Consider the following 288,358-nt stretch of genomic DNA (forward strand, 5'->3'; position numbering starts at 1 on the left):
AACACCGAGCAGCGACTCGCCGAATCGCTAGTAGTCTGAATTGATGTTTTTCTATTCAGCAAGCAGAGAAAATATGTGCTCGTTGTTTCAGCCGGCTCCAGACATGCGGCATTCGGCGAACACCTAGCATACTCGCCGAATCACGAGTAGTGTGGATGGATGTTTGGTATTCGGCAAGCAGTGAACATTCGTGCTCGTTGTTTTCCCGGTCGGTGTGGGACTTTTGAACACATCAAAGTGGACGAATGTTCATGTGAAATGTACATACCATATGTTAATATTTGATTATTGATTGATTATTGAATCATTTGTTTAAAGTTAATATAGAACTATAATCTAGAGATACTACCACTCCGAAACAGATGGTTAAAATTGGTAACCAAATTAATACCCAGTCCAATTTTGTAAGGTTGGCATTAAGTTGAGGAAGGTTTCTAAACAAGATTTGAGTTCTGTCACTTTATTATCATGGGTTTACAAGGAAAATGCACTAAGTGCAATTTTTCCAAACTTTGATATTTCATTATTTTTGATTAATTCTATAAACTATGAATATTAAATCATATCATATCAAATCAAATAAATAATCAATTATCAAACAAATGAAGAATATTTCATTTCTTGCAGTATGATAATTATTTTGTGAAAAATCACTATAAGGAAATTATGATTGATGTTAGAAATTGATTTCCTGAGAAATTTACTTTTATGGATTGAGTGGATTTTCCTTGTATGCCCACGTATGTTAGTACCAAGTTGAAGAACTTATCTATATTATAATGAAGAAAAAAACTGACTTATACACGTACGGGATAGGAAAATTATGTTTCATGCATCATCACGCCTAATCTACTGGACTGAAATTAACTTGAAATTTTGCATGTAATTAACCGAAGATGGTTTTAGGCCTTCTTCAAGATTCTACTTGCTCAAGTTTTTAATTAGTCAACTTTTTAAAATAGACCCTTGCTGAGCACGGGTTACCTGCTAGTTAATGAATAATTCAAATCTTGATGAAAACTTCCTAGATCACCAGTCCCGTCCAGGTTACTGAATTATTCAAATATTTATAAAAAAAAATCTTATCAATTTGAGTTAAATTTCTAGGGCTAATCTAGGTTAATCTAAATTTCTAGGTTGATCAATTTAACTTCAATTGAAGTTAAAATTCTAGGGCTTTTCATGTCCTATACAGTTATTGACCCGGGTACATAGGGTTAGTTTGGTTTATTTGTAAAAACAGAATAAGCATGAAGAGCATCTTCAATATAGAGATCCATGTTTATTTATTCATTTGGTTAGCAAAAACAATACAATGATCGAGAAAGAAAAAACAGGCTATTTCCTAAAACTTTTCCAATTTCCTAATTTAGTTTCAAATTGTCCAAATATTTATTATACATAGGTTATGTCTATTTCAATTTCTACACCAAATCACAATCTGAGAATGTAGATTTGAATAAAACAAGCAATTTTGAATTTGGATAGATTGATAGTAAAACTTTCTTAAAAACATGAAACATACTTTAAATTCACAAAAAAAGAATGAAACTACTCGAATGTAATATCACGTTCACCTTAGCTACATAACAGCTCTTTCATGTTGACGGTAGGTGACATTCAGTATTTGCTATTCCCAAAAGGAGCAACTGCTCGACAAACCACGCATGTGTGTAGATGTGTGCTCGTTAATCGTCAAATATCTAGACGAATAGTTTGCCGAACGCCGAACATTCGCTGCTTGCCAGACATGACACATGTCTGGAGCCGGCTTTAAGCTGCGTTTACACCGGAGTTAACACGAGCTATTAACAAAAAGTTATCAAATTGACTGAATGGACAAAAATGTCTCTTAACAAAAGTTAATAACTCGTGTTTCTAACAGAATATTCCTTGTTATTAACAAGATTTATGTTATCCATCGAGAGTCGGTAAATATCAAAAGAAATGTGTTATGTTATCAACAAATATGTTAATAACAAAAGTTAATAGCCTCTTTTAGCGCATTAACTTCTGTTAATAACAGGTTCCTATCTTCCCCGCAACCCCCTCGCCCAGCATCCTGCTACACAGAGCGCGCCAGTATTCCCTACCATACCAACTACAGCAGCTGACGAAACACGAACTTTTGTTAATAACAAAATTAGCAGCCAAAAGAAAATGTTATTAACATCAGGTAATAACAAACATGTTGAAAACTTTTGTTATCGACTCTGGTGTAAACGCTACACTACTAGTAGTTCTGTGAACAGTAGACCTCGCGCAGTTATAAACCACAGCCTCCTCTTATACTGTCCATCAGAGTAAGGCTGGTTGCAGACGAACATGACACAGACCGGTTGCAGACACAGACAATCGCATGTGGTATGTGGGAGCGATTATTTTCCTTCTGTGGTACCACAAACGCAGCGCATACGAAATGCATTGGCAGGCATGGCAGTGGCACTGATACTTCCACATGACGTTGCGCGCTGTGGCAGCGATTATTTTTTTTGAAATTGTCGTACCACTGGTTTTAGCACTACACTTCCCCTAGCTACTGTACCACAATCGCAGTCGCTGTGACTTTGAAAACAGCTGTATGATAAAAACATCTGATAGAAACACCAGAGTATGATACAAACATCTGAAAACTGTTGCACTTAATGCGCGTTTCCTCGAATGTAGTGTGAAAGTCTCTCTGCGTTAGTCGTATGTCGGTCCCACATCCCACATGTGATAGTGGTTCGTCTGCAACCTGCCTTAATCCTGTCTTCATGTCGTGTCGGCGAGATATCGGTGAGAAAACGGCTATAATGGCTGTTGGGGTTGGTGTATAAAAATCCCTTCAAGACATACTGGCAAGGTCAGCCCGAGTTCAAAGCAGAGAAAGGTCGAGAGACAATACTATGTTATTTTATTTAGTAATTGCATGCAATCAATAGTTGATTATTTCATAGTGCATATAAATTGCATTCATTGAGGCATGCATATTAATAGTCCACACAGCAGCTGATTTTTTACCAAGTTACATTGCGATATTAATTCCATGCGCTATTGTATGCAATTAATAATCCACTTGACAGCTGATTTATGATGAATAATTCTATAGCCTGATTTTTACGGTAATATCGGCGTTCGAAGGAGACTCCTTTTTCTTTTGTATCATCCTTAAAATGCGAAATTTCTAAAAACCCTATGTAGGCTATACGTCGACGCGAAATTTAAAAAGGAACATTCCTGTCAAATTTCATAAAAATCTATTGCTGCGTTTCCCCGTAAATGCGGAACTTAAATATAAACATAATTCAATTCAATTCAAAAAGTGATTTATTTAATAAGTCGTACAAGCAATCACAGTAGTAGCCTACATCATAAAATAAGAATACACTTTACAATAAAAATGAGACAATGTCAGCACCACAGAAATGACAGCAGATATACAGATATATATTAAGAAATATTTACTCTCGCAGAGGCATTACTGCCTGTGTGCGAGAATGAGACTAAGGTAGGAATAGGCATATATTTTGCAGTACTTGCATAGATCGGTTAAGCTTGTTGACATTTCAATAATAGTGACACTAAACCACCCCCCCTGAGAATGAAACTACATTTCTCCCCCCTATCCCTATGCCACCCCCTAGAAACCCCTTCCCGCCCCCGCCATAAGTGACGTTCCCCCCATCCAAACCCAACAAACAGACGAAGAAACAGATCTCCCACAAAGGCGTGAAAACGCCAACATCCGCACATACACACACACACAACACACACACACACACACACACACACACACACACACACACACACACACACACACACACACACACACACACACACACACACACACACCTCAAAAAGAGAGAATCAGGAGATTCAGAAAAATAGCCAGTATAATGATTAAAATTTGTAATAGTGACCGGTGATAGAATGTGTAAAGACTTATGATTTTATTAGTTTTTTAGCTCATTTGAATCCAGCCCTAGAATCTAAACTCTGAAGTAATCAATCTTTCACAACTCTCGCCTCTACCGATACCCCGAATCCACTTTTTAATTGCTATTTTGAATGCAGATATTTTATAGTTAATGAAGTCTGTTACAGCTATAGGTGAGTTTTTTAACAGAACATGGGCTATGTAGTATGATTTAGTAGTGAAGATGGTTTTATTTACCCTTGGCATTTGGATATTGTAATGAATTACTCTCCTTGTTGTATAATTATGAGTGATAGTATTAAATATGTCAGAATATTTTTTGAATATGTATGTTGCCAAAGCTCTAATGTATAATTGCCTGACATCAAGCACCTCCATCTCCGCAAAAACCGCCTCAGTTGAGTAGTCCCAACGCCTCCCAAGTGCAGCCTTTAGAATCAGTTTTTGTGTAATGAATAGAGGATTCAACATAGATCTGAATCCTCCTCCATAAGCTAGGATCCCTCCTTCAATAATTGTTTGAACAAATGCATAATAATTTGTTAGGATTTCGTTCTTGTTCAAATATTCTCTAAGTTTCCTGAAAACATAAATCATTTTTCTTAGGCTGCTGTTCTGATAAGCAACATGTGCAGACCAGTTGAATCTATTATCAATAATCACACCTAGATATTTATAAGAGTCTACCCTTGCAATTGACTCACAGTTACAAGAGGTATTGTTAATGTTACCACATGTATGCAGTTTGACCCCTTCAACTGAGGTGTCGCTAGCATCTCTCAGGGAGACCGGCATGAACTTTGTCTTACTGACATTGAGTGTCTGTTTTTAATGACGCCAAGTCTCTCTTTGCCCTATTCAGTACGGATTCCCAGTCAGGCCCCCTAACCAGAACAGCAGCGTCATCTGCAAAGAGATAGATCCTGCTATTTAAGTTCAATCTTGCAAGGTTATCTACATAAATCAAGAATAATAATGGACCTAGGGTGCTTCCTTGAATTACCCCATATTCTACTTGTTGCAACAGTAAACTGTTTATGGTTACTGAAATACGATTTAAACCAATTAAATGAATCTCCCTCTATCCCAATCTGTTCCATTTTAGTGAGCAACTTTTTCCTATCCACAGAATCGAATGCCTTGGCCAGATCCAAGAATATCAATGCACATTTTTCATTACTTCCCAAGGCAAAATTCACATCTCTGGTTATAGCGAAGAGGGCATCTGGAATATTTTTTGATTTTCTAAAACCATATTGAGAATTAGTCAGTAATCTATTACTTTCAAGGTATGTTGTTAATTGGTCTTTTATTACTTTTTCAAGAATTTTGGAAAATACACTAAGTAGGCTGATTGGACGAAAGTTTGAACTCTCAGTTATGTCCTTATGTCTCCTGATTTGAACAATGGAATCACCTTTGCAATTTTGAGGGCGTCAGGAAACTCGCCCAAAGCGATGCTCAAAATAAAGAAAGATATACGGTATGCAAAACCGTCTACTTGGATCTTAGACCTCACTTTGCTCGGTCAATAATTCTATAGTATAATAGGTCAATAATTCTCGGAGTACCTGTGAAGGAAATCCTTTTCTATCCATATTATCCTTAAAATTCAAAATTTCAAAAAACCTTGTGTATACATCGACACACAGTTGAACAAGGAATATTCCTGCCAAATCTTATAGAATTCTATCAACGCGTTTGGCTGTAAATGTGTTACATCATACAATTCAGACAAAAGAAGATCTAAGTTGAGGAGCATTTTCGTTTGTGCATAAATTCCCGTAGTCGACGACGACAAGCATTGTTGAGATTCATATTGTCCAAATTTCAAGTGTGCTGAAACAGCTAATCAAATAACTTTTCATTATTTGTGCTCATTCAAGGATCAAAACATTTCCAATAATATCAACATATTGCCATTTAGAAGTAAAAAAGTATAAACTCAACCACCCCCATTAAAACATAACTGATCATAATCTTTTAGGTTATTTAGACAAATTGAAATCCACCCAATCTGAGATCCTTACCCTGTCGGGGTCGACGACGGCATTTACTCATAAACGAACCCAGCTTTATAACATAGACCTTACTAAGTTCGCTCAATAATATTACATTTCATTCAATCTTGTTTAACTTGTTGTTCTGTGAACAGTGGACCTCGCGCAGTTATAAACCGCAGCCTCCTCTTATACTGTCCATCAGAGTAAATACTGTCGGTGTGAAAACGGCTAATGGCTGATGGGGTTGGTGTATCAAAAATGCTAACATCAAAAGCTAATCCCCTTCAAGACATAGTGGCAACAGGACAGCCCGAGTTAAAAGCAGAGAGAAAGTTCGAGAAACAATACTATGTTATTTAGTTATTAATTGCATGCGTTATTGCACGCAATCAATAGTTCATTTAATAGTGCATAATAAATGCATTTAGTTATTAATTGCATGCGTTATTGCACGCAATCAATAGTTCATTATTTAATAGTGCATAAGAATTGCATTCAATGAGGCATGCGATCAATAGTCTACACAATAGTCTTATTTTTTCGGGCCACTCCCGTGTTTCGGATGGACACGTTAAGGCGTCGGTCCCGGCTGCTTAAAAAACAGTCGTTAGGTCATGTCAGAGGCCCTGAAATTAATCAGTAGCAACCTGAAAACTCTGACACCAGACCTGAGCCAGCCAGGTCACTCGATATTATTATTAGTCTACACAGCAGCTGATTTTTTACCAAGTTACATTGAGATATTGCATTGCATGCGTCATGGCATGCGATTTATAGCTGATTCATGATGAATAATTCTATAGTCTGATTTTTACTCTAATATTGGCGTATGAAGGAGGCTCCTTTTTTCCTTTTATATTATCCTTGAAATGAAAAATTTCCAAAAACCTTGTATATAGGTGAACCTGAAATCCCTGTTATTTGAACCAGAACCTGAGTTTGAATGTTATTTTGGACGAACTGTCAAAAATTAGTGAAAATTATGTTCATCTGTATAAGCGTGTTGAAAAATTTGAGAAACGAAATCTTTCTTTGAAGGATAATAATTTAACCTCAACAGAAAATACTACGAGCAATAGTGTAGATTTACGTGTTTAAACGTCGATGGATGGTCAATCTGTAAACAATGATCAATTAATTAATGAAAACTGTGCCAGTGTTCAGAATAAAGTTACTAAGGTTAATTCAAAAATGAGTAAGAGCCCTGCTGATCCTATTGTTGAAACTGATCCTGTGCTGGAATGGAGCGTTGTTGCTAGTAGGAGTGAAAAGTCGAAATAAACAAAACAGAAACCAACCAGTGTAGATAACTTGAAGGATATCAAGAAGTCAAGTGGCCGTGTTGTTGGCACTAATAAAGTAAATTGCCCATTTGTTAGCTCAAAGGATAATAAGTTGAATTACTTGTTCGTTTCTAGGATTGATCCTAAGGTCGGTATTAATGATATTAAGGATTTTGCCATGGCCCATTGTAAAAGTAATGTAATGTGTGAGGGGGTACCTTCGAAGTTTACACATTACAAATCATTCAAATTGTCAATATCTGAAGAAGACAAGTCTGTTCTCTGGAATCCTGAACTATGGCCGGAGGGTGTGCTAATTTGCGACTACCGTTTTCCAAAGACAAGCAATAAACGTGCGTTTTTTCGGAGAAGTCCAGATCAACGGCTAAACTCTTAGAAGTGAAAACAAATGTCAAGTTAAGTATAGGCTATATTAATGTCCAGTGCCTGCGCACGAAGTTTGATCTTGTTGACCTGTTTGTTTGTTCGTATGCTATTATTATTATGTGCATGAGTGAGCATTGGCTGAAGTCTGAGGAGATACCATTCTACAGCTCCGCCATAGGTGATTTGGTATTGGCTAACTCTTTCTGCTGCATAGTGCATGGTCATGGTGGTGTTCCTATCTTTGACAATAAGGAACTGAATTTCAAAGAGTTAAATCTATAAGCTTTCTGTAGGGAGTTCGTAATTGAAATTACTGACATAGTTCTGACTCACCATAGTACTATTGTTTTGGTTGTGTACCATACTGGAAATGAACTTGAAGAGTTCCTGAGTCGATTGGATGACTGTCTTGCTTATATAGCAAATTTTAACATGCAGATTATTGTGGGTGGTGATTTTAATATTCATTTCAACCACAGTCTACCAGCGCAGTACAGACTTGAAAATTTGCTCTTTTTTCAACCTATATTTTTGCAATAGACTCCCAACTAGAGGTCCAAATTGCATTGACAATGTTGCTACAAATTTAAGCAGTGGTGCTTTTGAAGTCAGTGTGGTAAATCCCCAGGTTGCGGATCATCTTGCCATTGTTGTGAAACTGCTTGTTGGTACTCAGGTCAAGAAAGTAACTGATTGGCACGCTGATTATGAGTTCTGCTACAGAGAAATCAATCTAGGTGTTGTTCATCATATCATTCAGATTTTTAAAAATGAGATTGTGCCCATTTTACATGATGACCAGGTGTCCTAATAATTGATAAATTTTTCTGTTAAATTATCAGTGTTTTTGATTCTATTTTTCCAGTCAATTCAAGAAGTGGCCAGATGAGCTCTCATGCCCAAACCAGGAGAACTAGAAGGAAAAATGTTGGAGACTGGTTCTCACATGAATTGAACGTGTTCAAGTTTGCTGTATCTCTCCTGTACCAGAACTCTGTGTTAACTCAGGACAGGATGGCTAAAGAAGTAGCATTTAGCAGGTATTTAAGGGCATGGAAGCTTCTCAATCAGGAGGTGGACAAAGCAGTTAAGAGGAAAAATGCTGATGCTATACTTGACTCTCAGAACCCATGTAAATCGGCCTAGAAGCTTATTAGCAAGTGCAGAGCTTCTACACAGCCTCAATGTGATTTCAGTCCAGATGTTATGAACAGTCACTATCTGAACTTCGTGGAGGCCATTCTTCAACAGATTCCAGTGACTCAGCCAAATGGTGTTGGAGATGTAGAAGCACAACCCGCTGTTTTATCTGTATGATGGAGGAGAGTCTCGAGGAATGATGTATTGAAAATAGTGACTGCTTTTAAAAATTCACCTTCTCAGGACATCTATGGATTTACTGTGGCATTCTTGAAATCAGTGGTTGATGAGATGGCACCTCATCTTGCCAATGTCTTAAACCGGGCTACTTTCCGAATTGTTTGAAGTTGGGTAAAACAGTACCTATATACAAAAAGGGAGATGAGAAGGACAAGATTAACTTCCAACCAATTACTGTTACCCCCTTACTCGGAAAAATCTCAGAGGTTGCCATGAAGGATCAGCTAATGTACCATCTTGAGAGGAACAGTTTGCTGTCTGATAGACAACATGGCTTTAGAAAGTCCAAGTCCACACAAACCGCCCTGCTGGCCCTGATCAATGAAGTCATTGATGCATTCGAGAGTGGAGATTCTGTGGCAGTGAGACTGTGTGACCTGTCACGTGCTTTTGACTGTGTGTCTCATGAGCTTCTCCTTGGAAAGTTGAGTCAGTATGGTATAACAGACATTGTTGCTGACACTTTCAAGCCCTATCTTTCTGACAGAAGGCAGATAGTGAATGTTCGGGGTGCATCATCTGGCGAGCTGCATGTACGACATGGGGTACCGCAGGGCTCTGTTCTGGGGCCGGTCCTGTTCATCCTGTATATGAACGATTTGAGAGTCGGCGGAAGTGAGCTGTGGACGACACAACCCTTGTTGGGAGAGGATCCTCGCCTGCAGCTGCCACCCTTGAGTTGGAGGAGTCCTTTGCTGCTGCAGAACGTTGTTTTCAGGAGAACAAGCTGTTGCTCAACGTCGGCAAGACACAGGATACCTATCATGTGCACTCTGTGAAACCACTTCAATCATTCATTGAATGAACCGGTGAAGCTTCTGGGATTCAACATCGATCCGAAGTTAACATGGAGTGCTCATGTGTATGCTGTATGCAGAAGATTGTCTCGTGTGATCTACCTGTTGAGAAGACTGAGGTGCTTGCTGATGGAGGAGCATTTGATTATGGCCTATTATTCACTGTTCCATAGCCACATTATCTATGGAATACTGCTGTGGGGACACTCTTCACACTGTGAGAGTATTCTTCTGCTGCAGAAGAAGGCAGTTTGGATATTGTCATCCAGTGGTTATCTGGAACACTGTAGACCACTCTTCACCAGACTCTGGATTCTCACAGTTTTTAGTCAGTTTATCTTTGCTTTCCTGGTTGGTATTAGGAATACCAATCGGACAGTGAATTTGAGGGGGTTGCAGAGTGCCTACTCACTTCGAAATGCTCTCGACGTCAATGTTCCTCGATGTAGGCTAAGTAAGGCTCAAAACTGTTATCCAAATAACGCTATTAAAATGTTTAATATGCTACCTCCATATGTGCGTCATCTGAGTGACAGTGAGTTTAAGAGGAGACTCAAGTCCTGGCTGTGTGCCAGACCATACTACTCCTTGAGTGAACTTTTTCAGGAGTCTATAGTTGACATTTAGCGGCCATCACCGTGTTAAGCCATCTATGCAATTATGTTTTATTTTTTGAAGTGACAGTGTTGTAAAAAACTTTTGTGTGAAATTGTATATTGATAACATGATAACCTACCCAGCTCATCTGGCTGGTTAATGGTCCTACAAATGAAGATTGAAGATATAGGCTACAGTACGTCGACGCGCAATTTAAAAAGGAACATAGACTACCTACCTGTCAAATTTCATGAAAATCTATTACCGCATTTCGCCGTAAATGTGCAACATTATAAACATATTCAAACAAAGAGAAATGCCAAACAGTCGACTTGAATCTTGGACCTCACTTCGCTCAGTCAACTATGCTTCGAGCAACTGGTCAGATGTCAACATTTCTGATGGATAAACTTTTCGGTCAACATCACGGTTGCTGAAATTTCAACAACTCTGCAGTCTTTGTCTGAAGTTCAGTTCAGAGTCTGGAATTGATTACGCATTAGAAGTTTATTTCAATTTCATTAATCTGATATATCAAAAGATCGTTACAGAAATTCACGGATGTTAACAAATTAAATAGAATATAAATACTTGATAAATGAGCACTCTGGTGGCAATAGAAGGAAGCTGGAACGTAAACAGACTTGCAGCTGTTATTTGCTGACGATTGTTCTTTGTTGTGATATGTGATTTAGGAATCTTATCTCTATACAGTCAAAATAACTATTTAGATTTTGATTTGTTAAATTTATTTGTTTCATCTATTAATAGCATTCTTATAAGTTCAACAAGATCTTTTCGAATTGTTTGAAGTTGGGTAAAACAGTACCTATATACAAAAAGGGAGATGAGAAGGACAAGATTAACTTCCAACCAATTACTGTTACCCCCTTACTCGGAAAAATCTTGGAGGTTGCCATGAAGGATCAGCTAATGTACCATCTTGAGAGGAACAGTTTGCTGTCTGATAGACAACATGGCTTTAGAAAGTCCAAGTCCACACAAACCGCCCTGCTGGCCCTGATCAATGAAGTCATTGATGCATTCGAGAGTGGAGATTCTGTGGCAGTGAGACTGTGTGACCTGTCACGTGCTTTTGACTGTGTGTCTCATGAGCTTCTCCTTGGAAAGTTGAGTCAGTATGGTATAACAGACATTGTTGCTGGCACTTTCAAGTCCTATCTTTCTGACAGAAGGCAGATAGTGAATGTTCGGGGTGCATCATCTGGCGAGCTGCATGTACGGCATGGGGTACCGCAGGGCTCTGTCCTGGGGCCGGTCCTGTTCATCCTGCATATGAACGATTTGAGAGTCGGTGGAAGTGAGCTGCGGACGACACAACCCTTGTTGGGAGAGGATCCTCGCCTGCAGCTGCCACCCTTGAGTTGGAGGAGTCCTTTGCTGCTGCAGAACGCTGTTTTCAGGAGAACAAGCTGTTGCTCAACGTCGGCAAGACACAGGATATCATGTGCACTCTGAGAAACCACTTCAATCATTCATTGAATGAACCGGTGAAGCTTCTGAGATTTAACATCAATCCAAAGTTAACATGGAGTGCTCATGTGGATGCTGTATGCAGAAGATTGTCTCGTGTGATCTACCTGTTGAGAAGACTGAGGTGCTTGCTGATGGAGGAGCATTTGATTATGGCCTATTATTCACTGTTCCATAGCCACATTATCTATGGAATACTGCTGTGGGGACACTCTTCACACTGTAAGAGTATTCTTCTGCTGCAGAAGAAGGCAGTTTGGATATTGTCATCCAGTGGTCATCTGGAACACTGTAGACCACTCTTCGCCAGACTCTGGATTCTCACAGTTTTTAGCCAGTTTATCTTTGCTTCCCTGGTTGGTATTAGGAATACCAATCTGACAGTGAATTTGAGGGGGTTGCAGAGTGCCTACTCACTTCGAAATGCTCTCGACGTCAATGTTCCTTGATGTAGGCTAAGTAAGGCTCAAAACTGTTATCCAAATATCGCTATTAAAATGTTTAATATGCTACCTCCATCTGTACGTCATCTGAGTGACAGTGAGTTTAAGAGGAGACTCAAGTCCTGGCTGTGTGCCAGACCATATTACTCCTTGAGTGAATTTTTTCAGGAGTATATAGTTGACATTTAGCGGCCATCACCGTGTTTAGCCATCTATGCCATTATGTTTTATTTTTTGAAGTGACAGTGTTGTCAAAAACTTTTGTGTGAAATTGTATATTGACATGATAACCTACCCAGCTCATCTGGCTGGTTAATGGTCCCTCAAATAAAGATTGAAGATTGAGTGCCGGTTGCACAACAGTCGGTTAAATTTTAACCGTGATTAATTCCACGAGAGCCAATCAGAGAAGCCGTCTTTTCAATAACGCCTTCTTTGATTGGTTCTCGCGAAATTAATCACGGTTAAAATTTAACCGGCTGTTGTGCAACTGGGTCATAGGCTACAGTACGTCGACGCGGAATTTAAAAAGGAACATAGACTACCTACCTGTCAAATTTTATGAAAATTTATCACCGCATTTCGCCGTAAATGCACAACATTATAAACATATTCAAACATAAAGAGAAATGCCAAACAGTCGACTTGAATCTTAGACCTCACTTCGCTCGGTCAACTATGTTTCGAGCAACTGGTCAGCTGTCAACATTTCTGATGGATAAACTTTTCGGTCAACATCACGGTTGCTGAAATTTCGACAACTCTACAGTCTTTGTCTGAAGTTCAGTTCAGAGTCTGGAATTGATTACGCATGAGTAATTTATTTAAATTTTATTAATCTGATAAATCAAAAGATTGTTACAGAAATTCACGGATGTTAACAAATTAAATAGAATAAATAAATACTTGATAAATGAGCACTCTGGTGGCAATAGAAGGAAGCTGGAACGTAAACAGACTTGCAGCTGTTATTTGCTGACGATTATTCATTGTTGTGATATGTGATTTAGGAATCTTATTTCTATACAGTCATAATAACTATTTAGACTTTGATTTGTTAAATTTATTTGTTTTATTTATTAATAGCATTCTTATAAGTTCAACAAGATCTTTTCAACTTTGTAAGGACATCGTAAATAACAACAATGGATAGACACGATTCCGGTTATGAGAGGTACGGTACTGTTCAACTTGAATGTGAGAGATAAAATTAATTTTTTAGGCAGCATTATTACAATAATCTTTGATTTTATTACTGTTGTAATTGTCATTTTTTTAAAATATGATAATAATAATTTACCTCTATACTAAATAAAGATTTACCGTAATAATGCAATGTACCCCAGTAGCATAAATACTAAATAATCCATTCAATATTCAAAAGATTTACAGGCTAGGGCTAGCAGGGCTATAATGCATGTTAAAATTATGGCGTAACTCTAGGTACATTGTCATTATACATATCATTGAATTCTTGGTTGGGGTTGATTTAAGCATATTACCATATGTTATTTTGATTACTAAATCACAAAAATGAAACGGTGGTCACTATTGTTTTCAAATAAACAGAGTTCAAAGCAGCACAATTTTGCATGCATTTAACCTATACCGTGTCACACTAATACTAAGTGGTGGACTACTGACCTTGACCGCAAAAGGGCGGCTGTCAGAAAGCTTCATTACCATTGCAAACGGAGCCGTATTTGGGAGCCATACTACAGGGCACTTACAGAATATAGCCTTGCAATCGAGAAATCAAAAGAAAACTCTTGGAGACAATTTACACAGGAGGTAAACAGTCTCGGTGGAGCAGCAAGACTGCAGCGTGTTTTAGCTTCAAGCCCAATTGGTCTCTTGGGAACTCTGAGGTCACCAGGGGGACAATAAAGGTACCACTGGAATTGATGGAAGTCTCAAACTTCTTCTTGAGACTCACTTTCCAGATTGTATTTTTGAGAGTGACTGATCAGGCATGTCTATCAACAGCGAATTGTGCTCCTGGCCGAGAGCTGATTGTGGAAGCTGGACTTTAGCCAGGCGAATCGTCACACTCTCTAAAGTCAAATGGGCCATATCCAAGTTTGGCCCCTTCAAATCTCCTGGGGTGGATGGCATAATACCAGCTATGCTGCAGCAAGGACCAGAAGCTCTATCAGTCCTCTTGTGTGAACTATTTAGAGCAATTCTGGTTTATGGGTACATCCCTCAAGCCTGGTGCCTCAGTAGAGTGGTCTTCATTCCAAAGAGAGGAAGAGCATACTACTCAACTGCAAAATTATTTCGTCCCATCAATCTCACATCGTTTCTCTTGAAGACGCTGGAGAGACTAGTGGAAAGACTTCTAAGGAAGGGAGTGCTTTCAGGTACTCCCCTCCAAAGGAATCAGCATGCTTATCAGCCTGGCAAGTCCTGTGAAACAGCCATGCATTAGCTTGTGATCAGGGTGGAGGAGAGCCTTGCTGCCAAGGAGATTGCTCTATATGCTTTATGGGCATTGAAGGCGCATTTGACAATGTTACTTACAAGGCCATGGCCCGAGCGGTGCGGGGGCGTGGTCTTGAGCCTGCTATATGTAGGTGGAGTGAGGCCATGCTCTGCGCCAGGCGGATCAGGGCTGATCTTCAAGGTAAATCGATGGTGATCGCACCTGCAAAAGGTTCTCTGCAGGGAGCTTCCACCTCTTCGGTGGAACCTTGTGGTTGATGGTCTTCTTCATGAAATTACCAGTCAAGGTGTCTTTGTCCAGGGCTATGCTGACGACATAGTCCTCATGGTACAGGGAAAATTCACTAACATTGTCGCTGATGTCATGAACGTCACCTGAAAATTGTCAATGACTGGTGTCTTGGAGAGGGACTAAGCATAAATCCCTCCAAAACTGTAGTCATTCCATTAGAAGGAAAAACACCTGGAGTCTCTCTCCAGGTTGAAACTAGGATTAACACAGCTTAAAGTATCAAGTACAGTCGAATACTTAGGACTGACCATTGACTCTAAGCTGACTTGGAACAATCATTTAAACAGGGACAACCATTCCCTGATTGGAACAATCATTTCAACTGCATGAAGCATTATGATGGGCGCTTATGACGTCCAGGATATTTGCAGGCTCCATGTGGGGGATGTGGCCTCACATAGCTGTGTGGCTGGACTGTGGCAGTAATAAGGCGTCAGGTAACTTATGGATCACTAGACTGGTGGACAAAGGTGAAGCAGGTTACAGCCACAGCCAACTCACAAGTCCACAAGGGATGCAAACACAGAATAGTCACTGCAGCTTTCAGCAGCAGCCCATCAGCAACTCTTGATGTTGCTCTTGGCTAACTGCCATTGAACATTTTTACATTCCTTGCCCTATTACCATAGGTAAGGAAAGTATTGCTTTCCAAAAAATTAAGGTAGCTCACCCTAATTTCAAGTTTTCTATACGTTTCAAGGTCCCCCGAGTCCAAAAACATGATTTTTGGGTATTGGTCTGTGTGTGAGTGTGTGTATGTTTGTTAACACGATAACTCCATTTCTAATTAACCGATTGACTTGAATTTTAAACTTAAGGTCCTTATACCATGAGGATCAAATCAAATCAAGTTTTATTCAATGATATCACTTACATGTCAAATTCAATTATACAAATGATATTACAGATCATTGAATACAATACTGTTCGCTTAAGAAAAATCTTGTCAGAATTGAAAAAAAAATTGAAAGAATTGAAACAAGTGACTGTCAAGAGTATTCATCTAAGAATGACAAAAAGCTCATTAATCTCAACCGGAGAATGATCCATCAACCATAGGTGTAATTTAGATTTGAAAGATTTAAGATTATTTGAATTTTCAATCTCGACGGGCAGACTATTACAAAATTTAGGATCCAAGAAAATTAAGCTCTTTCGAAAGAGAGTGCAATATGATCTGGGTGGAATTATTAACCCTTTAGTATTACCTCTTGTATTATAAGCAACATCCGCCCCTCGATTGCCACTTGACCTAAAGAACATGGAAAGAACTTTGAATACATATTAATGACGCAGAGGCAATATAGATGTTTCTCTGAAAAAGGGGGTAAGAGTGAGTACGTCTACTTTCACCACAGATAACTCGAATAAAAGCCTCCTGCAATATAATAATTGGCATAAAATGTGATACATCTAAGAAATTCAATAAAATTCCATTCAAAATGGTGGATAATTACTAAAAAACCATGTTTTTCACGATTTTCTCGAAAACGGCTCTAACGATTTTCTTCAAATTTATACCATGTATACAGGGTGATCCATAGTTATGGTAAAATAATTTAATACGTGATAGTAGAAGTAGAAATAAGAAAAAAGTTCCTATAAACATATATCCATAAACGCTTCATTAGCGAGCTATACAGGGTGAAAGATTTCGCCCGGAATTCAGTACCTCTGGTGGAATACACCGATGCTGAATTGTTTGGGGACTGGTTTTTGAAAAACTTATGAACGATTCATATGGAAAAGTATCTGAAAAATTGGATAAAACTAGTCTGGAAGCTTTAGTGTGAGTAGTTTTTGAGAAAAAAGTTGAAATATGCAAAAAATTCAAGTAGAAAAACACAGACTTCTACGTTTGATGCCCAATAACTTTCTTCCATGACCATTAAAGAAATAATTTTTCGCAATAAAAATTTTAGAGAATTTAATTCTGAAAAGAATGATGTAAGCTGTGTAAACTTAATTTGAATGAAAGTTGGATAAAATGTATTCTTATGTAGTACATTACGCCACAAAAATTTGCTGTTTTATGAGGAGAGAACTAATAACTCATAAGTTGTAGCTGATTGCAAATAAAATATTCGGTTTTTTATGAAAAGTTTTTTTTATATGAAAGTAGCATATCTTAATGACATTAAACTTATACCAAAAGACTAGTAGATTATGCCATTAAGCCTGGGAGGAAGCTCGAACAGAAGTAGATGATCTCCTATGATTCCTGTCCAGATGTTTACTGAAAACTGATATTGTGGAAGAATAGGATTGATGGCATGAGGATTCTCAGCTGCCCAAATATGTTAGTTGTGGACGTTAACGATAGCTGTTCTTGTGAAGTGTGCCCCGTCGGTAAATAAAACGGTTGTTAAAAAGTTTGGGTGAACAAGTTTTACTAAAAACCATCGGTGAATACCAGCACGGGGAATACAGTCTCGTGGGAATAGAGTATGAACTTTCTGAAGGTGGTATGGATGTAATTGTTGCTCTTCTAGTATCCTCCAAATAATAGATTGATTGATATTAAACTGCACTGACAATTCTCTCGTGTTCTTCTCGGGATGTTCATAAATTTCATTAAGAACTTGTTCTTCTAACTCAACAGTCTTAGTAGAACGGGGTCTGCCTGCATAAATGTGCTCTTTGGATATCACAGAATCTGTTTCAGACAGACGTTGATGAATAGTGGCAAAAAACCTTGATCTTGGACATACTCGGTTAGGAAAGTTCTCTTGATACAAATGTCTTGCTTCAGTACTATTACAGTAGTGTCCCATTCCATACATTAAATGCATGTCAGCTAATTCGGAGTATGAATAATGTCTAAAATTCCTGCCATTTTTTAGAAAGTTAACACTTAACACAAAAGCAAAGTGAAATGGTTACAAATAACTGGTTAATAGGTTAAACAAAAAACACAGCGCGGCTACAGTAGGCCTAACTTACAGTTTGTTTTTTTGTTCATCAGTGATCTAAAATATTTCTGAAAATAATTTTCAGCTGATAAATTCTTTTAAATATTTTTTTATTTAAAACAAAATAAAATATGTTTTGGAACAGCTGTTCTTAAAATCAATGTTCTATTTGCAATCAGCTACAACCTATGAGTTATTAGTTCTCTCCTCATAAAACAGCAAATTTTGTGGTGTAATGTACTATATAAGAATATATTTTATCCAACTTTTATTCAAATTTAGTTTACACAGCTTACATCATTTTTTTCAGAATTGAATTCTCTACAATTTTTATCGCAAAAAATTGTTCGTTTACTGGTCATTAAAGAAAGTTATTGGGCATCAAACGTGGAAGTATGTGTTTTTCTACTTGAATTTTTTGCATATTTCAACTTTTTTCTCAAAAACTACTCACACTACAGCTTCCAGACTAGTTTTATTAAATTTTTCAGATATTTTTCCACATGAATCCAGCATAAGTTTTTCAAAAACTAGTCCCCAAACAATTCAGCATCGGTGTATTTCACCAGAGGAACTGAATTCCGGGCGAAATCTTTCACCCTGTATAGCTCGCTAATGAAGCGTTTATGGATATATGTTTATAGGTACTTTTTTCTTATTTTTACCTCTACTATCACGTATTAAATTATTTTACCATAATTATGAATCACTCTGTATATATGTATATGTAATATGTTTATACCATGTATATATAATTTATATCATGGATAGCCATTCATAAGCCCTATCAACTGACATGAGTCTTATTACTGGGAAAATTGCAGGAGTTCCGTAATATTCTTAAGAAAAATGGCGGATAATTACTAAAACCATGCTTTTTACAATTTTCTCAAAAATAACTTGACTGATTTTTTTCAAATTCATATCTTCTATTGTTACTTATCAGCTCTATCAACTGGCATGAGTCTCCTTCCTGAGAAACTAATGGGGGGTCCATCCTAGAGAAATGGACTTTGTAACCTCCTTCTCGTGCATGAGGTAGGTAGGTAGAGCAGTATATAAAAAGAACACATGGTCGAGATATTTCATCTGTAGAACAGCTGTTTTGACGACTTTAGAAAAAAATCATCGAATTTCACAATTTACACAAAGGAAAAAAAACTCTGAAAACAATTATATATATATACACATATACAGTAGTCTGATCGTAGTTTCAAATATGTTACCGCCAATCGTCATTATGTTATTCCCCTAAATTATTCTCGTTTGAGGATGAGGCTTACAGTTCAATCAGCAAGGAAAGTTGTGTGAGTGTACCACACCAGATTTTTATTATGGCAGAAGCACGGAAATCAGCCTATCGACTGAAAGTTGCAGGCAAATGGAGAGAAGGCCTGTCCGGAACAGGCCACTGCACAATCACCAAAGCTGTTGCTCACAGCCCTGTGCTTGAAATGATGTCAGATGTCATGAGTTGGTTTTCACTAAACCTTTCTCTGTTAAATTCTGCTCTAGAGAGGTGTGGAAGTCTGAGGAAGGGCCCTATCTCAAAAGAGGCAGCCTTGTCTGGTACACGGACGGTTCTCTTATTGAAGGGAAATCTGGCTACGGGGTGTACAGTGATTCACCCAGAACACAAGTTTATGCAAGTCTGGGACAACACTGTACCATCTTTCTAGCAGAGACTTGGGGCATCATGGCTTGTGCCGACATAGGCATTGCCAGACGCTATTGCAACAAGCATATAGTAATCCTGTCAGATTGTCAGGAAGCCCTCAAGGCTCTTGACTCCAATAAAATCAAATCTAAATTGGTGTGGGAGTGCCACAAAACACTCAGCAGGCTTGTAACACGCAACTCTGTGCATCTTGGTTGGGTACCCGGCCATGTAGGCATAGGAGGTAACGAGCGTGCAGATGAGCTTGCTAAGCGGGGTTCCAGTATGCCATTCTTTGGTCCAGAGCCAAGCTGTGGCATAAGCAAAACAACTGCCTTCCATATACAATAAGTAAATGGTCCAGGGACTTACATCACCAGCAATGGCAGGGTCACCCTGGTCAAGCACTTGGCAAAGGCTGCTGGCAGACGCAAGCCCTCGCTTCACCAGCTGGCTGGTAAGTCTGGGTAGAGGTCAGGTCAAGCAGTTGATTGCCCTGATAACTGGACATGGCCACTTCAGGAAACATCTCCACACAATTGGACTCATAAATTAAAGTCAGATGTGTAGGCTTTGTAATCAGTCTGAAGAGACTGCTAAGTATATCATACTGGATTGTGAGAGACTTGGGGCTAGAAGAAGGGCTCTGTTTGGCTGCAAGCAACCAGGTGTGGAATGGGATGTTGGTATAGGGAAAAAACTGGACCTTGTTAAGGACACAGGAATTGATTTGCCTAACTAACATACTTGGAACACACAATAAGCTTCATTTGACGTGTGAGGTTCTTTGAACCTTTGGATCTTTGAATCCGTCCCTTCAAAAACATAAACATATTAGATCTGGACTTTAGCCAAAATTATCCTAATATTGCCTTATTGTTTTCTCAAGAGTGCCTTCTAAAATCTTAACAATAATAAAATTATGGATGCAATCAATTCCGCTAATATTATTCACTAGCAGATAACCCGTGCTTTGCACTGGATAAAATTTGATATTGTAAAATGTAATCTTATGTCCAGGAAACATAAGAAAATGAATGACTATTTATTTTTTTGTTCAAAATCACGTGAATAATATTTATAAGAACTTTTTGAGTTTAATATGTTTGGACCTTTGAATCTTGAACCGCACCCCCTACTAACTAAACTACGGAGTCAATTGGAGTAAGGCCTGTTTGGTTGGGATTTTATAGTTACGTTTCCTACGTAAATTAAGGGCAGGTTTTCGAGCTAGGGATTTATCCAAGTTATAGACATTAAACAGCTGGAGTCAGAAAATTTGCTTTCCGGAACGGGGCGTAGTCGCAGTCCACGTTTAAATTAAATTTCGAAAAACTAGAAAATTGTACACAACATAAAATAAGGAGAAAATAGTGTAAAGTTTCAGCTATTTTGAATTATTTAGGAATGTTTAATTTTGTCGAGGAAAAACGTTTCTAATAATTAGCTAGAATAATTATTATAGAAATGAGAAAATAAATCTTATCATAAAAACTGCGACTACGCCCCGTTTCGGAAAGGCAATTTTCTGACTCCAGCAGTTTGAAGTTTAGAGCTAGCTAAATCCCGAGCTCGGAAACCGGCCATACGAATCTATATGCAAAATGTCAAATTACTCAGTTGCATAGTTCAGACGTGATGATGCTTCACTCGTGTTTTCTCCATTCCGTACATGTGTAAGATGATTCTTTCCTTTACTATTATTATAGATTATAATTGCGAGACACAACTTGACCAGTTATTAATAAACCTATAATTAATTTATTTTGGTAGAAATATGCCGATGAATGGGAGACGAGGTCCACCTATGCAGATACAGAGGCAGAGGGGAGAACCACAAGCTGCTCACTCACCTCAGCATGAAGAGCTCATCAAATATATATGTGATTGTAAGTTCGATTATTCTCTTATTATTATAGGTACCGGTGTTTAATAATATGGAAGTAAATTACATCTTGTTCGGTTTAAACGGACAACGATCAGCTTTTTTAACCCCGAATAATAGTAGTTTATACAACAGTTTATAAGGGTCTTTAACGCATGAGTTTATTTTATTTTATCTATTTATTTACAATGCAAATGACACTAATGTAATAACATTGAAAGATGAAATAATAAGGTAGTCCTTGTGCTATTTTTCTTCCAAATTTATAGGTGACAAAGTCCAAGATAAGGTTAGAATTTCACGTCGATGTAAAGTTGAGATACAAGTGTCACGACTGCTTTAAATACCATTTAAAACTGTTCTATACACTATTTTATCTACGACCATTCAAGTAAGGTTAGAAATCAACTAACTAGCCTATATGGTAAAAAGATTGAAATAACAATGGCTAAAAAGCTATTCAGAGAGAGTGAACAGTAAACTTGAAGTACTGAAAACAAAACAAACTGAAAACTTGACTAATTGGAAACTTGACAATCTGAAAACATGACGTAAGCTACTCAAATCTTGATAAACTGAGAATTTGATGAACTGGAAACTCGAAGAACTTAAATCTTGACTAAATGAAAACTTCACAAACTTTATGAACTGAAATCTCGACAAACTGAAAACTTGCTTGACTAAAAACCTGACAAATGTAAAACTTGATGGAATGAAAACTTGACATACTGAAAACGAATTGAAAGTGAAAAATTGCCAAACTGAAACCTGCTGCCAGTATCAGAAAACGTGTTTTAATGTTAACCATCGAAAAAGTCTTCATTATAGTACAGTTTTGAAAATGCATTGCGAAAAGACCCCTCTTTTGAGATTGATTGTGTTGTAATGTTTACATTGTAACATGGTCGTGAAGATGAAACACATTATAATAAATGCTACCATACCTTTAGGTAATCGTAGACTAGATAAACGGTAAATGTAGATGGTACATATAGTTCTGAAGGTGCAATTTATTGGCATCGACTCTGATGACGGATGAAACCACGCAGGTAAGAGTCGTCGCGGCTGGAGCACATGACCTACCGTTTAAATTCATTACAATTAATTATTCATATGTCCAGGAAACAAAAAAAATATATATACCAATTAGGCTATTCATTATTTTGTCAAAATTAAGTGGATAATCTTCACCAGAGTTGCAAATTCTCAGCAAAGGAAAAAAGTTTGACTGATCTCGAACTCGCAACCTTTGAGTCATGAGGAGTCGCTCGCGCTACCAATTACAAGCTACGGAATTACAAACACTTGGAGAAAACTCTGTTTAGTTGGGCTTTTTAGTTAAGTAAACTTTGAATGACAATTTGAATAAATGATTTTTGATTATCAAATTAAAATTTATTGATTAATAGCTATGAAAATAAGCCTAACTTATATCCATCCTCAAGTATTCAGAATCTTCATGTAAAATTGCAAGTTAATCAGTTTATAGGTGATAATGCGTCATTCGTGTATCTTCAATCCATTACATTTCTAAGCTACTTTCCTGTAGCTTCAAAACTTTGGTCCGCCATCTTGGATCCCCCATATAGAATTAAACTTCAGTTTTTTAAATGGGAAGTTTGTAATGATTCAAAAACAGATTAATTTCAAAGAGAAAATGAATGGTGGGAACCGCACATCAATATCTCAAACCATTTTGAAGTTATTCACCAGATAAAAGATACCATACCAAATAAATCATACAGGAAGGAAATAAATAGTGCAGTAGCATATACTTATTTATTTTTTGTAAAGCTTTTTTGTATTTTGTTTTGTGGCAAATAAAATTATTCATTCATTTATTAAAAAAATGAGTAACTTACATTAAAAATACAAGAGATCAAATTTTGTTGTTAAAGTGAATAGAAGTTACTATTATTGTTTACTAAAAAAGTGAAATTAGATAGTTTCGATTTTTTAAATTTTCAATGTACTCATTTATTTCATTTATGTAAGACTAGCAGATAACCTGTGCTCCGCAAGGGTCCAATTATAAATTGACAAACTGAAAACTTGACCTACTAAAATCTTAGAGAATTTAAAATAGACCTATAACCATCCTCAGTGAATTCCGAATCTTTATGCAAAATTTCAATTTAATCAGTCCAGTAGTTCAGACGTGATGATGCGTCATTCGTGAATTCCCTATCCCGTATGTGTATAAGCCAGATTTGTCCTTTATTATAGTAAAGATTTATTGCTATTTTTACATATGAATATCTATAAAACTGTTTGAGATATCGATGTGCGGCTTCTGCCATTCATGTTCTCTTGAATTTCTGTTTCGAAATGAATTTGGATTCATATGACATATCCAGGATGGCTTGCGAAAATTGTGAAGCGACAGAAAAGTATCAATTTTTAAATTCGAATAGGATTTCCTATGAAACAGTTTATAATTACAAGTTGCGGATTTCAAAAGATCAACACAACAGTTCATGAGCGAGTTCTCCAACATAGGGGTCACTAGTTATCATCTTCTCAATGATTGCAGAAGAAAATTGAGAGGCTTCTCGAATTAGTAGTAGCCTGCAAGACCTCCCATAACCTAGCTCACGTATGCATTGTAATGTTACAGTTTGCTATCAGGCAATCTGATCATGCATCTGTACAGCATCATGACAAACTGTTGAAGTTATTCACAATGGACGTAAAGAATGGCATTAAAACGCTCTAGTCAGGCTTGAATGGGCGCATATAGCTGGATAGGCTGGCTATTAGCTGCGATAGTGGAATTAAAACATCTTCCAACTCGGAATTATATGCGGAGCAGAGGGATAGAGAACCAGTTCAGCCAATTAGAGAGATTAATAGAGTCATAGAAACAAGCAGCGTTGCCAAGTTGACAAAACAGGTTCAGTCGATGGAAAGCTTTCCGTGAAGAAACTAGGTATGCGTATCATGAGATGTTGAACTTTCACTATAGACTGCAGTAAAGGGTGTCATTCATATTGCCTGGTATTTCAAATGTGAAGGAATTTCAACTTTTCGTTATTTGTGCTTATTATCTAAAACTATCAAACAATTTTTAAAAATATAATATTGCTATTAAAATGCCTAAACCTAACCTCCCTTACCTTCACCTTTACATTAAAAGCATGATTAAACAGAACCCATTAGGTTATGTTCATCTAAATGTATATGCAAGACAATTTTAAATCTGGCTGAGGAATTCCCTACAGTACGATGTCCGCTCTAGCATGGCAACATCAAGACCGCTGTTTCCCCACTTTTCTCTGCACCGCATATGCCTCCGAGTTGTTTCAGATGTTTTAATCCCACTCACTATATATCCACTTTAAACTGTTAACGATAAAGTTAGACTTCAACTTTCAACATTAATTTGAATATTTAAACTTTAAGCATTGGTAGAATGAGAACTATTGATGAGGTTTGATTTTAATGATAAGGAAACCTGAGAGTTAGAAGTGAATGTCACGATAGTTGATAATATCCTGCGTTTCTTCTCTATCTACAATTTATTGAGTCTCTTTTTTGTATCATAACTCATGTATAAAATTTAACCCATTTTTATTTTCATTATTATTTGCAAGATGATATAGTGTAATGTATAACTCATGTATGAAATTTAACCCATTTTTATTTTCATTATTATTTGCAAGATGATATAGTGTAATGTATAACTCATGTATGAAATTTAACCCATTTTTATTCTCATTATTATTTGCAAGATGATAGTGTAATGTACAACTCATGTATAAAATTTAAACCATTTTAATTTTCATTATTTGTAAGAGGATTGTCTAATTTATCTTTCTGATTGCATGTGAATACGGAATTCAGTAGCATATTGTATTTGAACAGATAAGAATCTTACCTTCAACATGAATTATTATTCTGTGTTTGTTGAATTAACTGATTTCTTTTTTATAGCTTGGAACAAAGTGTGTAGAGAAATGCAGCAGACCGGTCCTGGTAAGTACACATCTTTTTCCAGTTCCACTCAACTAATGTGACTGTTCATCAATATTGATAGTATTCAACGATTGTAGTTTACATTAGATTGTACTTGACTCATCAGTAATTTATCCTGACATTATATTATACAGTCACATTTAAGACAGCTAATAAACATTTGCATTTTTAGTTGTCTTTGTCTGTAAAAATACAGACAACTAGATGATAAGATTCAAAATGATAAGATTGATAAGATTCAAATAAACATTTACATTCACAATTCAAACAATTCAGGGTCCTGCCAAACCCGTACGTTTTTCGGTGGGTGTTCAGTTACAGAAATGCTAGCTACAGATTTTACAAAATAATATGGCACTACAAAGATTCCAAGGTACCTAGAATAAAAGGTACTGGCCACGCGCATCTCGATCTTTTCATGATCAGAGTCAGATGATCGGTGTGACGTCATTGGTGCTCTAAATATCTATTCTTCCTATATTTTCAATGTTAAAATGAGCAACTTTGTAAGTCTTTTTCTCAAAAAGTAAATAACTTTCAAGTCCCATCGACATCTCCTACGATTCATACAATATTTATCTTCAATTTTTATAGATATATAATAATTTTGTACGGCTGGATCTTTCAGAATAATCGATTTTGTAAGAGCCTGCACATCGAATACCTTTGCTCTCTTATTGAAAATTTACATGCTTTCCCTGGCTCTTTTGTAATTCAATTACTCAATGCTAATGAATTTAATAAATCGATCATTAGCATACCATGCTAAGGAATTATAATGAATTCCTTATGAATAAGGAATAAAAAACGTGAAAACATTGATTGTCCTACAATATTATTTCTCTCACAATCCTTTATCTTGTCTGTGTACTTTTGTTTACTGTGATTTTGTTTGCTATAAACAATCAATTGGATTGATCAGCAATTGAATTTTCGATAAAGAACTTTGGATTCGAAATTTATTTCTACTCAGTGACCAAGGCACAATCTAGAAGCATAATTTTCATCACATATACATCACTCACACTCTATGTGGTAGAAAGCCCCAATATGGAACAAAAGAGAGTATGAGGTGATAATATAACACTCACATCATAAATGCATTATAAACTGAATAAATTGCAATTTGAAAAAATATCTTAAAATATGCCTTACTATTATCTCTCCGGTTATAGGAAAACAATGTGGAGATTGAAAAGAATTGGAATTCACCACACATTATCCTGTTTTAAGTGTATGAGAGTTTAATTTCTAGAACAGAAATGCCCTCCGAGTTGGTTGAAGAGATTGTCATTCCTTCGTAGTCTTTCAAACAGGCATTCAACTGATCACTTGTCTTATAGAATTTTTAAGTTTATTAGAAGGAATATACTGTTGGATACTTATAGTATAAATTCATATTCATACGATTACTTTTCAATGTATGATTCATTTTCATTAAATACATTATTATTGGATCATGAAGAGTCGATTTTCCCTTTTACAATGAGAGAACAAGTATCAATTGAGAATTTTCCTGAAAAAAGAGATCCTCCTAAGGGATTAGGCAAGATGTTCTATTGATTCTACATATTATAGAGTGAGTCATATATGTATGGGAACCCTTCAATAAATTTGAGACTGTTGTAGATATAATACTGTAACTTTCAGGATAAGTAATGGTCAAATACTCTAGGAGGTGACTTAGGGGTTGTAACTCGAACATTTTAAATGTAAACACCCATTGTGTGGTACATCATTTTGAAGGCCTTTTTAAAACAAGAAAGATATCTTTTGTTCCATATTGGGGCTTTCTACCACATAGAGTGTGAGTGATGTATATGTGATGAAAATTATGCTTCTAGATTGTGCCTTGATAACTGAGTAAAAATAAATTTTGAATCCAAAGTTCTTTATCAAAAATCCAATTGAAATTTAATTGCTGATCAATCCAATTGATTTTTTATAGCAAACAAAATCATCAAATATCATAAGGAAGGAAAGTGGTGCGCTTACCATCTTCATCCATTGATCATCCACATTCTCCTTCCAAATCACTGATGGAATGCCCTGCACTAACAACCTTTATTCTCTGCAACCGCTTCTGATTTTACTTTTATCAAATTAATAATAGCTTTTCTTTATATGTCTTCTGCATTGAGATTGGTATTAGAATCGATTTTGAAAGGATAGATATATTGGTTGAGTTTGCAGAAGAATATCACAATGAACAAAGGAAACAACTCGAATGTGTAACGAGAAAGTTCAAGATAACTATTAAAGTATTCAAGTCAAGCCTAATATTATCATGATGATAAAACAGTGATTGAAAAAATATAGACATATATTATCAGATTATCATTCAAAGTATTACTAGGAGAAATAGGCTACATTCAGTACCTTTTTTCAACTTTATAATTGTTGGGATATTAAAAACTTTGAATAAAAAACCTCCAGTAGAAAACCTTTGAAGTCATTCATCTTTTCAAATGTTGCCAAATTAAATCTATTCATTCATTCTACGAGTATCCCTTCTCGTAGTATCAAATGACAGCTCTCCATCTCCAAACCGGTACGCCCTTACATTATCGAGCATTCTGGAAGATCTAGGAGTTGAAAAGTGATGAATTTCTAAAAAAAAATTGAAGATGAATATTGTTTAAATCGTAGGAGGCTTGAAAGTTATGTACTTTTTTAGAAAAATACTTACAAAGTTGCTCGAAAAAAATAAAGATAAATATTGTATATGAGCGTAACACACAACTATCACCTGGTTAAAGTAAGTGGATATGTGTATATCATTTTCCCACTTTGTTCATCATTGAGCACTCTTGAAGGATTAAAGATGTTCTTTCGGCATGATGTTCTACTGATTCTATAGAATATACAGTAGGCTACACAGACAAGATATCAAGGATTTTGAGAGAAATAATATTATACTTTTGTTAATGTTTCCACGTTTTTAATTCCTCATTCAATGATCCATTTATCAAACTCATTAGCATTGAGAAATTAAATTACAAAAGAGCCAGGGAAAGCATGTTAATTTTCAATAAGAGAGCAACAGGTATAAGATGTGCAGGCTCCTACAAAATCGATCATTCTGAAAGATCCAGCCGTCCAAAAGTATTGAATTTCTAAATAAATTGAAGATAAATATTGTATAAATCGTTGAGAATGTCGATGGGACTTGAAAGTTATGTACTTTTTGAGAAAAAGACTTACAAAGTTGCTGAATTTAACATTGGAAAGATAGGAAGAATAGACTTTTAGAGCACCAATGACGTCACACCGACCAGCTGGTTTGGATTTGTTACTGCGCATCTTCTCGTGGCCACTACCTTGTATTCTAGGTAAATTGAAAGATTCAAGTATAAGATAAAAGTAAACAACTATAAAGTATAAAAAGAAAATACGAAATTACAAATCAAACTTTGCAAAATAATTAATAAAAAAGGGAAAAACAAAATCAATTAGAAAAGAAATTAAATAAAGGGTATGCCAAGAAATTGAAATATAAAGATTTGTTAAATTTATATACAATCCAATTCATATAAATTTATTCATTGCTTTTTCAAGCGCTTGGAATAAATGTTCTTTTATAGCCTATTCTAATCATGAATGAAAATCAGCTTTTTGTCGTTGTTCGTTTCGTCAACTAGATATATTTTTTGTTAATGAGAATATTGACAGTCAATTGGATATTATTCCTTTGAAAAATCTTTCAACATTTTTAATTGACTTTCATGTATTTTATTGTTTGCTTGGTTACTCAATTGATTTTTTCAATTCATTTTTTAATCGTATATTTCATGTTTGATGGTTCTAAGTAACTTATGTTCTCAACTCATTATTTTTTCACTAGGTGCTCCGCAAGTAGGGTACTACCACGGACCAACTTGCCAACCCAAAGGTAATTTTTGTGAACCTATTACTGTATCTCGAAAACTGAATTATTCTAATAATTTTTTTAAATTAAAATTCTTCCAATACTCGGTACACTATCTTTTTTTTATATTTCCTACAATCTAAAGCCGCGTTAACACCTGAGTTGTCAACTGAATTTTTTATAAATTACGACAATTGGTTGTCAATATAGTAAAAAATCACAGCAATACTACAAGCAGTTACAGAAATCCTTGTTTTCAATTATTTCAGTGGGAAACACTGAGAGATTTTTCAATAAAATGTTCCTTCTCTACACGCAGACTACGATCTCTGGGCAAGAATTGACAACTTTTGTTGCTCTACTAAATTATTGAGAGATATACATTTTGTGGCAGTGGAATGAAGCAGCAGGCAATTTTTTAATGCGGTGAGATGACTGAGATGTAGCCACCGTCCAAGTGTCAAGAAATGTTGACACATCTTTACTACTAACGTGTGCACAACTGTAATTACAAAAAAGCCAGAACGAAAAACGCCTTGTGTGCTTCTAGCATTATTACTGTATATAACATTTTTCAGGTTCACCAGTTGATTTATCCGTTTTTCGATTATAACGATTCTAAAAATGAATTTTTAATATACTCATCTATGGCTCTTGAAGAATTCGGAATCTCTTATACTTGATAGTGTTTTAATTAGCACTTTCCTATATTTAATACTAGGTAGGCTTTCTTTTTATTTCATTATTTTTGTTCCAGAATTAGTGTCGAACATTTTAGGGTATTGTTCCTGGATGATAGGAGACTACAAATGTCGTATTTGAAGTGTCCAGAACTCAGCGGTTATCCTTATAGCTGCCATTTTGTTTTTTTCACTTAAGAATTTTTATCTCAAGAACGAAATGTTTTATTGATCTGAAATTTGGCATGAATATTTATGCTATAAAGACTCGACTTTAAAAATTAAAATAAAAAATTTCTATGTATATTTTCAAAATGGCGGCCATTTAAAATTGTTGATGGCAAATTCCACGAAAAACGTTTACAGGAAATTTACAAGAGACAAAAAGTTATCAAATTTTATCAAGATTTATTATTCTTTGGCCAATCTTAATAAATGAGGTATCCTTGGAAACTTGCTAAATTTTTGTCTCCTGTGAACGGTTTTTGTGAAGTTCACCATAAAAAATTTAAATGGCCACCATTTTGAAAATTTACATCGAAAATTTTGTATCTTATTTTTTAAAGTTGAGTCTTCATATCATTAATATTCATTCCAAATTTCAGATCAATAAAACATTTCATTCTTGAGATAAAAATTCGTTAGTGAAAAAAACAAAATGGCAGCTATAAGGATAACCTATCACCCAGGAACAATACCCTAAAATGTTCAACATTACTTCTGAAACACTGTATACTAAGCTTATTTTTCACGTTAGAAGAGTTGTGAATTGCTTGTTTCTTTTTCCATCAGCATTCCAGCATTCCTTTTCCTCGCATTCTGCAATAATCTCCTACATTCTGCAAAACTCTCTTCGATTCTCCAGCTGTTTAATTTTTTTTTAGTAATTTTTTTATTCAGTTGCTTGTAAGATCACAGCATTCGAAATATCGTTTTTACTTTCCTTGCCCTATTACCGTAGGTAAGGAAAGTATTGCTTTCCGAAAAAAATTATGGTACCCCAATTTCTAAATTTCTATATGTTTCAAGGTCCCCTGAGTCCAAAAAGTGGTTTTTGGGTATTGGTCTGTATGAATGTGTGTGTGTATAGGTGCGTACAGACTTTCGCTCTGCTCCGCAACCGAACGTCACTCCAGCAGAGCGATTGATGATCGACCGGGGAGCAAGAGTGGTTCGACCGGGGAACGCGAGAAGATCTTAAGCTGCGTACACATATACGCGCCTCCAACCCGCACCGAGCACGCTCCGCCCTCGTACCGCCCTCGTTCCTCCATCGCACGGCAGTCGCTCCGCCTCCGCTCTGCAGTCGCACCCATCTTGAACGTTATGGAAGATGTTAGCTTTTCTCGCGTTCCCCGGTCGAACCACTGTTGCTCCCCGGTCGATCATCAATCGCTCTGCTGGAGTGACGTTCGGTTGCGAAGCAGAGCGAAAGTCTGTACGCACCTTAACATCTTCCGTAACGTTCATGATGGGTGCGTGGGCGGAGCGACTGTGGTTCGATGGTGGTACGAGGGCGGTACGAGGGAGGAGCGTGCTCGGTGCGGGTTGGAAGCGCGAATATGTGTACGCAGCTTATGAGTGTATGTGCGTCTGTGTACACGATATCTCATCTCCGAATTAACGGAATTACTTGAAATTTGAAACTTAAGGTCCTTACACTATAAGGATCCGACACGAACAATTTCGATCAAATGCAATTCAAGATGGCGGCTAAAATGGCGAAAATGTTGTGAAAAACAGGGTTTTTCGCGATTTTCTCGAAAACGGCTCCAACGATTTTGATCAAATTCATACCTAAAAAAGTCATTGATAAGCTCTATCAACTGCCACAAGTACCTTTAAAAATTTCAGGAGTACCGCCCCATCTATGCAAAGTTTGATTTTAGATTCCCAATTATCAATCAGGCTTCAGATACAATTTAAACAAAAAAAAATCAAGTGGAGAAGATTGAGCATAATAATCTCTACAATTAATGTTTTGTAACATTTTCACCTAAAATTGAAAATAACCGAAATTCGAGAAAATAAGATTATTCAATTGCAAACTGTTGGCAACTGTTGATTCTATTAAATCATTCACTATGAAGAGATAGCAGACTTCGTGTGTCTGCAGCGCTATTGTCACCAGCTGGCTCAGATCTTAGAATAGTAGACTTGAGATGCGTGTGAACACTAACGTCAGTTGATCAATTTTCATAACGGCAAGGAAAGTTGTGTGAGTGAGCCACACCAGATCTTTGATATTCTTTCTACTTTTGTACTTGTAAAGTCATAATAGGCCTATATCTTGAATTATCGTTTTCCTCTTTCTCGGTTCTGTGTTCCATTCGACTCATTAAATAAGTAAAGGTTTCCCCATAATACAAGCACAGGATATATAGTATAGTATATACTAGTGTATATAGTTTTAGTTTCTTTGTTCAATAAATGATGTTTATGTTCCAGGTTTCAAGCCCTTTGACTTGGAAGCATGGTGGGGAAAACGAGTGGTTCAAAACATAACCCAAAACTCATGAACTTGCAATCGAAACCTATCAAACTTTGATATGACACCAAATTCTGCTATACTTAGCAGTAAATTAGATTAAGTTTTTCTATTTTTCCGTATTATTTTAAAGTATTAAGACTTTTGTATACCTACTAGTACGCAAATGTGAATTGAATTTTAGGTTTTTCTACTCGCCAACCAAGTGTTTCATAAATTACTGTCAAAAGGAAATACAGTCCATACCAGGTCTACAAAACTAGATAGGTATCTCTTGCAAACTAATCTGTCTGCAGCAAACTAATTTACATTAATCTTGGGAATTAGAAAAGATTGTTTTAGATTATTTTGGAGCTAGTAAGCATATCATAAAAAGAGAATAGTGAGTTGGTACTTCATGTTTGATCAGAATTTTTTTCAATTTTCCTTGCAGGGACCAACATAGAGATTGTTCAAGTACAAATCATATTTCATTTTATTGTTGTAGACTTTCACTCCTTTTATTTGGTTCAAACACTTATTCCTTTTCAAGTTTAAAATACACCATTAAATGTTTCAAATTTTGAAAATTTAATGTGTAGAATACTCTGTATTTCGAGTAGATTTATTAAAAGAATACATATTTCTAACTTTTGAAATAAATCAAAACTATTATGTATTATCTTATTCCAATACATGAAATCGAATGAGGTATAGATCATAAGCACTATACCTCACCTATACGTTCAGTATTTAAAAAAAATTATATCTCTTCCTTAGTTGCTGATCGATTTTTTCTTTTAATTTTTTGACAATATATAAGAATTTTTGCGATTTCAATATTATTGCAACACTATCTGCCTCATTAAACATAATGCTACTCCTGATATATTATTATCTCCCAGTAATAACTATAGGCTAGTCCGTTCTGGGAGCCGAGATGTAAACAAACATAGCGTGTGAGAGGGGATCTTGGAGGAACAAGACCAATTCACAGTAGCCACCTAACATCTTTCTGTCAGAGACTGTACTGAATAATCACAATACCTGACTAAGTTTTCATGAACGCAATGTCAATGTTACATTCTATACTCACTGTGTCAACTGGAATTTTAGGAGTCAATCAACAATAATAATTATTGAGTCATCTGTATTTTATACGCACACAAGTGCAAGCGCTATGTTATTGTCGTCTCCTTTTGATGAATCGACTATAATAGGTTTTTGTACCAGTACCGTAATAATATTCATCTACGTATAATAGGATAGTATTTTGTACTGACAGTATTCTTAAAACTGTATTATTAGAATATCAAGAAAATATTCAATCCAATAATATTCAACATTCCATTGCTATTGTTCAAGCAATACTATGTAGTTTTTTTATATCTTGTTTAGTATATATTATTCTCATGTTGAAAATTTAATCCACTGTGATTCTGTAAACTTCATCTTTTCATGTGCCCATCTTTTGTGTTATTTGAATAAATTCAATAGATGCGAGTTATGTTCATCTTTTATTGCTAACCTCTGGTCAGTAATATTCGAACAACTTGGGTATTTAAATCATTATTGGAATTGAAAGAAGTAATATACACGTTGATTTAATAAAGTTTTAGATATATACAGAAGACAGTACTATATTTTAGAAATCGCTTTCCGATGGCACGGAACCACATATGGTCCTTTCATCACCTAAGCACAAGCCTGGAGTTTATGAGATCATCATCCTTACCAAATAGGTAGCCTAAATGAATAGAACTGTATTGTTAAAAAACAGAATACGATTCTTCTGTACTCTGTAACACAGTGCGCAGTGAGCACTAAACAATATTTTAGCATTTTTTCCAATTTGAGAAACAACCCAAGAAGCACAAAACAGATGGGCCGACGTTGGGAAACAGTTTCTTGCCAATGGTGGGTCGGCGGTTGGATGTCACACTCCCCATCATTGGGTCGACCGACAAAATCCCCCATTGGCCCGACAATCATTTGCCAACTCTGGCCCAACAATCATTTGTCGACTCTGGCCCAGCAATCATTTGCCAACACTGGCCTAGCAGTCACTTGCTGACAGTGGATCCTTCCAAATCCACCTCTTTTTCACCATGTTATTATAATTAAGTTATTTTACTCGTTTCGCTTGCTTACAAGGGGGATGCGCCCCCTGGACATTAACAAGTGGATCACAAGTGGCTCACAGGTTACCTTCAACCACCCATTGCCGTGCTACCAATTTTTCCTTAAACGGTTGGAATAGCATTTAACACCTATCAACCTAAGAATAGTTGTCGGCTCCAATAAAATAGATTCTTGATAAACTGTGAATGGATCTATTGCCTATGAATGAGAAATCCAGTTTTCAGAGCAAATTAACTTATAATCTTCAGATGAAAATACACAAAATACAGAAAGAGAAAATATCTTAAGACTAATTATTTCAAGAGTTATTACGAACTATAATACTTATCTAGTTTACAGTTGAAACACAGTGGCTATTGGCTTTACTACATTAACAACTAAATCTGACCAAAACAGCACAAAATTTTATATAAAACTCAATCTACAACATTAATAAACGAAAATGATTTAGAGCAAAACTCCACGACAACATTTGTAGCCAGCCATTGTTTTTAGAAGAGAAGGAAGGGCTGAACAGGAAAAGCAAAGTTGAAAGTCACCAAACCAACGCCCTGTTCAATATCGATCTCCACAGACACGTCATCAAAAAATTATAACTTATAAGTTTAGAATTCACATTCTACATCTGTTCTCAATAAAACTTTAATTTGAAAATGTTATTTTAAATTTTTATATATATATCATCTCTATTTAACTAAACCATTTATCTTTTTAATTCTGTCAACCCAGCCTCGGTGACACCATGGAACAATGCAACAAACATTTACGATAATAAATTCTCCGTCAAAAAGTTTATCTGTCTATTGATAACTCTGACATTTACTATAAAGTTCCATAGATCTCGAATTGAAGATTCGATTCAAATGTGAGAAAAAATGTAATATTACAAATACCCCCCTCTTGACATAAAAAAAATTTTACTGTTTGAAAATTTTAAAGAAAAAATTTACATTGACCCTAATGAAAATTGTTGAAATTTAAATTTGAGAACAGTAACAATTTTTTCTAGAAAAAAAAAAAACAATACATGTCATCCAAAAATATTGAAAATTATTATAAAAATTCATCAATAGCGTTTGTTATATGTTTCCAAACAATATCTCAAAATATAGAATATCAATATTACTTTTGATTTAGCTTTATAATTTAAAGAAAAATATCTCAACAGAAAGTTTAATATGTAAAGAATATTTTTTTGAAATTGCAAATAAATTTAATAGATAGAAAAATTTAATTTTTATTGCATAAAAAAAATTTTAGTATGTTGAATAAAAAAAATTATTATTATTATTATTATTTTTTTTTTTTAAATGAATTGATGAATTGTTACATTTAATTTTCACATAAAATTTCAATAAATCAAAAAATGTTCATTTCTTTCACTATTTACGCAGTTGATTTTATTGATGCACATTTTGGAAAACAGTCCGTTAAGGCACTCAGTATGATTTTCAGTTAAGTGTGACTCCAATGTGATGACGTTAAGTGTTGGCCTGATCTGGATGCACATAGTGTTGGGCTGATACTTGTAGTCGACTGATGCATATCAAACTCGATACAGGTGACATCTCAGTTAGCATTGCCTCATGCTTGTAGTAGACGGCTGCATTCCAAACTCGATACAGGTGACATCTCAGTTAGCATTGCTTCATGTTTGTAGTAGACGGCTGCATTCCAAATTCAATACAGAGTCACATAAATTTTGTATCATATTTGTAATTATACAATGTACATTTCAGGCTTGAAATGACAATGTAATTCGTTTTTTGGAAAAGAGATAGACGCTGCATACAGGATTAATTTAGGTGAGGATTAATTTAGGTAAGGTTTGGTTTTTTGATATTTTCAGCTTTCAAGGTTTAGAGTTCTGCATACAGGAATAATTTAGGAGAGGATTTTTTGAATCAATTCTTTCATGATACTGTGACTGTTCTTCTGAATTCAAAGTTGCGAATGTGAACATGGATGACAATTACCTCCAGGTAATGCAGTAGTGTTGAAGTTTGAGATACTTGGTCAGCAATAGGCGTTGGCATTGCTATTGGCATATTCTTTGGTGTCGGCTTTGGCATCGGCGTTGATATTGGCGTTGGCGTAGCTATTGACATCAGCACAGGCATCAGCGTTGATTTTGGTGTTGGCATCAGCATTGGCGCAGGCATTGGCGTAGCTATTGGCATTGATTTTTTGTTGTTGGCATTGGCGCAGGCATTGGCGTAGCTATTGGCATTGGCGCAGATTTTGGCATTGGCGTAGCTATTGGCATTGGCGCAGGCATTGGCATAGCTATTGGCATTGATTTTTGTTGTTGGCATTGGCGCAGATTTTGGCATTTTGGCGTAGTTATTAGTGTTGGTGCAGGCATTGGCATTGATTTTTGTTGTTGGCATCAGCGTTGGCGCAGGCATTGGTGTAGCTATTGGCGTTGACATTGGCGTTGACATTAGCGTAGTTATTGGTTTAGGCCGCAGCGTAGATTTAGGCGTAGATATGTCACACTAGTTTGAAAATCACCCAAATGTTCTTAACACTCTTCATGGCGTTCACTTGTTACTGATTTCGAGATTCACATGATAACTATTTCAATGTTAATGTCTGTGCTGTACCTGTTGTCTTAAAATGCTTATAAACTAAGAAGAAAAACTTGATTAGGCTATCCATACAATCTAATACACATAAAATTAATTTTAAATATATATAAAATTGAAATTTGTTAACATCTTATTATACAGTCAGCAATACATAAATTGTGAAATATGGACATATCAATGATAAATTTAAAAAAAAATCATTCATTTATTCACTGTTCAAATATCAACATTTTAATCCATTCTTCAAAATAGAAATATAATTTCATAACACCCTGTATCATTATCAAAATTGTAAAAAACAAACATCATAACAACACAACAAAAATTTAATTTCAATACATATTTCAATAATTTCAGACATTTGGTCTTCTATTCAATCATTTCATAATATATTGCATTTCATTATTATTAATATAACATTTCATTTATAGCATGTTCATTTCACATTTATGATTTATCATTCAGGGTTTCAAAATTATTTAGTTTTAATTTTGTTCAAAAATTGTATAAAAAGCAAATTATTTAATATTGTTAATCATCGTTTGTTGGATACTATAGTTCATTTCGACTCTTCAATGTTCTAAACACAAACTACATTTCATGACAAAACTTTACTATCAAACATTAAACAAGAAATCATTCAAAACATCAATAATATTTTGCTTCAAAGGCAAACAATATTCATAAGTAATCATCATTTTGCATCTATGGCAATCAACATTATTAATCATTATTTTTGCATCTATGGCAATCAACATTATTAATCAACACAAAAAATATTATCTCATTACTGCCTCTCTAAGTCATAACCTCTGTTATTCCTTCTTTAGGCAATAATGGGTTTCCATCTCAAAAAACAATCACATACCAGCAAAATTCTAATCAACAAACCCCACTAAAAATTCTACATACACTCCAGCATCCGTTTCAAACGATAATCAATCATATCAAAATTTATAGAACAAACAGTTTTAAAATTTAAAAAAAAATATCAATTACAAAACACTTTAGAAAAATTTTAGCCTTTAACTCATTTCAATTGATAATATAACACAACGTTTTAAATTAAACCAATTATTTTTTAAAATAATTTAAAATTTAAAGACTGTATAATAAGTATAAACATTTCAAGATTATGATACAAAGATGATCAAGATGAAATACTGGGTAAATAAGTTCCCTAAAAAATACAAACAAGAGAAAAAGAAAACTGGGTAAATAAATTCCCTAAAACAATACACACAAAATTGATACACTTCACATAAGTGATACATGATGAAAAAATATATCACAAGCACACAATTCTTTACACAACAATGGATAGATTTTAGAAAAGTTAAGTTTTATCAACAAATTAAAGATTAGGAAAATAAGCTACTATTTCAACTTCTAAAATTATTTCAGAAAAAATACAAATTTAAATGACTATGGACAAGATTGGTTAAGATATGCATCATAGAAGAATTTTACTGAATATTACACAAAGACAGGAAAGAATTGAAATTTGAAAAGATCAAGGGCCAAGAAAATAGGCTACAGGAAAGAAAAAAGATACAATTATGGACTCTTACCATACGTAGTATTTACGGTCATTGCTATTCTGAATCCCGGCATGACACAGGATTCCTAATCATTGTGTGCTGGGGAATACCCTTTCATCATGTGATTCACTGTCATCATCTTGTAAATAAGCAACTTGAAACAACCTTTGAATACTAATACATCAATGGAAACTTTGCGTTTTGTTTTCTTCAATAGCATGATTTTATTCATGGGTTCATTTGTTTCAACCAAGCAGTTTTGCCTGCAAAAGTTAGTCATGTTCACTTGAGAATGCATAGCATACACTTTTTCAATTCTCAGTTGAAAGTTGAACTCATCAACTTGACTCAAAGCAACATTCATTTTGTTTACATTATTCCTAACCTCCACAGAAACCTTTCTCATGTAATCATTCACTTTACTTATAGTTTTCCTAACCTTCAATGTAGCAATATTACTTTCATGATAGTTGACTTTCAGTGAAGACAACTCCCTACCTACTTCTTTACTCAATTCTACTGTCTCACTATGGTTGACTTTTTCAACAACAGTAACTAGGCCTACATTGTCAGAAACTTGAATGAGTTGATCTTGTAACTTAACACTACTATCATCCTGCTTCAATTTGTTTTCATCTTTCAATGTTTCATGTGCATCTTTCAATAGAAGGTTTATACTAACCTGCTCTAGTCTTATGCTAGTACATTATTGCTTCATATCATCAAACCTAGCACTTTGATCTTGTTTAAAATTATCAAACAGTTGTGTTAAGGCAGCTATTAACTCATCATCATTTTTAATATTTTTCATATTGTATGCCATTTTGCTAGTCTGCACAGATAATATATTCATTAGGACTTGATCTCTCTTGAACCGATTTCCCACTCAGCAACAAACCATTCATAACCTATCAAGATATCTATCCACTAATATTTTCTATAACCAGGGATTTCATGGTGTACCATTTGGGACATATTTATTTTGTAATTCTGTCCCACCACAGGGCGTACCATTTGCCGTGCTACCAATTTTTCCTTAAACGGTTGGAATAGCATTTAACACCTATCAACCTAAGAATAGTTGTCGGCTCCAATAAAATAGATTCTTGATAAACTGTGAATGGATCTATTGCCTATGAATGAGAAATCCAGTTTTCAGAGCAAATTAACTTATAATCTTCAGATGAAAATACACAAAATACAGAAAGAGAAAATATCTTAAGACTAATTATTTCAAGAGTTATTACGAACTATAATACTTATCTAGTTTACAGTTGAAACACAGTGGCTATTGGCTTTACTACATTAACAACTAAATCTGACCAAAACAGCACAAAATTTTATATAAAACTCAATCTACAACATTAATAAACGAAAATGATTTAGAGCAAAACTCCACGACAACATTTGTAGCCAGCCATTGTTTTTAGAAGAGAAGGAAGGGCTGAACAGGAAAAGCAAAGTTGAAAGTCACCAAACCAACGCCCTGTTCAATATCAATCTCCACAGACACGTCATCAAAAAATTATAACTTATAAGTTTAGAATTCACATTCTACATCTGTTCTCAATAAAACTTTAATTTGAAAATGTTATTTTAAATTTTTATATATATATATATCATCTCTATTTAACTAAACCATTTATCTTTTTAATTCTGTCAACCCAGCCTTGGTGACACCATGGAACAATGCAACAAACATTTACGATAATAAATTCTCCGTCAAAAAGTTTATCCGTCTATTGATAACTCTGACATTTACTATAAAGTTCCATAGATCTCGAATTGAAGATTCGATTCAAATGTGAGAAAAAATGTAATATTACACCATTTATCGTTTGACCCATGCTTCAAAAATCATTTTATTTTCCTGTTGAAGTGCTTTCACCCTATCTTTCGATGCAACTTTCTCAGGGGTGAGTTTTAGAATTCCTGTCCAATGACGTTATTTGCTCAAAATCTCAAGCTCTATCAGATCATACCATCATTTTTTCCAAAACTTCAAAATTACTTTCGGAAATCCTAATTTTCGATTTTTTCCTATAATGCGAATAACTTCTGGGGTGATTTTTGAGAAACTGTTCAATCCACAAAAAAATGATGTGCAGTTTTGAAAGCTCTACATGATTGTAATCTTCATTTCCCAGAGAACTCAAAAATTCAAATGTCATGGAAATTTCAACCTCTGGATAAATCAAACCCCTGTAAACATTATAATTTTAGATTTTTCAATGAAATTTTCGCACATATTCTTTGATGCCCACGATATACCCAGCAATCAAACCCGTAAATTTCTTTTTAAGCAGGAAGTCAATTTTTGGGGTTATTTCATACAGTCAAAGAATTAATAATAACTCATTAATAATGAGGGATGATTTCAGAGAGAAACTTTAAATACGGCTTCTGCTCACTATACAGCACTTTTGGATCACTGATAAGTCGAGAAATATTTAAGAATTCCGTTTTTTCTACACACTCTATGTAATACACTTTATGATATTGGATTTTCTCCATTATCATAGTCGGCTTGACAAATATACAGAGTGAGCATAAATTATTGAACACATTTCATAGGTGAATAAAAAAATAACGAATGAGTGTACTTTACATGAATATTGATTTATTGAATACCAATTTCAAATACCTAGTTTTATTGAACGAGCGCTAGAGAGTTCTCACTTTGATTTACTGAAGGCCAAAGTCGTTTTCCGTCTGTTTGTATGTTCTACAATAACTTTAGTAAGAATTGATCAATCATCTTCAAATTTTGTACACGTAATATTCAAACCTTTTTACAGGTCAAGTTCGTTGGACAACAAAATTGACTCACTCCTTCGTCCTTTTTCAGGATATAAAAATAACATTGAAAGTGCATGGGGAAAAAAATTATTGAGATTTATCATTCAGTCAGCTGAAGAATTCATTGCATGCAATTGCAACAGTTTTCCAATTCATTCATTCAATATCGGGGCACTGAGCTTCGCTCGTTATTTTTATTTATTGATAAACATAACACAATTCTCTAAAATGATCGTGTTTATATTTTACAGCTGGCTATACGTCAGCTTATGACGTTAAACCGTTGGAATATTTAATTAATAAATGTTTTCTATCAGGCTACTTCCCAAAAAAGTTCAAAGTTGCAAAAGTGATAGCTCTTCACAAAGCTGGTGATCATACACAACCCGGAAATTATAGACCTATAAGTCTTTCAAAAATATTTGAAAAAATTGATCAAAATTAGATTAGTTTGTTTCCTAGATGAAATAAAATTAATATGGGTTCCAATCTGGTAAGTCAACCACTGATGCTGTTCTCCACTCAACTAACATCATAAATAACAATTTCAAATCCAAGCATAAAACACTATCAATTTTTTTAGACCTTGCAGAGGCGTTTGATTCCATACCACACAAAATACTATTGCAAAAATTATATAATTGTGGAGTTGTTAGGGGCATAGCAAACGATCTGCTTGCGAGTTATCTAACGGATCGCTCTCAATATTTGACAATTAATGGTGAAACAAATTTGAAAAATATTTCTGTATTTGGTCTTCCTCAAGACACAGTCCTTTCACCATTGCTCTTTTTGATTTACGTTAATGACCTCTTGAATCTGAAAATACCTAACTGCAGAGTAATTTCATTTGCTGATGACACGGCTCTTGTTTTTTCTAGTGTGTCATAGGGGCATGTTTATAACAATGCAAATGAGGGCTTGAAAATATTGTAAAATCATGGTTTGATAGACATGTAGGCTACTCACCATGAACCTGAAGAAGACTAAATTTATGACTTTTTCCCCTACTGAAATCCTTAAAATATTTGGGTATAATGATGGATGATCATATACTCATATTGAAGAGTATAGTATTGAAGATATATGAAGAGTCTCATATTGAAGATATTTAAGCCGTGCAGACGGCTTAAATATCTAATTTATAAGTTTTATAAACTAAATTAAATTGCTGATATGGTAATACAGTAATGTAAAAGATTTATTATGCTTATGCGCAATCACTTTTCCAATATGGAATTGAGATATGGGGGGCTGCTTTATGATATCCATATGAACAAATTATTCACATTACAGAAACACCTTATCAGAGCTGCATTATGCAAGCCAAGATTGTACCCTAGTAGACTTCTTTTTCAAGAATTCAAGGTGCTTACAGTGAGGCAAACATAATTATGTTAAAAGAATCGTATTATTCATTAATAAGAATAGTGATACATTCAACTTAAGGAATAATCCATATAATTTGCGTCCCTCCAATCCGTTACAATTTGATATTGACTTTACCAGCTTAAGTGTATGTAGACGTCAGTTTGAATATCCTAATTTATAATATTGTCCAAGTATTTTCTTTTTTTATTCTGATTTGTCTAAATAACCTAAAAGATTATGTTCAATTATGTGGGAGGTTGAGTTTATACTTTTTTACTCTTTCAAATGACATAAGATATTATTATAAATGTTTTAATTGTTGAGTAATAAACTCAAATAATGAAAAGTTTTTTGATCAGCTGTTTTAGCACACTTGAAATTTAGCGGCCGGAAAGAGTAAATTTAGCGACCGGCCTTAGCCGGAAAGAAACCTGTTCTAACGTCAGACGAGAGTCGTCTGCAAACAATGTCTTTCAGATCTACGTAGGGACTGGAAAACAGCTGCATTCTTTGCAGTGTGGCGAAAAATGTTTATCTTAAATTATCTATATTATTCATTATGTAGTGTTTCATTCTTGTGTTATAAATTAAAAAAAAAATATATTTGTCATGGCTTCCTTGAATTGGTCTTTTTGAGTTTGTCATTTTGTTACTTTGTTTTATCGTTTGTAAGTATTGAGATGTGACATGGTTTCCATAATTTTATTTATTCTAGTGGTTTGAATAAGCTCTTTTTCTTTCTATTGACATGTTTGCTGACTAGTTGTTCGAACTCACTGCCGGCGCACAAGTTTTCTTTGCCGGTAGTGCCATTTTGTAAGTTGGAATATTTATTTTATCAATCTGTATTATTTTACGGCAAATAAATGAAGATTACTATTATTATTATGAACTTCGGAGATGCGATATTTTGATTTTCCACAGAATCACTCGCTCAGTTTTTACTATCCACAGACGACTTAAGTCTCAGCTGTTTCAGACAAGGATGAATATATTATCCTTTTAATGTCGTTCAGCGAGTTTTCCCAAGGATGAAACTAGTGCAATCGAATTTTTATATCATAAACCTACTATGTTCCAAATTTCGTGAAAATCGTTAGAGCCGTTTTCGAGATCCGTTGAACATAAATAAATAACCATAAAAATATAAAAATAAATATAAATAACCAAATATAAAAATATAAACAGATATTGCTCGCTTAATATAATAGGATAACATCAGCTGAGGCTATTTGGAAGCTATCACACAGACAGACCTTCAAGCGTTGACACAGTCATGTTCAGCTGGTTATAATATACAGCATAATTTACAACTTTTACATCAACAAACTGATATGGGTTGAGATATCAATGTGCGGTTTTTGCCATTCATTTTCTCTTGGAACTCTACATCGAAATCATGTATCACATTACCACACTCTCATTTAAAAAAATGAATATGGATACCAAATTACCAACATATGAGGGTCAAAGATGTTGATGCGACAAAGTAATTATTCATTTCATTAGGATCCTCAATAAAACCTACAGTCAAATTATTCTTGTAAAAGAAATATTTAGCTGTTTCCCTGATTTTCACCAAATCTGTATAATCAAAAGTTGCGGGTTTCAAAGATTACAATACAACGACAGTTCTTGAGCGAGTTCTCCAACCCAGGGGGCCACTAGTTTATAACCCAAGACAAGTTCAACAAATTTCTACGAGAACATCTTCTGTTGCACATAAAATATCTAAACGATAATATCGTCTATTATCACGTACACCCTGAGTAGCTTCAGAGGTGGGTGATTGATACCCAGGTGTTGCTCCTGGATGACTTCGCTCAGTCGTAATGTGGGCGGGGAAAGGAGGCAAGTCGAAGTTCCTCTTCCTTCTTCTTTGTCCCTCAGCTGGCGTGAACAGCACCTCCTGGTGCTTCTGACGGCGTGAAGGTCGCTCTCTTCTCTGATGACACCACTTTGATGTAATTTTGTATCGGCCTTACGGCCTCGGTTAACAAGCCATGTAAAACAAATAAATGTGATGGAATTGTGTCTTTTTCAAATGTAATTTTATAGTAGATGAGTTGGATTACGAAATAAAAGAATCTAACTCAATTCTTTTGGATGTACAAGTGCCAGGTGCGAAGGATAAGATAACACTTATCGCTGTTTATAGGTCTCCTTCAACCAATGTAGATAATTTTCTCAATTGTTTGAATGATTGTTTGTATTTTATCAAAAATAAGCCCAATATAATTTTTGCCGGTGACTTGAATATACATCTGAATAAGTCTACGCTTGCGACTAATGAATATTTCGGAATTTTATCTTTGAATGGTTTTAAATCATACATAAACAAGCCTACTAGAGTTCAAAACGGCACTGAATCGATTATCGATCACATATTTTTAAAGAATTCCTCTTTCAATCCTGACAATGTATTAAGTTCAGTAATAAAAACAAGCATCACTGATCACTTTTGTGTCAGCATCCACATTGATCTTTCAACTGACAAAATTGTAAGTAAAAATAATTCTTTCAATAAAATAGATTTCAATAAATTAATATTATCCATTGAAACTGAAAACTGGGATAACTTATTAGATGACAATTTACATGTGAATGAAGCAATGCAATTTTAACTGACAAAATATCAAATCACATTAAACTTGCAACAGTTACAGTAAAGATTCCGCATAAATTACAACCCCTTAAACCTTGGATTACGCGTGGACTTGTACATTCCATTAAAAAACGGGACAAATTGTTTAAAACACTTTCAAAGCAGCCTTTCAATGACCGTTTAAGAAATGAGTATAAAAATTACAGAAATCTTCTTAATAAATTAATAAAACAGAATAAATGTGAGTATTATAAGAATAAAATTAATCAGAATATAAACAACTCTAAGAAAATCTGGGAAACTTTAAATGAATTGTTAGGTAGAAGACATACTAAAAAATTCCCAAAATAGAAGCTGATACACTAAATCAACATTTTGCTCGCGTAGGAAAACTTTATGCTGAGAAATTGAAGTTAAATAATCCCATTGCAACAACATGTAATCATTTCAAGGACTCATGTGTGGAGCATTACAACTCTTTCTTCTTGACACCTACCAATGAAAATGAAATTACTGCTACAATAAACTCTCTAAACAATAACTCAGCTCCAGGAATTGATAATATTAGCAATAGGATTTTAAAAACTATTTCACCACATATTATAAAACCATTGAAGGTGATAATAAATCAATGTTTTGCGGAGGGGTTTTCCCTGATAGTTTAAAATTAGCCAATATCATACCCCTACATAAATCAGGTGATGCTTCTAATCCATCAAATTATCGTCCAATCAGCTTGTTGAGTACTTTTTCCAAAATTATTGAGAAGTTAATAAAATACCGTTTAGTTAGCTATCTCCTAAAGCATAATATAATTCACAAAAATCAATTTGGCTTTCAGTCTAAAAAAAGTACAGTAGATGCAATATCTCTTCTAACACAGAAAATTACAGAAAATTTCAATAACAAAAATAAAACAATAGCCATATTTTTAGACCTTGCTAAAGCTTTTGACACTATTCCTCACTCAAAACTTCTGATAAAAATGGAAAAGTTGGGTATTCGAGGAATAGCCCTTGAATTATTTAAGAGCTATTTAAAAATAGATTCCAATTGCTCAAAATTGATAATAAAACCAGCCTTGAACAACTCACTGATTACGGTCTTCCACAAGGAACAGTCTTGTCGCCGATTCTCTTCCTAATCTACATTAATGATCTTCTCAAGTTAGAATTAAAAATGGTGTCTCAATTGCTTTTGCTGATGACACTTCATTGTTATTCAGTGAAACGAATTGGGAGAATACTAAAAAAGCAGCAGAATCCGGACTTAAAATAGTAAAATCCTGGTTTGATGAGCATATATTAACATTGAACATAAAAAAAAGTAATTTCATGTCTTTCTCTCCAAATTCTATAGGCCAGCCGCAAGGTTTGGATTCCATTAAAATCCATAATGTAAATTGCAAAGAGTCTGATTGGATAAATTGTACATGCTCAAAGCTTAATAGAGAACATCGTGTTAAATATTTGGGTGTAATGATTGATCAACATTTGCGTTGGGATGTTCACATCAATAGTACATGTAACAAACTCAGACATTGGATAAGTAAATTCCGTAATATCAGCCAAGTTAGTAATAAAAAAATCTCAAGACTCATATATTTTGCCTACATTCAATCATTTCTGCAATATGGAATAAAATTTGGGGTGGAACATACTCAAACCACTTGGAGAAACTTTTTGTAATTCAAAAACACATTATAAGAGCTATATTGGGAAAACCCAGACTCTATCCAAGTGAGTACCTGTTTAGTGAGCTAGATGTTTTAACTGTCAGGCAGCTTTACATAAAAAATTTAATCATCTACATAAATAAACATATGAATCTTTTCAACCTGCGTGTTTCACCATATAACCTCCGTCCCTCATCTATTACCTTTCAAATTACAGATACTATTTTATCAATTTGTAGAAAACAATTTTTATATCAGGTATCAAAGCTCATCAATGTTATTCCTAACCATTTTATCACTAGTAAATTGAATAGAAAACTGCTAATTGAAATTCATACATGGATAATCTCGAACAATGTAATTTTGGCAATGTAATTTCCTCATAGCTTAGTATAAAGACTTCTCATGTTTTTTATGTAATCTTCAACTATTCTTTACTCTCCCCTATACCTTCACTCTGCTCTTTCTCTTCCCTTCCTTACTCACTTTTTCTTTTCCCTATTTCTTAATAATATCCCATTATTATTTTCATATACTGTTAAGCATTGAACACTCGGCCTCTGCGCTCAGGTTCCTCGAACCTTGCAGGGACTTCCCGTTTTTAATATAGTTATGTATAATCCTATTAATGGTATTTTTCTTTTTCATTTTATAGCTGGCTATACGTCAGCTTATGACGTTAAACCGTTGGAATATTTAATTAATAAATGTTTTCTATCAGGCTACTTCCCAAAAAGTTCAAAGTTGCAAAAGTGATAGCTCTTCACAAAGCTGGTGATCATACACAACCCGGAAATTATAGACCTATAAGTCTTTCAAAAATATTTGAAAAAAATGATAAAAATTAGATTAGTTTGTTTCCTAGATGAAATAAAATTAATATGGGTTCCAATCTGGTAAGTCAACCACTGATGCTGTTCTCCACTCAACTAACATCATAAATAACAATTTCAAATCCAAGCATAAAACACTATCAGTTTTTTTGGACCTTGCAGAGGCGTTTGATTCCATACCACACAAAATAATATTGCAAAAATTATATAATTGTGGAGTTAGGGGCATAGCAAACGATCTGCTTGCGAGTTATCTAACGGATCGCTCTCAATATTTGACAATTAATGGTAAAACAAATTTGAAAAATATTTCTGTATTTGGTCTTCCTCAAGACACAGTCCTTTCACCATTGCTCTTTTTGATTTACGTTAATGACCTCTTGAATCTGAAAATACCTAACTGCAGAGTAATTTCATTTGCTGATGACACGGCTCTTGTTTTTTCTGGTGTGTCATGGGGGGATGTTTATAACAATGCAAATGAGGGCTTGAAAATATTGTAAAAACATGGTTTGATAGACATGTACTCACCATGAACCTGAAGAAGACTAAATTTATGACTTTTTCCCCTACTGAAATCCTTAAAATATTTGGGTATAATGATGGATGATCATATAAAATGGGATACTCATATTGAAGAGTATAGTATTGAAGATATATGAAGAGTCTCATATTGAAGATATTTAAGCCGTGCAGACGGCTTAAATATCTAATTTATAAGTTTTATAAACTAAATTAAATTGCTGATATGGTAATACAGTAATGAAAAAGATTTATTATGCTTATGCGCAATCACTTTTCCAATATGGAATTGAGATATGGGGGGCTGCTTTATGATATCCATATGAACAAATTATTCACATTACAGAAACACCTTATCAGAGCTGCATTATGCAAGCCAAGATTGTACCCTAGTAGACTTCTTTTTCAAGAATTCAAGGTGCTTACAGTGAGGCAAACATAATTATGTTAAAAGAATCGTATTATTCATTAATAAGAATAGTGATACATTCAACTTAAGGAATAATCCATATAATTTGCGTCCCTCCAATCCGTTACAATTTGATATTGACTTTACCAGCTTAAGTGTATGTAGACGTCAGTTTGAATATCCTAATTTATAATATTGTCCAAGTATTTTCTTTTTTTATTCTGATTTGTCTAAATAACCTAAAAGATTATGTTCAATTATGTGGGAGGTTGAGTTTATACTTTTTTATTCTTTCAAATGACATAAGATATTATTACAAATGTTTTAATTGTTGAGTAATAAACTCAAATAATTAAAAGTTTTTTGATCAGCTGTTTTAGCACACTTGAAATTTAGCGGCCGGAAAGAGTAAATTTAGCGACCGTCCTTAGCCGGAAAGAAACCTGTTCTAACGTCAGACGAGAGTCGTCTGCAAACAATGTCTTTCAGATCTACGTAGGGACTGGAAAACAGCTGCATTCTTTGCAGTGTGGCGAAAAATGTTTATCTTAAATTATCTATATTCATCATGTAGTGTTTCATTCTTGTGTTATAAATTTAAAAAAAATATTTGTCATGGCTTCCTTGAATTGGTCTTTTTGAGTTTGTCATTTTGTTACTTTGTCTTATCGTTTGTAAGTATTGAGATGTGACCTGGTTTCCATAATTTTATTTATTCTAGTGGTTTGAATAAGCTCTTTTTCTTTCTATTGACATGTTTGCTGACTAGTTGTTCGAACTCACTGCCGGCGCACAAGTTTTCTTTGCCGGTAGTGCCATTTTGTAAGTTGGAATATTTATTTTATCAATCTGTATTATTTTACGGCAAATAAATGAAGATTACTATTATTATTATGAACTTCGGAGATGCGATATTTTGATTTTCCACAGAATCACTCACTCACTTTTTACTATCCACAGACGACTAAAGTCTCAGCTGTTTCAGACAAGGATGAATATATTATCCTTTTAATGTCGTTCAGCGAGTTTTCCCAAGGATGAACCTAGTGCAATCGAATTTTTATATCATAAACCTACTATGTTCCAAATTTCGTGAAAATCGTTAGAGCCGTTTTTGAGATCCGTTGAACATAAATAAATAACCATAAAAATATAAATAACCAAATATAAAAATATAAACAGATATTGCTCGCTTAATATAATAGGATAACATCAGCTGAGGCTATTTGGAAGCTATCACACAGACAGACCTTCAAGCGTTGACACAGTCATGATTTCAGCTGGTTAATATACAACATAATTTACAACTTTTACATCAACAAACTGATATGGGTTGAGATATCAATGTGCAGTTTTTTCCATTCATTTTCTCTTGGAACTCTACATCGAAATCATGTATCACATTACCACACTCTCATTTAAAAAAATGAATATGGATACCAAATTACCAACATATGAGGGTCAAAGATGTTGATGCGACAAAGTAATTATTCATTTCATTAGGATCCTCAATAAAACCTACAGTCAAATTATTCTTGTAAAAGAAATATTTAGCTGTTTCCCTGATTTTCACCAAATCTGTATAATCAAAAGTTGCTGGTTTCAAAGATTACAATACAACGACAGTTCTTGAGCGAGTTCTCCAACCCAGGGGGCCACTAGTTTATAACCCAAGACAAGTTCAACAAATTTCTACGAGAACATCTTCTGTTGCACATAAAATATCTAAACGATAATATCGTCTATATATTATTATTAGACGATAATATCGTCTAATTGAATATTATTCAATTTCACGTCACGTCATACATTGTCGATTATTTCTAGAGTGATGTCCTGAAGTACGGATTCAATTCTTCGTTTTAGTTCATCACTATTACATAACTTTGTTGCATAAAACTTATTTTTCACAGCCATACACTTGAACGAAAACGTCCTTGAACAGTAATAACCGATTTGCTTTCGTGAAACCACAGAAAGCACAGCTTCCTCCGACTGTGTCACCCACACCATTGAGCCGACTGTTTCAACTATGGAAAATTATTTTACAAAAAACAGTGTGCATGAAAGATCACATATTAATATTTCATGTAACAAACGATCCCTAGAAAAAGCATACAAAATTCAATTATTATTTTTGAGAATCAAATTCAGTATAAAAGAATAAAATTTTTTATTAATTTAAAAAGGTTCAAATGTCTGACTGATTTATAAAATTGAGGATAGGTGTGAGTGACTAGTTCCTGTCTGACCATTTACGTACGTATTGGGCACCAGAGAATCCACACCAAGTCTCGTCACAGTAACAGTGTGATGTGCAATCTCATCAGGGGAACAGTAATTGCAATGGCAGGTAGTACGATCTCGTATGAAAAACATTGTTTTCGTAATCAGAATTACGAGCAAATTGAGACTGAAAAACGTTTACTAACATGTTAGCATAGAGCAGAGTATTCACTGAGACTAAACATACATTTTTGTCCTCAAAAAAGATTGGCCCTAAATTATCCCTTGATGAGACTGTGACTTCAACACAGAGAATTTTTTCGTGTATCCTCTGTGGATTTTCTGGTGTCCAATTCATAAATTGCAAGACAGGAGCTACAAGATGACGATAGTCGCGCTCCCCTACCACGACAACATTAGACAATCACCCGATTCACTGCCGCACCCTATATATCCAAAGCTGGATCAAGATCCACAGGTAATGACACCAAATCAAAATCTTTATACATGAAAACATTGCACAACGTCAGAATACATCGCCACCCACGAATTTGTAATCAAGGAAATAAATAAGTCTTTAATCAAGAATGGAAGAACAACGAGAATCAATTTATTGGGTATATGACTCAAAAGTAAAAATTTTCATGACAAAAATTCCAGTACAAATCATGATGATGAATCAAGTAAAACACTTTTGATAATTGCACATAATAATGAATAAATTAAACAGTACAAATATGATGATCTTCAGATTTTTTCACAAGTGCTTTATGAAAGTACTAAGTACGTATGGAGATAATTGAATTGATCCAAGATTAAACATTTTTGAACGTTTAGTTAAATTCCAATTCCTAAGCGACGCTAGTAATGTGAGTTGAACAGAGCAAGTTATAAGATTTTGTTTGTGGATAACATAGACAAAATATTGAGAAATTCAAGTAGCTATCATGCTTTTAAAAATTGCAACCAACTCTTTGAATCAAATTGAACAGAGAACAATGACACAACCCTGCATAAAACATTTTTAATAATTTCAAGTCTCTGTTTATGAAGTAGTATTTTTTAATATAATATCTTCATGAATTATAATGTTTGGTTATAAATAAATTGATGTACAATTCAATTGTATATAGAACTAGCCTATTTCAATTAAATGAAAATTATTATATATTATCTCAATAATAATTCTTATACAATATGAAGGATAATTTTCCTACATTGGATTAGAGTCAAGATTCTTCACAAAATAATTTTTTTCACTCTTTGATCAGATACAATCAAATAGCAATCATGAATTAATAATGGAATTATATACGCTGAAATAATTATAATTACTGAGAAAATAAGAAAATGCTTGAACAACTAGTACAAGAAAAACATAAATGAGATTCGATGAGGATAACAGTACCAGTTGAAAAAAATGTGTCAATAACTTTCAAATTGTTCCTAATATTTAAAAACTGATTGATATCAGGCGATACAAAAATGAAAAATAAAGGTAAACTACTTGTCAATATGTAGGCTAATAAAAGTACAAAAGAATTGAATCACAATATTCAGATATATAACATTTTTTGAAGAATTATTTCATTCATAAACTAATGATATTAACTTATTGTTATGAATATTACCTAAAAAACGAAAAAGCGCAATTATTTACAAGTACAACAATTCTAAGCTAAACAAACAACAATATTACAAATCGCTCAATATTTTTGTACATATCACTTAGTTTTACACGAACTTTTATCAACCCATCAGGGGGTTCACAAGTCGAAAAAGGCTTCACATAAAACAATTCAACGTAAATAGTATCATATAATAAAAAATTAAGTCAGTTCTTGATAGTAGTATTAGGTACGTATTATATTAATGGCAGGGTATAAATCATTTTGGTTTGTACTGCTCTTCACTCCAATCTTCAGATTCAACTCAACTGGAAGAGAAAAACGTTTCATATAATGCTTGTAAATTGGTAAATACACAGACTTATCTTTTGAAATACATACAATCAAATTGTTTAATACTGTAGGCTTATATAATATGTATTAATTTCAAACATTCATGAGAGCTGAACGATCATAGAACACATTTAAAAAAAAAAGAAAACCATGTTTTTCCATCTACATTGCTGAATGTTCTCAACCTTCAGAGGTAATAGATTTCAAAAGAAAAAGAAAATGTATTTACTTATTTAAAGTGATATCTGTGTCAATACTTTAGTGGTTTAAGTTTCTAACAATCAATGAGGAGCCAAATTTAATATCTCCCCCTACTCCCATAGAGATTACTCAAAATTTAGTACTGCAAAGTGCATTGAAATGGTCATTTATTCATAAAATTGATTCATAAACATGGTAATTAAATTACCCTAGAACAAAATGCAATGTGAATGAGAAAAAAAACTCTTAGAAACAATTCAACCGCTGATTTAATTATTTAAATCTCAATCAGCGGCAAGAAGTAAAATGTATCTTATGAAACTAGAAGTCCTCTGCTCTAGAAGCTGTCACTACTCACGAAGTTCTGCTGAAAACAAATACCAAAACTTGTAATAAACTCCAGCTTGTTGAATCTCTACTATAAAACACATACATTTTTGTGCATGTTTCATGAATGATACTAATTCCATAACTCACCCATATTTAAATCACAAGTGAAGCTTGCAATTTCAGCGGCCTCATAGGGGACCAGATGAACAACTATAGTGAGAAGGATGGCATTCATCAAGATTTCAGTTGATCAAGAACCAATTTCAGTATGTCGAGTTCCTGTTTCTTTCAGAAAAAAGTGGATACTGTATCATATAAATATAATTCTAGAATAAGTAGTAAAATAAAAAAACAGTATATATAATAACCAGTATATAATCAGTATTGTCATTTAAAAATAAAAACCTAATACTGTATCCAAGGTTTCCCTACCCTAGCTACCCTTCAACTAGCTTCTCCCTAACCCATTCTCACTCATCGCAAACTAATGTGCAAAGGTGTAGTTGATATCGAAAACTTTCCGTGAAAACTCAAAGTACTGAATGGCTCGACTTCCCATTTCTTTCAGTACCTTAAGGACTGGTGAAAATAGGTACTTGACTAACTGAAAACTTGAACTGATGTATCCCTAGTGGGAACGGTCAGCATTGTTCATAAGTAACATTAATGATTGGCATTCAACCTATTCTGGCAGTTTGAGTAAGACAGTCATCAGCAAGTGGCTTGTGATAGTCAAACCTTGATTCAAGCTACGTTGACTTATTGCAATGAATTGCACTTACTTGAGCGTAATTGTGCTGGGTCCGCTAAAATGCCCCACCCTCGCGTGGATGTCTACTGCCCTCACCGCGAAGTGGTACTTGTGACCCTCCACAAACTGAAACACATTTTTATTTATTGATAAATTAATTCATTATTCTACAACATAATTACAAGAATAAAAACATGATAAATTGTATAAAGTTACACTCAGAAAAATTGCTTATTGGGAAATCGAGATTCAATTTGAGCGCACTGTTATCTAATCTATACTTATTGCTTTATTCGTGTATTCTATTGAAGGAAAATATTCACAAATGAATTATGTGGTCCTATTTGCTATTCAGCCGCCTGGGAGGTGTCAATCTGTTAGGACCAAATCAAAACTGAAAATCATCATGGAATTAGAAAATGAAAGTTTAAAATATTCCCGAATAGTAGCGTATTTTACATCGCCAAAGGAAATTCAGAACCGTAAGAGTATTTCAATCCTGCATAAAATTGGAAACTGACCGTCTTTCCAGACGTAAGTTAGCAAAACTTAATGTGAGGAAATTATTTTTCAACCAGTATTATTTTTCATGATAAATCTGAAAATTCAACTCAATGATCACTCGAATCTCATTAATAAAATCTAAATTCTAGGCTGTTTTGAATAAACCCAATCAGTAAATGAATCAAGAAGGAAACACAAACCAATGATATATTTCCTTTTAAAATTATCACCATAAAAAAATGGTGTTGAAAACATATATAAATACTACTTTAGACGTTATTTAGTATGTGTGGTATTGACTCAATACAATCTAGTACAATATATCAGTATATTTATAATACAAAAATCAAGTGAATGCAATTAATTGTTTATCCATCATTACACACAAACGCGTGAGTGTTTTTCTTTTCGATTTGAAAATTTCAATTTCCGTAAAATAAATATCAATATTGAATTTAGATTTAATGGATTTACAGTGTTCTTAAAATCTTCACCACTTTCAATATAATTAGAATTTCTCGACAAAGGTATCTATTTCTAAGAGGTAAGGTATCTCGATCAGTTTTCTTTACGTCAAAAACCATAACAAAATCGTACAATGATTTGTTGTATTTTGACATGTTAGCAAATATATTGGGGATAAAATTAGAATCGGCATGAATGCATTACTACCTGTGTGAGGGTGCAGGCCATGGGCAGGGGCAGAGCTTTGACATCGCCAACCTTCTTCCAGAGTGTGGAGGTGGGTGGTGCTGAGCCTTCTTGGTAGGCATACAGCTGGTAGCTGGCTATTTCTTCGTAGCCCTTGCCTAGAGCCAACGTCCACGACAGCATAATACCTGCAACAGCATGCTCTTCAATTCCTCAATTCAATATTAATTGAAAACTGTGTTGTAACCAAAATCATGGACTTCAAACTGGGTTTGTAACAAAATTATAAGACTTTGTGTTGCTTTTTGTAACCAAATTACGTACTTTCTGTTGCGGTTGAAGCTAAATTCTTAAGACTGAGTTGCATTTCAACCAGTCATGGGCTTTTTGTTAAATTTGTAACTTTATCGACGTTGGGTTAAGTTTGTGATTGGATTCTTAGACTTCTATATTCTTTAAACTTTCAAGCAATGGCAATAATTAGGAACTGTTCGTAAGTTAGTAAGGAATAAGTCGAATGCAAGGACTTGCGATTACGATATTAAACAAATTCTTGACTTGAGAGGCTAAATCTGTAACCATATTTGACTTGGAATTTCGTTTGTAATTAAATTCACAAACTATTCGTTAATATTATTCATACACATTCCAGTTCAAAAAAGTTATTTATTTGTTTAATCAATAATACACAATTCATTAAAATAATTAAAATTAGATTATAAGTCGAAACTTATAAAACTTCAAACTTGAGCAAAAGTTTTTCACTTTCGTATTTTGAACTGTAATAAAAGATTTGAAAGCAATATGGAATGAAATGATTGACCTCAATATTAACAATGAACCAGAGACGTAATTCACCAACATTTGATACCTTTTGGATGGTTGCAAATTGAAGACTACTACATCCATAGGACATCAAGTTACATTGTTTCTCTGAGATTGAGAAACAAATCAGTTGAATTTGAAATATTGGAACATTTTACTTACCGGCACCGTTAGGTGTCTTCCTGACCACCAATTGAGGCCTGGGCGGCGCCAGACGCCATCCTTCTTGGTGAATGGCCGGCGGGCAAGGTGGCAGAGGAGCGGGGTGAGTCGCGCTCTGAACAAACATAACAATCACATCAAAATAGAATAAATTGCTACAATATTCTTATATTAAACTGGTTAATCTAGGGTAATCATTCACGTATTGAGAAATAGAACCGATTGCCAGAATAGTATTGCATCAAACGCGTGAATTCTACGGCATCGATTAACAAATCAAACAGAACACGAATTGAGTTATTCATTATTCATTCAAACTATTTTTCATTCTTCAACAATAAAAATACAATGCGGGAAGATTGAACAGGATTTTACTCAAAACTATTGTTTATTTAATAATAAACATGCATCTACACAGAACAAGACAATCGTATTAATTGTATTTGTGTTTATAGATTTACGGTTGTTTAAGTGTAAAATTAAAAAAAAAACATCAAAGAGACCATTTTCAACAATCAAGGTAAATAGCTCACATTTATTCATTTATAAAGTTTTAATGATAGATTCTTCACCATTCGATCTCAAGTTTTTTATAGAAATAAAGAATATTTATTTATTACGGCAATAGTTATTCAATTGAATAAATGCAATTCAATAGTTATTCAAGTTACGTACGATGCGTGATGATTTCTAGAGAAAAAATGTGTGCTCTGGCTGAATATTACAAATTTACAAAGTCAAGTAAATTCGAACAAATTTGAGAGTAATACAAAGTAGCTTACCGTAACTCTGACCGTGTGCACAGGTTTCAATACATCTGGAAAATAAGAAATTGTTGAAATGGCAAACTGCTTGTATTATTAAAATGTTTCGATAATTATTGTAAAGCAGAAACTGGAAGCTTGCATGTGAGAACATGTTTGTGTTATATAATTTGACTATACGTCAAACCGTAAGATTTTTAAGAATGCGATATTTTGCTTACCCTGTACTACAGCCTACTTCACGGCTGCAGTTTATTCCCCCACTTCAATTATTGCATGTCAACTTAAATACTATAGATGAGTGACCAACCTTCTGTATACTAACTTTGGTCATCATTGACTTCTGAATGGAGATAATCTGAATTAATAATCAATCGGCAGCTGATTGATTATGAATAATTCTAGTCTGTTTTTTCCTGAGTTCAGGAAGTGGATAATGTATTATGGTAAATATCGGGGCACCGAGCTTTGCTCGTTCTTTATTTATAGATAAACAGAACACAATTCTTATAATGATTGGGAAAGGACTAACAGGCACAGCCCAAAACTGTTTCTTTCCCAAATTTTGATGTATACACTATAAATATTCCAAAAATTAGGTTATGTTCCATACACTTGAATTCAGGTCCAATTTTCAATCCAAACATTTGAAAACAGGAAAGTTCTAATTTAGATAGTTTACAAACAAAATAGAACTCACTATTCACTTGAAACTGTAAAATCCTATTATATTAAGCAAGCAATTTCTGTATTTATATATCTGGTTATTTTAATATCTGGTTATTTATGTTTTACGAATCTCAAAAACGGCTCTAACGATTTTTACGAAATTTGGAACATAGTAGGTTTATGATATAAAGATTCGATTGCACTAGGTCTCATTCTTTGGAAAACTCGCTGAACCACATTAAAAGGATAATTGATCCTTGGAAAACAGATGATAATTTCGTAGTCTCTCGATAACAGTAGATGCGTGTGCCTATGTAGGAGAGAGACAGAATTATTTCCAGCTGTGTAATCATAATCAATCAGCGAAAAATTTTATCTAGCTAGACAATTTAATCGATTTGATCAACATAATCTGATTTGTTGATATGACATGATAATCCTCCTAAACTAGAGTATATCATTTTCAAAGTTGATCATTATTTGACAATTTCAAGTGATTAGTGAGTGTTATTTTGTTATTCAATTTGGTTTGTATATAATCTCAATTATAAATTTTCTGTTTTCAAATGTTTGAACAGAAAATTGAACCTGAATTCAAGTGTATGGAACATAACCTACTTTCTGGACTATTTAGTGTATAAATCAAAATTCGGGAAAGAAACCGTTTTGGGCTGTGCCTGTTAGTACTTCCCCAATCATTTTAAAGAATTTTGTTCGGTTTATCAAAAGTCAATAAACGAATAACGAGCAAAGCTCGGTGCCCCGATATTAATGATTAACTTTGAAAATTATGATATACTCTTTTTTAGAATGATAGAACATGTCATGTCAACAGATCATATTATTTTGATCAAATCAATTGAAATTTCTAGATTAATATTTCTCGTGAATAAGCTGATTGATTGCAAATAGTTGAACAGCTGAACGTAATTCTCTTTCTCTTCCACACAGGCACTCACATCTTCTGTTATCGACAGACGACGAAATTCATATATTTTTCCAAGGATGAATAATTATTATCCTTTTCATGTCCTTCAGCAAGTTTTCCCAGGGATGAAACCTAGTGCAATCGATTTTTTATATCATAAACCAACTATGTTCCAAATTTCGTGAGAATCGTTAGAGCCGTCTTCGAGATCCGTTGGACATACATAACCAGATGACAAGATAATCATATACAGAAATTGCTAGCTTAATATAATATGATATTGGAGTATGGAAGAAATTCAGTTTTCTTTCATATTATCCTTAAAATGAAAAATTTCAAAAAACCTTACAAATACATTGACGCGCAATTCTTATAGGAAAATTCCTGTCAATTCTCAATCTAAGAATCAGGTTTGGCCGAAAATGCGTCACATACAAACAGACAATAGCAAATCCCGTCAAGTTAAAACTTGGATCTCACTATGTTCGGTTAATAAAAATTGATAATCAGTGCGAAAATTACTTGAAAGTTCAAAACATGTTGTGTTAAAATAAAAAATATATGTTGGAAGGGTACTTTGGGTTCATTATATTTTTTATGAAAATACAAGTAGCCCTTAACAAGAAAGTGAACATAGCGATTTTACAAAAACATGAAGTACCTTATAAGTAAGCTGGATTATTTTATTCAAAGAATCAACTTATTAATTATTATTATAAACTTATTATTTATTAATTCCTTAAAAATAAAATAATAAAGATGATTAAGCTATTATAAAGTGATACACATTTAGAAAAGCTTGAGAAACAATACGTCACTAACACAAATTTTAATAACTATAGAATCTTGTGATTTGAACTTACTACTCATTGCTCCGTTCTTCACGATCATAGTACCATTTGCTGCCAATGTCCCAATCGGTAACTAGAAGTAAAAAATTGAGAAATATTATTTTAATTAACTGAACAGAAATCATTGACGAATAAAATATACAGCAAACCATATTATTTTTAAATCAATCCACCTAAATGATTTTATAACAATAACATCATTTATCAAATAATTGAGTAAACGATTACTAAATAATTCAAAATAAGATAGCTTTCATGAGTGGGAGAATTTGCAATAGGTAAGTCGAAATCTACTCGTAAATACATAAATCATGTTAGATAAATATTTTAATGTACACATAACACAACGAATGTGATTATTCATCTTGTTTACATAACTTAATCAATGTATTGTTCATGAAATACCTATGTGTATTGAATTCAAAAGAATAAAGCATGTTAATTCAGAGTTGGTAGAGAAAACGATACACAAATAATGAACTAATGTTCATAAAAAAGTAGAGGAATGATGATATTTTATGATATATTCCCTTTATTGTAAATGTAGCTAGTTCTAATTTACTTTCCAAACACCATAAACATTGGTATTTTGTGTATTTGTGGATTAGATACAAAAGTTTACTTCACAGAATAATAAACTTTGCAGAATTTGAGGTTAAGGTTTTGTATATCCGTTATTTTTTTTGCTGCCCTATTTGATATTAAATTATTCTCTATCATTATAATTTGTAAATTTCTAGTGGTTTATTTATTGTTATTGTTTGTTTATTTTATACTAGAAGCCTCTCACTGACAAACTTGTGTACGGTATATGCATGATAAACATGCATGACATACATGTTCTACCGTTAGTATTTATTAATTAATCAATAAAGAATCATATTGATTAAACGGTATTAGAAATAGTGACCAGCGTAAAGCTGCATTTACACCAAAGTTAATAACAAAATGTTAATAACTTAATCCTTTTATATTCTATTAGATTGAACGGAACTTGACAAACACATATGTGTTCAACATGTGTATGATAAGTTATATTCAATCTAATAGAATCTATAAAGATTAAGTTATTAACATTTTGTTAATAACTTTGGTGTGAACGCAGCTTAACAAGAGCATGCACACCAACATGACAAATCCATCAGAAATACAGTGTTCATAGGAACAGTATATAAAATCAAATGAATTTCAAGCAGTTTAGTCGAGCAGGTACTTTTCATTGCTTTGAAAAAATTGGATAAGAAGGAATTGGAGAAAAGCTACGCAGAACTCTTGCAAAAAATGCAGGATTTAGAAGCACGATTTTTGAATATTGAGAGAAAGATTCATAGCCCACAGCCTACCAGCTCAACAGCCAATTAACTACTCGACAAATGAAGAAGAATTGGCTAAAGAAACTGAATGGATCAGGACTCGGACTAAGCGGGCTAAAAGAAGAAGAAAAGAAGAGGAAAAACGAGACTGCAAAAAGGAAACAACAAAATTTGATTCATAAAATCATTTCCGTAGGGGCGTTTAGCTGCTAGAAAATGGAGGGTTGGTGTGCAGGCTCAAAAGGAGGAAACCGTTTGAACTAGTGTAGTGCTTGGCTTGAGTAGTGTCAGGTGAAAGAGCAGAGCGGTGATTGAGTGGAATCTAGCTTTAAGTGCGGCCAATAAATATTCATAACAATTTAATAATAGCAGTAAGAGGTTCTAATAAGGAATTCGCTGTTTTATATTGAAAGTAGTTTGTTACGATAAAAAAATCATCTCATTAGTCCTGAGAGTTTGTATTAGAAATATATCTACGCCCACACAAATTGATATGTAGGCCTATACTTCTATAAAATACAAAAATGTACACTGAACATGCAATTATGATGTTACTGGTTAACATGAGAGAATGTACATGCAAACAATACACAAGCAATATTACATGCATGCATTCTATGCATGCTTCAATTTACTGCAAAAACTATTATTTAAAAAAACTAATTATTAAATTAAACTACTACTACTACTACTACTAATTATTTGATTAAACGACTATTAAACAGTATATTTCCTCAACAAAATAATAAAAAACTACACAAGGAATATTTTTGGTCTAGAAAGTGAGCATTCAACTATAACCTGGATAATCAATACAAATGTTCAATGAAGTTGATATGAGATTAGAAAAAATGAATACCATTACAAATAGAACGCCAACATAAGTTTAAACAGACATAACATAGAATATCTCCAGTTGTTGGTTTTAGCTCAATGAATATTGTTAGTACACAACTTGAGCAATGTTTCAATTGCCAGTTGATCAATTTCACAATTACAGGTTCTCAAGTGAAGTCAGTAGATGTCCAAAGATTACAACCAGTCTGAATACAAATAGTAAGATTCTGCTAATGGATATTCAGAAACTAGGATTCTGCTAACCGAGATCCAGCTGCTAACATCTTAAATAATAATTGAGACAAAGAGAGAAAAAAATTAGTTCTATAAATATAAGAAGAAATAAGCACTAGACTAGGAAGACTATTAGTTAAAATATGTTGAATGTAACTGATGTGTTGAGATAGAGTACCTTAGTGAGGCCAGCTGTAGTGGCAAGCAGAAGCTGTCCTGTATTTGTCGACACAGCAGAAGAGGGTACTAGATAAGTACGCTGTCCATTGCCATTCTACAAAAACACCTTCAATTAGGACAAATAAGGTATGGCTAGATATGGCTGTGATACGTCTTGCAGAATCATTATCACTACTCTTGTTAATATTCTAAATTCAAAATATAAAGGTCTTGAGGAATTATTAATGGGAATAAACATACTAAAGTGGATAAATTAAAAATTACAGAATCTATAATATTATTTTTATCACTTTAGTTCCATGACATAGATCATTTGAATAATTACTTCCGTCAATGTGCCTGACAACCCCCTCAAATGTGTCATTCATTTCAGGCTTCTTTTTGCTTTTCTTCTCCCTTTTATTGTTTCTTTGTCTCTTCTATTCGTTCCATCTACAGTTTTTTCAGAGTTGGTTGATTTACTTATCTTTTCCTCCAACAATGTAAATTTGGAAAAATAAGTTGCTAATCTTCAATAATAGAGAACTTGACATTTTGTCTCTAATTATCTCCTTTAATTTGATCTTGTATTATTTTAGTTGATTTATTCATTATTTCAAGTTTTATAGATCTTATTCACTATCATGAGTATAAACTTATTCCCGCTCACAGGCCTTCATGCCCATGCGGGTTTTTAAAAATGTAGGTATTTCAATGTATTGAATATTGAATTAAACATTTTTGATATATGAGATTAGACAAAATAAATGCTATATATAAATATGTAGGTTATATATGATTGTGAATTTAAATGAATAAAAATTTGAATTTGACATTATAATATGGCGATTTCTATATTACGGTAGGCCTACATATTAAGCTTCAAATTATCTTCACTTGTAGCCACTCTTTCTCTATTGGAAACACTACGTGCCTGATGTAATATTTGCATAAATAATGAAATAAAATTCAACTATAAGGTGGCAAAGGACAAGACGTTCATTTATCGTACCAAAAATGCATTATGCTCCATTTTTCTTCAGTCGTTCATTCTCAAAATTTCAAAAGCCAACATAAGAGGCTTGTTTTGCGGGACACGGTTAGTAAAATATTCGAGTCATACGATAGCTATAGCTACATGATAGCTTAGACTTCTTGTGGGAAACAGGTTTAATGGATTTATTCTGCAGCTTTTAAAATTCAATAAATTTGACCGTTCACGATTTTTTTCTGGATGCATAGATACTTTTAATAGTGAGTAGTGAGTACCTATACCCGTGAATGACAATTCCATTCGATACTTTGAATATTGCTCAAAAACATTAGCTTCTTTTTAATGTAATTTTTTCGGAAATGGAAAATAGCATATCACAAAGGAGGAAATACCAAGTCGTTTCAGTGTATATTTATATTGAATCTGAACGTTATACTAGTTGTATAACTTCAAACATGATGACATGCGATTACTTTAATTTACAATTCGATAGATAATCTATGAATTTGAGTAAACAAGTAACAGAAATTTCGATGAAGTAGATTGTCAACAATTTTGCGTGTTGGATCTGTAAGGTTTATTGAAAATTGGATCCAAAGATTGTTTGTAGTTGAAATTTCACTTACTTTTTTCGAAAAAACAAAATCAGTAATGAAACTTATTCAACTCATGAAAATAGCAAAAGCAAAAAAGAAGCAAACCTAAATAAATACAAGAACAATCAAAGATATAAGAAGACCACAGGATACCACCAAACGATAGTAAAACATTGAACATGAGAGAAACAGATAGCCTGAACATGAAACTCTACATTCTTTAATATACAACAAATAAGTCATGCATTGAAGTAGATTTAAAATAAAAACCGAAATTGGAAACTCACATTGGCTGGTGGCATTTGTCTAACCACAGTGTAGCTGGTAGGAGTTTTTGAGTCTGAAATGAAAAATAGTTAAGCTATTAGAATAGATAACAGTATAAGATAATAGAAATATAGACACGTTGACAAAAATAAAAGCTATAGATTGAAATATTTCAATTGCGAAAGAGTGTTGATTGATTGATAGACTGCCTATATTTTTGACTTGACATGTATGTGAACTTTTTGGCTTGATAATTCAATTCAAAATTGATTTTAAATTCATCCTTGGAGGGCAAAGGTAGAGCGCATGTCTCTGTCTCTGTCTGTCTCACTCTCTCTCCCTCTTCCTCACTCTCTCTATCTCTGTCCAAAGCTCCGCCAATTTATGTAGATGCATAACAATATTATCTATTTTATCTATAGTTATTACAAATTGCCTTTTTTCATATCATATACAGCTCAATAATTATTTTCTTAATTTATATCTTGTAAATTCATCTATAATTTTGCTGTATTGTAAGCTATTGTATATAAGCCAGTATTTATATTGTAATGTACATAAACTACTCAATCAATCAATCTCTCTCTTTCATGCTGTTGTCATGAATTTAATAGAAAATGTAATGTAATATTGTAAATAATTTGTTTAATTTCAATTTTGTAACCTAACAATGTTACCATAGGCAACAAGCATAGTATCGATTGATCAAGTCTATCCATCTATCAATCTTAAGCCAGATAAACACACATCGATTTTTGGATCTTTGATTTTTGACGACCTTAGGAAATCCAACAGATTAAACCATGAGCACATCATCCTTTTGCCAAGTTAATCTAATAGAATTTATCAAGGTCGGGAAAAAATCGTACGTCCAAAAATCGATCTGTGATTAACTAGTACTCCCTCCGACATTCTTGAGCAATCAAACTAAAAACAAAAATTAACTTCAACCACTACCATCAAATCTATAAACAAACTTGGGAGAAACCAAATAGTCTAACCGATATACAATATATTTTACTCCACCAATCCTATGAAGTATATTTACCCTCTGGAATATAGAATAAAAACAACGTTTTGTCCCATGAGATTAAAAATAACAAACTACATTTGATCAAGTTACCATAGAAAGAATACGGCAGCAGGCAGCACCGCAATAACAACACATTATTTGTTTTGCTAAGCTAAGCTTTATTTTTAAACAGACTGCATAGATATTGAACTAATACTTCTGGGCCGAGCCTGTTGCTCTCTCTCACTCTCTCTCTCTCTCTCTCTCTTCTCTCTCTCTCTCTCTCTCTCTCTCTCTCTCCCAGCCATAGCTATATATCCTATATGATTTGTTGTTGGAAAATGTTTCATGTCAGCCTGTCACTTGCCATGCAAATTTAGATGTACAATGATATTAATTTGTAATTGTATTAATGAATGAATACCAATAATACACTGGCTGTGATCAGTTTCGCGTTCAATATGTATGAAATGCATGTTTGAATGAGTAGTCTTTTAATAAGTTACCTTGGTTAGCAGCAGCACCTTTTTCTTCTTTGTCGGTGAGATCAATGAGATCAATGACTTCGTGAGACTTGGCCGGAGATTGTCTGGCCATTTTGGAGGCAGTGATAGCCACAGGGATGGGCGCCGACGTTGACGTCCCAGCAGACGCCGACGCAGTCGTAGACGGCGAACTTGCAGCTGATGAACACGGAGGAGACTGAAACAGTCACATTCAATTATAAAATGGCTTCCATTATCATTCAAATTAATTTATTAATAAATCAAAGGACGAATAACCCTTTGTTACTGAATTATTTTATCTAATGAGTAAGAGAATGTATGTGTTACTGAATTAAAGGTAAATGGATAGAATAGTGATGAAGAATGAATAGTGAAATCTTTTTCAATGAGTAAGTGAATAAAAGTGTTACTGAATTAATTAATAGATATAATAGTAATGAAGAACGAATAGTCCATTGTTAGTAAATTATTTTGTTATTTATAATGAGTAAGTGAATGAATATTTTAATGGATTAGATAAATTAATGGACTGTTCAATATAAATAAATAAGTTGGAGGATTTCAATCCAACTTAACCAAATTTGTGAATGTGAGTTAAAATTTTACTAGCCATCAAAAGTTACTAGTACTGTACTGTAAATAATTTTTTATAATATTTATTCTAGGAAAATAAATTTATAAAAAAGAAATTACCAAATACAAATCTTTTGATTTGGAAGTTACCCGGTACTACACTAGACTACCTGATCTTCAATATACAATCAATCAGTATTAAAATAAATATTAAATTTAAACTGGTATTAACATCAACTTTAATTCAAATAATAATCAATTGTCTGACAAATACAAAACATTATTCTTTCTTATTCACTATTTTACGAGTAAAACTCAACTAAAATGTATTTTAATATAAATTGATGTTGTTTTCCCCTAAAACTGTAGTATCAATACTACCTAGCCTATATTGTTAAAATCTGAAATGACAAAGGTATGGCAAATATTGTACTTTTCAATATAGACACTGCAAATATAAAATTTCTAAATAATGGAAGAGTTCATAGTTTTGATTTCCATAATCAATAACTCAAGACCAACTTTCAATCGGAAAATATAGAAACGAGATTTTGAACTAAGTTGGATAATTTATTCATTATGATGACTGCTATAAGAGTGCAGCATGGCATAGTCGTTTCCATAACCAATAACTCAACACCAATAATTTTCAGTCGGAAAATATAGAAACTAGAGATTTTTAACCAAGTTGGATAATTTATTTATTAATAGTAAAAGAGTGCAGCATAGCATAGAATAGCATACCTGTATGTTAGTAGCAGGTTGAGCAGGCTTCGAGGAGACGATGCGTCGAGGAGTGGATGAGCGCACATTTGTTGTCGCAGCCGGTTTCAACGAAGTCTTCAACAAACATTTGCAATAATTTATTACCAGCTTACGAAAACAGTATTCGAAAACATCACAATATATTTCACATGTAAATGTCGATAAGAGTTTGGGAATAATATACATGAGAATATGAACATCGCCTACAGATCCTTGAAGGGATTATTTCCTTTCCAAATTTAATAATCGTTATTGATGTTTGTAATAATGAAGAAGATAAATCACTGACTCAGAAAGACGATTTAGATCCGAGGGCTTATCTAGTCCAAGAATCATATTTGATATTCATCATTATTATAAAATCAATTATCACTCGATATCCAAAAATAAAACTATATTTTTTCAATGATGGAAAATTTCCACAGTATCAATTCTCATTCAACAAAAGTCGAGGCTGAGTGGTAGAGAGGACTTGAAAGTCCTAACTCCGCTTAATAGAGATCATTTCCATTTTCAAAAGTCTGATGCTGTTTTACTATTACTGCATTAAACATTTCTATATGCTCAATATTTGCATTTGTATAAGCAATTTTTAAATATGATTTGCGAACGAATGAAGGAGCTATATATCTATATCTCTATTGAAACATGCGCCTACTTTTTGAACTGAGTCATCACCTAAATTTGCAAGAAAAATAATACAGGCAGGATTGCCTTAGTATTTTATGTTGTATTCACATCAGTGTTGTTTGTTACATGAATAAATGAATAGTACAGTCGCATTGACCCTACCTGGAACCGTTCTTGTGTTTTTAGTAAACGTTTTTCAATACGCTCCTGATCCTCTTTAATGCGCTGTTGAGTCTCTTTGCGTTTCTTCTCGTTTTCTTCCTTCTCCTTCAGCTCTTCCTCCTTTTGCCGCTTCTCTCTCAATTGTTGCTCCTTGAGCTGCTGAGCATGCATCTTCTGCTGGTTGTGCTGCTGCAGCTGATGCAGCTCTTGCTGCTCCTTGTACTGCAGCTGCATGCGTTCCTCGTGCTGCAGCTGCTGCCGAGATTTCACCTGCTGTTTCCTAGGATTCGTCGGCTGCAAATTCCCTCATGATTTAGTACGCCAATTCAATAGAGGTACATAGAATAATCAAATTTAATCAATTACAGTATCTATACAAATCGACCACTGCAGAATCAATCAGACAGGAATAGGCTATTGCTAACTAGCATATTGCTAACCCATGCTGGAATCATCAAATCGTCATCAAATCTCAAATTTATATTTACACAAATAAAGAATGTCATTTTTTCATTGCGGATAATGTCCACATAGCCTTTTTGATTGAGCGTGGGTAATGGAATGAGTCCGAGAGTGAGATGATCCAACGTCCTTGTCTACCCACGACCAAATGTCTAATGTGTCTAACGCATTAGTCCACTCAACTAACCAGCCCAGCTTAAAAATACCTTGAACAATGTATCGTTGAAATTTTATGAATTCATTTGCCAGCAATTATTGTGAAATTACTATTACAAAAATTTCAATTTTATCTCAAAAACTGATATAAAAACGATATCCATAGGAATTAATTTCAAGTTGGTAACTTGATAGTATCTAGATCGAAAGCTTAGAAATGTTCCCAAAATCTGTTTCACAGCCTGAACGAAAGACAATATCCACTTTCGTGTCTAAATCATTACTTACTTTTTAGGATAACATCCTGAATAGACTTGATGAACTAAGTCCTTAAATTCGATATTATTTTGTCAAGACATTCTTACAATACAATATTAATAGACCAGTTTGTTGAATAGACTCCAGTTATGTAGTATAAGATATTAAGTCTGTTGAGAAAATAATTATCCAGAGAATATTATTCAGCAGAATTTGTGTTAACTAAATAGAGATTAAACGTAAGATTGAAAGATTTTTAATTTGTCGAATGTGCACATTACAACTACAAATAGAATATTTAAAATTATTTATATTCTAATGTATCAATTATTTGGATAATGTATATCATCAATAAAATGAAGAGTTTGAATTAACATACACGGAATAGGGAATTTGGACGGAATAAGGTTTGACGCATCATCACTTTTGAACTCTTATCGAACTGATTAACTTGAAATTTTGCATAAAGATTCTTTATTTATCGAGGATGGTTATAGACCTATTTTAATTTTTATTCATAAATTTAATCTGATTGAATGAAAGATTGTTGGTTCGAGTTCAACTATAGTATTTTTGTTGAGAATTTTCAACTTCAATGAAGATAATCCACGTAATTTTGTCAAAATAATAAATAATTAATGTATTTTTTTTCAATTGTGTTGTCAAGTGAAGAGAGGATAATACTTTTTTGCCCCACTTGGATGTAATGAGCTGGTTTACGTGCGTCATATGGAGGCCGAAAATGATTGTTTTCTGACCAGGCCGGTAAAATTTTTACGGCCCTAGGGCTGTAAAATAACCTTGAAGTCAGCTGATTCTGATTTGATGTGAACGTGTTTACAATAAATAGTTTATGAAACGGAATCAGTTTATGCTTCTAGAATTGAATAAAGTATTTTGCAATAAGATACTATCATTTTATTTGGATGAATGAAATACAAATAAGATATTATAAACTATTCAAATTTAATTTTCAGAGTATAATAGAATCTAACCTCAAACCTCATAGTACTACGTTTATCACGAAACCTGGTGGATAATTTTGGAACTACTTGGGAAATAATCATGGTGTTGAACGTTTTTAGAAATAGTTTATGAAACGGAATCAGTTCATGCTTCTAGAATTGAGCAATAATTAGTATAATAATAAAGTATTCTGCAATAATATACTGTCATTTTATTTGGATGAATGAAATACAGATAAGATATATATTATAAACTATTCAAATTCGATTTTCAGAGTAGGATAGAACTTCTAAACTTCCGAAGTCGACGACAACAAGCATTGTTGACGTTGACATTCAGATTGGCCAAAATTCAAGTGTGCTAAAACAGCTGATCAAAAAACTTTTCATCATTTGTGTTTATTATTCAATAATTAAAACATTTATAATAATATCATCTTATTGTCATTTGAAAGAATAAAAAAGTATAAACTCAACCTCCCACATAATTGAACATAATATTTTAGGTTATTTAAACAAATCAGAATAAAAACTAAAAATACTTGGACAATTTCCTGATATTCAGATTACCTCAGATTTGCTAGAGCTATGACCTTCCACTTTTGCTTTCGGAAGTGCTTAATAAACAATAATTCTCATATATATATTGTTTATTTTTCTGTGTGGCGAAAAATAGCGTTCACACCATGGGCAAAAATGGTTTTCCTGCTCTCAATCTTTTCTAGTCCTCGGCCTACGGCCTCGGACTTGAAAACCGATTTCAAGCAGGAAAAGTCTCATTTTCGGCCCTAGGTGCGAAATATACTATTGGACCCAAACTGTTAAAAATTGGATTGCAGGCTGTCCTATTGCAAAAATTAACAGTATTAGTTTTTTCTTCATCACTTCTGGGGGACTTTTGTCACTCCCGGACTTCACTCAATTTTAAAAGTTTTTTCTTTCAAGACTTTTTATAATCGATGATTTATATATTAGCTGGATAGAAAGTGATTACAAGAAAAATAACTGTGGAATAATTATAAGTATCAATTATTAATCTTGAAAATTTGTCTATCACGGGAATGAACGGAATCAAGAAAAATGCCAATAAAACTATCATTTTGAAAACCATTTCACTAAGATAAAGAAGTTGAAAAGAAAAATACTTACTTGGATGACTTGGAGACCAACAGATCGGCTGAATCTTGATGGTAGACTAAGTGGACCTTTCTCAGCCCTCAGCAACTCAAGATCGCGCGTATATTTCTTCAGCTTGACAGTAAACTCGCTATCCTGAAACCACAAAATTGGAAAATGTATCTAAATCATCGACTGCTTAATGAATAAAAAAAATAGTCTACTCATTCAAATCTCTGAACTAAATAAATAAAAAAAAACGAATTACTGGCTCGTCAGAGATTGATAATGGTGCAGCAAATTTTACTAGATTATCGAGAATGTTCTAATAATTAGAGTGGTTTTCAAATATCAAGTCGTTTCATTCAATACGGATATCAACCACATAACCTATACTAGAACAAAGAAAGTCACTGAGTCCTAAAAATGACTTTGCTTCAGTAGGCTAAAATGTTGAATATAATCACGAATTGCGATTGAAAGCTTACATTTCTACGGTAGTTGCTACAAATACAAGAAATATTGATTTTTGTTGTGTTTAGCTGTGAGAAGGATCTCGAATGAAATTGGCAAGGGATTTGGTAGAAACAACATTGGTTCTTATAGAGTCGGCTTAGGTACAGAAGGTTCTAATTTACAATTTTTGGCTTTTTGAGTTATGCACTTACATCGTACCCCAAAAACAAAGAGAATGTACCAGTCTTAATGTTCTACGTTTTTCAACTGTATTTTAGTAATGAAATTTGATAGATGTGCAATTGGTTTAGCCATAAGGTTCTAGGATTATTTGTATGGGCGCAAATGTACTAAGAAAGGCACTCTGTAGTAATTTTCAAATAACAACCGTGGAAGATGTCTTTATTTATTAGAACTAGTGTAAAGAGAAACGCGATTATTATAAGTCTAAATCATCAAACATCAAAAAGTAGATTTTTCATCGTAAATTTGTATGTTGCACAAAACATCGAGGCATTCAATAAAAGATTGATTATAAGATTGGATGCAAGTGTATTTTGAACCTGTATTCAAAACTTCAAATGCTGATATCTCCATTGTAACCAAAATACACATAAAACCTTCTGGAACTAAGAAGACTTTTCTTATTTAGTGTTTACCCATTGACAAACTGCAATGATAATCTTCCAATGGAATTTTTTCTGCTCAGCAGATCAGGGATTCAGTGATGTGCTACTAGCTGTTGGATAAATTGATTATTATGAATCGGGTAATTCATTCAACACGCATCACTATTAGTATATAAATCTGGTGTGGCGCACTCACACAACTTTCCTTGCCGTTATGAGAATTGATCACCTGACGCTAGTGTTCACGCGCATCTCAAGTCTATTTATAAACAAAGATCTGAGTCAGCTGGTGACAGGACAATAACGCTGGAGACATACGAGGTCTGCTATCTCTTCATAGTGAATCATTTAATAGAATCAACAGTTGCCAACAGTTTGCAATTGGATAATCTCATTTTTTTCAAATTTCGAGCTTATTTTCAATTTTAGGTGAAAATGTTACTGGACATTAAATTTTTATTTTTATTACTTCCATTAGAACTAGTCACTAGGACTAACCATTAATTTTGTTCTCTTATTTCTTATCCTAAAATATTAATTTTTATTGCTAAAGTCTTCCAGTGAAGCCTACAGTTCTAATCTATAATTCTTCTACTTTAAATTCTTTCGCTACACATTTATTTAATTTATACTTTTTTCACTTCACTAGCACTACACCAACTCGAAGGGCTTTGTTCTCTTCAACCTCCTTGTGAGTTCAGTTCTGTCTAGGAGTTGGATGACTTCGGTGTTGTCGTGTTGATGAAGACGTGACTCATGATGGGCTGCCAATCGTCTTATTTCACTGGTCACATAGGGGATGTGTAGATCTCGGTGCAAATCGCTGTTCCTTATGTACCAGGGCGCATTCACCATGTTCCGCAGTACTTTGTTTTGGAATGTTTAAATCTGGTTGATGTTAGATGTTCTAGACGAGCCCCAAGCTGAATTCCATACGTCCAGACAGGTTTCAGAATTTGTTTATAAATCAATATTTTGTTTTCCAATGAGAGTTGTGATTGTCTGCCCAACAGCCAATAGATTTTACTGTATTTGAGTCCCAGCTCACTCCTTTTCATCTTGATATGCTCTTTCCATTTCAACTTGGCGTCAAGAGTCATTCCAAGGTATTTTGCTGTGTTGCTGTGTGGTACTACATTCCCATTTAGATTTATACGAATCGGATCATTGATATTTTTGTTTGTGAAGTTGATATGAATGGACTTCATCTCATTCAATCGGATTCTCCATTTCTTTGTCCAGTCACTGAATTTGTTGCTAGCATTCTGTAGTTTTGTGGCTGCTTCTTGTACTGTTTCCCCTTCTGCCAGTATTGCAGTATCATCAGCAAAAGTAGCAATTGTCACTGCATCCAATTCAGGAAGATCGCTTGTGTACAGCACATAAAGAACTGGTCCAAGAAAACTACCTTGTGGAACTCCAGCCCTTATTTCCTTTAATTCAGAGACGTCATCACCTTGTTTTACTCTGAACAATCTGTTAGTGATGTATGATTTTAAAAGTTTTACAAGTGGAGTGGGAAGAATTTTATGAAGTTTATTGATCAGTCCTTCATGCCACACTTTGTCAAATGCCTGTGCCACATCAAGTAAGATTGCTGAGCATATACATTTTTTCTCTAATGAATTCTCTATTACATTAGTGATTCTATGTACTTGGTCCAGGGTTGAGTGCTTCTGCCTGAAGCCAAATTGATGGGCTGGTATCAGATTCCTGCTACTTATGATGGGAGCCAATCTCTTCATTAGCAATTTCTCAAAAAGCTTTGAAATTACAGGTAGAAGAGATATTGGGCGGTACGATTTTGCTTCTTGAGGACATTTCCCAGGCTTTTGCAGCATAATGACTTCTGCCACCTTCCAAATTGAAGGAAAATGCTGTAAATATGTTAGCATGATAATACCTTTCCTTGGAAGTTTCTTCAAGATTTCACCTGTAATCAGATCAAACCCAGGTGCTTTTTTGGTAATCAGATTATTTTTTATTTCTTCTTGAACCTCATTTATAGAAACTAGATCAATCTTTGTATCTAAATCATCTATTATATCTTCTTCAGGATCAATTTCAGATTGAATGTTGTTTGGCTGAAAGATTTCTTCTAGATGATTAGCAAATATATCTGCCTTTTCACTGTTATTTCTTGCCCAAGTACCATCTGGTTTTCTGATTGGAGGGGATTGTGATATTGGTCGCTTAATTCTTTTTGTTGCTTTCCATAATGAATAATCTGTACTGGCATCAGCTGTCAAATTTTGAAGGTAGTTATTAATGGACTCCTCAGTTAGTTTCCTTATCTCTCTTCTCAATTGTTGTGTTTTGTTATTCAATATATTTTTGTCAGCAGGATCACGTGTTTGTTGCCATCTTCTTCTTGCCCTTCGTTTCTCTAAAACAAGTTGTCGAATCTCCAGTGGGTAATTGCATCCTTTTGTTTTCCTGGTGTATTGTCTAGTGTTTTTCCAGGCTGATTTCTGGATTTCCCACATGAAATTTTCTGCGGCTTCATCTAACTGCTCAGCTGTTCTAAGAGGAATATTCAAGTTGATTTCATTCTCCAAATCCACTTTGAAAGCTTCCCAGTCTGTTGTTCTGTTGACTAACATTGGTCTGTCTTCTTTCTTTATTATTCGTTCACTTAGTGTGAGAATTACAGCTGAATGATCAGAATCCAGGTCAAAGCTCTCTTCAATGTCAATAAAATTACTGGATATTCTCTTTGTTATGAAGAAATCTAGAAGATCTGGAGTTTTATTCAAATCTGTTGGCCAATAAGTAGGTGTCCCTGTTAAATGGAATTCGCAGCCCAGCTCCTGGATAGCCTCTCTGAGTTCTTTTCCTTTGGTAGTTATGAGTCTTGAACCCCAATCCTTATGCTTGGCATTAAAATCTCCACCCACAATTTTCTCTTCTTCCTCCCAATTCGGTGGTGAATAACTTTTATTGGTACTTATAGACGATGCTGGTTGCATTGTATTTGAAGCTGATGATTGAATCTTCTGTGTTGTTGAAGATGCTGAAGAAAACATCTCTCTCAGCTGATTGATCTCCAACCGTGCACTCTCCAACTCCTTTTCCAGCTTATTCATTCTTTCTCTCTCTTCACTCTGTTGACAAGTGACTTCTTTCCATTTTTTCAAATTTTCAAATTTTCAAATTTTTATTTTATTTATTCAAGTAAGTTACAATACATTCTGGTTCATACACGAATCTACAATAAATTACAGTACAACAGCCAATTATGCAGCAAATTTTACATATTATGAAAACTTATTAATTACAATGAAGATTGAATGCAACATTAGAATATTGATAATATAGTATTGTAATATAACTACATAAATCAGCGGTGTTTCAACAATGAATAAATGATAATTTCAATGAATAAATATACACCCCACTATATATTATATGTGTTGGGGTATAAGTAATTAGTTGCTTATTGCGTGTAATAATTACTATTTACAAACTTCATTCACTGATATGGGATTAAAGTTTTTTATAATAAAATTAGTAAAAATGTATAATACAAACAAACAAATTATGGAATTAGTAAATAAATATTAATGTTCTATTAAGGATAATAATAAGAAAGGTTATTTTTAGAAAAATGAAAAACAGTAAAGAGTGGAATGAAGAATAAATAGTTTCAATATTTACAGTCTAACTAAATTTTCACAATTTTCCACTCCAATATCAACCAACCAGGAAAATAAACTTTTCTTGAACCTGTGTCTATTGAATTCTTCCCTAATGTAACTTGGTATTGAATTATAAATTTTTGGTCCCAAATATGTGTAGTTTCTTTGCCCAAATGTAGTGTTCATCCTTGGTACTATTGAATACGTGTTTCTCTGCCTTGTTTGATGGTTATGATCTGCCAGTCTTATGTGTTCGTTGTTTCTCCTCATTCGCGTGATGATAGCCTGGATGTAGAGTTGTCTTACACTCAGTACTTTACTGTCCTTGAAAAGAATGTTCGTGGGGAATTGATTCTCCTTGAAGCCTATTATTTTTAGTATTCGTTTTTGAAGTTTATAGAGAGGTTCAACATGTGTAAAATTCGTAGCTCCCCAGATAATTATGACGTATCTTAAAATTGATTGCACTAAAGAAAAATAAACAGTTTTTAATGTCTCATAGTTGAGGATTTTACGGAGTTGATAGAATTTGTAGAGAAGCTTCCTGATCCGGGTAATTGATAGATTAATGTGCTTGTCCCATTTGAATTTGTTGTCCACTATTGTTCCTAAATATTTTATTTCATTGACTTGTTGAATTGAAGGGCAATCACACGGGTTGTTGGTGCTTCCACAGTGATGCAGGATTATTGAAGAATCCGGTGGTCTCGTCCGTTCTGTCAGAGAAAAGGCTAAAAATTTCGTTTTTGTTGCATTTACTGTAAGCAAATTTTCTCTTAACCATTTATCGACTTTGATCAATTCTTCCTGTGCCAGATTAAAAACTTCCTCCCAGGTGTTTCCTTCAAATAGTATACACGTATCATCAGCAAAAGCTATTACTCTTCCTCTTATCTTAATTGAACATAGCTCATTTGCATATGCCAAATACAGAATTGGCCCAAGAACTGTTCCTTGGGGAATCCCAAACTTCATCGTTCCCTCTGAACTGAGATGTTCTTCAACTTTGACTTTTTGACGCCGGTCACAGAGGTATGATCTAAACCATGCTAGAGGAACTCCTCTAATTCCCATGGCTTCTAATTTCTTCAGCAGCAAACTGTGATTAACAGTGTCAAAAGCTTTTGCTAGGTCCAGGAACACTGCTGCACATTTTTTGTTATTTTCTAGCTTATCTGTGACAAAATTTGACAATTCTAATACCGCATCTTCTGTACTCCTCCCCTCACGAAAACCAAATTGATTCCTAGATAGTAAGTTGTTTTTTTCCATGTAATTCACAAGACGTTTCTTTACCAGTTTTTCCAAAATCTTAGAAATATTGCTTATAAGTGAAATAGGCCTGTAATTGGTGGCATTTGTTTTGTCGCCTCCTTTATGTAATGGTCTAACACATGTCTCTTTCATAGCTTTTGGAAAAATTCCTTTTGACAGACTTAAATTAAATATGTGAATTAATGGTTTTACAATTACATTTTTTATCGACTTCAATGTTCTATTATTGATTCCATCAAGTCCTGGAGCACTGTCATTTCGCAAACTACTAATAGCTTCAAGAAGCTCATCTTCAGTTACTGGGTGAAAGTAGATGGAGTGTAGAGTTCTTGTAACAGGTTTATATTGGGATATGATTTGGTCTAGTGGTTTTCTTAAGGAATCTATTATTGTCTCCGCCATTTCTTCACCTACATTTGTGAAAAAGTTATTCATGTGGTTGAGCACAGTTTCTGGATTTTCCTTTAGATTGAAAATCCTATCATCTATTTTAATAGCATTCAATTTCATTTTTGTTTTTGATTTAGAGTCAGTAGCATCTTTGATTACTTTCCACATTTTTTTATTATCCTTTCCAGCTTCATACAATTTCTCTCTATAGTATTGGTCCTTTGTTTCATGAATTAAAGCTGTGAGTGTATTCCTATACCGACGATAGAAGTTGGTTAAGTTAATGTTGTTTGGGTCTTCCTTCTTCTTTTGTTGAGTAGATTTCTGGTTCTTATTGCTGCTACTATACCTCTGGTGATCCATGGTTTGATGGGTTTGTACTTCTTCTGCCGCCGATGCTGCTTGATATTATTTTGTATATGTTGTCTCAGAGTTGATAAGAAGGTGTCATAAGATGTATCTGGATTATTATCTTCTAAAACATGAATCCACTCCTCATTCAGTAGTTCATTCTTCAAGCTATTAATGTCTATTTTCTCGTTTATTTCATGTGTTCCAGTTTCATTTGCACTATTTCTCGAAATATGTTGCACTCCTAGAATTGTGGTGAAGTGGTCAGTTATTGTTGATTCATAAATGATTGGAAAAAGATTATCTCTGGAGTTGGTAGCAATGTGATCTATGCAAGAAGCAGTTTCTGTTGTAGTTCTGGTTGCTTGTTTAATGCAGAGTCTGAGCCCATGCTCGCTTAGAAGATCGCAGTAGTCATTCAATTGATGATGTGGACGAATTTGAAGGGTGTTAATATTCATGTCTCCGGCACATATGACTTGTTGCCCTCTTAATTCATTCAGGATCGATTCCAAGTCACTCAGGAAATCTGTAATATCATTGAAGGACGGTGATCTGTATATTGCAAGGATGTTCCACTTTTTGTCTGCTGCATCCAACCGAATATGTAGGACATTTGCCTGGTTAATATGTAGCTCAACACATTGTACATTTATACTATCTTTAACATAAACAACTACACCATCATTTTGTAATGGGTTGTTTATGGTGGAAAATACATCATATCCTCGAATGGACTGGAGTACAAATTCAGTCCTAATCCAGCATTCGGTTAGAATAATAACATCAAAAGAAAAATTAATGTCGCACAATTGAATCATCAGCTCATCAAAATTTCTTCTGATACTCCTTATATTGAGACAGAAGATGCTCAAATCACAAGAACTCAATGCTGCACAAAGTTGTTGACTGTTGTTGATCACTTCATCGTTTATTTCTTCAAAATAATCAAGATCCTCGAAGCTGAGCAAATTTGATAAGTTGTTGTTACTCATTATTTAAACTCTCATTAATCCCTTCCATGTTTCTTTCATTCCAGCTTAAGAGAAACTCTTCACTAACATCCTTTAGTTTTCGAATTAGGGTCAGCACTAAATCTTCTTGCCCTGTTGTGATATATCTGAAGGTTTGTGTGTGTCTGCTCATTGCTACTATTACATGTTGTGTGCTGTTATATATTCCAAGTTGTTTTTTATTGTTCCTTATCAGAACTACATTCTTGTGAGTTAAGCCCTGTGCTTCATGAATTGTATGGACTTTAACTGAAGGGTGAAGTTTTGATTGCAGCTCTTCTAGCACTGTTTTCTTCTCGAGCTGAGTGAATGTAAGAATCAGAGTGTTAGGTTCAAGTGGTCCAAGTTCTCCATTTGTTATTGGAGGTCTGACGGATAACAGGACCTCATTTTTCGTACTAATGTCCTGGTAGTAGCTGGAAAGGATGTAGCAGACGTCTATTGGACACCTTCTAGTTACTGTTTGATGGATTCTCTTCTCACAGAGAGATGAAATGTGTGACCATTCAGCTGTTAATTTACTTCTCTCTATGTAAGGTATTTGGTTTGAATCTCCTAGCAGAATAATCTCAGAAGCACCAGCGAGAGATGAGACAAATCCCACGAAACCTGCATGCATTAATACTGCTTCATCTATGAAAACACGTTTGTACTGCTTTTTTGATCCGTTTATTATAAAAGATGAAACTGTTCTATAATCCTGTTTAATTATTCTTTCATATTTATTTTTGTGAATTCTATTCACCTCTTGCCTAATTTCATTTATTCCAGCTCTTGTCTGACACAAAATGAGATCTTTACCTGGTGTATGTTGCTGAAGGATAAAGTGAGTTTTACCACACCCTGGAACTCCATCCATCCAAGTTATTTTTGGCATCTTACAATTTGTGATGTCAACTTTTAGAATATTCTTCAGCAGCTCAGCATTCAGCATGATTTGGGTGTCTCTACTGACTAGAATATACTTTTCCTTAGTTAAGAATGACTTTGTTGTTTCATTGTAGGGTACGTATTTTCCTTCATTTTCTAAACAGAAGCCCATTCGATATGTAGTGGATGTCGGCCACAGGAAAGTCTTAAGTCGATTGTCGTAGATGTTCATCTCGTTTCGCCTTATCTCTTGAATACATGCTGCTGAAGAAGAGATATTACTATTCAGTGATGATAGTACTCCCCTATATAAATCCGCATTCAGAACATCATACTGTTGAATAAAGTTCCTGAGTTCTATCATACTGTTCAAATAAGCATAAAGAATAGAATCATACGGTAGGTATCCTTTTGGACAATCTTCAGAGCCATCGTTTTCATGTGGTATATCCAAGAACTTTAGATTGTTTATTCCTCTGTAATAGAATACATAATTCAGGTTTTTAGTTTTAATTACTAAACTTAAAATGTCCAAGCATGTAAACTCGGAGTCAATATCAAAAGAATCTATTCCAATCGTAATGTTGTATTTATTTATCGATGCATATTCGTCTATTACCAGTAAGAGGTCACGGATACCTAATTGAGCCTCATTGTTATTATTTTGCGCTAATATCAATGTCAATGAATTTTTAACAAGATGAAAACGAATTGAGCTATTATTTACGTTCCGTAAATAAACAGTAGGTAAGCTATTGTATTCATCTTGACTCAGCGTTTTCTTCTTGATTGAATGTGCAACGCCTTCTGAAATACGTAAACAATTTTTATTCCAGCGAGCTAATGATAAATTAAAATCTGTATATTGACCAAAGCTGAAAATCAAAGACGTCCTACTTTTCGCTGACTGTTTTATTAATTCTGTTTTTTTAATAGATGATAGGAAATCTTGAATATCTATTTTTATATTTGATGCTGTGAATTTATTTGATGATTTTGAGCTGGAAATTCTATTTTTAATCTTTTTAAGCACTTCCATAATTTGTTCGATCAATTGATTGTTGCAATGCTTTCACATAGCTGGGACACTTTAGATAGTTTACTTTGTGGTCTGAGGGTTTATCAGCTCTTTTGCAGTTAAAACATACTGGAGGTTTATCGATTGAAGGGCAGGTTTTGATGTTGTGCCCTGTGATGGAGCAATGACCACAGATATCTTCTTCCTTTTTACAATGTTTTGTGATGTGCCCATAGACTTGACATTTATAGCACCTTTGCACTGCATGATAATCATTAACTCTACATGATGTCATATCTATAAATATTTTTTTCTTATTAATTATTGCTTTCCTAATTTCGGGTTCACATTCTACTACCCAATGCACGGAATCCTTGTTTTTCGGCCCTAATTTGAATGATGGCTTGCAACCTTCTTCAAATTTTTGTTTTTCTATTCCTGAATTGACAAAATTTTTGTTATATATTTCTTCAGTTACCTCTTTGTTAGTGAGATCAGATGGAACATCATAAACAATTATCCTGGGTTTTTTATTTTGGGGCTCAGTTATCTTGATTTGATCATTATTCACAGCTTTATTCTTCAATAATTTCTTTTTGTCCTCTAGAGAATCCAGAACAATGAGTAAACCTCCTCCTCTAACGGGTACTGTCTTTTTTATTCTAATGTTATCCTTTCTCGCGATGTTGGTTTTCAGTGTTCCTTTTATTTTTTCACTGTCTTGTTTCTCATTACCGGTGGAATTTGAGGGTTTAATTAAGACTACCTGTTCTTTTGGAAGGATTTTCCTGACTTGATTATTGGACTGGGGATCGCTTGAAGTAGCTTTTTTCGGTAGTTGTATCATGTCTGCGTAAGTAATAGGCCTGTCTTTATTTTTAATTTCCTGAACAGATTTGCTTATGTCCTGTAATGAGTCATGAATTTTCGGATGCCCTAAAGTATCACTTATTTGGCTAATAGTAACTGCTCTCGTTTCTACTTTCACGATTACCAATGCTAATTTTTGAACTAATTCTAAGAAATTATCATATTCGGCTCTGGAAACCTTGTTTTTTTTAAATTCTGACGAAGCCCATTCCTTGAATTCCGAAGAGATACTCTTCATGTTCATTATGTCTGTGTTGAATTCACTCAGCAATAATTGTTCAACAGTTTCCATTTTACCTGGTTGTTCTCGTACTTTGAGTCCTTGGTTCCCTGGAAAGTTATCCTCTTCTTCCTCCTCCTCGAATTGCGGGATCAGTCCATCCGGTGGTTTGGTTGGTGACCTCATCTATCCGACGACGATGACGTATGAAGATAGCTGCTGTATGGTTATGTTCCAGTGACCCACTTATTGATGAACGATGATTGTTTTGAAAACTATCACTACGGTGAAACTAAACTACTAAGATGTTTACTCTACGAGCGCTACTGTAAGACGATGCATTTCTAGGGGTTTTTTGTTTAAATTGTATCTGAAGCCTGATAATTGGGAATCTAAAATCAAATTTTGCATAGATGGGGTGGAGCTCCTGAAATTTTTACACATATGGGAAGTTGATAGAGCTTATCAATGACTATTTTAAGTATAAATTTAATAAAAATCGTTGGAACCATTTTCGAGAAAATCGCGAAAAACCCGGTTTTTGACAACATTTTCGCCATTTTAGCCGCCATCTTAATTTGCATTTGATCGAAATTGTTCGTGTCGGATCCTTATATTGTAAGGACCTTAAGTTCCAAATTTCAAGTCATTCCATTAATTGGGAGATGAGATATCGTGTACACAGACGCACATACACACACACACACACACACACACACACACACACACACACACCACACACACACACACAGACCAATACCCAAAAACCACTTTTTTGGACTCAGGGGACCTTGAAACGTATAGAAATTTAGAAATTGGGGTACCTTAATTTTTTCGGAAAGCAATACTTTCCTTACCTATGGTAATAGGGCAAGGAAAGTAAAAATTATTGTATGACATTATGCACTTCTACGATACGTATAATATACAGAGTGAGTCAAGGTATGGGAACCCTTCAATATATTGGAGACTGTTTTAGTTATAATACTATTATACAACTGAATTTCAACCTCTCATAAGGGGGTGACTTGGGGGTTGTAACTCGAATATTTTACATGTAAACATACATTGTGTGGTACATCATTTTAAAGGCCTTTTTAAAACAAAAAAGATGGCATCGATAAAAATGTTCTATGATACTTGTATCCAAAATAGCGGCTGATTGAAGTTTCAGTTTTTAAGGGAATGAAGGGTTGTAAGTTGTAACTCAAATATTTTGAATGTAAAGACCCATTGTGTGATACATCATTTTGAAGGCCTTTTCAAAACCATAAAGATGACATCAATAAAAATGTTCTACGTTATTTTTATCCAAAATGGCGGCTGATTGAAGTTTCAGTTTTTCAAGGAATAATTGATAAAGCTCAATCATCCACCATTTTGGATAAAAGTATCGTAGACATTTTTTATTGATGTCATCTTTCTCGTTTTGGAAAGATGTATCACACAATGGGTGTTTACATTCAAAATATTTGAGTTACAACCCCTTAATCACCCCCTTATGAGGGGTTGAAATTTAGTTGTATGTAAAAAGGTAGAGTATTTGAACAATAGCTTATCCTGGAAGTTACAGGATCGTGGACACAACAGTATACAATTTATTGAAGGGTTCCCATACATATGACTCTCTGTATATATCCGTTACAATCATATCTGAGCATAAAGTCATGACTTCCTATATACAGGTAGTATATAGGTGGTCCTGATAAAGTCCAAAGTCTGAATTAGGATGAAGAAGAGGAAAAATTCAACTTGAATGCATATACGAATACTGTAGTATATTTTTGTATCGATGGAAATTATTTTTATCTGAGAATCAGTCAGGCTAAAATGACATCAATAAAAATTGAACTGAGGAAAAATTTAATTTAACTAAGCTACTCACAATTTTCTCGAAATAATTGCATCGGCGAATCCATCTTTCAATGCTTTCTTGAGCAGCTTGATAGTTTGCCCTCAGTTCGCCCAACTCATTTTTGTAGGCCAGAATTTCGGTCATTTTGATTGTCATGAGATCTTCTAAATCCTGAAAAAATCAAAGACAATAATTGTTAGTTATGTCTAGTGTGCAAAATGGGAACTAAACTGAATCCAAAGTAAAGTTTACTCAAGAGTCATAAGCGAGTGTGGGATTTTTTCTTGAGTGCGGCAAAGATACTTTCCCACCAATTCTCTTGACTATTAACACAATCTAAAATAGAAGTAGACTAATTATTTGACTATTCACTCATAATCTAATATAGAAGTAGAGAGGTTGTCATGAAGCCTTGCAGTATGACAGTTCTATTATTAAATTATTCCAAACAATTAGAGTAGCAGTTTCCTACTCTGTGGCAATAATATTGTAGATTCTATGATCAATAGGAATGTAAAGTAACATAAAGCATCTAAACACGTTCTACTCGACTCAGTGCAAAATGTTAATCTAAGCTTGCCCTTGGATGAATTGATTTGTATTGCATATTTTCAGAGTAATTACTTTGTTGACCAGAGGAACGCTGCTTTCCAATAAGTTCCTGTGCTGCTGCTTCTGCTAACAGAAACAGAATACCATTGGTTCTTATGGGCGTCTTCACACATTGACAGTGATCCAATGTGTGGACACTCTCATAAGAATAAAATGGTCTCCTCTTTCTGATCAACAGATCAGAATTCCATTGGATAAAGTAGGGCTTGGTTTCTCCTCTACACTTTATATTTTATGAAAGTTTATCATTATAATGCCTGGTAAGTGTAATTTTTATGAATAAGTGTATTTTTTAAATAAGTCTCCTAGAGAAGAAATCTAATGAGGATATGTTTTTGAGTTGGACTCAAATTTTCCAAGTACAATCAACCTGCATAACATCAGCTTATTGGCTTGTATTGCAAATTTCAAATATACATCCTGAGAGACAACTAAAAATACATGGTTACCGGTACAGGAATATTTAATATTGCACGGAATGTGAATGCAAATTAATATACTGAAGCAATTCAAACTGAAACAGACTTTACCAAATTCGAATCATCATACTGTCTACACTCAAGAGTGACCACTTATAAGTTGTTTTATTGTAGGCATATTAACTTTTATAAGACTGTCTCCGAATAAAATGAATAACTAAATAAGAGCCAAAGAAAATATTAGATCGTTCATCTAAGAAGGTTGTTGGAAGGTTAATGTGACAGCGTGACAGGTGTCACCCGAAGCACGTGCACCGTATCTGATAGCTTCCCTGATAACTGAACTATAACCATTTATATCACACCCTGATAACTAAACTTATCATACTTATATCACATCATGATTCATGATACGATCATAACTTATATTAATGTATCAGAATAAATAAAATCTTATAAAATGAAATAATCACATGTCACACTGATGAAGATATAAAAAGTATCCACTCACCGACTTTTTCATCCGTCTAAAAGTTTCCTTCAATAATGCATCACTTTTACCGTCTATATTTTCCTTCAAGAGGGATGCGGCCCCACTACTTTCCATCTTCTTACTCTTGTCTCTCCTTCTACTTTTGTTTTCACTATCTTCTTTATCACAGCCTAAAATGTTTCTCAATAGTTCATCTTTATTGAGACTATAACCGCAGGTGCACTTACACACACATTTGACTTCAACATCCGAAACACTTGAAGCTCTAGTCACGCCTTCTGAGCTATCAGATTTCAATTCCAAGTCCAAACTAACGTCTGATTCATAGTTATCTAAATCTATTTTTACACTTTCTTTTTCATTGCTGCTAACATGATCAACAATTGTGCTTTTTTCGGGTTCACTAGTTTTCACACTGGATTTGGAATTGTGTTCAACAGAAGCTGCTGAAAGCGTACGTTTCCTTTTAGGCTCGGCAATTCCGTCTGTGATTGGCGAAGGCGAACGTTTCTTGAGACAGTCTTTATCGGTGGTTGAGCTATCATCAGTCTTCATTTTTTTGGAATTGTCTAGTTGCACTTCGGCCGGCCTTTTCAGAGGCAATTGAGGATCTGAAAGTATGAATCAGAGAAATGGGAATTAGAGAAGCTTGATTGGAATTAGAATGATAAGAGAGAACTGCATCAAATAATAATTAGAACTACAAATTGGAATAGTGATCAAGCCCCATAACATTTAAATATCGATTGTCAAGTATCTATCAAATCCTTGACCACCAAGTTCTTAGGAAACAAGACGTAAAAAATTTTATCTCAATTTCATTAGAAAAACCAATATTCAAATAACAATAAATAATACAGATTAGTATTGATGATTTTTTTATTGTAACTGACAAATGCGAAACATAGAATGAAAAATGCAAATGCATGAATATGCATTGTTATTATAAGACATAAGAAATTTTGAAGTAATGAAAATACGTATTGGAACTTAAATGGCTCCAACTATGAGATCAATACCATTAATAAATTATCAACAAAGAATTACAGTTTATTTTCATCAATAGGCCAGAAACAGACGAAATGTATTTTTAATGCTTAGTTATATTTCACCTCCATAGATTAGTGATTGAATTAGAACTGGAAGAAAACAAGGTTAATTGGCTCTATTCTCGTACAGAACTACAAGTACCAGCAGCAGTAGTTGAGCTACATTATTTTTACCAATTCATGTTATTAATGAAAAATGTACCTAAAAACATTGATTAAACATCATTTTATTATCCATCATATTCATTGCTATTCAAAATTCAAATCTACTCTTTCTTTGAATGGAAATTCATTTAATATTTTTCTGAATATTTTGCAATTATAATTTTGTGTAATATTTATGATTGGGGAATTAAGGCAGTGCAAAGGCTAAAAAAACTTCCATTGGTGATATAATTTTCAAAGTTTTTTAATTTGTATGCTATCAAGCTATATGATGTACTTATTGTATGAATCAATAAAGTATAAAAGTATAATGCTTTAGAATTAAGTTTGTTTTTCTGTAATTCTTCAAAATTATATTTTCAATAAGTGAATATTTCCTATTTTAGTTATAATAATGTGAAATATTTCTTCTATGTTTAGTTTTGAAGCATCTAAATTTGAAAATCTACTTTGTGAAAATACTTGAGGAACGAAAATTTTGTGAATTGAAGAACTACAAGACTTAACCTATTTCGGACTATGTGTTATGTTTTATTTGGGAGAGGAATAGCACAAGGTTACCTCATTCTCCTCTCCCTATCATTTTGATAATGTATTAATTGTATAAATGAATGAATAAATTAAAATGAAAAGAATAATTGTAGTAATAATAGTAATAATAATACGGTAGTTATCTAGTATATTTGTATACTATCAAAATGAAAAAGTTTTTTTTTCCGATTATTAATTACTTTTTGAGATATGAGCGCATAAAGTTGAAATTTTTGGGACAGATAATTTCAAATTCGGTAAGAAATAAATTCATGTAATTCTAAGGATAAATTCTTCATGGTATTGTTGATTGAACAAAACAAAAATTTTCTGGAAATATCAATTTTTGAGAAAATTATTCACTTTACCAAAATAACTTAAAAATAACTCAACTAAAAGTAGTTATTTTTGTTCATTTTTAGTGAATTGAATAAATTTTCTCAAAGATTGATATTTTTAGGAAATTTTTGTTTTATTCGATCAACACTACCATGAAGAGTTTCATGAATTTATTTTTTTAAGCAGCCAACCGCCTATGTTGGTTACAAAATTGAACCAAGGTGGTGTAGATTAGAGTCAAGTACAATAAGGCTTAATTGGTAATTTTTCTTCTGTTATGAATAACAATTTTCAGAATATCAACATTTGTGTAAAAATAGTAGTGACAACGAATATGAATTTCTATTGAATATCACGAAGTATGATCTGTGTGAATGACTGACAAAATAAGAAGAATGTAATTTATTTGTTTATGAAGATGTTTGATTACCTTCAGCTGAAGTGGATTCTGCTAGAACAGTTGATCTATCGGAAGACTTAGCTGTTTCTTTGGATTTCGCTATCTCGGCTTCAATAGCTTCAGTAGTTTTCTCTTCAGTAGCATCAGAGGTTTTAGATAGTTCAGCATCTTGAAGTTTCGATTCACTAGCTTTCTCTACAAGTTCCTCAACTTCTACTAAATCTGATACTTTTACTTGTTCATAGTTTTCAGCAGGTAGCTTTCCATCCATTTCTGAATCATTCACTTCCATCAGCTCCTCATTTTCTATAACTGTACCCTTAAGAGACTTTTCATCACAAGCTTTATCATTGGTCTTGTTATCAGTCTCCTGTTTTTTCTCATCTACATTACTTGATTGGTTTTTATCAACATCTGCATCCACTGATTCATCTGTCTTCATATTTGATTCAACAACTGCTTTCTCATCACCTTCCAGCAAAAGATTTTTTTCCTTTTCCTCACCCTTTTTCTTTTCATCTCCTAGTTTCTTATCTTCATCAATATTCAGTATCTTTTCTTCATCTCCCTCAAGTTTCTCTCCTCCAACATCCTTCAATTTATTATCCCCATCTTCAACAACTACTGTTTGCTTGCCTTGTTCCTTTAAATCATCATCTATTGAGATAAAATCCATATCAGATTTGGCCTCTTTCACATTAGAAGTTGAAGTTAATACATCCTCAGTTTCCATCGACTTGTCACTAACTGAAATATCCTCAACGAATTCCTCCAATTTTTGTTTTGTTTTGTTATCTTTACAAGCATCTGGTAGAGTCACTTTCAAATCAGGCTTCAAGCTAGACTTATCAATCGGTTCTGAAACAGCATTTGTTGAATAATTCTTGTCTTTAGTTGCCGCAATGTCCTCTCTTTTAGATTCATCTTGTTTAATTTTGGACTCCGGAATTTCTTCAACAGGCTTCAGAATTGTTTTCTCTCCCTTTTCCAAGTCTCCAATGGATGATGAACTATTTTCTGAAATTCCTTTCTCTTCTTCTTTTATAGGACGTTTTCTTTCAGAATCTGCAGCTATTAATCCATCAAGCTTTGGCGAAGTTTCTTGAGTATTTTCGGACTCGTCATTGGATATTTTCTGTAATGACTCCTCAGTTTTAGATATTTCCTTTGATGTAGCATCTTTCTCACTCGCAGCATCTTTTCCAACGTTACCGGTGCCATTAGTAACTTCTTTTAACAAACTAGACTCCTCAGTTTTAGATATTTCCTTGGATGTATCATCTTTCTCACCTGCAGTAACTTTTCCAACTTCACCGGCGCCATTAGTAACTTCTTTTACCAAACTGGACTTCTCAGTTTTAGATATTTCCTTGGATGTATCATCTTTCTCACCTGCAGTAACTTTTCCAACTTCACCGGCGCCATTAGTAACTTCTTTTACTAAAAATGACTCCTCAGTTTTAGAGATTTCCTTTGATGTATCATTTTTCTCACCAGCAGCATCTTTTCCAACTTCACCAGCGCCATTAGAAACTTCTTCCACCAAACTAGACTCCTCAGTTTCAGAGATTTCCTTTGATGAAGCATCTTTCTCACTCGCTGCATCTCTTGCAACGTTATCGGCGCCATTAGTAACTTCTTTTACTACACTAGACTCTTCAGTTTTATATATTTCCTTTGATTTAAAATCTTTCTCACTTGCTGTATTTCCTTCAACGTTAACGGGGCCATTAGTATTTGTTTTTACTGTACTAGACTCCTCAATTATGTTAATCATGTCAGACAACAGGCTTTCAAGAGTTTCTGATTTTTCAGCCCCTTCTTCAACATTCTTACTCACATTTTTGGAATCCAAAATGTCATTCAACTTGACAACATCTCTAGAAGTATTGTCAACTATTGAACTATCAACTTGAACTTTTGATGAAATAATAATACTACCTTCAACATTTGATGAGAAACCTTCAACTTCCAAAGAAGAAGACATTTTACAAATCAGCTTTTTCTTTTCTTCACTTTCTGACGATTCAGATTTTGTGGATAGCTTGCTTCGCATTGGGGTCTTTCCATCTTCAGTGGAGTCGATGGAGTTCACGCAATTGTCGCTAGTTTCTCGCTTGTTTGATGTTGACAATCCAGAGGCTTCTAGTCCTTGAATGAAAAAATGAAAATTCTATTAAGCTGTTTTATTTATTAATAAAAATCAGAAAAGAGAATGATTAAGAGAAGAATAGGATCAACTCAGAACTTCTGAGAGAGTTCTTTCTCTTAGCTATTGCTATTACATTTTTTTCACTTTAGCAAATTTTGTTGTTATTTTATTCGATCAATATTAGCTTATCGTCTGTTCATAATAATAGTTAATTAAATTCATTCCTTACATGATCAAGATTATTATTTTTTTCTATGGATTTTGTTTGACTGTGAGACATGCTTTAAAAAGATAGGGCAGGGCAAAATAGCTTATTTGATGTAAATTATTTATTTAGATGTTTGTAATCGGTGTAATTTCCTTTTAGCTGTATCCCTTTCTCTGAGTTGCTATTATTGCATTATGTTTGCGTTTCATGGAGGAAAATTTTGTTATATTATTTTAATCCTACTACTCTGGAATGGTTCAAATTCATCATGTGAATCTAATTGATGTTTTGACTCAATATTTTATTTAAAATTCAGTATTGTAAAACATTCTGGGTATCTTGTTTTTCATACGGGATATAAATAAAATAGATATAGAAGAATATGAGCCTCCATTTTTTATCATTATTGAGACAAATAATTTGTCAAATACAGCTCAGTATGTGTTTTTGAAAATGTTCATGTGCTGAAATTTTAATTCGACATTTGGTAAATAGGAAAATAGGATATAGGCCTAAATATTAGTATAACTGTCGTGGACCCATTAATGACATATGCCTAAATCTATGTATCAGAGAGGTAGAGCACCCACTAGAGACCACAGAGGCAACGCATCGCAAATTAAAAATATTCCTATTGAATACTCAAGGGGCTTATTGACAAGTAGAGCTGGCACGTTACACGTGAATATACACTGAGCTCAACATAAACTGGAGGTTACAGTGATTGCGACAACAGTGTTTTGTCCAGTTTTACTTGGAGAAAATAAAACAGTATTTTTGCTGCTTCATCAATTCAAACTCATCAGTTGGAATAGAATAAAAATACAGTGAAATCTCTCTTAACGGACACCTCCAAATAACGGACATCTCTCAATAATGGACAAATTTTTATTCCCCGCCATTTCTCCATAAGAGAATATACATCATTATCTCTTAATAGCGGACTCTCTGAATGACGGTTAACGGACACTTAAAAGGGACAAATTTGTAGAATAACGGGCACCAAAAAGTGGTTCTGTACTGTAGAGCTAGGACAAATAAAATTCCTCTTCCTGGCACATCAATTCGTGAAAAAGCTTTAGAAATAGCCAAACAGTTAGGTGTTGATGATTTTAAAGCATCGTCAGGATGGTTAGAAAAAATTCGAATCCGACATAACATCTCATATAAAGCTGTTTGTGAAGAGATCCATTTTGTTGATGAAAACATTGTTTTAGAGTGGAAAAGAAAACTAGAGGATTTATGTGAAGGCTTTGAACAAAAGAACATTTTCAACTGTGATGAGACTGGTCTATTTTTTAGAGCTTTACCTGACAAAACTATGTGTTTGAAAAGTAAAAATTGTAGCAGGGGGAAAATTTCAAAGGAAAGATCAACAGTTCAATTGACTGTAAACATGAATTTGAAGAGCCATTTATAATAGGGAAAGCTGCCAAACCAAGATGTTTCAAGGGGGTTGACATAAACCAATTGAATGTTCAATGGCATTCTTATAAACGAGCCTGGATGACTAGAGACCTATAATGTCTGAGTTTCCATTCAATTTTGATAGAGAGATGAAGAGGCAAAATAGAAGGGTGTGTTAATTTCTTGACAACGCTGCATATTATCATCCTGTGAACATCATCTTGGAAAATGTGAAGTTGATCTTTTTTCCACCGAATGCCACTTCAGCCTGTCAACCACTGGATCAAGGGGTGATAAAAAACTTTGATAATAAGAAGATATTCATTCTCCGTTGATAAAAAACTTTGAAGTTTTTTATAGACAAAGTATTTTGCATCATATTCTAGCGAAGATAGAAGATGTCGCATCATTCTATCTATACCTTCTCATTACCTTCTCTATATCAAAAAGTAGATGAACACAAGTTCTCAATAGCGGACAACTCTTTATAGCGGACATTTTACTAATCCCCAGAGGTGTCCGCTATTGGGAGATTTCACTGTATCATCCAGTACAACAGTACTTTTTTATATTTCATTGGAGCATAATGATTTTCAACTCAGAAGAGCCATTTGCAAATACAGCGGCTTATTGACCACGCAAAGTGAGGTCTAAGATTCAAATCGACGATTTTGCGTTTCTCTTTATGTATATATATTTTGAGAAATTTGACAGGAGAGTGCCTTTTTGAATTGCGCGTCGATGTATAAAAGGTTTTTTGAAATTTTGCATTTTAAGGATAATAAGAGGAAAAGGAGTTTCCTTTATACGCCAATATTTCTGTGAAAATCAGACTATAGAATTATTTATAATAAATCAACTGTCGAGTGGATTATTAATTGCATGCAATGACGAATGGAATATTCGCTCAAAGTAACATAGTATATTTCTCTCTCAACCTTTCAACTCGGTCTGAATAGTTGCCAGTGTGTCTTGGAGGAATTGGATTTTGATAATAGTAGTTGTTTACAACAGATGATTAGCATTGTCCATAAACCAACTCAAACAGCTGTTTTCACACCTATATCTCACCGACATGACAGGACAGAATCCTATACTATTAAACGAGCAACTTCTGTTTATATGTTCAGATGTTTATATGTTTGTATTTCACCGGATCTCGAGAACGGCTCTAACGATTCTCACGAAATTCAGAAAATAGTAGGTTTATAATATCAAGATTCGATTGCACTAGGTCTCATCCCTGGGAAAACTCGCTGAAGGACATTAAAAGGATAATTATTATTCATCCTTGGAAAAACAGCTGATAATAATTATTTCGTCGTCTGTTAGTGATAGAAGTGAGTGAGCGAGTTCATGTGTGGGACTGTGTCAAAATTATGACTCAGCTGTTGAACTTTTGTAATCATTCAATCAGGTTCTTAGTGCCGGTTGCAAAAAAGCCGGGTTATTTTCAATCCTGATTAATTCCAGTATATCCATCTTTTTGAAATGGTCTTCTCTGATTTGGTTCACGTGAAGTTAAACAGGATTAAAATTTAACCGGCTTTTGTGCAACTGGGCCTTTGTGAGGGGAATTTTTGCATTCCTCTAGGAATTAATCTCAATTTACTGTGATTAGATAGAACATTTCTGTATAAATGTTATTATAATTTCTTCTTTCGTAATAATTTTTATGCTTTTGTACTCCAGAGCGAAGCTCGGTCCCTGATATTATACTCTGATAAGACAGGATTGGAGGAGGCTGTGGTTTATAACTGCACGATATCTACAGTTCACAGAACTACTAGTAGGAATGAGATTCAGAAAATGTATAAGCAGCTGACAGGTTACATGCCTCTTCATTGTGCTGCATTCTCTACCTGGGTACTTGCCTCTACATTGGCATGTGATTACCGGCGGCATGTAGAAACAAACCTGTTTGTTTTTACGTGCCGGCATGTACTGATGAATTTCGACCAGCTGACCAATAGGAAAGCATTACCAAGAAAATTCATGCAATCAGCTGATCGCAATTCTTCTGAAACAGGCCATGTGGTCGCACTGTCAATATTGTGAAATATTGGTATTTTTGTTCTGAAAATGACAGGAATATGTACTGCAGAGAAGAAAAAAGCTCCTTGCTTGACGAAAAGTGGAATTGTAATGAAATTTTAAAATTCTTAAAAGTTTTCCAAAGCCATAAATTATTAAGAATTAATAAAAAATGATTTCTTACTATACGTTTATATTCTTATTTTATGTCAACTATTTTTCTTTTCTGCTTCAATAATTAAAACCAGCCAAACTAGACAAAACAGCTGCCTCAATCACTTCTCTACAGGGGATGTACCTCTAAACCCTGTCAATAAGCCCCTTTAGCATCCAAGTGAATGGACACACTGAAAGCGCGCGGCGCCTCCGTTAATGCAAATGTTGATTTGGGAAGGGCGGCACGTCTCCTGTGTGGTTTCAGCTCTACTATTTCTCTCCTTAACATTATTTTTTAATGGACAAGTTTCATCAGTTGATTTGATCATATATGAGACAGTATTTCTTTTAAAGTTCTGAAAGAATTATGTGATAAAATAACTGAGCCTCTCGTTTTCATAGTGAATAGCGCTTTTCAAGTAAGAGTCCTCCCTGATTCTGTGAAAATCACCAACGTAATACCTATATTTAAGAAAGGTGATCAAAAAAATATGATCAACTACAGACTTATATCTGCTTTGCCTGCCTTATCAAAGATTTTTGAAAGGATGATGTATAAATAGTTTATTGAAAAAATTAATATTTTTTAATCACTGTGTATTTTGCATTTATTCAAATACATGAAAGAATCACTGTGGTCTATGTATAACAGGAAACTATCTGCAGAAATTCAAAATAAGTTATGTTGAGTGAATGTCAAAATGGGTTTATTAAAAATAAGTATATTGTTATATAAAATAACAATCACAGCCACAGTCACATTCATTGAAAAAGTTATTCAGGAGGTTGACAAAGGAATTGTCACTATGGGGGTGCTATTGAACCTATTAAGATAGCCTATATATTATTTTGGATTTTTGTTCAATAATAAAATATATATTATACTGCCAGACTTGTGAATATTGGTATAGCTAGAAGTATTTACTTCTCGCTTATTAATACTCATCTGGTGTATAATTATTGTAATTAGCTTTGGGGTTCAACATCTATAAAAAACATTCAGATATTAATATTAATTTTTGCTAAAGCGTGCAATAAGATTCTTAGAAAATTTAGAGATCTTACGCTGCTCACTTTACCATCTATATATAATATCTATCGCGTCCTACTTTTCACTGCAGATAGAACTGGCACTTTAAAAAATAATTCAGATGTGCATAACTATGGTAGTAGAAATCCATTCATTAAACATCATTGGTTAAAATTTTCCGATAAGTGTTTATGGCTTGCAACTTTACAGGGAGCTGCCTAAAAATTTGTCAAAGTAGGCCTAATTGAGATTTGTACACACTTCTGTTTAAAAAGGCATATTAGAGTGTTGAAGTTTTGAAATATTATAGGATGTTATAATTTGTTCAACTGTAAATCACAATTATTTGTTTGTAGAGTGTAGAAGAATGTTATAATAATTATTGATGTGACATGTGCTATATTTTGTAAGTTCCTGTTATTTTATTTATTTTCTGTATTTTTCAACACTTATTAACATGGCCAGTTGTAAAGTGCTTTGACTTAATAAAATTGAATTATTGATTTCTTTATTATCATTTACAACTCTCTCTGGAGAAAACTGCGATGCAAAACGCATGCGCTAATACTATATAGCGCTCCAGGTGAATGTTTGGTGAACTACAATGACAAAATTCCTTATTCTAAATTTAAAAACGAATGAAGAATACTAGAATATCTGTCATGGTAGGAAAATCCTAACCCCTAACATTACCAAAAATCCTTACTAACCCTAACAATAACCCTGATCAAACAGGTTACATAATATGCGTTTTGCGCATGCGCATAATTCTCTTGAGAGAGAACGTTCATCTCATTTTATTCTTTATTGCTCTTAACCTAATTTATTTTTGAATCATGACACATAGATACATACACATACTGTGTTATCAAGGTGAGGTACTGAGGTAATGGTGACTGGCAAATGTTACAAAATGTGGAACGTTACAATAATATCAATAAAACTCTGAAGTTCTAGTTATTTTCTCAGGCCCAAAAACGCAACTCTATTAGGCCTTCAATGTCAAATATTTTTGCGCAAGTGATGTTAGGTTTAGGTTGACAAAGTCATTTTCAACATGAGTAAATCAACTCTGCAGGAAAACTTACATAAGTAGGCTATGAAATTATTAACTCCACAGAAAGATTCAAACTAATACTATCTTCATCAATTCCAACGTAGATAGGCCTACTTCTCCAATATTTTAGAATAATTTTTCAAAAACTGAAAAAATCAAACCTCCCATTCTATGAATAAAATTATACACCCACTAGAACGAAATGATCTGGGATGACGTCATTATAACGGTCTTTATCAGTTCCTTTTCTCAAACATCCTAAAGCCAATCAATAGCCTTCTCTCTATGATAATTTGCTGAAACAGTATAATTTGAACTAATTTTCAATTCATCAAATATTTTTAATATACCATGCTAAAGCGTCAACTATTTCGGTACGGTATCGGTTAGCTCTTATCATTACAACTACAATACAATTGGATTGGGCAGGGGAAGGGATTCAAATCGACCTCTATCGACCTCAATATTGATGCCAACCTAAAAACCTTTTATTCCCTCCTCGGCCAAAATGTGGCCTGTGAGAAATGTCAATACACTTAAATCAAACAAGTTATTTACCTGACTGAACGATGTTATTAGAACAGGCAGCGCTGGAATCATCGGCTTTGTTCACAGGCGAAGCGAAAGCAGTTGCTGTCAGCTCGGCAGAGTTGTTCGTATCTTGGCAGCCATCTTTGTTTTTATCCGCTGCTGCAGTTTCGTCTTTCGAAATTTCAGTTCCATTCGGAGGCACGCTCATCGTAGTAGAAACGCTGTCGAATTCTGCTTGATAACCGTTCGATGGTGTATCGGCTCCAACAATTTTAATCGATTTTTCGAACTTGGCATCGGAACAAGGATTATTCCCGTTTCTGACTTCTTCAATTTTGCCATTCAATACATCAATGTTCTTCATCATGAATTTTTCATTCAAGATGTCGTGTGAGGGTTCGGATTTTTCTCGAAATCGAGATTTTCTATCATATCACAAACGGTACGAGATCTTCTGAAACAATAATGGGAAAAATTTTCGATACAGTAGTGTGTCAAATGAGCACCAAAACTTCAGTAAAATCGATGAACCTAGCCTACACCTGAATACTACTACCGTATAATACACATAAATTATTGCAACACGACAGAAGTAGAGGTGAATTTATTACAGATATGAGCGAGAGAGTGCAGACTGTTCGTTTAAGAGTTGTTTGTAATGTTGTATAGTGAAGAGAACAGAGAAGCGATCAGAGAACGGTGAAGTAGACAACGAAGAACGAATATTGTATCACTCCGCCACTTACCGTTCCCCCACCACTTTGCTTCTATTACGTCATCATGATTGAAGAAAGATGAGTTACAAAAGAGCAGAACTGGCATAAAAGTGAACACAATAATTATTAATAAAGGGAATAGATTAATTTATGAAAAAAATAAAAACTAAACAAAAATGAATGAAGTAACTAAACCATACAGTAGGCTAGATTTTTTGTTAAAATACCGTAAGTTGTAAACTGAAGAAAAAAAATTAATTATTATCTTTCATCATCGTTCGTCTTATTACCTCCACATAAGATTGAATCTCATGTGAGCATCACCTCCAGAAAAAACCTTGGTTTTGTTTTTAAATTAACTAATATACAGTACGAGTTTTACTCTGACCTTTTACATAATAACTTACTGACAGAAACACATAGCAGTCCTGTTGTACCCTACACTTTCTCGAAGTTTTCTGACTTTAAAGGAGGATTAAAAATAAAGTAAATTAATGGAAATTCAAATTTACTGACAAAATTTATATTAAAAAATATTTTTTGGGCCAAAATAGTCTGAATTTTTTAATAATAGCATTGGTTTCTGACCAAGGTCAACACTCGCGTTTCATTGAGAATGTAGCAATATGGATTTAAAAGAGGTTGAATTATCTCATGGATTTCTCCTGAAGAATATTTAGGCTACTTTCAGAAAATTCACTTTCTCATAAGAGAGGTACTACGTACTAGGGTAATACAAAAATAAGGGTTCAATGTACAATATATTAAAACTGGACAAAACTTTCTCTTGGAACTTGTGTTATCAGTAAGATTATCCCAAACCCAACTATATAATTCAATATTGTAGCTATTGTAAGTTAAATTCTAGGTAAATGAGGCTCTATAGGAAAAAATGGTCATCTAATAAATTTTGGTATTTAGTCATAAATTTGGTATAGTAATTTAAGTCATCACGAATTAACAATACAGATCTAACAAAGATCTGTACATATTGAGCAAAAAGATGGAACTACTTTATTCAATAGAAGACGTTATGAGCCAAAATGATAAGAGAGAATTTTCAAAAGAGAAAGAGAGGAGTTTCGCTCGATGTAACGATTCGATCGCACTCGTTTTTGGAGAGACGGTTGCCTCGCTTTGCGTTGCCAGGTTGCCACGTTGCCAGTTGCCTTCTGGGATCGCATCGAACGAGGCTTCACTACGCAATTTATCGTTATCACCAATCGGCAATCAGTACGCTTGCGCACTTGATTGTTTACTTCAATTTATTTCTATTCATACTTAATCCAGTCAAGGAAGGGTTATAGAAGGAAAAGTTTGAAAGACAATTTCTGACACCGCAGTTCTGTTTAAGGTATTAAGGAGGTAAACATATCAAAAGTACCCATCCCTCCCAATGTGCTAAGGGGGTGGAAGTGGTTCAACGGTACCATTTTTAGGTTTCTCGCATATAACTCGAGAATTATACATCTTACGGACATGACTATGATAAGTTAAAGCTTACATGCGATTTCCTACAATATTGATCTCACATGTTTTTCTATAGCTCTTCCACTTTCTGATTCATCTGCTCTTAAAGATGTGACATTTTTGAAAAAACATATTTTCGTTCAATTTTTTGCTATTTTTGCTCTCGTAACTTTTTGAACATCGATCGACAGACATGACTATTCTATACGAAATTGTAGCTGGCTTTATTTCATACAATAATCAACTAAAAACTTTTCTGTATCTTCTATATTTTTCAAGATGTCCGCTCTTGGAGGAGTGACATTTTTGAGAAAAAAACACGTTTGCCTCCAATGTTTGATATTTTTGCTCTTATATTTTTTTCAAAAATCGATGAAAAGTTCATGCTGATTATGGGTTTATAGAACATTAGATTCTCTTCAATTTTATGTAGGATTTAATTTCACACTTCTAAGCATTTCCAAACGACTGTAACAGCACTTTTAGGCTCAACTCACTTACGCGACTCAGGTCGAGAAGAGACTCGACTCTAGTTGAGAGCATGTGTTTTCAAATGGGCGACGTCGCGGAAACTAGAATCAACTGGTCTGAGTGTCACCATTTGGAAACACAATCATGCTCTCGACTAGAGTCGAGTCTCTTCTCGACCTGAGTCGCGTAAGTTTTAGTTGAGCCTTAGTGTTTAGTGCCTCCAGTTTTGCAACAATATACCAATTGACAAAGGAATTTGAAGGGAATGTTTTGACATAATTTTTGACTTTACAGCTTTGTCGCGAGTAGTTGGGAGAATAACATTTATATCAAAAGTCCCCATCCCTACCCCATGCACTAAAGGAATGAGAGCGGTTTAAAAGTTGCATATTCTAGTTTCCTCCTCTCTTGCTTATATCTTGGGAGCTTATACCTCGTGGATCTGTAAGATGTAGGCCTACTTATTTATGAGTTCAAATAGATTAATAGGATCTGGAAATATTTCTTTTGGATAGTATAGAGTTGAAGCTACTGGAGACTTGTAATAGGTTCAACTACAGTATAAGTCAATTTATTCTTCGTTTCTAGTTATTTATGCTAATACCAATGCGACTGAAGTTTTTAGGATTCAAATTGAAGCTGACAGATCCATTTATGAAATGTTTTATTATAAACCACCATCTATGTACAATACTGTTTTTCGTTTAGCCTGTTAGCATTATTCCTGTTTTTGATCCGCTGCCTTTCACTTTATAATGATCAAATCGAAACGTCATTGGTCTTGTTTCATTGCAAATTGAGATGCTTCTCAACACTGATGACCAAACAAGTTTTGTAGAAAGGCTTGACTATTTGAAAAAAAAAATAATAAAGTGTAAACGATCGCAGTTTTTATCCCTCAAAAAGCACGAAGGTGTTGCAAAGTTAAAGCTGTTGCATATATAGATATATCATGCCAGAAGTCCAAAATATATGAGCAACTCAAACTTTTAATACTGAGCTAAATAGATTTATCGTTGTTATTTTTAGCTGTGACTTGGAACCCCAATTTTGCAGTATTTTCGTGTATGGTTTGATAATATATTCTATAGTGAGATTCACTTCAAACTCTCAGCATTTCTCATTGATAACATGAATGCTTCTTATTTGACCAATACTGACAGTTGAAAGCTTCAAACTGAATCTCAGCCATGACAATGGCAACACCGTTGCACAAAATAGGGTCAACAACCTTTTTTCAGAACTGAGTGAAACCAGTCCTGTCCTCTTTTCTCACATTGCTTTCTTCTCTATTATTGCATTATAAAAATTTATCACAAAATAATAAATTTTTCTTAATTTTCTGTCAGTAGTCACGCAGTATTGAGAAACACGCCATAATAATAATGTCATTGTAAATTCGATTTTTATAGACAGTTCTACTAAAACAAACCAGTATCACTTTCAAAAAAAAAAATTTCTCCACTCATTAAAAAATGGCAATACTTTGAATGAAAATTATTCCGGGGAAATGTAGGGTAAACGTTCTTGAATGATAGGTACTGTAGAAGTTGGAGAAAAAATTGTTTTTAATGCTAAAAGTGATTGATAGCTATAGGTACCACAAGTTCGTATCCATTCAAATCGAAGGTCTTGGGGTTGAGGTGGTTGGCAAACCACAGAGGGTAGAATATTGTCAGAGAACTAAAAAAAAATGGCCACATTTCAAAAGCTAGAATTCTCGATTCGTTATTTTCCTACTAATCTGAGTTATATGGTTCAATGTCCCCTTAATCCATAACATTTCACACCGTGTTATCTAGAACATAAGGTAAAACTAAACGATACGTTAAAGCTTGAAGGAGGTATAAGTCCACGAATAAAATTGTACAGTACCAATAGAGATTCCAGATATCACACACAACACACATGAATTAGAAGAATTTCGTCATTTCTTGGCCATGAATATCTTGATTAATTACGATACAATGAAAATATAGTTTGTAGTGTGTTAATAAAGGTCACTATCAATTTTGGGAGTAGTCGAGCTCTTTCTTCAAGCTCTTGAACAATATTCAAAGTTATCGTAAAAATCTGGTGTGGCGCACTAACACAACTTTCCTTGCCGTTATGAAAATTGATCACCTGAAGCTAGTGTTCATGCGCATCTCAAGTCATACTATTCAAAAATATGAGCCAGCTGGTGACAGGACAATAACGCTGGAGACAAACGAGGTCTGCTATCTCTTCATAGTGAATAATTCAATAGAATCAACAGTTTGCAATTGAATAATCACATTTTCTCGAATTTCAAGCTTATTTTCAATTTAGGTGAAAATTCCACTGAATGTTATTGTAGAGATTTTCATGCTCAATCTTTTCCACTTTGAATTTTTTTGTTTAAATTGAATCTGAAGCCTGATAGTTGGGAATCTAAAATCAAACTTTGCATAGATGGGGCGGAGCTCTTGAAATTTTTACAGATATGGGACTTATGGCAGTTGATAGAGCTCATCAATGACTATTTTAGGTATAAATTTGATCAAAATCGTTGGAGCCGTTTTCGAGAAAATCGCGAGAAGTTCTGTTTTTGACAACATTTTCGCCATTTTAGCCGCCATCTTGAATTGCATTTGATTGAAATTGTTCGTGTCGGATCCCTATATTGTAAGGACAGTAAGTTCCAAATGTCAAGTCATTCCGTTAATTTGGGAAATGAGATATAGTGTACACAGACATACATACGTTCATAAACACACACACACACACACACACACACACACACACACACACACACACACACCAATACCCAAAAATCACTTTTTTGGACTCAGGGGTCCTTGAAACGTATAGAAATTTACAAATGGGGTACTTTATTTTTTCGGAAAGCAATACTTTCCTTACCTATGGTAATAGGGCAAGGAAAGTAAAGAGATTGCAACTTCAGCTGAAATCGTGAGCACCGATCCACACACGGCTCACTGTTCTACATCTACGAGAGCCGAGAAGAATGATGCAGAACAAGAAGCAAGTACCAAGTAGGCCTACCGCACTACCGGTCGCATCGCTGTGTCGATCACATCACATGAGCAGAGGAACAGAGCGAGCTCAAAGTTGCCAGCCAGCTAGCCAGCCCAGCCCAGCCCACAGCTGAATGTTAGAACGCAGTTGCTGAGCTGCGGTGTTGCCGTATTGACTCCGTTCGTTCGTTCGACGTTCCAGTGCTGTTACCAGCTTTCGACAATAGGACGCCATTACGAGAGAAAATAGAAACACCATCACCGTTGGTTCTCTTTGCATCGCTATCGCTATACTTTGCAGTCATAATTTTGGTTCGTTTTGCCTAAAACTGGGAATACACAAGGTACATGAAATTCCCATGGAAATTAGACAGCCATCTAATCCGATAATTATTGGTTCAGGTTTAGTGTTTGGCTTTGGGTTCAGGGTTTGTGTTTATAATCCATCATAGCAAGATGGCGTTGGAGTTTTTTTTGATGGGGGGGGGGGTGGATCGGTGTTTAATTGATTTCCAGCATTTCAGATGACAAAATAAATGTCAACGATTCCTTATTAAGTTCAATTTCAAGATGCCTTAAGTACCCTTGATAGTGAAACTTGAAGGTTGAATAATAATATAGCCTACTAATAGTCCTACCTTATTCCATTGGACTAGCTTTCATTTTCATTTTTAAACAATTTTGTTTTGCAATACATTCATATTTTACACATCTAAGAACAATAGATGATGAAAGGAAGGTGAATTTTTAAATTGAGTTGTCCCGTAATAGGTACCGAAAAATGCAAAGAAGAAAACTTTCTTCGTTTCCTGAATGAATTTGACAGGGACAAGAGTAGTTTTGGGCGAAAATGTACCTTGCCGTTCTCTACTGCACTATCTGCACATTCATTTCAGAGTAGATATAATTATGTAAATAGACCTACTGAATATATTAGAGCTCGAAATATTCATTTTTTATTGAGATGAAAATATTTCACTGTTGAGAATGGACCAATTCGGACAGAAAGTATTGCTTTAGTCACCTAGTCCACTTATTCAATTCACGTAATAGTAATGTCTTCAACTCAGCAAGAGAACTGATAAGAGAAAAACGCTTATAACGTGAGAAGAAAGATTTTGAAGATGGTTTCAGGATAAAATACTACTAACTCAAGTTTTCATTAATTGGAACATTAAAAAAAAATAGTTGGGATTATACGAAGGGGGAGGCGGGTTGATGACGACGGTATGGTTTTCCCATTCTGAAAACAAGTAATATTACTAAATATAATAATATTCAAAAGGCTTCTAGCATTTAACCACTTGACACACCCTATGCAAGTGCCTCGGGCGTTAATTTTTTGGAAGCAACACAATATCAAAATACGAAAATAGGAAATACTTAGCTTTAGTAAAATAAAAATCGCAGAATAACATTTAGCCTAAGGCAGGATTAGAGTAGAATGAAATTAATCTATTATCAACCCTTGGAATTTCGTATGTTTGAACCCTTCTTCAATTCATCAGTTCATGACTTATAATATTTAGCATTTGAAATCTTGCAAATGTCTGTTAAGATATGATAATATGTTTATTATTTAAGAGCGATCAGGAATTCCGAGCTCTGCTGTCCACATTCTTTGTATGGACATTATAATGGCAGCTGTGAAATACAAGCGTTGTAACTTACTTTACTTAAGATTTCTCAATTTAGATAAATTGATGAAAAATCAAATCAGACAGAGAGCTTATATCCTTGGCTTCGGTATCAATTCAACAATAATAAATTATGATAAGCATTTCTTTTTACTTGTGCAATAAATAATAACTACAGTTTCCATGTATTCATGCATAGTTATCAAAAACGCTTTACCGCTTTCCGTATGCACACAACCTCAACATCTAAATAATGTATTATTGCTCTCGTATCAAGTTGTGTTTCTGCTTCAGAATATCACAGCAAATAAAGTAATAATTTTCTCTTAGCCTTTCTCTTTAAGCTATACTGAGCTGCGAAAAGACATGAAATACTTTATGAATATAGTGTATCGTGAAAATTAATGAAGAAGTCTCAATATTATTGTATCTGTTCTAAGTAAGCAACCTTGGCCCGGTTACACAAAAGCCGGTTAAATTTTAGCCGTGATTAATTTCATGAGAACCAATCAGAGAAGGCCTTTTTGATAAAACATCTTCTCTGATTGGTTCTCGTGGAATTAATCACGATTAAAATTTAACCGGCCTTTGTGCAACCGGCACTAAATGTAGCAAAAAGTGATCCAATTTCTCTACGTAGGTAGAACATTTTACAATAACAGAGCCATAAACTTGATTTCAGTGACAAATATATTTGGATACGTATTAGGGCTGTATTTAAATTCTTATGATAATACAGTGGGAAATTATTGCGAAGAAAGTGCATTGCTTGGATTCTAGAAATAAGTCGTTGCCAGTTGTTACACGTTCATACAAATTTACCAGAGTCTACAAGCTTGAAATTGGCAACACTGATCTCACAATATAGACAAGCCAGGCTCGGAGATGCTCTCATCATTGACTCATTGTTGAAACAATAATTTGAAGCCTGTAAAGACAACTGAATTTGATGATTGAAACTTACTTCGGCTCGTTCAAAACAGCCAAATTCTTATACTTTCAAGCTCATCAAATATGGGATTATCGAATTGTGATTAACAGAAGTTTCGTGTCGAGTTATATATCACAGATTTCGTATTCTCTTTTGTCTACTTTGATTATTCTATTAATATTCTACTTCAGGTGTAAACTTGTTCAAACTATTCCCAACCATCATTAATAGTTCTAGTAATATCACAGCCAGACACAACTGTTATTAGAAATCCATAACTGATAAAGAAAAATGAAATATTATAAAAATTTTTCTTTAGTTAATAGCACTTGAAAAATTTCCTTTCAGAAACATAGCTAGATTTACATCGTTTAGCAGAGCTATGCTACATAAGCAATGTGAAACAATAACCCATCCTTATAGACCTAAACAACCATCCTCGGTAAATTAAGAATCTACAGGCAAAATTTAAAGTTAATCAGTCCAGTAGTTCAGACGTGATGCGTCATCACATACGTGTAATAGCCTATCCTTTCATTTTATTATAGATAGAGTCCGTCTCTTACAACAAAATTTGTTTTTCATGGCCATTTTTTGTTCTTTAGTGGCAACATTTTTAAAACTACACGTTGGAAAATTTAAAGTTCACTCGGTTGAAAAATGGTAGTGTGATTCTTATTTCCAACCATTCTTTACATGATCCAATACCTAATTTGCCATCTTTTCATTTCACAAACCACAATCCTCATGAATGGGTTTAAGCTAAGCAAGGGTAAAGATGCTAGACTGGAGGAGGGGAATTCGCAATTAGTATGTTTTCTGAAATATTGATCGAATTAGTCCTATTCTCCTAGTCCATCTTTTTCTATTATAGAGAATTGAAAATCATTGAATACTGCAAAAAATAGTGATAGTAATAATAGAGAATATAGAAACGCTAAGACTGATAACGACACCCTCTCTTTCACCACTGAAGCCCAGTATTCAGCTTTGTTAAGTAGTAAGGAAGCGAGCATGGCTATCAGGGATAGCAACGCTTGGCTTGGACGAGCTAACTCGTGTCCACTACATTTTATCAAGATTCTACAGAATAAAGAATGCTATATAGTTGTGCATAACTAGAAGGTCTCTCGCTGCTATTTGAAGCAAGGAAATCCACTGTCATCTCGTCATGCGCTAACTGTAGGTAGAAAACATCAATGGTCAACCTATAGAAAAATCTGGTGTGGCGCACTCACACAACTTTCCTTGCCTTTATGAAAATTAATCACCTGACACTAGTGTACACGCGCATCTCAAGTCTACTAATTCTAAGATCTGTCGAGCCAGCTGGTGACAGGACAATAGCGCTGCAGACAGACAAGGTCTGCTATCTGTTCATAGTGAATGATTTAATAGAATCAACAGTTGCCAACAGTTTGCAATTGAAATAATAACATTTTCTCGAATTTCGAGCTTATTTTCAATTTTAGGTGAAAATGTTACTGAACATTAATTGTAGAGATTTTATGCTCAATCTTTTCCACTTGAAATTTTTCGTTCAAATTGTATCTGAAGCCTGATAATTGAGAATCTAAAATCAAACTTTGCATAGATGGGGCAGTGCTCCTGAGATTTTTACTGATATGGGACTTGTTGCAGTTGATAGAGCTTATTAATGACTTTTTAAGGTATGAATTTGATCAAAATCGTTGGAGCCGTTTTCGAGAAAATCGCAAAAAAACCTGTTTTTGACAACATTTTCGCCATTTCAGCCGCCATCTTGAATTGCATTTGATCGAAATTGTTCGTGTCGGATCCTTATAGTGTAAGGACCTTAAGTTCCAAATTTCAAGTCATTCCGTTAATTTGGAGATGAGATATCGTGTACACAGACGCACATGCACTCATACACACACATACAGACCAATACCCAAAAACCACTTTTTTGGACTCAGGGGACTTTGAAACGTATAGAAATTTAGAAATTGGGGTACCTTAATTTTTTTCGGAAAGCAATACTTTCCTTACCTATGGTAATAGGGCAAGGAAAGTAAAAAAATCCTGGACTCATGTGATCTGAGAGTAGACATCTTCTTGAGCGAATGAGATTGTTTTACAAAAGAGTATCAAGGCATGAAAGATATTTAATTCGAAATATTCTCATCAGACAAGTAAAGATGAAGATTTCCTATTCTAAATATATAATATTAGTCAAAAGCACATTAAGTAATGGCATAGATAAGAAAAAGAATATAATTATTAATAACCCATGCTGATTAAATAATCTGTTATGATTCGTAGGATAGGAAAGCAGTCTTCTATTCAACTCACAAAAACAAGATAGTAGGCTAGTTGAGTCTCTTTCAGGTTTAAAGCCTGAAGGTAAATAAAATAAAAAAAAGTTTGAGTATTACATTATTGATTTATTACATTTCAAAAAAGTAATTAATAATAATTTATTTTTAAAAAATAATTCATGTCTTTGATTGTTCAAAGTAAAAAGAAGCAACATAGTGTCTCAGAAAAAGACAAATAATTGCAACTATGAAAGTTGAAAAGTAGAATCATGAAATAACAAACCCTATATAGGTATATAATAATTTAATAATAAAAGCTGTAGTAAATTCTGACAATGAAATTTCAAGAAATAACGGTACCTGATAAAGCGTTGACTAACAAAAGTATTAATGAAATAATCTCAAACCACTAAATGAAACAAAACTACACAACCAGCACGGCCACGTTGGCTATTCAAAATGGAACCGGCCATGTAGAAGCAAACTTGAACGGCAACATTGCAATGCGCATAAACCTGCGCAGTTGACAAAAAGACGGATGGAGTGGAGTGGGAGATGGCCGGAATTCTCTCCTCTCTTGACAAACTCCACATCCACAGAGACTAGACTCTACCGTAGTCGAGTGGACTACTGAATGCTGTGCTTCATAATTCAATTCAGAAGCCTGGGCAAGATATTTTTTTTCCGACATGTTTCGAATGGACACGTTATAAGTCGTGGTCCCGGCATCGTAAAAACAATGTATCGTTAGGTCATGTCAGAGGCCCTGAAATTAATCAATGCAACCTGAAAACTCCAGACCTGAGCCAGCCAGGTTACTCGATATTATTACTCCAACACATAACCAAGGTTCAGTTAAGCTTTGGTTTAATTCGATTTATAAAATCTGAGCAGTATGCTCATAACGTCATAACTAATCAGAAACATGTTGTTGCAAGCAAAATTAGGTTAAATTAAGGTAATTTCTCAACTTGAGAGAATTACAGTACCTATACAAAATTACGAATTTACAAGGTTAGTTGGAGAAACAGTTTCAAAAACAAACTATTTTTGGTAGAAGGAACGCAACTAAGTTTTAAATTGATAATCTTGGTTGTATATGCTTGATTAAAAATTATATCATAGTATGATTATATTATAATATTATGATCAATCAAATGTTGAATAAAGTAAGAGATCGGGAATATCAAGATTAAGAAGAGTCAGGACAGAAGGCTACGAAATAAATCAAAACTGAATGAAAATCAATTATGGAATGGAGAATGGCTATCAGCGTATGCATGCAGTTAGTTGTGATCCCGATCTGGACTCTGAAATGCTTAAAGTGTAAAATCCATGGAAAGAGTAGTTGCTTTATACTCCGCCAGATGGCTGCACTCTACAATGACTGATATTGAATCCACCAAACTGCATAAAACTTGAATAAGTAGGAATAATACTCATTCAGAAGAATGGAAATTGAAAACGAAGATTTAGAAGTGAAAGCCCAACAAGATAATCTGAATCAGAGCCAAGTTTCAGCAAAACATGGCCTATTATAAAATAAAAACTATAGAAATGGCTTGTTATAACTAGCAATTTTATATTTCACAATATGTTTCACCAATAATTATGACAATCAACAATAAAAGTATAAATCGGCTTAATCGTGTCTTTGTAGTTATTCATCGTATTATTCAAAGTTGATGAAATTTTTGAATAGACATCAATACCTATTGAATGCGATATTACGAAACTAAAATATTCAAGTTTATTATTACACATTAAAAATATTAACACATGGCATACTACATAATATAGCAATTTTATTCAAACTTCAGATCAAACCCTGAAACAAAATTCAACAAGCCTTGAACCATTATTTTAGTCAAGTCAAACGCCATAGTGACGTAGGCAGTAGCAAAATGTAATGCGTTTCGTATAGAAAGTGAAGAGTGGCAGAACTGAACAATAATTAGGCTAACAATAATTATTTGAAAATGTAACATGTGATTTCAATGTTTATGAAAAATGTAAGGACACAGAATTTTAAACCAACATCCAATCGAAAGTATAATTTATGAAGATTCATTTTTAGGTCGTGCTAAATAATATTTTTGAGGTTATGAGACAATGCAGTTAAACACAGTCATTAAAAAATAATTTATGAGTCAAAATAATTTAAACTATAAGATTTTTTTAAATTAAAATGTTTTCTACTCACATGAATAATAATATCCTGTCCCCAGCAAAAAAACAAGATATATTTACTGTTGCCGCCAACTATTACGGGAAGGTCGGTGAACTACACACACTTCTACTGTCTAGAGCCTACAGGCAGAGAGACCAAACTGTAGACCTTTCGCGCAGGCGCGTCTCGCCATTGGCTGAGAAATCCTAACCTTAATTTTTGAGCTTTATGAGACTGCATTTTTAATAAATAATTTTATTTTTGTGCTTTTTATAGGTCTATTTGCAAATAAAAAACACTAGCTCAAGAGGGTAACTAATTGGGCTATCTTTATATAGGCCTATTTATCCTCATAATGTGAGTCCACTTAAGGACGGTAATTATTGTTTGTTGCATATTTATACAGCAAAAATGCTGAGTATGCCTTTAATAGTCCAGGCTATGAATACTCAAAAAAGGGTAGGCCTTTAGAAGAAGGAAAAGTTGAAAAGTTTGGAAGACAAGTTTTGACCCTGCAGTTCTGTTTAGGATTGTAGGAAGGGAAACATATCAAAAGTCCTCACCCCTACCAACTGTGCTAATGGGGTGGGGGTGGCTCAAAGGTTTTTGTTTGTTTATTTTTTTGGTTTCTCCCATATACTTGGTAACTATGCATTTTATAGGAATGACTATCCTATATACAAAATTTAAGCTTACATAATTTCATTATAGATCCTTCAACATTTTCTATACCTCTTGTAGTTTTTGATGTACCGTATTCGCTCTTGAATGTGAGATAGGTTCTAAAAAAATGTTTGCCTCCAATATTTAGCTATTTTTTCTCTCATAACATTTAGCATTAAATTCTGTAAATATTATGTATTATTTCATATGTTTTCCTTTAATTGTTATAGCAGCTTCAATGAAAATATGACTAATATATAATATTCTATTCCATATGATAAGTTAATAAACAAAAATATAATTTTATAATATCTCAATTATTAAAATTATTCTGGTAGGTAATTAATATTATTATACTATAGTGACCCCCTGGGTTGGTGAACTCGTTCAAGAACTGTTGTATTTAATTATATGCAGAGTTGATGAAAATTATAAAAAGAGCTAAATATTTCTCTTACAAGGAATAATTTGACAGCATGTTTCATTGCATGGGGATCCTATTTGAAATGAGACATCAACATCTTCACTTCAGGGATTAGGTTTATTAATTAACCTGTTCCTGTACCCATCTCTTTCTTGGGCTCCCTACATCTCTTTTTCCTGTAGGTCTATAGTTTTGGACTACAACGGGCATTCTTCCAGGTGGCATTCTATCCAAATGACTGCACCAGTTACGTCTATTTTGAATAATTCTTTCAGGCAGAGGAGCAACCAATAAATCCTGTCTTATATCAGTATTTCTGATTCTATCAACTCTAGTGCAGCCAAATACACTCCTTAGAAACCTCATTTCTGCAGCTTGAATTCGACTGTCCATTCTACATGTGTGAATCCAATTCTCACTTCCATATAGGAGAGTCGGAACTGCAATGGTATTATAGAACATGTTTCTGGTTTCTATACAGAGTTCCTAGAGAAAAAATTTAAAATTTATTTATTAAAAACACACAAAACAAAATAACAAAGAATTAAAAAACAAATAAAATACAATAAAATGTTACAAATATAAAAAAATACTCCTCAATGTTTTTTTTCCATTACAAACTGCTTGTTAATGATCTCTTTCAAATACTTAAATTACAACGAAAATAAATGGTGAAACCCGCAAATTGATATCATCAGTTTGTTGATATGATGTAAAAGTTTAAAATAATTATGTTGTATGTTAATCAGCTGAAATCATGTGTCAGCGCGTGTGATAGCTCCTAAACAGCCTCAGCTGATGTTATTAAGGAATGAATGGAAAAACTATAGTAATTGCATGCAATGAACTCTTCAGCTGACTAAATGATAAATCTTAACAATTTTTTTCTCACGCAATTTCAATGTTATTTTCATATCCTGAAAAAGGACGAAGGAGTGTGAGTTAATTTTGTTGCCCAACTAACTTGACCTGTGATAAGGTTTGAAGAATAGGCTACGTGTTCAAAATTTGAAGCTGATTGATCAATTCTTTCTTAAGCTATTGTAGAACATACAAACAGACGGACAACGACTTTGACATTTAGGTGTGCCCCCCCCCTGATTTTTTTGAAAAAGTGCCTAAAGCTGCGTTTACACCGGAGTTAATAACAAAAAGCTATTAACTTGACTGAATCGTCAAAAATTTCTCGTGACAAAAGTTAATAACTCATGTTTTTAACAGAAAATTCCTTGTTATTAACAAGATCTTGTTATCAATATAATTGACTTCCATTTTATGATTTCATTTAACGAGAGTATTCATACGATAAAACAGCCGGAATAAAAAGCAAAAAATTGTCTTCAAAATACTTTAAATTGAAACATGTGTGTGATCATTAACATAATGATCTTCATCTGATCTAATGTAAATTCTATTATATTAAGCGAGCAATTTCTGTATATATCTGGTTATTACTTTCCTTGCCCTATTACCATAGGTAAAGAAATTATTGCTTTCCAAAAAAATTAAGGTACCCTAATTTCAAGTTTTCTATACGTTTCAAGGTCCCTTGAGTCCAAAAACATTATTTTTGGGTGTGTGTGTGTGTGTGTGTGTGTGTGTGTGTGTGTGTGTGTGTGTGTGTGTGTGTGTGTGTGTGTGTGAACACGATAACTCCATTTCTGATCAACCAATTGACTTTAAATTTTAAACTTAAGGTCCTTATACCATGAGGATCCGACAATAAAAAATTCAAAACCGTCGACTTGAATCTTGGACCTCACTTCGCTCGGTCAAAAATCTGCTGCAGTGTAGACTATAAATTGCATGCCTCATTGAATGCAATTTTTATGCACTATTAAATAGGATGCAAAGAACTTATAACAGCTTGTCTGGGCGCCTAGATGTTTTCTGGTTTTCTCGCGCCAAATTCCGGAAAGCGTTACTAGTAGCTCTGTGAACAGTAGACCTCACGCAGTATTCTCATCCACAAGTACCTAATGACAACTGTTAAAAGTTACTTCCAAAGCAATTCACAGACATCTTACATTCATATTTAACTGGACGATACTTCAGAGTGAACCATGAAGATGCTTATTCTGGACTAGGAGAAATAAAAGCAGGAGTACCACAAGGGAGTGTTTTGGGGCCGATTCTCTATCTTCTGTTTACAAGTGATCTATCATGTCTAGAGAATAACACAATAGCAACATTTGCCGACGACACAGCAATATTAGCTATAGATGACAAGATTGAAAGTGCCACAGCAAAACTTCAAAGATCTCTCAGAAAAATTGAAGACTGGACAACAAAATGGAAGATTAAACTCAATGAAGCTAAATCAGTTCATATCAATTTCACCAACAAGAGGGCTCAACCCATACCAATAACCATTAATAATCAAATAGTACCTACCATTTTCCAATGATGCCAGGTACTTAGGTATGACTTTAGATGCAAAGCTTCACTGGAAGGTCCTTGTTAAGAAGAAGAGAGAAGAGCTGGGAATAAAATACAAGAGACTCTGGTGGCTGATTGGAAGGAACTCCATCCTGTCAATTCCAAACAAAGTACTCCTGCATAAGCAGATTCTAAAGCCAGTATGGACGTATGGTATACAACTTTGGGGGTGTACCAAAGACAGTAACATCAAAGTCATACAACGCTTCCAAAACAAGGTGCTGAGAAACATTGCTGATGCTCCTTGGTACGTCAGAAACAGCGACCTTCACAGAGACCTGCAAGTCGACCTGGTATGCAGCGAAATCCAGAGGCATGCAGAGAAACACGAGGCTCGATTCCACCAACACAACAACATTGAAGCAATCCAGTGCTGGATAATGAAGGTTTGGTGAGGAGGCTGAAAAGGAAGAAGCCATTTGAACTGGTCTAGTGCTGATTCAAGTGTCTTGTGTCCAGTGAAAAGCAGAGCAGTGGAAATGAGTGAAACCCACCTGTGTAGTACAGTCGTAAGCAGTGTACTAATAATATTAGAATTTGAATAGGAGACCCTATGGAGGATTCTCATCCATAAGTACCTGATTGAAACTGTAGACCTTATGGAAATACCCTACAGCAATAGACTGGCTTCTCCACACATATGTGTAATCACTTATGATGAATTATGATGAATAATTCTATAGTCTGATTTTTACTTTAATATTGGCTTTTGAAGGAGGCTCCTTTTTCCTTTTATATTATCCTTGAAATGCAAAATTTCCAAAAACCTTGTATATACGTCGACGCGCAACATATAAAATTATAAACATTCAAACATTTAAACATTAAGAGAAATGCCAAACCGTCGACTTGAATCTTGGACCTCACTTCGCTCGGTCAAAAATCTGCTGCTGTGTAGACTATAAATTGCATGCCTCGTTGAATGCAATTTTTATGCACTATTAAATAGGATGCAAAGAACTTATAACAGCTTGTCTGGGCGCCTAGATGTTTTCTGGTTTTCTCGCGCCAAATTCCGGAAAGCGTTACTAGTAGCTCTGTGAACAGTAGACCTCACGCAGTATTCTCATCCACAAGTACCTAATGATAACTGTTAAAAGTTACTTCCAAAGCAATTCACAGACATCTTACATTCATATTTAACTGAACGATACTTCAGAGTGGACCATGAAGATGCTTATTCTGGACTAGGAGAAATAAAAGCAGGAGTACCACAAGGGAGTGTTTTGGGGCCGATTCTCTATCTTCTGTTTACAAGTGATCTGCCATGTATCGAGAATAATACAATAGCAACATTTGCCGACGACACAGCAATATTAGCTATAGATGACAAGATTGAAAGTGCCACAGCAAAACTTCAAAGATCTCTCAGAAAAATTGAAGACTGGACAACAAAATGGAAGATTAAACTCAATGAAGCTAAATCAGTTCATATCAATTTCACCAACAAGAGGGCTCAACCCATACCAATAACCATTAATAATCAAATAGTACCATTTTCCAATGATGCCAGGTACTTAGGTATGACTTTAGATGCAAAGCTTCACTGGAAGGTCCTTGTTAAGAAGAAGAGAGAAGAGCTGGGAATAAAATACAAGAGACTCTGGTGGCTGATTGGAAGGAACTCCATCCTGTCAATTCCAAACAAAGTACTCCTGCATAAGCAGATTCTAAAGCCAGTATGGACGTATGGTATACAACTTTGGGGGTGTACCAAAGACAGTAACATCAAAGTCATACAACGCTTCCAAAACAAGGTGCTGAGAAACATTGCTGATGCTCCTTGGTACGTCAGAAACAGCGACCTTCACAGAGACCTGCAAGTCGACCTGGTATGCAGCGAAATCCAGAGGCATGCAGAGAAACACGAGGCTCGATTCCACCAACACAACAACATTGAAGCAATCCAGTGCTGGAAAATGAAGGTTTGGTGAGGAGGCTGAAAAGGAAAAAGCCATTTGAACTGGTCTAGTGCTGATTCAAGTGTCTTGTGTCCAGTGAAAAGCAGAGCATTGGAAATGAGTGAAACCCACCTGTGTAGTACAGTCATAAGCAGTGTACTAATAATATTAGAATTTGAATAGGAGACCCTATGGAGGATTCTCTTGTATGAAGTATTGATTATTATTATATAGGACAGAAAAAAGTCGCTCAATTAGTCCCTAGACTAGATAGCAATGTATTGTTGAATAAAAAAAAATTATACTCTTATGGCCCTAGCGCCTATGATTTGACTATGTGTTATGTTGAAACCTTCAGTTTCAATTATTCTTTTATAATCACTTTGAACAATTAATTACGACATAGCAGTTCGTAATGAAATCAAACATTGAAGAGTATTCTTTTATGGCCCTAGCGCCTATGATTTGACTATGTGTTATGTTGAAACCTTCAGTTTCAATTATTCTCTTATGGCCCTAGCGCCTATGATTTGACCATGTGTTATGTTGAAACCTTCAGTTTCAATTATTCAACTCCTGGCCCTAGCACCTATAATTTGTTATGGTGCTACCATACAATTGGTTTCAAACTTATCATTAGGCCCTAGCGCCCTTAACCTCTTATGGTGAAACATTCAGTTTTAATCTTACTACTGTACTTGATTTGACTTTTGGCCCTAGCGCCCTTAACCTCTTATGGTGAAACATTCAGCTCTAAGCTTACTATTTGATTTGACTCTCGGCCCTAGCACCTATTGACTTATGTTGAAACATGCAGTTCCAATCTTATCACTTGATTTGACATTTGGCCCTAGTGGCACAATTTTGTATATATTGAAACACTTAGTTTTAACTATTTTACTTAGCCCTGACACCTATGTTTTGTTATATTCAAACATACAATTTCAATATCTACTATTCAGACCTAGCATCCATAACTTTTTTGATTAAGTTCCTGTTCTAAAATTGCTGTTTAACTTATGTTCATGTTCTTTGCTAAAATTGTCATATTCAATTTCAATTAAATCTAGCACCCATCTTAATAAGACATATTTTTTATGCATTCAATTTAGCCTTTATATGCCTCCTCAGTTTGATTTATTTTAGCCTTTGTTTTCAGACATTTGTATTCTCAATATTATAATAATTTTAAGATCAAGTTTGATATAAATTGTCCTGATGCATATATTCTTAAAACTCATTATTAATGAGTTCATAACTCATTGTTGGCTAGTGCCTATTATATCAAAATTATTATCCTTTTGAATACTTTCATGATTTGCAATAAATTTCAGTACAATTATCTTTTACCAGCATTTGACTTGATTATTCTACAATCCTTGAATTGTCTTGCTATAGTTGTCATCTTACAGCTATTCTCAATTGCCCATGCACTCAACTACTGATCGCATGAGCTGGTCCTCCATCTGCCATTGGAACGATTATGTGATGCTGTTTAATTAATGTTAATCATCCACTGCTCTTATCTTGAAACACACTAGAAATATTGTAAAAGTTTTAATTAATATGAATATTTAAGAGAAAAAAAACAGAAAAATAATAAAGTAAAATAATTATATAGGTAGATAAGATAAAATTATTGATTTATAAAATGGAGTAGGCTGAAAGTAGATCAGGGTAATCAACTTTCAGTGATATAGAAATTCATTCTATAGAAGGTTTTTAGGTTTAGTTTATATGATATACTAGCAGGAACCCGTGCTTCGCAAGGATCTATTTTCAAACTTGATAATCTGAAAACTTGACGAAATGAAATTTTGAAGAATTGAAAATAGGCCTGTAACCATCCTTGGTTAATTAAGAATCTAGCCTATATGGAACATTTCAAGTTAATCAGTCCAGTAGTTGAGACGTGATGATGCGTCAAACATAACTTTCCTATCCCGTATGTGTATAAGCCAACTCTTTATTTTATTATAGATATGGTTAACGACTGCAAGAGGTAGGAGTGTGGAACAGAATAGTTGTGAAACTATGATAGCGCCAGAAGTGTCTCAAACACAATAGTAGGTACTACATGAACTTTTTGAAAGTGATTTGAAAAAAAATTTAAAACAACAGAACTGAAAGTTGTCAACCTTATCATTCTACCTCCATTTAGAGAGGCTTTTGTTTGAGCCGAATGAAATCTTCTATCTTCCATATATATATATATATATATATATAATATATATTGGAATATGTTGTGTGATGGTTTCTGACCAGAAATTTTAATAGGGTGGCTAATAATGATTATTTTTTTATTAAACCAATCCATTTTACAGACCTATGTTTTCGAAATGGTCGGCCTAGCGGCTACCAAAGAACGGAAAAATGATCATGGTTCAAGATTATATTGAAATAATATGATTTAGCATCTAAAGTTATCAGCTGTAATGTTACCCTATGATAAATTGTGTAGGCTACTGGTATTAAAACGGTAGTTTGGAGTTGAAGTATAGTTTATTGGTACCAGCTGTAAGTTGATGGTTCCTTAGAAGACCTATACAAATAATTATCACTTCCCTATCATTGAGTAACTGGAAAATGTTGGAAAAAATTATTCACCTCATGGAAGAGAGTTGTTCATATTGCATTCATTAATGGCAGAATATATATTTTTTTAATTTAGCTTAGCTTATATTCATCCTAAAATGGAAGATGGAAAGAATATGTAATTCTGTGTGATTCATCGTACATCGCATATTTCATCAACCATGTATTAACAATCAACAACTATGAAAACATTGAATTCATCTTTAAAACACTGATTTATCCTATCTAGTTTTTTTTAATTCAACACTTTACTGTTAGATATTACTACCAATTGATTGAGAATAATATATGTTTTGGGAATAAAGAATGCTGTATGACTAAGCACATAGGAAGTCCGTACTCAGATGTAAATGAAAATATTGATTGTCAGATAAATTTCATGATTCACCAAATAAATTGAAGTGTGACATGAGATACATTGACTTTTTGGCGGTACGAAGTTCCCAAGTAAGCTAGTTGTAAATAAAGCTTTATTATTAATAGTCAACGCTGAAAAAAGACAGGCTCAATCACCAGGAATACTATAAATTCTATGAAGGACCAGTAAGTCATTAATTTTGAGTAGTTCAATCACTTCCATTACAGACACTGGATACATTATGGACAATAAATACATATGAAATTTATTAGCTACAAAAGAAAAAACTTCGATTGAAGTGACCCTGACTACTACAATATGAATAACCATTTAGATCAAATATAAGAAATTACTTACATCTCTCATTAACTCGTACTTTTTGTTCACAAAATATTAACAAAAATAAAAATATTTCATACTGAATGAAACCACGGCTAGTACTCAGGTTTGTCTTTTTCTGGCCGTGCTGCAAATAAATGTAGGTTTATGTTTGACATCTCGTTTTTGTAATCTTGTTGTCTATTAAGAAATTTTTCAATGTGATTTTTGTTTGCAATAAAATTTGAATTTGAAAAAAGAATTATCAACAAACTCCTAACCAAAGAAAATCTCAGTGCTCTGTTCTAATCAGAAAGTATGAGACTCCATATATACAGCTGATAGAAGGCGCAAACAACAATGGCCAAGCATACAACAATGGAACAAACACGTGGCAAGCTTGTGCTTCGATTTACACGGAAAATTAAATTCGATCAGCTGATTGATAAAATTATTCTAAGGTTTTTCAATGATTACAACATATGTTGGAATATCATGTGTCAAATATCTCAGTTCCATATAGCATTCACCTTACCATGTTCATAACCTTACTAAATAGGATCCTTTTTCATCCTTTGAAACCCTTAGAGACAAAATATCTCAAAATCCGTTCTTAGTGCGTGTCTACCATATTTGAAGAATACTTGTGCAAATTTTTAAGTCTGTAGGACAATTAGTTTGAGCTGTAGTGTGATTTTACATCAAAATTTTCGAAAAATTCCCTCTCCCGAACCCCCCTGTACTCCTGATCAAAATTTTTCTGCATAGATCTATTTTTTTTCATAGCTGAACAAAAAAGTTCCTCATGACTTTGCTGTGCAATGAGCGGTTAAAAAGTACAAAATTTTGGGGGGCCCCAGCTCCCTCAGGGGGGCAAATTTCTGAAAATCCTGTCTTAGTGGATGTTTTCAGGCTACCATAAACAATCGTGCAAAATTTCAAGTTTTTAGGCTCAGTAGTTTGGGCTGTGGTGTGATTTCAGTCTGTCGGGGCTTAGCCTTTTATAAGTATATATATATATAATTCATTCTATAGAAGGTTTTTAGGTTTATATTGGTCGGATGGGAGAGGGATGGTTGTCATTCTAGGGCCGGACAGTTTGTCATTTGTTCCAAAAGATGTTTTTTTAAAGTCAGGATGAAGCTCACTCGGCTCTCGATGGACCTGATAGAAACAGGAAGTGCATTCCATGCACAACAGGCACTGACTAAAAAGGATTTTGTAAAAATAGTGGTTCGATGGTTGGGTATCCTTAACGTACTTTCTCCGGTTCTAGTATGTGAAGCATCTGACCTCCTACCTTCAGAAACAAATTTGAAATCATCTTTGAAATAGTTCGGATTTCCGTATTTCAAGATATCTCTAACAAGCTTGACTATTCGAAAACGTCTTTGATCGGGAAGCTTCAATGTTTAACTGGCAATGTGGGCAGGGGTGATATGTTCATGAGGTTGAAGAGAGTAGACGAAAGAGAGAGAGAGAGTGAGAGAGTTAGATAGAGAAAGTGAGTGATTGATAAATTGATTGATTGAAATGGAATGCAGCTGATGACGATGCCATACATCTGGCTGAATAACCTTACCATTAAAGTTTAATCTCTTCTTTTCTTTCTCAATTTTTACATTACTTCTTTGCCATACAAAGTAATAATCCTTCCTTCCTTTTTCCTTTTTTCCTTTTTCCTGGTACCCCCAGAAGAAGGGAGTTTATTGCACAAACATATAAACAAGAATAAAGATAAGAATGGTCATACAAAATTATAAGGTGTTATTATAAACCCAATCAGTTTGAAATAGATAACAACTTATCAATCCTCTATTTCTACGATAAAAATAAACACCAGACGAATTATCTTCTCCGAAACCTTCTATAGAAGGTTTCACTTGAGATAATAAGAGAGATATAGACTGCGATTAAATGTTTTTATTAAGGGCGGATTAAGGACTCCAGATCCTGGAGTTGACTTGAATTCGGAAAGAGATATAATTTATTTTTTTAAATTTATGTTTGCAGTGATAGAATAGAAGTGACAACATCAACAAGCTTTGCTTCTAATAATTGAATCCATAGAATGTGTACAACAGTATCTGTGATTGTACAACTTCCCCGCCCGCTTCAAGCTGGTTTCATTGTTCAATAGGGTATTAGCTGTCGGGGAGCTTAGTTGTCGGGTACGATCATGACAACCAGACCCCTCATAGGCCTATCCAGCAGGGGATTTACTGTCGGGGAGACTAGTTGACGGTAATGATATATTTTGCCAGGGGATTTACTGACGCCTGTGATCAAAATAGCGAGGAGACTAGTTGTCGGGGAGACAGGTTGGCGGCGACCCCCAAAAACCACTTTTCTGGACTCAGGGGACCTTGAAACGTATAAAAATTTAGAAATTGGGGTACCTTAATTTTTTTCGGAAAGCAATACTTTCCTTACCTATGGTAATAGGGCAAGGAAAGTAAAATACCGGTAGTATCCAACCTAACAAAAAGGGGCTTGTAGTGTACACGATGTTCACTTGTAGTCATTAGTTTCAGGTAACTAATAAGGTTGAGATTTTGAATATCTTATAAATTAATGTAATACCATCCATTGGCATTCCTTCATTTTGTTAAAATATTTAATATCAGATTCAAATTGCGCGCTAGGAATAGTTGATTAAATACGATCGATTAAGGAATAGTCGACAAGAGTTGAACCAGACCCAGAGTCGATTCATGAAATCGATATTTTACGTAAACAAAATTATAACCTTGTTACCTCAGATTTCTGTGTTAATTTCAAAACTAATGTACTGAACTATTTTGTGAATAAATTATTATTTTCTGTTTATTAATAATCAAATAATTTGTGAAATAATAAGTCAAATGTTGTAGCTGGATTCAAATAAAACATAGATTTAAATAACAGCTGATTTATTTTGTTTACAATAAGAAAATATTCAAAAGAAATTATCAGCTGAAAGTTATTTTCAGAAATATTTTAGCTCACTGTTGAACAAAACAACAAACTGTAAGTAGGCCTACTGTAACCGTGCTGTGTTTTTTGTTTAGGCTAATCTATTAACCAGTTATTTGTAAGCATTTCACTTTTCTTTTGTGTTAAGTGTTAACTTTTTGAAAAATGGCAGGTAATTTTAGACATTATTCATACTCCGAGTTAGCTGACATGCATTTAATGTATGGAATGGGACACTGTAATAGTACTGAAGCAAGAGGTTTGTATCAAGAGAGCTTTCCTAACCGAGTATGTCCAAGTTCAAGGTTTTTTGCCACTATTCATCAACGTCTGTCTGAAACAGGTTCTTTGATATCCAAAGAGCACATTCATGCAGGCAGACCCCGATCTACTATGACTGTTGAGTTAGAAGAACAAGTTCTTAATGAAATTTATGAACATTCAGAGAAGAGCACGAGAGAATTGTCAGTGCAGTTTAATGTCAATCAATCTATTATTTAGAGGATACTAAAAAAGCAACAATTACATCCATACCAACTCCAGAAAATTCATACTCTATTGCCACGAAAAAAGACAAGACATTTTAAAGTTACAGAAAAGATTAGAGACCTAAGACAGAGGCTACTTGATGCCAACACCTTATACCAGATGACCGGAACCCACGAACACAAGATCAAATACTCACAGTCAAAGGAAATATATGATAGGGAAGTCAAAGCAGAAAAAAAGAGATACATAACAGACAGAATAAAGCAGTCAACAAATCAAACTAAAGAAACATGGAGGGTAATAAATGAGGAACGAAAAATGAAGAAGAGCACAGGAAATGACGTACTGAGTTTGGTAATGGGTAACAAACTAGAAACAGACCCTCACACCCTAGTGGAATATTTCAATAACTACTTCGTAAATGTTGGCCAAACCAATACTCAAGTGCAAATTCCACCAAATTCTTATCTTGCCACAAACCAGGAAAACGAGGCCCTACTGGAAAGGTTCGAGAGCATATCAAAAAGAGATCTGATTGAAATTTTCCTAATGACCAAGCATAAACACTCGGCGGGAATAGATGGAATCCCGGGAAAACTGCTCTACCACTGTCGTGACGAAATTTATCACCCGATTCTACAAATAGTAAACTCCTCTATTGCAGAAGCAACAGTACCAGACTACATGAAAATATCACTTGTCTATCCAAAGTATAAAAAAAATGATAAAACAAATATAGAAAACTTCCGACCAATAGCAACACTGCCTACTTCATCAAAATACCTGGAAAAAGCAATATACCTGCAAATTCTGAACTACCTGAAACAAAACAACAAACTACATCTTCACCAACATGGATTCCGAAACGATAAGACAATAGATACAGCCTTAGCAGACCTCTTATGTTTTGTCACACAAAACTGGGAACAAAAGAAAAAGGTATCCGCAATCTTTCTAGATCTAAAAAAGGCCTTCGACAGTCTAGACTGGAGCATTCTAAAAACAGAAATTTACAAAATAGGAATACGAGGCCAAGCGGGGAAGTGGTTGGAGGACTACCTAACAGACAGATACCAGTGCGTGGAGCTTAGATACAAGGACAAAGGCAAAACCATGACCGCCAGATCTCTAGCCCAACCTATGAAAAACGGAGTACCGCAGGGATCTGTGCTGGGACCATTATTATTTCTTATTTACATAAACGGTTTGCCCAAACAACTACCAATGTTTTCTAAATGTATTCTATTCGCCGACGACACAACTTTAATCATAAATGGAAAAGACCAGGACGAATTACAATTAAATTATAATACTACCATAGCTTCAACAAAAACAGCCCTGACAAACTTAAAACTCAATATAAACACATCCAAAAGTACAGTAATAAATTTCAATACAAGATCAGCAACCGAAAACCAACTAGATACTGATGAAGAGGTGACAGATACAGCACGATTCTTGGGAATTACACTTGATGCACACCTAACATGGGATAAACACATTGAAAAGTTGGTAGGTAAACTATCCTCAGCCCTCTATGCCATCAAACGTATAAAGGCAATAGCTGACAAAAAAACTGCTCTGATGGCTTACTACTCGCTATTTGCATCACACATGGGCTATGGAATAATAGCATGGGGAGCAGCCCCGCAGACCTACATTGTGCAAATATTAATTCTCCAAAAGAAAATAATAAGAATAATAAATGGTTTACCACACGATACACACTGCAAACCATACTTCATACAGGATAGGATCCTCACTGTAATATCTCTATACATACTTAAAGCAATAATACATATAAAAAAATTCAAACCAGACAAGCCACACAGAAGAAATATCCACAAGCACAACACAAGAAGAAAAAATGATCTTGAAATTCCCTACAACAGACTACAAAAATCACAAAAACAGCCAGATTCCTCAGGGTGTAAATTTTTCAACTGTCTACCGGATGACCTCAAACAAATTGAATGTCAAAATCAATTCAAAAAGGCTCTCAAAAAGTATCTGACTGATAACCCTCTGTATTCAATACAAGAATTCATGGAGCTAAGCGCTCAACGGAGATTCCGCTGATACCCTAACCTCGCCTTCCTACCTTACCTGACGTGCCCCTGATCTCAATGATATAGGTGGTAAAAATAAAAGTAAAGTAAAGTAAAGTAAAGTAAAGACTGTATTCCCCTTGCTGGTATTTGCCGATGGTTTGTAGAAAAACTTGTTAACCCAAACTTTTTAACAACCGTTTTATTTACCGACGAGGCACACTTTACAAGAACAGCTATCGTTAACGTCCACAACCAACATATTTGGGCAGATGAGAATCCTCATGCTATCAATCCTAATCGTCCACAACATCAGTTTTCAGTAAACATTTGAGCAGGAATCATAGGAGATCATCTACTTCTGTTTGAGCTTCCTCCCAAGCTTAATGGCATTATCTACTTAAAACTTTTTGAGAGAGGAGCTATTTATCTTACTTTTAGATGTACCTCTCCAGTTGTAAACCAAAACATTTGGTTTATGCATGATGGAGCTCCAGCACACTTCAGTGTTGCTGTTTGTGAACACCTGAATCACAGCTTTCCAAATCAATGGATAGGCCGAGATGGGCCAGTACCATGGCCAGCCAGGTCATCAGACTTAAATCCTTTGGATTTTTATCTTTCGGGACACTTGGAAACCTTTATATTCAATACTCCGATTGATATCAATGAAGAACTCCGATTAAGGATTTTGAATGGAATAGAAATGATAAAGCAGACTCCTGGAATATTTCAGCGGGTCCGACAATCGATGAGAAGACGTCTGAACATATGCATTCAGAACAACGGAGGTCACTTTGAGCATCATCTTTAGTTTTATGGTATAAGTTTAATGTCATTTAGATATGTTACTTTCATATATGAATAAAAATTTTCATAAATAACCGAATATTTTATTTGCAATCAGCTACAACCTATGAGTTATTAGTTTTCTCCTCATAAAACAGCATATTTTTGTGGTGTGATGTGATACATAACAATACATTTTATTCAACTTTTATTTAAATTTAGTATACACAGCTTACATAATTCTTTTCAGAGTTAAATTCTCTACAATTTTTATTGCAAAAATTTTTTGTTTACTGGTCATTAAAGAAAGTTATTGGGCATCAAACGTAGAAGACTGTGTTTTTCTACTTAGATTTTTTGCATATTTCAACTTTTTTCTCAAAAACTACTCGCACTACAGCTTCCAGACTAGTTTTATTCAATTTTTCAGATATTTTTCCATATGAATCCAGAATAAGTTTTTCAAAAACCAGTCCCTAAACAATTCAGCATCAGTGTATTTTACCAGAGGAACTGAATTCCGGGCGAAATCTTTCACTCTGTATAGCTCGCTAATAAAGCGTTTATGGATTTAAGTTTATAAGAACTTTTTTTATTATTTTTACCTCTACTATCACGTATTAAATTATTTTACCATAATTAAGAATCATCCTGTATGTTGAGTTTATATTGATAAGATAAACAGAAAACTGTGATTGGAATAATAATTCAAATTGGTCAATTAGACCTACGTTACTGTAAACTATAATATAATATAGAAGTTCTGTGAACAGTAGACCTTACCCAGTTATAATATATCCTCTTTAATGACCGAGCGTATAATTATAGTGAGGTCTACGTTTTAGTCTGTATGTTGCCTATCCCTCAAATGCGAAAGTTCAAAAAGCCCTACTACCTTACATACTAGGATTGTCACGCAATTCAAAAATAAAAATTACTGCCCAATCTCATGAAGTTCTATTAATGCGTTTAGCATATGAGAATGCGTGACATACGGTACCTACATACATGCAAAAAAGACAAAAGCAAATCCGTAGTCCTTACTACGCTCGGTCAGTCATTAATAAAAATAAGCATAAAGCAGGTCATTCACTATCCGATTTGTAGTTCAAGTTGAGTCCCAACATTCAATGTTGGAATCGACGTCAACCCGTGAATGGGGCTGTTGGACGAGTTTGATTAACTAGAAGCAAGCCATTCACTATCCGACTGGAGGTCCAACATTGTTGCACCACTAGTTGGATATTTCACCACTCAAGCTCCGACTGGTTATCCAACTTCAGTCTTCAGTCGTAGTCCATCTTCATTCCTCGTTCTAGTTTTGTTTCAATAATCCGCCGTTATTTTATACAGTCATGTATTAGGTTGTCATGGCCCTGAAGAGAACCTATCTTATAGCTTGGTTTAATCTCTTTTGTCTAGTTGGGCAGTTGCCAAAAATGTCTGATTAATGTTACCTTGAACAGTACAATGCGCACAATAACTGTCAGACTGGCTCCCTGTTCTTAGTAACATTTGTCTGTCACATCTCAGGCGACGATAATTAGCCTGCAGGAAAATGAATCAAATTTGGAAGCTACCACTTCCTACCTCCCAATTCATGAATATTTGCAACTGGACCCTCAAAGTACACTGATGCTCAAATCCAGAATTTTTTGGCAGATCTTCCCATTGTCAGCAAACTGTCTCTTAACTCTACAATGGAGTGAGGCCTGACAATCTAAGTCCGTGAGAAACAAGGATTCAGCAAATAATCCAACTACAAGGTTGAATGAGCAGCCTCGCTGATTCAGACCTTGTGGGTCTGAACCGTTTCAGAACAGGACAAGAAAGATGTCAAAAAATTTGCATGAATGGGGCCCGTCTGATTCCTCTTTTACGAATGTGGTCAGGAACAAACTATGAACCATATTATAGCTGAGTGTCAATTGACAGTCTTTAAGGAGGGCTACGAAAGTTGAATGACGAGGCCATATTTTGGCTCATTCATTTGAACTTATAACTGAATGTATTCAATTATCTTATATTGAAAATTTAACTCATTCCAACATATATTTTGGAGAAAATCAGGAAAGTTATTTATTCAAAACCCGATTATTTTTGGGGACACCTATATATAGTTTATCTCATGAATAGACTCTACTTTTTTATCTTTAGTTTAATCATAGAGTAAAGAAAACTATATTTATTTCTTTCATCTCTGGCTTAATCTTCCAACTGGACCTCTTTAGGAAAGTTGATTATTTTATGACTACAACAAAAATTATTGTTTACTTCTACATTCAAAATGAAAAAGATTTTGGCACTTCCACTTGTAATTTATTGTAGCCATTGATGGCACAATGAATTAAATACATTACTTGTGGAATTTATATCTTTTTAATCTCTACTTAAAATTGAGAAATTCTACTACATATCTGCTAGTATAGCGTAATTTCTATTCTTAAGCAATGAATTTTTTTTGTAGCGAAGCAACATAACCAGACCATTCTCAAATCTAGCGGGAAGTAAATGGGAAGGTGACAATTCAACGAAGTTTACACAGACAGAGCAAGAGTTAGTTTTGGATAAGTTGAATAAATGTATGGAAATACCTCTCAGGTAAGATAAGCCAAATTACAAAGAATATTTTCAGGTAATTCGAACTTCCGTTATTTTTAGTTTTTGGGAGTACAGTAGAGCAACTTTAATTCGGACCTCCATAATCTGGATTTGTCTCTAGCTAGAAATATGCAGTGTCTTATGTGTTTACTGTCTTATAGTTTCCCATAAATTGAATACAACACCGTGCTTGATTCACTGTGTACCTCTTTCTCTACCAGACCCTCTACTGTACCTACCTGGGATATAAAATATACCATTTCAAAGCAATCTTTTTTTCCCAAATTCTCTTATTGATCTAAGTTGAGGGAATGCAGTTTCGTGTTGGAACCAACAAGTAGATTTGAATAAAACAGTGTGTTTCAATTATAGAGAAGTTCCACATCACTATGTATTCAACAAATTTAAATTGTTCTTCGCCAAATAGTGCGTGATAGCCTCTCTTTTAAAGTAATTTTGATAATCCAGCCCAGTCCCAAGTAATCCGGATTATCGACTTTTTACTTTAATACTAGCGATTTACTTGGAATAATATTTCTATTATAGTTGTTTTTCTTACTTAGTATATGAAATTGAGATGAGAGTGATCAAACAAAAGTAGATTTAAACATCAGCTATCAAAAATATTGTAAATGCGGGTACATTCGGTTGAACCTCAAGTCATGTGCTAAAACAAACGAATGAAAAATAATTTTCTATTTATGTCCAAAATTGCAAAATTTTCAGCTAGTAGTCCAGTCCCTATATACATTGGCGCTTGCAAAATATATTGTAGTTCTGATTTCTTAATATGTTGTTTGGATACGTAAAATAAGTCCAGAACAAACTTTTGCATGCAAAATTTCCTTCTGCTAAATACAAGATGCGTAAAAAATCATGAATTTTTGTTCCTATTCCAATTTGAAGTGTTTAAAGATGTGTCCTTATGCGCGCCTCTCCACTAAGACATACTGAAGTTGAGTCCAACGGGTGACTCTGATGAAAAATGTTCCTAGGAGGCTATATCATTGTGCGACAATCTCAATGTGAGGACAATGCAGTTAGGTGATTATTATTAAAGCTAATACAAAGAGCATAATAGTGAATAAGCAAGGTGTACCTCTAAATCTATATGAGATAGAACGATCTACCTGGTCCCAGGTTGTAGAACACAGAACTATGCCCAGAGGGAAGTATACATTTAAATGGTAACAATAAGAAGATATTGTTGATTAAAAATTAAAATTGAACAAAATTGATTTTTTCTTGAAATTTTACTGATTTTTCGAAAAATTGTAACTTATTACTTATTGAAGATGGAGTGCTTTGAATGTTTTATTCGAAATTGTATTACATGAAAAAGAGGAGAGAGTGAATTTTTCTGTCCGAAGGCTGGATTTGGATGAAATATCTGAACGATGATTTTGGGGCACTCTGTATTTAGCACAAGGAAATTTCGCATGCAAAAAGTGGTTTTAGACTTCTCTTAAGGTGCGTACAGACTTTCGCTCTGCTCCGCAACCGAACGTCACTCCAGCAGAGCGATTGATGATCGACCGGGGAGCAACAGTAGTTCGACCGGGGAACGCGAGAAGATCTAACATCTTCCGTAACATTCATGATGGGTACGTGGGCGGAGCGACTGTGGTTCGATGGAGGAACGAGGGCGGAGCGTGCTCGGTGCGGGTTGGAAGCGCGTATATGTGTACGCAGCTCTATGTATCTAAAAATATCAGAACAACGATATATTTTGCAAGCACTCCCCCTTTTTCATGCCTATATTAACTGGACTCTTGTGACTTGAGAGCATTTAGAAAGATTTCCAAACTGGCCCGCAAATCTACAATATAATTTTCCATATTAAACTTAGTCTAAAAAGTTTGGTTCTAAATAGTTCATGAAGATTGGTTATATATAGTTCTTATGTGCAATTTTCAGGTAGAACAAAGAACTAGCAAGAGTTCCTAGAGAGTTTTCAAAATATCCAAAATCTACACCGGAAATAATTTTCTATCGTATTTTTGTCTCTTGGTTGAAACAATAAAACTCCATCCAGGGTTTTGAAAATATCCCCTAGATTCGCCCTGTTCTTCATGACCATTAGTGAATGTGGAATACTGCTACTGCGTACTCAAGAACAATGGAGATGGAAAATTTGGAACGCACAGCTTTCTATTTTCAATATTTGGCGGCCCCCCTGGGGATCTAGTGGGCGGATTATATAGTACTAGCAGGGTACCCGTGCTTCGCTACGGGAATTGAATGATCAGATTATTTTTGTAAAATATTTATAACCTGAATTCTACCAAAGCCGTTATAATCGTTTTTTAGATCATCATACAAACAAAAATTGCTTGCTGAATATAATTTGAATAATAAATTAATATAGTCTCGTCACTATCATAGAATTTTGTATCCGCAAAGGTGCTTTCCCTCTATGAAAATGTTATTATATATAGGACCGTTTCAAGTTTCATTCAAATACATTTCTATAATACTTAGTTACCCAAAAATCGTTGTCAGTAAGTGTGATGATTAGTTGCGTTGCTATCACCTCAGTTTGAACAACACATTCAACACTGTTCAACTACGTATTTTAAAAAGCAATTAAAAGTTAGCGATGCCTTATAGTGTCACCCAGTTGTATGTCATATCAGGGAATATTTTTATTGAATCATGCAATGTTTTCAAATTATATTGCTAAATGTTATAACCACAGCTGCTAATTTTCTCTCGTCCTCTCTTTAGTTTTTTAACAAACGATGGAAATTTCTGTTTCAATAAGCTGCCACTTGGATGATCAATTTTTCCTCTCAAGTTATCTCAGAGATGAGACTCAGCTCAAATTTTTGTATCACGGACCTACTATTGCTAGGAGAATCTTATGATCTGCCCTCTATCGGTAATAAATAAAGAAATTAGGCCACAGCTTGGCATGAAAATTATTGAGTCTAATCATTTGAATTATTGATTGATTGTTGGAAGTGCTCTGTAGAATAGTAGACTAATTTCAGCGAATTTTGTGGAATATTGGGCGGGGCTTAAGAGTCAACCTCGACTTTATCCATTGGCAATTGATATTTCTCGCTGACAGTTATCAAATTAGCAGTGATCATGTTATTTTTGCTTTTGCTTGATGCAATTGAAAATGGAATTTCAAGTCAAGATTATTTGGAATTGGTTAACTCTGGTATCCGTGGATCTCTTGATTATTCTGGAATTTCTGGCATAGCCTATCGCTTAAACTGGTTTACACCGAAGTTATTCACAAAATGTTGACAACTTAGTCCTTATGGATTCTATTAGATTGAACGGAACTTGACTAACACATATATTCATCAAATGTTCACATTTTGTTAATAACTTTGGTGTAAACTCAGCTTCACTTTTCGTTTCACTTATTCAAAAGTGTAAAAGCAGCCAATCCACTGATTCTTTCTTCCATGGAAGTCCATTGATATATAAGAGTTCATTCATAATAATTAGTCTAACATTTAATGTGGCTGATTTCTCATGTCCTAAACTTTACTACCACTAGTAGTTCTGTGAACAGTAGACCTCACACAGTATTCTCATCCACAAGTACCTGATTGAAACTATTATAGACCTCATGGAAATACAGCAATAGACTGGCTTCTCCACACATCTGTGTAATCACTTGTCAGCATTTATGATGAATAATTCTATAGTCTGATTTTTACTCTAATATTGAAGTATGAAGGAGGCTCCTTTTTCCTTTTATATTATCCTTGAAATGCAAAATTTCCAAAAACCTTGTATATACGTCAACGCGGAATTAAAAAAGGAACATACCTGTCAAATTTCATGAAACTCTATTTCCGCGTTTCGCCGTAAATGCGCAACATATAAACATATAAACATTCAAACATTAAGAGAAATGCCAAACCGTCGTCTTGAATCTTAAGGTGCGTACAGACTTTCGCTCTGCTCCGCAACCGAACGTCACTCCAGCAGAGCGATTGATGATCGACCGGCGAGCAACAGTGGTTCGACCGGAGAAGATCTAACATCTTCCGTAACGTTCATGATGGGTGCGTGGGAGGAGCGACTGTGGTTCGATGGTGGTACGAGGGCGGTACGAGGGCGGTACGAGGGAGGAGCGTGCTCGGTGCGGGTTGGAAGCGCGAATATGTGTACGCAGCTTAAGACCTCAATTCGCTTGGTCAATAAATATTGAAGTAGGAATTTTGAAGTGGACATTTTAATGTTAATTTTAATAATTCTGAATAGAGTTTATTCAATCACTTTGATTATTGACTACCATTATATATTCAATTTCAATTTTCAATTAAATTCAATTTATTAATGTCAACAAAAAATTAATATACAATTCATACTTACAAACATAAAATACAAATTCTTTATAAAATAATGAATATTTACATAAAATATCATATTCTAAATAATATTGTTGCATCCCTCTTCAAGCAAAGCTTGTGATGAGGGATGGTGTATCTCTAGAATGTTGGATAGCATAAGATACTAATATACATCGTAATATTAATAACATAATTAGATTTTTTAATTTTACATTACAATATCAAGAAAAAAAGAAAAAAGAAAATTCCATTCTCTTATGCTATTTTCATACAAATGTTGCTCTTGTAATCAGTATAGGCCTAATTGAGATTCAACTATATGTTCTACATCAAAGATAAAGATCACCAATATTTAAAAATAAAACAACAAATTCTCTTCTGCTCTGTTATACTAAGTAAGATATGTATTTTAAGAATAGAATTGAGATTTACAAACAGATTTGAGAAATAAATCAAAATTAGTCTTCATTTTGTCTCCCTAATAAGTAGTGTCGAAGATACTGTCTAAAAGTTTTGAAAGTGGAAGAATAATAACAAATTGGTATACATTGGGATGCTCCAGAAACTTCAAGCAACAGACGGTTTAAAAGTCTATGACCATAATACGCTGCATGAGCACTGGCAGCCACTGTTCTACAAGGTGGTTCTAGCAAAAATCTCTCAGATTGTCTACGAGTAACATAGCCGCCATGAGGGGCTATAGGGAATCTATTGGGCCACGAATAGACAAAACTAGCTAGGTCAAGATCATACAAGTGCTCAATACTGAGAACATTAAATTCTTTATAGAGCAAATTTGTTGGATATCTAACCGGTTTTTTCAAGCTTATTTCAATAATTTTCTTATACAATACTATAAGAGGCTTAAGAACGGTAACACCACAACCACCCCAGCCAATTATACCATATCGCACAACTGACTGCACAAGCGCAAAGAAAACCATTTTAATTTGCTCAACTGTAAAAATATTTCTCAGTTGAACAAACTTATACAGCGTCTTCCTCAACCTAGAACATAAATATGAAATATGGTCTCTCCATTTCAAATGCTTATCAATGATTATTCCCAAGTATTTGGTGTTGTTCTTAAATATTATTATAGGACATAGACAACTATTATCATCACATCCAGTTTCATGAAAAGCCAAACTCCCCTGGTTATCTGGCTGACCTGCTGAGGTCAAAGAAAATGACACTGCAGTAGTTTTTGCTATATTTAAACTAACTAAGTTGAAATCTAACCAGTTTTTTATAACTTTCAAACCCTCATTAGCTCTACAAAAAACATCTTCCCATTTTGATGCACAGAAAATAGCAACAGTGTCGTCAGCAAAAGAAAACAAAGAACAGCTCTCAAGCTCTATCTTGAGTAAGTCATTAATGTAAATCAAAAATAATATTGGACCCAGAACTGTTCCCTGTGGCACACCCATCGCAATTTCTAATTCTGAGCTCATTATACCATCAACACCAACCACCTGTGATCTACAACTGAGATAGCTTTTGAAGAAACCCAAAGCAACACTTCTAATTCCAATACCTTCTAACTTTCTAAATAAAATATTGTGGTCCACTGTATCAAAAGCCTTCTGGAGATCTAAAAACACAGCTATACATTTTTCTTCCCTGTCCAGTGTTTCAATAATTCTCTTAGTAACATTATATACAGCATCAGAAGTACTTACACCCTTACGAAAACAAATTGGCAATTAGATAAAATTTCATATTTTTCCAAGAATTCGACCAAACAAGTCTTAACACATTTCTCAATCACCTTTGACAAACATGAAAGCAGAGGAATTGGGCGATAGTTCCCTGGATCACTTTTGCTACCATTCTTATGCAAAGGAATAACAGTGGCCTTTTTCAACTCGTCGGGGAAAACACCATTCAAAAAGCATAAATTTATTACATGAGCCAGAGGAACTGAAATTATGCGAGAATTTGAACTCAGACATTTGGAAAAAATTCCATCAAATCCTGGTGCTACCCCTTTCTTCAAGTTTTTAATACACATATCAATTTCCTCTGCTATGACAGGAAAAAAGAAAAACGAATTACAAAACAATCTATTAGTTTTTTCCCTAAAAATCTTGTCCTTTACCTTAGTAATTTTTTCAGAAATTCTTCTACCAACACTCACAAAATGTTCATTAAGCTCCTCTGCTATTTCATTTACTTGATAAGATTTTAAAATGCGATTATCCTTGGTAACCAACTCTTTAATAGAACAATTAGTTTTACAAGGGGTATCTGTTGCTTCATTCACAACCTTCCATACAGCCCTTAGATTATTTCCACATTCAACTAATTTATTCTTGAAATACTGTTCCTTTAGAGTTCGCAATGCCGACTTCAGTGTTCGATTATATGATTTAAAACAATCCATCAGCTGTACATTAAATGGTTGTTTACGAACCTTAAGAGACATTTTGTCTCTTCGCCTCATACATCGAAGAATACCATTAGTCACCCAAGGCTTGATTTTCTTTGTATTATTACTAATCCTTCTCCTAACAGTTTTTGCAGAGTCAAATAATGAACGAAGTCTATCATAAAACAAAGAGAAAGCTAGTCTGGGATCGTTCTCCTGAAGAACATCGTTCCATGTTTCTGTTTTAATTTTTGATTGAAAAACATCTTCATTAAATAATAAAGTCTGAACATCCTGGAAATCAGATTCAACATCTCTGCCATATGACAACCGGCTCTTACGTTCTACACAACACATCACTGCATTGTGATCTGTGATTGCACAATTATATATAGCTGATTTGAATAGACAATGCTTACTTTTCAAAAAGATCTGATCGATACACGATTCACTTAAAACAGTACATCTAGTACTGCCATAGAGATAATTTATAAAGCCATATTCAAGAAGATTATCCAAAAATCTATTACCCACAAGAGACAAATTTTTATCAAGAATATCAATATTAGAGTCACCAACAATTAACCTATTTTCGAAATGTGCTGTCTCATTCAGGAAAATCTCTAGAGCATCCACAAAACACGCTACATCAGTTTCTGGTGACCTATATAAAGCTGTGCAATAAAACTCCAATTCATCATACACTAATTTGAAATTCAAAACATTGGCATAATCTATATCTACTTCCAAAATATTATAATTAAGTTCATTCTTTATGTATACTACAATGCCATCACATTTATTAAATTTTGTTGGCTTTATGATTTTGTTATAGCCAGAGATATCAAATCCAGTTATATCGTGTGTGAGCCAAGACTCAGTTAATACTATAATATCAAACGCGACATCAAGACCAGACAACAAATACACCATTCATCAAAATTTTTCCTTATACTCCTAATATTTAAATGAAAAAGTTTTAAATTCGAATCATTGCAAAAAAAACTTTCACTTCGTTCAAATCACATAGATTAATTGATTCATTACTATTCATATTTTCTAAGTCATCAAGTAAATCACAAATATCCATTACAAACTTATAGAAATAAAAGGTTGAGTTACCAGTGATTTATGATTACCTTACAGCTTTGAAATATCGCTTTCATTTTTTATCACCACCACACTCTTGCTCGCTTCATCCTTTTTCACTAGAACGTTGCTGTCCCGAATCCATACAAAATCATATTTCTTTTCCATTGCGCATTTTTTAACTTCTCGGAAAAGTTGCATGACCGATGGCGAATATGATTTCTTTCTTTAATCTTAGCTTGAAACCAAAAGCTTAGGGATGGAAATTTGAATGTAAATTAACATGTAACTTAATTTAATTTCTATCTAAATTGAAAACTTCAGTATTTACTCGTTATTCATTAATATAAATATCAATAGGTTTGTCTTGTGGCATGTAATGTCATCAATATCGGGGACCGAGCTACGCTCTAGAGTACAAAAGCATAAAACATTTATTACGAATGAAGAAAATATAATATCATTCATAGTTCATACAGAAATGTTCTATCTAATCACAGTAAATTGAGATTAATTCCCAGAGGAATTCAAAAATTTCCCTCACAAAGGCCCGGTTGCACAAAAGCCGGTTGAATTTTAATCCTGATTAATTTCACGTGAACCAAATCAGAGAAGACCATTTCAAAAAGATGGATCTACTGGAATTTATCAGGATTGAAAATGATCCGGCTTTTTTGCAACCGGCACTAAGTACCTGATTGAATGATTACAAAAGTTCAACAGCTGAGTCATAATTTTGACACAGTCATATTGACTGAGTCATATTTTTGACACACATGAACTCGATCACTCACTTCCATCATCAACAGACGATGAAATAATTATTATCAGCTGTTTTTCCAAGGATGAATAATAATACCTTTCAATGTCCTTCAGCGAGTTTTCCCACGGATGAGACCTAGTGCAATCGATTTTTTATATTACAAACCTACTATGCTCTGAATTTCGTGAGAATCGTTAGAGCCGTTTTCGAGATCTGTGAAATACAAACATAAAAACATCCAAACATCTGAACATCTAAACATATAAACAAAAATTGCTCGTTTAATAGTATAGGATGGAAGGAAATAGGACCAGCTGATGGAATATTATGTTTTTTCGATATAGTTTTTAGCTGATTTTGAAACATGAAAATATCAGGTCCAGTAGCTCAAAAGCCTGTTCAATTTCAATCATGATTAAATTCCATGAGAACTAATCAGAGCAGAGGTTTTTTTAATATGGTAGAAGGCTTCTCTGATTGGTTCTCGTGGTATTTAGTCCGGATTAGGAATTAACAGACAGGACAACTGGCTCTCTCAAGGCCATGGCTGTGTAGAAACATAGAGCAATAGAGGATCCAATACAACAGAAGCTGAAGAAATTAGTCGCATTTCTGTCACCTCACAATAACAATCAATTCAACTACCATATGTTTGGAGAGATCGATTTTAAATTTATTTTGCTATCATTCGGTCACTTTCTGTACCTATTCTTCCAGATGTTCCATGAATACTGCAATGTTTTAAAATAAGATCGCTGAATTTGGTAACTCAACTACATCTATTATAATCTTTTTCGCCACACTGCACAGAAAGCAGCTGTTTCCCAGTCCCTACGTAGATCTGAAAGGCATTGTTTGCAGACGACTCTCGTCTGACGTCAGAACAGGTTTCTTTCCGGCTAAGGCCGGAAAGAGTACCCTTTCCGGCCGCTAAATTTCAAGTGTGCTAAAACAGCTGATCAAAAAACTTTTCATTATTTGAGTTTATTATTCAATAATTAAAAAATATATAATAATATCATTTGAAAGAATAAAAAAGTATAAACTCAACCTCCCACATAATTGAAGATAATCTTTTAGGTTATTTAGACAAATCAGAATAAAATATAAAAATACTTGGACAATTTCCTGTTATTCAGATTACCTCAGATTTGCTAGAGCTATGACCCCACTTTTGCTTTTGGAAGTGCTTAATAAACAATTATTCTCATATAATTATTTATTGTTTATTTTTCTGTGTGGCGAAAAATAGCGTTCACACCACGGGCAAAAATGTTTTTCCGGCTCTCAATCTTTTCTAGTCCGAGGCCTACGGCCTCGGACTTGAAAACCGATTTCGAGCCGGAAAAGTCTCATTTTCGGCCCTAGGTGCGAAATATACTATTTCACTTGCTCACACTTTCTCACAGAGTATGGAAACTTTTTTTGATCAGCTGCTACTTGAGGGACCAATAATCTTTTCTGAAAAAGCTTCAGCTATTTTTCCCAGAGTTGAGACCTGTTCCAAAATATTTTTTTTTATCGCAAACTTACTCTATTCCTGATTTAATAAAAAAATGTTAGAGACGTTTTCGAGATCCGTCAGACATACATACATATCCGCAATCACACATATTTGAACAGAAATTGTTCGCTTAGTATAATTGACTTCAATGATTATGATTTCATTTAATGAGAGCTTATTCCACATAATAATAACAACGGGTATAAAAAGCGAAAATGTCAAACATAATTGAAATCGAAACTAATAACTGCTGGCATAAAAAGCAAAAATCTGGTGTGGTACACTCACACAACTTTCCTTGCTCATATTTGAAACTACGATCAGACTTTTGTGTATGTGTATATATAATTGTTTTCAGAGTACTTTTCCATTGTGTAAATTGTGAAATTCGATTATTTTTTTTAGTCGTGTTCTTTTTATGAACTGCGCTACCGTACCTACCTATTTCATGCACGAGAAGGAGGCTACAAAGTCCATTTCTCAAGGATGGGGTGGACCCCCCATTAGTTTCCCAGTAAGGAGACTCATGCCAGTTGATAGAGCTGATAAATAACTATACAGAGTATGAATTTGAAAAAAATCGGTCAAGTTATTTTGAGAAAATTGTGAAAAACTTGGTTTTTTTAGTAATTATCCGCCATTTTTCTCAAGAATATCACGGAGCTCCTGCAATTTTCCCAGAAATGAGACTCATGTCAGTTGATAGGGCTTATAAATAGTATATCCATGGTATGAATTTGAAGAAAATCGTTAGAGCCGTTTTCGAGAAAACCGTGAATAACATGGTTTTTTAGTGATTATCCGCCATTTTTCACGAGAATATTACGGAGCTCCTGCAATTTTCCCAGAAATGAGACTCATGTCAGTTGATAGGGCTTATAAATAGCTATCCATGGTATAAATTTGAAGCAAATCGTTAGAGCCGTTTTCGAGAAAACCGTGAAAAACATGTTTTTTAGTAATTATCCGCCATTTTGAATTCAATTTTATTGAATTTCTTATTGTCATATCCTCATGGTATAAAAACCTTAAGTTTAAAATTTGAAGTCAATCGGTTGATTAGGAATGGAGTTATCGTGTTCACAGAAATACACACACATACACACACACACACACACACACACACACACACACACACACACACACACACACACACACACACACACACACACACACACAGACCAACACCCAAAAATCAGGTTTTTGGACTCAGGGGACCTTGAAACGTATAGAAAACTTGAAATTAGGGTACCTTAATTTTTTTGGAAAGCAATACTTTCCTTACCTATGGTAATAGGGCAAGGAAAGTAAAAATGGCAATCATAATTTATTTTGAAATCGAAACAGTAGCTATCATCTTATCTCCTTCTGATCTAATGTAAACAAATTATAGTCAGATTCACATCAATGTGTCAGCATTATTTGAATGGGGAGCATTGATGCTATTAATGAGGTATACTGACAGTTTCAAGTGAATATCAACGAACTGTTATGCATATTTTCCAATATTTTTATCGAAAGCTACCTTCTATTTTCTTTGGTAAAACAACTAATGTTTGGAAATAATATTGATTCATGGGAAAAGCGCCTTACTTCTATGGAAGATATTTTTACATTAGGAAAAGCAACAACAGCTATTTGGCCGTTTTAATAAATAACCCCTTTCTTCCGTCAAGTTAAATTCTGGCCGAATTTCCTTATTCTTTGCACACAGATTCCACAACGGACACTTCTGAAGTTTTAAAAATACCCTCCATTCATCATACTGAATAATTAAAATTTCTTCGAAATTGTTCTGTTAGATATACAAACAAGATTAGTCTTGATAGAATAGGATCAATTGATAGAACTCCCGTCATAAAAGTTTGTTTTATGAAACATTAAAATTATCTATACTCCCAGGAATAGAAATAAAAATATTTATTCTAATATTTATAAATCTGATTACCCTTTTTAAAATTATTCAACACGACATGTTTCGGCTATAAATAATGCCATTATCAAGTGATTAGAAAATAAATAATAATATAATATTATCAGGAATAGCTCTGATTGAAGTAACAGTGCCCAATCAATTTTTCCGCGATAAATGCATTTTAATCTTCAACTCGGTGCCAACCTAACAAAGTTAACTCAACTTAATGCCAACCTGACAAAATTATTAATTTGGTTACCAGTTAACAACTGTTTCGAAGAGGTACTCTCTCTAGTTTATAGTTCTATATTTACATATGGTATGGACATTTCAATTATAATTGAGAGATAAGAAGAATTGGAATAAGAAGAATATACAAGCTAAAGCTTTAAACCCTTAAAAACAACCCTTAGAGTTAAAATATCACCAAAAGATTTCTTAGTGAGCACCTAGAACTTATAAGGAAGCTATATTTCAAGTTTTGTTGCAATCCGTCCACCGTCCAGTATTTTTCCAGAAATCGTGATCAGTGAGATAAGAATTTTATAAGTATAGATATAGTCCTGAATATAGGGTCAAAGCAAGCAAAGCGAGACTGCCGGCTGTTGTGACGATGTTTAAAATGTCTCAAGTACGAGAATTATTAAAATTGTTCATAGCATGTGTTAATACGTATTTCCTTCCACAGTATCAAGATCAACCAAAAGAACTTGAAAACGATTCACAAATTCATTGAAGAGAACAATAGTTTTACCGAATTTTCTCAATTATACCAATTGCAAGGAATTGGACAAAAAACCGTAAACGAAATATGCAAAAAGATAATAAAGTCTTCAAATGTGAAAATCAGAACAAACTTCTTGACGCCCGAAATTTCTTCAAACAGAAAAGAGGTAATTATAATTATAGATCAGTTGAAATGATTAAAATTGATTATTTTTACAAACAATGCCAAATAGAGGATCTCTCATTACTTAGGATAAAATAAATAATTCAAGTGCATCAAAAGTCGTGTCGCGTTCAAATTAAATTATTTAGAATGTATTCAAATGGTACTTATATGTAATATACTATTTAAGTTATGCTAAACCTTATGATGCCGTAAGGGCAAAGGATTTATATTTTATCCTTTTTGACAACACAAATATATAATATTTCATATTAAATACGCTATCAATAATAATATTAGTCATCTCTTCATTTGATAAAAATTGGTACCGTAATTGATTGATGTTATCAATTATTATTATTGATATATCTCGGATTAGATGTTTAAAAGGAGTTTGTTATTCATTTATTTATTTACAAAAACGTAAGCCTAATCAAGTTAATGATTAAGGGCCGTTTGCACAGTGACAGTTTAAACTAAATTTCATTTTAAAACTGGATTAAATCTGTATCAAGTCTGGTTTGTTATAATGTGTTTCATTTTGAGTTTAAGCCACCAGCTGATTAAATCGAGTTTATAGCTGCGTACACATATACGCGCTTCCAACCCGCACCGAGCACGCTCCGCCCTCGTACCGCCCTCGTTCTTCCATCGAACCACAGTCGCTCCTCCCACGCACCCATCATGAACGTTACGGAAGATGTTAGATCTTCTCGCGTACCCCGGTCGAACCACTGTTGCTCCCCGGTCGACCATCAATCGCTCTGCTGGAGTGACGTTCGGTTGCGGAGCAGAGCGAAAGTCTGTACGCACCTTAAGCCTTGACTGTGCAAACGGCCCTAAAGGTGCGTACAGACTTTCGCTCTGCTCCGCAACCGAACTTCACTCCAGCAGAGCGATTGATGATCGACCGGGGAGCAAGAGTGGTTCGACCGGGGAACGCGAGAAGAGCTAACATCTTCCGTAACGTTCATGATGGGTTCGGGGGCGGAGCGACTGTGGTTCGATGGAGGAACGAGGGCGGAGCGTGCTCGGTGCGCGTTGGAGGCGCGTTTATGTGTACGCAGCTTTAGAGAGAATAAACAGGATAACCCCAAAACAGTAAATTACTAAATTTTAGTTTGATTTTTTTTAATCAATTGGTCTGGCTTCTTGATTCATTCATTTAATAAAGGGTAAGTTGATATATCTACCCATTAAATTATGATACCGGTCAACTCAATTATTTTGCGATTGGATTTGCATATTTCAGATGATCAGAACAATGGTTGGAGTAGATGTGGGGTCTGCATGTGTGAGTTGGACGAAACTCGACTGTCCGGAGGATAGAGTTACGAATTGGCATATGGTGGAGCTGCCCGCTGCTCAAGACATTAAAACTTTATTAAATATTCACGATTATGTAAGTGAAATAAATTATTTCCATTTGAAAACCCTATAAATAAAAGAATCAAATAAATTATTTTCAAATCACATTCTTTCTCTTGACATTTTTTTTCAAAATAATGTAATAGAACTGTACATATTTTTTATTTTCAGGTTACTAGTTTCATCCATGAAATACCGCCTGGCGACATCTATGTACTGGAAAGTAACAATTGGTCCATTCTGAGTCCACAAATGAGCCTCAGAAACCATGTGAGAGATGCTCAAATAACTGCCATATTGACAACTATATTGAACTTTAACAAAGGTTCAAATGTAACTTTGTTTGGTAAGTTGTACCGAAAGAAAGTATGACGAGATCTAAAATATGACGAGACATCTGCCTTGGCAGTCACTCTGCATCTCTGGCGTTTTTATGTCAATAAAGATATTTATTTATTATTTTGTTATGTTTTGTAAACAAATGATTTTAGATAATGATTGTTGTTGGAATAAGATTTTTGAGTAATTTATTATTGCTGTCTAATGACTGCAGCTGTCTAAGAGAGTGAAACACCTAAATAGTATTTATTCAGAGTCAGTGCATATTATATTTTTAAATAATGCCAAGTATTATTATAACTTTTATCATAGTGAATAATTGGAACATTATTATTTATAAATTGTGATGTGATGATATGATGTGATTTATATGATAAGGACACAACCTTAATGTGAACAGGTTTAATTTTACAAAATTCAGAAATGAAATATGTTTAGGGACATCACTAGTTTCTTCGTTTCTCTATCTATATATTTATGTTGTAATGCTTAATCAAATAAATGCAATAATACAGAGTGAGCATAAATTATTGAACACATTTCATAGATGAATAAAAAAATAGTAGCGCGCCTATTTTTGTGGCGAACATTGGTGTAGCTTCTATAGTTTGTGATGACCTTCATAGAAATCAATGGTGGGGGGGACACGGTCGGCTGAATGGTGTGTGGTGACAAAGTGTCAGGAGAAAGCTATGTGCGTTCTGTGGTTTCACGAAAGCAGATAATCGATTATAACTGTTCAAAGAAGGTTTCGTTTAGAGCCGTGAAAAATAAGTTCTATGTAAGGAAGTTGAGTAATATTGATGAACTAAAACGAATAATTAAAGCAGTAATCAAAAATGTAGATCAAAGATCTACAGATCAAAAATGTATGGCGTAAAATTGAATATCGTCTAGATATTTTATTTTTTTATTCAACGATAGATTGCTATTAGTCCAGTCAATATAGAAATAAGAAAGGGGGTGTGCTTGCAATTTACATTGTAGTTCTGATTTTTTAATATATTATTTGGGTACATAAGAGAAGTCCAGAACTAATTTCTTCATGCAGAATTTCCTTGTGCTGGATACAGGGTGGTCCAAAAACCTCGTATTTTCGGCTCATTTTCCAGTTTTCAGCTATTTCTGCCAAATCTCGTAATCGGACAGAAAAATTTGCTCTCGCCTTTTTTCTAGAATATGAAATTCTGAATAAAATGAGATCATTCGGAACGCTCTATCTCCAATGAGTACTGAGTAATGATTTTTTTTAAAATGAGTGAAATTTTAAGAAAAAATCAATATTGATGAATTTTAGATTTCGATCAACAATATCTTCCGATTGCTACCATTTAGATGTATAATTCAAAATCCCTCTGGGCGTATTTTTGTGCTTCACAATCCGAGATCAGGTAGAGCGTTCCATATCATATAGATTTCCAGGTATACCTGACAACAATGCTCCTTGTATTGTGAAAAACACATAATTTTCAGCTTCAACCTTCATCACCAACTACATAGTCTTCACATTGATATTTCGCACAATGACATAAGTTCATGAGATTATGTTTTATGAGAATCACCCGTTAGATGCACTCCATTCCAGTATTTCCTAGTAGAGAGGCGCGCTTAAGGACACCTCAAGGATCAAAATTTCAAACACTTATAACTTCTGAAACAATGCTCAGATTTCATCGTACTACACTTCATTCTTCTCGGCTCGTCAAGGCGGTCCAAAATCATGCATCTACGAGAGCAAATTTTTCTGTCTGATTACGAGATTTGGCAGAAATAGCTGAAAACTGGAAAATGAGCCGAAAATACGAGGTTTTTGGGCCACTCTGTATCTAGCACAAGGAAATTCTGCATGAAGAAATTTGTTCTGGACTTCTCTTATGTACCCAAATAATATATTAGAAAATCAGAACTACAATATAAATTGCATGCACCAATGTATATAGTGACTGGACTATATCTAGTCTAGGGACTAATGAGCAACTTTTTTCTGTCCTATAATACTAATAAATACTTCATACAAGAGAATCCTCCATAGGGTCTCCTATTCGAAATCTAATATTATTAGTACACTGATTATGACTGTACTGAACAGGTGGGTTTCACTCATTTCCACTGCTCTGCTTTCCACTGGACACAAGACACTTGAATCAGCACTAGACCAGTTCTAATGGCTTCTTCCTTAGATATTTTATGTGCAACGAGAAGTGCTCACGTAGAATTTTGCCGAACTTGTCATGTTTTATAAACCATTTGACTTTCAATAAATCAATATCTATGTAAGTACCTACATTTATTCGTTATTTTTTTATTCACCTATGAAATGTGTTCAGTAATTTATGCTCACTGTGTATAAATGATTAAATAATATTATAAAGTAATTTGTGTCATATTTCACAGGGAATAATGATGTATTCTTCATGCGCAGCCTGCTGGCTACCCGCCTGTTCAGTAAGCTTATTGGCAATGAACGAGTTTCATCCCAACAGTTGGTACAAAAAATGTTTGATGGCGAATTTCCGGACGTATGCACAAGGTTTGAAATAAGTTCGATTCTGCGCAACTTCTATTTCTCACTAGGTAAACCTTTGCGAGAAGATATGTGCCAGTCATTATTGCTTACTTTGGCGTGTAGAGAATTACTGCTTAATAATAAATCTATGAAGGTGAAACCAGCCAAAGATTGAATTGACTCTAGTCTGCTCTCGATTTGTAAATAAAATATTGTGTATCTTTATAGTGATTTGTCTTATTTCATCCAATAACTTTTTTATTAATAAAAAATGTATTTTATTTTCTCAACTAGGCAGAGCAGAGGTGTTTCAAGTCCAAACATTATATTACCAGGCCTGTATGCTCTTAGGCGTATGACCAATTGGTGTGGGCTAAATGCTCTGAAAGCAATTTACTACGCATTAGTTCATTCCAATATAGCTTACGGCCTGTGTATCTATGGATGCACATCGAAAAGAAACTTGGACAAAATATTAATTCAGCAGAAAAGAGCACTGACAATAATCATGAATATTAAAAGGAGGGACTCTGTGTAACAAATTTTCCATCAGCTAGGCATATTGACAGTCTATGGACAATATATTTTTGACGTCATAATGTACTTCAAAAATTCACTGATTTGAAACAGAGAAGTAGTATTTCACATGCATATAATACTAGATCAGGAAGAATCGTACAAATACATAATTTAGAATTTGTCAAAATGACAACTTTCATGGGAGATAAATATTTTTCAACACGCTGCCCCGAAATTTAAAGTCCATAGAGGAGTTGACGATTTTTAGAGCTAAGCTGAAGATAGGATTGTCCTTATATTCATTTCAAGAAATTTTTCAGATTTGATTGAGTTGAATTTTTTATTGACTGTTTTTGTGTGTTTTGTTCTTTTATTATTATATGACGTTATGTAATAATGTACATTTTTTCTTGAATAAAAATATATGAATTGAATATTATTTACGAAAATATATTACAATATTTGAGAACATTTTCGATTATTCTATATTTGTTTCCAGATTATCAAACATATCTTCTAATAGTTATTGATTTATCATTTTTATAATTCTGTCTTAGAATGAAAAGCTCTATAGACTTTGGAATATTTGTACCTGAACTATTACCGAGTTGTGTATCCATTCTTTTCCACTATTAATAATTAATTGTTGAATTATTCAACATTGAATTTAAAAAAATGAGGTGGAAAAATCACTTACTTTTGTAGTGACGATCGTTTCGAGCTGACTGTGTCTGAATACCCACACCAGGTCGAAACGATCGTTACAAACGTAAGAGATTTTCCACTTCAAAGAGTTTTTTTTCAATTCAATGAACTATTACCATTATGATATTGATTGATTCATTCATTGATGACCCTAATGTCTAACGATGGGGATCCACTAAAAAGAGGGTCCGACACAATTTTACGATATCAGAACGTTTAGGAAGGTTTATTCTACTTTGACTCAATCACTCAATTTATAAATAAAATATTACAATTCATGTTGTCATAGATTGGGGAAACTCATCATTTTTAGTAGATGAAATGATAAAATAATCAGAAACTACATTCATTACTGTAATTTGATTGCCTACGAATTATGATTTTGTACTTAATTTAGTTGTATCTGTAATAATAATATAAATATGGGAAACATATAATTAGTTGAGTAGGCACTCAGTATTAGCATAGTAGGTCTCACTTGAATCATCCTAAGGTGCAATTTCTAAGCAGCATCTCGAGACGCGCGGCTATAAGCAGACGTTTCGAGACACGTGGTTAGAGCCTTCACGGCTAGAGCACATAACTTATAAATTCATAAGATTCGATGACACATTGGATTTTCATGTATGAACATCATGGCGACAGATAAATTAGATTTGTTGGCTACTATATTGCTTCTACGATTCATACCTTGTGAATCATCGAATCTAATGAATTTATAGGTTATGTGCTTCAAAGTCCATACAAAATTACTTTTGACTTGAGGGACATGCGCAGCAGAGAAGTATACATAGGTAGGGATACAGCGGCGGCGATGTTTCCGTTCTGAACCGGCCAGCATTCTCTAATTTCTAATGAGTATTCAAGCGCTCATGTTAAACTTACGATGTTTCCTCTCTGAAAGCACTGAGTCGACTGAGTCTAATCGAAAAATTGGCAACTGCGCTTCAACCTATGAGTATCCATCACTGTAATTGGCTGATCTCCCTCCATTTCTCTGCACCGCAATTCCTCCAAGTAAAAAGTAATTTTGCATGGACTATAATCATAACGGCTCTAACCACGCGTTTCGAGACGCCGCTAAGGAATAGCATCTTTACTGTTATACCAAATACCTTCACGGCAAAAAGATAGGTTTATTGTTTTTGAAGGACGGATTCAAGGATCCAAAGGTTCAAAGAACCCCACATGTCAACCGAAGCTTATTGTGTTCCCAAGTAGTATGTTAGTAAGGCAAACCAATACCTGTGTCCTTTACAAGAACCAGGAGTTTTTCCCTATACTAACATCCCATTAATCACCTGGTTGCTTGTCGCAATCCAGTGTGATATGCTTGGCAGTATCTTCAGACTGATTAGTCCTCGGGAAATACGTAAGTTTCACTCCTGGCCTTCTTTGAAGGTCCTTCCGCTGAGGATGGGCGGCCAAGTTTCCTCTAGGGCACCCGGCCACCTTTGACTCAGCCTCTTGACCCACATTTGTGCCTGGTGTTTCACCCATCTCTAGTCTCTTGGGTTTTTCTTTTTGCCCCTCCGAGAGGCTTTGACTTCGCAGGGTCAAAAGCCTCACCTCTCCCAAGAATTTTTGCCTGAATGGCCGCCCTTCTTTGAACAGTGGTGAGTTTTGGCCTCTCCACCCACAAACTCGTGATCTACGTGAGTTCCACTCCTGGCTTTTTTGTAGGTCCTTCCGCTGAAGGAGGGATCAACAATTGACCAGGGCACCGGTCACCCTCGACTCAGCCTCTTGACCCGCATTTGTGCCTGGAGTTTCACCCATCTCTGGTATCTTAGGTTTTTCTTTTTGCCCCTCCAAAACAGCTCTGATGGGGCAGATCCCGTGGTTTAAGGGCAAGGCAACTTCTGGAGTTGCCTTAGGGTCCCTTTTAGTCGCCTCCTACGACAAGCAGGGATACTGTGGGTGAATTCTGGTTTTCAACACATTCTTGAGTACGATGTTCGACTCAAAGCTCCCCCAACAATCAACAGTCAAATAAATTTTGAAACCACCACCCATCATATTATACAATGTTCAAAATTACCAAGTTATTTATAAGATTCTAAATAAAAAAATGGAGAAAAATTCTTACAAGGTGACTTTACTGAATAATGATAGTCTAAAACTCAATGTTAACAGAGGAGATTTACAGATTAGCTACGGCAGTGCTGAACGAAGAAAATATGAATTGGTCTTCGTTTGAAAACAAACACTAGACCTATTAGAGTAATTGTTAAGAAATTGCATAGCACTTGCGATCCAGGTGATATAAAGGAAGAACTTCAAGAGAAAGGATTTAAAATTCTGGATGTTGTAAACATACTGCAGTGGAAGACTAAGAACCACTTCCAATTTTTATGCTCACTTTTGATAATTCAGAGAATATATAATAAAATTTATGAAATCCATGCAATCATGGGCATGAAAATGAGGTTGTGCCATTAAGAAGCCGAAATTCCTACCCCAATGCAAAAATTGCCAAGCTGGGGGCATACTAAAAAATATTGTAGGAAAGATCCCAGGTGTGTGAAATGTGCCGGTCCCCACCTTACCACCAGCTGTACAAAGCCAAAAGAAGAAAAAGCAAAGTGCTACAATTGTGGAATGGAACATCCAGCTAATTATAGAGGGTGTCTAGTGGCACAAGAACTGCAAGCACTTCGGAATAAGAAGAAACAACCAAAAACCACGAGGGAAATAAAACACTGTGTCTCAAAGGGTATTGAAAGATGCTAGAGTTATTGAGAATCAGTCTTATTCGGATAGAGTAAAACAAGTCCCAGTTAACAAAATGAATGAGAAAACCCAACTTATATCCCAGAGCTTAGGTGAAGATTTAGGATTGAATATAGCCTCTCAACTCCAATTAATTCTTGAAAAGCTAGTTAGGCAGGAGCAATTCAATAAAAGAATTCTTTCTAGACTAGAAAAACAGTGAAAGAAAGCACTTACAAAAAATTTGGAAGGTAGATTTAGAATAATGACATGGAACGCCAACGGTCTATTACAGCATAAAGATGATCTATTGGCAATTCTAATTGAACAAAAATTGATGTTTGCCTAATTTCAGAAACACATTTCACAAAGCAATCATATTTAAAAATGAGAGGTTACAAAATATATCATGCAGTACATCCCCAGAAAAGTGCTCGTGGAGGAAGTGCGGTGATGGTTAAAGAAGAATTAATTCATCATGAGTATAAGAAAAGCAAGAATTGCAAGAGTTACAGTCGATTTCTGTAAAAGTGAAACTTACATGCCATTCGAGTGGAATGATAACGATCGCAGCTGTCTACTGCCCTCCTCGATTCAGCTTAAAGAAACCAGATTACAGTGATTTTTTAAGAAATTTCACGGGAAAATTCATCATCGGTGAAGACTTCAACTCGAAGAATACTAGATGGGGCTTGAGACTAACCACAACCAAAGGAAAGGAGTTACAACTGGCCGTTGATGAATACAACTGCGAAGTACATTCGACAAGGAAGCCAACTTACAGGCCAACAGATAGAGCTAAGATCCCAGACCTGTTAGACTTCTTCATCACAAAGTACATATCACCCAACACTATAGAGGTTGAGGAAGAATTTGATCTCAACTCCGATCATTCACCAATTGTCCTTACAATCCATAGCTCTGCTGTGAAAAAAACCCGGAGCACTACAACTAATAAATAAATATACAGACATAGAATCATTAAAGCACATGATAGAAAATAAAATTGATTTAGACACATCTCTACAAACGACTGAAGAGCTGGAAAATGAAGTACAAGAGTTAGTAACGAACATTCAACAATCTGCATGAGAAAACACTCCCCCACTTCAGAGTAAAATTAAAGGTGATTGCTACCCCCAAGTAGTAAGAGAGCTGATAGCAGAAAGAAGAAGAACTAGAAGAATCTGGCAAACGACAAGAGATCCAAGAAGTAAAATAGAACTGAATAGAATTACACAGAACTTGAGAGAGCAATACATGAAATAAAACAGCAAGAGATAACACTTACATGGAGGAACTAAGTAATGAGGCCAGTACCAACTACTCACTATGGAGAGCGACAAAGAAATAAAGAGACCAGTGGAACAAGTGGCACCAATAAGAAAAGAAGATGGAACATGGGCTCACAGCAGTAAGGAAAAAGTGGTTTTGTTTGCAAACCATCTTGAGAAAACATTTACTCCTCATGATGATAGAGTGCTCAATGATGGAATAAATTAATCATACAGCCAAGACTTTTGGATAATATCCCTCCAACATCGCCAGAGAAGTTAAAAAATAAATAATAATATGGCAAAGAAGATCACCCGGATATGACCTCATAACAGGAGAAATACTTCAACATCTCCTAGAAAAGCAATTGTGAAATTGAGTCATATTTTCAATGCAGCTTTCCGTTTAAAGTACGTGCCAAGTTATGGAAAGTAGCCGAAGTTATAATGCTACCTAAGCCCGGAAAGTCACTAAATGAAGTAACCTCTTATAGACCAATATCACTCTTACCGGTACTATCAAAACTTTTTGAAAGATTACTGTTGGCAAGATTAAAACCAATTCTACAGGATAAACAACTTATACCTTCTCACCAGTTTGGATTCCGTAGTAAACATTCAACATTGATCAAGTACACAGACTAACAGATGTAATAGAAAGATGCCTTGAGGAGAAAAATGTATGTTCTACTGTCTTCTTAGATATTGCCCAAGCTTTCGACAAGGTTTGGCATGAAGGCTTGTGCCATGAATTAGAACAAGTCCTACCCGCAGCATATATTTAATCATTCAGAATTATACACTTACAGAAATGTACCACAGGCTTATAAGCCCAAAACGGTTCCAATTCTAATTTATACAACAGTCCAAATGTAGGTAGGTTATGTGTCACCCAACATTCTTCAATTACACACTCAATTTACAATTCAAACACACACAAAAATCATTTTAAATTAAAAAATACTTCTAAATTAATCAAATCAATACAATTAATAGAAAATTCCAAACTTTGAAAAAACTATAAAATTTTGAGACCGAAAAGACAAACACGCTATTTAGACTGTAAACACACTTATCACACTTAATTAAGTAACACACTTAATTCCAATAATATAGCCAATTATTGAAGTCTTACCTGGACGAGAGATATTTCAGAGTGAAGCTGGATGATGAATATTCTACACTAAGGCAAATTAAAGCTGGTGTACCCCAAGGAAGTGTGCTAGGACCAGTTTTGTATACACTGTACACTAGTGACATTCCAAAGCCAGCAGGAGTCACTATAGCTACATTTGCAGATGATACTGCTATTCTCAGTCGCAGAAGATATTGAGGAATCTACAGAAAAGCTACAAAGAGCTTAATGAAGTAAACACATGGACAAATCATTGGCTAATTAAACTAATGATACCAAGTCTGTACATGTGAATTTACTAATAAAAAATGTATTCTATTTTCTCAACTAGGCAGAGCAGAGGTGTTTCAAGTCCAAACATTATATTACCAGGCCTGTATGCTCTTAGGCGTATGACCAATTGGTGTGGGCTAAATGCTCTGAAAGCAATTTACTACGCATTAGTTCATTCCAATATAGCTTACGGCCTGTGTATCTATGGATGCACATCGAAAAGAAACTTGGACAAAATATTAATTCAGCAGAAAAGAGCACTGACAATAATCATGAATATTAAAAGGAGGGACTCTGTGAAACAAATTTTCTATCAGCTAGGCATATTGACAGTCTATGGACAATATATTTTTGACGTCATAATGTACTTCAAAAATTCACTGATTTGAAACAGAGAAGTAGTATTTCACATGCATATAATACTAGATCAGGAAGAATCGTACAAATACATAATTTAGAATTTGTCAAAATGACAACTTTCATGGGAGAATAATATTTTTTAACATGCTGCCCCGAAATTTAAAGTCCATAGAGGAGTTGACGATTTTTAGAGCTAAGCTGAAGAATTATCTGATAGGATTGTCCTTTTATTCATTTCAAGAAATTTTTCAGATTTGATTGAGTTGAATTTTTTATTGACTGGTTTTGTGTGTTTTGTTCTTTTATTATTAGATGACGTTACGTAATAATGTACATTTTTTGTTGAATAAAAATATATGAATTGAATATTATTTACGAAAATATATTACAATATTCGAGAACATTTTCGATTATTCTATATTTGTTTCCAGATTATCAAACATATCTTTTAATAGTTATTGATTTATCATTTTTATAATTCTTTCTAAAAATGAAAAGCTCTATAGACTTTGGAATATTTGTACCTGAACTATTACCGAGTTGTGTATCCATTCTTTTCCACTATTAATAATTAATTGTTGAATAATTCAACATTGAATTTAAAAAAATGAGGTGGAAAAATCCCTTACTTTTGTAGTGACGATCGTTTCGAGCTGACTGTGTCTGAATACCCACACCAGGTCGAAACGATCGTTACAAACGTAAGAGATTTTCCACTTCAAAGAGTTTTTTTTTCAATTCAATGAACTATTACCATTATGATATTGATTGATTCATTCATTTATGACCTTAATGTCTAACGATGGGGATCCACTAAAAAGAGGGTCCGACACAATTTTACGATATCAGAACGTTTAGGAAGGTTTATTCTACTTTGACTCAATCACTCAATAAAATTTATAAATAAATACTCAATTTATAAATAAAATATTACAAGTCATGTTGTCATAGATTGGGATAACTCATCATTTTTAGTAGATGAAATGATAAAATAATCAGAAACTACATTCATTACTGTAATTTGATTGCCTACGAATTATGATTTTGTACTTAATTTAGTTGTATCTGTAATAATAATATAAATATGGGAAACATATAATTAGTTGAGTAGGCACTCAGTATTAGCATAGTAGGTCTCACTTGAATCATCCTAAGGTGCAATTTCTAAGCAGCATCTCGAGACGCGCGGCTATAAGCAGACGTTTCGAGACACGTGGTTAGAGCCTTCACGGCTAGAGTACATAACTTATAAATTCATAAGATTCGATGACACATTGGATTTTCATGTATGAACATCATGGCGACAGATAAATTAGATTTGTTGGCTACTATATTGCTTCTACGATTCATACCTTGTGAATCATCGAATCTAATGAATTTATAGGTTATGTGCTTCAAAGTCCATACAAAATTACTTTTGACTTGGAGGGACATGCGCAGCAGAGAAAGTATACATAGGTAGGGATACAGCGGCGGCGATGTTTCCGTTCTGAACCGGCCAGCGTTCTCTAATTTCTAATGAGTATTCAAGCGCTCATGTTAAACTTACGATGTTTCCTCTCTGAAAGCACTGAGTCGACTGAGTCTAATCGAAAAATTGGCAACTGCGCTTCAACCTATGAGTATCCATCACTGTAATTGGCTGATCTCCCTCCATTTCTCTGCACCGCAAATTCCTCCAAGTAAAAAGTAATTTTGCATGGACTATAATCATAACGGCTCTAACCACGCGTTTCGAGACGCCGCTAAGGAATAGCATCTTTACTGTTATACCAAATACCTTCACGGCAAAAAGATAGGTTTATTGTTTTTGAAGGGACGGATTCAAGGATCCAAAGGTTCAAAGAACCCCACATGTCAACCGAAGCTTATTGTGTTCCCAAGTAGTATGTTAGTAAGGCAAACCAATACCTGTGTCCTTTACAAGAACCAGGAGTTTTTCCCTATACTAACATCCCATTAATCACCTGGTTGCTTGTCGCAATCCAGTGTGATATGCTTGGCAGTATCTTCAGACTGATTAGTCCTCGGGAAATACGTAAGTTTCACTCCTGGCCTTCTTTGAAGGTCCTTCCGCTGAGGATGGGCGGCCAAGTTTCCTCTAGGGCACCCGGCCACCTTTGACTCAGCCTCTTGACCCACATTTGTGCCTGGTGTTTCACCCATCTCTAGTCTCTTGGGTTTTTCTTTTTGCCCCTCCGAGAGGCTTTGACTTCGCAGGGTCAAAAGCCTCACCTCTCCCAAGAATTTTTGCCTGAATGGCCGCCCTTCTTTGAACAGTGGTGAGTTTTGGCCTCTCCACCCACAAACTCGTGATCTACGTGAGTTCCACTCCTGGCTTTTTTGTAGGTCCTTCCGCTGAAGGAGGGATCAACAATTGACCAGGGCACCTGGTCACCCTCGACTCAGCCTCTTGACCCGCATTTGTGCCTGGAGTTTCACCCATCTCTGGTATCTTAGGTTTTTCTTTTTGCCCCTCCAAAACTGCTCTGATGGGGCAGATCCCGTGGGTTTAAGGGCAAGGCAACTTCTGGAGTTGCCTTAGGGTCCCTTTTAGTCGCCTCCTACGACAAGCAGGGATACTGTGGGTGAATTCTGGTTTTCAACACATTCTTGAGTACGATGTTCGACTCAAAGCTCCCCCAACACACAGGGAGCAAAAGATAGGTTGGTTAGAATGAATGAAAATACTGTAATGTGATTTCAAAACTTATCTGTTTTCATAATAAAAAATGGATAGTAAAATAAATAGAAATGTATAACACTTATAATCATTCAAACCAGTTCACCACACGAAGATATTGTCACTTTTTCTGTTGGAAGACCTGCTTTAGTCCCACATTTCTGTAAAAAATGATTAAATTCATTCAAGAGAAATGCATAATCGTACTAGTTACCATGATTGAAAAAAATTTATTTGATAAGCGTAACTTATACCAACTTGATGTAAGACTTGAGTTACGATCAGTGACTTGAAGGAAAGTAAAAAATAACATATAAATAATTATATTGGAAGAAAGTATCTAATAAACGTAATCTATTCGTTCCCAAACATTAATAATAAAAACCTTAATACAGAACGTAACTTTCAACATTGATTATGAACTTACAAATAATGTGATTTGAATATTGAAAAGGTGACCTCACATACAACGATATATCCGAAGGTCTGCGCCCTTCTTAATATTTTAAAATCTTCATATGTGTATGGATAAATCTGTTTTCCTATGTGTGTGATATTTTTCTATTTATAGTCTGAATTCGACAAGTTGAGATTTGGCTCACACGAACAAATATCAACGTTGCCAAATTGTGCGACATTGCGACTATCTGACATTTCTATAATTTTGACATTTCTATAATCTTGAATTTTTTTATAATTTAACCACAGATCAGTGTTTAGAGTATCTTCCCAATATTCAAATATTGCTAAACAAATTTCAGGGTTGAAGGGTTTAAAAGACCATAAAGTTGAAACATCGAAATATTGCGAAAATATATTTTTCTGAAAAATATCACTTCTCTCTGAATGATGAGGTCTAGTAATTATAGATGAAAGTGATTTTTTTGCTGAGGGTAATGCCCACATGAGTTTTAGGCTTTTGTATGGACAATGAGGCGGATGATAATGAGAGATGAATGGACCTACAGTTTTAGGTGGGTTCCGAACCACCGAGAAGCGATTTTACAACTCATGAATCATATTCAAAGGAGTTGGCACAAGCGGTCACCCTTCCAACGGGAGTAGCAGGCACTAGTCTGCTGCAACAGAGAAAATTTTTCCGAACTCTAATTTGTCTCAAAATACTTGTCAGTTGACCCAAATATCGAGGATGATATTCCACTGTGGTTTAATTAAACATTTGAGAAAGTCGCTATTAAAAACTGTTTGGCTTTTTGGTTGATATTTCATAGGATGAAGAGCCAAGTCTCAGCTGGTTGACAAATGCATGTTGAAATGGTTGTGAAAATACATGTTGAGACAGGCCTTCGGATTTACTGTTGCATGTGGAGCCAACTGGACAATATTTAAATCAACTTTTGTAAATTGAAAATCGATGATGAAAACTACCTTACAATAATGTTTCAATCGATATCCACAACCAATCTTAGGGATGCAGTAATGATTAATTCTATAATTTGTTGTAATATTCTCAAGAGCGTCTTTTTTGAAACACATTAGTTATTGAAGTATGTAATTTTTTATTCGCTTACCTCCATTTTTTTAAGAACATCTAAACCGCTAATCACATGACCAAAAACAACATGTTTATCGTCCAACCTAAGAAAAAATGAGATTAATTAGTAACTTATTAACTTAGTTTACCTAGTTATTAACTTAGTTACTTATTAGTTAGTTATTATGAATTTGTTTTACAAATATAGGAATCAGGGTGATATTTTGATGGATATCCACATTGAATTGAAAGAATCAGATTGACAAACAACATGTGTATTGGAAAATGAAAAACTAGTTTTGGATGTAACACCAAATACCAATATTAATCTCATAGTGAACATAATTCAAATTCAAGCAGCAGAATATTATTATAAACCGTGAATTGTTTTACCTTGACAAATCAGTCAACCACCAATCATATATCTCCATTTACTGGCAATATTGTGTGAACGAACTCCAAGTTTTATATAAGTAGCCTAGATGAAACAATGACAATGGCACTTGGAGCTGTGGGTTTAGACAAGAAGTTTACTACGATAAATGTATACAAACCATTCCGTTCGGGCATTGCAGATGAAAAACTGTGAACCATTGGTGTTGGGCCCAGAGTTGGCCATCGACAAAATTCCGGGTCCAGTGTGTTTCAATGTAAAATTTTCGTCTTCAAATTTCTTTCCATAAATGGATCGACCTCCCGTCCCGTTGTGATTGGTGAAATCTCCGCCTTGACACATCTGATTTTCAAAATCAAGGAAATCCATTTAAAAAACAAAATTTTTAGCTGCATTTTTAAAAAAGTGTAAAAAATAGTAAACTTTTGATACTGATTATGGAGTTGATGAACGTAATAATGATGTGGGTGTTCATGTAGGTGTTTGAACATTACAGTCCAAACACCTCCATGTTATCAAATAAAAAACGCATTCTATCCTATTTTAATATTTATGTTGCGGAAATCACAAGTAATGAGGAATTACATCCAATTTGGATTTGCAAGAACGTTACATAATACAACGTCCACAGAAGGATAATTAGAATTACAAATCATTGTGATAAAATTCAATCAATGAAAATATACAATTATACAGAGTAGGTGAAAAGTCCGAGAACAGCTTAATACCTCATACACAAAGGTGAAATACTACTTTACTATGACTTTGAAAATCTGGTCCGCCATCTTGGATCCGCCATTTTGAATGCAACTTCATTTTTTTAAATAGGAAGGTGCTCATGCGATACATGATTTCGAAACAGAATTTCAAGAAAAAATGAATAGCGAAAACTGCACATCGATATCTTAAACCGTTCAGCAGATATTCATATTATTATTCAATACCATGCAAAACAGAAATGAAATACATGAGTGGTAATGATTAATAATGTGAATAACTTCTGAACGGTTTGAGATATCGATGTGCGGTTTTCGCCATTCATTTTCTCTTGAAATTCCGTATCGAAATCATGTATCGCATGACCACCTTCCTATTTAAAAAATAAAGTTGCATTCAATATGGCGGATCCAAGATGGCGGACCAGATTTTTAAAGTAATAGAAAAGTAGTATTTTCAATTTGAGTAAGATCCCCAATCACAACCACCTTGGAATCACATTTTAAAATGAGTTACTAAGCCGTTATCATACTTTTTTCTCTCCTTTCTGCTTTGAACAGTGTTGATTAATAATGTGAATAACTTCTAAACGGTTTGAGATATCGATGTGCGGTTTTCGCCATTCATTTTCTTTTGAAATTCCGTATCGAAATAATGTGTCGCATGACCACCTTCCTATTTAAAAAATAAAGTTGCATTCAATATGGCGGATCAGATTTTTAAAGTCATAGAAAAGTAGTATTTTCAATTTGAGTAAGATCCCCAATCACAACCACCTTGGAATCACATTTCAAAATGAGTTACTAAGCCGTTATCATACTTTTTTCTCTCCTTTCTGCTTTGAACAGTGTTGATTAATAATGTGGATAACTTCTAAACGGTTTGAGATATCGATGTGCGGTTTTCGCCATTCATTTTCTTTTGAAATTCCGTATCGAAATCATGTATCTCATGACTACCTTCCTATTTAAAAAAAAAGTTGCATTCAAAATGGTGGACCAGATTTTCAAAGTCATAGTAAAGTAGTATTTCAAATTTAAGTAGGATCCACAAACACACCCACCGTCAAATTACCTTTTCCTCCACCTCCTGTCTAAAGTGCTTACTTTACTCCCTGGAACATAATACTAAAGTGTCACTTTTTCGCTCTCGGGAGGAAAAAGCAGGGAAACTCCCTAGAGCGTAAAAGTAACTCCATTTAAATAGTATGGGAAGCATCTCTATTTTAAAAACGTATATTTGAAATAAGTTAGGTCTAAGATCAGATGAGGAAGCATATAGAGTAGTCATTAAACCAACTAAATTCAATACCTCAACCAGACATTTGATCAATACTGTATATGAAAATTATGTTTGTATGCTAAAATTATTACAAACTTCATATCACTATACTAATAAATGTATAATTTTTTTATACCATGTTATTCAAAATACCAGCCAACGAATATTCCTCAATAACTAATCAAATTTGAAACGGGAACTTCATCATAGTTATAGTTGTGGCGGCCATTGTTGTTACAACTTTTGCCGACAGATAGCGCATAGCGCTGTCGGCGGAGAACAAGGTTTATAAATACAGGTCATGACACAATCCCGTGATGCATTGCAAAATCGCCATTTTATGGGTTTCTAGTTCACCAATTTTCAAATTTATCAGCTATTATCATTGTAGATTGAACAACATGATGTGTTATTTTGTTATATTGTTCAAGGGATATTGCTTGGCTTTGAATTGTAAAATAAATTATTGTTCAGACAGAATAATAATATTTAGATTCCAACTAGGAACTGAATTGTTGATTTTTAGATTTAATTGATTGGGAACTAAAAACTCTTTTTGAAGTTGGCCTCGCATATCTCTGTCTTGTCCCAATGCCTTATGAATCATAATCCTTAAGATACAAAAATAAGAACAATTTTTAATAATAAATAAATTGATAATTGAAGCATTTATTATTGAAATTTCATTATTAAAGAATTGAAAACCTGAATTCGCATATTATTTGAACTAGAATATTGTTTTTAAAATGCACAATTTTGTTACGAGCAAATTGAATTAGATTGGATTTTCAAATGTACCGCCATAAAATGGCCGCTCCATAAGGAACACGAGTGTCATGACCTTCATTTATAGACCTTGGGCGGAGAACTGTGATTACAAGTCAGCCCAGCTGTTTACTTTTTAGATTATGTTGTAACACATTGTTTGGTCACGTACGTTTTTAAAAATTATTTTATTTGCATTTTTCTAAAAATGTAGCTGGAGGAAAAATGTCACGAGTGAAAAATGTTTTTTCTCCCTCAGGGAGAAAAAACATTACTTTTCACTCTAGATATACAAATAACGATTGTGTATGAGATATTAAGCCGTTCTTGAACTTTTCACCCACTCTGTATAGTAAAATCCATGAGTTGCAGCCGATTCTGTTCAGACTCTGTTCGGACAGTTATATGGAAACATTGGATGTTTAAATTTTACTGAGAATAATAACGTATGAGTTTGTTGATTCAATTCCACTTACTAATCGAATAAGCTCATACAATGGAACCTCGTTATAGTACATATCAAGGGACCGCTCAGAAAATGTACTATTACGACGTCTGTACCAAATCGGGGTGACTTTTCATATAAGTCATGTTCAATAAGATTAAATGGAAAAACATAAAAATACGATGTATGATTTGGGCAATTAAGGGTTCAAAATTGAAAATGGTGGGAAAACATTTTTTTGTTGAGTTTATTTCTTGTAATGTTTAATTCCTGACGATATTGTGTTTATACTCTGATGAAAGTAAGGTTATAATTATTATTATTTTGAAAAAGTCGAAATCAAAATGAGTTGTAGCAAGAGTAACTAGTTAAATATTGGTTGTAGCCTAATTTGTGTATAATATGTGTGGCTGAATAGCCCCTTTCTAGCTAAATAGCTAGAGAGGTGATTATATTGTACTTGATGAAATGTAATGTAAAAATTGAAATAAATAAATTGAAAAAAAACTACATCAAGGTTTGAAGCTATATGGACGTTTCAAGGGAAAAAATGTACTATAACGGGGTGTACTATATTAAGGTTCCACTGTATAAAAAAGGTTGTTGTTGGTCCTTGTGTTGGTGAGGTCGTTAAGGAGGTTGTCAATTATTGGGTCTTGTCTTCTCTGCCTAGCTACTAAGGATTCGTTCACACAGAGAGCGGTCAGTGTTTGGAGTGGTCATAGGAGTATCTAGACCCTTTTGAGACAGCTGGTACTCGGCTGAAGGCCTGACGGCTCTCTGTGTGCACACAGCCACCCCTAATCACGGCATTAAACTAATCAAGGACAGAACAGTCATTGGTAACATAATGGTTTAACACATTAATTATACAACAAATTGAGTAAAGGATACAAAATCCGGTATGATGCGATGGAAAATGCTTCCTTGGTATCCGAATCCCTTTTCATGAGTGCACAGACATCTGAAGTTCTCGGCTGTTTTCGGAACAATATCAGGCCTCAACATCATTATAATACGTCCAATATTCTGCTTGCCTATCGTTATGTCGAAATACACCTGAGGATTCTTCTGCTTCTTTTTCCCATTTTGACTCTGTAAATGAATGCAATTACTCATAAATCCCACATAACAAGTCCGCTTGAAGTGTAAATTTACCCAAGTGTCTGCAAATTCGCTAGACATATTACAAGAGTGACTGAGATGTAATTTACATTAGGACTCAAGTTCCAGTAAATGATTTCCAGTTTTTAGCAGTGAATACATTTTTTACATGTGAAGTCGTTATCCAAAGATACAGGCTACAAAATCAACTCGTACTTTACAGGTAATTACTTCTACAAGTCATTATTATAATTTGCATTGAATAGATGTAGCTAGGAGCTACATAGTAGATGCTTCAAGTTCAAGATCTCTATTCCATTTTAAGCTAATTCTACTTTATCTTTAGAGGGTTTTTGTCAGTTATTCTGCACTATCCAGATTGCAGTTTAGATCTGTAACTGCACTATCCCTTTCAATACGTTTCCGTTCCTGCTCACAGAAACGTTTTAAAGGACCAGTAATTTTTCAAAATTTTCAATTTCCATTCACCTCTTCTGTATGTTTGGTAGTGGAGTCGTTGGTTTGGAGTGTTTCGCCGGCATGCTCCTGCAGCCAAGTGTCCTCTGACCAGACGGCTCTCGACGATCCCTCTTTGATTTTTTGCGGCTTGGCCAAGTTCACTCGGATTGTTCTTCCAAATAGTTCAGAATCATTCTGCGAAAGAAGTCAAACAGTGAGCATGAAATTTATAGATGAATACTTTGCGAGTGAAAAAAACACCCAGATTAGAAACAATTTGAGAAACATAATTGCAAGCATACCAAGAATGGAAGCTACTTAGCTATTTCTCAGCCTGAGCTAGTTGTGCCTGCTTTTGGTTTAATCAAAATTGTTAATTTAGATTACATCAGGCATCAGGTATTCTCATGTTATGTTACTTCATGATGTATCCATGGGGAATTGATACCTATACTTTATGGAATTAACTATGAATAACAAAAAACTAACTACTCAATTGGGGGTTCGATAACAATCAATATGGTTCAAAATATTCTACTTGAAATGGTTGAATTATTTATGAATATTCAATTTGAAATCCGTAAATTGTCAATGAACAATGAAACTAAGTTTTTGCAAACCCATTTTTTGTTTTATTTAAAAGAACACTATAGTGGTACTGTGGTCTAATTTTTCGTGGGGAAACTTCGTGAAATGTAGATAAATTAGTATTGGTTTCTTAAGAAATGCATGATTAGAAGTGAATAGGCTATTACCATATTATCAATGGCCGCTGCTGCGTCTTCAGCCAGCTCAAATTCAATGAATGAGAAGCCTCTATGCTTCTCGGTTTCATAATCCAGAGGTATCTGCACGTCAACAATGTCGCCGAATGGAATAAAGGCAGCATGTAACACCTTCTCATCCACCTCCTCGGCTAGACCTCCTGCAAAATACATTATTAGTCAATATTTAGAAGTTTCATATGCCTGATTATTGGTTACAGAACGAGAATTAGTATGTTTTAATTGATAAAATGAAAGAAATACGCATCTACTCAGGACTAGAATTTAGTCCTGATAAGTCCTGATATAAATTAGTCCTGAATTTAGCCCAAGATAAATAATAAATAATTTTGACGACTCCGGCACATGGGCACCCATACTTGCGAACAGGGGGAGGCTGTGGCCCCACTGACTTTCAGAAAAAAAATTCTTCCAATGGAAAAATGTGGTATCACAATTAGTTTGAACAAACTGAGAGATACTTTTACATGCTATTAGTCTTTGAAAACGTTCATATTGCATAACATTACAACTTAATTGTTGCTAGCTCCCTACGTAATGGGAGGCGGGTGATCGTGCATGTGTTGTGTTCACAGTGTGTCAGTGTCATCAAACTCAAAATATTACCTGGAGAAAACAGTTCTTGAGGGTTCCATTGGCAACCAGGTTCCGGATAGTTTGAATTGAAGCGGTATTTGATCCTCAACTTCCTACCAAGCTATACACCTACACTGAACATTTTTTTAAACTTCAATTTAAATCCATCAGTTAGAATAAAGTAAGAATATCATCCAGCTCCAAATCAAGATATCGACTTGACTTTGATTTAATCCTTTCAAGAATGAATAGATCTATAATTAAAACATTCCATCGTACATATATTGTCCAGGAAATTATTCCCATAAAAAGCCAGAAAATTAGGGAAATCTCATCTCATAATTATATAATTATTCTGTAGTTGTTCACACTCCCGTTTGTAGAGAAAAATGTTTCGTATAAAAGTTATGGCTCGTTCTAAGACTTTTGAAATATTGCATCATATGTCAAACTTTACTGATGTCCTATAATATTAATCATCCAGTTGATCTGCACAATGTACATTTTTTGGCCCTAGATGATCATTTGAGTAATCAAATACCACCAACAGGTGGTAAATGCCATCCACCTCGAAGCCATTGATGATAGAGAATTGAATTTGGCCTCAAATTATGGACCAGGATTCTTTCTTCCACGTGTATTAAATTAAATTGAGAATGAATAGTTATGAAAGTAGGAAGGTAACTTATAAAAAGCTGAAGATTTCAAGAAATTTACCCTCTCTTCAGAGTTCAAGCCATTTTTTAATCAACTGAGTGGTTGAAGACAAATTTTAAACTAAATGGCTTATAAAAGATGAAATTCGCTTCAATTCTAAGCTAATTACTTGTTTTTCCTTGCATTAATCTGTAGTTAGTAATTGATAATTAACAAAAATTAGTGAAAAAATTATATATTTTTTATTTTTAATTAGGTACCTACTTGTAACTTTTCCATGGTGAAAAAATTCTTGATTAAATCTATTGGAGCTTGAAAACGAGAAATTTCCCAACAGACTGGATTTATTCAAAACTTTTTAAATAGGATCCATTTAATTAAGATTGTGCATCATCAAACATAACCGCAATTTCTCAATACTGGCACTCTCCAATGTTGATTAGTGTATCTCATGTTTATTGAATTTGATGACGTGGTATAATGATATACAGGGTGATTCATAATTATGGTAAAATAATCTAATACGTGATAGTAGAGGTAAAAATAAAAAAAAGTTCTCATAAGCATATATCCATAAACGCTTCATTAGCGAGCTATACAAGGTGAAAGATTTCGCCCTGAATTCAGTTCCTCTGGTGGAATACACCGATGCTGAATTGTTTGGGGACTAGTTTTTGAAAAACTTATGCTGGATTCATATGGAAAAATATCTGAAAAATTGAATAAAACTAGTCTGGGAGCTGTAGTGTAAGTGGTTTTTGAGAAAAAAGTTTTAATATGCAAAAAATCTAAGTAGAAAAACACAGACTTCTACGTTTGATGCCCAATAACTTTCTATGACCGGTAAACAAATAATTTTTCGCAATAAAAATTGTAGAGAATTTAATTCTGAAAAGAATATTATGTAAGCTGTGTGAACTAAATTCAAATAAAAGTTGAATAAAATGTATTCTTATGTAATGCATTACACCACAAAAATTTGCTGTTTTATGAGGAGAGAGCTAATAACTCATAGGTTGTAGCTGATTGCAAATAAAACATGGATTTTAATAACAGCTGTTCCAAAACAGCTGATTTATTATGTTTTAAATAAGAAAATATTTAAAAGAAATTATCAGCTGAAAATTATTTTCAGAATTATTTTACATCACTGTTGAACAAAAAAAAAAAAAAAAAACAAACTGTAAGTTAGGCCTACTGTAACCGCGCTGTGTTTTTAGTTTAATCTATTAACCAGTTATTTGTAACCATTCCACTTTGCTTTTGTGTTAAGTGTTAACTACTTTTTAAAAAATGGCAGGTTATCTTAGACATTATTCATACTCCGAATTAGCTGACATGCATTAATGTATGGAATGGGACACTACTGTAATAGTACTGAAGCAAGACGTTTGTATCAAGAGAACTTTCCTAACCGAGTATGTCCAAGTTCAAGGTTTTTTGCCACTATTCATCAACGTCTGTCTGAAACAGATTCTTTGATATCCAAAGAGGACATTTATGCAGGCAGACCCCGATCTACTATGACTGTTGAGTTAGAAGAACAAGTTCTTAATGAAATTTATGAACATCCAGAGAAGAGCACAAGAGAATTGTCAGTGCAGTTTAATGTCAATCAATCTATTATTTGGAGGATACTAAAATAGCAACAATTACATCCATACCACCTCCAGAAAGTTCATACTCTATTGCCACGAGTCTGTATTCCCCGTGCTGGTATTTGCCGATGGTTTTTAGTAAAACTTGTTTACCCAAACTTTTTAACAACGTTTTATTCACCGACGAGGCACACTTTACAATAACAGCTATCATTAACGTCCATAACCAACATATTTCGGCAGCTGAGAATCCTTATGCCATCAATCCTAATCTTCCACAACATCAGTTTTCAGTAGCTAAACATTTGGGCAGGAATCATAGGAGATCATCTACTTCTGTTCGAGCTTCTATGGCATAATGGCTTATGGCAGGCTTAATGGCATAATCTACTAGTCTTTTGGTATAAGTTTAATGTCATTTAGATATGCTACTTTCATATAAAAAAAACTTTTCATAAAAAACCGAATATTCTATTTGCAATCAGCTACAACTTATGAATTATTAGTTCTCTCCTCATAAAACAGCAAATTTTTGTGCTGTAATGTACTTACTACATAAGAATACATTTTATTCAACTTTTATTTGAATTTAGTTTACACAGCTTACATAATTCTTTTCAGAATTAAATTCTCTACAATTTTTATTGCGAAAAATTATTTGTTTACTGGTCATTAAAGAAAGTTATTGACCTGAATGATTAGTAGACAATAGATCATGACCGAGTAATACATCACAACAGAGATCTTTGAGAACAAGGAAAATTACATTTTTGTGCTTGTGGCCAAGAATTGAGAGGTTAACTGAGCATTGTCCAACAACTGATGATTGGAGAGAGGTAGTAGTCATACAAATTTGTTCATTAGAGGGGTAAATTTTTAATTTCAGATCTTTTGTAAGTTGTTTATTAACAAAACTACTGGAACTGCCAGTGTCAATTAGCGCAACTACTCTAAAATCATTCAACAAAGCCGGTACAGTAGCTTTAATGAGTCCTGGAGGTAATGAATTACAAATTCCTGCTGCTGATTCAAACGTAGAAGTCTGTGTTTTTCTACTTGGATTTTTTGCATATTTCAACTTTTTTCTGAAAAACTACTCACACTACAGCTTCCAGGCTAGTTTTATTCAATTTTTAAGATATTTTTCCATATGAATCCAGCATAAGTTTTTTCAAAAACTAGTCCCCAAACAATTCAGCATCGGTTTATTTCACAAGAGGAACTGAATTCCGGGCGAAATCTTTCACCCTGTATAGCTCGCTAATGAAGCGTTTATGGATATATGAACTTTTTTTCTTATTTTTACCTCTACTATCACGTATTAAAATATTTTACCATAATTATGAATCACCCTGTATATATTAGCTTATTATGAATTATCTATTTATTAAAATTTTTGATCTAGAGGAATTACATGATAATTATTGAGAATCAGCAGCATTCGCCGTACACAAGAACTACTAAAGACCTCTCTGAAACTTAGAATGTGTGTATTTAAACAATAATTATTGTCTTCCTTAATTATTGACCTTAGAACACGTTTGTGGGATTTATTTCTATGAAAAAATTAACCAGGAGGATCCCACGGACGCCACGTTTTTTGGAAGATATTCCATACCCTTAGACAAATATCTAACCTTACGTAGGCTTGTGGGCTTGACTCTCAACCCCTGAAAATGTTTATACGGCCGCAGTCTTGAGACTGCTGGCAAAGACCAAAGTATTTGTGGAAAAGTAAGTTGATCACATTGAATGTGCAAGTGCACATAAAATTATGAATAGCCTAAGCAAAATATTAAAAGTGCCATTCAAACACGTTGTGACTTGCATGTAGCTGCTCACACTGAATGAAACCAGCAAGTGCACGCATTTAATTTGAGTTTTGCTATTGCTGTTTTCAGATTTTGTTTCTCATCGGCACGCATGGTCACTCTTAAACAAGCGTGCACTTGCATATAATATACTCATTCAATAAAATAAAACCTTAACAAGAATGTGAGCTTACAAGAAATTTGCATGGCAAGTAGCCTACAGTACAGCGAGATATAGTACCGGTATCAAGTTAAAACCTTGACAATGCTTTCTTTATATTTAATTATTCACCTATTGCACAGAAGCTTTGTTAATATAAGCTGAATAGTATCTAGGAAAGAACTCGATTTTATAATTATAACTAAGACAGTTATTATAACATAAAAAGTAACCAAGATTTGCAATTAAAATTTCTTACCAACGTAAACGGTGCGTTTCTGATTAGTCGTCATTCTTTTCTAGGATTATTTTAACAAAGCTGTCAATAATATCATTTGTGATTATTGTAATCATCAACTGTTTACTGCACAATAATTTATTTTATCAGCTTTATTTTAGTACTTAACATAAATGAAATTTCAACGTAAATAAACACATTTAACCTAAAAATTCCAGATACCAGATTTCACTGCCAGTTTCAGTTTTTCTTTTGTTGAGTTTGAATTATCGATGTATGATGTATCGATGATCGTATATAACCTGCATCGGTGTTGTTATAATCGATGGTTGTTGGTCGATGAAGCGATGATGCAAAAAGCTAACCTAAAAATAAATAATAAATCTAAATTTTCCACTTCGGCTTGGCTCTTGGCTGTTTGTTTTCTCCTTTTCAATAGTGAAACTTTTCTAATTTCATAATATTCTGTTGTTTGTTCGAAGTAACTCATTCACGAATTATTTTATACATACAGAGTTTTGAAATTTTTTACAATGATCTTTTGTGTTCTTAAAATTTGAATTTCAATTACCGGTACAAGTAGTTAGCCTAATTCAAAATAACCATGGCATCAAAGCATTGTTCATTTGAGCTAATGCGTTCGCAGCTTCAGGCAAGTTTTCATTAATACATCAATATTTCAATTGTTTCGTATTTAATTTTTGTGCTACGGTACCTATATAAATTAAGACCTGCATGTAAACGTTGTAACGTAGGTACCTAATTTTATTCTAATATTTAGCCCAATTTACAATTTTGTTTTTGATACCTAGGGAAATTTAAAAAACTATTAGTATAATTTTACAGTTAATTTATGTTCCAGTATAAGTTTACTTTGTTAAAATTCAGAACCTTTAAGAACAGCATACAATAATAAATTATGCCTTGTACCTTCTTCTTCATCCAGTAATAAAAAAGAATTACAAAAAACACTAAATTGATCAAGATGGCAGTGATCAAGTTCAGATCAAAAAAATATCACATGATGCTTTGCTCTTTAACATAATGGCACTTTAGCCTGATAACATTTGAGACAGGTCATCATTCACATATTCCCGTACATCGTAAACAGCCCTGGTTCTCAGGAAGCCGGTCACAACTCTTTTGAACACGCTGAGCTCCAACTGCTGTTTCACCTCTGCAGGCAGCCTGTTGAAGTAGCGTAGCGCTGAACTCCTATAGCATACACAGGATCTCTGGAGGCGCACCCTGGGGACGTCAAACAGCTCTCGATGCCTGGTGTTGTGGTGATGCACATCAGTCCGAGTCAACAAATTTTGTTGATTCTTCTTCACGTACATGAGGCAGAGAAGTAGGAAGTGGCTGATTACAGTTAGAATACCCAGACTACCGTAGCGAAAATGGGCTTGCAATGAGCAAGATGTTCGCTTCCAGTATTGATCCTGGCGGACTGTTTTTGCAGCTTCAGTATGTCCACAACCTTGGCTGAGTGACCCCATATGAGTAGACCGTAGGAGATATGGCAGTGGAAAAGTGCATGATACACCATGACCAGATATGCCTCCGTCACATGTCCCCTCAGTTTGAGCAAAAGGAAACCGATCCGGGACAATCTCCTGGTCACTTACTGGATGTGGCTGGCTCAGCTAAGCTTTAAATCCAGCATAAAGCCCAGCAGTTTCACAGGTTCTGATCATGAGGTAAACAAACTGCAGACGATGTTTTGTGTCTTGCTCTCATTTAGCTGGAAACGATTTACAAGGAAACATGAGGTTGAAGACCGCAGATGTTCCGCTGAGGTTGAAGACCGCAGATGTTCCGCTGACCTTTCCAACATGATGAACAGGATTGGCCCCAGAATTGAACCCTGAGGTTTCCGAACCTGACAGGGAGTGGACATGAAACAGCACCGCCCAATGACACCACCTGTGTCCTCTCAGTCAGGTATGACTCCAAGATGTTAAGAGCAGAGTCAAAACCCCATAATAGCGAAGTTTCTTGATTGGTATGTGATGGTCAACAAAATCAAACGCTCTTCTCAAATCACACAATGTAAGTGCCAGGGACTCGCCATCTTCAAACAATGATCAAATTTTCTCAGCCACTCGATTCACTGCATCAACAGATGACCTCCCTCTACGAAAACCAAACTGCATACTTGAGAAAAGGTTTTTTCTTTAAAAAAAACTCCTCAAGTTGGGGTTTTATGACCGCTTCAACCACCTTTTTAAAGATTGGAGTAATCGATATTGACCTGAAGCTGTTTAGGCTATGGTGGTCACCCTCCTTATACACAGGAACGGTTCTTGAGGTTTTCAGGAAATCAGGAAAGATTGCAGATCTCAGGCATTAACTATTGTAGCAAGGGGGTCCGCAATAGCATCCACCACCTCTCTAAGCATGAATACAGACATGCCATACACATCAGGGCTCCGGGATGGCTTGAATGAACGAATAATCTTCTTCAGGGCAGGTGGAGTAATGGGGCAGAAGAAACACAGACAAGCATTCACTGGTGGAACTCGTGCAGCTAGCAGCTCAACTGGATCACCAGCAACTGTGGGCAGACTATTCACGATGCTGTCCACCGACTCAACAAAAAAATTGTTGAATGCATCAGGGCTCGCAAAATCAAGCTATAGGAATAGGCCTAAACTCAAGGAATAGGTCCAGTAATATTGAAAATTGTAAAATTTTCTAGAATGCTGGCATGTTTGAGAGGCATCCAGCGTTTAATTTCAAATATTCGTTGATGTGCACACCTATATTTAGTACTATAATAATAATAATTCCTATTATTCATTTTGTTGTTTCAGGAATCTTTGAAATCTTGTTCAGAAAAGAAGAATCTTGAACCATTGAAGAAATCCTTTGATTCCTTAAACACAAGGTAATCTAAGCTATAAGTTACACCTGCATTTCACTATGTATATAAAGGAACTCTTATATTTGTCTTGTTTTAAGAATCTTACTTTTGTTGTTAAAATTATCACCTCCCCGAATTTGTCAATCAGAAGTATTATGATAATCAATCATTCTTATGATCTGTTGCGATTTTCCTTTACAGTTTTAATTGTTTATTGCAATTCTTATACTGTATAACTTATATTTAGGATAGGACCGTATTTATAAACGATTCTCAAGAACTAACTCAGCTAATAACGAATTCGTTTCCTAGTAACCAATTAGTCCATAGTCGCAAGATATGAATATAATATGACCCTTCGAATCCTAGGTACCTCATGAGACTTGACTCTGACCTTTTTAGGGTGGGGTAAGATTTCGGTAATTTGGTTCTGGGCAGTCGGTATCCTCACTTTCTACACTGACCGCAGGCATGCAGAGAAAGATGTGGAAAGAGGAATCATGCAGGAAAGAGGAAGATGTGTGAGAGAGACATTCTCATCCCTACAACGCAAGACACTCTTTCGCCGTTTGTGAGGTTGGGACCCCCAACCATCTGCATCATAAACCATGTTAGGCCTATATCTCGAGTTCTCTAGTTTCTGATATTGGTTACTAGACAACGAACTCGTTCCAGCTAGGTCTGGAGAGTTTATGAGATTCAATCTTTCATGACAATTAAGATTTAGTATTACGTTCACCAATTATTTATTATTAATTGATTTTTCATTTTGTTTTAAGTTAGATTCTCACATATCAGTATCAGAGTCAGTGGCCGGTACAGTGAAAATATAATTCTCGTGAGTTCTAATGGGATTATTCTCGTTTAGTCCAGCCGAGCGGGTATGAATACTCCCACTATAACTAAATAATAATAATATTCTCACTGTGTACCGGACATGTTCACTGTTACTCATATGTGGGATACCATAGTCATTCAACCTTATCAAATCATAGCCATATCAAATCCACCTTAATCATTCGCACAGTGAATTTCATCAGTGAAATCCAACATCAAGAAGTATTATTAGTATTATTATTGCATATAAATATCTAATTTCCCCGATTAAGTAATTTTAATCAACTCGGAAACTGTTTTCATTTAGCCCATTGGCTTTGCCGTAATGTACCGGCTGAGATTTCAACTACTGAGGGGGTTGGTGTTGCCTTCTACAAGCAGGAGTGAGCAGGTGGCTGCTTTGCATCAGTTCAGATGCTGCAGAGGCTCTTCCACACTCACCGTATAGATGAATATCTCTAATAAATATAAACAATATAAAAATCTTGAAGTACCCTTTATTTTTTAAAAACTTTAAAATAGTTCAACAAATAGTTCAATAGTTCAAAATAAAGGGTCCTTCAAGATTTTTATATTGTTTTTATTAATTTGTTAAAAAGTATCCCATGTGAGTAAAGTGTTTTTATGAATATTTCTATTTTTAAACACAAAATACCATTCAATTATTACACACAATACCGCGCTAATAAAGTTATTACTCCCAACTCAGCCCTTTAAACGCCGTCGAGCTGAAACATTTATTTTTTCTATCTTTAGTTGTATTTTTCCCATCTAATGAAATTTTATTATTCCATTATGATAATCTTTGTTATTATTCTTTTAAATTTCATTATGGTTCTTAATCTGTGATTTCTTTTACTATTGCTAGTGTTTTGCTTTCTGTCTGATAATTTGCGACTCCTCCCTGCATACGGACAAATCATCCATGCAGGGAGAATTATTCATGTAATCCATAAAACTGTTATATTTAGTAAATATGTCATTTTTTATGAATAAACTAATTTGAATTTGAATTAATTTTCATCCCATTACAATATTGTAATCGCTGATTGTTTCAGCGACAGTGAGAAGCGATCAGCGTTGGATCAGGTGCTGAGAGACTACCTGCTCGTACTGTTCTCGGCGTCTGCTAGCGATAGCGACGACCGCATATCATGGGAAGGGTACTTGCAGTTGTGCATAGAGGCGTGCAGGAAAGACATGGCCACCACAACGATGCCCGTCGTCTTGCTTGGCGACATTTTCGATGCACTCACTCTGGACAAGTGCGAGCGCCTCTTCACCTTTGTTGAGGACAACGTCTCCATATGGAAGGAGGATCTGTTCTTCAGCGCCTGCAAAAACAACCTGCTTCGTATGTGTAACGGTCAGTCACAATTATTAAAGCTCCATTTAAATTTTCAAGAAACGTTTTCCCTTTAAAATGAATGTAGTCTATATCAGTAACTCTATCTCAGGCAATATATGTACATAATAAGCATAATATTGAATTAAAAATAAAATCTAGACACTCTTCTATATATTTTTCTATCTAATGACATGTTTCAACTCATACGAGCCGTTTGCACAGTGACAGTTTAAACTAAATTTCATTTATCTGGATTAAATCCGTATCAAGTATCGTTTGTTATAATGTGGTTCATTTTGAGTTTAAGCCAACAGCTGATTAAATTCAGTTTAAGCTTTGCCTGTGCAAACAGCTCATAGAGTCATTATCAAAAAATGCAACTGAACAAGAATTTGGTTATGATTCTAATGAGTTAGAACATGTCATACAATAATAAACTATGAAAATTGTTTCAGTAAAAGTGGTAGTCCTATTCCCTGCAGCCTATAAGAAAACTGAATAGGCTGTTTGCATAATATTTTATTCTTCTTGATGATCTTCTTCTTCCTTTAAGGGATTAGGCATCTCTGCCTGTTCCGAAACTCATATTATCCATTCATTTTTTTCGTGAACGTCCTCGTCCTCTCTTGCCTTCTGGGCTGTAATTGAGCACCAATTTTGGTAATCTTTCTTCCTTGATTCTCTTCACATGCTGGAACCATTTCAATGAGGAACCATTTCATGAAATGAACCATTTCCATACTCTGAGGTATCTTTCCGTCTGTGGAGAAGATGTTCTTAATTATAATCCCTGTTTCTATTGCAGATCTATTGAGAAGGTTGTCCCGATCACAGAATACTGTATTCTGTGGCCGAATTCTGCTCTTTCTGGCGAAATTCTTTCCATTCTCCGAACGATCCGGGCTGAACATTGTCAGTGACTTCAACGTTGAGAATGTCACTGAATTCGGATCTGACGAACCAATGGACACTAAAGATGCTGACGACAAGTCAGAAGATGATGATTCTCCAGACAAGTAAGTCTAGACTTACGGTGCTGCATGAGAAAAAAAATTGAGTAAATTATAGGTTTCTCTAGCATTTTCAACTTGAACAAAAATTTAACTTGAATCAACTTATATGATATGTGTTTTATTTAATGTTAAAGTAAATAAATGAACTTGCTGTGTTAAATGAAAATTATTGCTTCATAAATTAGAGTTTCATTAATAAATATTACTCATGTGTGGGTTGAAAATTTAGTCGTATTTCATACGATATTTGAAACTATTATTTTTATATTCACTCTCATTGTTCTTGAGAAAATGTCACAATCAACTTTGTCAATACTATGGTCTGTTTAGTCACATTGTCCAACTCAGTTCAAGTTGAAAGTGTGACGTTTATAACTTAAAATCCCAGCCATGCTCTGTAGCGATTAGAAAAGCTGTCTCTATGGTCGCGCTTACAAGTAGTCGCTATCGATTAGATGACCACTAAGGAGGACAAGTGTGTTGAACATGTCTGCTCGTCATGCATGTTTTGTCATCAGCGAAAGGATTAAAAACAAAAAACAGCTGTTCGACAGCAGCTTCTAACATAAAATAAACAATCAATGACAATAAATAAACCTCTGGAAAATAACAAATAACTATGATACAAAAATAATTTAACCTTAAATAGAGCAGCGATTATAAAATAAACAACAAAAAATCAAAGATTCAAAAACCTAATCTCAAAAAGTTTTTTAAAGGCTTTAGCTGCATGCATGACGAGCAAGTATGTACACACATGTTCTTATCCTGTCGTTAGTGATCACTCAAAGCAGTAAAAGATTAACAATATTAGGTTACATTATTAGTTTAATATAGTCTTATTATGATTACAGTATTTTATGTTTATTTAACTACAAGCTACTAGTGAATTCGTGTTTATCTTTTCAGAATAAAAATTGACTACAACTTATACACAAAATTTTGGAAACTACAGGACTTCTTTTGTAACCCCAATCTATGCTACAACAAAGTCCAATGGAAATTGTTTTCAAGTGTAAGTATAAAACTTTACAATCGTACTTCATCAACCAAACGAATTCAAAATCTAGCAGTAATATCCGGGATGTTATAGAATTGTTCCATAATGAAATTGTTTTTAATTATGTTGTATTTTTAACTGAATTAGTTTTATTTATCAAAATCGTATGTTTCTATACTCATTGCATCATCGTAAGTTAGAACATACTCTTGTCTTTTTTAAAAATTGGCGAATTAATCTCAGAATTCAACAAAATATTTTGTTTTTATTATGAATATAAAATTTCAAATTCTTGATTTTTTGAATGTTAAAAATGCCACCCATTGAAGTATGCCTTCTTTTTTACAGCATACATCTTGCGTGCTATCTGCATTTAAAAGCTTCAAACTTTACGATGAAGGAAAACGTTCTAATCAAGTAGTGAACGTAGATGAACCTCTCAGTGAGCACTATTTTGCTAAATTCCTGACCAATCAGAAGCTATTGGAATTGCAGTTGAGTGATGTTAGCTTCAGACGCTATGTGCTGCTCCAGTTTCTCATCCTTTTCCAGTACCTCAATTCTCGAGTCAAGTTCAAAGCGTGAGTTTTACATTTTTCTCATTATTATTATAAGATACGATGTTGCAAAATGAATGTAATATTTAAATTATCACCATGATTTGAAGTAAGGGAAGTGGTTGGCTCCGTGATCGTTCTGGTATCCAATTAATCGATAAGTTAACCTACTTGTGCCTGCTACTTTTGTCTCACTTGAGCCCAAACCGTCAAACTCCACAGTTAATTCCAACCCATTGCTTTGACCTTTATATTGCTAAATGGGTATCTCTATAAATAGTTATCAACCTTTAAAAACCACTGCTCTCGCACTTTTAAATTGAACTTTCACTTTCAATTATTGAGAAATAATAGAGCTTTGTTTCTGCATACATTTTATCATCAGCTACTATTTTAAATTTATTTGTTTACACAATAATCTAACAATGACTAGCAGTCAACTTTTAACAACCTTGACAACACTCACAACAAGATCAGTAACGCCATCTTCTGGTTGTTGAACTCGAGATTAAAATCAGCAAATTTCAATGTTGAGTTCTCAACAATTGTCTGCCGATCATTCTTAGATTTTTGTTTGAAAATATATTTTTTAAAGTATATATTTTTTTACTGTTTCTCTAGTGATGTATATACGTAGGCAATCTACATCCCGCGCAAACCTTGGCTTCATGGGGCTTCATGGCCTATGTCATTTCTTACCAGAATAGGAGCTCACTGTTGCCGTATTTCTGTCGAGTCTATCATAATTAAGTACGCTCTCTTTTTTGCTCTCTCTCGAACAATTAGATCACAGGATTTTTGGCTCTTGTGGGATCTCAAGGTACTTCATAAACGCAATCTGAAGATTGCGAAAAAATACCTAAAAATTGATTCTACTTTCAGTGATACGTTTGAATTGAAGTCGGATCAAACGGAGTGGGTGACGGAGACAACTCAACTGATCTACACTCTGTTGCAAGAGACACCTCCGGATGGCGTCAAATTCTCCACCACGGTCAAGAACATTTTGCAGGTACCGTATAACTCAAATATTTCAATATTGCAAGTGAGATTGCATTGTTTCAAGATTGAAACTTTATTGCAAAATGCAATTCGAATAAAATTGCACGAAGAAATGTAATGAACTACCAGAATAATAAATCTCAATCAGGAAAATTCATTATTAAATCATGAAAAGATATAAACTTTCGTGGTGAATACTTTTTCAAGATAGATATTATCAAGCATTTACAATTTATATCAAATAATATATACCAGGATGACTCGAATCACAGCTAACTACTATAGAAGGCGGTGATGAATGAAACTTGTTAACTATGTCGTCCTATCATTTTCATTTTCACATACTTAATGACATGAATCTCACCCCTCCGTTACACGCAGCTAATCTGAGAGATCGGAGGAGGGTATTTTGGGTTGTACAACCCTCGGGGTTAGCAGCGCTGAGTTCAGTGCCCAAGTATTTTTCTAGCTATTGATTAGGAAAAGGTTAGTCAAAATTTAATTTTCATTGTTATCCATCATTCATTAGTTTTTATACTGATTTTTATTCTATGAGACCATGGGATTTGATATTCAAATTTCATCAAATTATGTGAATTTATTAGTTCTTTTCATTATTTCTATTTGATATCGATTAGAATAGACTATTCTTCAGCTTTTTCGCTCTATCTTGGACTTTTTATAATAAATATAAGATTTGATCACTGAATGTATGCGTTATGCATGTTCTACAAATAAACCACATTACTTTACAACAGAGTGGGAAAAGTTCATCCTTTAACCTTAGAAAGTATTACTTGAATCATAATTTAAGTATTGTGTGCTGAGAAAGAGGCGCTTGTAACGGAGGGTTAATATAGTACTGAACGTACTGAAGACGACAACCAACGGCCTATGTTGATAACAAAATCTTGACAATAACATTCTACCAAGACCTCCTATATACCTAGTATAGGAAGTCCTGATTCTAAATACCGATAATGACGTGATAGAATGAATGTATTATTTGTGCGGTGTCTGGCAGAGGGAAGAGTTCTGGAACAGCTGGAAGAACGAAGGCTGTCCGGAGCTGCAGCGACCGTCGGCTCCAGCTGACGACGACGCAGTGACGACGTCCGAAGTGAAGAGACGCAGCGTTGGCTGTCAGCCGCAACAGAAGCGACCCCACAAGCGGCTTGGCCAGATCATCAAGGACGCGACTGCCCACAAGAAATTCGTGTTCGGAAAGTGAGTACATCTAATAGTCTTATTATACAGAGCCACAGTGTGGCTCCAATTGGAGATCGAATAGCCTTTTTATCGGATCCGATAAATCAAGGCTTGTCGGTGCCGGAAGGTTTTCTGAAGCTTATCGCTACCTATAAAGTGTTTTCTATCTATAAAGTCCGCTTCACATGAATAGAGTCTGCAAGTGGTCATCGTTAGTGCTAGGATTGGGTGTGGTTAGTTATCGCCCAAATTTACTTTGTCCTTGTACAACTTTACTATCATGACGTATTGTCGAATTATGTAAATAAATTACTAGTAGCCTACCCTTTTTCTTTTAATTTTATAGACACGACATTTTTAGCTATAATACCATTATCAAGTGTCAAAATGAAATCATATTCATACAACATTTTTATTTTATTTTAGTTATTACTTTCAATTTTACACTTGATAGAGAAATTGATTCAGAAAATGTTCAATAGCCTTAGAAAATACCGTGTAGGTCCAACTATGACGAATTTCTCTGTTAGCTGATTATTGTTTTTGAGCCATTTGTAATGTTACAGCCCAGAACTGAATAAACTGTGGAATCACATGCCTGATAATCTTGAGGCCTGCCGCTCCAAAGATAGAGATTTCCTTCCCAGTCTCGAATCGTATTTCGAGGAAGCCATCGAGCAGACAAATCCAGCCGCTATGCTTGAGGAGGAATACAAGTAGGTGTCATCTTTTTGGACAATGTCTATTGTCACAGCAATTACAGTCATGATGAAAAGTAGGAATAAAATGAATATAATTAATAAATAGCATTATTATAAGCATGATAAATAAGGAGTTAATTAAATAACTAAAAGGGGTTAAGGAAGGAATGAAGGAGGGAATATTAAAAAAATGAATTATTACTAATATTACTATGAATCAAATAGATATTTTTTATCTAATTTTCAATATTTTTAAAAACGTCAATCACTAGAAAACTTAAAATCTAATTCAAAGGATATGTTTGAGAAGATGAAGAAATTCCCATCACAATTCATATAAGTTTTTCCTTTATTTGACGGTTTTAAACCTTTTATTAGCGATCAAACAGTTTGAAATTTGGCTTTGAACTTGATGAATGTATTTTTTTTTCAAGTTTCAGCGATCAACCTTGTGAACATTATTGGAAATTCCTACCTCTTCCAAGCATATCCCTAGAATTAGATTTTGACTGATAGTTTTATTATGATTGACATTTCTAAAAAATATCGAAAAATCTATTTATCATAAAAACTACGTTGATATAACAAATCTTTCTGGACATTTTTTGTTGAAAATTTCATGTACCGTAAAACCTATGTCTTCGGCTGTTACACCTTTCATGGGATATCCTGCATACTTGATCCCGGTGGAATAGCCTGGCTGCAAATCAGTGCTAGAATAATTACTTCCAGATATTTCGGTAATTAAATTTATGAAAAAATCTTCTATAAACTCAAGTACAGAAATGTTTATGTATATAAGAATCGACTTCTCTTCAAACCCAAATCAATTTTTTTGGGTGCCTTGATTTGAGAATGGGAATAATTTGGTATCATTTAAATTGGGTTCATACAAATTAAGCAAACTATGACACATATAGAAAGTTTTTCATTAAATTGTCTGAATATTTAGCATATGAGTGGGTCAACTTTTGATTGTTATTACTGATGACTCCGATTTGTAATTGACCGAAGCAGTCAATAATATTAATTTCCAGTCTTGCAATAGTCTTAAATGAAATATTTACCCTATTAATCTGGTATGTTTAAAAATCACTCTTCTTGTCTCTTTCAAGTCCTTTAGAACCTTTGAGGAGTGGGTACATGATTTGTTTGAAATTGAAAACAATTTATTGTCTGAGAAAATATAAATTTTCATAACAAACCTTTTTCAAAGTTAAGTTTAACATAATTAATTAAAGATGAAGGATTTTATGCATCATGTTTGACTATTGGGCAGCGGGACCTTCATTTTCAGATAAAATTCTTTACAAGTTGTATAATTGATAACTTCTCATTGATCTTCTTATACTTCTATTGATCTTATTGATACTTCTAAGTAACTTCTTTATTGATCAAATAATCAAGTTAACACTTCCCCATTTATCAACTAATTAGATCAATAAACTGAACTAAATAAATCGTTGACTCATCAATTTTAAGTTGTTAGAAAATCACTTAAATCACCTATCTCAATTTGCAGGAAAGTGAATGACTGCAATTTCGGCTGGCGTGCTCTGAGACTACTGGCTCGTAGATCTCCATATTTCTTTTCGCAGAGTAATATTCTTATTGCCAAAATGCCTGATTTCCTGGAGAACATGATATTACGCATAAGCAAGGATAAACCGGTAAGCAGAAACAAACACAATCGAATAGTGTTGTAATCTGTCGTGTGTGAAAGGGGAAACGTCACCTTATCTCGGACATTTCATCTAGAGGAATAGCCTGAAGTTGGCCTATCCTCTGTCCTAATCATAACGATACTGTGTAATAATTGTAGGCCTACATCTGAATCTAAAGATAGACGTTGCATGACATGACATGATTAATGTATGACATTTAGATCCCCTAATTAATCGATGTTTTGGTCAGTAGAATGTGTAACTTCCATGTTAAGCTGTATAAATTCAATATATTTTATATTCAATTGTGAAAATATTGTGTTAGATGAATAATATATTGTCTTGAAAGGGCCAACTCTTGCAATACCTCACTCAACTGGAATAGCAATACCTAATGTAATACCTAACAGAACAGGAAGAGCAAAGTTGGGATTATAAATTCGTTATTCTCATTTTGTTAATATAATCCGTTTATATTATATTACACATCCATCCCTTAATATAATCAATTAATTTCTTAATAATGTTGGTGCGTTCGATGTTTCGTGGAATTGAAGCGGGCGAAATTCAAATGAACTTTCAAACATCAAATGAACTGATTTGGATACTATCATGTTAACAAAATTAGATACATTTCAATGAACAACTTATTTTATTATTTTCAGCTCATCAAGTGCTAAAGTGATTTGTAATATCAATATAAGCGAATATCAATACTATCGAGTGCTGCTTTGTCTTTTGCAGACCGAATCAGCTGAAGTGAAAATGGAGTTGACGGAAGTGAAGCAGGAAATCCAGGAGGACATGCACACGATCGAAGTCAATGACGGAGACACCGAGGACGAAGAACTCATGAAGACCGACGAAAAGAAGGAAGAAGGTAAACTTATTGTATTTTTTTCTTTTTTTATAAAAATCAATCTAATTCAAAAACAACTATGCCTATGTTCCACTTTATGGCACGTTGGTAAATTATTCATTGCTTGGTTCCGTAAGTCTCCTCTTGATTTTTCTCTCAATGTCTAATGTCGGAAATCTTAGTCTATCTCTTTTATTCATAATCAAATGTATAAAATTGGTAATATGTTCTAGTATAAACGTTTCCTGCCTCAATTTGAAAGTACACTTAAAACGTCAATTAGTGGAGCTCGTCTCAAATAGTAGGCCTACCTCTTCCAAACGGAGACAGTCTTAGTCTATCTGTCTATCTCATTGATTATGTATTGAATGTATAACATTGATAATATGTTTTGGTTTAGAAAATTTTCTGCCTAGATTTTAAAATAAAATTTAAGCTTCAGAAAGTTGAGATGAACTGAAAAAGCACCCATTCTAAAAGGAGTGCCGAGAACAGTCTGTCTCCTTGATTAAGAATAATTATAATATGTTTCGGTTTAGAATGTTTGGTACCTCAATTTCAAAGTATATTTTAAATGTCAGTGAGTGGAGAAGGCCTCTAATTGTACCCCTTCAAAAGGGAATACCGAGAACCTAATCTGAGTGCTCACTCTAACAACTAGGACAAAGTTACAAAGAATTTCAACTTACGAGACAAAGTTCCTATTGTCTCTTATTAAATAGAAGAAGAAAGGTTATCAGTCAATTTGTTTTTCATTGAATGCAAAGTTATTAAGTCACTTATGGTTGTAGTGTGTCACAATGCGTAGTAGCTATTATTTGTATAGACTAGATACAAATCTTATTTATTAGATTTCTGTTATTTTCCTTATTTATGAATTCATTTTCCAGTTACAGCTACCCATAATGATTCATCAAAGCTGATGAAAAGTCTTGTACCGGAGCTAGTTCCTCTAATTCCACTTGAAAATTGGAAAAAGTTGGCTATCAAGTTGGGTTTCGCCGATAATACGGTAAGAACTAATCATTATCCTTTTTCGATTTCATTTTCATCTTGGATAGTAATTTATAAATCCATTTTATACTCCTCTTAATAATTTTAGTTAATATCAATACTATCGAGTACTGCTTTGTCTTTTGCAGACCGAATCAGCTGAAGTGAAAATGGAGCTGACGGAAGTGAAGCAGGAAATCCAGGAGGACATGCACACGATCGAAGTCAATGACGGAGACACCGAGGACGAAGAACTCATGAAGACCGACGAAAAGAAGGAAGAAGGTAAACTTATTGTATTTTTTTCTTTTTTTATAAAAATCAATCTAATTCAAAAACAACTATGCCTATGTTCCACTTTATGGCACGTTGGTAAATTATTCATTGCTTGGTTCCGTAAGTCTCCTCTTGATTTTTCTCTCAATGTCTAATGTCGGAAATCTTAGTCTATCTCTTTTATTCATAATCAAAAATTATTCATTGCTTGGTTCCGTAAGTCTCCTCTTTATTTTTCCCTCAATGTCTAATGTCGGAAATCTTAGTCTATCTCTTTTATTCATAATCAAATGTATAAAATTGGTAATATTCTCTAGTTTAAAACGTTTCCTGCCTCAATTTGAAAGTACACTTAAAACGTCAGTTAGTGGAGCTCGTCTCAAATAGTAGGCCTACCTTTTCCAAACGGAGACAGTCTTAGTCTATCTGTCTATCTCATTGATTATGTATTGAATGTATAACATTGATAATATGTTTCGGTTTAGAAAATTTTCTGCCTAGATTTTAAAATAAAATTTAAGCTTCAGAAAGTTGAGATGAACTGAAAAAGCACCCATTCTAAAAGGAGTGCCGAGAACAGTCTGTCTCCTTGATTAAGAATAATTATAATATGTTTCGGTTTAGAATGTTTGGTACCTCAATTTCAAAGTATATTTTAAATTTCAGTGAGTGGAGAAGGCCTCTAATTGTACCCCTTCAAAAGGGAATACCGAGAACCTAATCTGAGTGCTCACTCTAACAACTAGGACAAATTTACAAAGAATTTCAAGTTACGAGACAAAGTTCCTATTGTCTCTTATTAAATAGAAGAAGAAAGGTTATCAGTCAATTTGTTTTTCATTGAATGCAAAGTTATTAAGTCACTTATGGTTGTAGTGTGTCACAATGCGTAGTAGCTATTATTTGTATAGACTAGATACAAATCTTATTTATTAGATTTCTGTTATTTTCCTTATTTATGAATTCATTTTCCAGTTACAGCTACCCATAATGATTCATCAAAGCTGATGAAAAGTCTTGTACCGGAGCTAGTTCCTCTAATTCCACTTGAAAATTGGAAAAAGTTGGCTATCAAGTTGGGTTTCGCCGATAATACGGTAAGAACTAATCATTATCCTTTTTCGATTTCATTTTCATCTTGGATAGTAATTTATAAATCCATTTTATACTCCTCTTAATAATTTTAGTTAATAATTCACACCAATTCGATTATGCCAAATTATAATGATCTCAGTCTCACATGAAAACTCAAGGCTTAAGGCTGTGCAAAGGCTAAAAATAAACTTTCTACTCGTGATAGTTTTCAAAGTTTTTCGATTTGTATATCATCAAGCTATGAAAATGAAAAAGTTTTCTCAGGAAAACATTTTTTTCTGATCATTACTTTTTGAGATATGAGCGCCTGAAGTTTGAATTTTTGGGACAGAACATTTCAAATTCGGTAAGAGATAAATCCATGAGATTTAGATGATAGATTCTTCATGGTATTGTTGATCATGGCTCTAGTAAAACAACAATTTTCTGAAAATATCAATTTGTAAGATATTACAGTTATTTTATTTACTAAAAATAACTTTTAGTTGAGTTATTTTTGGTAAATTTAATAACTTTTTCAAAAATTGATATTTTCAGAAAATTTTTGTTTTACTATATCAAAAATCTGGTGTGGTACACTCACACAACTTTCCTTGCTCATATTTGAAACTACGATCATACTTCTGTATAATATGTGTTTATACAGGGTGATTCATAATTTTGGTAAAATACTTCAATACGTGATAGTAGAGGTAAAAATAAGAAAAAAAGTTCATATAAACATATATCCATAAACGCTTCATTAGCGAGCTATATAGGGTGAAAGATTTCGCCCGGAATTCAGTTCCTCTGGTGAAATACACCGATGCTGAATTGTTTGGCGACTATTTTTTGAGAAACTTATGCTGGATTCATATGGAAAAATATCTGAAAAATTGAATAAAACTAGTCTGGAAGCTGTAGTGTGAGTAGTTTTTGAGAAAAAAGTTGAAATATGCAAAAAATCTAAGTAGAAAAACACAGACTTCTACGTTTGATGCCCAATAACTTTCTTTAATGACGAGTAAACAAATAATCCCTCGCAATGAAAATTATAGAGAATTTAATTCTGAAAAGAATGATGTAAGCTGTGTAAACTAAATTCAAATAAAAGTTGGATAAAATGTATTCTTATGTAGTACAATACACCACAAAAATTTGCTGTTTTATGAGGAGAGAACTAATAACTCATAAGTTGTAGCTGATTGCAAATAAAATATTAGGTTTTTTATGAAAAGTTTTTTTTTATATGAAAGTAGCATATCTAAATGACATTAAACTTATACCAAAAGACTAGTAGATTATGCCATTAAGCCTGGGAGGAAGCTCGAACAGAAGTAGATGATCTCCTATGATTCCTGCCTAAATGTTTACTGAAAACCGATGTTGTGGAAGATTAGGATTGATGGCATGAGGATTCTCAGCTGCCCAAATATGTTGGTTATGGACGTTAACGATAGCTGTTCTTGTAAAGTGTGCCTCGTCGGTGAATAAAACGGTTGTTAAAAAGTTTGGGTAAACAAGTTTTACTAAAAACCATCGGCAAATACCAGCACGGGGAATACAGTCTCGTGGCAATAGAGTATGAACTTTCTGGAGGTGGTATGGATGTAAAATTGTTGCTATTTTAGTATCCTCCAAATGATAGATTGATTGACATTTAACTGCACTGACAATTCTCTTGTGCTCTTCTCTGGATGCTCATAAATTTCATTAAGAACTTGTTCTTCTAACTCAACAGTCATAGTAGATCGGGGTCTGCCTGCATAAATGTGCTCTTTGGATATCAAAGAATCTGTTTCAGACAGATGTTGATGAATAGTGGCAAAAAACCTTGAACTTGCACATACTCGGTTAGGAAAGTTCTCTTGATACAAACGTCTTGCTTCAGTACTATTACAGTAGTGTCCCATTCCATACATTAAATGCATGTCAGCTAATTCGGAGTATGAATAATGTCTAAGATTACCTGCCAATTTTTAAAAAGTTAACACTTAACACAAAAGCAAAGTGGAATGGTTACAAATAACTGGTTAATAGATTAAACAAAAAACACAGCGCGGTTACAGTAGGCCTAACTTACAGTTTGTTTTTTTTTTTGTTCAACAGTGAGCTAAAATATTTCTGAAAATAATTTTCAGCTGATAATTTCTTTTAAATATTTTCTTATTTAAAACATAATAAAGCAGCTGTTTTGGAACAGCTGTTATTGAAATCCATGTTTTATTTGCAATCAGCTACAACCTATGAGTTATTAGTTTTCTCCTCATAAAACAGCAAATTTTTGTGGTGTAATGTACTACATAAGAATACATTTTATCCAACTTTTATTTGAATTTAGTTTACACAGCTTACATCATTCTTTTCAGAATTAAATTCTCTATAATTTTCATTGCAAGGGATTATTTGTTTACTCGTCATTAAAGAAAGTTATTGGGCATCAAACGTAGAAGTCTGTGTTTTTCTACTTAGATTTTTTGCATATTTCAACTTTTTTCTCAAAAACTACTCACACTACAGCTTCCAGACTAGTTTTATTCAATTTTTCAGATATTTTTCCATATGAATCCAGCATAAGTTTCTCAAAAACTAGTCGCCAAACAATTCAGCATCGGTGTATTTCACCAGAGGAACTGAATTCCGGGCGAAATCTTTCACCCTGTATATCTCGCTAATGAAGCGTTTATGGATATATGCTTATATGAATTTTTTTTCTTATTTTTACCTCTACTATCACGGTAAATTACTTTACTATGGTAATTACTACGGTAAATTACTTTACCATAATTATGAATCATTCTGTATAATTGTTTTCAGTGTACTTTTTCCTTTGTGTAGATTGTGAAATTCGATGATTTTTTTCAGTCGTCATTTTTTTAAAGTCGTCAAAACAGCTGTTCTATAGGTGAAACATCTCGACTCTGTGTTCTTTTTATGAACTGCGCTACCTACCTACCTCATGCACGAGAAAGAGGTTAAGGTGTGTTTTCGTAACGGGCAGACGACAGAATTCACTTTAAATTAACATTGGTTCTTATGGGAGTATTCACTCATCGGCAGAAAGTTGAGCAGAAAAAAAGAACTGTTCAAATCAGAGACGAACTGTCGTTCATCTTGCCGTTCTTTATAAGGCCTATCAACACAATGCTATTTTGCTTCGACCGATCACTGCTCGTGAACCGTTTTGTCGAAAAAGAACTAATTTCGGGATTCTGTCGACGAGAACAGACAGCTTCGAATCACTTTTCTGCTCTGATCACGTGACACCGGCAGAATTATCTTTCTGTGGATCAGACGCCATGTTCTTTTTAACCTCAATCTTTAATTGTTGGATGGTTTGTTTTGATATTGGTTGTCAGATTTCGGATTGCTACTATTATACTGTGAAATTAATTTGCAGTGGAAAATTGAGGTATAAAATATTTCTATTGGTTTCTTTATTCTTATAATTTTTACAAGAGAAATTAAAAATGGATTTACAACAGAAAGGCGTTAAATTTTCGAAGTTCAAAGTTTTGTACTTTCCAGACCTGCACAACGAATTACCTATTTGAAAAATAGAATATGGTTAGAAATTGCTGATGTAATAGAGCATTCAAGTAAGTACACTTAAATTTCTCATAATAAAGTAGGCTAGATTTACCGTACACAATTATTTGATATAAATTTTATGAGTAGCCTACTAGCATGTTTACAATTTTTATTCAGGTAGCCCACTGTAGTAGGCCTTTAAAATAACCTAGTCTCTAGGCCTAAATTGCTATCTTTTTCATTTTTCAAGAGGTTAGAAGTTAACAAAAGTTTATTTATTTCTTTTTTTAATGTTTAATTTGTAGTATTTAATAATAATGTAAATCCTAGACTAGCTAGTTTGTGTATGGTAGAGAATTATCACAAGAAAGAGAGAAATCTAATCAACTGATTAGATTTAAACTCATTCAAGATTGATTGATTAGATTAACATTAAATAATCAGATTCAAAACATTATTCAACCAAGATAACATTTAGCATTTCATGCTAACAATCTTTTACACTTTCAGTAAGTTGGCCTAATCACAAAATACATTTGTTATAATGCAGCTAGTAGTTTTCACAAACAGATTTATTAAAAATAATATCATAATTTGACTTAGAAGTATTTCATTACATTCTAAGTCCTAAACTTCCATTATCCTTGTTGCACCTCAAAATATTGTAAACCCATAGTTTATCAAAATAATAACAAAATTAACCTGACTATTAGAACATTTACTTTGTCTTTGGTACCTATCTATGAATTAATCTTCTCTTAATTTATAATTCAAAATCACTTGGAAACAATATTAAAAAGATTGTTATAACTTGATCAGAGTCAGTGTAATTGAATATTGAAAGACTGCCATTGGAAAAATATAAAATAGGTACTATTTTTCTGGTTGACCATTGCTACCAAACTAATTTAAACTACAATATTAATGTATTTGAAAAACTTATTCATGCTCTATTGATTGATATATTGCGTGATGCCAGGTATATCAATGTGAATAGTATAAATTAAAACAGGAGACACACAACATAGATAGATTAAAAACACTGAAAAACTTACATTATAATCGGAAATTTTTAAGGAGCTGTGTCCCCTTTCTCAACCGAGCAGAGAGTGTAATGTAAGTTTTTCAGTGTTTTTAATCTATCTATGTCGTGTGTCACCTGTTTTAATTTATATTATAAAACTTTAAAGTGTTTTCTGTTATGTGCTATGAATGTAAGTAAATACTTATAGTATTTATATCTAATGTAAATAGTTTATTGAGGCCCAGTTTACTTCTAATTTATTCAAAGTCCAAACTATGTCTTATCATTGATGATTAACTTCACATTATCTCCAAAATGAATATGCTGAAAGATTATGTTTCTTTTTTCAGGTACCATTTACAAACAAAATATTGAAGAGAATGTGCTCAAAGGAAATGCATATAAATTCTTTTTTGTTGACCAGGATGGAACAATTCTTTGGAACCTATACTTAGAATAAGTTAGTTAGGTAAGATAAAATTCCACTCATTTTTTAAACTTTATATAGGCGATGTCATTTTATACAGTTTCCCATTTTTTAAAAGGTTTATCCACTTCAATGTTTTATTATCGATTTGATGGTAGATATTCAAATAGTAAGATTTAACTATGGTACGTGACTAAAATAATAGAAAAACTGGCTGAATTTTGAAATCATTAATAGCTTACAGGAAATCTTAATATTTCGAAACTACCTGAAACCACATGAGATCAAGATGGACAGTTGAGAAGAGTGCTTAAAAAACAATGTATTCACTTATCATTCAGGGAATAGAGTTATTCATAATATTTGGGATTCCTTCCATAAAGAAATAATTTATGTAACATTATCTAATAATGTGATAACATTACATCAATAATTTGATGTTAAAATTGTTTTTAAAACACTCTTCTCAACTGTCCATCTTGATCTTGAGTGGATGATGACTTTATAAATGACCATACATTAGAACTATGAATAGATGACTTCAAAAATTCACCCAGCAAGTGCTGGTAGAAAACACTGAATAATAGCTTTTAATGACAGTCATTCCACCTTTTAAAATGTATGATTAAATTCATGGATGAAATACCCACATTGTTCTGAGAGAGATTTATGTATTTGCAGTTTGGTATTCATTTTCAAATCACTTAGTTCTACTAATAATGTTGTAGATAATCATCATTTCAGATTAAGCAATTAATTTATTGATTATTTCCATTTGTTTCATTAAACTTGTTTCTCTAAATGTAGAACTAAAAATTACTTTATGCAGTACATTTTGGAAGACTTAAGTAAACCAAACGGTCGAGAAGTAGGCCTACTGACCACAGAAATAAATAAATAATTGTTTATGGTATCCAAAAATATATTGTTCACCAACAAGTTCTTTTGATCTAGGGGCACACTGATTAATCCCAATTCCTGCATGGAGATTTATTTATTCAATCATTCAGAATTACACAACTAACAGATTGATGCTAATAATAATTCAACTGAATGTTGGTTTATTGGAATTTCTCATATAATATTACTTTGTCATTATTGGAGGGTTCCTTCCCAAGAAATATAATTAAAAACTTATACAGATTACAATCAATTACAGAATTCACTTTGCAAAGTTTTTTTTTATAATGAATAATAAATTATCTATAACTTTTTGATTTCAGGCCTAGTGATGTACCAGCCAGAAGTAGAGGATGACAAAGAAAATCAACAATGGATAATATACCATGGATATGATTCATGTATGATGTAGTAGCCTACAGAAGAAAGAGATGGACTAATCTAAGAAATATATTCATTTTTTCAGTACATCTTGATGTGTTTATTTCATGTTATTCATAATAATATCTTCTTTTTCTGATCGCTCCTGCTAACTGCTTCAATTCAGGTAGTTTTGAAGAAAACAGCAAGTGACATGAAATTAATAAAATATGTTTTAATTGTTTATACTTGAGGGATTTTTAAATCTATATTTAACCCAAAAGCATCGAACTCTTATTAACAACTTTATTGGTTCTGTATGTCTTCTGCTTTTTTGGAACTAATAAAATTATTTAACATTGCTGACTGGCAAATGCTATAGGTAACACGTAGTTAAATAATAGACTTGAATTGGATATAAAATAGGGTATCACAATTATTATGTATTGTATTAAGAATTAAGTAATAGTACTTATTTACTGCATTGAAGGGGTAATAATTCTTTGAATATGAAAAATAACTTAAGCAAAAGTTGAAAATATGATGTTCCAAGCCACATCAAATATAATCACTTTCAATTCTACCTTCTAGGCTATATTTCCAAGGTTTTGATTAAAATTGATAAGCTTTTACAACATTATAGTGAATAAGGAGTTTGAAAGGCTACTCTAATTCTAATTAATACCCTAATAAAGTATTAATTTTAATAGGGCAACTTTAATGGTTAATTGTAGAAAATAACTAGTAGGCCTACCCTAAAATATTCAAAATAAGCATGACCAGTTTCTAATTATGTCATTGTCAAGAGAGTCCTTATTGAAAATGTCGAAACTAATCATGTTTCATTTTGGAATATCACAAGGGTACTAGTTACCTTTAATTAATAATAAATATTCATCCATTTTAAAATAGGCTATGTGTTATTTAAAGTACCATAACAGAACTCGTTTATTAAAGCAAGATATAGTTATCTTTGTACATGTCATATGTGTTAATCTATAATAATAATAATTTCCAATATTCGTATAGCTTTTACTGGTGAAGAGTCCCTAATTGAACATTGCCTGAGAAGGCATATTGATTTAGGCAGTCAATTGGCCTCACGATTCTTATACATGATTGTATATCAGCCGGGACCGTACCCATCCAATGATCAAAAAGGGGACTGCTAAAATAAAATTGCCTAAAAAACGTTTACAATATTGATATCCCTTGGTGTAATATATCACATAGATTCCAAAAATGCCAAAATTAAAGCACTTATTTATTATTTATTTATTGATTTTTTTTCGATAGAGCTTCAATAGGCCTTTGAAGTTGAATACGGTACTCATAGTAGGTAGGCCTACCTATAAACGATATGATTCAAAGAACATGCATTGACTCTGAAGGCAATTGATTCTAGTTAATAAAATAATTATAATAATATCTTATTAATATTGGAATGCTTCTAGTTAATAAATAATATCTTATTAATAATGAAATACAATCAGTTACTTCAAATAATTTACCCTTACAAATTTCAAGCATAGGAAATGAAAAGTCAACTCTTAGATTGACATGCCTATAAAGCATAGAATTTTGCATAATTATTGAAGTAACTAATAATTGTGGAAAAGTTATCTGAGTTTTAAAAAGCAATTAATTCACTTTATTGAATTAAATCTCCAATAATCATTTCAGAATTACCTTTTGGACAACCCAAAAAGTTCATTACCCATAACACATAAAGCAAAATTCATGTCAAAGAACTAGTTCTTTGAATGTTACTGTTTCTGCCCGCCTGGGTGCGCTGCAATCGATTCTGCTTCTGCCCGTTACGAAAACACAGCTTTACTAAGTCCATTTCTCAAGGATGGGGTGGACCCCCCATTAGTTTCCCAGAAAGGAAACTCATGCCAGTTGATAGAGCCAGTAGATAGTGTATGAATTTGGAAAAAATCGGTCAAGTTATTTTTGAGAAAATGGTGAAAAACATGGTTTTTTAGTAATTATCCGCCATTTTTCTCAAGAATATTACGGAGCTCCTGCATTTTTCCCAGAAATGAGACACATGTCAGTTGATTGGGCTTATAAATAGCTATACATGGTATAAATTTGAAGAAAATCGTTATAGCCGTTTTCGAGAAAACCGTGAAAAACATGGTTTTTTAGTAATCATCCGCCATTTTCCGCCATCTTGGGTTGAATTTTATTGAATTTCTTATTGTCGCGTCCTCATGGTATAAGGACCTTGAGTTTAAAATTTCAAGTCAATCGGTTAATTAGGAATGGAGTTATCGTGTTCACAGACATACCACACACAGACCAACACCCAAAAATTATGTTTTTGGACTCAGGTGACCTTGAAATGTATAGAAAACTTGAAATTGGGGTACCTTAATTTTTTTTTCTGGAAAGCAATACTTTCCTTACCTATGGTAGTAGGGCAAGGAAAGTAAAAATACCATAAAGAATCCATCCTCTAAATCTCATGGATTTATATCTTACCGAATTTAAAATGTTCTGTCCCAAAAATTTAAACTTCAGACGCTCATATCTCAAAAAGTAATGATCGAAAAAAAATGTTTTCCTGAGAAAACTTTTCATTTTGATAGCTTGATGATATACAAATCGAAAAACTTTGAAAACTATCACGAGTAGAAAGTTTATTTTCAGCCTTTGCTTAAAACGAGAGGTGCTTGTTCAAATTGTTTGGTTTGATCTTAAATTGACCATATTTGATTTGGACTTGAAAACTTTAATGTAAATAAAAACTACAGTATACAGGAACTGACTACTAAAGAAAAACTACGTAGCTGAATTGATTCTCATTTAAAAAATATTTTTATGAAGATACCACTTCAATAACTCCTGAAAATATCTGTAGTCGAGAATAAGTTTGCAAGCTATAGAGTAATATTTATTATTTTCACATCACAATTATATGATGAATTTAATTAGAAAATGATGATTCATCAATAAATTCTAGTTGGGTAATCTTAACGGTTTTGAACCTGTTCAATTTCTCAAATAGGTGGAAATCTTCTTAACTATGATTTTTTCAAAATAGAGTTCATTTATTCAATTACATCAATATAAATAATAATATAGATTGAATATAATTAATGATTGGACAATCAAGTTTGCAACTGACAATATATCACTCAAGATAAGACAATAAATAATTCAATGACCAAAGATCAATGGACAATCAAGTTGGTAACTGACAATATATCACTCAAGATAAGACAATAACATAAATAATTCAAAGAACAAAGATCCAAGATGTAACGCAATATAAGAAAAACAATATTATATAACCTTGTTAGTTATGAACTCAACTATTTCCCAGATCAAAACGTTTTTCTATCATGATTTCATTCACATAATTTTAATAAATTACAATATTCTAATTTTTCAAAATTTATTGTTTTGAATGAATATCTAATTTTTATTAGTATTATAATCCAATTATATCGTAATCCAATACTACTTAGTAATAGTTTCTGATTATTGCAGATCGACTACTTTGAAGGAATGTCGCTGGGTAGACGCAAAGAGCACCAGACCGATTGCATCAAAGAGATGCTGAAATACTGGTGCGAAACGGACGATTGCAGCATTGAAAACCTCACCTACACTCTAGAAGGTCTCGAGTTCACAGAGGCAGTTGAGTTTCTCAAGCCTCACCATCCCAATCCACCTACTGATTAGTGCATTATTTTCAAGTAGACTGAGACTTTTCCATTTCAGATATTTATAGCGATTTTTTTACATTCAATTATAAAAGGTTCTTAGTATCGATATGAAAAATGGAATAGATAACTTATCTTATGTGCACTTTTATCTTTTGCATCCCATGATTCTATTTCAGTCAAATCTAAAATATAGGGGTGGCTTCATCTCTCTAATACGTAATTTGAATAAAAGGTTCAAGTGTTTTTCATTCATTTTCGATGTGCTTTATTTAAAGAGAATAAAGTTTTCTACTGTATGTCATCTTGAATTTCGTCTCAATTTATACTTTACCAGTACTAACCCTTGAATGGCTTAATGGCCAAGGTTTCTCAATAGCTTTTTACCCTATTTGATATCTCCATTACTATTTTCTGCAATGCTGTAGCAGATTTTTGATTGCAGCTTTCTGCTACAGCCGGAAAGAAATGTGATATTTTTCTATTAAAATGCTAAATTATAAATATTTTCTCAAATAAGGGACAACAACTAGAAGGAAATTCTATGAGAACTACTATTCAAAATTATTTACTGGAATCGAAACCAGCATTTCTTACTATCCTACACCACCACTTCAATTTATTTCTATCTGTAGCCTACTGTCTGGCTGCTTTGGCTTAAGTCGAAAACTAGTACTGTAGCTGCTACTTAGAGATTGGTGTAGTGATTAAATACCTGTTCGGGAAACTATTTTATGAGAATCAAACTCATTTTTTTCATTCGGTCAATGTTATCTTTGGGCAGTAGTATCAATTTGATATTCAATCAGAATACAGAATTAACAGTTTAATTGTGAAATCTAATTCTCATCAAATAATAATAATAATGTCTCTGGTCGAGGGTACAACCGACCAGAGGAGTTTATTCAAATTATAGACATGATTACAAAAAGCATATAAGGTACAATTATTTACAAAGTATTAATACAATTGGTTGATTACTTGCTGATCTAAGAAAATGTGCCCCCCACTATATATGAATATGACTGTGTCGGGATGCCACTAATTTTGCTATTGTTTAAGATTTTATGCCAAAAGTTGAAAATTTTAATAAAGATACATTTTGCGAGTCATTAGAAGTTCATAAAAACCACATTTCTATACACAAATTTAAAAAAGAAAATTGATAACCTAAGATGTAGAAATTTTATAAAAATTTAACATAAAAAACATTTATAATACTCATGGGAAAAAATCATTGTAATGAAGAAAATGAGAATGAAACAGTATGGAACATTTTTTATAGAACTAATTGTTCTCCATGATTGATTCTATTGGACAGGAGCCACTTTTTTGTTTTCGATTTGAATGAATTGATTGGAACTGTTTCTTTAATAGCTATTGGCACTTTATTGAAAATTTTTAGTCCTAAATATGTGGCTGACCTCTGAGCAGCTGATGTTGTCATCCTGGGAATTGCCAAGTCCATGTTCCTTCTGCGTGTTCCTTGCGGGTGATTCAAATTGATGAAGAGTTGTGGGTTCTTTCTGGTGAATGTTAGAAGTTTGTGAATGTAAATCTGTCTGATGCTGAGGATGCTGAGCTCCGAGTATAGTAGTACTGAAGGGAAGAGTGGATGTTTGCGTCCTATTATCCTCAAAATTAGCTTCTGAACCTTGAAGATAGGATCGATGTGGCAGAAATTTGTAGCTCCCCAGGCCAAAATGCCATATCTTGCTATGGACTCGACTATTGCATAATAAACATTTTTCATCATGTCTATTGATAGTAGCTGCCTGAGTTGGATGAATTTGTAAATTAATTTTCTGATTTTAGCCGTTTGATGTAAACTTCTAGTTGTTTCCGTATTTAGGCCTATTCCTTGTTACTAGTGAAAATGTGTATATTTCTTTTAATAAAACTGAAGATTTTCAAAAGACAATAAAAAATTATAAAGTACAGTACCCTTTATTTTATTGCAACACAATATTGTGTTTTAATAATTAGTAGACCTAAAAAGAGGAGTGAATACTGAATAGTTTTGTATTTGTGATACCTTATTTACTGAATAGAAATATTCATACTCTGAAACCGTAATAGATTTACAATGAAATCAAATTCAACAAGACTGTTGAATTTGAAATTAATGTATTTATTCCAGGATATATTATTTCACAGAAAAAAATGAATAGAGAAATTTGGAATTGCTAATAATGATTGAGAATAGCCAAGTTGGTACTTGAGGGAAGTGCACCTCAAACTCCCACCCTTCCTTATCATTGTTTCAAACTCAAGCAATTACTGCCCCAAATATGTAGGCCTACTTATTATGAGAGGCCCAACTTCATCAGCCGAAACAATTTCAAGTGGGGTAAATGCATACCGGCAGACTACGGCGAATCAAATAATTTTGTCTTCTGAACTTTTGGAGGAGTTTAGTAGTTCTATGAGTGGTTCTACCATTAATACGCTTCTAAACCTATAAGAGGATACTAAATAGATGCCTATATGGCAGGAAATCAGAATATTATCTCCTCAGAACTTTATTAGAACAGTTTGAAGATGACTCTTCAGAACAGTTTCAAAATGATTTTGACAGGTCAAGTTGAGAGCTTGGTTATTGTTTCAATTTGTAACAATTAGAGTTTAATATCCGTTTAGCCTTCCCTTGAAGTGAGTGGATAGGTGAGATTTTGAAGCTTATCAACTTTATCCTTGTAGTAGAGTGGAAGCACGATATTTCGTATCTTATCGAGTTTGTAGATTCATCAACTTGTATAAAGATTAATGTACAGCAAATCAGATTAAATAAAAATAATCTTATTGTTCAATTCAAGTCCCCAAATCCATCTTCAAGATGGAAATATTTTGAATATTTTATGAATAATTGAATTTGTTCAATTAAAAACGAATTCAATAACTTGGATAATTCAACCAAATAAATAATGTTTGGCAGCATTTAATTTAGATTTTCGTTTAATAGTAATTAACATCTTGAAGAATTTTGGATTGAAACTGCTAATCCTTCTCGATGCACGAATTATTGCTTTTGAATTATTTATTATAACAAATGAATAAATATAAAATAACTTATAACTTTGTTATTTTTATAACACAAATATTAATGAATTAATTGATAATGAAAACGAGAAATCAGATGCTATCATAGTAAGATGATTTATCAAACTAAGCTTGAACTTGATAGACATCTTTAAAATCTTTCTCTTCAAAAAATCGTTCTCTTCAAGAAAATCGTTCTCTTTACTTCTGCTATTTTAGCAGAAAAATACTATACTAGTGATAGTAGCAGAAATATACTAGTGTTGTGATCTTGACTCCTTGCTTTCATCAAAGGTATATTCTAATACACATTTTTCATGAAAAGAGCAGATTTACTTCAAGATAAAGGAGTATTATTTTCTACTTCTATGGGATTTTTCACACGAAAATGATTTCAACTGACTATTCTTTATAGAAACAGTTATTGTTGAATCATTAATCTATGATAACAATGAAAAACCTCACTATCCCTATTAGACAAATACAACCAGCAGTAACTACATAAATATCAAAAACCTATGAATTGTGGCAACTCTGATGACTCATGAAACTCATAATCCACTAACCCCAGTAGTTGATTCATTTTTAATGCAGTAGGTACATTATTTTAAACTTGACTCATTACATGAACTATGATCAGGCTTTGGAAGAGTAAAATAAAATGACCATACTATTATAAAGTGTGACATGTGAAACAATGTATCATTCACTTCACACCAAAATCGCACATACCGGTACTGTAATGCATTCATACTTTGAGACAAAAACTCGTTTATCGTTAGCGTTGGCTATAAAAGAGCATACAAATCACAAATTTATCTACCGGGCTCAGAGTAATTGTATCATAAATAAAAAAAATTATACGACATTCCTACCTCTGGTGACAGCTGGATAAGGTATAGGTGATGAGGATGAGGGGAGGCTAGAATACACTTTCAACAAACTACTTATCTATCTCCTACATCCTCATTGTACGGTATTCACAATTTAACAATGTAAAGAGAAAGGTGAATATTTTATAACAGCGAGGACGGTTACATTTTATGGGTGAGTGAAAAAGACCAATGAGAAAGTGTGATAGTGATAGTCATGAAGTGTATGTATTGTCGGATAGTTGACGGGGTTTTGTAGTAATAATAGCAACCAACGGCTCCGTAGGTGACAGATACGGCTCTAAATGGTGAGATTCACTTAAAATTGTCAGCATTCGTAATGAATAACACCAATGCTTCCCGTGTCCCACCAATGCTGACAGTTTAGTGAATTTCATTATAGTGGAATTTTTTCCGCTAATCTGTGGTAGCAGTCACTTTCTGTTGCGACTTTCCCTTCGGCCGAAGGGTGAACGAAAATCGGCAGCCTAGTAGCTAACCGTGGATGAGTTGCCAGTTTACGACTGTGATCCGACAATGATCCCTCGAAAGTTATGACGACATTTATGACCGGCTCTGTAGGCCCATACGAACAGCAGCTGCTGGCTTTTTGTTTGGGGTGCCCTGATGGTGACAATTTCTGAGTTTTATGTCGATAAACGCCGGGCCCGATCACATGGGTCCACTAATGAAGGGCTGCTTCAGGAATCGGTGAGAAGACTCTGGATTCGATTTGACGGAGGTTCACTTTTCCTATTAATAAAACAGCATGAGAAACTAGCCTTCTTCCGGTGTTTCAATACAAACTTTCCATTGCTCATAACTAATACATGATGATAGAGAATCTCTATCTTCTGATAATTTTGTCAACTATTAATGTTTTTCAATTTCTCCCAGGACAGCACTGCCTATACTCAATACTATCATCTCTCGTCAACATTTCAAAGTAAAATTAATAAAAATTACAAGACTCCAGCATGTAATTATATTACTATTCGGAAAGTCGCCAAAAGAAGTTATGAATTAGTGAAAGTTTTTAGTTTTTGAAGTAATTAGTTTTATATCAATCTCATACAAGAGCTCAGCAATGAATAAACGGAGCAATCAAAGATTATGTATCGAGTTGTAATGTTGCATTGTAGCCTACTTGTGTAAGATATTTTCTGAAAATCTCCCACAAACTCAATAATAATTTCAATACAGTATCAGGAATGCTTCTTAACAAAGTAGTGGATTATTGTAATATATCTTTTAAAGTTCGACATGCTCTTAAAATCAATCATTAAATACCGGTACAGCAATTAATACAAATTTGAAAATGTTTTTGTGTTTTCTAGGATACGGTACGTAGGAAATATACTAATTATTTCTTTAAATGAATTAACTAATATCCTTTTACTCATCGTTTTGTATAAAAGGTATGTTTTGGCTGTAGCCTAATGCCATTATGAATTATAGTTTAAAAAATAATTAATACTGGAACAACAATTCATTGGTTCACATTGGTTAAACAACACTTTTTCTCTAGATTCAGGTAACGCGTTAGTTCAAGGTAATTCCATGATAAATGATTATTCCCTGAACAATTATTATTCATCGATTGAACTGTTATTGTTGGTATAGTCCTGTTGAACTCCTAAGAAATTAGGTTGGTATTGTACTGTAAAACTACTGAAAAAATTAGGTAGTTAGAATAGCTAATTTATAGGATAATCTACATGCAAATCTATAATTATTAATTTGGCAATCTATTATTTTCCTTTGTATCATCCGTGATGAAAAATGGAATTTACACACTATCATAAGCTCATATTTAAAGCTTGTAGATCCACAATTATTATTGTGGAGATAAAGAATTTGTAGTAGGCTACCTTGAACTTATAGCCGGATTAAGTTAAGGCTTAACTTTTTTATTAAATTGGATAATCTTTTTCAGTATAATTGTTGATATCATTATAAGAGAGAGAAAAAGTGGCAACTGAAATTTTAAAGTGGTCTAATAAGCGAGTTATGGGTTGTTGAAATGCTAACTTTCCAGATTCCGTTTTCTTTTCAGATCATAAACAGTTTCAACTATATTAACAGAACTTCTCTTAAAAATTCGAAAAATGTATCTCTCCAAACTGAAACATTTTATTTCCCATATCGTTCATAAATAAAAAAGTGACATTTTTTGTAAATTCGATAAATTTTTCATTTTGGCAAAAACCGCGAAAAAACATATTAGAACAAAGCCAATAATATACTGAATGTATTAAAAAAAACTCCAATGGAAAACTCGAAATCGTTTATGGAAAGAAAACGAAGTTAGCACTTTCAACAACCCATAACTCGCTTATTAGACAACTTAAAAATTTCAGTTGTCACTTTTTCTCACTCTTATCAATTATATTGAAAAAGATAAAATAATCTTTAATTAAAATAAAAAGAAGTGTACCGAACAGCGTTAATAGCCGGAAACCAACATACCGTAGGCCTACTGCTTCAACCGTTCTGCTTTAACCGTTCAAAAGTCTCTCAACACAGAGCCACTGAAAAATTAATACAGTAATTTAGATGAAATCAAAAATATGAGGAATGAAATGTTATTCTATTATTTCAATTCGAGATCTTTTCAAAGTTGTTAAGAATCACTTCAATATTGAGATGAATGTGCTATAGTTTGGTAGTTTCAGATAATTGAAAACCATTAATAATTTCCCTCCAAAATTAATTAAACCCTTTTAGTGAATGTGAGCAGATTCAGGTTACGGTAGAAAAGGGTAATTAAACTATTAATTTCATTTCAAAATTAGCACAGTTATTAGATAAAGATATCCTTAGCTGAGGAATATGTTAATACAAAATCGCCGAAGGTGTATGTAGGGATGACTATATAATTAAATTCACTACAAACTGTCAGCATGAGTCAGATGGGAAGCACTAGTGTCGTATATAAGGAATGCTGTCAGTGTGTAGTGAATCTTACTGTAAATGTGTTGTAACGGTGATGGTGGGGGGAGGGGGTTTGGGTGGGTATTGGACACCACTGACCAGAGATATCTCATAACAACACCCCTCGTCTGCCCCTCTTCTACAGGGGGTCGCGTCCCCCACTTCCTGGACTGACACTAATCAGCTCATAAATCAGGCGATCTGCCTGGTGTTCCCCCTCACACCCCTGATTCCACCATCGGTTTTCCTCGTGTAACGACCCCCGGTCTGACCTAGATCGCCTACAAGGCTGAATTATGTGGTCTGGACATTTACACCCACCCCCCTGTCAGCCACTATATTCAACCCACTGTCTGATTCACCTTATCGCCAGAACTACTGGGATATGTGTATTGAGCTTGCATTACCTATCTCTCCGTATCCTCCTACTTGATTCTCCTTCCTCTCTTTCTCCGCAACCGATCTCTTTTATCACTTTTCCTCCAACTCCTTTTTCTCTCGATCTTCCATTTTACATTCTCTTATTCTATCTTCCCCTTAACGTTTATTTTATATATTTTTTGTATTTTCCTTTCATATCCTCTCTCTTCATCTCTTCTCTCGTACTTCTATTTATTATTATTCTCCCATTTCTACCCATCCAACTCTTCCTCCCCCTCTTGTTTTACCTCTTCGTCCTTCTCATTTCCATCTGCTCTTCATCCTTTCCCTTTTCTTTCAACTTCTCAACTTCCTTTCACTTGTACCTCCTTCTCATTTTATTTCTCGTCCTCCAACAATTTCCCGTTCGATCATCCTATCCCACTTTCTCTTATTTTTCCTCCATTCTCTCCTCTTCTAATTTCGTTTCTTCACATTCTTCTGCCTTATCTTTCTACACTGTCTTTGTCTCCTCCATATCCTGTTATATTTCTCTTCTTTTTCTCTCCTTCTCTATTCCACACATTCTTCTTGTGTACCTACTTTGCTTTCATCCATTCTGCTCTCACTCCCCTTCTTACTACTTCCTCTGCTCTTCATGCTTTTTTCCTCCTTATACCTCTCTCTTCTACCCTCTCATCCATATCTTCTATTACCTCTTTTGCCACCAATTCCCTATTCTCCGCGTCCATTCAATTTCTCTCTTGATATTCTATGCTCCCTGTCCTTCCCATTCTCTTCTATCTCATCGTCTTCTTCTATTACACTAATTCTTTTTCTCCTTCTCTCTCGATTGGCCGTTCTATAATCCGATTCCCCAAACGTGCCAAAGCGTGGCATTCATCCTTGTCATTTGGCTTCTTTGCATAAATCTGTGGTGCATAAATTATCTATTAAGTCTGCTTGTCTTATCTTGAATAGATGAAATTCTGATGGAGCGGGATAAAATTTGGTTGGAAATTTTGGTGCGAAATCTTCATCAAAATTACGGAGGATCTCCAGTCTCTCCAGTCTCCAAGGAACACTAGCCCCAAAGTCATTTGCTAGCTTGACATTCCCAAAAAATGTATTCTAGGAAAATTGAAAGACGAGAGGTTTCTGAAGCGTATCAGAGGTTTCATTCTTTTTGTATTTGACTTTGGTCTCTTAAATATGATCACTGTGGATAAATTAAGTATGAATTTAGAGATTAATTCAGCCACAGGATGCATAACTTTACACTAGAAATACTATAATGCACAACTCGAATGTGTCAACAATTTATGAGTGTAGGCCTATTTATTAAAGCAATAGTGATTTATGACATGAATTATTTTATTAATATTATTATTGACAATGACAGTTATAATGTTACTGTAGAATGTAGAAAAATGTAATCATGGCAGACTTCCATTGAATATTTGGTTTTAATTAGATTCATAAAAATTTGATAAAAATCAGTATGGACTAGAATATACATAGCCTACCATACTATTTTATTCTGAGTATTTACCTTAAAAGTATGTATTTCATTCATGTAATACTTTATCACATAGTGATTGATATTGTATCAAATATTTTTTCTTCAAAGTTTGATCGCTCAAAATCGAAATAGAACGAATATCTGTAGTTTAGCTATCCATCCATATAAAACCACTAGTGTTCGAATTGAAACTTCGCAATAATTCCGTGTAGCAGAAGAGCTGTGAGTAGGAGAAGAGTGAAGTTGTTATTCAAAAACAACTATGTTATAGAGTCATGCTAGAACAAGCTGGCTTTGTCGAGAAGGGATGCAGCACAAGTTGTAGATACAAAGCGAATAATTAAACTTTTAGCCTCTCGGCTCCTTCTTCACTTCCTCCTCCTTCTCCTTCCATGTCGCACGAAAGTAGATCTAGATATGCAATAAAGCTCAAATGAAGTGCTCCCCATTCATTTTAATATTCCTTTAGTTCGTCGTTTGTTTGAATCAGCATAAATTTGCAGTTTCAGTCGTCACTAACAAACGAATTCAAATTGAACTACTTAATTAAATCTATTTGATAGCGTCGAGTATCTCAGTGCAAAACGAAGACGATTCCTGTTTGAAGATTTTGTTGGTTCTCTGACATTGCACTGCGTCGTTTTCCTGGAAATAATGAATAAGTTCCCTATTGAATTGCCAAACTGCGAAGACTGTAGTACAGGATGAAGACCGTAGACGATCAAGCAATATAACCCTCACATTGGAATAGATATTGTACAAGTTAGGCCAGATAAAAAGTTGATGAATATTACCAGTAAGTTTTTCAAGTAAGGTAGCCCCCATTTACCTACCTACTCAGTTACAAAATTATTTGTTATAAGATATCTCACACATCAATATCACTATTATTTGAACTGATTTATAAATTAGAATTGGAACCGATCTGTGCTTGAGCATGTAGTAGTTCTCTGAAAGCTGAAAAATTGGATAAATTGATAATATTACTTCGTTTTTGAACAATTTTTGACGATATTACCTAATTTTTGAATAATAGTTATTTGAAACTAGTACTCACGTCTGGAGCGATTTCAGATTTTTAAATCTAATTTCAACACTCAGGCCCGGTTGCACAAAAGCCTGTTAAATTTTTCACGTGAAATTTTTGATACGACAACTTCTCTGATTGGTTCACGTGAAATTAATAACGATTAAAATTTAACCGGCTTTTGTGCTACCGGCACTCAGAGTTATCAACTTGGAAGTTCTGGAACTATCTGGAAGCTCTTGGAACTATGACTATCAATATTTCAATTATTTTTTCGAACTATAAGATTATTCTGTATCTTTTAGACTTATTGTTTTTAGGCCTGGAAACCATTGTCACATTCACAAAACGGCAACTTACGTATGGAATCGTAAAGATTCCATAGCTCAAAAAACCAATGACAATATCGGGAATCCAATATCACTACATTAATATCCACTTTAAACATTCAGCATTTCTCACAAATAACATGAAAGTCTCCCATTCAACCAATGCTTGAGGTGAATCACTTTATAAGCTTCAAATCCGTAGAAACCAATCTGAAAAAGCAAACAATTTCAACTCGATGTAAACATCGAGTCACTTGATAAAGGATAGTATCCCAGGTTTAAAGGTAACCAGTCGAAATAGTAGCTTGCTAGATCGAAAGGAAGAGAGCTCAGCCTTAGCAACGCCCCAACGTTTCTAGCTAGTTGAAATTCTCTATCTACCCTCAGAAAATAACCAAAACAAGACAAGCACTTGTTAGCGTACAGTTATCAGTGATCTATCTCTCCAAGGAGCAATCTAACTTTTGCTTTTTCTCTAAGTTTTTTCAGCTAGAGTGTTTACGAATTCATTAACGTGAATAGCTTGATTCAGATAGGGTAATCTAAAACAGTTTAAAAATGACTTCAAATACAGCGATAACATCGAAGCCAAAAATGGATTTTGTATACCCGAAAAAAGGCGCTAAACTTGATCAAGCAAAATTTGATGGAAAGTTGTAAGTAGACAAATTATTCTTCTAGTGAATCTTTATTCCAATTTCGCTTTTCACTTGTGCAATTGATATGATTTCATCTTTTGATATCAAATGTTCTGTATCTAAATTTAATAATATTCTGATTTTAACAGATTTAAAACTATTATAGGATAAAACAATCTTTAGTATAAGTATTAGTGTAAGATGAGTTTTCTCTGCTATTATTTACACAAATAAAATACTTTTGGAAATTATTAACTGGAGAATCTCAAACAATGTTTTATTACAAAAACAAAATAATGATCAGTACAGGATCATGCCTACCCGGTTGGTTGCACTCTTGCACAGTAGATGATCCATAGAAGTCAGTCGATTTATCATATTAATACTAATCATCGTATATATGAAATGATCTAGGATTTTGACACAATAAATTCCAAAACAGTTGAAATTGGTGATTGTTAAGATGTTTCCATATCAAGCTTGATAAAAGTATATAGGTTTGAAACTAAAGGATTCTGAAACTGATACTACATGGATAAAAGTAGCAAAGTGGATATTTTTGTCCAAACTCCGCCCATTCTCTAACAATCTAAAAATGACAATGAAAATATATGTTCATTATTGTATCTATTCATTGATAATTGATCGTTAAAGTCGAGTTATTTTTTCAGTAAAGAGATGATACGAATGCAAGAGATAGCCAGCAATGCATGGTTTGAGAAATGGGGATTCATGACTAAGGACGCGGTAGAAAAGGTAACGGAAGTTTACGTAACTTTAAAAATGTAACTTAACTTGATAAATTGATGACAATGGGAAAAAATATATTTGATGATACATAAGTGCGATACTAAAGCACTATACTACTCAATGTATAGAGTACAGAATACAGAATACACTCTATGGATTGCAGATATACGAGGAAGAAGCTGAACAAAGAGGACTGGATAAAGATTTCATGAAGAAAAGGAGAATGAGGAGGGACAACAAGATAACTGAAGAAACAAAATTCACTCCTAAGTCTGGACGTGTACCTGACCTTTCTTCAGGTATCTTCTTTTTGAAGTTGAAGTATATTCAACCATCTTAGAGACATCTTCTTTTCTTTAACTTATTTTCGCTTCAAATATTTACTGCTCTGTATTATTATTTCTATTTAATGGTAGCCGATTTCCAATATTTTATAATAAAATATATACAATGTCGAATTGATATTATATATATATATATTATATATATATATATATATAATGTTTAAATGTTTATATGTTGCGCATTTACGGCGAAACGCGGTAATAGATTTTCATGAAATTTGACAGGTATGTTCCTTTTCTTAATTGCGCGTCGACGTATATACAAGGTTTTTGGAAATTTTGCATTTCAAGGATGGTATAAAGGAAAAAGGAGCCTCCTTCATACGCCAATATTGGAGTAAAAATCTATAGAATTATTCATCATAAATCAGCTGGCAAGTGATTACACAGATGTGTGGAGAAGCCAGTCTATTGCTGCATTTCCATAAGGTCTATAGATTCAATCAGGTACTTGTGGATGAGAATACTGCGTGAGGTCTACTGTTCACAGAACTACTAGTAATAATAAATTATCATTCTACGAGATAGAGACTATTCTCATTCTTAATGGTCATATTATACTCTTGTTAGTGTGATGCTCTTTCTACAGCACTTTGTCCATTTGTAAATTACCATCCATTGATATCCTCTCATCCTAGAATATCATGTTTGGTATGATATCTCTATTTTGATAGAATTATAAAAGCCTTATGATAGTATTAAGCCATCCACGACATAAGACTTCTTTCACATATATACGGTTCAGCTCACTTCGGTTAGTTTTCTGTTTGTTTTCGGTCGGAAATTTGGTTTGAATTTGGCACCGAAGACGGAAGACCCCCTCGTAAATTGGTTTTGATCAGGTTTGATTTCGTTGCCAAGAAACATCAATCAAATTATGTCTTTCACACACGCCCAGCTCAGTTTCTGTTTTAATCTGATAGCAAAATGAACTCTTCAATATCTCCCATGTCGAAATCATAAATATGGTAAATAATTTTAGCTGTTTTTCAATCATTTCACAAAATTTTCGATACCTCATATCTTTGAGAAGAAAATACAAAACCTAGAATTGCGTAAGATCGCCACGAAAACGCACATAAGAACCCACTTTAAGAACCGTGCGAGAACCGTTAACGTCTCATCCTGAAATTGTCATTAGTTTTTGACAACAAACAGGAAACGAACTGAGTCGAACGGAATCGTATACGTGTGAAACAATTAAGCTTCAACTAACAGAGTAAGATTACGGCTTTAATTTCTTTAACATTAAGATAATGATAATCCCGCATAAAAAACTTGATAAAGTTTGATTTTTCTCAAAACCTAAATTTTTATTTTTCCAGGTATGGTAGGCTGGAGATCGTCTGATATCAAATATTCTTTGGAAAAGGTAGGACCTCTGTATGTCTCACCGGTCAGAAGTGTGGACCCTCCTGTGCGTCCTCAAGATATAGATTTGAAACATCAAAAGTTCATATTCCTAGGGTAGGTTTAGGTTAAAAGCATTAAGTTCATCAGTAACTCTACAATTCAATGCTCAATGGATCTGACAATTTAGAATGAGCATTTTATTAATGAGCATTCTCAAGTAGCCATTCATTCCATTGAAATTCAAACACACTGAACATCAGAGATGAACATTTTAATTGCTTCTTAACTGATCAACTATTCAATTAATTTTGAAGTAATCCAATACAATTCAAACACACTGAAAATGGAGGAAAAATCACAGGAAAAAATATACAATATTAAAATATTTCAATTTTTCCTAATCCTTTCAAACTATGGAATATTATCAAAGATCACAATGAATATCTTGTGATATTTTATATTTGATAATATAATTGTTGGATTTGAATGATATTTTTCTTAATAGGAAACTGAGAGCTATTATCATGATATAGTTGTGTAATAATAACCTGAATAAAAGGAAAATTCAAAAATTTGTGAAGAATTCTTTCTTTATGTTCTGTCACATGCTCCCATAAGATTTAGGTAGACGAATTTTGTGGTTCAGTGGAGAAAATTGAATACGGCATCCCTCACTCGGAGAACTTCTCTTTCTATCAGTTAGCAATCGACTCGCTCGAGTTCATATCTAAAAGCTCTATTCCGTTGATTATATTCCGTACATTGCTAATATTCCGTTTGACCTCGATGAGTTTTGGGATTCATTAGTGATGGCGTAACTTGGTCGCGCACGCCCAACATCGAATTGATTTGCGAATCTGAGAGGTCTGCTGGTAATCTCTTGGAAATGATGCTAAGCTGCTAATGCAAACCTGATGAGTAAATATTAGTTCGGTGCCGCAGTCGGATACCAATGATCGATTACCTATTATTTACTAAGCTCTATCAATGCTTGTTGAAATTTCCGTGGGAGTCATCACTGATACCAAGATACTCCGCAGACTTTATTAAATTAATTTAGTGAGATATTTGTGTCTATCTAGATTCTAGAGTTTAACATGACGCTTTTCTGATAGCGATGAGAAGGTTTTCTTGCTTTTCTGAATAGCGATGATAGCCTTACACCTTTTACCCAAAATTCTGAATAAACTAAAAACGGCTGGAAATTGTCACAACTACTGCTACTTGACTATCGAAACATTTTGAGCCAATAACATTACAATATAATTAAGTCAAGAAATATTCCAATAAATAAGTGGCTGAGATAGTTAAAATATTCTATTTCAAAATCATCTTCACAACACAGAACAATAACTTCAAAATACATAAAATTATTCACATGCTATATCTGCAATCGGAATGAATGAATTACTGAATATTCAATAATTTGTTGGTGAGTATTCTCTTTTTGCAATAAGGAAAGATGTAACCATTTATAACTATTACTCTAGAATACAAGAAACCGAAATCTTATATACATACAGTATCTGGCTATTTGCAACTTGGTATGTGAAAATTTTTGAATAGTCAAAAACATGATGGTAAACATTTATACGATGAGATAAGAAATCATGCATCATTGTAACTATTTTTTCTGACAACAATTTATGTCATTGACATAATTTATTAACATCTTGTGATGAATATTTTATATTTTTAATAAACAGAAATTTCACCTTAAAATCTTACCCTAACCATTGTTATTCACACGCTGTATCTGCAACTTGGAGTGAGTACGGTAGATGATATTCAAAGTGTGCTGCTGGAAGTTATGAGTTAGCTGCTTCATTATTTCGTGTATGCACAATCTCATTCTATTGTCTAAACCTGGCTCGCCGGTCTGTTCTATGATGAATATTACAAGCATATATTTGGATTACACCACTTCTTCTAGAAAGATGCTGGATGCTGAGTTCATTGTTCTGTATTGTTGGTTTCGAGGCGTGATGGGGTGGGGGAAGGGGGTTGGCAGTATGAAACAAGGATAACTCATTCCTTGTCTTTCCTATGCTCTCAACAATGAGTTCTATTCTTTGCATATACACGAGAAAAACTCCGTCTTGCAGCAAACTAATGAAAATTTCAAGTAGTGCATTTTCTTATATCTGTGCAACGTTTGATAGCATTTGCTCGTACAACTTTCATCATTCCATTTCTGCGTCTATTTCTGAAACTCTACTGAATATTGAAACAACTTATCCACTGTAGGCTACACTGTGCCGCTCTATATTATCGTGACTTGTAATCTTACTTTTGAATAGTGAGTTTTTCAAATACGGTGACAAGAGAACGTAAGTGCAGTGCATGAAAAAATAATTTCGACAAAGAATGGTCTTTTTCTACTATGTTTAGATTTTTCAATTTCAAGAAGCTTCTTGAAACCCGTTGAGAAGATTTTAATTCCTAGTTTTATTACATCTTTTGATGTTATGGACAGATTGGAGCCCATCGTTTGTAATAACGTTATTCGTATCAATATACTACTGTAGTTTCAAATATTGGTGATCTCACTCCGATTCTCAGAGTAGCAAATGTTTTGAAGATTCTATCGAATATATTAGCTTTCCATGTCATTTTTCATTTCAGTTGCCACTTAGAACTATCATCTAAAGGCAATTCAATTATAATTGAATCTCAATCAACGGTATCTGTAAAATAAGAGGATATAACAGAAGTATTGTAAAAAATATAAATTTCAACAAAAAAGTGATTTTCAGCTATTTTTATATTTTTCATCATTATATTTTAAAGATGATATCCACTTATTTTCAAGTCTGTATTGCAAAATTGATTTCTAACAGTTTAACAAATTACTTCAAAATACCTGCTTTATTTGATAAGGCTATTTAATTGTTTTCCCCTGAATATTATTGAAGGTTTTATAAAGTGTGTTCAAATGCATTTAACATTCAGTTGTTTTTGATGTCGTTGACTAGATTCTACAAATTTCCTGCTAATAGCTATTTCTGAATCGGTTGAGCTCATTGGAAAAACGACTCACAACGTTCTACTGCTTTCGTGTAGAGGACTCTAATAACTTAGATTTCAAGTGTTGGGTGCAAGTTCGGAATTGATACTTGAGTTCAACGAACTCCGAAGTCACTGAATAATTAATCCAATCAAGGTTGAAAGTGAAGTCAAAGAGAGGAAACACGAGGAGAGGGGCTGGATGAAAAAATAAAAATAAGAGGAAGAAAATTTAGAAGAAGGAAGAAAAAAAAGAAAAAGGAAAGGAAAAATAAGAAAAAGAAGAATAAAAAGAAGGAGTTATAGAAAGGAGGGAGGAGTAGGATGAGGAGTAGGCAGTTGGAAACTTGACGGAAAGCCGATAAGGTAGGGAGGGAGTAGTGCAAGGTCGAAAACAACAACTGCTGGAGATGGAGATGAAACTTCAAAAACAATCCCGGAAGAGTAGTGGAGTGGAATGGTTAGAAATTTAGGAAGTAAAGATGAAAGTAAAAAGTGAATGTGACAGTGTGGTGGAAATGGACGTGTCGGCGTCAGGTGAGAGAAAGGAGAAGAGAAAGCTGATGTGGTGTGGGTGTGAGTGAGAGGGATCTAGGGTTGATGGAGGGAGGGTGATGAATTTGTAATCGTCACGGCAGAGCCCGCCGTCTGGCATCGATCGACTAGTGACGGCGCGGCCCTTGCCCTTGCGGGGCGGAAAGGGACAGACAGACACACTCTCACTCGTCTTTAGGGCTCACGTTTCTCCCTTGCTCCTTCTGTGGCCGTTCCTTCTCGCCAAGGGTCCAATGTAGGACAGGGCAAGGCCGCTCCAGATGTTCCCGAAATTGAATTGTAGCCAAGCGTCGATCATTTGCATGGCTGGGTCAAATTGACAGACCTCCCCTTTCCACCCCCCTCCCTACAAATTGGACACATTCAAATTGGCCCCACACCCCCCATGGACCGTTCGACGTCTGTGACGTGTCAATACAATTCGCGTTCGTTCGACTCAATGAATTTATTTCGCTTGAATTATTCGCTCACAGACCGGCAGAAGCATTTCTTGAAGGAGGAATTTCTTGATTGGCGACTTGTATTCAGCGTCATAAGTCATGCGGGTTGCATCGTTTCTCCGTGGCGAGGAATTTTCCAACCGCGCTTTGTGAGCCTGTACTAGTGCAGCTATATGGTAAGGGCTACTCAGGTCGGAAAATTCCAAGAAAAACTTTGCATCAGACCTCATGAGGTTATTATCAACCTTTTTAGGAAGAAATATATTTTACTTCGCTTCTGAGGTAGAAAAGGTGAACTATATCAGAGCATTCCAGTTTCTTCTTCCATATCTATATTATATTTATATTAAAAGAAGGAATTTTGCTTATGCATATACGGGATACGAAATACATGTTTGACGCATCATCGCGTCTGAAGAACTGATTAACTTGAAATTTTGAATAAAGATTCCTAATTCACCAAAGATTTTTATTTTTGCTCATCAATTGATTATAATTTCAATAATTAAAATAAATTTATTCAATTTGTGATATTTTAGGTGAGATTAAACCCCAATCAAATCGTTTTTCCATTGTGAGTTATTACATTTGCTAAAACTTTCAATATGAACATGGAACTATAAAACTAAATTCAATCTATTTATGATTCAAATAGGTCCTTGCGGGCGGAGCACGGGTCACCTGCTAGTTTTATAATAATTAGGAATAGAGCAGTTGGGCATGCAAAGTTGGCTTCCTTCTCCCTCCGCCCGCCCCCGCGACCTAAAACTGAAGATCATCTTATCAGTCCACTATTGTACTGGCTCACAATTTACAACTTCGGGGAATTGGGAAAGAGGTAACTTGATTCAAAACAGTTGTCAAATTGGGATGAAGAACATTGTTAAAGACACGATTTTGAGTTATTCATGTTTTTGATGACTAGAAGTCATACTCTATCTATTCCATTTATGAAATTGTAGAAATTTTCAATTTTGAGGCAAGAAAATAAGAAAAATCACTAATGCACCGAGTCAAAAGCGCTCCCTGTCTCAAGTCATTAGTGTATCATCTTGAGTTACTACAGTAGTGCACCAACTGCAAACGATTCTAGAGAGCTCTAGTGTATATTATCTTGAGTCTTCGACCATACCTATACATGGTCAAAGTTTCAGTCACCACACTTATGATTGTCGTGTGTCATGGGTATGTAGCCTCTCCACCATACTCTATTAATTATTATTATTTATGATGTATCATTATTAATTATATTGAAGCAATATTAAATGTATTGAAGTATTGTTAAGTGTTATGAAGGATAAGATACTAGAGTAGTAATTTTCACATCACATCGACATCGTTATTAAACTTGGTTTACTCGGTCCTCCCCCCACCACTAGATTTAGAAAAAGCTCAGCTTCTACACTCCTCTCCCCTATACAAATTTTTGTCAGTCATTCTACATCACTGAGCTTTTTTCGGGTCCCCTCCAAGAATTTGATATGAAGTACACCCCCAAGAATTTCACGGACGCAGTCCAAAACAAACCACTCCCCCCCTGTTGTAACCCCCTAAAAGTTAAATTGAAGGGAAAACCAAGTATCTCATTGGCCCCATTCAGAACGATTCCAAGTTTAAAAACTTTGGTAAGTCATCTTGAACGGAAATCTGTACTCAAAAGACTTACTTTGTATTTCTAATTTCTCATGTAAAAATTGAAGAAAGCTTGAAAACTCAATAATTGAGATGAATATTGTGGCAGTCGTTAATTGTCTAGAGCTCTAATTTTCAATTTCAATATTCATAATCTTCCATAATATAATTAACTGAAAAGTTATTAGAAAATTTGGAATTACAAAAAGTGCTATTTCGAATTTTGAAACCTCGTGAAACATAACCTTAGAGTATTGTCATAACAATTGCAATATGTGTTGGATTTTATATCATAGAAAGTATTCTTCTTCTTCTTCTTGATTCCGAGTAAAGATTCGATATCAATAAAATATAATACAGAATAACATTTAATGATTACATTATGATGATGATGATGATATAAAATAAAACGAAGCTATCCTATACTATTAAACGAGCAATTTCTATTTATATGTTTATATATTTGTATATGACCGAATATCGAAAACGGCTCTAACGATTCTCACGAAATTTGGAACATAGTAGGTTTATGGTATAAAAATTCGATTACACTAGGTCTCATCCCTAGGAAAACTCGCTGAACGACATTAAAGGGATAATTCATTCTTGGGAAAACAGCTGAGACTTTCGTCGTTTTTGGATATGAAAATGAATGAGCGAGTGCGTCTGTAGAAAATTAAAATATCTCATCCCCGAAATTCACAAGCTGAAGTATAGCCAAACTGTAAAATAGAAACACGACCTTAACGATGAAGAAACCTTGAGGGTTTGAAAGGTGAAATTAATTATAATTTATCAAAAATAATAATCATATCCAAAATAGAAACATATTTTCGTGATGTTTCCAAATTCATCAATTAGTTAAATTTCCTTTTAATTCTTCAACACTAACTTTTTTCAGTAGATGCACACAGCTGTTGGGTTGTCTTTGCATGTGTAGTATTTTGTTTTGAACCCACGATATTCATAGTTCTTATTGACCAATATTTATTGATTCATTTGTGTCAGATTGAATTATTGAGCTGGAATTATTAGTCCTTGGCTTGATTTCCTTACTTGAGTCCCATTAAATTATTAATTTTAATGGCTTCAACTTTAATTATTTATTTATATGATTAATTGAATTACAAATTTTGCCTTTAATCTCCCATTTTGATTTGTTTGAGTGAACTTCACTAGTAATAATGTTGGTGACAACACACAGCCCTGTCTTACCCCTCTACGAACTTCTACTTCTTTTGACAACTCCTTATCCCATTGGACATTTGCTGTCTGGTTCCAGTAGAGATTGGCAATAATTCTGACATCCCGATTGTCCAACCCCATTTGATTTAAGATCTCCAGCATTTTGGTGTGCTGTACTCGGTCAAAGCCTTCTCATAATCAATGAAGCATAAATATACATCCTTGTTCATATATTGGCATCTTTGAACCAGGACTTGCATTGCAAACAAGGCATCCCTTGTGCCTAATCCCCCTATGAAACCAAATTGAGTGTCAGCCATTACTACTTCTTCACATTTACGAAAAATCCGCCCATGTATGATTTTCAGGAAGAGCTTGAGTATATGACTCATCAAACTGATTGTTCGATATTCCTCACATCGCCTTGCATTTGGCTTCTTTGGGATTGGAATGAAGGTTGACTTGAGCCAGTCCTCTGGAATCTTCCCGGTCTGGTAAATTTTATTGAATAACAAGACAAGATTATCAATCTCTTTGTCACTCAGGGTCTTCAGTAATTCAGCATGCACTTTGTCAGGTCCTGGAGCTTTACCGGCCTTCATATTGTGGACAACCCTGATTACCTCCTCTCGAAGTATAGCAGGTCCTGTGTCTTCCTCATTGACTCCATGATTTATGACCCTGTCATCCTCAAATAGCCTTTGCACATAGTCTTCCCATGTCTTCAACTGTTCAGTAGTAGTGGCAATTATGTTCTGTGTCTCATACATCAAAAATCCCCTGCTCTGTTTTAGCCTTCTTCCAGTCAGTTTATTGATCCTCTTGTACATATTATGCAAATCATGTTTGCTCTGAAGCTCCTCAATCTCACTGCACTTTTCAATCATCCACTGATCCAAAGCCTCTCTGATCTTGTTGCGAATTATTCTCTGCAAGTTGGTGTATTGCACATGATCCCGTCCTTTGCATATTCGTCTCTGGTCTATAAGGTTCAAAATGTCACTTGTCATCCATTGTTTATGAGCTTTCTCCTTCTCACCCCGCAAATGTTTCTTTGCAACATCAACCATCACATTCTTGACCTCTCTCCAATGCACTTCTACTTCAGTGTGCTCATCTATTGCCCTCAAGCCCCCCACCAAGTCTTGATGAACCAATTCACCAAGAGCAACCTGTTCAAGTTTTGTCACATCAATTCTTGGTTTTATTGAGCGCTTTAGGATTGAACGTAATCTAATTCTTAGCTTTCCTATCACAGGAATATGGTCTGACTCAATATCTGCTCCTGGATAAGTTTTGACTGATTGTATAATGATAAAACTTTCAGAGGTAGTGTAGCGGTCGCTAAACACTGAATAAAGATATCTTAAAACTATTACCTGTGATGAAACCGCATATAAAATCATACAGGTCGAGCAAAAATCCCGATGTAGATAATCTACGGGACTACGTCTCTAATAAGTTCCGAAGGATTAAGATAGGGTACTAAGGACCAGAGATCGTTCGGAATATATTTCGAGAACAGAGTCTTGTCGGGCTTTATGCTCTATTGTAGGAAATTATATTATCTCCAGCTGAATCTGCCATACAGTCGAAAAATTCGCTCCCAAGCCGAAGTTGGTAACAGATAAAAGCTGATATATGAGCAGGTAAGGACAGAGAATAAGTAATCTCGATCTGACCTCACACACTACATCCACTTAGATCTCTTCCAATATCCAGGTTGAATCAATTATTTCAATGATTGTACTTGATCGGTTCTTGATAATATAGAACGTGTCAGACACAATAATTGACAGGCTTAAGAAATAATCGAACTCAGAAGACGAATTGACAAAATGGAAATATAATATAATAAAATATATGATTTGACAGTGCAGATTTAAAGCTTGGATTACAGATTGAAAGCAGTTCAACATTGACAAAGTAATTAGAAATTTGCTTGTGTTTGCATGATACCATGCATGATCCAACAGAATTTAATAATTGATAAATTTAACAGTTTTTGAAAACTAGTGAGAACAAATTATAAAAGATTTTTAAAATTACTCAGGTCGTGGTTCTGGCAGCGGAGGATAGTTAATCAACTACAAGAACTTATAAATTCTATACCGGATAAAATCAAGGATCTTAATGGTTATAAGCGCTTGTCGGCATGGCCATTACTTTAATGGAGAAAATTTTATATTTTCTTTCAAAGCGAAGATTGGGGCCCCAAATATATAAAACTCACGTGAATCCTCTTGGCGGTCGTGGTTCCTTTAGATCAAATTTTGTATGATCGGTGGCTGGTCCAGGCTTCGGTCTTAGCACGTGTGAAATTTTAATTGAATATCTCCTTCACCAAATAAATTAGGGAATAATTAAATTAGAATTTCTAGAACAATCAATTGATGAATAAATTTACAAAATAATAGATAAATCAGCCTAAGATATTGGCTCACAGATAAAATATACAAAAATCGAACAAATTTTCACTAATGGGTCTTTGGTAACTTTCAACAAGGTCTTAGCGGTGAGGATTTTGAAAGGGAAGTGAAGTGTCTTCTTCTAAGCCTTGGGCTAGAACCTTTTCTCTGAGAATCTATGTGTAATTAATTTGCATGAAAAATTTGCCATTGGTAGAATGAATATGACGTAGGCATGACGTCAGTGGCAAGCAGTAAAATATAATTCCTTTAATTACAATAATAACTTAATTTGTATAACTTTTTAAATTGCTTAATTCTCTAGACATAGTTCCTCTACACAGTGTACATGCACTAGCATATATGATAAGACAGGTTTAATGTCTGATAACAGATTAACATATGATGTTTTCAAACGATCATCTCTTTTGGTGCTATTCTATGACATATGATTGGCTTAGACTTGCCAAAGAGATTCATTTACCATGTGGCTCAGTTGAATCAATAATTTATAATTTAATATTTCTATACAATTCTTATTATGTTTGAAACTGTTATAATTAATTTTTGCTGCTCTTATCAGTAATACAATATTCATGCTATGACCCAGTTAGTTATAAACAAACATTCGACATTATAATGTAATTTCGTGAATAATAAACAATTTTAACAATAATACATACATTTTATTTTTTTTATTTGAAATTCTTGGTCCTTTATCAATAGTTCTTAATTTTAGAAATAATATTATAGCTTGCATGAAAACCTGGCATGACATTCATAGTATATTGAGTCAGTCAGCTGTGTCTGAGCTGTTACAAAACATCTGATCAATAGTAAACAAAAGTGTAACCTCCAAAAGTTCAATGAGCAATTCATAAATGATTTGTACTTAATTTGCAAAATAATTATAATTCTATTAAATAATTCTTTGGAAAATAATGTGTAGTACAGAACGGTACTCTTATCTTATACTCAGTTGTTGATAAGGAAGCCTTATCGCTCGGGTGCTAACTGTTCGTTTGGCAAACCTTTCATTTCATAAGGGTAATTATAATTTTTTCTAGTTAATTCTCTCCTTTCATGAGATTTACTCACAAAATTCATCACAATATATATATATATAGATATATATATATATATATAATATATATATATATATATATTATATATATATATATATATAATATATATATATATATATATATATATATATATATATATGTATATATGTGTCATGTACAATTACATGTAGGTATGATTTCATTAAGAATGAAGTGCTTATTCCGGGTTCAAACGATCCATCTCCGTTTAAATAGTAAATGGGAGAAGTTTTGGGCAATAGCCAGTTCTGTCTTTTCCGACTATTGTATTGTCTGCTCTATCCAATGAATAAATACCGTATTCATTTTTAGTGATTGGAACTGTAAATTTAAATGTGAAACTGCTGATGTGCCTTTGTCGAGGAAAATCATAATTTTAATTTCATTGATTCCTTTCCATTCCACTCTAAATCAATAATGAAAATAATTTTGGCATCTTTATACAAGTGAACCTTATCACAACAGTAAATCCTGCAACATGATTGATTTACATTCAAGTACTACACTACTACTTCAACACTCAACTCCAATACATCCAGTCAAAAGTGTAAGCTCCATCGCATTCTTTCAATTCACGTGTTATTAATGCATAATACTCCCTTACAGCATCAATCCCAGAACTTACGGACATTATTTATAATCTGTCCGAGACGCATTTTAGTTTATACATTCAGCTGCTGAAATTATGACATACACCATATCTTCCGTTTGAAGATTAAGTTTGAGTACTCCGCTCATGTATAATGCGAAGCTTCTGTAGAGAGGCCCAGGCCATATGGTCGATATCATAAGAGGACCACAGCGATATAAATCTTTCTAATTAATTCTTCTCCATTACGAGTATAAATGGACTCGTTGATATTAATAACATGGCATTCCCTTTTTCAGATCTCACCGGCTTAAGAGCTGGCTGTTGAGTGAGCTGGTCTTAAACTACTGACGTTCTCTTTGAGTTGTTGAAAATTATTACATTTTCCATCTGAATTATTATTCACTGAGCTCTTGTGTTTGTGGCCAGGTTGTTATTGAAAAATGACGCGTTCAAATAAGCTACGCTAAAATATATTTGGCTACGCGAGCGTGCTTCATCGCGATAATATTTAATCAAGGCACGTGCACATGTTAGGAGCACAAAAGCGGATTATTTAGAATTCACCACTTAATCAAATGAAGTGCTTTTGAAATAATTCCTCATCTTAAAGTGGGTACCTTTGAAGGATTAGTGGAAAACTAGTGAATTTGGAAAGAGGATAAAACAATCCTATCAAACAATCCTATTGAAGTTTTCATCTATCAAATCCAAATCCATGAATTAATCTAGAGGTGGTGGGCCTAAAGAGTTTCAATATACAGAGTGGGTGAAAAGTCCGAGAACGGCTTAATATCTCATACACAAAGGTAATTTGATGGACACAGAAAATTGCCAATTTCTACATTCAAAGCTATGTATCTCGGTAACCCCTTATTATAGAAATCATTACTTGATCTTGAAATGTACAATAGAATTTGCTCTCTCATCGACTGTGAACGATTCATAAAAACAATTGTTCGTAAAGTGAGATTTGATTGTTGAAAAAATCCGGAATTTGCAGATAAATTAGCCATTTTCTGCTTGTATTGGATTATGGCAAAGTATAATCAACAATAAATTTTCCATTTTTCGACCAAATTTGACTTATGATGCATGATTTTGGACCGCCTTGACGAGCCGAGAAGAATGAAGTGTGGTTCAATGAAATCTGTGCATTGTCTCGAAAGTTATAAGTGTTTGAAATTTTGATCCTTGAGTGTCCTTAAGCGTGCCTCTTCACTAGGAGATACTGAAGTGAAGTGCATCTTACGGGTGATTCTCATGGAACATAATATCATGAACTTATGTCATTGTGCGAAATATCAATGTGAGGACAATGTAGTTGGTGATGATGGTTGAAGCTGAAAATTAGGTGTTTTTCACAATACAAGGAGCATTGTTGTCAGGTGTACCTGGAAATCTATATAAGATAAAGTGCTCTACGTGATCTCAGATTATAGAGCACAAAAATACGCCTGGAAAGATTTTGAATTATACATATAAATATGATAACAATCGGAAGATATTGTTGATCAAAAACTAAAATTCATCAAAATTGATTTTTTCTTCAAATTTCACTCATTTTTGAAAAATCATCACTTAGTACTCATTGGAGATAGAGAGTTGCTAATGATGTCATTTTATTCAGAATTGTATAATCTAAAAAAAAGGCAGGAGCAAATTTTTCTGTCCGATTACGAGATTTAGCAGAAATAGCTGAAAACTGAAAAATGAGCTGAATATACGAGGTTTTATGGCCACCCTGTATCTAGCACAAGGAAATTTTGCATGAAGAAACTGGTTCTGGACTTCTCTTATGTACCCAAATAATATATTAAAAAATCAGAACTACAATATAAATTGTATGCACCAATGTATATATATATGTATATATAGTTACTGGACTAATAGTGTTGTCTTTTGTTTCATTAGGGCTACTTTTGAATATAAATAAAAATATAAATCTGAGTACCCTATTTAAATTATTTCGTCACGAAATGTTTTGGCTACTCTTGATAATGGCATTAGTAGCCGAAACATGTCGTGTCGAAATAATTTAAATAGGGTACTCAGATTTATATTTTTATTTTATCGTCATAGGTTTATATTGTCTTGGTTATAACCCATCCATATTTTAGTGAAAAAGATGTGAGTTTTCTCTTAAATTGCAAAAGTAATTTTGTCAAATATAAATAATCCGATCATTCATATATTTTCCTCTCAATGAAACTCATTGCCTAATAGAAATGATCGATAGTGCAGCATAAGTTTTAGGGCTGCCTTGCCTCGTTGTTAGAATTAACACCCACAAATGATTAAAAAAATTGTTAATGCTATGGAATAGTTAATAAATTGTTAATGTTTTTTGAATGTATTTGATTATTATTTATTTTTATTATTTTTTTTTTAATAAAGAATTTTGAATTTGAATTTGAAGAATTTGCTTTGCGGCTTTAGCCTTTATGATAATATTCATCAGTAAGTGAAGAACTGATGCCTACCTCCACACCTTTATTAATTATTATTTATTGCGTTATTTATCACAACTGAATTGTTCATCACCAAATTAAAGATTAATTGTAATGAATGATCTTTTCAATTTGTCTTCCCTTCAAACATTGTAGGTAGGATAATGAGCATGCAATTTGATAGTAATTTGTTACGCTGTGCTGGCTAAAAAATTAATCATTGTCAATAAGATTGGTCTATAATTTACGACATTGTGGGACACGCCCGTTATTATGACAGTTTTTATACTGCTAATTAGGATATTCGTTAAATAACTCATCAGCATTTAGTGCTAGCTCCAACTCCAACTATAAATTTCAGTACCGGCGAAAGTAGCCTATCCATTTCCATCCTCTTGCTTTTTCAACTACCAGCTCTCACGATATGTTTTTAATCTTGAAGAAGTTATGAGCTGGTAGCCATGAAAAATATAGATGGAATCCCTTGCTACTGATGATAATTATTACATCGTTTGAATTTTTTTAGTGCTAAAAATGTAGTGCTGGAACGGTACCTATTTTAATAAATCTACAGTTTGTTCTTGAAGTTTGAACGAGACATGCAACACGATTTAGTTCGAACTTAAATGAGATGTAAACAAGCTAGAATGTTTCTTCATTCAAACGTTGAAAGGAAATGTTTTTTTTTCATTGCTCTGAAAAATCTACAATCAATCCCTATGAATTTAATAGAAATTCGTTTAAAGGAAATGTTTTTATTTTCCACTGTTCTGAAAAATTTACAATAATTGTTCCCTATAAAACTAATGAAAATAATATCTCTACTACAACACCTCCATTCAAAAGTGAAGAGAATAGACTTCTTATGTATGTAGTGTATTGACTATTTCACATTCCCTATCAATAAATGAAATGTATGAATTATGAGTTTCAAATAGAAACGAAACGAATGATTTATTGCTCTACATAGTGGTGTCTAGCTATTTGGAATGCAGAGAAATAAATACTAAGAAGGAACAAGTGGATTGGAAAGCAGAAGGATAAGAATCCCTTTGCAAACTATTCAATACCCCCTAGGTGATTTTTAATGAACTGCACAGTTAGTATAGTTCTGTGTTCTACTTAAAAAACAAGAGACTGTTGTGAGCTTGAGCACTGTTGTTTTCATCTTGTAAGAAAGTACTAATGAGTACAGAAAAAAATTGAGAGGCTCCGTAAACTATGGAGTAGTATCAAGTGTGATCTGCTCCATCTATTCCACTGATCATTAGAATGCTGTACATTATTTAATTTTCCTAACACAAAATGAAGGGACAGAATGAAATCCGAACAACTACATCACAGACAACTTGTTATAAAGGGTTCAATCATTCATCATCAAGGTTTGTGTAGATTTGTCTTGTCTTTACTTTGTTAACTCTCATTGACTGATACTAGGTATAAGACATGTCTTTGATTTAAATGAAACCTTTGAGATACTAGAACTATTAGGTACTACTAGAGGTAATGGTAATAACTGTATCATTTGAGATATCTATATATTGAGATTCTATTTTCGAGATCTTCATTTAATTACTTGGTAAGATTCCCAAGTTCCTATCTATTGAAAAATTACACCTGAAACAAAAAACTTATCTTGCCCCTCTTCATCACAAGAATCAAATCATCTTGAGAATAACTTCGTCGTTAATAATAAGGCCTTGTGAGGTATTAAATTATTAATGATAGTTACTTTATGCCTTGATTGTAAATATATAAAAAAGAATCTCATCAAAATCATAGTACGAAAACATGTACGATTGAGAATCCTTAGTTTATTGTTTTGAGGAGAAGAATTTGGAAAAAACTTCATGATCAGCAGTTAGATAGAAAATAGCCAGATTCCAAATGAAAATGCCATTTACCAGTAATAACATTATTTATTGGAATTTCTGTTCAGCTCTGCTTTAGGATAAGATATTCGCTTGCAGTTTGGTAGATATCTTTGACATAAAACTGAGCTCAGATAAAGTTTATTGGATATCCAATCCAAGGTAAAATTCATGGCTTAGGAGAATAAGATGGCTGGGAAGCAGGCTTTCATGGAAAGATATTAAATAATAATGAAGGTACCGTTTAGTTATTTGGCCTGAAGAAAAATGTTGAGTTTTATTAAAAATTCCACCTTGGGACTTTCATGAGATTTCCTACTACCTACCTAGAGAACGGGCTTCCGTTAAACTAAAAACCATCACATTGGCCAACATTATTGTTAATTGATTCAAGTTGCAAATGCTTCGATGTGGAACATTACTAACAAAATCGATTTTTTTCAATTAACTAACAAACAGTAAAAATGCTTGACTATAATTTAGTTTGTTGTGATTATTTTCATTCAATCCATAAAGTAAACAGTAATGGATAAAATCTCCTTGATTCTTCCTATCACTATTGCCATTATTTGCTGATCAATACTGCCTTCTAGCTGACATGAAAATGCTTCAACCTCATTAAGCTGATATGATTGAACTGAGATAATCTACATAACTTACATAATAATCTTACTACATATCATCATATCTTACTTCATATCTACATATCTTTACTCATTCTCACCTGAGGTTGATGAAGGAGACGGAATTTATATTTTTGAACTTAGTATTCTCATTAATAAGTTATCAAAATTAAAGCAATTATATGTTATATTTAATTTAAGTTGCGATTGAATGTGACGGCTTCAAAAACAATCCACTAATTAAAAAAAAAAAAGGTTGTGCAACATAAATATGAGTGCACATACAATTAAACTTGGCGTTCGAGTTCAATGATAACCCCTCGGATAGTTAGGTTTGATGAGTTCTCTCTGATAATGACATCAAAACGTCATTAAATACAAGAAATAAAATTTCTGCGACAACAGAATGATGATGAAGACTGCTGTGGACAATAGAAAGTGGATTGGTTGATAAATTCGGGACCAAATAGAGTGTCCCTATATAGTTGGCTTCGAAATACATCTATATGAGTTCAAATAAGAGACTGGTTTATTTATTGAGCGGCGTTATATTGGTAGAGAGTAATACGGTGCAGTGCAGGGCAGACCATCCAGCCAGGATTACCAAGTCGATGTCTTTTTCCTTGTTATTTTCCCCATTACGTTCTTCGCCGGTCGCACAATCCAATATAAAACATGGCAGGATAGGGCACTGAGTGAAATTGCGCCATTTATTTATCCTTTCTGTCTTATCTTGAGTTATTGTGGCCCAGACCAGAGAGCACATACAGCGACCAATCAGGTGGCTCGCTTTTGCTCATTTTATTGTGAGTTGCTCATATATTATTAAATTTATTGATAATATCTAATCCCCATTTTACACAATGCTCACTCTCTGAATCTGATGAAATATACGTAGAATAAGATATATAACATATTTTTCGGACCATAAAAATGTCTAGCTCAGATCTGGTGTCAGATTTCTGAACTTTCCTTATATTGTAATAACAAGTCAACACGAATGGAAAGATGAGGATTACGTAAGAGATAAAAGATTGAGAGTGATGAAGATATTGTAATAATAACCTCGAAATGACTAATTATTTTGATATTCAAGATTGCAAACCTCTAACTAAATTACAACCTGGAACAACATTAAACCTAGAGTAAACCCGAGTTCTGCTACTATACTTCATCATTAATTTACAACAGAGCTCTGCAACCAGTCTTCATTATTTACTGGAATTATAACACTGATAACAAGATTTTAATTACATTCAAAGTTTGAAGCACCATCAGCATCCACCTTAGTATTAAATGAATGTGTCTGAATACAGAATGCATAGAAGTACAGATACAAACGAGGTTGTCTGTGATAGAAGTAAACTCAAAATTAGGTTGATCTGTCTCTGAATTTGCTAAAGAAGCAAATCCCCAGAACTGGATCGGAGCTTCAAAATTAACAACAAAACTTTGTGAATATGATATATACACGAACTTATGCGTATGATTTCTATATGTTGAAGAACAACAATAAGTTGATGAGAAAGCATAACGCATAAGCGTTCTATGATAATACATAAAGTCGCTAGCGCTGGTCCAATAGATGAGAAGCTAACAAGAAAGTGTGATTTGTGCGAGTTTGTTTTGTCAGTCTTTCATTGATGTTCGTCAATCTTAATTAGGTAGCTCCAAATTCAACAAAAACCAACAACGCAAACCTCCGCTTGCTCAAATTTGTCGCCGGCTTATTCTAATTAGCACACAAATTCTCAGATTTTCAAATTCAAAACAGATCTGTCATGTAACCACAATATTTCACCAACATAAATTCAATCTTATTACTCCATTGACGGAAGAAAGTAATGACCTGAAAATGAAGGTGTTAGTTTGTTCATCTCACGGTAAAAAATAGATTCGTATGGCTTCTGGTTGTTTAAAGAGTCCCTTACGGGAAAGCCATAAGGCAATGGGCCTTACGACTGGGATACTTCAGCCGAGACAGACAATTTAACGTGCCCACTGCCCATCTGATAATACGGGATTAACCAGGCTAAAAATGTTTCGTCGATTTTGGTTTTTCCACTGTGGATCATAATATCAACTATTAAAAATCTGGTGTGGCGCACTCACACAACTTTCCTTGCCGTTATGAGAATTGATCACCTGACGCAAGTGTTCACGCGTATCTCAAGTCTACTTATGAACAAAGATCGGAGCCAGCTGGTGACAGGACAATAACGATGGAGACACACGAAGTCTGCTATCTCTTCATAGTGAATGATTTAATAGAATCAACAGTTGCCAACAGTTTGCATTATTGAATAAACACATTTTCTTGAATTTCGAGCTCAATTCCAATTTTAGGTGAAAGTGTCACTGAACATTAATTGTAGAGATTTTTATGCTCAATCTTTTCCACATGAATTTTTTTGTTTGAATCTGAAGCCTGATAATTGGGAATCTAAAATCACACTTTGCATTGATGGGACGGAGCTCCTGAAATTTTTACAGATATTTGATTTAGTCAGTTGATAGAGCTTATCAATGACTATTTAAGGTATGAATTTGATCGAAATCGTTGAAGCCGTTTCGAGAAAATCGCGAAAATCCCTGTTTTTGACAACATTTCCTCCATTTAAGCCGTCATCTTGAATTGCATTTATTCGAAATTGTTCGTGTCGGATCCTTATAGGGGAAGGACCTTGAGTTCCAAATTTCAATTCATTCCGTTAATTGGAAGATGAGATATCGTGTACACAGACACACATACACACACACACACACACACACACACACACACCACCACACACACACACACACACCACACACACACCACACACACACACACCACACCACACACACACACACACACACACCCACACACCACACACACACAACACACACACACACAACACACACACACACACCACCACACACACACACACACACACACACACACCACACACACACACACACCACACCACACACACACACCACACACACACACCACACACACACACACACAGACCAATACCCAAAAACCACTTTTTTGGGCTCAGAGGACCTTGAAACGTATAGAAATTTAGAAATTGGGGTAGCTTAATTTTTTTCGGAAATATACTTTCCTTACCTATGGTAATAGGGCAAGGAAAGTAAAAACTTAATGGATTTGATTGCAAGAGTCTCATCTGGGAAATTGGCATGATATTAACTAGTGACCCCTTGGCATGGAGAACTCGCTCAAGAACTGTTGTATTGTAATCTTTTAAATCCGCAACTTTTAATTATACAGAGTTGAGAGAATCATGGAAATAGCTCAATATTTCTCTAACAAGAATAATTGGGGATCCTATTTAAAATGAAAATTACTTTGACGCTTTAACATCTTTGACCCTCATATGAATCCAAATTAATTTTTTGAAATGAGAAGGTAATAGAAAACATGTTGTGAAGGCTTTTTTAAAAAGAAGGTTTCTCTGATTGGTTCTTGTGAAATTAATCACGTTTAAAATGTAACCGGCTTTTGTGCAACCGGCAATCTGTGTGATAGCTCTCAAACTCCAACTATAAATTTCAGTACCGGCGAAAGTAGCCTATCCATTTCCGTCCTCTTGCTTTTTCAACTACCAGCTCTCACGATATGTTTTTAATCTTGAAGAAGTTATGAGCTGGTAGCCATGAAAAATATAGATGGAATCCCTTGCTACTTTTGTGCAACCGGCAATCTGTGTGATAGCTCTCAAATAGCCTCTCAAATATGATGTTATGAATGAATGAATGGAAAAACTGAAGTAATTGCTGCTTATCAGCTGACTAAATCACAACTCATTTTTTCTTATGCACTTTCAATGTTCTTTATATCCTGGAGAGGGTCAATTTTGTTGTTCAACGAACTTGAACTGTGAAAAGGTCCGAAGAATAGGCTATGTGTTAAAAATTTGGGTGTAAGTGTACGTCCAATGCCAAAATACCTGTCATCATATTTTTGGTTGGGATCGATCTAGTATGCTATTTTGAGCACAAAATCACAAAAATTAAACGGCGGTCACTCTTGTTTTTAAAATAAAGTAAGATCAAAGTAGCAAAATTTTACATGCATTTATCAAATTATGATATTCCCAATGTAAGTTTTCCTAACCCAAAGCTTTTCCTAACCTAAGCTTTCCTAACCAAAACTTTTCTAACCTAAAGCTTTTCCTAAACTTAGCTACTTATGGTTGCTACCTATAGGTTAAATGCATGTGAAATTGTGCTATTTTGAACTTAGTTTATTTTAAAAACAATCGTGTCCACCGTTTAATTTTTGTGATTTTGTGCTCAAAATAACATACTAAATCAATCCCAACTAAAAATTTTATGTCAGGCATTTTGGCACTGGACGTACACTTTAGCCAAAATTTGTAGCTGATTGATCAATTCTTTCTAAGGCCTATTCTAGAACATACAAACAGACGGACAACGACTTTGGACTTGAGCATAAAGTACAGTAGGTGAGTAAATTATTTCTTTGATCTCTGCCTTCAGTAAGTCAAAAGTGAAAACTCGTTAACGCTTGTTCAATTAGATTGGAATTGCATATCAATACATTACTGCTTGAATGCAGCTTGATTGCTCCCCATATTTTGGATACAATATCATAGAAAGTGAAAATTATTTGTATTCTACTATTATTTTGATAATTTCATGATTCGATGAATAACTGTGGGTTATTAATTCATATTGTATAATTCAGTAGATATGTGAAAAATTACACTACTATACAATTCAAATGCAACATTTGAAATATCAGTATCTTATCTATTTTTTAGAATTTATATTGTATATTGCAGTAGACATGTGGAATAACACCACTTATCTATCTTATCTATTCTTAAGAATTTCAAGTTTTTTTATCGAAATCTCTAAGTACAATAGCCTAGAAGTGTTCCGTACTTCAAGTTTGGAACAAAGTACCAGTTTTGTTCGCTCCATTGCTTGGCGGAATAAATGTGTAGTGTGAATTGCAGCACTTATTACTAAGACCCTTCAGCACTTTTAGTTTCGGTCCCAGCGTGTATAAAGTGTAGCCTTTAAAAGCACTTGCTAACGCCCTGTGAAAGGCTTTACTCTCTCTGGATGTAAACCTGTGATTGCTTCCCGGCACTGGAGAACTGAAAAGAGAGAGAGAATGAGGGTGAGTTAGTGACCTGGAATAGCGTCATTTGGCTTACAGCCATTTTATGAGGGCGAAAAACTTTAGAAAATAGTGAATGGAGGAAAGAGTGACTGGACGTTAGTTAGTCTTTGAACAATAAAGTGTGGGATGTTTTAAAGTCAGATTGATTTTCTCCAGAATGTACGGTACGAAATAGCTTAATCATAATGTTATCAAAAAAGTAACTAGAATAGATGGTTTATTATTGGATGCAATAAACCGTGATTGGTGAAACCGTTGAATAAGTACAGAAATAGAGTGTACCTATGTTTCCTCTATGGTGAAGCAGTGCTCAATCTCTATGATCAATGCTAAAATGTTGAAGGATTGAGCGCATACCATTGTAAGCTACATTATTCAATGAATTTTCACAAGATATGGGAAATCGTAGGCATTGATCACACATCGCTCTCCAATATTGCACGATTGCAGAGTAGCTCCATCTCCAAGAGAGCTCCCATCTTCATCTTTCTATAAAGCGAAATGTGTTGGAGCAAGGGAACTTGGAACGTTTCTATAGTATCATGGAAATTAAACAATGGAAGACAATAAAATGTACAATACAAAACAATACAATTCAAAACAATACGATACAATATACAATACAATACGATATGATACAATACAATACAATATACAAAGATTTTAACAATGTAAGACTGTAAAGATGGAAAGACTTTTAATATTGGAAGATTTTAGAAATCTGAAACTTTCAAATCATGTGAAGTAATATGACACATACAGGTATTTTTGCTCTGCAAAAAAATATGCTTCTCTCTAATTGGATTCGATCTGCTGGTTGATGCTAAATGCCAATCAATTTTTTCAAGCTGATTCAAGCAATCACGCTCTCGCTCACTCCTAATAGCAAAGCTGCAAAATGATCATGACTGTTTGGAAACCACTCTCCTCTTTTAAAAGTTTCCTGATGAAAATGCATTATAATTCGATTGGGTAAGGTGACATAGCTTTCAATTCGAGAAAGTTTCAAAATATTCACATTTAAGTTTTGTCATTTAAGTTTTTTTATTAGGGATGAAGTATCAATTCAGATATCGAGGGTTCTGAACAGATGGCAGTCCCTCATCATCATTGATATCGATTTTACCGCTGATTTTAGAATATCAGGCTCTTTCGGTTATAAATCCTCTTTCCTTCCTATTTTTGCTTCTCAATTTCACACCTCCCGATCTTGATAATGAAGAACTATCTGATAAGAAAGATAGTATTGGATTACGTTTTCATTCAATTTCTATTATTATTATTTTTATTGGCACTTTTGTTATCTTCTTCCTAACACATTCAGTTAATACCACAGTCTTCGTTCTTATTGCCTCTGCATATATGGGAGAAACTAGGAAACTCTAGGATAATCGAAATGAAAGAATTGAGAGAGTGTTGAAAATGATATCACGAGTTGTAAAATCCATATGTCCTTACATTGCTTACTCGGCTCTTACTTATGAATGAATATCTCATATTCTATTTTTGGTTGCGATTGGACGTCCATTCTTGCTCATGAATGGTTTAATTGATTTTACTTTTTCAGTACATTTGAACAGAAAAAAACAAGTACAGTAGGTACTTTGAATCTTGCTAATCCTGATTTGAGATTGAGTCTTGCTTGATAGAACTAGTCATTTAGTGAACATGATTTGCTGATGAATTATAATAATTAATCTGTGATGATTGGAATGATGAGCAAAATTCTATGTGAATTTTTGTTGCCATATTTGATAGATATGGCTCAGCATAGTTTCATGAGGTCATATTCGGCAAAGATGATCTTTGCACATCTGCTGCAAGAATAGCTGTTATTTTGTTAATTGTGAGAAGAAAAGGGTAACAGGTACTCTCCATTTTGAAGATAGATTAATACAGAAGTTTGCCACCAACGTTAAATTTCAATAATAATCACTAAAGCGTTTCTTTTTTTAGACTATTTCGTTTAATACCTCATAAATGTTGAAAAACATCTACTTTCGTATCACTTGGAACGAAATAATTGACAGAATAACTTGCAATAGACATTTCTAAGAGTGGGTGAATTAATCGCTAAATATAAAACAACACTTGGCGGTCAAACTACTCAGTTTGATGGAACTAGTACACGCTATTACTACTAGCACTATAGTGTGAGCGCTAGTTTGCCACTATGAGTGCAACTGTATATAGTTCACCACTATCACTATACATATAATTGCACTGCACTTGTGTACAAATAGCACTTTGGAAAGTGTGCGGCTAGGAGAGCCACAACTACAGCGTAATGCACCTAGAATGCATCTTAGTTATTCATACAATGTAAATACGATGGAAGAAACCCCGCTTGTGGTTGGTGGAGTAGAAAAGGACGGAACTAGACATAGTGCTAGATAAACAGAGAAAACTTATAGTGGAATATTAGAGAAGGAGTGAAGTAGAAGTTGAGCTTGGCTGGAGCAATTCTGTAAAGTAAACACAGTCATTGGGGTCTAGCACTGTTGTGCAACTATTCGAGGCAGACGCGAACTCTAATAGAACACCAGTATGTTAGTTGTGTGCCTGGACCTGGACACACATCCACCATGTGCCTGGACCTGGACACACATCCACCATGTGCCTGGACCTGGACACACATCCACCATGTGCCTGGACCTGGACACACATCCACCATGTGCCTGGACCTGGACACACATCCACCATGTGCCTGGACCTGGACACACATCCACCAACTCACTGCTGCAGTCAGCACACCTGCACACTGTTTACACATGAATTTTAGTCTGTAAGGAAAGTATCAGATCTGACCGAGACATTATCAGAAGTTACTGACAAAGCTCCAACAGGATATGAATGTAGTTGAAGTATTTCAAAAATCGTATTCCAAGGCGTGATGCATGAGAGGCAATAGAATGAATTCCTTCAAAATCCACACTGAATACGTATATTCCATAAAATATCCACGAATAACGACTCTCCACGACGTGAAACATCGGCCTCAATCGGTCTCCAGGGAGTCTTGAGGCCTCACTTTCACGTGTAGAACTAGTGTTAGCTTTGGAATCTACACAAAAATAGGCAATAATACTAACTTTGTTATATTTTCGGCTTTGAGGCTGGAAATTCAAATACGGCTCATGAACTGGAAAATACAAAATTTGTTATTATGGCCTATTCCCATGTTGGCCTCGAGTGTGGTCCTCGCGTGAAACCGTGGCCTTCAATATTATTCTAATAATCTTTCAATAACATTTGATTTTTTTTGAATGGATATTTTTTCTGAGTCGTCTCCAATGAAGCAGTCACCCAGCTCTTCAAATTATGTTTTCGCTACTGAACTAGAGGGGTTAGCCAGTGGAACGGACAGATTTGAATAAGTAGTAACTATTTCTTGAAAAAAAGTAATTTGATTATTCAATGGTTATAGATATGAAGGAAAAAGGTAGCCATTTACGACACAATAAGTGAAAAGACTAATTTTTAAACATAGCATTTACCAAATGTCCTCAATTAGTATCTATGTACTGCTGCAGTTGCCTGAAAGTTTCTCATGACATTTTGCAGCATATTGATTGGTATTCGTTCGATTTCGTCCCGAATTCGTTGTTTCAGGTCTAAAACAGTTCTAGGTGGATCGTTCTCAGAAACTCTCGTTTTTAAGTAAGCCTATAGAAAAAAGTCGCATGCTGTTAAGTTTGGTGAGCGAGGAGGCCAAGGGATATCCCCGTTTCGGGAAATGACGCCGCCTGGAAACAAAGCATTCTCAGCATTCATGGCAACTCTTGCAGTATGACTTGCAGTGGCCCCATCTTGCTAGAAAATTTTGTGTTCATTCACTGAAGAAAGGTCGACTTGTGGCGTAAGAAAGTTATGGGCCATTGTAACGTAACGCATAGACTTAACAGTCACAGCACTTCCATTGATATCCTTAAATAAAAATGGGCCTATGATTATTACTCTTGTCGACATTGAGCACGAAACCGTCACTTTTTCAGAATGATGAGGGGTTCCATGAAGTGCGCCAGGGTTCTCCTCCAACCAGTATCTGAAGATCTGTTTATTAACAAAATCAGAAAGGTGGAAATGCGCCTCATCGCTCACTAAAAAGTCGTTTACTTGGTTGACATTTCTTTAAGACGGATAAAAAAAATAAAATTTTTCACTTATTGTACAATAAATGGCTACTTTTTCATATTTATAAGCATTTAATAATAACATTACTACTTTCCTTAAGAACGTTGTTACTCGTTTAAATCTTCCTGTTCGACTGGCTCATCCTGTACAATGAAATTTTATTCTTTAGCATAGTGCTCACAAGTGAACTCAAAATGGTATGAAGTAACTTTGAGAATGTTCCCAGAATGGAATTGTTCGGAACTTTTCAGCACAGTTTCAGACCAGCATCTACGGGGTGGCACCATTCGTTTCGTCAGCTCTACTCATCACACGTTACTACACGCTCGGGTGCATTCCTCATATCATTTCGTTGTCTTCTACTCCTTATTTTCTATCTTTATTCATTCGCTTCTGGACCTGCTTTCCGATCACTACCGATGTTACAGACAGTAGACCATTGGCAATAACAACATCGGAGAAGGGGCAGCAGCCTTACGCCAAGAATGATGATTGAGTGAGTTGGCAACTCTCGAAACGCGGAAGAAGTGGGGCAAAAAGAAGAAGAAAAAGAGAAAGGAAAAGAAAAAGAAGAAGAAGAAAGATGAGGAGGCGGAGGAGAGGAAGAAGCAGAAGAAGAAGAAGAAGAGAATGTTGTTTATCAGCGCACCAGCTACGGGAATCGATTGGCTAGCAACTACGAGTAGATTGTACAAATCTTTTTCAACATGTTTTCCACGTGAGAAAGCATCCCTTCCTGTTTTTTCTCTCTCGAAACTAACCGGACTTGTAACTGGAAAGCGTATCACGTGCAATATAGGAACACATAGCACTCTGTTACTTCCCTGACAATGTCTCAATTCTTCACCTTACCTCTACTTCCAGCTCTAAACATTGTCTGTGGAAAAATCTTTCAACTCAATTGAACTTTGACATAAACTCGGCATTACCGTAATACAACCATACTAATATGTCAATATGTCTGCTAATATGCTATTATGCTAATATGTATGCTCAAGAAAGGTTTTCCAACATTTTTCTAAAAGAATATGAATTGCCATTTCAAAATGTTTTGTATTGGAAAATTCTCAGTCCATCACAAATTTTATTTCTCTTTTCAATTCGAATAATATTCAAATATCATAGAATCAAATAAACATGCATAAGATAATCTACAAGAAAAGGAAATATCTTGATCTTTTGACAATAGTATTTGAAGTACAGTTGTTCTAGATAATATTCTAGTACTAGGGAGGCAGTAGCAGAGAAAACTACTATAATGCTGTATTCTGTGGCAGAGGCAGTAGTTTGCGCTTCTAAAAAGAAGCACTTGAAAAAAGGAAGACATAATGTTCTATTATACTGAAGAGGAGCAGAGCTGGGTGGTAAATCTAACTTGCACTTAAACACTAGTCTCAAGTTGAGATGCAGGGTGAAATCTTTCTAAAATTCAAATGACGATTGGATGTACCGCCCTCTAAATTTCGCTATGTAAAATACATGCTGATTTATTATGTTTAGTTTTTCTTCTTTCTCAAATCGTTTTCCTCCACTATTATTTCAATTCTCCTATTCCTACTACTTGTAATTCTTCTTTTCCTCTTCCTGCTACTCCCACTTCACCTTCTCCACTACCTACTACTTCTATTTAACTCTGATTCCTACAAGTTATTTTTTTCTCTCCCCCCCCCTATTCTTGTTCTTGTTTACTTCTTCTTCTTCCCTGATTCCGGCCCTATTCTCTTGTATCCTCATTTCCTCACCAACTCCATTCTGTTTCTACTATTTTTCCTTCTCCTCGTCTTCATCTTTTCACGGCTAGCTCTTTCTCCGATTCACCCACCAGACTATACTTCTCCTTCACCAGATCTTTCCAGTCTCTTCTATAACTCATTCTCTTCCTCCTGTTCCCGTTCACCCCTCCCCACTTCTTCTACTTCTTCCTCCTTATTTCTCTCCCACACCACTACCAACATTAAGTTGGCTCTCCACTAAAATATTTTTGAAATCTCTCAACGCCATCGTTTTGAGCTCGCTTTGAGCTGATTTGAGCAAATTTTATTTCGTTTTGAGCACCCACCGTTTTCGAGATATGACGTCTCAAAAATTGGAGAGCTAACTTAATGCCAGCTCTCCACTTTTCGAAAACGAAATACTAAAGATGCCATCGTTTTGAGCTCGATTTGAGCACGTTTTAAGCTGATTTGAGCAACTTTTATTTCGTTTTGAGCACCCACCGATTTCGAGATATGACGTCTCAAAAATCGGAGAGCTAACTTAATGCCAGCTCTCCACTTTTCGGAATCGGAAAACTAGACATGTCATCGTTTTGAGCTCGTTTTGAGCTGATTTGAGCAACTTTCATTCCATTTTGAGCAACCACCGGTTTCGAGAAATTCACACTCATAGAATGCCCCATGTACTTACTATATGAGAAAACAAAAATTAATTATTAGTCCTGAACTGGAGATGCTTATAACGTGTGATCCTGCTCAAGAGTAGAGGTCTATGAGAAGCTACTCTCAGCAGAAATTGACGTTTTGAGCCATCACAGTTCTCAAGTAATTCCAACTCATAGTATGCTCGATGTACTTCATGGTAAATCAAAAAATAAACTATAACTCCTGAACTGAAGGTGCTCCAAACGTGGAATCATGCACGAGAGTGAAGGTCTATGAGAAGCTACTCTAAGCAGAAAATGATGTTTTGAGCCATCACAGTTCTCGAGTAATTCCCACTCATAATATACTCCATGTACTAAAATGATAAATCAAAAAATCAATTATAACTCCTGAACTGGAGGTGCTCAAAACGTGAAAACCTGCACAAGAAAAGAGGTCCATGGGAAGCTACCCTCAGCAGGAAATGACGTTTCAAGCCATCACAGTTCTCAAGTAAATCCCACTCATATTATGCCACATGTACTATATGGTAAATCAAATATTAATCATAGCTCCTGAACTGGAGCTGCTCAAAACGTGTAAACCTGTACAAGAGTAGAGGTCTATGAGAAGCTACTTCCAGCAGAGATTGACGATTTGAGCCATCACAGTTCTCGAGTAATTCCCACTCATAGTATGCTCCATGTACTATATGGTAAATCAAAAATTAATCATAACTCCTGAACTAGAGCTGCTCAAAACGTGTAAACCTGTACAAGAGTAGAGGTCTATGAGAAGCTACTTCCAGCAGAGATTGACGTTTTGAGCCATCACAGTTCTCGAGTAATTCCCACTCATAGTATGCTCCATGTACTATATGGTAAATCAAAAATTAATCATAACTCCTGAACTAGAGCTGCTCAAAACGTGGAAACCTGCACAAGAGTAGATGTCTATGAGAACTTACTCTTAGCAGAAATTGACGTTTTGAGCCATCACAGTTCTCGAGTAATACCCACTCATAGTATGCTCCATGTGGCAAATCAAAAATTGAACAAAACTCCTGCTCAAGACGTGGAAACCATATAGGACATTGAACAGACTCATAATGAGTAGGAATTTTTTAAGAACTGTGATGGCTAAAAACGTCAATTCCTGCTGATAGTAGCTTCTCATGGAGCTCTAATCTTGTGCAGGTTTCCACGTTTTGAGCACCTATAGTTCAGGAGTTATGATTAATTTTTGATTTACCATATAGTACATGGAGCATACTATGAGTGGGAATTACTCGAGAACTGTGATTGCTTAAAACGTCAATCTCTGCTGGAAGTAGCTTCCATAGACCTCTACTCTTGTACAGGTTTCCACGTTATGAGCAGCACTAGTTCAGGAGTTATGATTAATTTTTGATTTACCATATAGTACATGGAGCATACTATGAGTGGGAATTACTCGAGAACTGTGATGGCTCAAAACGTCAATCTCTGCTGGAAGTAGCTTCCCATAGACCTCTACTCTTGTACAGGTTTCCACGTTATGAGCAGCACTAGTTCAGGAGTTATGATTAATTTTTGATTTACCATATAGTGAATGGAGCATACTATGATTGGGAATTACTTGAGAACTGTGATGGCTCAAAACGTCAATCTCTGCTGGAAGTAGCTTCTCATAGACCTCTACTCTTGTACAGGTATCCACGTTTCGAGCACCTATAGTTCAGGAGTTATGATTAATTTTTGATTTACCTTATAGTACATGGAGCATACTATGAGTGGGAATTACTCGAGAACTGTGATGGCTCAAAACGTCAATTTCTTCTGAGAGTAGCTTCTCTTAGACCTCTACTCTTGTGCAGGTTTTAACGATTTGAGCACCTCCAGTTCAGGAGTTATAATTGATTTTTCGATTTACCATATAGTACATGGAGCATACTATGAGTGGGAATTACTCGAGAACTGTGATGGCTCAAAACGTCAATCTCTGCTGAGAGTAGCTTCATATAGACCTTGTAACGCCTCTTGGGGGGTTCCTGGTTTTTTGACTTATAATGGTTTTAGAATATTGCCACAGACGGAGATGTCACACAGGTATAAAATCTTACACTGAATCCTCGGTGTTGTTATCTCAAATTTATGAGTATGTGGATGAATAGGCCTACTACAGAACCCCAGACTGAGAGATTCAATATAAGATTCAACTTAATAGTCCAAATCGCGAGAGGCACAAACTCCTGCACACCCTTGATCTTTTCAATGACTATCTGTATGAGAATAATATTCTTTGCAAGTGTAGCAATTGCTAGACACTAGATTCAGAGACCTTTAATTATTACCTGTATTGTAGACAGTGCCCAAAATCAAACAGGTCGAACAAGGAACTTGGTGCATATAATTGGCGGGATTGCGCCACTAATAAATTCCGACGGTCTAGGATAGGTTTGATAGACCAAATGCCGTTCGGAAGATACTCCGCGGACAGAATCTTTCGAAGTATCAGGATCTATTGTGTGATTCTTTACGCTGTAAAGAATAACTGTTTCTGCTCTAAGGTAGGAATTTTTATTCCTAAGTCGATGTAGGGCACAAATAGAAGCTGAGATATTAGCAGGTAAGGCCAGAGAACGTTTGATCTCGATCTGACCCCACTTAATAACTCCACTTAGATCTGTTCCTTGAACCAAATTTGGATCAATTATTTCAATGATTGTTTTTTGATCGGTGCTTAACAAGTACAAACGTGCCAAACACAAAATCTGAAGGGCTAAAGAAATAATCGAACTCAGAAAATAAAGTATTAAATTTGAAATATAATGAACAGTAATAATAATTAATTAACAGTACAATTTCAAGATTTGGTAACAGGTTTTGAATAATTTTCTGCTGACAGGCTTATCTGAATTAGTGCTATAATAATAATAATAATATCGAGTGACCTGGCTGGCTCAGGTCTGGTGTCAGAGTTTTCAGGTCGCAACTGATCAATTTCAGGGCCTCTTACATGATCTAACGACTGCTTTTTAGGCAGCCGGGACCGACGGCTTAACGTGTCCATCCGAAACACGGTATTAGTATGATGCTGGGCTATCATGCACGCTCTTTTACAAAGTTTGAAAATTCTTAAAGATAAATTATAATTCAAATGATTTAACTAGAAAAATATTACAATATGTGAAATTCAATCAGGGTCGTGGTTCAGGCAGATAAGGACAGCTGAACGACCACAAAACTTACAATATTATAATTCAGTACACTTAAGCTATTTTCGCTTTCGACGTGGCCATTTATGATTAGCGATGAAAAATTTGCAGTAATTTCTGTACTTCTCGAAGTGAAGGGTGGGGCCCCAAAAAATAAAAAGAAAACTCACGTGATCCTTCTTGGTATGGTAGTTTCTTTGAATTAATTTCGATTCGGTGGTTCGTCCAAACTTCAATCTTCAGTACATGGGAGATTTTCTTTATAAATTAATTATTTCCTTCACTAATACAAAATGAATAATAAAATTTAGATTCATGGAAGTAATCAATTGATAGAATAATTTACAAATATAACAAATAATATCGCCTCAGGTATAGGCTAACAAATAAAATACATAAATTTAACAAATAAGAATCTCACTAGAAAAATGGCAACTTTTAAAACAGGGTCTTTACAGTGAAGGCATAAAAAGGGAAGTAGTGTCTCTCTTCTCGGAAAACATTTGCTGAGCAGTTCCGTCTTACTTAATTTGGAACTAGTATGACGTATACATCATGTCAGAGATGAGTAAGAGAATAGTTCTTGCTTTACAATAAATAAACTTAAATTATCTGCCTTTTATTAGTAATTAACTTCTCTCCATATTTCTCCTTATTCAACATACAATGTGTTACCGCATATGATAAGGCCTTTTCTAGTTGCTGATAACAAAATAGAATATCATGTTTGAATATCATCCCCTTTTGGTGTCATTTTTCTGACCTATGATTGGCCTGAACGGGTTACAGAGATTTTTACATCAGTCCATGTGGTTGATTCTATAATAATTATTATATAATATTAATATTTTATAAAAGAGATTCTTATTACATTGATAAATAACAAGAAATGATTATTACAATTCTTATCAATGATAATGCTTGTATGATAATCATGCTCGCTTTTATAATATCTAACATGTTGTATATTTCAATTAATAAATAATTTTAACAATAATAATTATATTTTTATTTTGAAACTCTTATCCTTATAACAATAATTATTGGTTTTTAGAAGTAATTATATCATCGTTTTGAAACATAAGTTCAGCAGTACAAATGATTCATTTTGACTTATTTCTTGACTGCATTCAAAACAGCTGTTCACTAACATAAACAAAGTTGTAACCTCTAAATTTGATGGTTGACTATAAACAATTTACAAATTATTTGCAATAAATTATAATTTCCAATAAATAATTCTTCCAGAATATGCCGCATAGAACGTTGTTCTTATGTCAGTCACAGCTGTTGATAAGTGTAATCTTCATTGCTATCAGGTAACAGTACATTTGATTCTCTTCCTAGCCTTTGACAATAATAATATATCTTATATTACTTAGATTTATTTTATTACATGGTCTCAATAATTTTAAGATGTCCAACCTCTACTCTCGTACAGGTATCTACGTTTTGAGCACCTCCAGTTCAGGAGTTATAATTGATTTTTTCATTTACCATATAGTACATGGAGCAGACTATGAGTGGGAATTACTTGAGAACTGTGATGACTCAAAAGGTCATTTCCTGCTAAGAGTAGCTTCCCATGGACTCTTGTGCAGGTTTTCACGTTTTGAGCACCTCTAGTTCAGTAGTTAAAATTGATTTTTTTATTTACCATATAGGACATGGGACATACTATGGGTGGGAATTACTTGAGAGCTGTGATGGCTCAAAACGTCAATCTCTGCTGAGAGTAGCTTCTCATAAACCTCTATTCTTGTACAGGTATCCACGTTTTGAGCACCACTAGTTCAGGAGTTATAATTGATTTTTTGATTTACCATATAGTACATGGAGCAGACTATAAGTGGGAATTACTTGAGAACTGTGATGGCTCAAAACGTCAATTTTTGCTGAGAGTAGCTTCTCATAGACCCCTACTCTTGTGCAGGTTTTAACGTTTGAGCACCTCTAGTTCAGGAGTTATGATTAATTTTTGATCTACCATATAGTAAATGGAGCATGCTATGAATTGGAATTACTCGAGAACTATGATGGCTCGAAAAGTTAATCTTTGCCTAGAGTAGCTTCTCATAGACCCCTACTCTTGTGCAGGTTTCCACGTTTTAAGCACCTCCAGTTCAGGAGTTGTAATTGATTTTTTGATTTACCATATGGTACATGGAGCAGATTATGAGTGGGAATTATTCGAGAACTGTGATGGGTCAAAACGTCAATTTTTGCTGAGAGTAGCTTCCTATAGAACTCTACCCTTGTGCAGGTTTCCACGTTTTACGCACCTCCAGTTCAGGAGTTATAATTGATTTCTTGATTTACCATATGGTACATGGAGCAGACACGAGTGGGAATTACTCGAGAACTGTGATGGCTCAAAACGTCAATTTCCGCTGAGAGTAGCTTTTTCAGACAATTACTCTTGTGAAGGTTTCCACGTTTTGAGCACCTCTAGTTCAGGAGTTATGATTAATTTTTGATTTGCCATATAGTACATGGAGCATACTATGAGTGGGAATTACTTGAGAACTGTGATGGCTCAAAACGTCATTTCCTGCTAAGAGTAGCTTCCCATGGACTCTTGTGCAGGTTTTCACGTTTTGAGCACCTCTAGTTCAGTAGTTAAAATTGATTTTTTTATTTACCATATAGGACATGGGACATACTATGGGTGGGAATTACTTGAGAGCTGTGATGGCTCAAAACGTCAATCTCTGCTGAGAGTAGCTTCTCATAAACCTCTATTCTTGTACAGGTATCCACGTTTTGAGCACCACTAGTTCAGGAGTTATAATTGATTTTTTGATTTACCATATAGTACATGGAGCAGACTATAAGTGGGAATTATTTGAGAACTGTAATGGCTCAAATCGTCAATTTCTGCAGATAGTAGCTCCTCATGGACCTCTACTCTTGTGCAGGTTTTAACGTTTGAGCACCTCTAGTTCAGGAGTTATGATTAATTTTTGATCTACCATATAGTAAATGGAGCATGCTATGAATTGGAATTACTCGAGAACTATGATGGCTCGAAAAGTTAATCTTTGCCTAGAGTAGCTTCTCATAGACCCCTACTCTTGTGCAGGTTTCCACGTTTTAAGCACCTCCAGTTCAGGAGTTGTAATTGATTTTTTGATTTACCATATGGTACATGGAGCAGATTATGAGTGGGAATTACTCGAGAACTGTGATGGGTCAAAACGTCATTTCCTGCTAAGAGTAGCTTCCCATGGACTCTTGTGCAGGTTTTCACGTTTTGAGCACCTCTAGTTCAGTAGTTATAATTGATTTTTTGATTTACCATATAGGACATGGGACATACTATGGGTGGGAATTACTTGAGAGCTGTGATGGCTCAAAACGTCAATCTCTGCTGAGAGTAGCTTCTCATAAACCTCTATTCTTGTACAGGTATCCACGTTTTGAGCACCACTAGTTCAGGAGTTATAATTGATTTTTTGATTTACCATATAGTACATGGAGCAGACTATAAGTGGGAATTACTTGAGAACTGTGATGGCTCAAATCGTCAATTTCTGCAGATAGTAGCTCCTCATGGACCTCTACTCTTGTGCAGGTTTTAACGTTTGAGCACCTCTAGTTCAGGAGTTATGATTAATTTTTGATCTACCATATAGTAAATGGAGCATGCTATGAATTGGAATTACTCGAGAACTATGATGGCTCGAAAAGTTAATCTTTGCCTAGAGTAGCTTCTCATAGACCCCTACTCTTGTGCAGGTTTCCACGTTTTAAGCACCTCCAGTTCAGGAGTTGTAATTGATTTTTTGATTTACCATATGGTACATGGAGCAGATTATGAGTGGGAATTACTCGAGAACTGTGATGGGTCAAAACGTCAATTTTTGCTGAGAGTAGCTTCCTATAGAACTCTACCCTTGTGCAGGTTTCCACGTTTTACGCACCTCCAGTTCAGGAGTTATAATTGATTTCTTGATTTACCATATGGTACATGGAGCAGACACGAGTGGGAATTACTCGAGAACTGTGATGGCTCAAAACGTCAATTTCCGCTGAGAGTAGCTTTTTCAGACAATTACTCTTGTGAAGGTTTCCACGTTTTGAGCACCTCTAGTTCAGGAGTTATGATTAATTTTTGATTTGCCATATAGTACATGGAGCATACAATGAGTGGGAATTACTCGAGAACTTTGATGGCTCAAAACGTCAATTTTTGCTGAGAGTAGCTTCCCATGGACCTCTTTTCTTGTGCAGGTTTTCACGTTTTGAGCACCTCTGGTTCAGGAGTTATGATTAATTTTTGATTTACCATATAGTACATGGAGCATACTATAAGTGGGAATTACTCGAGAACTGTGATGGCTCAAAACGTCATTTTCTGCTTAGAGTAGCTTTTCATAGACCTTCACTCTCGTGCATGATTCCACAATTTGAGCACTTTCAGTTCAGGAGTTATAATTAATTTCCGATTCACCATAAAGTACATAGAGCATACTCTGAGTGGGAATTACTTGAGAACTGTGATGGCTCAAAACGTCAATATCTGCTGAGAGTAGCTCCTCATAGACCTCCACTCTTTTGCTAGATACCACGTTATTAGCACCTATAGTTCAAGAGTTATAATTATTTTTCGATTTACCATATTGTACATCAAGCATACTATGAGTGGGAATCACTTGAGAACTGTGATGGCTCAAAACGTCAATCTCTGCTGAAAGTAGCTTCTTATAGACCTCTACTCTTGTACAAGATTCCACGTTTTGAGCACCTCTAGTTCAGGAGTTATAATAAATTTTCGATTCACCATATAGTACATCAAGCATACTTTAAGTGGGAATTACTCGAGGACTGAAATGGCTCAAAACGTCAATATTCCTGCTGAAATTAGCTTCCCAAGAACCTTCACTCTTGTGCAGGATTCCACGTTTCGAGCACCTCTAGTTTAGGACTAATAATTGATTTTTGTTTTCTCATATAGTACACGGAGCATTCTATGAGTGTGAATTTCTCGAAAACGGTGGTTGCTCAAAACGAAATGAAAGTTGCTCAAATAAGTTCAAAACAAGCTCAAAACGATGGCATGTCTAGTTTTCCGATTCCGAAAAGGGAGAGCTTAAATTAAGTTAGCTCTCCGATTTTTGAAACGTCATATCTCGAAAACGGTGGGTGCTCAAAACGAAATAAAAGTTGCCCAAATCAGCTCAAAACGATGGCGTGTTTAGTTTTCCAATTTCGAAAAGTGGAGAGCTGGCATTAAGTTGGCTCTCCAATTTTTGAGACGTCATATCTCGAAAACGGAGAGTGCTCAAAACGGAATTAAAGTTGCTCAAATCAGCTCAAAACGATGGCGTTGAGAGATATCAAAAATATTTCAGTGGAGAGCCAACTTAATGTTTGTCACACCACTTACTCTTCCTCTCCTATTTTTTTCTCATCTTTCCACTCCTCCTTCATCTTCTTTGACTCCTCCTTCTTTCAAGTTTTATTCTCTATTTGATTCCTTCCTTCACAGTTGGCAGGAAAACTGTATGCCAGCGGACAAAAGAATCAGATTACCATAAATGTTTACAGGTACTGGCCATGCTCCAACCACCCTATGACTCGCACTATAATATTCCAGCCATGTCAGCGAGAATCACTCTCAAATTTCAGCACTTCAATCGCTTGTCGACTTGCTGAACCAAGTTCATCCAGAAAACTGTCATAATATATCTCTTTTCCCCATGACCGCCTTTCTCTTGCCAACGCCAGGGTTCAAAGCATAATCCACTTTTTGTAAATATTACTCTATTCAGCTTCGATAAATCGCATTTGATTGCAGCTCTTTCCAAGATAGTTTGTGAAAGATCGTTGCACATCTAGCCTGTGTTCACTTTCCTGAAAGCTGTGATATTCTGAATGCTTGAATAAATACAAATAGAATATAGATGGGAGAATACATATCCATGGAATACAATCCTCTTGTTCAGGTATATTGGATGATTTGTGAGGGAAATAATCACATCCAACCTGATTGCATCTAAAAAAATAGGAATCTAACGAGAAAATTTCTGAAGTGTTTGATAACAGGTGGGATTACGAATTTATAAAGATGACAAAGTGTCACTTCTATTTCTACACCATACATGAAAAGAATTGCAGTTTCCCCTAATTAATTGATTTTGAAGGATAGAATTTTCTTTTTCTTGATTGTCATGTTCAGGTTTTTTATAACTTTTCACATACGATAATATTACTATTATTCAAATCCCTTCACGTGTCATCGAGTTTTAGCGAAACTAAAACCGGTGTAAGTCGCTTCACGATGATGGAAGTTGAAAAATGTTTCAGTTGTGTCAAAATAGTTGGAATAATCGGCGACGCGCCACTTGTGCCCGCAATTCTTTAACCTGACAGAATATACGGTCATAAATAGGAGTAATTTTTGCCTTAAGGTGAATTTTCTCAAAGATTTTGCACGTAAGAACTATCCTCCTCGAATACATATTTCGATACCCGCATTGTAAATGTCTCCGCTCCAAATACCTAGACACCGTATTTTCCTGAAACGTTTGTGATGCCGAGTAGGCTACTCCAAATAGCTTGAGTGAGCTTATTCTTTGAAAAAGCAATAGTTATGCACTACTCTCTTCTGACTCTTTTCAACTGTAGGGTCATTTCAGTCTCCACTGCTCACGGCACAAAAATAGTTCCATCTTTTCTTCAAACAACAGAATATGGCGCAAAAGTGTTACTTTTTTCCAACAATGTTTTCCATATTATCCGCGGAACTGAACAAAGTCGCCGTCTTTCTGCTGCTGCTGCAATACAATAACTAAAATGTATTATGTATACTATGTGTATAGGCTACTATCACCATACATCTATTACTATGTCTACTGGATTGGAAATAAGATTTCAGTTGCCGCCAGAGAAACTCATCTTGAAAAGATGAGACAATCTTTTTGCATTTCTAGTATCTTCGCTGCAACTATACTGTTCACGATATGAATCCGCTTAGCTAGGTTCCACGTTGGAGGAGGATGAAATGAAGGATGAAGGAAACAAAGCCAGGGATTGGAAGAACAGAGAAGTAAGATTAAGAGGGTTTATAGAACACGAAGGCTAGAATGTAGGAAAAATAGATAGGACGTGTTGAGAAGAAAAACAAGAAAGGAATAGAATGAAGAGGATCGAGAGAAGAAGTTGACAGTATTGAGAGAAAGAGCATAATAGAGAGTAGAAAAATAAGAGAGAAATGGGATGAAGAGGGACCTAGAAGTGATTAGAATTGGAAGAAAGTCGGATGGAGATGACAGGTATGAAGTGAATTGGAGAAATGAGAAGGAGTAGTGTAGTCTATTGTATTAAAACAAGCCAAGAAGGGAATAGGGAATTGAAGAAAAAATAGCAATGGAGTACAAGGCAGAAAAAGGAATCTAAAAGCAACTGCCTGAATGAATGAGGATGGAGGGAAGAGAGAGAGAGAGAGAGAGAGAGAGAGAGAGAGAGAGAGAGAGAGAGAGAGGAGGAAAGGACGAAAATCGAAATTATAAAAGAGAAATATCTGGAGTACGGAGTCAAGTGCTGGAAGGAATAATAAAGAGAGGGTGCGAGTAAAGATGTTGAGAGACGGCGTTGAAAATAGGAGACGAAAATGATTGAGAAGGTAGGGGGGACAGGAAAAAGAGTGAAGTAGGAAACGGAAGAAACAGTTCAATGAAGAGTACTAGTGAATTGAAAAGGAGCTCAGGGAAAGATTGAAATTAAACAAAGGATTCATTTTAAAAGTATACTAGAGCTTCTTGGAGCTGTTTTGGTGGAGAAATAACCTAAAATAACGGTAAAATAATGGAGAAAATAAGTTTAGAGAAAAGTAGAAGATAACTATCTCGAACAAGATTAGATAATATATATGTTCAGATGTGTTTCTGTTGCTACTGTCTCAGTTGAAACAATAATCTCAGACGGAACTGAACTTGAAGGGGCAAAGGAAAGAGGAGAAGATGGTAGAGTGAAAAATGCTTTGAAAATACGGTAATGAGCGGAATAACAAGAGAGTAGCAGGAGAAGGATGAGGATTGGATTTCTTTCAGCTCCAGTTTTTCCTGAATGGCAGGGATCAGCTCTGCCATTGGATCCAGTTCGAGACTATTCTGTGTCTGTCTCTGTCGCTCACGTACAAGATTCGTGCAATTGCACTCAGCGACTAACTCCACTTCCTACCTCAGAATGGTGCCATAATGTGTGCATTTCTCCAATTGACACAAACTGCATGCTGTTGCTCCATTCACTCCCTCTCTCTCTCACCCCTCTCACTCTTGCTGCTGACTACATTCAGTGGCGCGACAATTCAAACGTGAACGCTGGGATTACAATCTGCATTCCATCTACCGCAGAACGTCTTACCGTTTTCCTCTTCTATAGAAACGAGTATTATGCTCCATCCAGATGAAACCAGTCGACCATCTCATTTTAAAATGCTGAAACTCGTCATGTGCTGTTGTAATAAGAACCAAGCCGACTGTAGTGGTTCAACTTTTAGTGTTGAGATGAATCCATTACATAGCTGGATTCGTCTGGATTATAAAGAGAAATGAAGATATTGTGTTCCATAATGTGAAACCATGCAATTCTGGAAGTTTTTAGTGATGAGGTGGGTTTAATGTATAGCTAGGTTTGTCTGGATTGTGTAATAGAAATGAGACTACATGAATGTGAGACTAGCAACTCCCGAAAGTTTCTGGTGTGAGTACTAATTGAATTACTTGATTTTGTAAGGATTTTGAATGGGAATGAGAATAATTGTGTCCACATCAGTGGCCCTGTTACGGCTAATTGAGTCAAATTGTGGTAGTTTGGAGTTGGAGCTGACAATGATAATAGAGACAAGGATACTTTGATGCGAATGCTTGTACCTACAGAGCGTACCGGTAATTACTTAGTATGGGAGACACAGCGCACCTCTAATGAGGTCTAGCACTGGCTCTGGCTCTGGCTTTGCCTGTGGACTTGTGCAGTGTCATTTGCCAAACTGAAATTAGTATGTTTCCTATTTCATGATTCGTATCTACCTGCAGCCTGCTACAAGTAATTCCATATCACACGTGAGAAATCTCTAACAATCACGATTAAATTGAATATTGTAACCTAAAATTCTGACTGGAAACTTAATCACTCTGAGTAATTAATTGTTGACCGAAGCGAATCTGAGGTCTTAGTTTCGACTCGATCGGCTTTTGTCTGTTTGTTTGTTTGTACCGCAGTTACAGGCGCAGTTATTGTCCGATTTGGATAACATTTGGTATACAAGTTCTTTGAAACAAGGCGCAGAAATGTGTAAGGATTTTTGATAGGACCTCCGGTTTTCTTGTAATTTGGAAAACCGCATACCAACCTCCTTCCAGATAGTTAATTTTTCGTATCTAGCGCCGTTATTTTGCAAGATAAGGAAATTTTTATTCTTTTCAAAATGAAAGATCATTGTAATTACAATATGTTAAGAGTAAATCCTGCCCAAAATAAATATAAGTAGAATAATTTGGCTCTTATTTTTTATAATAGAACTTGTGCCGCTCTGAAATGTGCTGTATTATTAATAATTGTAGGAAACGTCTCACTTGACTGCACAATTTTTTTCTTTTAACACGAAATTTCCCTGTTTCATAGACGAATAGTTTCTGGAAAACTATTAGCTTTTGTTTTTCCTTGCATTCTGCATAGGTATAACAAGCCATAACATTAAAACCACTTTCCATTAAAACCATCATTAGCAACCTCCTGTCATTGACACCAACAAACCTATCTTATTTAGAATCATTTTCTGTCTCACTATCGTCTGTGAGGCGATTCATCGTCTAAATTGCCAACTGCATATTTCATTTTTCCGTCAGTTGACGGAAATTATAATAATTAATTATTAAAAAAGTTGTAATATAGGTTAATATTGTAAATATGGGGACGATGTGAAGGTACTTCCTCAAAAGAAATTTGTAAGTCCGATGTCCCTGGAAAAATTGTCACTAACATTTTCAATGGAAAATATAATAGATGACATTGCTAAATCTCCACAATATACTGTACTTTCATGATGGCCCTTCTCATTAATTTGAAAGTTGTATTCATGAGCGAGGTCTACTGTTCGCAGAACTACTAGTTAATAAAAATACTTTTGTACTGGGTCTGTGTGGCATTGTCATTGATGAAAAATTTTCCAAGTAGGATGATATATGTTTGTAAAGTATATCACAAACTTGAATTTTCGTTGGTTTTTTGTATATTTTATGATTGTAATTGTACGTGTCTTGAATAATAACGCATTATAATTCTAAAAAGCAATAGGCTATTATTCGTTTTGAACTAATAGTGAAATAGATGAGCAATATTACTCATATCCACTGAGGATTGAGCTTTATTCGAGTGACCTATTATTATTGCCAACAAAAATCATTGATTCTTTTTCATTTTTTTAGAATTTACTATCCAGATCCAGCTAGAGAGAAACTTAAGTCAATTATAATATTTGTAATGTTTGAAACTCAACATTCTCAGTTCAATTATAATAATTCATATAATGACCGAATAATATCAATTCTAAAATCTGTTTGAATAGCAATCGCTGTAAAGATTTATTTCAAAATAGCTTTCACGAGACACTTTCAAAAGATTGGGAATTATGTAAATAGCGAGTTGAACAACAGGAAAACCGAGTCGATTCCCTCAGGACATTCACAGTCGAGAATAAGAGTCCCGCAGAGTTTTGTTCAAGTTATGCATAGTAGAATGTTTGTAAAGAAATTCTATCCAGATTACAATAGTTCCCTGTTGCATTTTATTTGAGCTAAAACGTACCAGTCTCAAGCTTAGCGGGGATTGCTTCTACCAGTTGTTCTATTATATCGTAAATAATTCTGTTTAATCATGAAATTTGAAGATGTTCAATAGTACTGAAACAATAGATTTCATCATTTTACTTACTATGCTCTATGCTTTGTAAGAATATAATTTGGGTATTCCCCAAAATCTTGTACTGAAAGGAAATTGATAGGTCTCAGAGCAAGACGCTGAAAATTGTTATCACCAGATTCGGTGTCAATGGTCTAGATTAGATAATAACGGCTCTCAAGGCTATGATTTTGAACAGCCAAATGAAAATAAAAGTATTGTTGCTATTTATTTGATAATATAATATATATAATATTTGAGGTTAGGTTCTTTGGTATTAACTAGTCGGCGACCTTAGTAATCGGTCGAGCCGTATATTTTGAGAATTAGCCAGACACCCTGTGGCAAATTAGTTGCATATAAATAGCATTCGCTTAGACTAGGATCAGAGGGTTTAGTAAGCAAGCATGCCAATTGAATGTAAACAAAAAAGCTATTAAGAAAACACAAAAATATTTATTGTATCAAACGAGTATGAACAAAATATAAAAAACAAAACAAAAAGATGAAGGAAATGGGTTTTAACTTTATTCAGCGCAATAACACATGATGCAGTTTTGGGATGTACCAATCACAATGCCGTATTTGACCGGCGGTAAAAACGATTCAATTTAGAATGTACAAGTGTTATTTATAAAAATCATAAAAAATTGTAATCTTTATAGAACGTATAGATTTATGTAACCAATGTAATATAAGAGTTTAAGACTAAAATATTCACTCAATAGATAGTAATATGACAGTTTTGTATGGACTATTTGACAGTACTAAATTACGTCATAGCAGAGTATTTAAAATCCACCAATGAGAGTGAATATTTGAATTTTACTTGAATTGGAAAGTCGGAAGTATGGTTGTAAAAGAATAGTGGAAGATCCATGCCCACTTGCTTGCCAGAGGTCACCAGAGACACACCAATTATGAGAGCACAAGATTAGATCCCTTTTTAAATAACTTTTGTGTTAAAAGTTGAGTTGTTTGAATAATTAAAAATTAAATTTCATAAGACTCAGTGAGGTCGTAGTATGACATGAGTCATTAAATTCAAGTAGTCCCATTGGAGAAAATGACAGCAGACCACCAAGTGTAGGCCTAGGAAATTGAAACGAATCCGGATCACCATCATAATTGTGAAAAATCGACACATGAGTTTATTTGAAAAGTTATTAAGGAGGACCCTCAGTGCTACGAAATAATCACAATCGAATAAAACTAGCTCGTTGAAGGGTTATTTAATTAAAATTAATATTGAAATCCGCGCAAATATTAAAACATAAAGGGAATATTCTTCATAAAAATTCTAATAAATTACTGATAAGAAAGATATATGTTATGAGTGAGCATATATAATAAATCAAATATCAATAAATATTTCATCTGTGCATACTTAAATATTCAAATCTCATAAATTGTTATGAAGCTCATGTTCATATAGGATAGATTGATTCATCTGAATTCCACCAGAGGCTGAACCCAAGCCCTGAGATTTATTTTAATATTTATATTTTTCATATTTATTGGAAGTAAGATTTATAAATTTTATTCAACAAGCAATATCAAGTTGACAACTGAGCTATATAAATAGAAAAATATATGTTGATTAAAGAAACACATGATTAATTGAATGCTATTAAAATAGATGATAGGATTTTCAATCTAAAGGAAAATCCAGAAACTGTGCTCAACCACATGAATAACTTTTTCACAAATGTAGGTGAAGAAATGGCGGAGACAATAATAGATTCCTTAAGAAAACCACTAGACCAAATCATATCCCAATATAAACCTGTTACAAGAACTCTACACTCCATCTACTTTCACCCAGTAACTGAAGATGAGCTTCTTGAAGCTATTAGTAGTTTGCGAAATGACAGTGCTCCAGGACTTGATGGAATCAATAATAGAACATTGAAGTCGATAAAAAATGTAATTGTAAAACCATTAATTCACATATTTAATTTAAGTCTGTCAAAAGGAATTTTTCCAAAAGCTATGAAAGAGACATGTGTTAGACCATTACATAAAGGAGGCGACAAAACAAATGCCACCAATTACAGGCCTATTTCACTTATAAGCAATATTTCTAAGATTTTGGAAAAACTGGTAAAGAAACGTCTTGTGAATTACATGGAAAAAAACAACTTACTATCTAGGAATCAATTTGGTTTTCGTGAGGGGAGGAGTACAGAAGATGCGGTATTAGAATTGTCAATTTTGTCACAGATAAGCTAGAAAATAACAAAAAATGTGCAGCAGTGTTCCTGGACCTAGCAAAAGCTTTTGACACTGTTAATCACAGTTTGCTGCTGAAGAAATTAGAAGCCATGGGAATTAGAGGAGTTCCTCTAGCATGGTTTAGATCATACCTCTGTGACCGGCGTCAAAAAGTCAAAGTTGAAGAACATCTCAGTTCAGAGGAAACGATGAAGTTTGGGATTCCCCAAGGAACAGTTCTTGGGCCAATTCTGTATTTGGCATATGCAAATGAGCTATGTTCAATTAAGATAAGAGGAAGAGTAATAGCTTTTGCTGATGATACGTGTATACTATTTGAAGGAAACACCTGGGAGGAAGTTTTTAATCTGGCACAGGAAGAATTGATCAAAGTCGATAAATGGTTAAGAGAAAATTTGCTTACAGTAAATGCAACAAAAACGAAATTTTTAGCCTTTTCTCTGACAGAACGGACGAGACCACCGGATTCTTCAATAATCCTGCATCACTGTGGAAGCACCAACAACCCGTGTGATTGCCCTTCAATTCAACAAGTCAATGAAATAAAATATTTAGGAACAATAGTGGACAACAAATTCAAATGGGACAAGCACATTAATCTATCAATTACCCGGATCAGGAAGCTTCTCTACAAATTCTATCAACTCCGTAAAATCCTCAACTATGAGACATTAAAAACTGTTTATTTTTCTTTAGTGCAATCAATTTTAAGATACGTCATAATTATCTGGGAGCTACGAATTTTACACATGTTGAACCTCTCTATAAACTTCAAAAACGAATACTAAAAATAATAGGCTTCAAGGAGAATCAATTCCCCACGAACATTCTTTTCAAGGACAGTAAAGTACTGAGTGTAAGACAACTCTACATCCAGGCTATCATCACGCGAATGAGGAGAAACAACGAACACATAAGACTGGCAGATCATAACCATCAAACAAGGCAGAGAAACACGCATTCAATAGTACCAAGGATGAACACTACATTTGGGCAAAGAAACTACACATATTTGGGACCAAAAATTTATAATTCAATACCAAGTTACATTAGAGAAGAATTCAATAGACACAGGTTCAAGAAAAGTTTATTTTCCTGGTTGGTTGATATTGGAGTGGAAAATTGTGAAAATTTAGTTAGACTGTAAATATTGAAACTATTTATTCTTCATTCCACTCTTTACTGTTTTTCATTTTTCTAAAAATAACCTTTCTTATTATTATCCTTAATAGAACTTAATATTTATTTACTAATTCCATAATTTGTTTGTTTGTATTATACATTTTTACTAATTTTATTATAAAAAACTTTAATCCATATCAGTGAATGAAGTTTGTAAATAGTAATTATTACACGCAATAAGCAACTAATTACTTATACCCCAACACATATAATATATAGTGGGGTGTATATTTATTCATTAAAATTATCATTTATTCATTGTTGAAACACCGCTGATTTATGTAGTTATATTGCAATACTATATTATCAATATTCTAATGTTGCATTCAATCTTCATTGTAATTGATAAGTTTTCATAATATGTGAAATTTGCTGCATGATTGGCTGTTGTACTGTAATTTATTGTAGATTCGTGTATGAACCAGAATGTATTGTAACTTACTTGAATAAATAAATTTGAATTTGAATTTGAATTTGAATGGATGCTAATAAGCAAAGTAAAATCTTTTAGTGAGCTCTCTGTGATATTTTTTAATAGATATATATTCTCATATTATTTTTATATTCGTTGCTCTATTTTTATTTTTTGCTTGTTGATATTTTCATGTAATTATATATTTTTATTTGTTGAATGGTGTACCCTTTATTTATGATCCTATCTTCATGCATGACCAATCTTGTTATAGTCTATTTTATTACCAGTATTGACATTTTATTTAAATTATCAACAAACTATATTCTTCACCAAATAAGTTGGATAAATTGGCGATATACAGCATTGATTATTAAATCTTTGGAAATATTACATTCTCAAGATTTACTTAAATTATTCAGAACCATCGCATCCGATTTGGAAGAACTCAAGGGTCATAGTATTAAGTTGCAGCAGCAATACAAATAATATAATTTATAAGGTATTCTGATAGAGTATCACCTTTGATTCCGCTCGGTATCATCTTACACTGCTGACCCCTTTGTCAGATTGTGGCAAGTGGCATTGGTGACGATACCATATTGTCTAGTACAAAAATCAGAGCCCTTATATCTATCTACCTCTCCTGCATCTATATTTGTGGAGTCAAACAAATCAGTCATAATAACTGTGAACTGTTAAAGCAGCCGATGTTTGCAGCCATCGAAAGCAAAGAATTATTTGAGCTCCTAGAAGAGCTGGTAAGAAACTGGTGGTATTTTTTTTCAGGAGTCACAAAAATATTAGATTTATTCAAAAATCTTTGCTCTACCAACTGTGGCCAAGCAGGGCACATGTGACGCCAAATATAACATCACATAAACATGGTGCATCCAACAGTGGGGCTGGTGATGAGAACAGAGCTCAAAAAAAATTGCATTATTGAGTATAAATCAAGGCTGTATATCGCTGATAGTTATAGAACAAGTCAATATAGATTGGGATTTGTCATGAATGAACGATGGGCAATGGAAAACTATTTGTGACTGCAAGCAAGAATATTTGTTAAATAGGTGTTTTTTTATGTGCAATTACCTTGCTATTTTTATCATTTGAAATAATATTTTGGGATATTTTACGGGCCCTAATTGCTGAATTTTATCATTCCATTCACAAGTTAAGTCAAGTATAAGCCACTTTAAAATAACATTGGTTACAATCAGCAATAAGTTAATTTGATTTTGGCATTTGATCATTTTATATGACATTGTTTTTAAAAGAAGTCGGTATAGTTAAAAATACAGACATATTGGGCAAGTAGCAGATCTAGGAAGAAATTAAGATATAATAAGCTTTAAATCACATAGCTATTAATTAAGACGTGAGGCATACCTGTTTGTTTGTGTAATTATCCATATATTGAAAACTTTTATCACTGTCACCATATTATTCACTCACTTATACACGTGTAAATTCTATCTTGTGGACCATTATTATAGAGGCCTTGTTGCTTGAATTTTCCACCTTATTAAATTTCAATAGTAACACAGTATCCACATGAATCACACCCCGGCTAATTCCGATGTTTCGTATATAAATGGCGATTGCCCTGATCCCACTTTGTCGACTCCTAGTACATCGAATACCACAATGGATGACGTCAATACGCCATGGGAGAGGGACCGCGGAAGTGTTTGTTCTATTATTTTCGACCCTCAAGGTTTACAGCAATTGTCGTCCACTCAGATCGAAGCCACCGACGCACCGCTGAACACCGGGGTAGCAGATGTCAACACCGAGGGGGGCGAAGAGGAGCTCGCGGATTCATCGCTTCAGGAGGCAGAACAACATCTGGGAAAACATAGCATATTATCAAACACTGAACTAGATCCCTTAACAAAAGTACTAATGGACCAAACTAGTAGTATGTTTACGGTTATGCTACAGAATGCAATGAGCGACCTGATGCGAGAAATCAAAGTAGAAAATAAGGAAATAAAAGATTCAGCTAAAAGTGCAGTAGAGCAGGGCATGAAAGAGACTACAGATAAAATACAGGCAGTAGAGCGTAAATGTGATGACATAAATAACAAAGTGGAAAGTTATGGGAAGGAACTTAAAACTATGATAGATTTAAAAATGGAAGATCAGGCAGAAATTACAAAGGATTTTGTGGCAAGGGTAGACACAGTTACATGTAATCTAAATGAACGTATAGACAACTTATCCATACAAAGAGATACACAGAAACAAGAATTAGAAACGAAAATTAAAGCCGATTGTCAAAAAGATATTCAAGAGCAAGTTGCAATTAAAACTCAGAACAGAACTTCCACTATAAATAAAAACACTATAGTATCATTTAATCATTTAATAGTGAACAAAACAGTATGTACTCGCAAGTAAATCAATTAAAAACCGATATTAATCAGAGTGGAGAGTCTTACAAATCATTGGAGGCAGCTATTCAAGAACAACACTCAGTTTTAACAAAATTGAATCAAGAAGTAGAGATCAATAAAAATTCAAACAATACTCAATGGCAAGTAACTCAGGATAAAATAATAGAATTAGAAAACCAAGTGCATCAGTTTCCAAGAAGAAAACAAATAATCCATTCAAATGATACTATCAATTCAACAGGCATACTTAATGGATTAGGTCGGTTTGACAATACAGATTGTCACCTGCAGCCGAAACCGTTTATTGATCAAATAAAACTAGTTCAAACCTTAGCAAAGCTTTTGATTGTGTGAACCATAGAATATTATTGGAAATACTAAAAACTGTAGGTGTGAATGGTATAGAACTAAAATGGTTTGAATCATATCTCATAGGTAGAAACCAGTGTGTTGAGCTTACCAAGGTGGATGGGAATGAAATAGTAAAAATTAAATCTCAAAAACTGGAGGTCCAGGCTGGAGTACCTCAAGGCTCAATTCTGGGTCCCTTACTGTTTCTGTTGTATGTGAACCAATTACCAAAAGAGTTAAAAGATCACAGAGCTCTGTTGTTTGCTGATGACACATCGCTTATCTTTAACAATTATTTATTAGATAGTCTAGAAATAAATGCTTTTACTGGAGTACAGTCAATTGTCCAATTCTTGAAGCAAAGGCAATTAACAATAAATAGTAAGAAATGTCAATTCCTACAATTCAAAAGTAAATATAATTCAGTAGAGGATAGAGAAATAAATGTGTTTGTAGAGGAGAATGAATTAGACCAAGAAGAGAAAGTAGCATTCTTGGGAATTTTATTGGACAGGAAATTAACATGGCATCCTTACATTGAGAGGATATGTAATAAGATATCATCTGGGGTATTTGTCCTGCGGCAGCTTGCTAGGCTGAATGATAAAAAACTACTGTTAACTGCTTACCATGGACTTATTCTATCTCATATTAGGTATGCTATTTTAGTATGGGGTAATTCATCTCAACAAAATATGGACAGGGTGTTTAAGATTCAAAAGAAGGCACTCAGATGTATAGAGAAAGTGAATAGGTTAGACTCTTGTAGGCCTTTATTTAAAAAGCTTGGTCTATTAACTGTGCCATCTTTGTATGTATATGAAGTTGTAATGCATGTGAAAACGAGTGGTGTGATCCAGAATTCAGATGTTCATGAGTATAATACGCGAAACAGAGCAGATTATCATATAATGGGTCACAATAGTAGGTTATTTGAACAAAAACCAGATTATATTGGTAGGAAATTTTATAACAAGCTACCTCAAATCTTGAAAGTAATGATGATTTGAAGATTTTCAAAAAACAAATTAAAAAATATTTAGTTGATAGAGCTTTTTATAGTGTACAAGAATTCCTTTCAAACCTAAACTAGGTTGAACTACTTAGTGTTAGAATTATTATGTAATAACATGACTTGCCTTATACTCCATGACTGGAGTCTTTAGGACGTAATCTTAAAAAAAAAAAAAAAAAAAGCACCCACCTCTTGGAATATGTGGCGGCTCCAACTAACTAATGTCACAGCTTTCAATTGGTTAAACCAATTACTGATTTAACCAATTGTATGATATCCATTCATTACATCTTATAATCTATTTTATTGAAGCCCGAATAGGTACACAATCTGTTATAATCCACATATATAACATACACTTTGATTCAATGTATCAAACTTATTTAATGAAAATTGAATGAGAAAATTAAAAGACTGCATGCATTTCCTTAATATGAACTCTTGAGTTATGTTAGTGGAATAGGTGATACAAGCGTATCACCCATGAATGAGTAATAACCATTCAACTTCTGTGGAAACTATAAAATTACTGAAAGTCATAAAGTGGAATAATATGTTGAAGTACTTCAAATTCAGTGAAATTTAATGGAACTGTATTTTACCTGGTTGAAATATGGGGCAGAATTTGACCCACAACTGAATAACAGAGATTATAACCTTTACCTTTTAGACATTGGCTTACTACTATCAAAATTCGGAAAGGAAGCAGTTTTGGGCTAGGCCTGTTGATACTTCTCCAATCATGTACTTGATGTGTATATTGTTAAATGTGACAATAAATAAATTAGAATATCATGATGCAACCAACATATCATTCATGTTTAAGAGAGGCAGCAATCAATCCACAAGATATGATGACTTTATTGAAAAAATGCCAAGAAAAAGCTATCAGAATGTTGTCTGTTCTCCAAGAACAACTCTGTTTTTGATGTTAATATAACACATATCCTGTACATGAATGAACATTAACTCTAATAAAACATAACGTCACATATATAATGTGAATGAGATTCATAGAATAAATACGAGTAGTATCATAAAAAAATTCAATCCACCCCATATCAAAATGTATACCGCAATAGCAATACTACATCATACAGATCACTTATTCTCGGTTGATTTGGAATGCCACTTCGTGTATAAAACAGTCTTATACACAAAGTAGGAATAAGTAGTTACATGAGGATGGGCAAGAGCAACCAACCTATTAAGAGCATCATCAGAAAATCCGTGGTGCGTTTAGGCTGGCCATAACGCGTTATAAATGTATGATGGTCTACGTCGGGATTCGCTAATGGCCAGTCTGTGATGGGGTGGGGTTCAGGGTGCAAGTGGTGGTGGGTTTGAAGGGTAGACCCATTAGTTGGCCATATTTATGACCTTATTTTGCTCTGCCTGCGCCTTACACGAGGTCAAAATCTCCTATCATTCCTGCATACGCCTACGTGGTTCCAATGGAGTTTCAGGAGAGCTACTACCGTACTCTACTCTATTACAACCGTAAGAATCTCTGTAACTGCATCATAGAGGATGACAGCATTTTGGTCGAATGTTGGAAATAACCGAATCTTGATAAAAACCCTCACAAAGTGCCCATATATCAGGATTATTTCACATAGTTTCTTGATAAAAATAAGTAAGTAGTTTCTTGATAAGAATGAGGAATATTTCTAGGTTTTGACATTAGCATTTCGCCAAATATGCCTGTATGTTATATCCTAAAATAATGAATATTGTATGCTCAATCAATATCCATTTATTAATATAGTTGAATAATAAATAATAATAATAACATTTTATTGTCAAAAAACAATGTATAAAAAAAGAAGGGTAATTAATAATTAATGATCCAGACTCTGAGCTAATATAATAAAAATTGATGAAACTCATGATTTTCATATACATTTTTTGATAATATACATCCCTTTGACAATAAATACTCACATGCAAGGGAAGCTTCCCTGTACGCATGGAGGAGTTGCTGCAGACCGAGAAACTCTGTTATAGTGGAAAATTCAATCATAGAATACCTACATAGCCTACTAATAATTTATCAAGTAATTACAAATAAGAAAGGAATTATAAGGGTTTGAGATATAAAAAAACAATAAATTGGATAATTTATAAGTTGAAAGCTCTCAACGAAAGGAATATTAAAATAAAATAGCTTTTATAATTTAGAAATGTGAACTGAACTTGGGCAATTCAGAATTTAGGCAATCACTGAACAACCACAAACACAGCTTCAACTGCCTCTGGAAGAAGACCAGAAAGCCACTCCTTGATCAATCTACAGTCCAAAAAATACGATTGACAAGTGCTAATATTGTCAGGCAAATTATTGAAGAAATTGGGTCCCAAGAACAGGAAGGATTTTTGGAACATGGAGGATCTTGGTCTTGGAAATTGAGTTCTATTACTATGTCGTGATGATGACCGAATAGTATCCACAACTGCGCCAGCATTGCCACTCCTATCAAAGAACATCTGCAACACTCTAAAAACGAACATTTATGTAAGTGGCAGAATATTCAAATGTGAAAAGAGAGGAAAGTATTCATGCAATCTTGTTTTCTTCATCATTATTCTCACAAAAGACTTCTGTAACCCAGACAGCAGCTTAACATGAGTATGATAAGTACTACCCCAGCAAGTAATACCATAGTTTAGTCTCGAGTGCACAAATGAAAATAAATCTGCCTCATGACACTCAATGGACACAGAGACCTCAAAAAATAGAATTTACGCATGAACAAATAGTGTTCATATATAAATAGTTTTTAAGAGATAGGATGTGCTGCTTAAAACTGAGCTTCTCATCAATCACTTAACCCAAATACCTCACAACACCCGTTTGTGGGAAACTGCCACAGGGACAATCATTTTCCGATCCTGACAATCAATGAAATGATATTTGAAGGGAGTGTGCATTTGAAAGCCTTGTGACAGTGAAAAATTGACAATTACAGACTTTTCAATATTTAGACTCAGCCTATTACATGTGAACCACAATGACAACATTTCAACATCATGAGTAACACTCTCCTTCAGCAAATGGGTTGTTTTTTCACCATAGGTTAGGGCCGTATCATCTGCAAATGCTGTAAACTCTCCTTTGAATGATGAACAGTGAAGATCATTGATGAAGATGAGAAATAATATTGGCCAAATGACCGAGCCTTGTGGTACTCCACTATCAATTTTCCTCATTGAACTTTTCTGACCATTGAGGAAAACATATTGATGCTTCTCTTCTAGATATGATGCAAACCACTTACATGCCAGTCCTCTTATTCCAACCCTCTCCAACTTCCTGAGGAGATTATCATGAATAACCGTGTCAAATGCCTTTCTTATATCAAGGAAGACGCCTGTGACTCGGTTTTTATCATTAGAATTTGAACTATTATGAATCAGCATCATGAACCTCCAAAGTGCCAACTCAGTGCACAGACCTTCCCTAAAACCAAATTGGACATCAGAAATCACCTTCAGCTTATCCATGAAATTAATAAATCTGAATTTAACAATCATTTCAAATAGCTTCGAAAAAAATGACAACAAAGATATTGGTCGGTAATTGCCAATCGAAGTAGCTTGTCCCTTTTCGAAGATGGGAATAACTCAAGCGATTTTCATATTTCAAGGAAACACCTGTGACTCGGTTTCTATCATTAGAACTTAAACTATTATGAACCAGCATCATGAACCTCCGAAGTGCCAACTCAGTGCACAGTCCTTCCCTAAAACCAAATTGGACATCAGAAATCACCTTCAGCTTGTCCATGAAATTAATAAATCTGAATTTAACAATCATTTCAAATAGCTTCAAAAAAAAAAAATGACAACAAAGATATTGGTCGGTAATTGCCAATCGAAGTAGCTTGTCCCTTTTGGAAGATGGAAATAACTCAAGCGATTTTCATATTCCAAGGAAAAATACCTTCCGAGAATGTTCTGATAAAATGTAAGCCAGAACAGGAGATACAACATGTGAAATTGCCTTGACTATAGCTGTAGAAATACCATCATCACCTGCTGCTGTACCCCCTTTCAGTCTCGAGATGAATAATTATACTTCTTCACAAGATACTGAAGACCGAAAGAAAGAATTTGAGAAGTAACTTGCTTAAAAAGCTCTGTTATATGCTTCCTTTTGATCTGTACTTGGCGCAATAAGGGAAGTAGACAATGAATAAGGTACATTACAAAATACTCATTGAATCGTTCAGCAATAACTTTTGGGTCATCAACAGTATTACCAGCAATCTGGAGACTCTTTACACTATTTCTCGCCTTATTATTGCCAGCTAAAGAGTTTTTGACCCGCCACTGAGCTCTGGAATTACCCATGACCTTCTCAAACAGTCTACTGTAGTATCTTTCCTTAGTTTCCCTAATCCAAACATCAATTTTGCTCTTCAAATTATTGTACTGAAGTCGAAGTCGAGCATCATTAGGCGACCTTGATACTTTTTCCTAAGCTTATCCCTATTCAATATTGCCAGACAGAGCCCATCTGTCATCCAAGGTTTTAGATTCCTTAAGCGACGAGAAAGAGTTACTTTACTCTCAGCAATCGACTCATTCAGTATTTTTATGAACGATTCAAACGATTTATTAAAAGAGTTAGCCGAGTACACGGACGACCACGACTACCTAGTAAGGATATTCAACAATATATTGTAATCAACTATTACTCTCTCATCACTGACACTGTGGGTAGTATGCTCATAAGTGTATGCCAATGAACAACCAATGCTTCGATGGTCAGTCATTTGAGAATCAATCACAAAGAAAAAAACTGAATCTATATTTATAAAAATGAATTTCTGTTTGTGTGTTTGTTTGTATGTTCGTTTGTTTGTTCTCTATAGACTTGGAAACTACTTGACAGAACGACATGAAACTTCGGGAATATGTTGTGTGAGTATTGGGGATGGTTTCTGACCAGAAATTTTAATAGGGGGGCTAATAATAATTATTTTATTAATCCATTTTACACACCTATGTTTTCAAAATTTTCGGCCGAGCGGCTACTGAAGTACGGAAAGACATCATGATTCAAGATCATCTTGTGATAATATGATTTAGCATCTACATTTACCAGCTGTAATGAACATGTGATAAATTGTGTACTGGTATTGAAACGGAAGTTTGGAGTTGAAGTGTAGTTGATTGGTACAGTACCAGCTGTAGATAATGTTTCCTTGGAAGACCTATACAAATAATATCACTCGCCTATCACTGAGAATCTGGAAAATGTTGTAAACAAATTATTCACCTCATGAAAGAGAATTTTTCATATCCCATCCATCAACTACTAAACAATGACAGAATAATTTACAGTTTTTTTTTAATTCAGCTCAGCTTATATTCATCCTAAAATTGAAGATGTAAAGAATATGCAATTCTGTGTGATTCATCGTACATCGCATATTTCCTGGACCATCTATTGTTAATCAACAACTATGAAAATATTAAATTTATCTTTGAAACACTGATTTGACCTATCTATTTTTTTTTAATTCAACACTCTACTGATAGATATTACTACCAATTGATTGAGAAGAATATGTTTTCGAATTAATAAAAATGTTGCATGGCTAAGCACATATGGAGTCCGTATTGAGATTTAAATGTTTAAATGTTTAAATGTTTAATGTTTAATGTTTAATGTTTAAATTTTAAATGTTAAATGTTAAATGTTTAAATGTTTAAATGTTAAATGTTAAATGTTAAATGTTTAAATGTTTAATGTTTAAATGTTTAATGTTTAAATGTTTAAATGTTTAAATGTTTAATGTTTAAATGTTAAATGTTAAATGTTAAATGTTAAATGTTAAATGTTAAATGTTAAATGTTAAATGTTAAATGTTAAATGTTAAATGTTAAATGTTAAATGTTAAATGTTAAATGTTAAATGTTAAATGTTAAATGTTTAATGTTTAAATGTTAAATGTTAAATGTTAAATGTTAAATGTTAAATGTTTAATTTTAAATGTTAAATGTTAAATGTTTAAATGTTAAATGTTTAAATGTTTAAATGTTAAATGTTAAATGTTTAAATGTTAAATGTTTAATGTTTAAATGTTAAATGTTAAATGTTAAATGTTTAATGTTAAATGTTAAATGTTAAATGTTTAATGTTTAAATGTTAAATGTTAAATGTTTAATGTTTAAATGTTAAATGTTTAATGTTTAAATGTTAAATGTTTAAATTTTAAATGTTAAATGTTTAATGTTTAAATGTTAAATGTTTAAATGTTAAATGTTAAATGTTAAATGTTAAAATGTTTAAATGTTAAATGTTAAATGTTTAAATTTTAAATGTTAAATGTTAAATGTTTAATGTTAAATGTTAAATGTTTAATGTTTAAATGTTTAATGTTTAAATGTTTATATATTGCGCATTTACGGCGAAACGCGGTAATAGATTTTTCTGAAATTTGACAGGTATGTTCCTTTTTTAATTGCGCGTCGACGTAATATACAAGGTTTTTCGAAATTTTGCATTTCAAGGATAATATAAAAGGAAAAAGGAGCCTCCTTCATATGCCAATATTAGAGTGAAAATCAGACTATAGAATTATTCATCATAAATCAGCTGACAAGTGATTACACAGATGTGTGGAGAAGCCAGTCTATTTGCCAGTCTGTATTTCCATAAGGTCTATAGTTTCAATCAGGTACTTGTGGATGAGAATACTGCGTCAGGTCTACTGTTCACAGAACTACTAGTGTAAATAAATTATAATGCGTTTACACCAGAGTTTAAAACAAAAGTTTTCAACATAAGTTAATAACATATTCTTTTGGCTGCTAGTTTTTTTATCAACAGAAGTTAATAACTTTGTCACTTGTTTTGTCTGCAGCTGTAGTCATTTGGGAACAGCTGTAGTTGTAGGGTGGGGATGCTGGGCGAGTGGGTTGCGGAGAAGATAGTAACCTGTTAATAACAAAAGTTACTCGATGAAAAGACTCTCGATGGATAACATAAATCTTGTTAATATCAAGGAATTTTCCGTTGAAAACATGAGTTATCAACTTTTTTCAAGAGAATTTTTTGTCGTTTCAGTCAAGTTGACAACTTTTTATTAATAACAACTCATGTTATCAACTCCGGTGTAAACGCAACTCAACATGATGTTATTGACTTTTGTAATTAACATCAGTTGATAACAATAATGTTAAAAACTTGTGTTATTACGGTGTTACTTGTGTTGCGGTGTAAACGCAGCTTTAGACATTCAATAGAAAGTTATCATAAATAACACCCCTGTTTGGTATGAGCACGTAGGTGAAGGGGATTTCAAAAACGTCGTAAGCGCCCGTGACGGAATTTTTCTTAATTTAATCAGGCCACAATTTTACATGCCTCCCCATGTGGATGTTACATTTGAAACACAAGATAAGCGCACGTCACACAATAATTAATGACGTAACGTGGGGTATCACCCAAAGCTTTAGAAAACCCCAAAGTGAACATCACATAAACATAACTCACGTTGATAATAATTATGTAAAATCGCCTATTAGCAGACAGTAGGTACTACTTCTCTTGTGTCAAATAACTATTTATTTAGGTTCCTATGTACTTGTACCTGCTTAAAAAAAAGTGACTTGTGATATAGTTATGAAAGTTTTGAAACGAGCTATAACTCTTATACAAATTGTTTTTGTCGACAAACGGAAGCGTAAACTTTTATTAGACAGAATAAAAAATTATGAAGCAAACATTTCCTAATTTTCTTGTTTTGTATGGGATTTGTAAATGACATTGAATATATTCATAGTGGATCTATTCATACATGGAAGGATCAAATCAATGTCAAATCGATTTCTAGATTTGAAGAAGAGATAGATATAATTATTTGTCAATAGAAAAATTATTGTTGGACTCATCAAATATATTGTAACTCATTGAAAATTCCCAGACTGTTTCAACTGGATTCTCTTCAATTTCCGTTAGTCAGTAACTTTCTCCAGCTTGCCAGGTTTCGAAAAATGACGTAAAAGAATATCTATTCGATAATATTCTGACTGGAGACGGAACGCTGAAAATGGCACACAGTCTAAAAAGGACCAAATTTCCGTTTCGGCGAAGAACGCGATTCCGGTCCCTGATGCTGCTGCGAAATCATTCAAGCCCGTTCGTTCGCTTCGATTCACACTCTATGAGACGACAGACGGCCTGTAGCCTACTGTTCGCCATCACCAGCCACTGAGATCCAACCAACCAATCTAGAATACAATCTTGGATCCCACCATCCAATATTGCACAGCACATTTTGACTAGATGTAAGACTGAAAATGTAAGAAACATGGTATATTTTCAAACTTTGAAAAAGTGAATTGTGTTGTGAGATTGTGAGAAACTAGGAAAATATGTGAAGTTGGGTGGTTTGTTGAGTGACCATCAAAGCGCGATGCACACCAAAGAAACGCGTTCCAAGAAATATGTTTCATGAGACTCGTATCTAGAAATGTGTCTTATGAGTCCTTGATGTGCGATGCTCAGCTCAAACGCGTTACATGATACGACGGGATGCACACCAGAGAAAAGCGTTTCGTGAAACAAGTTTCTGGAAATGTGTTTCATGTAATCCGTTTCACTCGCACATGCATACAGAAGAAACTGTTTTCCCTTCAGTTTCACGATGGATTCCGATGACGATGTGGTCGTTTCCTCGTGGTGGCTAAGGAATAAAAAGAAAAGACGAGAATACTGGGTACATCTACTAATCAGGGATCGAGACCATACTTCTCTCGTTGTTGCAAACTTGCTCATAAGCGATCCTATCAAATTTAAGGATTTTTTCGGAATGTCTAACACAATTTTTGTTCGTTTGGTGGCATTGGTTTTTCTACAACTTCGGCCAACTTCACTAAGGTGGGATGCACACCAGAGAAACGCTTTTCGTGAAACAAGTTTCAGGAAACGGAAACGAAAGTTGCTTGCTATCGACTGATGAGATTACACAGGATTGTACACACTGCGTTTCATGAAACTCCAGTTTCTTTGATTGCGTGAAACCAGATTTAGTGAAACACCAATAAATATTTGCACCCGGACTAGTTCAAATATGATTGACATTAAAAGGAAATACAATTTGTATTTTTCTTACTAGCCCATCATTTATTTATTATTCGTAATGTTATCACTGATTTGTGACAATCTCAGAAAAAATTATTGTCCAGAACAATAGGGTAGAAGGGCGAGATGTGTGTAATCTAAGATTTTAACAGATACTTGCCGTGATCCTTGAGCCGCAATTCAAACCGAACAAACGCATTGTCATGAATCGGGTTTCTTGGAATGTGTAGGGGAGGGGGGTACACCAGAGAAACGCGTCTCGTGAAACGAAAGTTGCTCGCAATCGACTGATAAGATTAATCAGGGTTGTGCACACTGAGTCTCATGAAACTCCAGTTTCTGATTGCGTGAAACCAGTTTTTGCGAAACGGTTTCCTCTCGCTGTAGTTTCACGTTTCGCATTGAGAAATATTGTGTGATTTGTGGAAATTTGTGTAATTTATAGAAAATTATGGCAGGAATTTCATTCTAAGGCGGGATACACACCGGAGAAACGCGTCTCGTGAAACAAGTTTCAGGAAATGTGTTCCATGCAATCCGTTTCACTCGCACATGCATACAGAAGAAACTGTTTTCCCGTCAGTTTCACGATGGATTCCGATGACGATGTGGTCGTTTTGTCATGGTGGCCAAGGAATAAAAAGAAAAGACGAAAATACTGGGTATTTCCGATTAGGGATCGGGATTAGCTCCTCCTTGTTGCGAACTTGCTCATTAGTGATACTAACAAATATAAGGATTTTTTCTGAATGTCTAAGCCACTTTTTGATCGTTTGGTGGCTTTGGTTAGTGCACAAATGAAGAAGAGGGACACCAACTGGAGGCTGGCTGTGAGCCCAGAGGACGAAATGCTAAAAATAGTTGTCATTTTCATTTAATGTTTAGTTTTTCTCCTTAAAACTAAATTTTGTGTGTTGTTTATGTACTGGATCCGATTATTTATTTCAAATGATAAATAAAAATGAATTCCTGAATTGTTTACTTCTTTTGCAACTGCTTCCCATGTAATCTGTACTTTGTCCCTGTTGCTGTAGGCCTACTCCTTCAGTTTAAAGTCATAAAGGCACGGGCGTTTTTCTAAAGCTTCGGCCAACTTTACTTGGAATGAAACTCCTGCCTTAATTTTCTGTAAGACTATTTCAAATTACAATCACAAATTCAGCTAATTAAATTATTTACAATTCAATTAGTTGAATTATAATTAAACTACAAATTTCAAATTAAGCTATCACACAAATTTCTACAATCTGATTTCAAGTTTGAAGTTATACAGAGTGAGTGAAATGTCCAAGAACGGCTTTATATCTCATTCAAAAAGGTAATTTGACGGTGGGTTTGATCGGGGATCCTACTCAAATTGGAAATTCCACTTTACTATGACTTTAAAAATCTGGTCCGCCATGTTGCATCCACCATTATTTTTGAATGCAGTTTTATTTTTTTAAATAGGAAGGTTGTCATGTGATACATGATTCCGATACGGAATTTCAAGAAAAAATGAATGGTGAAAGCCGCACTTGGATATCTCAAGCCGTTTAGAAGATATTCACATTTTCAATTCAATTTTTCCAATTTATTAAAAACACACAAAACAAGACAAAACAAAATTACAAAGATTTACGAAACAAATAAAACACAATAAAATGTTACAAATATAGAAAACCATGGGCTTAGTGTTTGTGTTTGGGTGTGTTGGAGAAGAGAAAAAAAAGAGAGGAAGATACCTAGCCAACTATGGTTTCCCATGTAATAGGCAGGCAAAGAAGAGAAGAGAAGTAATGAGGAAAAAAGGAAGGGAGAAATGGGGGGAAGGAAGAAAACAGAGGAATAGGTACTCAAAATAAAGGTAAGCGAGTCCACTGAAAAATGAAAAAACTAATGAAAAAAAAATGCTGGAGCAGAAATCTCGAGTCATATATCTAAATGGAAGAAGAAATTACTGTATGTCCAGTTTTTTATATCCAGTTTAATTTTTCCACTGATCTTATTGTCCATGAGAAAGTGATTTGGAATGAGGTTTATTATTTTAGTACCTATGTAAATTAATTGCCTTCTTATACATTCAATATTAGTGTTATAGGTTACATATTTGGTAGCAGTGGCCCATAGATTATAATAATTAAGAGTAGAGTTTATTGTGAGAGGAAAACCGGATCTATATTTTATTAAGTACTCAATTACGGTTTTTATGTATAATTGACGTATAGTCATGACCTCAAAATCACTAAAAACCATATCCGTTGGATAGAGCCTGGCTTTGCTTAATATAGTTTTAATTATCAGTTTTTGTGCTACAAATAATTCAGCAATATGACAGTTGAAACAGCCTCCCCAAACAACTATGCCACACTGCAGAATTGACTTGACTAGAGCATGATACATCATTTTTATGTGGTTCTTATTAAGAATTCTGTTAACTTGATAAAATTAAAAAGATAAATATCTAATTTTTCTACATATGTATTTAATATGAACATCCCATTTAAGGCTTTCATCAATTATAATTCCCAAATACTTAGTATTATTGACTTTTTTAATGGTGGGACAATCACAATTACCCACTTTATTGAACAATACCATGCAAATCAGAAATGAAATACATAAGTGGTATTGATTAATAATTTTCTAAACGGTTTGAGATATCGATGCGCGGTTTTCGCCATTCATTTTTTCTTGACATTTTGTATCGAAATCATGTATCACATGACAACCTCCCTATTTAAAAAATAAAGCTGCATTCAAAATGAATTATTAAGAATGCTGGCGCTCTGTTTACAATTCTACAGATGTCGATACGATGTTCAATAGCTTCATGAACTCCTATATAGGTCACTGTAATCAATATGTTCCAGAAAGATCAGTGGGCAGGGGAAAAATAGATAAGCTATCGTGGTTTACTCAAGGTATTAAGATATCTAGAGACAGATTGAAGACACTGAGCTTGTTATTGAAAATGCCATCTTCGGTAGGTACTATGATTCACTTGATTACATCGTCAGGTATAAAATACTTTAACTTAGAATCCTTTTTTAGAATTTATAAAAATACTTATAGAAAGGTCCTGAATGCCGCCAAAAAAAATTGCTGCAAAAGAAGCTGCAAATTTATTGAATAATTATTTTATAAATACTCCTCTGAAAATACAACAATCTATCTGTAAATATACTGAAGTAGATGAATTTTTAAAGTTCTTTAGCAGTGTTAATCGACAGTCGCGCACTTTCCACTTGAAAGAATTTGATCCAATAAGTAGAACAGAACTCAGAAAGATAATTAAATCATTAAAAAATAAAAAAATACTATGATCACTACAATATTTCAAACTATCTAGTAAAGCAAACAGCCGAACATATAATTGAACCTCTGACTTATATCTTTTATGAATCAATGAAAGCCGGTTGTGTACCGTTAAAGTTGAAATATTCTAAGGTAGTCCCCATTTATAAGAAAGGTTCACAAGCTTCCTGAAAATCACAGGCTGATTGCCAATCCACCTGTATTTCTAAAGATATTCGAATACGTAGTGCTGCACAGATTAAGAAAGTACTTGAACAAGTTAAAACTGCTGTCCCCTAAACAGTTTGGATTCAGGCCCGGCACTTCTACAGGTGATGCGCTTTTTTCTTTTATAAATGAAGTGCTGAATTCTGTGGATGGAGGATCCAGGGTATGTGGCCTGATTGCCGATCTTTCCAAAGCTTTCGATCTTGTAAACATTGAAATTTTATTGAAAAAGATGAAATTATATGGTTTTGAAGGCAAGGTTCTCAAGTGGTTCGTATCATACTTTGATGAGAGACATCAGCGGGTGGAAATACAGTCTCACTCTTTTGTGTATCAGTCGGAATGGTTACAGGCGAGGAGTGGGGTTCCTCAGGGATCAGTCCTTGTTCCTTTGCTTTTCCTTCTATATATTAACGACTTGCCACCACACCTTGAGTCAGCACACTGTGTTTTATACGCTGATGATGTAAGTATTTTATTGAAAAGTAACAGTCAGCATGATATGAATCTGAAAGTAGAAGAGCTCTTCAGAAACTAGAAGAATGGCTGTCCACCTGTCCTCAAATATGTTGGTACTAAATTACAATAAGACTATGCAGATTCCATTCTGGACGGCTCGGGAAGCAGTATTGGATACGAGAGATGGAAACATAGGTTCAGCAAACGAGGCAAAGGTACTTGGAATAGTGCTGGACTCTGAACTCTCCTGGCGACCTCATTTAGACCAGCTAAAAAGCAAACTAAACTCAGCAGTATTTGTTCTTAGAACCGTAAAGAAATTGCTGGATGCAGGAACGCTTAGAAGTGTTTATTTTGCTGTGTTCCATTCTCTTCTTTCATACGGTGTTATATTTTGGGGCAATTCAACTCATGCAATACATTTTATATTTAGGATTCAAAAGTGGGCAGTTAGAGTGATGGTGGGTGAATCTATTTGAGCAAGTTGTAGAGATTATTTCAAAGAGTTAAAGATTCTCCCACTACCAGGTGTATATATTTTGGAGGCTCTTTGTTGTATTGATAGGAATAAAGATAGGTTCAATACAGGAGAGTTGTTCCACTCATACAATACCAGATATAGAGAAAACCTCAGAGACGACATTCATCGAACTGGTATGTATGAGAGGGGGGTAAAGAGTGCAGGAATTATTGTTGTATTGATAGGAATAAAGATAGGTTCAATACAGGAGAGTTGTTCCACTCATACAATACCAGATATAGAGAAAACCTCAGAGACGACATTCATCGAACTGGTATGTATGAGAGGGGGGTAAAGAGTGCAGGAATTAGGCTTTATAATTCATTGCCAACACGCATAAAGGCTCTTACAGGTGAAAAGTTCAGAATTAAGGTGAGGGAGGAGTTGTTGCAGGTTTGTCCTTATTCCAGTGAGGAATTCTTTTTGCATTATAGAATGCAAAGATTGACGACTTAGATTATAATTGACAAATCCTTATACCCCTTTCATAGGTGGTCAGTGGGATGAAAAAAATGAAAAAAAAATGAAATGGCGGATGCAAGATGGCGGATCAGATTTTTAAAGTCATAGTAAAGTAGAATTTCCAATTCGAATAGGATCCCCAATCATACCCAACGTCAAATTACTTTTGTGTATGAGAGATTAAGCCGTTCTCGGACTTTTCACTCACTCTGTATAACTTCAAACTCTTGAAATCAGATTTTTGGCCGCCATCTTGGATTTTTCTATGATGACAAACATTTTTGAGATTGCCATCATGGATAATCTTCTTCCACACATCTTCACGAAGAGATTGATACCATTTTCAAGTCTATACCTTCAAGGAGTCATGAGTTACATGGTTTTCTTATTGTTCAGGTTTGGCATATGGTGAGAAATAAAGAGTTTTCAGCTGCAAACAGTAGTTTTCTCTTTTTCCAATGACGCCCCAGTCGTAGAAGATGGACTTACAGCCTTCAACTAGATGTCATTTTGAAGGTTTAGAAATATTCTACAACACTGTGCCAATAATATTGATGTTTGTTCACTCTGAATATATTTACAGGGTGAAAAGAAAATTTTGCCCCTAAAAAATCTGATTTCAAGAATTTGAAGTTATATTCACCATAGTAAAAGTTGTTGGAAATAGATAAATCTTTCGGATATTCTAGTATGATTATTTTGGAGCTTCCAGATGGCTGAATTGATCCGATATCTTCGACATTTTTAGAATTACAGACGATTTTTCTGAAAATCTACATATTTTGCCGCCATCTTGTTTTTCTATGATGACAAACATTTTTTGTGATTGCCATCATGGATAATCTCTTGCTACACATTATTAAAAAGAGATTGATACCATTTCCAAGTCTGTACCTTCAAGAAGTCATGGTACATGGTTTTCTAATTGTTGGGATTGGCATTTGGTGGAAAAAGCGTGTTTTCCGCTGCAAACAGTACTTTTCTCTCTCTATTTTCCGATGACGCTCCAGCCTTGGAATATGGACTTAGAGCCTTTAACCAGATATCATTTTGAAGATTTAGGAACATACTAGAACACTGTACCAATATCACCAGTGAATGTCTACTGCGAATACATTTACAGGATGGAAAGTGAAATATTGTCCCCGAAAAATGTATGTTTCAAGCTTTTGAAGTTGAATAAATCACGAAAAGAGTGGTCTAAATGAGTCGATTCTCTCGAACATTATAGTTTGGTTAATTCTGAATACTTTAGTGGTAGAATCAATCCGATATCTCTTACAATAACTAAATAGCAAGCGATATAAAAATTTCTGTCAATAATGACCGCCATCTTGAGTTTTTCAATGATGTCGAATATTTTTGGTTATTTCCTTCAACAATATTCTTATTCAGCTTGTTGTAACGGAGAGATTGAGACGATTTGCAAGTCTCTATCTTGAAGTAGTCATCAGAAAATCGATTTTATAGTTCTAGCTTGTTACCACAAATGCATATGGAAAAACACACCAGAAACTGTGCAGGGTTTTCTTTGGAGGGCGCTGGAGAACTTATTTCTTGACGTACAGCGCATGAAGATAATATATCGTTCCAAAGTTGAAAAAACGCTCTAAATGTCATAGATTTAAAATTTCTCTGTATCTCTTGCATAAATAAAGTTATAATGGAACGTAATTTGAAAAAAAATATAAAAAACGTTTTTTGGGCTTTTGAAGGTTATAACTAAAAAATGTGCGTTTTAGAGGAAATTTTCATAAAACGAAAATTGTAGAAGAAGGATTTTAAAATATTTTCGTCTGAAAAACGGTTGAATTTCTTTATCGGTTATTGAAATACAAGAGATATAGCAAAACCCTGAAATTTTTGGCAGCCATCTTGTTTCCGAGGTGTTTGCCTATGATTTCGACTTATCATCATCACGATCCTTATTATGCTGAACCTAACGAAGAAATTGAGACATATTCCACGACTGTTACAAAAAAATTACCACGGAGTGTCTTATTCATGACATTTGCGCACGGACTAAACTGGAAATGTATCCAGTATCATAATGACTCACAGATTTATCCTATAGCTGAGCATAGATTGATTGTATCACAATTCCATTGATTGTGTACCCTATGAATATTGATGATATCAATATAATAAGAAAATTGATGTAATTATGTGTTTAATTTCTATAAAGGTGCATTTTGATACACCTCAAATTTATTTGTAAAGAGAATTGCTAGGTCTCATTGAAAGAAACCAGAAACATTATCATCAACTGTACTATCAGTCGAATGGAATAGATAAGATAATATCGACTCTAAATACTGTGATTATTGGCAACGGTATGAAAATAGAAGTAATTTTTCAACTATTTAATAAAATAATAATAACAATTGAGGTTATGTTCTTTGGTAATAGTGCCTGTCAGAAACATCAACAGCGGTCAAGCCGTATATCTGAAATTCGGTCACATACCTTCAAGCAAAATAATTGCATGCACACTGTACTCAATAAAACGATGACAAAGGGGTTTTGTAAATTCTAGCATGCCAAATAAGGAGCATAAAACGTTCAAAAAAAACACAAAAATATTTATTGTATAAATACCAGTAAACAAAACATATGAAAATCATAATAAAAATAAGGGGAAATGGGCGTTTAGTTCAATGAGCGTAGTAATACAGAAGTACCTTTTGTACAAGAATTAGTGATGTACCAATCAGAGTCTAGTATTTGGTAGGCGGTGAAAGTATATATTTCGAAAAGCCACCACGTGGTATTTTTTAAATTTATAAAAATATGTTATCATTGTAAAATTTATACATAAGTGTGATTTGCATGGGGCGGATTCAAATGTGAAAAATACTTGTTTATTATAAAATGATCTGTCTTCGTATTGCAAACTATTTACTAGAGCCAAATTACATCATAAGGATTTGGTGAAATCCACCAATCATAGCAAACATTCAAATTAGATGCGAATTTGAGAAAAAGGAAGTATCATAGGAATAGACAAAAGGTAGATTTCTCACTTGCTTGCCAGGGGTCGGTCACCAGAGTCACCAGAAAAACTTGAGATCCACACACTGAACCCTTATTAAAATAATTTATGCCAAAGTTTAAATTTGTATTGTAGCATTAATAAAAATTTTGTATAACTCGGAAAAGTCGCTATATGACAAGAGTTAAATTAATTATTTCCCCACTGGAGAAGACGACATCAGCCAACCAGACTAATAAGGTACAGGACACACAAGGCGGAAACCATGCCAAATCTTCAAGTTTGAGAAAATCTTTGCACATGAGTTGTAAATTTCTTAGAGGGCCCTCAGTGCTATGAATTTACAAATATAATAAAGCTAGCTCGTCGAATGTTAAATTTGAAAATCAAGCTCGATTTAAAATTACCTGTGCATTCAATAATTAAAGATAAGGGGAAGTCTCATTAAGAACTCGAATAAGAATTGAAGATTTCAGTAGCCAAAGAACTATTATATATGGGCATTTAATTTATTCTATACTAGCCATCAGGCTCGCTTTGCTCGTCATATCCGTCTAGCCAGGGGGCTCCACCCCCTCGACCCCCGACTGGATCGTCCAAAAATGAGATCAGCGGGCTCCCTTCACTCGCCTACATGTAGACCTCAGCGGAACCTCTGTACCGAATTTGAACGTATTATGTCAATTTGATCTCGATAAACACCTGTTGGCGTATCTTTGGTGAACAAAATTCTTTTACCTCAGCTAAACCTGTGTACTGAATCTTTTTTTATATATTTCCATCAATTATTGGAAAAAGTGAGAAAACGCAGAAAAACTGAGAAAACGCTAATTTTGGGCGTATCTTTGGCATTATTTCAAATTCCTCCTAACACAACATTATTGCACCCCAGCTGAGCTTCTGTAGTGAATTTGAACATTTTCTGTTTATTTGTTCTCGATAAAGCTGAGAAAACGCTAAAAAACGCAGATTTTGGGCGTATCTTTTGAAATTTTTCAAAATCCGTTCTTATTGCGCCTCTAAAGGGCCAACTGAACACACCTACCAAATTTGGAATGTTATGTCATATTTTTATCATAATAGGACAATCCAGTCAGGGGCTCAGACTAAATGTCTGGCTAAAGGGATATGGCGAGCGAAGCGAGTACGGTTAGTAATATAATATTCTCAGGAATAGCTGTGATTGAAGTGGCAGTACCCAATCAATTTTCTGCGATAAATCAGGACCTCCTAAATAGGTATTGTGAAGCTCTTCTTGGGGTATTACTATCACCGCCAAGGTTAAGTCAACACACGTATAACGAATCTTGTACTGAGTCACCAGTATTGAGGTTAGGAATTTGAAAATGCGTGCGTGGACGCTAAGTGAACACCAGACTGACTGAGTCACTACAAGATTCGATACAATCTTCTGAATCGCGGGAGGCATAAACACTCGCTCACCCTTGATTCTTCTTATGACTGATTGTATAATGATAAAATTTTCAGATGGAGTGTAGCGGTCGCTAAACACTGAGTACGGAGATCTTAAAACTATTAACTGTGATGAAACAGCATATAAAATCATACAGGTTGAGCAAAAACCCCGATGTAGATAATCTACGGGACTGGGTCTCTAATAAGTTCTGAAGGATTAAGATAAGGTACTAAGGACCAGAGATCGTTCGGAATATACTTCGAGAACAGAGTCTTGTCGGGCCTTGTGCTCTATTGTAGGAAATTATATTATATCCAGCTGCATCTGCCATACAGTCGAAAAATTCGCTCCCAAGCCGAAGTTGGTAACAGATAAAAGCTGATATATGAGCAGTTAAGGACAGAGAATAGGTAATCTCGATCTGACCCCACACACTACATCCACTTAGATCTGTTCCAATATCCAGGTTGAACCAATTATTTCAATGATTGTACTTGATTGGTTCTTGATAATATAGAACTTGTCAGACACAATAATTGACAGGCTTAAGAAATAATTGAACTCATAAGACGAATAGACAAAGTGGAAATATAATATTAATAAAATATATAATTTGACAATGCAGATTTAAAGCTTGGATTACAGATTGAAAATAGTTTAACATCAACAAAATAACTAGAAATTTGCTTGTGCTCGCATGATACCATGCATGATCCAACAGACTTTATAATTGACAAATTTAACAGTTTTTTAAAAATATTGAAAACAAATTATAAAAGATTTTTAAAATTACTCAAGGTCGTGGTTCTGGCAGCGGAGGATAGTTAATCAACTACAAGTACTTATAAATTCTATACCAGATAAAATCTAGGATCTTAATGGTTATAAGCGCTTGTCGGCATGGCCATTACTTTAACGAATAAAATTTTATATTTTTCTGCACTATATTTTTTTCAAAGCGAAGATTGGGGCCCCAAAACATAAAAACTCATGTGAATCCTCTTGGTGGTCGTGGTTCCTTTAGATCAAATTTTGTATGATCGGTGGCTGGTCCAGGCTTTGGTCTTAGCATGTGTGGAATTTCAATTAAATATTTCCTTCACCAATAAATTGGTGAATAATTAAATTTGACTTTCTAGAACAATCAATTGATGAATAATTTCACAAAATAACAGATAAATTAGCCTAAGATATTGGCTCACAGATAAAAAATACAAAAATTGAATAAAATTTCACTAATAGGTCTTTGGTAACTTTTCAACAAGGTCTTAACGGTGAGGATTTTTAAAGGGAAGTGTCTTGCCTTCTTCTAAGCCTTTGGCTAGAACCTTTTTCTTGGAATCTCTGTGTAATTAATTTGCATGAGAATTCACCATTGGTAGAATGATTATGATGTAGGCATGATGTCAGTGGCAAGCAGTAAAATATAATTCCTTTGATTACAATAATAACTTAATTTGTATAATTTTGTAAATTGCTTAATTCTCTAGATACAGTTCCCCTATACAAAGTACATGCACTAGCATATATGATAAGGCAAGTTTGCTGGCTGATAACAGATTAATATATGATGCTTTCAAACGATCATCCCTTTTGGTGCCATTTCTATGACATATTATTGGCTTAGACTTGCCAAAGAGATTCATTCACCATGTGACTCAGTTAAAACAATAATTTATAATTTAATATTTCTATAGAATTCTTATTATATTCGAAACTGTTATACTTAATTTTGCTGCTCTTATCAGTGATACAATATTCATGCTATGACCTTATTCGTTACTACAACATTCAACATTGTAATGTAATTTCATGAGTAATAAATAATTTTAACAACAATACATTTTATTTTTTTATTGAAATTCTTTATCCTTTTCCAATAGTTCTTAATTTCAGAAATAATATTATAGCTTGCATTAAAACCTGGCATGACATTTATAATATTGAGTCAGTCAGCTCTGTCTGAGCTGTTACAAAACATCTGATCAATTGTAAACAAAAGTGTAACCTCCAAAAAGTTCAATGAGCAATTCGTAAATGGTTTGTACTTGATTGGCGAAAATAATTACAATTTTATTAAATAATTCTTTGAAAGAATGCGTAGTACAAAACGGTACTCTTATCTTATACTCAGCTGTTGATAAGGGAGCCTTATCGCTCAGGTGCTAACTGTTTGTTTGGCAAACCTTCTATTTTATAAGGGTAATATTATAATTTTTCTAGTTAATTCTCTCCTTTCATAAGATTTACTCAAAAGATTCATCACAGTATTTAGGAGGTACTGGATAAATTGGTATTTAGGAGGACCTGGATAAATGCATTCCAATCTTCAACTTGGTGCCAACCTAACAAAGTCAACTCAACTTAATGCCAACCTGACACAATTTTTAATTTAGTTACCAGAACAACTGTTTCGAAGAGGTACTCTCTCTAGATTTTAGTTCTATATTAACTAAAATGGAAATTTCAATTATAATATTATTTCAAGATATTGGAATAAGAAGAATATACATGCTAAAAGACGAACTTTAAACCCTTAAAAACCACCCTTAGAGTTAAAATATCACCAAAAGATTTCTTAGTGCGCCTCTAAAGGGCCAACTGAACATACCTACCAAATTTGAACGTTTTTGGTCCGGTAGATTTTTAGTTCTGTGAGTGAGTGAGTGAGTCATTCAGTCAGTCAGTCAGTGAGTGAGTGCCATTTCGCTTTTATATATATATATATATATATATATATATATATATATATATATATATATATATTATAGAAGAAGATGCTCAGATCATTATTTCCAATATCAGTATTGCATAAAAGCAATTATAAGAAAGCTCAAAGTTTCAAAGATAATTTATTTTATCTAATTCCACTGAATGCCAAACTCAAACCCTGATATTTGATAATATTCAATGTTTGATATTATTGGAATATAGAATTATAAAATTTATTCGACATTGTAACAATATTTATTGTTACAATTGTGAGTGATGAGAATTATGCGAATTAGCCTGAGAAGTTAGCCTGTTGTGAAAATGGATTTTGCTGTTTTGCTTTTCGGCGTTGTGTTGTGTTGACTCTGTAAGTGTGTGTGTAGAAGCTATGATCCTAAGAATAACATCAATTTTCCTGGAGCAACAGCTTAGTTCATGACCCTTGCTTTTCTGCGTTGTGTAGTGTCGACTCTATAGGTGTGTGTGTAGAAGTTGTGGTACTGGGAAGATCAACGATTTTCCTAGAATATCAGTCTGGTTCACAACCTTATAAGGCAAGGAATTTATAGCTGTCAAGGAAAAATAGCTGTCACTTGGTGGGAGAATGTACTGTATCTTAAATTGTAGTTGTAACGTTCCTTTCTATTGGTGGAAATTTTTCTAGAGAATAGTGGCTACCAATCACAGTTGGCGTTGGTTGGCTTCCCATCTAGTGAGGCCGTTTGCAGCTCTCCGGCAATACGAGGAAAGCGAAGTGCATTCACTCAGCGTCTGTCCTCCGACATAAGCAGTACTAAATGTAGTCTGATCAGAACTTTGTGTTAATCATGGCTCTCATGCCAGCTTTAGGCCTTTTTAGTATTTGGCTCTGGAACCTTTTGTTCCAGTAGCATTTTTAGTTTTTTCCGCCTCAGTAGTTGCTTTAATTAAGGAGAGAGAGAGAGTATCAAATTGTCACCTCACTATGGAGATTTTCCTCCTATAACCGCTACTAAAGCGGTGTAAGTACGGGAACATCTAGTATGGGATCAACGTACGAATCCATCAATTCACGGGTTCATGAACGTGTGTCTTTAAGCCGCTGAGACACCTCTGAATCGATGGCCGTCCTAGAAGCTTGGGGTATGCTGTCTCCTGTCCATCTGGACGTGTAGAGCTCGATCACCGAGCCTAGATTCAAATTGAAGAAACGGCTATGAGGTAACAACTTTTTTCCAAATTAAACGAACGTCCCAGGAACTCTGGATGTGACAAGATGGGTTTTAGTGACGACAGACTTTCAATCAATTAAAACGTGCGGAATTAGACTTTTGTTAAATCGTAATTTTGAGATATTATTGGGGATAGATAGATTATTTATTTAATTAATTTGGTTTGAGTAATAGATTTTCGGTTGTATCTTTACATTGAAATGTGAGGCCATATTTTCTCTGTAAGGATCCAGCTGGGAATTTCAGTTTTCTTTAAATTTATAAATAATTATAATCTTCTAAACTACTAAAAGTTGAATGAGTATATGAATTTTTAAAGGTCCCTTATTGATTAAATTAATGTTTTAAAATAATTCTCATCTTAAAGTTGTAAAGGATCAAATGAAGTTTCAAGGACCCTAACCTTTTCTAAATTTGTTTTGATGACATATACTTTTTTGAATAGTTTTTTCCAAGGTAGTATTCCATGATGTGATACTTGAGGAATGTTTGTCTTTGCAGCTTTCATGATATAAAGATACAGAATAGTTATTATTGGGGATCATTAATATTTGATAATGTTTTGATAGTGTTTTACAGTTTCCAAGTGTGTTCTAAATTTAATGTTCTAAGAATTTTATGAATTTTATGTGGATCTTTTCTTAAAATATTACTTGTCATTTATGATTAACTTCTGAGACATATCTATGATAATTTTCAATAATTGCTCTTTTGAAATTAGAGTCCTTTAAGCTTCTTATGATTCAATCTAAAACGTTTTCAAATGTAGAGCATACAGAGTAGGTTATTACCGAATTATCTATATCATCGATAACTTTCTAAATTTAGTAATTTTATTTTCGGTTTCCATGATGTAACTTCTTTGTTTTATTAATTCTTGAATTTAACTGTAAGAGGTGACAATCTAGTTGATACCATCTCTCTATTTCGTTGTCTCTCTTATCATTTCTGGTTTCCCGTTCTCTAGCACTAGGTATGTTTATCAAGCATCCCTTTTATTAAGTTATATTGTGTGTGCTTCTAAATTCTAAATTCCAAATTAACTTTCTAAATTCATAGCACGGCACAATTAGCTGCGCCACTCTGCTTCTTTCTTGATTTTTTTAATGTATTGATCACGATTTATTCTTGAAAAGGCTTGATAACATACTTGTGGCCGGGGAATTCTCGATTCCAGTAATGAGTTTGCATCAGCAGACGGCTGCTGAGTTTTGATATGATGTGAACCTGAAGCTAAAGTAACTTAGAATTCATTGTTTGAGACAAAGATTTTATCTATATTATTATCATGACTGACAGCAAGGTGTCAGTGACTGCTCAAAGTTCTGGACCGTCTGTCCAAGAGACCCAAACGCCCGGGACAACTGATCTGGGGCCAAGAGAATTATTCTGGATAGTCAAAAGAGAGGTTGAGTCACGTTTGTCTTCTAGTGGTCCACCTGGATTACTAGCTAGACCTTTAAATCCTAATCATTTGGTCAAGGGTGAATTATTTTTTGAGATAGAAACCTTGGGAACGCCAAGTAGTAATCTTAGTGATCTTAGTGTGGATGAGTTAAGAAAGAAATACAGGGAGTTACGAAAGGAAAACATTGAGAGTAATGGTAAAATATTCCGTGGAGTATTCAATCCTCAATCAGCTTTGGCCGAATTGGTGCCTATTAGTAAAATAATATCAAATCTTGATAGTTGGAGTACTGAAATTGCAGCAAGCTGCAGTTGAGGGTGATAGTCGAAAGGAGTTGTTCTATAAATGTCATTCAAATGTGTTGCATGCTGCAAATAGAATCATTCATTTGTTAACTTATGCCCGTGAATCCTCTAATGAAAATTTAATTTCAGAATTGAATCGATATTTGGACGCCTTGTGTGAGACAAATGCGCGCTTAATTGAGTGGCAGCATTGCATAGCAAGTCGGGGTGCATCGCCTATCCCATATTCGACTGCAATGTCGAGCCCTGCCGTTGGGGATACCGAAGCTGGGACTTCTCGGACTGTCGTGGCACCGTTCGTCAGTGCTGGTAGGCCAAACACTTCTCAGGTTGGTACAGAGACTGGTGCATTGCCCCGTGCGCGCCACCCGAATTTAACTTTGACTATACCGCCACCAATGTCTTACAATTTTGTCCCAGTCGCTCAAAACCAAACTAGAGTCAATCAAAATTACTCAGCAATGGATTCACATGCCCACATGGAACCAAATTCATTTGTGAGAGACACTGTCCCATCATCATTTGGAACTCTGTATAACAAACTTCAAAATCCCATTGAGAGCCTGTTGAAGGATCTACCTGTAACGGATGGTCTGACGGTGGAAAAATTATTGAAATTCATTAGTTTTGCTTTAAAAATTCAGAATCAATTTGGTATAGGGGATAACCAATTATTTCAACTATTACAGCCTTTTGCACTCGGTCCCTTGTGCGACCGATTGAGTTTTGCAGTTAATTCTGGCAATACTTTCGACCAATTTCATGGAGACATTTTGAGATATTTTATTCCTCAGAGATTGCTTTCTGCTATTGAAAGACAGGAGTTTTATCGCCTCCAAAGATCCAAAGAGCCGTTGTCTAGTTACATTGTATCAGTAAGAGAGGCTGCTTGTCTGCTCAGACTCAATTTACAGGAGTCGGAGATAGTGCATACTATATGTTCAGGTCTGAATCCAGAGGAAAGGTCTCGCCTCATTTTTCTAGGTCGTCCCACAACTTTTCAGGAGTTAAATGCGATGAGTGTACAAGCTCAAAACTTGACTTTTGCCGACCAGGAGCGAGTCCACATTGAAAGATCTAGAGTTAATAATCCCCATCAACAAGAAAATTCGAGAGGCTATAGTGATAAGAATTGTTTCAACTGTGGTAAGAGAGGTCATTTAGCTCGATATTGTAGGTCAAGACCAGTTAATCAGGAGACTCAAAATCGTAGCAATGTTGAAACTGCCAAGCCGAATCAGAATGTTTCCAACAGGAATGCAAATGTCAAATGTTTTACATGTAATCGTTTGGGTCACTACTCTCGAGATTGTAGATCAAAGAAGACCTGACTAGTGAATTCATGTTTAAAATTTAAGCCCGGTAAAAATTGTAATGCAAGACGGATTTCCCGGAAAATAAATTCGAATGAATATGCTTGTCATTCCAAAAGTAAGGTTATTTCATGTTTCTCCTCTTTCAATAAATGTAACACGAAATTTTCAAATAAGAGTCATCAAGCTCTGCACAAACGTCACCCAGCTAAACCCAAAGTCAAAGCTGCTACTGATGATGTTATGCCTATTATCAGATGTCAGTTGGGAGTAAGTGGATATGACACACCTGCATTGATAGACTCAGGTGCGGTGAAATCAATTATTTCTAAATCTGTTCTGGATAAAATGCTTGCTAACGGTGCAAATATCAGTTATTTTGAGGAAAACTTTGTCTGTACTACGGCTAATCAAACCACTTTGCTTCTTAAGAAATCGGTGTATTTAAAGATTAAAATTGAAAATTTCACTTGGAAATTTAAATTTTTTTTGGCTGAAAATTTAGCGGTCCCCATTATCTTGGGATGTGATTTCATTCTTCATTCTCAATTGGTACTAAACCTTTTTAATAAATGTTATTTTTTTGGTTTCAAACCAAAGTTCAAATTCATGTTTGTAAACAACTGGAAATCTCTAGTATCTTCACTGACTGCTTCTGTTGGAATCCCGGACATGAATGGCGACTTGTCTATAGAGGAGAAAGCTCGTTTGGATGAAATTCTTCACAACTTCAATGATGTTTTAACCAAGAGACTAGGCAAAACAAATCTCATGGAATATAAGATCCGGTTAACATCAACAGAGCCGGTGCGAAGACCTCCTTATCAGTTGAATCCTATAAAGAGAGAGATTGTTGATACTAAGGTTAGGAAAATGCTTCAAGAAGGTGTAATAGAAAGAGCTATTTCAAATTATTCTAGTCCTTGTTTTCTTGCTCCAAGAACAGGTAAAGATGAGACCGACAGTGATGCATGGCGTTTAGTGGTAGATTATCGGTTCTTGAACAAACGTATTTCCCTAGATTCAGTTCCTTTGCCCAATATTGAAGGCTGCTTTCATTATTTTAACGGTGCCAAATTTTTCTCTTTCTTGAATCAAGCCTATTATCAAATTCCTTTGCATAAAGATAGTCGAGCTCTGACCACATTTTGCACTCCTAGGACAACATATAAATTTACAAGAGTTCCTTTCGGTCTTGCTGTAGGGTCACAGGCGTTGTCTGTTGTTCTAGATCAGCTATTCGAAGAGGAGAAGTACAAATTTATTTTTCATTACCTGGATGATATTGTCATTTATTCAAAAAATTTCGGTGAACATCTATCTCACATTAAGATAGTTCATTCAAAATTGCGTGATGCTGGTTTTACTGTAAATCCAGAGAAGGCTAGTTTCGCCAAAAGACAAATTTCTTTTCTAGGACACATTGTCAATGAACATGGTGTATCGGTGGATCCGAATCGAACTAAGTGTATCCGCGAGTTTCCTGCGCCCAAAACTCAGTTTCCAAGTGTGTTCTAAATTTAATGTTCTAAGAATTTTATGAATTTTATGTGGATCTTTTCTTAAAATATTACTTGTCATTTATGATTAACTTCTGAGACATATCTATGATAATTTTCAATAATTGCTCTTTTGAAATTAGAGTCCTTTAAGCTTCTTATGATTCAATCTAAAACGTTTTCAAATGTAGAGCATACAGAGTAGGGTTATTACCGAATATCATCGATATCATCGATAATCATATATCATCGATAATCATATATCATCGATAACTTTCTAAATTTAGTAATTTTATTTTCGGTTTTCATGATGTAACTTCTTTGTTTTATTAATTCTTGAATTTAACTGTAAGAGGTGACAATATAGTTGATACCTTCTCTCTATTTCGTTGTCTCTCTTGTCATTTCTGGTTTCCCGTTCTCTAGCACTAGGTATGTTTATCAAGCATCCCTTTTATTAAGTTATATTGTGTGTGCTTCTAAATTCTAAATTCCAAATTAACTTTCTAAATTCATAGCACGGCACAACATCTTTTGCAAGTCAAGAGATTGAGCCGATATATTGTATGCTAATAATAAAATACAATATTTATTATTCGATACAAGAAAGCCTAATAGAATTTTAGTGAACTACTACTGTGATATTTTTCTTCCATATATTCTCATATTGTTTTTATATTTATTGTTTCATATTTTATTATTGTACCTTTCATTTATAACCCTATCTTCATGCATGAACAATCTGGTATTAGCACATTTTTTCATCATTGACTTATTAGTAGAAATATCTATGAACAACATTCTTCTCCGAATGTGTTGGATAAATCAGCGATATACAGCATTGATTATCAAATCTTCAGAATTATTATGTTCTCAAGATTTATCTAAATTGTTCAGAATCATCATCGAAATTGAATTCATTGAAACACAGGGTCATAGTATTAAGTTGAAGCAGCAATATAAATTAATATAAATTATAAGGAATTCTGATAGAGTGTCATCTTTGATCCCCCACTCGGCATTATCTCACATTGCTGACCCCTTTGTCAGATGGGAGCGGGTTGGATTGGTGTCGATGCTTTATTGTCTTGCACAATATTTAGATTCCTTATATTTATCTATCACTTCAGCATCTATAATTGCGCAATCATCCAGGGCAGCAGTAAAAATCGGAGATAGATAAAACGGCAGCAGTTTGCAGCAATTGATAGCAGAATTTTATATAAGCTCCTTGGAGAGCTGGTAAGAGCACTGTGGTATTTTATTTTCAGCAAGAGTGAACATAAAAATTCTTTGATCTCATTTGCTCTACCGATTATAGCCAGCTAGGCATATGTCAAATTCAAATTATTTCTCAAATAACATACACAATTATAATAATATAATATTATAACATCTAAAAATAATAGAAGAAAAATACTATTAAATATATAAAATGATCCCATAACTGCAGTATTTTTCTATGTCCATCCATGTTTGAGGAGTAGCATACAAGGTAAAACCTGTGCGTAGACCTAAACCCAATGTACACCCAAAAGGGGCATTACATAACATGTCACAACCAACGTGGGACATATATTATATGTACAAGTCAAATACGGCTTTACATTTTGTAATAAGTAGAACTACGATTTTTGGATGGAAGTCCAAATCTGCAAAAACCGTCGAAATCAATCCGAAGAAGAATATGTCACGAGTTTCAATAAATATATTACTCAATTTTTCCAAAACCAACGATCCAATTCTAATTGATTTTCAAAAAGATCAAAAACAATAAAGTAGAAGTTAATAAAATTGCAATATCCGTAGTCCAGGTTGAGTTGGTTATTCAAAAACATTTTTAATTATAAGATCCAATCTAACTCCAAGGAGAACTTCAAAACGCTCTATGAATAATGAGAAAGTCAAAATAATATCAGGGAGGGTGAGTTTATTTGAACTAAATGAATCATAAATCCCGTTGAATAGTGTTTGCTTGGAAGAATTCACAGAAACTGTAATGAGGAGAATTCTGAATATAGCAATGAAGATGATAGATTCAAATGTCACCCAAGAGCAGAACTGAACAATATTCTTAGAAGCTCCATAGAAAATGTTCTTATTCAATTTTCTCCAGCTAGAGGAGGAAAATCCCTAGCTTCTCTTTCTTAGCGTTTCCGTGATTTCCGTTGCTAGCGAGAAATTCTTTGCGTCTGTCTTCTTGAGGAGTAGAGCAGCACTCTACAGAGATTTTCCGTCTCTTTTTTTCAGCTATCCATCTTTCCGTGACATACTCTTCATCGTTTCGCTCTAGCAAAAGAAGATCTCCCTCTTTTTAACCCGCACCCTGCATGAAGTTCTATTGTGCTGTCAGAAATAAGAAGGATACCACTTGTGACTGCGCGGTTACATGGTGAGGGCAGACCATTTTCACTCTTTTCGTTTCTCTCAAACCATCCCTTCTCTATTTCATCTCTCGCTCTTTCTCTAACTTCTGAGTCATGGAAATTTCATTGCCAGCGAACTGTGAGTAAAATTTCAACAGTCGACATTCTTTGCCCTTTTCAACGGGAGTTTTGGTGGCACTCGTTACGATCCTGTTTCCACTACAAATGTTCGATAACGAAGTCAGTCAGCTGAGTCATCACTGCAGAATAATTCGTCCATGTGACTCGCTCTCACTCCTTGTAATCCACCAACGGAAACAAAAATGCTACCAATAAATGCGCTTTTTGTGGTTGAATTTTGCCACTTGGAAATATTAGGAAAAGTGCATGAGAAAGGCACTTTATTAATGATTTTAATTTATTTATTTCTTGAGGATTTATTTCAAGGAATAGCGCCTCGAATTTGTTCTCTGGTGGAGTTATATACTTATTTTAAACAGCATCAAATATAATTTGATTTTGTATTGTGTTTTTTCAGGATATTCAAGGAAGATAATATTCTTAGTACTGTACTGAATTAATTAGAATCATATTTCTCAAGAATAGTGTAATGAGGAGCAAATTTCAATTATCACCGAATCCAATACTTCCAATGCAATACAATACAGTTGAGGGAAGTTCCTAGGCAGAAAATCGAATCCAATTTCTATTTGTAGAGGGAAGTCTCCATCGCTAAGCTGTGATGTTGAGCAACATATTATGAGTGCATATGCAACGAGGATAATAATAATTCAGAGGGACACTGTACATGTGGAAGGAAGTTGACAAGCGAAGGGGAGCTCGTCCAAGCTCCATCATCGAACTTAGTACTCATTAGTTGCAAAACTTATTCTACTTACTCTCGCTTAATCGTTTATGGTTGAACTTTGCATTATGGTGTGCTTTTGTTCTTATCGCAGACGCACTTGCATGTAATGCTGTAATTAATTACACGGGTCTGTTCCCCACTCTTCACCTCTCTCCTTGACACCTCCACCCACAGCAACAGACCGCCTGTCTAGGCGCAAAAATAATCGTCGCTCATACGTTATCCCTGCTATCCTACTAGCTCATCACCCCTCATTTTTCACCTCTCCTGCACGTCCGGATTCAGGAGAGAGAGAGGGAATAATGGATGTGTGTGAAAGATTTAAGCTGAGATAAACGCACATGCAAATTACAGCCATATTACAAAAATACTATATTTTGGACAATAGTTGTGGCTCAGGCTTATAAAACATGTCTTTCAACAAATCCCAATTCTATTTATTCCAATTCACAATTATATTATTTACAATTGCAAACAATAAGATAAGAAAATACAAAGCTTAGTAAGATGAAAAATACCAGTGATAAATAAAAAATATATAAAGTAATAATTTAATTTAACAATGGACAATAACGATTTAATAATTGAACAATTGTGAAACTAACATAATAATTGAAAAATTGCCAAACAACATTAATTCTTTTATCTGTATCTTCAACGCAAAAATGATGGTTCTCAGATGAAATAGAATATGGTCCTTCAAAGCTTAGTCGAGTGTTGCCGTAGGTAAAAGATAGCATTGTAAAGATAGTAAAGACATACTAAAGCCAGTTACACACACTCATCGATTTTTGGAGGTACGATTTTCTGCCGTCCTCATAAATTCTACAAGATTGAATGGGACTCAGCAAACACATGATGTGTTCAGATACACATGTATCAGCAATGACGTGTTTGTCAAGTTATGTTTAATCTAATAGAATCTATGAGGACAGAAAAAAACGAGCAACCAGAAATCGATGAGTCTGTCTAACTGGCTTAAGACATGCTGTGTTTTCTCTTTCTCTCTGATATTATTAAGACACACATTGTAACATTCAGTTGTAGAGTTCAATTGTTGTAGCCATTCAATCCACTTGAAGTGGAAACAATGAAGTAAATAGAGTATGAAAAGACTTCCCATATGTCAATTCGTGTGAATTTATAATAGACCTATTATGCCGGGTCTACACGACAACGATATTTGCGCAAGCTTGGCTCAAAGCCAGGTTTACGCAAATCTGGCTTTCAGCCAAGTTTGCTCAAACCTCTGTTCACACGACACCAACTTTAACACACAAAATATGTATTATATATACTAGGGAAGGTTTATGTAAATAAATAGGGACAACTATTATTGCTGCATGAATATTATTACAATCTAAAAAAGTATGAAAACCAAGATATACAAAGCTCATATAAAAAATTGAATGTACGCTGCGTGATAGTATCGTATATCACGATCATTACATTAGAATAATCTAAGACATCACTCATCTATTTATATAAAACCTTTTATCTATCTCTCTATAAATAAGTTGAAGAAACCCTGATTCTGAAGTAACCAATTGTATTGAGTCTTGCTAAATTAGAAAGCCAATCAGAAGGAAGCTTACAAATCGTTCAAGGAAGAGATGAAATTTTTCTGGAAATCACTTCTCTTTGGCTTGTGATCTCGATCTGTGAGGTGCACATGGAAATTAGGGTTCTTCTTCCTGTTAAATTTAAAAATTATCAAGCCAATCTTTTTTTTTTAATGTGAACTATTGTAATTAATTTTTATTTATCTGTGAACTCAGTGTTGTTGAAGAGTTCTTAATTGTAATCTGTTTCCATAAATGTACCTTTAATACTGAAAGAAATCTATAAGAAATCTGGACCACGCACGAGCCCAGCCGAGACAAAAAGGACCTGCATAATTAATTATTGGAAATAATTAAGTTACTCCACAAGACCTCCAGAACATCATTAATGTGAGTGTTAGTTCAAACGAGCTCGTTTTTTAAAGGCCTTTTAATAAGAGTTGGGGAATTAATCAAAGCGCTATATAAATTAATTCAAGTCAAAGAAAATTCGCAACGTGTTGAGTGCTATCTTATAGTCTATAAGAACGATTTATGAATTTATTTGATTTATGTAGGAAGCTTACTTCCATGCACGGCACGGACTCGTAAAAAACCCTGAGATTTTTAAATGTTAGTTCTATTAATTATTGTTTGCTAATTGATCAAAGCATGTCCTATTAAATTCACCAACCGAACAGGTTTTAAGTTGTAGAATTCTGAATTGACTTGAAGTCCAAGTATCAGTATTAAATATAATATATATATATATATATATTTTTTTAAACTCATAACGGTGAATGCTATTAAGCCTTGTGATAATCATTTAATTTTAGAAAAAGATTTATTTAAAGAAAATTATAGATATAAGAATATTTTTATATACTTATTTGTATGGGAATATATTTGTGTTTTATGTCAGCATACAAAATCATAGAAGTTTTTATTATATCCTAATCATCTCGTGATATACAGTTTGAGCTGTCTCAGTACCAAGAAAAATATTCTGCAGCATATAAAAATTAGTGAATCAATTAATATTGATCTTATTAAGAGCATTCAGTGCTTATCATCCTTTGATGATAGTCATACTAATCCGCCAGAAAAAACATATTATAATTATATTAAAAGGTTCAGTTATATCATATAAGGATCCAGAGAGCTTCAAGAACTGGCGTTGTAAGTTCTAAGGAATTCAGAAGGATAAATTGGTGGATACCTGTATTCATGACAAGCGTTTAAAAATCAACTAGAAAAACCATAGTTGGTCTTCATTATCCTCGTTGGACAAAAAAGAGGTTACTGGTAATCAGTCATCAACTATCTTTTGATTTCTTATGGTATTCTTCAGAAATCACAGACGCAGCGGTAGATTATTATCATCAGTCATTGACCTTTTGTGATTAATTATATTTGGAAAATTCATCGTCTGCCACTGAGCTAGAGCTGCCGTTTGAACCCAGCAATTTTGCGAGCCGGACGGCTTAACTTCTGCGATTTATTCGCAAAATAGGGCTTTAGCGACCGCGCTTTAATTCAAGAACACCGTATCTCTATAAAGATTTGCAATTTACCACTTCACACCATTCAATTCCACTTGAAGTGAAAACAATGAAGTAAATAGAGTATGAAAAGACTTCCCATATGTCAATTCGTGTGAATTTATATTAGAATTATTATGCCGGGTCTACACGACAACGATATTTGCGCAAGCTTGGCTCAAAGCCAGGTTTACGCAAATCTGGCTTTCAGCCAAGTTTGCTCAGACCTCTGTTCACACGACACCAACTTTAACACAAACCTCAAGAGAGTCACACCACAGAAGAAGTGTTGAGATTCTATTCAGTTCGCTATCGATTGTGTTGTGCAGAGCAGTTTGTGTTCCTCACCCGCAATGGACGAGCTACTCTTGTTGTTCATCTATTTTATTTGCCTTTCAAAAAGTATTGAATAAAAAAGGGGGAAAAACCTAGAAGTAAGTGGTGTCGGAATTGGTTGAATAAGTTACTACTTAACAGTAATATAGAACTAATTGGGTAGGTAATAATTGTATAGTTATTCTCTTTTACTAAAGTAATACCTATAGTAGTAGGATCTCTATAGTAATTCGAGTATGAAGTATCCATACTCTAAATATACATTTAAAGTATATAAATTCTATACGAAGTCTTTGAAGTGTTTATAAACTTGAGATGTATAGTAACTCAAGCCTCCTCCTCCTCCTCCTCCTCCACCTACTCCTCCTCCTCCTCATCCTCCTTCTACTTGACCTCCTCCTCCACCTCATCAACCCTCCAACCCACCACCCCCACCTACTCCTCCTCCTCCTCACCTACTCACCTTACTCCTCCTCCCTCTCCTCCTCCTCCTCCTCCTCCTCCTCCTCCTCCTTCTCACACATCTCCTCCTTCTCCTCCTTCTCCTCCTTCTCCTCCTCCTCCTCATCCTCCCACATCCCCTCCTTCTCCCCAATAATAATGATAATCAAGAAAATACTGCTTATCAAATGAAGAGTGAATAACTGTATAATATCTATAACATAACTTTAGAGTAAATAAGATAATTATTTTAAACAGCATCAAATATAATTTGATTTTGTATTGTGTTTTTTCAGGATATTCAAGGAAGATAATATTCTTAGTACTGTACTGAATTAATTAGAATCATATTTCTCAAGAATAGTGTAATGAGGAGCAAATTTCAATTATCACCGAATCCAATACTTCCAATGCAATACAATACAGTTGAGGGAAGTTCCTAGGCAGAAAATCGAATCCAATTTCTATTTGTAGAGGGAAGTCTCCATCGCTAAGCTGTGATGTTGAGCAACATATTATGAGTGCATATGCAACGAGGATAATAATAATTCAGAGGGACACTGTACATGTGGAAGGAAGTTGACAAGCGAAGGGGAGCTCGTCCAAGCTCCATCATCGAACTTAGTACTCATTAGTTGCAAACTTATTGTACTTACTCTCGCTTAATCGTTTATGGTTGAACTTTGCATTATGGTGTGCTTTTGTTCTTATCGCAGACGCACTTGCATGTAATGCTGTAATTAATTACACGGGTCTGTTCCCCACTCTTCACCTCTCTCCTTGACACCTCCACCCACAGCAACAGACCGCCTGTCTAGGCGCAAAAATAATCGTCGCTCATACGTTATCCCTGCTATCCTACTAGCTCATCACCCCTCATTTTTCACCTCTCCTGCACGTCCGGATTCAGGAGAGAGAGAGGGAATAATGGATGTGTGTGAAAGATTTAAGCTGAGATAAACGCACATGCAAATTACAGCCATATTACAAAAATACTATATTTTGGACAATAGTTGTGGCTCAGGCTTATAAAACATGTCTTTCAACAAATCCCAATTCTATTTATTCCAATTCACAATTATATTATTTACAATTGCAAACAATAAGATAAGAAAATACAAAGCTTAGTAAGATGAAAAATACCAGTGATAAATAAAAAATATATAAAGTAATAATTTAATTTAACAATGGACAATAACGATTTAATAATCGAACAATTGTGAAACTAACATAATAAT

At 34.4% G+C, this 288,358-nt stretch overlaps 6 protein-coding genes and 1 long non-coding RNA gene across 27 annotated transcripts; 5 read left to right on the plus strand and 2 right to left on the minus strand.

Annotated features, from left to right (window-relative positions):
- The first annotated feature begins 13,232 nt into the window (after positions 1–13,232).
- LOC111053680 (MAPK regulated corepressor interacting protein 2) lies at positions 13,233–33,400 on the plus strand. The gene is made up of 5 exons (XM_022340595.2): positions 13,233–13,477; positions 21,383–21,498; positions 25,428–25,469; positions 29,314–29,361; positions 32,466–33,400. Exons 1-5 carry the CDS (start codon positions 13,449–13,451, stop codon positions 32,534–32,536), a joined length of 306 nt encoding a protein of 101 aa, XP_022196287.1. The 5' UTR covers positions 13,233–13,448; the 3' UTR covers positions 32,537–33,400.
- Positions 33,401–51,779: 18,379 nt separating this feature from the next.
- LOC111053681 (calponin homology domain-containing protein DDB_G0272472) lies at positions 51,780–108,823 on the minus strand. Of its 15 annotated transcripts, none has more exons than XM_039428456.1 (18): positions 108,675–108,823; positions 95,996–96,422; positions 88,588–89,544; positions 87,424–88,551; positions 84,928–85,520; positions 83,416–83,556; positions 70,834–70,956; positions 67,844–68,137; positions 67,031–67,126; positions 65,714–65,909; positions 64,216–64,268; positions 62,358–62,453; positions 59,808–59,868; positions 57,366–57,400; positions 56,584–56,698; positions 55,618–55,784; positions 54,473–54,567; positions 51,780–53,727 (listed from the first exon to the last, which is right to left on the minus strand). In XM_039428456.1, the coding sequence occupies exons 2-18, from the start codon at positions 96,333–96,335 to the stop codon at positions 53,715–53,717; spliced, it is 4,503 nt and encodes a 1,500-aa protein (XP_039284390.1). In that variant the 5' UTR covers positions 96,336–96,422; positions 108,675–108,823; the 3' UTR covers positions 51,780–53,714. The 15 variants fall into 15 exon arrangements, with proteins under 15 accessions (XP_039284390.1, XP_039284388.1, XP_039284383.1 ...); XM_039428454.1 differs by having other exon boundaries at positions 51,780–53,134; positions 53,719–53,724; positions 87,424–89,544; XM_039428449.1 differs by having other exon boundaries at positions 51,780–53,134; positions 53,719–53,727; positions 87,424–89,544.
- LOC111047734 lies at positions 101,769–143,514 on the plus strand. 4 transcript variants are annotated; one of them, XM_039428465.1, is made up of 6 exons: positions 101,769–101,968; positions 126,088–126,221; positions 138,874–139,078; positions 140,327–140,476; positions 140,614–140,788; positions 143,176–143,514. In XM_039428465.1, exons 2-6 carry the CDS (start codon positions 126,205–126,207, stop codon positions 143,460–143,462), a joined length of 834 nt encoding a protein of 277 aa, XP_039284399.1. In that variant the 5' UTR covers positions 101,769–101,968; positions 126,088–126,204; the 3' UTR covers positions 143,463–143,514. The 4 variants fall into 4 exon arrangements, with proteins under 4 accessions (XP_039284399.1, XP_039284398.1, XP_039284397.1 ...); XM_039428464.1 differs by lacking the exon at positions 101,769–101,968 and adding an exon at positions 108,353–108,483; XM_039428463.1 differs by lacking the exon at positions 101,769–101,968 and adding an exon at positions 109,207–109,284.
- A 9,447-nt stretch (positions 143,515–152,961) lies between these two features.
- LOC111047741 (peptidyl-prolyl cis-trans isomerase E) lies at positions 152,962–166,045 on the minus strand. The gene is made up of 7 exons (XM_039428472.1): positions 165,455–166,045; positions 160,364–160,533; positions 159,639–159,803; positions 158,940–159,140; positions 154,998–155,179; positions 154,481–154,547; positions 152,962–153,109 (listed from the first exon to the last, which is right to left on the minus strand). Exons 1-7 carry the CDS (start codon positions 165,486–165,488, stop codon positions 153,041–153,043), a joined length of 888 nt encoding a protein of 295 aa, XP_039284406.1. The 5' UTR covers positions 165,489–166,045; the 3' UTR covers positions 152,962–153,040.
- On the plus strand, positions 165,775–191,062 carry LOC111047743 (THO complex subunit 1). Of its 4 annotated transcripts, none has more exons than XM_039428467.1 (13): positions 165,775–166,085; positions 168,250–168,323; positions 170,195–170,502; positions 171,290–171,500; positions 172,407–172,512; positions 172,846–173,078; positions 173,937–174,066; positions 175,081–175,283; positions 175,832–175,981; positions 177,489–177,636; positions 179,632–179,767; positions 180,734–180,855; positions 190,576–191,062. In XM_039428467.1, exons 1-13 carry the CDS (start codon positions 166,038–166,040, stop codon positions 190,768–190,770), a joined length of 2,064 nt encoding a protein of 687 aa, XP_039284401.1. In that variant the 5' UTR covers positions 165,775–166,037; the 3' UTR covers positions 190,771–191,062. The 4 variants fall into 4 exon arrangements, with proteins under 4 accessions (XP_039284401.1, XP_039284402.1, XP_039284405.1 ...); XM_039428468.1 differs by lacking the exons at positions 179,632–179,767; positions 180,734–180,855 and adding exons at positions 178,375–178,510; positions 179,380–179,501 and having other exon boundaries at positions 165,791–166,085; XM_039428471.1 differs by lacking the exons at positions 179,632–179,767; positions 180,734–180,855 and adding exons at positions 178,375–178,510; positions 179,386–179,501 and having other exon boundaries at positions 165,791–166,085.
- On the plus strand, positions 183,855–187,085 carry LOC120351391. Its single transcript, XR_005571362.1, has 3 exons — positions 183,855–184,431; positions 185,738–185,856; positions 187,038–187,085. It is a non-coding gene; the product is annotated as an uncharacterized LOC120351391 (long non-coding RNA).
- A 10,135-nt stretch (positions 191,063–201,197) lies between the features above and the next one.
- On the plus strand, positions 201,198–204,495 carry LOC120351392. The gene is made up of 4 exons (XM_039428473.1): positions 201,198–201,490; positions 202,144–202,228; positions 202,386–202,521; positions 203,892–204,495. The coding sequence occupies exons 1-4, from the start codon at positions 201,393–201,395 to the stop codon at positions 204,035–204,037; spliced, it is 465 nt and encodes a 154-aa protein (XP_039284407.1). The 5' UTR covers positions 201,198–201,392; the 3' UTR covers positions 204,038–204,495.
- Positions 204,496–288,358: the final 83,863 nt, after the last annotated feature.

This window comes from Nilaparvata lugens, chromosome 5 (genome assembly GCF_014356525.2).
Source record: "Nilaparvata lugens isolate BPH chromosome 5, ASM1435652v1, whole genome shotgun sequence".
NCBI lineage: Eukaryota > Metazoa > Arthropoda > Insecta > Hemiptera > Delphacidae > Nilaparvata > Nilaparvata lugens.

Bases quoted from the DNA above. Each gene is read 5' to 3' on its own strand.
- LOC111053680 (XM_022340595.2), top strand. From the start codon at position 13,449: ATGGATAGACACGATTCCGGTTATGAGAG. The intron at 13,478-21,382 runs GTACGGTACTGT...TTATTTTGGTAG, and splicing joins CACGATTCCGGTTATGAGAG to AAATATGCCGATGAATGGGA. The intron at 29,362-32,465 runs GTAATTTTTGTG...TTTATGTTCCAG, and splicing joins ACCAACTTGCCAACCCAAAG to GTTTCAAGCCCTTTGACTTG.
- LOC111053681 (XM_039428449.1), bottom strand. From the start codon at position 96,335: ATGATGAAGAACATTGATGTATTGAATGGCAAAATTGAAGAAGTCAGA. The intron at 89,545-95,995 runs GTAAATAACTTG...TTTTCATTCAAG, and splicing joins TAATAACATCGTTCAGTCAG to GACTAGAAGCCTCTGGATTG. The intron at 65,910-67,030 runs GTATGCTATTCT...TGACTGTTTCAG, and splicing joins AACCTGCTACTAACATACAG to TCTCCTCCGTGTTCATCAGC.
- LOC111047734 (XM_039428463.1), top strand. From the start codon at position 109,222: ATGGGGTGGGGGTGGCTCAAAGGTTTTTGTTTGTTTATTTTTTTGGTT. The intron at 109,285-126,087 runs GTAACTATGCAT...TTTTTTTTGTAG, and splicing joins TGGTTTCTCCCATATACTTG to CGAAGCAACATAACCAGACC. The intron at 140,789-143,175 runs GTAAGTTGTACC...CATATTTCACAG, and splicing joins TTCAAATGTAACTTTGTTTG to GGAATAATGATGTATTCTTC.
- LOC111047741 (XM_039428472.1), bottom strand. From the start codon at position 165,488: ATGACGACTAATCAGAAACGCACCGTTTACGTTG. The intron at 160,534-165,454 runs GTAAGAAATTTT...TGTATTTTGCAG, and splicing joins GAAACGCACCGTTTACGTTG to GAGGTCTAGCCGAGGAGGTG. The intron at 159,804-160,363 runs GTAATAGCCTAT...CTTCTTTCGCAG, and splicing joins CAGCGGCCATTGATAATATG to AATGATTCTGAACTATTTGG.
- LOC111047743 (XM_039428467.1), top strand. From the start codon at position 166,038: ATGGCATCAAAGCATTGTTCATTTGAGCTAATGCGTTCGCAGCTTCAG. The intron at 168,324-170,194 runs GTAATCTAAGCT...TGATTGTTTCAG, and splicing joins TTTGATTCCTTAAACACAAG to CGACAGTGAGAAGCGATCAG. The intron at 172,513-172,845 runs GTAAGTATAAAA...TCTTTTTTACAG, and splicing joins AATGGAAATTGTTTTCAAGT to CATACATCTTGCGTGCTATC.
- LOC120351392 (XM_039428473.1), top strand. From the start codon at position 201,393: ATGACTTCAAATACAGCGATAACATCGAAGCCAAAAATGGATTTTGTA. The intron at 201,491-202,143 runs GTAAGTAGACAA...TTATTTTTTCAG, and splicing joins GCAAAATTTGATGGAAAGTT to TAAAGAGATGATACGAATGC. The intron at 202,229-202,385 runs GTAACGGAAGTT...TATGGATTGCAG, and splicing joins CTAAGGACGCGGTAGAAAAG to ATATACGAGGAAGAAGCTGA.